At 36.4% G+C, this 288358-nt stretch overlaps 1 protein-coding gene, 1 non-coding gene and 1 pseudogene across 6 annotated transcripts; 1 reads left to right on the plus strand and 2 right to left on the minus strand.

Moving 5' to 3' along the window:
• Positions 1-2593: 2593 nt before the first annotated feature.
• BRWD3 (bromodomain and WD repeat domain containing 3) lies at positions 2594-237999 on the minus strand. 5 transcript variants are annotated; one of them, XM_045472781.1, is made up of 41 exons: positions 237633-237999; positions 237453-237511; positions 237220-237249; positions 236751-236810; positions 224654-224804; positions 223012-223110; positions 169667-169827; positions 167592-167813; positions 163375-163475; positions 162785-162855; positions 161754-161854; positions 124513-124553; positions 121719-121823; positions 120477-120630; positions 115707-115841; positions 114595-114723; positions 112971-113196; positions 96430-96597; positions 94026-94209; positions 92206-92299; positions 89559-89708; positions 87525-87601; positions 86767-86935; positions 85281-85394; positions 74707-74814; positions 73173-73297; positions 71936-72018; positions 70715-70826; positions 69711-69772; positions 69465-69620; positions 68691-68811; positions 67562-67687; positions 67399-67477; positions 40552-40608; positions 39244-39384; positions 38293-38367; positions 36514-36666; positions 35018-35109; positions 34584-34681; positions 33382-33540; positions 2594-8226 (listed from the first exon to the last, which is right to left on the minus strand). In XM_045472781.1, exons 1-41 carry the CDS (start codon positions 237661-237663, stop codon positions 7472-7474), a joined length of 5334 nt encoding a protein of 1777 aa, XP_045328737.1. In that variant the 5' UTR covers positions 237664-237999; the 3' UTR covers positions 2594-7471. The 5 variants fall into 5 exon arrangements, with proteins under 5 accessions (XP_045328737.1, XP_045328736.1, XP_045328738.1 ...); XM_045472780.1 differs by having other exon boundaries at positions 35018-35181; XM_045472782.1 differs by lacking the exon at positions 33382-33540 and having other exon boundaries at positions 35018-35181; positions 237633-237946.
• On the plus strand, positions 95493-95600 carry LOC123595503. The gene has a single exon (XR_006711204.1). It is a non-coding gene; the product is annotated as a U6 spliceosomal RNA (small nuclear RNA).
• Positions 98555-100182, minus strand: LOC123595287 (annotated as a pseudogene).
• Positions 238000-288358: the final 50359 nt, after the last annotated feature.

Genomic DNA, 288358 nt, shown 5'->3' on the forward strand with positions numbered 1-288358 from the left:
TGTATCTGGAGTTCCTCAAATGTATCAGTGAAGGATATGCCCACATGTGACTTATTATCTCAGACTGTTCTCTGATAATTTCTCTTTGAATAATTATAAGCAAAGTGATAAAAGATTAGTATTTTTACAGTGTTGAAAACTTTTTACTGTATTTACCAGTCTTATATTTTTGAGGCAATTATAATGCAAAAATGTATCTACCATAAACTCAAACTATTATTTTTCCTTAATACTATTTTTCTTTATCATGAAAACTATTAACCACAATCACAATAAAAATGAACAACATCTAAAAGTGAAAGGATTACTTGGTGATGTGACTATGAGAATATCGAGGGCATATTTTCTGCTCCCTACGATCAGACTAGAGAAATTTAACACTTACATTTTTAGCTACAAGGTTTGCTCTAATTTATACATTAAAATTTAATAAATGGAAACAATTCAGAAACATCAGCACCTCACTGTTTTTAGATGAACAGTGTGCAAGTGTAACAAAATATCTCCCTAACAATGATTATACAATTTGAGCTGCAAATCTCATTTTAACGTGCTATTCACTTAAAACAATTTTTTTAATGTTTACTTATTTTTGAGACAGTGAGAGGACAGAGTGTGAGTGGGGAAGGTGCAGAAAGAGAGGGAGACACAGAATCTGAAGCAGGCTCTAGGCTCCAAGCTCTCAGAGCAGAGCCTGACACAGTGCTTGAACTCATGAACCATGAGATCATGACCTGAGCTGAAGTCGGACGCCCAACTGATTGAGCTACCCAGGCACCCCCATGATATTCACTTTTTTTAAAAGAAAAAAAGATACACGCAAAAACAAACAAAAAAAAACCTTAAAAAAGTTTTACTGCCTTAAATTACTTGACTACACAAAATTCCAAATATAAATTAACGTTTCTACAAAAATTCTTAAGAGTTGTAACATGAAAAAAACCACAAAAAGAACCCTAAAGATAAATTCTACCAAGTAATATTAGTAACCTAAATCAAGCAATTTGAATTGTTTTCACTTCTTCATAGATTTACTGTAAAATGTATTCTCTGAAGAGAATCCTAAAGATGCTGAGCAGGAAAGTTGACAATTCAAAATTTATGCATTAATGAAAGGATACTAGGTTTTGGAAGTTGTTTTTAAAAATTCTCCAATATCAAACTCAAACTTTAATTTGTTAATAATAACTTAAATTTATTAGATTCTTGTAATCTCCAGATAATCTCCAGATAAGAGGTAACTTTATTAAAGCAATTGCTGCAGCTGGCAAAGGAAACCATTCTAAAGTTACAAAGAAAGGAAAAGAAAAAGAAAAAAAATGTTTCCTCAAAACTTTGGGAAAGCATTAGCACCATAAAAAAATGTAATAATATATTTGTTTTTCCAGCCATATGTAGCATAAAATAGCATTTAAGTAATAATATAAAAGATCTAAGATAGCAAATGTAAGTAAAGTGTATGGGCTTAAATATCCCAAGAAAACCAACTCACAGGTTCAATATATTATCGGCTTCAATTTACTTTGTGAATTTTTGGCAAGTAGCTTTAAATTGTTATATAATTTATATAATAAGTTATATTGGCATATAACTGAGAAAGAGGGTAGAGAGTACTTTGTTCTTGACCTTGTCAACTAGGAAAAAAATGGATCTTCTTCTGAATACTGCTGTAATATTTTGTTATAAAAATTATTTATTTAAAAAAAACCTAGCAGGTGAAGCCAGACAACATCAAAGCCTGCTACTAAAGAAATTTTAATGTATACTTTTACATCTTTAATAGGGCTATCTTTAACCAATCAAGCAACTAAACACAAATATCAAACAATATATCTTTGTCTTACTCCAAATATTGTGTAAATCTGGGCTACTTTCATAGCCATTGGGTACTGTATGAGAAGACAAAGATGGTATTTTTCCTAAATACCTTGTTTCTTGATTCTGAATACATAAAACAGACGATATATGTATAAAATATACAGTCCAGTCTTTGGCCAGTTTACTTACCTTGAACCAAGTGAAGTTCTTGCCACTGGAAAGAAAATTCCCAGTGCATTAAGTAGAGTAAATGTTCATGTTAGGGCTTTCAATTCCTGGATCAAAAGTTACTTCTCACTTTACTTCTCTCCTTCCTTCACATATATTTATAATACAGTTAAGCCTCTGTGGGCAATATTATTGTAAATAAAAAAATGCCAGGGATTCATAGCTTAGCTGTTAAAACTTATAAACCATAAAGACATTAGAAATCTATTCATTTCAAAACAAAATGTTGACTAAAGCTTTGCAGGCTGTTATTTAATACACCAAGCAGCCCACAATTAAAATATTAAAACATTTATTACCTAAAAGTGACCTAAAGAATATCTGCAATGGCAAAAAAAAGCCTTAATTTTCTTTGATAAGCAGTCTAGTTTTTCAAATAAAAAATAGTAATAAAATATATAATAAAGAAACAAGAAAGAAAGGGCCCAAGAGTTACATGTTAAAATCTCTGAAGCTCAATAATGGAAAGGAAACTCCTTATTTCTTTCTTCTTGTTAATTATCTCTGGTACCTGAGTTAAGGCATAAAGTAGCAAGAGTGCAATTGATTCCAAACAACTTGGAATTTTATTGTAAACATCCCATAAAGAATGGCCAACAAATTAGTCCAGTTTTTTGTCTTTGAAGATAATTGCTTATAGTGACTGGTAACTGCCAAACAAAACATCTTTTATAAACCAAGCCAGTTAGTTTACCTTTCTTTACTGAATTTTAGTTTAATGGACATTTTGTCCATATACAACATCACATTAACTATTAACTCAATGACTTTCTATCTTAAAATTTGTGGATACTAATAACAAACATAAGGTACAGTTTTGTTAATACTTTGTAAGGGATTACAAAAGACAAAGATGGTAAGTTACAGGACAAAGAAATAAATTACTGATTGCCATCACCACAGTATTGTTTAAAAAATTAACATTTCTAGTACTGCTTAATGTGTATCTGGTGACATATGTAAAAACACATTTCCCAACTGGGTTTCTAAATATTTTTGTATGTGATTTTAAAAGTCAATTACCAATGGTGATTATATGTATCAATAGTTTTATTTTTTAGAAAATACTTATCATGCTTTTATATGTCAAAGTCTCATATTATAGATTTAATTAAGATAGGTATAAGAATAACAAATGGACATACATATAAATAAACACACCTTAACTCTAAACTGCAGGGCCTTTCTACTGTACTTCTCCCATCAGTGAATCATAAATTGCTAGTCTTGTTGAAGTATGCTAAATTAGGTGCAGTCTTCATTGCAGTAAGAGAAATGAGGATAAAAGTAAGCAGGGGAGGAATGATTGAAAAGAAAATAATCAAGAATAAGGCTATATAAGAAATAAATGTCTAGAAACTTGAGGGCAACTCATAGTTCACAAAATACAGCACCATGAAAAAAATTAACTTTATATTAGAATTTAAACAAAACTTGGTAAACTTCATAATTAAAACTTAATAAAGAAACTTTACTAAGAAATGAAAATCAAAAAAGCATGAAAATATTTTCACACTAATTTTCAAAACAAGCCTTAAAAGTGATCTTACTCTATTTTCAATACAATTTTCATAAGCCTCATGTACCACAAAACTGTTGGGGATGGGGTTAATATTTAAAACAATGAATTTTAAATGTTGCAAGTTCCATTCCCTCCCCCAGAGCTGAACTATTCATTTTGGAACCCAAAATGTTGGTAATAAAAGTAAATATTGGATATCACAGCAAACTGAAAATTATACAGGGTGCAAGTTTCCTTTTGTGGATGTGAAAATTCTAACTTTAAAAATTAGTGCCAGTTGGTAAATGTGCATAAAATAATTCCCAAGATATATAAGTAATAAAGGTGTTTATCACTACCACAAATGTACAAATTTTGAAAAATGATCAAAAATTTTTTATCAAAAACTAAGAAGTGGCATTCATGTTTTTCTGTTCAGTCACTCTGTTATTGTCTGATGACAACCTATAGGATTACAACAAAAACAACAAAATAATAAATCACTCAAATCTATTTCAAATTCTACTCAGTTTCTCAACCTCTGGGTGAAACAAAGTGCTGTATGAAGAATTCTAGCACAAGCCTGATCTCTGGGAAGGGAAACAGAAAAAGAAACAAATGAAGGAAGGATACATTAAAAATAGAGGGACACATGTACATGATAAAACCTAGTTTACCTATAAGGCATAATGAAGTGGATGATCAAGCAGTATATATATATAGGTTAAGTGCTTTACACAGAGACAAAGAGTTGGTAGACTGTGAATATAGCTGTCTTCCATACAAAATATTCTTTTTTAATGTCTGAGACAAAGTGTGTCAAGTTGGAAAAAAAATCTACACACACACACACACACACACACACACACACACACAAATTTAGTTCTTAGGCTGATAGGCTACTGAATGTTTTGGAAAGCATCCTATTGCTGGAAGAGATACACACAGAAAGACATAGAAGAAACACAATTTGTTTCATAAACAGATATACATGCTAAGATCTTAAAGCTGGGAATTAAAAGATTATTAGCATTCACGAGAAATATTATAGTTCACTGACTATTAATATCCAGCATAGGATTAGGCTTATACATATGTATGTTCTCACACACGTGTTTATTTCTTAGCAACTTATTTAATATTTAGACTTTTCTTCAAAAATTTCAGCTCATTTCCTACTTGCTTTGCTATGCCTGAACCTGATATTTAGGTTTAAAGGTACTCTAAAAAACTAAAGTGTAAAATATTCAGTGTGATACAAATTACAACACATTCACAGGAGGCGGTGTTACAAAAAAGCAAAGTATAAATTGGGGGGAAAATGTTCAGATATAAAAGTAAAAATACTATCTTTCAAACTTTTATTTTCACACTTATTAAAATAATTTGCATGCAAACAGAAAATATCTGTTTGTTTTGTAATAAATGGCAAATATGCTCATCTAACATACCCTGGTGACTTTTGAATCCTAATAACTGAAATCAATATTACAGCAAAATGCTGTTCACTAGTGTTTTCACAGTATTTCACTACATATAAAATGTGCTTAAAAATGTCTTCAGCCTCATTATTCTAATTATCTAAACCTAGAAAATCTTGACATATGGGAAATAAATGTGGCATTTTTATTTTTCAAAATAAATTATAAATAAGCTTGAGATAGCTAAAATCACACAAATGGTAATTCTTCTACATTTGAAGAGATTAGCTCTTCATAGAAGAATGTCAAAAAATTTCACACTAAAATGATACACACAATACATGTTTGGGTATATCCATCAATTTAAGTAAATCTATGTTACTTTGATTAGGGTAAGCCAAATTGTTATTGATTCTAGGAAAACACAGGCACAAATTTAGTCTAAATGCAAAATTAGTCTAATTAGCAAAAATCAAAGGTAGAGTTTCAAATGTGAATGTTTTTGAATCTACAGTATGGTTAAAAGTGTCAGCTGAGTTACAACCAGAAGTCGTTTTGGTTTAGTGAAAAAAACAAAACAAAACAAAACAAGACTACAACAACAAAAAAAATCAACTTGATCTACTGTACAGTAACAGAAGTTAGTGCCATTAACAATTCATAACAATACTTTCTTAAAGCCTGAACATCATTCTTACTGCATGTGAAAACTGTTTAAAGTTGTTAGTACAGGAACAACCCAAACAAAAGAGCAAAGTTATGTATGTACTCCTTCCTTTGCACTTAAGGATTTTCAGATGCATAAAATGGTTGGAAGCATGAAACAAACACATTAGCTTAAGAAATGTTCTGGGATTACTAGGAATACATTAAAAATTTTCTTTTATCCCCAAAGTCTGATCTAAGTGTAACAAATCTGCTGTTACAATAACAGAGATCAGTATTATCCCACTCACCTTAAAAATCTAAGTATTTAACAAATTAGTGAATTTGCAATCTCTCAAATTTGAGGAGTAAAACTGATCTTGGAACTCAAGCTCACTTATGGAATCATGTGCACTCTACTGCTGTAAACAAGACCATAAGGGTTTTAAAGATTTTTTTAATCTATAAAATAATTACTCAAATATTATTGTGCAGTGTAATGAGGTTCTTTTCTGAAAGATTGTAACAGAAGAACCCTTTGGAATGGTATGAGCAAAACCTATTAAAGTTGACTCAAAATATTTGCTAGCCAAAACATCCAATTCAAACTAGCTGCTTTGTTACATTTTAAAATTCAAATGAAAACCAATCACTCACAGCTGTAAATAGTAAGTGGTAGCAGAGATACATAAGCAGTAGACCAAGTCTACTTACACAAATATGTTCTAAGAAAAGCCTAAGGTACAGCATACTACACTTATGAAAGTTTGTTGATTACAACTATTATTTTGAGAGCCAATACAATTATTAACAACCTCTCAGCTTATAACATAGGAGTATTCATTCCTACCAAGTTTGTTCTATTTTTCCTTAGTCAGTAATGAATAACAGCATCTATTTTCTTTAACGTTTCCAGTAGTTGTAGTTAATAGAGGTAGCTGAGCTACTATTCAAAGAAGTTATTCTTTGTGGATGAGGATTTTTTCAAATGTTTATGTTATTCTTTAAACTACACGAGTTCTATTAATGCAATAAAATATAATAGGAAAAAGAAAATGGATGCAAGAAACTTTTGCATTTGGCACCTTGTCTAGATCGATACCTCAAATGTTACTTTTTAATAAAGTTAATGCACACATCAAGACACACCACAAAGATTTGCTACATATTTACAAGGCACCAACCCTTTCTCACCTTTAACATGAATTAAGCAAATCAATGAAAAGCATATCAAGATCCCCCCACCCCCAAAAAACTGTAGTATAAATATATACTTCAGTTCAGTACAATGAAAGATTAGCCTGGGAAGAGTAAAATAATCCAGATCGTTCTTACAATATAGAAACTGTAAACATTTAATAGCTGCCTATAGGATTGGTGTATTGTGCAAAAGTTATTATTACTGGGTACAAGAATCAAAATGGCAAAAACAAACTATATAAAACTCTGTAAGAAGGTGCTATACTTCTGTGATACAAAAGCAAAAGAGGGATATTCCATTGAGATAAAAATGTCATGCTACTCTTAAGAAGCTGAATGCTCCCTTAATGTAGTAAATTCTGTAGTGTGTTTGTGACGTACTGTGTTGTGTGTGTGTGTGTGTGTGTGTGTGTGTGTGTGTGTCTATATGTGGGCAGAATTTTTTTTTTAATTTAAGGCCTAATAAGTAAGGCTTGTTTGAATAAATGAAGTGTGGAGATCAAAAGTCTTGAAAAAAATGTATACTGGCATAATGGAAAAGCACCAATGTGAAAGGAAGCAGAAGTCCCCACACAACTTGCTTTGTAGATTTCCTAGTAAATTCCCTGCAGTAGAAGGCCATTTAATTTTTTTTAAATTACTCTAAATTTATTAACTGTTAATAATTCCATCCCATGAGATGGCTAACCCTGGCTTTTTCTGTCATTTTACGCACTCTGCCTGATCTAGATGTACCAAGATTCAGAGGATCTTCAGTGGACACAAAATTGTCATTATCAGAATCATCATTATATAAAACAGTCCTCCTGCCTTGGTTTCTTGTTTTAATTCGAGGCAGTCTACTGAAACGTCCTGAAAACATGGTATCAAATTCATCATCTGCAATACGTGCACGTTTGGCTCTGGTGGCTCCTCTAGAAGTACCTCTTCCTCCTCTCCCTCTCCCTCTCCCTCTAGTGGCACCTGCACCTCTTCCTCGACCTCCTCGTCCCCTGCCTCCTCTTCCTCGGCCTCCTCTACTCCATCTACCCCATCTGCCCCATCTGCCCCTTCCTCCTGTGCCTCTTGTCTTCCAGTTTCTTTTTCCATTGGCATATTGCTTTCTGAGTTTTCTTTTAGGCCTGGTTTGTATGAATTTGCTATAGTCGTGGTCTCCATCTACATAATCTTGATCTGTTCTGGAAGTTGATTCAGAATCAGAATCAGAACCACAGGTACTTTCAGAACTCAAACTGGATCCTAACTCTCCACTCTCTGAGGAGGATAAATGTGATTTCTCTTTTGTTTCTTTTTTCTCTTTCTCTTCTCTTCCCATGCTTTCATCTTCTTCTGATGCACTAAGTAGTTTTCTTTTGATTCCTGTCCGAGGCTCTCTGCCATCACCATTTGTAAGGGGTCCATCAAGGGAGTGATCTAAATCAAGATGAATAATTTTTTAAAGTTAAGCTTTGACACGGAAGACTGATTACTTAGGTTCAAAAGTAAAATAAACATCGTATCAAAAAATGTTTAGCACCCAAAGATACATGAGGTAAAATCGTGGAGCGTATTGGAGTATAAATTTAAATCTGTTAGAAACTGAAGACACTGAAGTTTTTATTTTTGTCTGTGTTTTTAGGGGGCCAGGGAGGAAAGTATGGAAGGATGATGGGTAATGATGAAGCTGAGCAGAAATCTCAAGGGCTTGAACTGTAGAAAGAATTATCTAGGAATATGTATCAAAATAATTTCACTGACTCAGTGAACAAATATTTACTGATTACCTAATATGATACTTGAAGTTTGAAATAAGGCAATAATGAGACAAAGTCCTTGCTCTTTGAATTTATATTTTAGTGGGGAAAGCTTGATAGACAATGAAGTAAATAAAAATATAATTTCAAGTAATGATACATGCTATAAAGAAAAAGAAAAGAGGGTGATTAAAAAATGCTCAAGTGTATACATGGGGTATTTTAGATAAAGACTTTCATATTGAGGTAGTATCTGAGAAAAGAACTGAATGAAGTGAGATCTGGGAAAAGAACATTCCATTGGAGGAAACAGAAATCCAGTGTAACTAGAGTGTAAGAGAAAAGCAGAGTTGTGGTATATAACTGCTAGTGGTGAAGGGTTTTAAAACCAGAGAATGACAGGATCTGACATATTTTTAAAGGAGCACTACAGTTGCTCCACATAGAACAGATTATAGAAGGAACAAGATTAGAAGCAGAGACAAGTTGGGAGAACACTGCAATTGTCTAGGTAAGATATGATAATGGGATGTACCAACAGAGGTGATGAGAAGTGATTAGATTTAGATTATTTCCTTCTAGAGGAGCCATCAGAACCAACCTTTTATTTTTAAGGTTCAAACTGACAGGAATTGATGATGGATAGGATGTCAAGTGTTAAGTGTAGTATTAAGGTCAACTCCAAGGTCTTATGGCCTGAGAAACTGGTTGAATGGTAGAGATATTTTGCTAAGTTGGAGAATCCTGAAAGAGGAATAGGTTTACATAGTCTGGTAGAAAAAAAAAAATCAATGTTCCAGTTTTAAATACTACAAGAGATCCAAGTAAAGACAATAAAAAAAAGAAAAAGAAAAAAGCAGATAACGTAACTGTCAAGAGGTCAGGGGAGACTCATTCAGAGTTAGAGATATGATTTTGGAAATTTTCAGTAAGAGATGACATTTAAGGTCAAGAGAACTGAGGGCACTTATTCAGAGGGCAAACAGAAAAAGAAGGTGGCTGATGACTGAGACTTGGGATATTCCAACCATCTAAAGATAAAGAAGAATTGGAAAAAATAATTGAGAAGGAACAGCTAGTGAGGTAGGAGAAAAAAAAGGAGAGTGGACTGAAAAACTTGGAATGAGCAATGACTAGGGTTGTATGGTAACCATAGCAACAAGATTACTCTAATAGTCTTGGTATTATAGACTGAATTATGTTCCTCTCTCAAAAAAATACATATGTTGGTTTTCTGGAGAAAGATGATAATGGAGTAGGAGGACCCTAGGCTCATCGTGTCCCACAAACAACCAGATAACAACCAAATCATCCTAAATACTTCAGAAAACAACTTGAAGACTGACAGAACAAACTCCACAACTAAAGGGAGAGAATAAGCCACATTGAAGAAGGTAGTAAGTCCACAGATATGGTTTAGGTGAGAAAAGGATCATGGGTGCTGCAGAGGGGAGGGAGCCTTGGTCACAGAGAAGGGCGCAAAAGAGTAGAGCACACAGGGGAATGCAAAAGGAGAACAATTACCCAAAACCATTGGCTCGGAAAATAGAGGGGCTGATTTTCAAGAATTCTTACAACCAGTGGGGCTTAAAGCCAAGAGTTTTAAAGGTTAGCAGGCTTGGCTGGGATAGAGACCTGAGGGCACTGCCTTGCCCTTGGAGAAAAGGCAAGCAAACAACCTGGGGGCAGAGCAAGGAAATAGTGCTTTGAAGAACACTTGGGACACACATAGGGGAGATTATTCACTCTTCTTGGAGGGCTTTCTTGAGAGGCAGTTTTCACAGAGAAGCTTCTCCAGAAACAAAGGAGCTGACCAGAGCCATTTCCCTCCCCTACCCCTCAGCATAACCACAGAGCCACCAGTGGGAAGCAGCACAGGCCCAATACTGGCTAAATAACTTGTTTATGAGAATCCCCACACCCCTGCACATAGTGGGACTGTCCTTTTCAGTCAAGCTTGCCTCAGTCCCAGCACAGCTGTGGGCCCATCCCCCAGAAGACTAGCACAAGCCACTACCACACGACATGTCTAAAGCCTGAAGTTTTAAAGGGCACCAGGATTGTCTTGGATAGAGCCTGGAAGGCACTGTGCTGCTCCTGGAGAGAAGGGAGGCAAAAAACCTAGAGGCAGACAGCTTGGAAACAGCAATCTAGAAAATGCTTGGGGCACACAGGTAGTAGATTATTTGCTCTTCTCAGAGTGTTTTGCTGAGAGGCAGCATTCACAGAGACTCCTCTCAGGGAACAAAAGAGCTGGCAGGTGCCATTTTCCTCCCCAGCTCCTCAGCATAGCCTCTCCTCAGAGGCTCTCTCCTCAGAGAGCCAGCTGCAGGAATCAGCACAGTGCCTATACTGGCTTCCTAATGTGCTTACACCAAGTCCCACACCACAGCACTCTGGTGAAGACTGCCTTTCTCAGTCAAGCTTGCACCAGTACTAGTGCGGTGGGCTCCTTCCCGAGAAGTACAGCAGAAAATTCTGCCCAAACTACAACTTCCAACAGAGTTCTGCAGGGCTTCAGTTCTAGTGGAAATAGTATCAGGAAACCAGAGAATTTGACAAGGTAACCAGAGCCTAGTTAAAACTTGCCATATTCTGGCGAAGGAATAAACACTACACACTGCAAACAAGAAGAGCCTATGCAGGCAACTGGCCTGAAGGATAGAACAGCTAAAACACAACAGCAGAACAGAAGCAGCACACACCAGAGAGAATCCCTGAAGTGCCAGCTACTGGAAACTACATGACATCATAAAACAATTACTTTCAGGAGCAAGACACATAACTGGCTTTCCTGATGCACAGACAAAGACAAAGACTTAAGACAAAATACGACGATGGAGGAATTCATCCCAAATGAAAGAACAAGATAAGGCCATGGCCACAGATCTAAGTGAAACAGATATAAGTAGCATGCCTAATGGAAAATTTAAAGCAACAATCATAAGGATACTCACTGGGCTTCAGAAAAGAATGGAATACATCAGGTAAACCCTTACCACAGAGATAAAAGAGTTACAAAACAATCATTCAGAAATGAAGAAAGCTATAAATGAGATTGGAACAGGCTTGATGCAATGAACAGCAGGCTGGAAGAAGCAGAGGAACGATTTAGAGATATAGAAGACAAAATAATGGAAAATAATGAAGGTAAAAAAAGAGAAAGAAGAATTAGGGAACACAAAAATAGACTTAGAGGAATTAATGATTCCATCAAATGTAAAAGCATTTGTATTATAGGAGTCCCAGAAGAAGAAGAGACAGAAAAGGGGACAGAAAAGTTATTTCAAGAAAAAAAAAAAAACAGCAGAAAACTCCCCTAATCTGGGAAAGGAAAGAGACATCCAGATACAGGAGGCACAGAAAACTCCCATCAAAATCAACAAAAGAAGAACAGTATCAGGACATATTGTAATTATACTGGCAAAATATAGTGATAAATAAAAAACCGTAAAAGCAGCAAGACAAAAGAAGTCCTTAAGTTACAAGAGAAGAACCGTAAGGCTACCTGCAGATTTTTTAACAAACAGAAACTTGGCAAGCCAGAAGGGAGTGGCATGATATATTCAACAAGCTGGATGGGAAAAATCTGCAGCCATGAAGACTATGTCCAGCAAGGCTGTCAATCAGAATAGCAGAGATAAAGAATTTCCCAGACAAACAAAAAGTGAAGGAGTTCCTGACCACTAAAGCAGCCCTGCAAGAAATATTAAAGGGGATCTTTGAGTGGAAAGGAAGGACCAAAAGTAAGAAAGACAAGAAAGGAACAGAGAAAATCTCCAGATACAACGACAAAACAAGTAATAAAACATCACTAAATACATATCTATCAATAATTACTCTGAATATAAATGGACTAAACACCCCAATCAAAAGACAAAAGGTGTCAGAATGGATTAAAAAAAAAACAAGACCCATCTATATACTGCCTACAACACATTCATTTTAGACATAAAGATGCCTGCAGATTCAAAGTGAGGAGATAGGGAAAAATTTATCACACAAACTCCTGTAAACAGAAAGCCAGAGCAGCAACATGTTTATTCGACAAATTAGACTTTAAAACAAAGACTGTAATAAGGGATAAAGAAGGTCACTATATCATAATAATGGGAAATACAAGAACACCTCAAATTATAAATATGTAAGTACCCAACCTGGAATTACCCAAATATATAAAATAATTAATAACAAACATAGAGAAACAAATTAATAATAACATAGTAATGGGGGGGACATTAATACTCCACTTACATCAATGGAAAGAGCATCTAAACAAAATAAAAAAGGACACAATGGTTTTGAGTGCCACACTGGATCAGATGAATTATCATATATACTCAGAACATTCCACCCTAAAACAGCACAATTTAAATTCTTTTCAAGTGCACATGGACATTCTCAACAACAGATCACATCCTAGGTCACAAATCACGGATTGACGAGGTAGATGAGAGAATAGGTGAATTAGAAGATAAAATTATGGAAAAAAAGGAAGCTGAGAAAAAGAGAGATAAAAAAAATCCAGGAGTATAAGGGAAGTATTAGAGAACTAAGTGATGTAATCAAATGGAACAATATCCATATCATAGGAATTCCAAAGGAAGAAGAGGGAGAGAGAAAGGGGCTGAAGGTTTATTTGAACAAATCATAGCTGAGAACTTCCCTGATCTATGGAAGGAAACAGGCACTGAAATCCAAGAGGCACAGAGAACTCACTTCAGACATAACTTGAATCGATATTCTGCACAACATATCATAGTGAAACTGGCAAAATACAAGGATAAAGAGAAAATTCTGGGATAAACAGGCCCTGACTTAAAAACATAGACACATAAGGGTAGTGGCAGACCTATCTATGGAAACTTGGCAGGCCAGAAAGGAATGGCAGGAAATCTTCAATATGATGAACAGAAAAAATATGCAGCCAAAAATCCTTTATCCAGCAAGTCTGTCATTCAGAATAGGAGGAAAAAGGTTTTCCCAAACAAACAAAAACTGAAGGAATTCATGACCACTAAGCCCTACAAGAGATCCTAAGGGGGATTCTATGAGTGAAATGTTGCAAGGACCACAAAGTACCAGAGACATCACTACAAGCATGAAACCTACAGACATGACAATGACTCTAAACCCGTATCTTTCTATAATAACACTGAATGCAAATGGACTAAGTGCTCCAACCAAAAGACATAGGGTATCAGAATGGATAAAAAACAAGACCCACCTATTTGCTGTCTACAAGACACTCATTTTAGACCTGAGAACATTTTCAAATTGAAAGTGAGGGGATGGAGAACTATCTATCATGCTACTGGAAGCCAAAAGAAAGCTGGAGTAGCCATACTTATATCAGTCAAACTAGATTTTAAATTAAAGGCTGTAACAAGAAATGAAGAAGGGCATTATATAATAATTACAGGGTCTATCCATCAGGAAGAGCTAACGATTATAAATGTCTATGCACTGAATACAGGAGCCCCAATATATAAAATAATTAATCACAAACATAAGCAACCTTTTTGTAAGAATGTGGTAATTGCAGATTTTAATAATCCACTTACAACAATGCATAGAACATCTAGACAGAGAATAAACAAAGAAACAAGGGCCCTGAATGATACATTGGATCCGATGGGCTTGAGAGATATATTTAGAACTCTGCATCCCAAAACAACAGAATATACATTCTTCTCGACTACACGTGGAACATTCTCCAAGATAGATCACATACTGGGTCATAAACCAGCCCTTCATAAGTATAAAAGAACTGAGATCATACCATGCACACTTTCAGACCACAATGCTATGAAACTTGAAATCAACCACAGGAAAAAGTCTGGAAAACCTCCAAAAGCATAGAGGTTAAAGAAAACCCTACTAAAGAATGAATGGGTCAGGGCGCCTGGGTGGCTCAGGCGGTTAAGCGTCTGACTTCCACTCAGGTCATGATCCCCTGCGTCAGGTTCTGTGCTGACAGCTCAGAGCCTGGAGACTGCTTCAGATTCTGTCTCGTCCTCTCTTTGCGCCTCCCCTGCTCATGCTCTGTCTCTGTCTGTCAATAATAAACGTTAAAAAATTAAAAAAAAAAGGAAAGAATGGGTCAACCAGGCAATTAGAGAAGAAATTAAAAAAATACATGGAAACAAATGAAAATGAAAAGACAACATTCCAAACGCTTTGGGATGCAGTGAAGGCAGTCCTGAGAGGAAAATACATTGCAATCCAGGCCTATCTCAAGAAACAAGAAAAATCCTAAATGCAAAATCTTAACAGCACACCTAAAGGAAATAGAAGCAAAAGAGCAAAAACACCCCAAACCCAAGAGAAGAAGAGAAATAATAAAGGTCAGAGCAGAAATAAACAGTATAGAACCTAAAAAAACTTTAGAGCAGATCAATATAAACATGAGTTGGTTTTTTGAAAAAATAAACAAAATTGACAAACCTCTATCCAGGCTTCTCAAAAAGAAAGGGGAGTTTACCCAAATAGATAAAATCACAAATGCAAATGGATTTCTTACAACCAGTCCCTCAGAAATATAAGCAATCATCAGGGAATACTATGAAAATTTATATGCCAACAAACTGGACAACCTGGAATAAATGGACAAATTCCTAAGCACCCACACACTTCGAAAACTCAAACATGAAGAAATAGAAAACTTGAACAGACCCATAATCAGTGAAGAAATTGAATCTGTTATCAAAAATCTCCCAACAAATAAGAGTCCAGGACCAGATGGCTTCCCTGTGGAATTCTACCAGGCATTTAAAGCAGATATAATACCTATCCTTCTCAAGCTGTTCCAAAAAATAGAAAAGGAAGGAAAATTTCCAGACTCATTCTATGAAGCCAGCATTACTTTGATTCCTAAACCAGACAGAAACCCAGCAAAAAAAAAAAAAAAACAAAAACAAAAACCAGAGACCAATATCCCTGATGAATATGGATGCAAAAATTCTCAACAGGATACTACCAAATCCAATTCAACAGCATATAAAAAGAATTACTTACCATGATCAAGTGGGATTCATTCTTGGGCTGCAGGGCTGGTTCAACATTCTCAAATCAATCAATGTGATACATCACATTGATAAAAGAAAAGAACCATATGATCCTGTCAATCGATGCAGAAAGGCCTTTGACAAAATTCAGCAACTTTTCTTAATAAAAACTCTTGAGAAAGTCGGGATAGAAGGAACATACTTAAACATCATCAAACCCATTTATGGAAAGCTCACAGCTAATATCATCCTCAATGGGGAAAACTGAGAGTTTTCCCCCTGAGATCAGGAACACGACAGGAATGTCCACTCTCACTGCTGTTGTTTAACGTAGTGTTGGAAGTTCTAGCATCAGCAGTCAGACAACAAAAGGAAATCAAAGGCATCAAAATTGGCAGTGATGATGTCAAGCTTTCACTTTTTGCAGATGACATGATATTATACATGGAAAACCCGACAGACTCCACCAAAAGTCTGCTAGAACTGATACATGAATCCAGCAAAGTCGCAGGATACAAAATCAACGTACAAAAATCAATTGCATTCTTACACACTAATAATGAAGCAACAGAAAGACAAATAAAGACACTGATCCCATTCACAATTGCACCAAGAAGCATAAAATACCGTGGAATCAACCTAACCAAAGATGTAAAAGATCTGTATGATGGAAACTATAGAAAGCTTATGAAGGAAATTGAAGAAGATACAAAGAAATGGAAAAACATTCCAATTGGAAGAATAAATATTGTTAAAATGTCAATACTACCCAAAGCTATCTACACATTCAATGCAATCCCAATCAAAATTGCACCAGCATTCTTCTTGAAGCTAGAATAAGCAATCCTAAAATTTGTATGGAACCACAAAAGACCCTGAATAGCCAAGGTAATATTGAAGAAGAAGACCAAAGCAGGAGACATCGCAATCCCAGACTTTAGCCTCTACTACAAAGCTGTAATCATCAAGACAGCATGGTATTGGCAAAAAACAGACACATAGACCAATGGAATAGAATAGAAACTCCAGAATTGGACCCACAAAAGTATGGCCAACTAATCTTTGACAAAGCAGGAAAGAATATCCAATGGAAAAAAGTCTCTGGTGCTGGAAGAACTGGACAGCAATATGCAGAAGAATGAAACTAAATCACTTTCTTACACCATTAACAAAAGTAAACTCAAAATGGATAAAGGACCTGAATGTCAGACAGGAAACCATCAAAACCCTAGAGGAGAAAGCAGGAAGAAAAATCTTTGACCTCAGCCACAGCAATTCCTTACTTGACACATCTAAAGGCAAGAAAATTAAAAGCAAAAATGAACTATTGGGACCTCATGAAGAGAAAAAGCTTATGCACTGCAAAGGAAACAATCAACAAAACTAAAGTGCAACCAACGAAATGGGAAAATGTATTTGCAAATGACATATCAGACAAAGGGCTAGTATCCAAAATCTATAAAGAACTCACCAAACTCCACACCCGAAAAACAAATAGTCCAGTGAAGAAATGGGCAGAAGACATGAATATAGCCACTTCTCTAAAGAAGAAATCCAGATGGCCAATGGGCACGTGAAAAGATGCTCAATGCCACTCCTCTTCAGGGAAATACAAAGCAAAACCACACTCAGATATCACCTCACGCCAGTCAGAGTGGCTAAAATGAACAAATCAGCAGACTATAGATGCTAGAGAATGTGGAGAAATGGGAACCCTCTTGTACTGTTGGTGGGAATGCAAACTGGTGCAGCCACTCTGGAAAACAGTGTGGAGGTTCCTCAAAAAATTAAAAATAGATCTATCCTATGACCCAGCAAATGCATGGCTAGGAATTTACCCAAGGGATACAGGAGTGATGATGCATAGGGGCACTTGTACCCCAATGTTTATAGCAGCACTTTCAACAATAGCCAAATTATGGAAAGAGCCTAAATGTCCATCAACTGATGAATGGATAAAGAAGTTGTGGTTTATATATACACTGGAATACTATGTGGCAATGAGAACGAAGGAAACATGGCCTTTTTTAGCAAAGTGGATGGAACTGGAGAGTGTGATGCTAAGTGAAATAAGCCATACAGAGAAAGATAGATACCATATATTTTCACTCATGTGGATCCTGAGAAACTTAACAGGAACCCATGGGGGAGGGAAAGGGAAAAAAAAAAAAAGAGAGAGGTTAGAGTGGGAGAGAGCCAAAGCATAAGAGACTCTTAAAAAATGAGAACAAACTGAGGGCTGATGGGGGGTGGGAGGGAGGGGAAGCTGGGTGATGGGTATTGAAGAGGGCAACTTTTGGGATGACCACTGGGTGTTGTATGGAAACCAATTTGACAATAAATTTCATATATTTAAAAAAAAAAAAAGAAAGTTAAAAAAAAAAAGAATAAACTGAATGTTGATGGGGGGTAAGAGGGAAGGGAAAGTGGGTGATGGTCACTGAAGCGGGCACCTCTTGGGATGAGCATCAGGTGTTGTATGGAAACCATTTTGACAATAAATTTCATGCTAAAAGAAAAAAAAAAAAGAATAGATTACATCCTAGGTCACAAATCAGGCCTCAACAAATACAAAAATACTGAGATCATGCCATTCATCTATTCTGACCACAACATTACGAAACTAGAAGTAAACAACAATAAAAAATTTGGAATGACCACAAATACATGGAGCTTAAACAACATGCTACTAAAGAATAATGGGTTGACCAGGAAATCAAAGAAGAAATGAAAAAATACATGGGAACAAATGAATATGAAAACACAAAAGTCCAAAACATTTGGGATGTAGCAAACAAAAGAGGTCCTGAGAGGGAAGTACATAGCACTACAAGCCTACATTAAGAAGCAAGAAATGCTTCCAATAAACAACCTAACCTTACACCTAAACGAGCTCGAAAAACAGCAAGAAATGAAGCTTAAAGCCAGAAGGAAGGAAATAATAAACCTCAGAGCAGAAATAAATTACGTAGGAACAAAGAAAACAATATAACAGATCAATGAAACCAGGAGCTGGTGCTCTGATAAAATTAATAAAATTGATAAACCTCTAGTCAGACTTATCAAAAATAAAGGACCCAAACATTAAAGAAAGGAAAATTAAAAAAAAAAAAAATTAAACGGGCGCCTGGGTGGCTCAGTCAGTTGGGCATCTGACTTCAGCTCAGGTCATGATCTCGCAGTTTGTGAGTTTGAGTCCCACATCAGGCTCTGTGCTGCCAGCTCGGAGCCTGGAGCCTGCTTTGGATTCTATGTCTCCCTCTATCTCTGCCCCTCCCCTGCTCATGCTCTGTCTCTGTCTCTCAATAATAATGAATATTAAAAAAATAAAAAAAGAAAGAACACAAATAAATAAAATCACTAAAGGGAGAGGAAAAATAATGATAAACACCACAGAAATTGAACTATAAAGGAATATTATGAAAAAAAATATGCCAACAAATTGGACAATCTGGAAGAAATGGGTAAATTCCTAGAAACATATAAACTACCAAAACTGAAACAGAATGAAATAGAAAACTTGAATAGACTGATAACCAGCAAAGAACCTGAGTCAGTAATTAAAAATCTCCCAATAAACAGAAGTCCAAGGCCAGATGGATTCATACATTCACAGGTGAATTCTATGAAACATTTACAGAAGAGTTAATACCTATACTTCTCAATCTATTGCAAAAATAGAAAAGGACAGAAAACATACAAACTCATTCTATGAGACCGGCATTACCTTGATCCCAAATCAGATGAAGACTCTACTAAAAAAAAGAGAACATTAGGGCAATATGGATATGGACACAAAAATTTCTCAATATAACAGTAGTAAATTGAATCCAAAAATAAATTAAAAGAATCATTCACCATGACCAACTACGATTTATTCAGGGGTTGCAAGAGAATTTCAATATTTGCAAATCAGTGTGATATACCACATTAATAAAGAAAGGATAAGAACCATATGATCATTACAATATATGCAGAAATAGTATTTGACAATGTATAGCATCCATTCATGATAAAAACGCTCAACAAAGTAGGTTTAGAGGGAACATACCTCAACATAATAAAGGCCATATATGTAAAACCCACAGCTAATATCATCCTTAATGGGGGAAAAATAGAACTTTTCCTCTATGGTCAGGAACAAGACAGGGATGTCCACTCTAACAATGGTTTTTTAACATTGTACTGGAAGTCCTATCCCCAACAGTCAGACAACAAAAAGAAATAGAAGGCATCCAAATTAGCAGGAAAGAAGTAAACCTTTCACTGTTTGCAGATGGCATGATAATCTTTATAGAAAACCCAAAAGACTACCAAAAAACTGCTAGAACTGATAAACGAATTCAGTAAAGTCACAGGATACAAATCCATGTACAGGAATTTGTTGCATGTCTATAGACCAATAATGAAGCAGCAGAAAGAGAAATTAAGAAAACAATCCCATTTACAATTGCACCAAAACTATACGATAAATAGGAATAACCTAACCCAAGAGTTGAAAGACCTGATCTCTGAAAACTATAAAACACTCATAAAAGAAATTGAAGATGTAACAAAGAAATGGAAAGACATTCTATGCTCATGGATCAGAAGAATAAATATAGTGAAAAAGTCTATATTACCCATAGCAATGTATATATTTAATGCAATCCCTATCAAGACACCAACAGCATTTTTCACAGAACTAGAACAATCCTAAAATTTCTTTGCAACCTCAAAAGACCCCAAGTAGACAAAGCAACCTTGAAAAAGAAAAGTAAAACTGGAGGCATCACAGTTCTGGAATTCAAGTTATATTACAAAGCTCCTGGGATGAAAACAATATGGTACTGGTACAAAAAGAGACACATAAATCAATGGAACAGAACAGTAAACCCAGAAATGAACCCACAACTATATGGTCAATTCATCTTCAACAAAGCAGGAAAAAATATGCAATGGGAAAAAGATAGTATCTTCAGCAAACCGCATTGATAAAACTGGACAGCAACATGTAAAAGATGAAATGGACCACTTTCTTACTCCATATACAAAAATAAATTCAATATGGATGAAAGACCTAAATGTGAGACACGAAACCATTAAAATCCTAGAGGAGAACACAGGTAATCTCTTTGACATTGGACATAGCAACTTCTTACTATGTATGTCTCCCCAAGCAAGGGAAATAAAAGCAAAAATGAACTACTGGGACTTCATCAAAATTAAAATCTGCACAGTGAAGGAAACAATGAACAAAACTAAAAGGCAACCTATGGAATGTGAGAAGATATTTGCAAATGACATATCTGATAAAGGTTTGGTGTCCAGAATATATAAAGAACTGCTAAAACTCAACACCCAAAAAATGAATAATCCAATTTAAAAATGAGAAGACATGAACATTTTTCCAAAGAAGACATACAGATGGCCAACAGACACGTGAAAAGATGTTCAACATCACTCATTATCAGGGAAATACAAATAAAAACTACAATGAGATTATCACATCACACTTGTCAGAATGACTAAAATCAGCAACACAGTAAATAACAGGTATTGGCAAATATGTGGAGAAAGGGGAACTTTCTTGCACTGTTGGTAATGCAAAGTGGTGCAGCCACTCTGGAAAACAGGATGGAGTTTCCTCAAAAAGTTAAAAAATAGAACTAACATATGATCCAGCAATTGCACTACTAGGTATTTACCCAAAGAATACCAAAATACTAATTCAAAGGGATACATGCACACCAATGTTTATAGGAGCAGTATCTACAATAGCCAAATTATGGAAATAGCCCAAATTCTCATCCACTGATGAATGGATAAAGAAGATGTGGTATACATATACAACAGAATATTACTTATGCAACGACATAGATGGAGCTAGAAATTATTATGCTAAGTGAAATAAGTCACAGAAAGAAAAATACCATATGATTTCACTCACATGTGGAAATTAAGAAACAAAACAAATGGGTATGGGGGGAAAAGAGAGAGGCAATCCAAGAAACAGACTCTTAACTATAGAGGACAGAGTTTTACCAGAGAGGTCGGTGGATGGATGGATCGGTCAAATAGGTGATGGGGGTTAAGGAGTGCACTTGTGATGAGCACTGGGTGTGTATGGAAGTGTTGAATTGCTATGTCATACACCTGAAATGAATGTAACACTATGTTAATAAAGTAGAATTTAAATAAAAACTTTTAAAAATAACCTATGTTAAAGCCCTATCCCTCAAAGTTTTTGAATTTGGGACAGATCCTTTAAGGAGGTCATTCAAGTTAAATGCAGTCTTAAGTGTAGGCACTAAGGCACTAGAATTGGTGTACTTATAAGAAGAGAAACAGACAGCAATGCTCCCTGTCCCTTCCTATCTGTGTATATACAATGAAAAAGTCATGTGAGGACATATCAAGAAGGCAACCTAGTATTAGCAAGCCAGGAAGAGAATCCTGATTAGACACTCTGTTGGCACCTTGATCTGGAACTTTCAGCTTCCAGAACTGTGAGACATTAAATGTTTTCTGTAAGTATATGAAAAAATACTCAACATCTAAAATCATCAGGGAAATGCAAATCAAAACCTCAATGGGATATCACACCTGTCAAAATGGCTAACATCCACAACACAAGAAACAAGTGTTGGTGAGGATGTGGAGAAAGGGAACCCTCTTAACTCTGTTGGTGGGAATGAAAACTGGCACACCCACTGTGGAAAATAGCATTAAATGTCTTCAGAAAGTTAAAAAATAGAACTACCCTATAATCTAGTAATTGCACTACTAGGTATTTACCCAAAGAATACCAAAATACTAATTCAGAGGGATCTATGCAGGGCGCCTGAGTGGCTCAGTCAGTTAAGCATCTGACTTTGGCTCAGGTTAATGGTCTCGCGGTTTGTGAGTTTGAGCCTCATGTCGGGCTGTGTGCTGACAGCACAGTGCCTGGAGCGTGTTTTAGATTCTGTGTCTCCCTCTCTCTCTCCCTCTCTCTCTCTCTCTCTCTCTCAAAAATAAATAAACATTAAAAAAAACACAAAGGATCTATGTACCCATATGTTTATTGCAGCACTATTTACAAGAGCCACTTTATGCCTAGAGCCCAAATATCCATTGATAGATGAATGGATAAAGAAGATGTGGTATACATATGGAATATTAGCCATAAAAAAGAATGAAATATTGCCATTTACAATGACATGGTTGGAGGTAGAGAGTATAATGATAAGGAAAATAAGTCAGAGAAAGACAAATACTATATGATTTCACTCACATGTTGAATTTAAGAAAAAACAAATGAACAAAGGAGATAAACAGAGAGAGAGAGAGAAAGAGAGAGAGAGAGAGAGAGAGAGAGAGAGAGAGAGAGAGAAAGAGAAAACAAGAGGCACTTATAGAAAACAAACTGATGGTTACCAGAGGGGAGGTGGATGGGAGATGGGTGAAATAGGTGAAGGGGATTAAAGAGTACAGTTATTATGATTAGCATTGAGCAATGTACAGAGTTGCTGAATCACTGTATTGTATACCAAAAACTATTACAACACTGTATGTTAATTATACTGGAATTAAAACAGAAAAATTAATACAAGAAAGACAAAGAAAAAGATAAGAGGAGAGAGGAGCTTGGGAAGATGGTGGAGTAGGAGAACGCTGATCTCATCCCATTCAATGTTTTCACTATATATCATCAACATCCAAATCAATTAAAAAAAGTGTAACCCAAAGACTGGAAGAACAAACAGCACAACTAAATATAGAGAAGAAGATGCATATGAAAGGTTAGAAATGTCAGAAAGGTGGAGGGACGCTGCTGGTTTCTTGGAGGGATCTATGTGATGGAGAAGGTAGAGAAATGGGCCCTTGCACCAGGGAGATCACATATGGAAGACTAATCCCCATAATATCTGGCTTTGAAAACCACTGGGGCTGAATTCCTGTGTTTGTTTAACCACTGGGACTTGGATCATGGAGCCTGAAGTCAGCTGACTCAGCACAGGGCAACCCTAGAGGATGATACCTGGGTGATGCCCTTAAAGAGATAGCAGCCTCCACGAAGAAGCAACATAAAAACGGCAGTTTACACAACACTGGGGGCAAACAGGAAACATATCTGCTCATAGTGATTTTGGAGTGTGTTGGGGGACTTCTCTGAAAATGAGGGAGCTGGCAGGTGACATTTTCCTCCCCTGCCCCCTAGCACAAACAATGGGCCATGGGCAGGAGACAGGATTGCACAAATACTTGCTACCTAACCAACTAGCAGTGCACCATGCCCATGAGTTATCCTGAAGGCTCACTCCAAAACTTTTGGCCTGGGCACTTGGCTAAGGGCTACCAGGTACACAGCTGCCAAAATGACCACATTCATTTGCTGTGCTCTGCCTTGCTGCCTGACCATGCTGAGCCACAGAAGTCTGGCTATACCCAGTCACCCTGGTACACACACCCATGTGCCCCTGCACCTCAAGGATCCAGCATGAAACTGGTGGCCCAGTGCAAATTTTGCTAACACCACTGCCACACCCCTAGTTGCCTGGCATACACAACCCCTCAGAGCTGGCCTGCCTGTTCTCACCAACACCACAGAAAGCAAGCACAGCCCACAACAGGCAGAAAGACAGTGCAGGTGACTGCATTGAAAGGAAAAGTGGCTCAGACAAAAGAGCAGGGCGTACATAACACACAAAGGATACTTTCATGAAGTGCCAGGTTCTGGTGAACAGGGGACACCACTGCAGAGCATTCCAGGACCTCTTCTTAATAAAGTAACTACTTTCAAGAGCAAAAGATGTAGCTGACTTTCCTAACACACACAAACACAGAGAGGCAGACAAAATGAAGAAACAGAGAAATGAAAGAACCCAAATGAAAGAATAGGAAAAGGCCACAGTCAGAGATCTAAGCAAAACAGATATAATTAACATGCCTGATAGAGAATTTAAAGCAATGATGATAAGGAAACTCATTGGACTTGAGAAGAAAGTGGAAGATATGAGTGAGATCCTTAACATAGAGACAAGGAATAACACAGCAGAAATAAAGGGCACAATAAGTAAAATGAGAAACACTCTTGATGGAATGAAAACATGGAAGAAGCAGAGGAATGAATTAGTAGAAGAGAAGACAGAGTAATGTATTCAAGCTGAACCAAAGACTGAAAAAAGAATTATGCAAAGTGAGAAGAGACCTTAAGGAACTCAATGACTCCATCAAATGTATTAACATTTGTATTACAGTAGTCCCAGAGGAAGAAGAGAGAAAAGGGGGCAGAAAATTTGTTTGAAGAAATAATAGCTAAAAACTTCCCTAATCTGGGGAAGGAAACCAATATCCAGGGGGCACAGATATACCCCAACAAAATGAGACCCACACAAAGACATATTATAACTAAATTGGCAAAATATAATGATAAATAAAAAATTTAAATCATCAAGACAGAAGACATAGAAGGGAAAACCCATAAGGCTAGCAGGGGATTTTAACAGACACTTTCTAAGCTAGAAGGGAGTGGAATGATTATTCAAAGTGTGAAATGGGAAAAATTTGCAACCAAGAATACTTTATCTAGCAAGGCTATCATTCAGAAGCAAAGACAAGATAAAGAGTTTATCAAGACAAAAATTAAGGAAGTTTATGACCATTAAACCATCCCTGCAAGAAATATTAAAGGGGGCTCTTTGAGTAGAAAGGAGAGACCCAAAGTGACAATATAAGGGTAGAAAACATAAAAGCAGTAAACATGAATATTTCTGTGAAAAAATCAGGCAAGGAACTCACAAGATAAAAGGATATGAAATATAACAACATATATCAACAACGTGGGGAGAAGGGACGTAATGAATGTGTCCAAACTTAATGTGTACCATCAATTTAATGTGCACTCTTATACAGAGGAGGTGCTATACAAACCTGTTGGTAACCATATATCAAAAACTTCTAATAAATATGCAAAGAATAAAAGAAAGAAATATATCACTAAAGAAAATCAGCAAAACATGGAAGAGAGAAAGACAAGAAAGTATCAGAGAAAACCTTGAGAAACAACCACAAAAGAAGCAAGAAAATGTCACTAAATACATATTTATCTATAGTTACTTTGAAAATAAATGGACTAAATGCCAGAATCAAAAGACACAGGGTGACAGAACAGATGAAAAAACAAGATCCATCTGTAAGTTGCCTACAACGTGACTCATTTTAGACCAAAAGGCACATGCAGATTGAAAGTGAAGGGATGGAGAAACATCTATTACAAAAAAGGATGTCAAAAGAAAGTGGAAGTAGGGATACTTATAGCGGACAAACTAGACTTTAAAGCAAAGACTGTAATAAGAGACAAAGAAGTACACTAGACAATAACGAAACAATCCAACAAGAAGATAAAAGAATTGTAAATGTTTATACGCGTTACATAGAAGCACCCAAATACAAACAACAGTTAATAACAAACATAAAGGAATAATCAATAATAATACAATAATACTAGGGGGATTTAACACTACACTTACATGGATGGACAGAAGAACATCTAAACAGAAAATCAATGAGGAAACAATGGCTTTGAAAGACACACTGGAACAGATGGAGTTAACATATATATTCAGAACATTCCATCCTAAAATTGTGGAGTACCCATTCTTTTCAGGTGCACACGGAACTGTCTCCAGAACAGATCATGCATTAAGCCATAAAAGGAGCTTCAACAAATTCAAGAAGATCAAAGTCATACCATGCATCTTTTCTGACCACATAGCTATGAAACTAGAAGTCAACCACAAGAAAAAATTTGGAAAGACCAAAAATACATGGAGGTTAAATAACATGGTACTAAGTAATGAATGGTCAACCAGGAAATAAAAAAGAAATAAAAACCTATGGAAACTAGAGTGTATTATGTTAAGTGAAATAAGTCAGAGAAAGACAAGTATCATATAATTTCAGTCATATGTGGAATTAGGCAACCCAAAGATGAACATGGGGGAAGGGAAGGAAAAATAAGATAAAAACAGAGAGGGAGACAAAGCAGAAGAGACTTTTTTTGTAATGTTTATTTTATTTTTGAGAGAGAGAGAGAGAGAGAGAGAGAGCAAGCACGAGCAGGGGAGGGGCAGAGAGAGAAGCAGACACAGAATCTGAAGCAGGCTCTGGGCTCTGAGCCATCAGCACAGAGCCCAACACAGGGCTTGAACGCACAAGCCATGGGATAATGACCAAAGCCAAAGTGGATGCTCAACCAACTGAGCCACCCAGGTGCCCTGAGACTTTGAAATACAGAGAACGAACTTAAGGTTGCTGTTGGGGAGGTGGGTGTGGGGGATGGGCTAAATGGGTGATGGGCATTGATGGCACTTGTGAATAGCATTGGGTGTTTTATATAAGTGATGAATCACTGAAATCCTGAAATCAAAACTACACTGTATGTTAACTAACTTGAATTTAAAAAAAATTTTTTTTTTCAACGTTTATTTATTTTTGGGACAGAGAGAGACAGAGCATGAACGGGAGGGGCAGAGAGAGAGGGAGACACAGAATCGGAAACAGGCTCCAGGCTCTGAGCCATCAGCCCAGAGCCCGACGCGGGGCTCGAACTCCCGGACCGCGAGATCGTGACCTGGCTGAAGTCGGACGCTTAACCGACTGCGCCACCCAGGCGCCCCTAACTAACTTGAATTTAAATAAATGAATTTATTTAAAAAATATATGGAAACATGAAAATGAAAACATAACATTCCAAAACCTGTGGGAGGCAGCAAAAGTGGTTCTAAGAGGGAAGTTTATAATAATACAGCCCTATCTAAAGGTGAAAGAAAAATCTGAAATAAACAACCTAACCTTATCCTTAAAGGAGCAAGGAAAAGAAAAACAAACAAATCCTATAGCCAGAAGAAGGAAAGAAATGATAAAGATTAAAGGAGAAGGGTGTCTGAGTGGCTCAGTTGGTTAAGCATCTGACTCTTAATTTCAGCTCAGGCCATGATCTCACAGTCGTGAGATCAGGCCCCACATCAGGCTTTGTGCTGGGCAAGAAGCCTGCTTATGATTCTCTCTCTACCTCTCACTCTGCCCCTCCCCTGCTCTCTTGCTCTCTCTATCAAAAAAAAAATAATAAAGATAAAGGAGAAATAAATGATATAGGAACTAAAACAACAATAGAACAGATCAATGAATCCAGGAGCTGGCTCCTTGAAAAACATCCATAAAATTGATAAACCTCTAGCCAGACTTAGGAAGAAAAAAGGAGAAAGGACTCAAATGACTAAAATCACAAATCATAGAGGAGAAATAACACACAATACCATATAAATACAAACAATCATGAAGAGCATTATGAAAAACTAGGTACCATCAAATTGTACAACCCTGGAAAAAATGGATAAATGCCTAGAAACATAAAAACTACCACAACTGAAACAGGAATGTAGAAAATTTTGACATATTGAAATCAGCAAAGAAACTGAATCAGTAATAAAACAAAAACTCCCAACAAACAAAACTCTAGGACCAGATAGCTTCACAGGGAAATTATACCAAACATTTAAAGAAGAGTTAACACCGGTTCTTTTCAAACAACTCCAAAAAAATAAAAGAAGGAAGGAAAAATTCCAAATTCATTCTACGAGGATAACATTACCCTGATACCAAAACTAGATAAAGACACCACTAAAAAACAGAACTACAGACCAATACCTTCGATTAACATAGATGCAAAAATCCTCAACAAAACAGTAGCAAACTAAATCCAACAATAAATTAAAGGACTCATTCACCATCAAGTGGGATTCATTTCTGGGTTGCAAGGTTAGTTCAACATTCAAAAATCAATGCGATACATGACATCAAGAAGAGAAAGGATAAGAACCATATGATTATTTCGAGAGACACAGAAAAAGCATTTGACAAAGTACAACAGCCATTCATGATAAAAGCCTTCAACACGGTAGATTTAGAGGGAATATACCTCAACATAATAAAGGTCATAAATGAAAAACTTACAGCTAATATCATCCTTTATAAGACAAAACTGAGAGCTTTCCCCCTAAGTTCAGGAACAAGACAAGGATGTCTACTCTTTAGACTTATTCAACATGGTACTTGGGAGTACCAGACATGGCAATCAGACAAGAAAATGAAATAAAATGCATACAAAGTGGTAAGGAAGAAATATAACCCTCACTAGTTGCTGATGACATGATACTGTATAGAGAAAACCTAAAAGACTCCACAAAAAACCTGCTAGAACCGAAACAAATTTAGTAAAGTTACAGGACAAAAAAAAAAAAAAAAGACAATGTACAGGAATCTGCTGCATTTCTATATACTAAAAATGAAACAGCAGAAAGAGAAATTAAGAAAATAATCCCACTTACAATTGCACCAAAAATAAGACACATAGGAATAAACCTCATCAAAGAGGTGAAAATCATGGACTCTGAAAACTACAAAACACTGATGAAAGAAATTGAAGACAACACAAAGAAATGGGAAGACATTCTATACTTATAGAATGCAGGAACAAATATTGTAAAAATGTCCACACTAACCAAAGGAATATAGAGATTTAATGTAATTCCTACAGCATTCTTCACAGAGCTAGAACAATCCTAAAATTTGTGTGAAACCACAAAGACCCTGAATAGTCAAAGTAATCTTGAAGAAAAAAGCAAAGCTGGAGCCATCACAATTAGAGACTTTCAAGTTATATTACAAAGCTCTAGTTATCAAAATAGTATGGTACTGGCATTAAAACAGACACATAGACCAATGGAACAGAACAGAAAATCCAGAAATAATCCTGTAACTATATGGTCAACTAATCTTTAATAAAGTAGGAATGAATATCCAATGGGAACAAGACAGTCTCTTCAACAAATGGTGTTGAGAAAACTGGATATAAACATGCACAAGAATGAAACTGGACCACTTTCTTACACCATACACATACACAAAAATAAATTCAAAATTAATTCAAGTCCTAAATGTGAGACCTGAAACCATGAAAGTCCTAGAAGAGAACACAGGCAGTAACCTCTTTGACACTAGCTGTAGCAACTTCTTACTACTTATATGTCTCCCGAGTCAAGGGAAACAAAAGCAAAATTAAATTATTGGGACTACATCAAAATTAAAAAAAAAACAGTGAAGGAAACAATAAAACTAAAAGGTAATCTACTGAATGGGAGAAAATACTTGCAAATGATATATCTGATAAAGGTTTAGTATCCAAAATATATAAAGAATGTATAAAACTCAACACCCCAAAACAAATAAACCAATTAAAAATGAGCAGAAGAGATAAACAGACATTTCTTCAGGGAAGACATCTAGATGACCAACAGACACATGAAAACATGCTCAACATCACTGATCATCAGGGAAATGCAAAGCAAAACTACAATGAATTATCACCTCATACCTGTCAGAATGTCTAAAATCACTAATACAAGAAACAGATGTTGGTGAAGTTGTAGAAAAAATGGAACCCTCTTCCGCTGTTGGTGGGAATTCAATTTGGTGCAGCCAATGTACCAAACAATATGGCTCCTCAAAAAGTTAACAACAGAACTACCTTATGATATAGCAATCACACTACTGTGTATTTACCCAAAGAATACAAAATACTAACACAAAAGCATACATGCACCCCTATGATTATATCAGCATTATCAACAATCTCTAATATATGGAAGGAGTCCAAGTATCTATCAAATAATGCATGGATAAAGACGATGTGGTATATATTGAATAGAATATTATTCAGCCATAAAAAAGAATGAAACCTTTTCATTCGCAATTACATGAATGGAGCTAGTGAATATTATGCTAAGTGAAATACAGCAATCAGAGAAAGACAAATATATGATTTCACTCATATGCAGAATTTAAGAAACAAATGAGCAAAGGGAAAAAAAAGAGAGAGACAAATCAAGAAACAGACTCTTAATAAAGAACAAACTGTTGGTTACCGTAGGCAAGGTGGGTGGGGAAATGGGTTAAATATGTGTTGGGCAGTAAGGAGTGCACTTATCAGGATGAGTACTGGGTGATGTATGTAATTATTGAATCACTATTTGGTACACCTAGAGTCTATGTTAGGTAACTGGAATTAAAATAACATTTTTTAAAAAAGGACAGGAATGTGTCTGATGTGACTGGGGGTACAACACCCACATGTCTATGTCTTGTTTCATCCATCCTCCATCACACCCTTCAGCAGCACCCCCTCATTCTTCCCAGGTCTCACGTACAGTGCCCCTGAGGGAGGAAATTCAGAGCATGGGAAAGGACTGACCTATACGGGCCCTTGGTGGTCTTTTCGTACACTCACCTTGTTTTATAGAAATAAGTATTACTGGCAAAGTTCTTTGTCTTTGAAAAAAAAGACAAGGGATAACCATTATTGGTGAGGATGTGGAGAAAATGGAAAATTAGTACAGCAATTGTGGAAATAGTTATGGAGGTTCCTCAAAAAATTAAAAATAGAGGGATGCCTGGGCGGCTCAGTTGGTTGGGTGTTTGACTTCATCTCAGGTCACGATCTTGCGGTTCGTGGGTTCAAGCCCTGTGTTGGGCTCTGTGCTGATAGCTCAGAGCCTGGAGCCTGCTTTGGATTCTGTGTCTCCCTCTCTCTCTGCCCCTCTCCTGCTTGCACTCTCAATCGCTCTCAAAAATAAATAAACATTTAAAAAATTAAAAACAGAACTACCATTTGATTCAGTAACCCCACTTCTGGATCCAAAAGACCTAAAATCAGGATCTTGAAGATATATCTGTAGTCCCATATTCACTGTAGCATTATCCACAATAGCCAAGATATGGAAATAATCTATATGCCTTTCTACTGATGAATGTAAAAAATGTGATAGGCACACACACACATACACCCCACAATGGAATATTACTCAGACTTTGAAAAGAAGGAAATTTTGCTATTTGCAACAACATGTTTGAAGCTCAAGGACATTATGCTAAGCAAAATAAGCAAGACAGAGAAAGAAAAATATTACATGTCATATATATATATATAATCTAAAACAGTCATACTTGTAGAACCACAGAGTAGGATAGTGGTTGCTAGGGGCTGCAGGAAGAGGACTTGGGGAGGTACAAAGATCCAATTATTCAGAATGAGTAAGTTTTGGGTATCTAAGGTACAACATGGTGACTATAGTTAATAATACTGTATTGTACACTTGAAATTTGCTAAAAGGAGAGACCTTAATTCTTAACACACACACACAGGGTAACTATGTAGAGGTGATGGATGTATTATGATTAGTTTGATTGTGGTGACCATTTCATAATGTACACACATATCATAACATCATGTTGTACACTTTATAATTATATAGAATTTCTATATGTCAGTGATATCTCAATAAAGTTGCTAGAAATAAATACCTGCTGTTTAAGCCATCCAGTCTGTGGTATTGTATTGTAACAGCCCAAGCTGACTAATATAGTAGGCCAGAGACTAAAGTAATAGCAATAGAAACTGTAGACAAGAGATTTGGGTGGTATTAAAGAGTTGTAGAATTCATAAAACCGAGCAATTGACTGGATATGAGGGATAAAAGAAGAGTCTAAGAACACTAGGATTTTAAGCTGGGTGACTAGGAAGATGGTGGTGGCATTAATTAAAATACTAAATGCAGAAATAGAAGTAAGCCTGAGACAGAAAGATGGATGATAAACACCCAAGGAAATTATTTTAAAAAGCACTTGGAAATGATACTGGTAGAATAAGGAAATGTTAGGGCTAGATATGTGAATTTGGAGAGTCCTCAACATAAGGATGATTGATGTAGCTAATAGATTCCCTTATTTGTAGAAGACCAAAAAAAAAAAAAAAAAACACCAAAAACCAAACAAACAAATCAAGAAACCAGTGGGGAACAGTAAAAAGGAGGTAAGTAGGGCCAAAGAAACAGAAAATATAGAAATACAGGAAAAACAGAGATGTAAGATAATCAGTACAGAAGCCTGGCAGTAGAGTTACTAAAAGAGGTATTCAAAAGTATGCAATAAGAGACAAAATCAAGGAGACAGGGACTAAGAAAAGAACACTGGTTGGTTTCTAAAGAGAACTAGTAATTCTGGAGAGGACAACTTTGGGACAGTAGTGGGGTCAGAAGCCAAACTATAAAGGATAAAGGAATTTTTAGATGGAAAGAAAATAGAAGCAAGAAGTATATGCTATTCTTTCTAATAGCTTGTGAAGGGGAGGGGAAAAAAAAGAAAGTGGCATGAGTAGGCAATATGCAGCAGGAACAGAGAAGAGAATAAAGATACAAATTGGGAAAAATAAAGGCACTAATTATTTTAAAGTAATCACATGTTTTAATGTTTTTCACATAACCAATATAAAATACATCTTTAGAAAGTCTATTTTTGAGTTATTTGGTATTTCAACAACAATGGCTATCCTACTTAATCTTTTTTAAAATTTATATAAAATAAAAATATATTTCATATATTAAACTATATTAGTAACAAAAGGGAAAAAAATCCAAAATCATCTTTAGATAAGTTTCCTACTTTTAAGGGCTATCTCAATTTTTAAAACGCATTTGCTTTGAAATATCTCATTTAGTTTTTCCTACCTACTCATTTCATATTTTATTTTAAAAGACTAAAATATGTTTTGGAATAATTATTGGAAATCTGCTAATGGCCTATTCCTGGTTGTGGATATGAAACCCACAAATTTATTTGACAATATTAAAATCATCATTAACTATAAGGACATGCTAATTTTTACCACCTAAATACATCAGTTTTTAAATGCTTCATCTGCCATCACAAGAAAATAAAGAATAAACGCCCTGTCCATATGTCTTTCATACCTTGTTTAACTGGTAAAACTCTATTCCGAAATGATTTGGCCTTCCCTGGGTCATGGCTATTTCCACTTCGGCTATAACCACTGAAGCTCGATGAAGAAAACGGCCCATCCAGTTCATCATCAAGTAAATATAATGAAAGGCCTTCAGCAGCATCTGAAACTTATATTTAAAAAGATTTTAATATTAATATAAGTATCATGTTCTTAGGAAAATTAAACAGGCTGTTTTTAAAACTGTCTCACTGTTATTCTACTCCAACATCAAAAATGCAAGTTGCTTAAAAAGGGAAATATGAATATTTTGAGAACAAAATGTTTCATCACATTATTAAGTTTTCAAGCATAGAATATCCAAAAATTTTGTCCAAGAAGACTACCTCCTGCAGATAATAAATCCTCAATTTGCAAATATGTTGTAGATGACTGCTCTGAAATATTATAGCTTTAAAAATTATAGTTACAGAATTTTATTTTATCTTTATTTATTTATTTATTTTAATGTTTATTTATTTTTGAGAGAAAGGGTAGACAGAGCGTGAGCAGGGGAGAGGCAGAAAGAGAGGGAAACACAGAATCCGAACCAGGCTCCAGGTTCTGAGCTGCCAGCACAGAGCCTGACGCGGGGCTTGAACCCACAAACTGCGAGATAATGACCTGAGCCGAGGTCGGACACTTAACCCTGAGCCACCCAGGTGCCCCCAGAATTTTTTTATTATAAGTTTCTTTTTTAAATTTATGTATTTTGAGAGAGAGAGAGAGAGAGAGACAGAGAGACAGAGAGAGACAGAGAGAGAGAGAGAGAGAGAGAGAGGAAGGGGCAGAGAGAGAGAATCCAATTAGGCTTCGTGCTGTCAGCGTAGAGCCCTGTGACTCATGAACCATGGATCATGACCCAAGCTGAAATCAAGAGTTGGATGCTTAACCAACTGAATCATCCAGACACCCCTACAGAATTTTAAAACTAAGAGATCTTAAAATTCATTCAGTCTTAACACTTTCATTTTCAAAATGAAGAAACTGAATCCTAATGGCCTAATATCTTACCCAGGGCCACACAGATAAAGAGAATAAATGGGAATAAAACATAGCTTTTCTACATCCAAATCTATTGCTTTTTGCACTATAAACCATGCTGCCTCTTCTAAGTTCTTAATATCAGTATTAAACTAAATACAGAACACCAAAAACAATAGACATATTTACCAGGAGATGAGAAAGGAGAGCTAGTCCTGACATAAGACACTGAGGTATTCTGGTCATTTTTAGGCTGCAACTTCATTTGTTTCTGTTTTCCTTTTGGACTACAATTAAAAATACAGAACAATTAACACTTTTTTTTCTATTAGCAATAAAGATAGACAGTATGATACAAAATGCTTAAGCTGACCAAAGAAATGCCTATAATTAAAGTGAAATGCTTCAAATTAATAATATGACAAAGTTAAATTTCAATCATTAAAATAAAAAAATCAGTTTTTGGCATAATAAAACCAACTCCAACTTTACACATGTGAAAGAGTTTGTAAAAAAATCGTTTGGGTCTTTGGATCTTCTCAATCTATTCGATAAACTTTAAGAGATGAGGTAATACATACAAATGCCTTGAAAACATAAAATGCTACAATAGTGTAATATACCTAGGAGCTCTGCTACTAGACAACGAACTGCTGCTGCTTCTTGGACGTTTTCTGTACCGTGGCCTCCTCCTCTTCTGACTCTGGATTCCTGACTTATATTCAGAGATGATATTTTTAATATGACTTTCAAATAAGGCAGATAATCGCAGTGTCATGCTATAGATCTGAAAGGTAGAAACCAACTACTTTAATGATAAAAAAAAAAAAAAAGTATAAACATGCCTGGGCCAATATCAGCATTATCCTTTCAGACAAAATCTATGTGCTATTTCATATACTTGAAAAACTCTTCCTAAAGAATTAAAATACCATTTTCATCTAAAAATTAACAAGATTTTTAAAAGATCAATCCAATGTTAAGGGTAGAAAAAAGATTCTCATACACTGCCAGTGAGTATTTTAATTGGAACATTTTAAAACAGCAATTTGCATTATGTACTCAAAATCTTAAAAATATACCTATCCTTTCACTAATAATTTTGCTTCTGGGAATTTATCCTAAGTATATACCAGCGAATGGCACGCACAAAATAACTATGTTCAAGGATGTTAAAAATGAAAGCCACAGCATTATTCATATAAAGTTAAAAAGTAGAAACCACCTAAATCTCTAGCACCATGACATTGGTTAAATAACATAAAACAACCATATAGTAGAAAAGTACAGGAGACATTAAAATGCCTGTTTTCAAAGAGTCATAATGACATGGGAAAATGTTCATAATACATAAGCTGAAAAAAGCCTTCAAAATATAAAACTTACAGTTTTAAAGAGTATACAAACATATGTAAGTATAAAGAGTTTATAAACATCTGTGAGTATATATGTAGGAAATAAACCAAATGTGAAAAAATTATGCCTACAGAAATTACTGAAAATTCATTTTATATGAGGTGAAAGTGGGTAAATATATATCTAGTGCAAAACTGATTTAAAATTTAATCCGATCCCAGTGATTAAAAAAAAAATTATTACTACTTTTTTGTTCTTAATATATTTAAGTTCTGACAAAACATAGGGAAGGTATTAAATGTGAGTATGAATAAACAGTTATCACTTCCCAACATGGTTCATTATTTGTTATAATAAAGGAAACATAAATACCCAGAGCTAATCCAAATATTTCATATAAATGTTGTCAACCACTTTTATTTATCAAATTATTATTGGACATATTAAAGGGTACTTAAATTACTATCTCTCTTTTCTTTGACCTCTCTCTGAAAGACATAAGTATTACTAAAGAGTAACGAAGAGGCAGGTAGGAGAAAAGAAGTGCTTAATGTCAAAAGGACTATGCTAAGTGTATCTTTATTTAGCACACCTAATAAACTTGTTTCAGAGAGGATACAGAGAATCAAACTTCATTAACTATGTCAGAATTATAATATATACTTCTTCAGCAATTTTAAAACTAGTGAAAGAAAACTACCTGATACATATATAATTTAGTAAATGCTTAGATAATTCATCCATCTAATATTGTTTTTCATACCCTTGACTTTTTATTAGAGGTATAAGCTTTGGAGTTGCTGAATATTTGGCGAACGTCCTTATAAAATTCCAGAGGACTACCATAATTTCCTGCTTCCAAAGTTTCTTTCACAGTGCTGAAGTCCATAGGAGTGTCTATAACATCTGAATTATCCTACAAAGAAGAATGTGTTATTAAATACACAGTATGGGTAACAATACTACATAATACAATGGTACTGAGATTTGCATCACCAATCAACCATGAAATAAACACACTACTTTTCAATCTGTCAACTATCTACCCCAACCAAAACCATTCATTTAAACAGTTTTTTTGATACAACCAAAACCAATCATTTAAACAGAGTTTTTTTGATAGCTCAGGAAAGCAGCAGGGGTGTTTGGGAGGGTCTCAGCCTTCACCCTTACACTGATAACCATATGATTCTCTCAAGAGACAGAAGAGAAAATGCACAGCCTCTGGCTTTACCCCTATGGAGTACATAATATGTAATTCCATTTCTTGATTAAAGGCTGAAGCAATCTTCAATTCCCTGGCAAAGTGCTCAATGAAGGTAGAAGATGGGATTATTCACATATAATTAAATAGTTCCATGTCACAAATTAGCTACATATTTCCAAGATATTCCCAGCTATGAGGGCAATCTACCTAAAATGTCATTAGTTGAAGGTCAAAGTAAAACTGGCCATGTCTGTGCCTACCTCCTATCTTTCTGCTTTTTAATGAATGTGACAGTTGTGCTTTATTGAAGGTCTGCAGTCTCATAAATTCAGAATTAGTTTGATTTTGATTAGGGGAGGGAGAAGACTCTATTTTAAATCTGTCCAGCCTAGTTAAGATACGCCGAGGGTTATCATATGGAATGACATCTAAAACTTGGGGCGCCTGGGTGGCTCAGTCGGTTAAGCATCCGACTTCAGCTCAGGTCATGATCTCATGGTTTGTGGGTTCGAGCCCCACGTCGGGCTCTGTGCAGATGGCTCGGCGCCTGGAGCCTGCTTCGGATTCTGTGTCTCCCTCTCTCTGCCCCTTCCCCAGGTGGCTCTCTCTCTCTCTCTCTCAGTAATAAATAAACATTAAAAAAAGTCTTTAAAAAAAATAAAATAAAACTTATGTATAACACAACCATCAATAAAAAACGTATTGGAATGAAAACCATAGTCAGTATTAGATCCCTTATCCTATTTAGAATTATTAAGTAAAACCACATTTCTTTCAAAGAAGAAGCCAAAGAATCAGAAGAATGGGCAGAGGAAAAGTATTATAAAAAAAGAGAAAATATTTTTCCAAGTGTAAGAAACCATGATTGCTCTTTATCTTAATTTTTTTTGCTTAAATTCTAACAACTAGAAGTATATTCCAACATAGCACAGCTTATGAAACAAATATCTTCATAGAGGAAAAATGTTAGAACTTGTTAATGTCACCAAAACTCAAAAGACTAAGTTTGATGAATGAAGTCTCAATGGGTACAATCAGCTGCAATACAGATATAATTATATTGTGTAAGTGATGTTTTCTACTCTGCTACAGTAACTCTAGATCTATAAAAACAAATAAACATGTATGCAGATGCCACAAAGAACGCACCTAACAACACATGTTGATTTTAAAAACAAAATATAAGCAACCAAAAAAAATCAAAGATAAAAGACAGTGAGAACTGGAAAACAGCTTTACACATTATAAAAGTTTCATTTACAGTATGGAAATTTTAAAAAGTAAAACAGTGCAAAAACAACTACTATATGTCTTTTGAGAGACAACTAGGTCTACCTCAGAAAGAGATGGCTCTTGTTGTCTTTCTGGAACAACTGATTCTGAGGATTCTCCGTCTTGCTCCTGATGGCCCTATTAGGGTATAAAGAGGATATATTGTATTTCCAGACTACCACAACAAAATACTTGCACAACCAATACTTGCAATGCAATTATAATTTAAATCTCAAAGATCCATAGGAATTCGTTTTTTCTTGACTGTACTTCAAGATGAAGGAATTCTACATTCATCCTTTCCTCTACTATGAGAAACACAAGATTAATTTATTCTACCCAAACTTCCTACAAACAAACAAGCTTTGTTGAATATAATTTTGTTTATTATTTGAATATTTTTCTCAACTAAAACATGTCTATGCAGAAAATATTTGTTTAACTTCAAATACCTTTTCTCTGAATACATTAAAATAGATTTCCTATCTATGGTAAAAGGTTATTCAAAACATAAACAGATACACTCCTTTAAAAAAAGGAATCCTATAATTTCTTATGTTTTTATCTTTGATGAAAAGTAACATGGTATATATTGCTTATTCTAAGTGATAATATTGGATAACAAATTTGCTATAATTGAAACAGGGCTGACATATGTTGCCAAGGGTCTCCAATGAATAGAAATGTAGTAGAAGTTAGTGAAATTTATTAAACAAATATCCAAACAATAAGAATCGCAAAGATATTTACATTCAAATTTGGTTTAAACGCAAATTTACACACAAAGTACATGACAGGAATTTTAAAGTCATGATTAATCCCACTACCCACTTTCACAATTTAAAGATATACAAAAAGGAAGAAAGAGGAAGGAAGGGGAAAGGGGGTGGAGGTAGGGAGGAAGAAGAGAAGAAAGAAAGGAAAAAAGGGGAAAAGTGGCTTGTAACTAGATTTTAGCATGTATATTTATGGGAAATTACATATTGGCAATTATTTAAACAAGTGTATGTTTACTGGGTAAGAAAGATGATCAGCTGGCTGTCGAAATGGCTCTGAGTCTTCACGTTCATAAATGAGGCTCAACAGTTCTTTGCATTGTTTTCTCCAAGCATCAGGATTACACTTCAAAGACTGTCTTCTGCCTCGGCATTTGACCTGTAGATTTATATAGAATTATATCTAAAAGCTCTTTTCTTAATTCTTCATTGATTTTCTCCTGTTTTCCTAATGTTAATATATCTATATAACATAGAGCAGCTGCTATTTAAGTTTCTTAGTTTAGATTAGACATCATTCTCCCTGACAAAAATATAAACAATAAAAACTAGACAGTATATTCACAGAATGGCAAGAATTCTAGTATTCTGAATTTTCATGTTAAGAAAATTTGAACTACAAATAAAACCAAGTGGAACATTTTTTTCCTTTACCAGGTTAATAATCTTAATGCCTTAATATTTGTTGGTAATTAAGTATACTTGACAATGGCATCATAATTTTCTTAAAATTGAAACATATATATAATACATTTTATGTATATATTTATATATTAGGTATTTATTAGTTATATGTATATATAGCTATTTATCTAATATCTATCTATCTATCTATCTATCTATCTATCTATATCCTTTGTTGTCATGATACATTCTAGCCCTTACTATTTGATGCTTTTCATAAGATTTCCTTCAGTATCTCAAAGTAAATTTTCCTTATATCAAAGAAGTATTTGTCTAACTGCCATGGAGGGGAAGTGTACAGAACAGAGTTAACAGATATGAAGCTGCTATCTTTACCAGGGCTTGCTTATAAGGTTGGACTTCTGTTGGCATTCTGGGTACTTGGTACTTGAACCATTTCCTGTTTGTACAAACATTGTGATTTGTAATGAACACCTGCTTCCCTGTACTTTTCCTGTGTTTTCCTGCTTTCTGGGAGTCTGGAATCTTGGCATGTGCTAGTCAGTGTCTACATAACCAGTTCCCAATAAATTCCTTGGAGTCTGAGTCTCTAATCACATATATTTTGCTACATTTTCACTGCAGGGGGGAAGAGTGTGTTCTGTATGGCTCCTCAAAGAAGGGAGAGAGCATTAAAAAACCCTGCACACGGATTCCTCCAGACCCTGCCTATGTATATTTCACTGTGATCCAGCTGCATGTCCTTATTGTGCCACTGCAATTAGCAATGAATCACAAGTATATATACTGAGTTTTGTGAGTTTTTATAGCAATTCTCCAAATAGGTGGAGTTGGGTCTTAGGGATCCCTGACACAGGAAGCCTGAAAATTTTTCTTCTCAGCAGTTTACTTATTCACTCACCATTCTTCCAGATGAAGTACCAGGACCATCTGAATCTAAATCAACCATTTCTGCATCCTAAAATTAAAAGGAAAGAGTGGGAAAAGATATTAAGTTATATTCAAGGTCTTAAAAATGTGATAAACATTTACAAAGAAATGGCAAATACAATCACAATTAACGTCCTCACTGGAGCAGGCAACAAGCAGAGCAAAGTTTGAAGTGACAATTACTCCAAACTTTGCCTACATGCTAGATACAAGCTGGAAAATATATTCAGAGAGTAAATAAGGTTTCTCTTTAAATCAGAATAGGAAATGAAAAAAAAAGTACAATGACTGGTATCTAAAGTTGTACCTAATGTTAGTACTAAAAAAAAAGTTATTCTATATGACAAGCTATTTAATACATTATAATCATGAATTACTCATGATTAATCTATTACTATTTCAAAAATACATCTATTTTCTATAGCAAAAATATGAATGTGTAGTAAAACCTAAAGATTCAGTCAAGTATCCCTCTGAGGGACAGTTATTTAATACAAGGAGGTAAGGTCCACACACCATTATTCACCTGGTGGTGGTGAAGCACATAGGTAATCCCTAGGAGAAAATAAAAGCAGCTCATGAGCTATTGGAACTCCTTTCCAATAAAATAAAGTTGCATTGCATTTTACTGTAATTTTCTATTTTAACCCAAGGAATGCTACATTGAGCAGGACACCACCAATTCGTAATAAAAAACTCTCAAGGAAATAGGTGTAGAGGGAACATACCTCAACATAATAACTCCCACAACTAACATCATGATCAATAGTGAAAAACTAAAAGCTTTTTTTTCTCAGATCAGGAACAAGATAAGAATACCCACTCTAGCCACTACTATTTGATATAGTATTAGAAGTCCTTGCCACAGCGATTAGGTAAGAAAAACAAAATACATCCAAATCATAAAAAGAAGTAAAACTGTGTCTATTAGCAGATGATATATTACATACATAAAACCTTAAAGAGTCCACTGAAAAACTGTTAGAACTAATAAATGAATTCATTATAGTTGCAAGATACTAAATCAATATACAAATATAAGTTGCATTTCTATAAACTAACAAAGGATTATCAGAAAGCCAAATTAAGAAAACAATCTCATTTATAATTGCATCAAAAGGAATAAAATACCAAGGTATAAATTTAACCAAGGAGATAAATTATCTGTACACTAAAACAATAAGACATAGGTGAAAGAAACTGAAGACACAAATAAATACAGATACTCTGTGGTAATGAATTGGAAGAATGAATATTAAAATGTCCATAAGACTCAAAGCAATGTACAGATTACATGCAATCCCTATCAAAATTCCAACAGCATTTTTCACAGAAATAGGAAAAACAATCCTAAAATTTGTATGAAACCACAAAAAAGGCTCCTAATAGACCAACACAATCTTGAGAAAGAAAGACAAAGCTGGAGGCCTCAAACTTTTGGATTTCAAGATATATTACAAAGCTCTGGAAACACAAACAGTATGGTATTGGTATAAAAATATATGTATAAGAGAGCAGATAAAACAGAATGGAGAGCCTAGAAATAAACCGCTATGTATGGTCAATTAATTTTAAAAAAAGGAGCCAAGAATATACAATTGGGAAAGGACAGTCTTTTCAATAAATGGTGCTGGGAAAACTGGATATTCACATGCAAAATAATGAAACTTGATCCATATCTTATGTCATATATAAAATTAAACTCAAGATCAGGAATTAAGATGGTGGAGTACTAGTGGGACACTATGTTTGCCTTGTCTTTTGAACACAGCTAGATAAACATCAAATCATTCTGAACAACCAAGAAATCAAAGTGAGGACTGAGAGAACAAACTGCACATCTAGGGGGGGAAAAATGGCCACACTGTGGAAGGTAGGAGCTGCAGAGAGTTGATTTGGGGAGAAAAGGATTGCAGGTGCTGTGGAAGGAAGGGAGCCCTGATCAACGTTTATTTATTTTTTTTTGGGGGTGACAGAGAGAGACAGAGCATGAATGGGGGAGGGGCAGAGAGAGAGGGAGACACAGAATTGGAAACAGGCTCCAGGCTCTGAGCCATCAGCCCAGAGCCTGACGCGGGGCTTGAACTCACGGACCGCAAGATTGTGACCTGGCTGAAGTCGGACGCTTAACCAACTGCGCCACCCAGGCGCCCCTAGGGAGCCCTGATCATAGAAAGAAGACAGAGAGAGAGAGAGAGAGAGAGAGAGAGAGAATGAGAGGGAGAGAGAGAGAAAGCAACATGCAGGGGATTGTACAAGAAAAACTCTTCACCAAAATCACTGACTGGGAAAACGGGAGGGACTGATTATCACAAGTAAGCAGCAGGGTTCAAAGTCTGAAGTTTAAGAAGTTGAAACCATCACTGGGGTCATGCCTGGGGGGCTTAGGGGTGTCCTATGATGAAGGAGGCTAGAGGCAGAAGGGCGGACAGTGTGATCTGAGGATATACTGGGTTGCATCAGGAGAAATTGCTCCCCTTCTTGGAGGTGGCACTGACTCTCTGGACAAGAGACAGCAGAATGCATTGAGCAACCCTGTTAATTAACATAGCAGCAGAGGCACCTGCTAAAGCTGCTAACCTATCAGCTGCACTTCACCTTAAATTCAGAGCCCTTGCACGGTCATGCAACTGCTTTTCTGGGATAAACTGGCACCAGACACAATACGGCAAGATCCTCACCCAGCGGATCAGCGCAGGTCCATGCTGTGCTGGGTCCCTAAAATTTGTGGAGTTTTGAAACACAGTATGCCTGAGATAAAAACTGCTGCTGGGTGGGCAGATGGCTCGGACACAGATAGGGTGAAGGCAGGATTCTGATGGAAGCCTGGGACACAAGAGGGATTGTTTGCTCTTCTGTGAAGGCTTCCTGAACAGCAGTGGGCATGAACTCCCCTCTCTGGGGACTACTGAGCTGGCTGACGCCAATTTTCCCCTGTTCATCAGCATGGACAGACTTCAGTGAGCATCACAGCACTCCTCAGGGGCGGATGGAACTGCTTACACCAAGTTCTACCCCACTGTGCCCTGCAGGTGCATCATTACCAGAGCAAGGTGGCCTGAGAACCAGTGCCACTAGGCCCCTCTCCCAGAAGATGAGCACAAACTCACTGCATTTACCAAGTCTACTGATCAGAGAGTGCTGCAAACCTTCAGCTTTAGTGGAAATAGGATCAGGCTTATTTAAACAAGAAGACCAAGGCAGACCTAGTTAAAAATGCTACATAGTTGACGAGGTCCAAACACTCCACACTGCAGGAAAGGAGAAACTCTGCAGAGAACTGACCTGAAGGAAAGAGCAGCCAAAGCACAACAGCAGAGTGCACACTCTGAAAAACTTCCTGAAGCACCAGGCCCTGGAGAGTATATGTACTCTTCTTAATAAAGCCATTACTCTCAGGATCAGGAAATATAACAGGCTTTCCTAACACACATAAAAAAAAAAAAAAAAAAACAGCGACCCACAAAATAACAAGACAGAGGAATTCACACCAAAAGAAAGAACAAGAAGAGGTCATGGCCAGGGATTTAGTCAAAACAGATAAAAGTTAATATGCCTGAACAAGAATTTAAAATAATAACCATAAAGATACTAGCTGAACTTAACGGAAGCATAGAATACAGCAGATAATCCATTACTGCAGAAATAAGAGAACTAAAAGCTAGTCACGCTGAAATAAAAAAGGTATAACTGACTGTAGATGCAAAATCAACGAATGTAATGATAATGAGGATGGACAAAACAGAGGAACAAATCAGTGATATAGAAGATAAAATTATGGAAAATAATGAAGCTGTAAAGAAGAGGGAAAGAAAAGTATGAGATCATCTATGTAGACTTAGGGAGTTTAGTGATTCCATAAAGCATGATAACATTTGTATCATAGGAGTCCCAGAAGAAGAGAGGGGAAAGGGGGCAGAAGGTTTATCTGAGAAATTATATCTGAAAACCTTCATAATCTGGGGAAGGAAACAGACATCCAAATCCGGGAGGCACAGAGAAATCCCATCAAACTCAACAAAAGCCAACCAACACCAAGATGTATCAGAGTAAAATATTTAAAATATAGAGATTAGATAAGGAGGGGTGTCTGGGTGGCTCAGTTGGTTAAGCCTCCAACTACTGATTTCAGGCTCAGGGCACAATCTCATTGTTCGTGGGATCAAGCCCTCTGTGCTGACAGCACAGAGCCTGCTTGGGATATTCTCTCTCTCTCTCTCTCTCTCTCTCTCTCTCTCTCTCTCTTTCTCTCTCTGCCCTTCCCCTGCTCACACACACACACTCTCTTTCTCTCAAAATAAATAAGACATTAAAAAATAGAGATAAGGAAAAAATCCTGAAAGCAAGGGAAAAGAAAACCCTAATCTATAAGTGAAGACAAATCAGGTTCACAGCAAATAAGAGAAACTTGGCAGGCCAGAGGGGAGTGGCATGGTATATTCAACATATTGAAAGGGAAAACATGAAGCCAAGAATACTTTATCCAGTAAGGCTGTCATTCGGAATAGATGTAGAGTTAAAGTGTTTCCCCAAACAAAAACTAAAGAAGTCTGTGACCACTAAGCCAGCCCTGCAAGAAATATTAAAGGGGACACTTTGAGTGGGAAAGAAAGAACCAAAGCGACAAAGACTAGAAAGGAACAGAAAAAATCTCCAGAATCAGTGAGTTTACAGGTAATACATTGGCACTAAATTCTTATCTACCAATAATTACTCTGAATGTAAATGGACTAAATGTTTCAATCAAAAGATGTAGGGCACCAGAATGGATAAAAAAATTAGATCCATCAATATACTGCTTACAAGAGACTCGTTTTAGATGTAAAGACATCCCCAGATTGAAAGTGAGGGGATGAAGAACCATCTACCACACTAATGGACATAAAAAGAAAGCCAGATACCCACACTTACATCATACAAACTAGATTTTAAACTGAAGACAAAAAATAAAGAAGGGCACTATATTATAATACAGGGGTCTATCCTACAAGAAGAACTAACAATTGTAAATATTTATGCCCCCAACTTGGATGACTCAAATATATGAACTGATTAATAACAAACACAAAGAAACTCACTTATAATAACACGGTAATAGTAAGGGGCTATAACATACTATTCACAGCAGTGGACAGATCATCTAAGTAGAAAATCAACAAGGAAACAATGGCTTTGAAAAATACACTGGACCAGATGGACTTAACAGATAAATTCAGAACATTTTATCCTAAAGCAGCAGAATACACATTCTTTTCGTTTTAAATTTTTTTAATGTTTATATTTTTGAGAGAGAGACAGAGTGCGAATGGGGGAGTGGCAAAGAGAGTGGGGGAGACACAGAACCCAAAGCAGGCTCCGGGCTCTGAGCTGTCAGCACAGAGCCTAATATAGGGCTCGAACCAATGAACTGCCAGATCATGACATAAGCTGAAGTCGGATGCTTAACTGACTGAGCCACCCAGGCACCCTGAATACACATTCTGTGCAAATGCACATGAAACATTCTACAGAATAGATCACACACTGGGTCACAAATGAGGCCTCAATAAGTACAAAAAGATTGAGATCATACTATGCATATTTTCAGACCACAAGCTATGAAACTTTAAGTCAACTAAAAGAAAAAAATTTGGAAAGCCCAAACCCACAATACATGAAGGTTAAACAACATCTTACTAAAGAATGAATGCATAACAAGGAAATTAAAGGAAAATTTAAAAAATACATGGAAGCAACAGAAAATGAGAATATGACAGTCCAAAACCTTTGGGATGTAGTAAAGCTGGTCTTAAGAGGGTGTATAGAGCAATATATTCTTACCTCAAGAAGCAGGAAAAGTCTCAAATATACAGTCTGACCTTACACCTAAAGGAGCTAGAAAAGGAACAGCAAAGGAGCACCTGGGTGGCTCAGTTGGTTGAGCATCTGACATTGGATCAGGTCATGACCTTGCAGTTTGCGAGTTGGAGCCCCACGTCAGGCTCACTGCAGTCAGTGCAGAGCTTGCTTCAGATCCTCTGTATCCCTCTCCCTCTGCCCCTCCCCCACTTGCACTCTCTCAAAAATAAACATTAAAAAAAAGGAACAGCAAATAAAGCCAAAAACAAGCAGAAGGGAAATAAATTACATGGAAACAAACAAACAAAAAAACAGAACAGATCAACGGAACTAAGATCTGTTTCTTTGAAACAATTAATAAAATTGATGAACTCCTAGCCAGACATATCAAAAAGAAAAGGGAATGGACCCAAGGAAATAAAATCACAAATGAAAGAGGAGAGGTCACAACCAAAACCACATAAATACAATTATAAGAGAATACTATGAAAACTTATATGCCAACAAACTGGGAAATGTGGAAGAAATGGATAAATTCCTAGCATAATACAAACTACCTATAACTGAAACAGAAAGAAATAGAAAATTTGAACAGACCCATAACTATCACAGAAATTGAATCAGTAATCAAAAACCTCCCAACAACTAAAGTCCAGGGCCAGATGGCTTGCCAGGGGAATTCTACCATACATTTAAAGAAGAGTTAATACCTATTTTTCACAAAATGTTCCAAAAAATAGAAATGAAAGAAAGCTTCCAAACTCCTTCTACAAGGCTAGCATTACCTTGATTCCAAAAAGCAACAAAGGCCCCATTAAAAAGGAGAATTACAGGCCAATATCTCTGATGAACATGGATGCAATAATTCTCAATAAGATATTAGCAAATAAAATCCAAGAGTACATTGAAAAATTATTCACCATGATCAAGTGGGATTTATTCCTGGGTTATGGCGTGGTTCAATATTTGCAAATCAATCAACGTGACACACCACATTAATAAAAGAAATAAGAACCATATGATCCTGTCAATAGATACAGAAAGAGCATTTAAAAAAAATACAGTATCCATTCTTGATTAAAACCATCAACAAAGTAGGGACAGAGGGAACACAACTCAGCATCATAAAGGCCATATTCAAAAGACCCGTGACTAGTATCATCCTCAATGAGATTTCCCCCTAAGGTCAGGAACACAACAGGGATGTCCACTGTCACCATTGTTATTTAACATAGTACTAAATTTCCTAACCTCAGGAATCAGACAAATCAGACAAATAAAAGGCATCCAAATTGAAAAGCTTTCACTATTTGCAATGACATGATACTCTGTGTAGAAAACCTAAAAGACTCCACCAAAAAATTACTGGAACTAATACACAAATTCAGTAAAGTCATAGGGTATAAAATTAACATACAGAAATCTGTTGCATTTAGATACACCAATAATGAACCAGCACAAAGAGAAGCCAAGGAATTGATCCCACTTACAATTGTACCAAAACCCATAAGATACCTAAGAGTAAACATAACCAAAGAGGTAAAAAGAAATATACCCTGAAAAGTATAAAACAGTTATGAAAGTAATTGAGGAGGATACCAAAAATTCATTCTCTTGAATTGAAAGAAAAAATATTGTTAAAATGTCCATACTACCCAAAGCAATCTATACATTTAATTCAGTCCCTATCAAAATACCACCAGCATTTTTCACAAAACCTGAACAAACCTAAAATTTGCATGGTACCACAAAGACCCCAAAATAGGCAAAGCAATCCTAAAAAAGGAAAGCAAAGCTGGAGGCATCACGACTCTGGACTTTAAGCTATATTACAAAGCTATATATATAGTCCTCCAGACAGTATGATACTGGCACAAAAACAGATTAATGGAACAGAATAGATTAATGTAACAGAATAAAAAACCCAGAAATGGACCTACAAGTCTATGGTCAACTAATCTCTAACAAAACAGGAAAGAATATTCAGCGGAAAATAGTCTCTTCAACAAATGGTGTTAGGAACACTGGACAGCAACATACAGAAAAATGAAACCACTTTCTTATACCACACACAAAAATAAATTCAAAAGGGATGAAAGACCTAAATGTGAGACAGGAAATCATCAAAATTCTAGAGGAGAACACATGCAGCAACCTCTTTGACCTTGGCCAGAATAACTTCTTACTAGACACATCTCCAAAGGCAAGGGAAACAAAAGCAAAAATGAACTATTGGGACTTCATCAAGATAAAAAAGCTTATGTACAGTGAAGAAGACACTAACAAAACTAAAAGACAACCTATGGAATGGGAAAAGAGATTTACAAATAACATACTTGTAAAGGGTCAGTATCCAAAATCTATAAAGAACTTATCTAACTCAACACACAAAAAACAAATAATCCAGTTAAGAAATGGGCAGAAGACATGAACAGACATTTTACCAAAGAAGACATACAAATGGTTAGCAGACACACGAAAACATGCTCCATATCACTCATCATCAGGGAAATACACATTGAAACCATGTTGAGATACTAGCTCACAATTGTCAGAATGGCCTAAATTAATAATAGAGGGAACAAAGGATGTTGGTGAGGATGCAGAGATAGGGGAACCCTCTTACACTGTTGGTGGGAATTCCAGGTGGTGAAGTCACTCCAGAAAAAGTTAAAAATAGAACTACCCTATGACCCAGGAATTGCATTACTAGGTACTTACCCAAAGGATACAAAAAAAACAAAAAAGCAAAAACAGATTCAAAGCGGCACATGCACCCCCATGTTTATAGCAGCATTGCCAACAATAGTCAGATTATGGAAAGAGCCCAAATGTCCATCAACTGATGAATGGATAAAGAAGATGTGGAATACATATACACAATGGAATATTACTCAGCTATCAAAAAGAATGAAATTTTACCATTTGCAACAATATGGATGGAGCTAGAGTATATTATGCTAAGTGAAAAAGACAGAGAAAGACAAATATTGTATTATTTCACTCATATTTAGAATATAAGAAAGAAAACAGATGAACACAGGGGAAGGGAAAAGAGAGAGAGAGAGAGAAGCTAGAGAACAAACTGAGGGCTAATGGAGGGAGGTGGGCAGGGGATGGCTATTTGGTGAGGGGTGTCAAGGAGGGCACTTGTTGTGATGAGCACTGGGTATTATATGTAAGAGAGGAATCACTAAATTCTACACCTGAAACCAATTTTACCATATATGTTAACTAACTAGAATTTAAATACAAAAATTGAAATAAAAAATAAATTCTATTATCTAAAACTAAAATACATACATATATGTATAAATGAATAAAACTAAAAATAGATTAAAGACTTGTAATAAGACATGAAATCATAAAACTCCTAGAAAAAAAACACAAGGGGTAAGCTCATTGACATTGGTCTTGGCAATGAATTTCTTTTGGATTTGATAAAACCCAAAGGCAACAAAAAATAGCAAAAGAAAAGGAAACAACTGGGACTGTATCAAACTAAAAAGCTTCTGCACATCAAAGAAAACCATCAGCAAAATGAAAAGGCAACCTACTGAGTGGGAGAAAGTATTTGCAAATCTTGTATCCAATAAGGGTCAATATCGAAAATATACAAAAATCCCATACAACTACATAATAAAATGAAAATCCCATTAAAAAATGGGCATTGGAAGTAAATAGACATTTTTATAAAGAAGAAATCCAAATGACCAACACATAGTGAAAAGTGCTCAATATCACTAATCATAAAGGAAATGCACACCAAAACCACAATGAGACATCACCTCTCAGGTATCAGAATGACTCTCATCAAGAAGACAAGAGATAACAAGTGTTGGTAAAGATATGGAGAAAAAGAAACCATTGAGCACTGTTGGTGGGAATGTAAACTGCTATAGACACTGTGGAAAACAGTATGGAAGTTCCTCAAAAAGGTAAAGATAGATCTATCATATGATCCAGCAATGCTACTTCTGGATAAATATCCAAAGGAAATGAAAACAGGATTATCAAAGAGATAAAGTTGCATCACATGTTCACTGCAGCATTATTCACAACAGCCAAGATAGGGAAACAACATAAGTGTTGTCAACAGATGGATGAATAAAGAAGATGTGATATATACAATGTTATATTATTGAGTCTTGAGAAAAAAGGTAAACCTGCCATTTGTGACAATATGGGTGGACATTGAGGGCATTATGCTAAGTGAAATGAGCCAGAGAAAAACAAATACTGGATGGTATCAGTTATACATGGAACGTTTCAAAACAGTGAAACTCACAGAAACAGAGAATAGGAAAGTGGTTGCCAGGGTCTGGGTGGTAAGAGAAATGAGGAGGGATTGGTAAAAGTGTAAAGATTTTCAAGAATATGAATAAGGTCTGAGTATCTAAGGATCTAATGTAAAACATGGTGACCATAACTGACAAAACTATATTGTATAATTGAAATTTGATAAGAGAGTAGAACTTAAATGTTTTCACCAAAAGAAAAATACAAAGTTGTTCACTTAAATTTTACTTTAATTTTCTATTCTAAAACAAATATGTCACTCTGAGGAGTAATTCTTGCTACATCAGATACTGAGTCAAAATACATTTTTGTGAAATGTCAGATAAATTATCAGAAATAAAAATAATTTTTTCATTAGTTTCAGGAGAATATCTAACTGGCATATTTCCATTTTCTTTATTATGTGAATAATAACATTTAACAGTGATAATACAATGTTCTATACCAATTACAGTTTCATGAAAAACTAAAAAAACAACACTGGAACAGAGAACAAACTGATGGTTGTCAGAGGGAAAAGAGATGAAGCTGATGAGCACAATGGGTGAAGGGGAATGGGAGATACAGGCTTCCAGTTATGGAATGAATAAGTCACATGAATAAAAGGCACAGCAGAGGAAATGAAGTCAGTGATATTCTAACAGTGTTGTATGGTTACACATGGTAGCTCCACTTGTGGTGAGCATAGCATAACATGTAGAGAAGTTGAATCACTATGGTGTATGTCTGAAACTAATGTAACATTGTGTGTCAACTATACTCAAAAAATTTTAAAAAACAAATAAATAAAAACAAAATGGGCAAAGAAACTAAATAGACATTTTCCAAAGAAAATATAGATGACTGGTACATGAAAAGTTGCTCAACATCAATAACCATCAGGGAAATGCAAATCAAAACCACAATATCATCAAACACTTGTTAGAATGGCTTTTATCAAAACAACACAAAACAAAACAAAAACAAAAACAAGAAATAACAAATGTTGGTTAGGATTTGGAGAAAAGGGAACACTTGTGCAGTGTTGGGGAAAATTGGTGCAACCTATGTAAAACACTATGGAGGTAGGTTCCTCAAAAAATTAAAAGAAAAGAGCTACATTATGATCTAGGAATTCCACTTCTGTGTTTTTATCCAAAGAAAATGAAAACATTAAATCTAAAAGATTTAATAAATATATACAAATTTATATATAAATTTATTAATATATATAAATATATATAAAATATATAAATATATTAATTAAATGCACACCAACCAATGTTTAATAACATTTATTAAATAAATATATTTAATAAAATATATTTATTGCAGGATTATTTACAATAGCCAACATATAGAAACAATGTTAAGTATCCATTAAGGGGTAAAATGATAAAGAAAATATGGTATATATACCTAATGGAATATTATTCAGCCATAAAAAGGAAACTTTCCATTTGGGACAAAAATAGATGGACCTTGAAGGCATTTTCGTAAGTGAATAGAAGTCAGAGAAAAGCATCTATAATCTCATATGTAGAATAAAAAAAATCATTTATAGGAGGAGCCAAGATGGCAAAACAGCATGGAAGTTTTTTGTGTGTCTCGCATCCATAAAATACAGCCAGACCAACACTAAACCATCCTACACACCTAGAAAACTGATTGAAAGATTAACACAACAATCTGCAGAACCTGAACCACAGAATTCAGCAGGTATGTGGCAAAGAGAGGTGAACTTGGGGAGAGAGAGGCCAGTGGAGGGCAGGGAGCCGCCTTGGCAGGGGGAGAGAGGAAGGAGATTCAGGCGGGGGAGAATACAGGAAAAGAACTCCTCCCCAAAAGCAGCTGGAGAGAACGTGAAAACTTGGAAATAGCCGCAGGGACTAAACTAAAAAGGGAAAAAAGAGAAAGGAGACGGTTTAAATTCCATTAAGACTGTAAACAAAGGGAGTGCAAAGGCTGCAACTCTGCAGCTCGATATCTGGCAGTGATCTGGTGGGAAGGGCGAATCCCCACAAGGGGAAAAGTGGTTCCACTGCTGGAAGGACATTTGGTAGAGACTGTTGAAGCCACCTGATCCCAGCAGACCCCAGAAAATGGCCACATTCGCTGGTGCTGGAACAAAGTTGTTAAGTGTGAAGCCTGGTGCCAGATGTGTGTAGTGATTTTCCATAATCCCTGAAAAGATGCTGCTATACTATCTTGCAAACTATTTCTGGGGCAGGCTGGCAACTGGCCGCAGTCTCGGGGCACCGGCAGCAGCAGGGTCCAGTAGGGATTCCTGGGTACAGCAGGCATACAGCCACTGCTCAGTGAGACCCTCCAGCAGAGGGACAAAATGAATCACCTTGCAGTTCTTCAGAACTTAAGGGGCCGGGGAAAACAGCTGCAACTGAGAAAAAACCTGGGAGAGAGGTATTGCCTGGGGCTTTGTCACAGACAATGAAGAAGCCAGGAGTGGACGAAAGCTGAAGACAGAGGACAGGTGCGCGACTGCTGATCAGAGAGAACAGAGTTCCCATACTAGAGACTGGGTAAGCTGGGTGACGCCATTTTCACCACTCCTGCACATGCACATAGGCACCAACTAGCACTGCAACAATCCACCCCAGTAGGCTAGCAGTGCCATCTAGTGGAGAACGGAGCCATTACACTGAGCCCCGCCCAACTGGGCCAACCTCGCTCTTCAATAACACAAGTCTCACCGCCTACTTAGTTTATGGACTATAAAGCGCTACATAGTCTGACTTCTAGGGGAAGACAAAGTAATTTTAGTCCAATTTCAATCTGTTAGCAGACTCATCTATTCAATTTTTTTCTTTATATTCTTTCTCTTTTACACTATTCTTTTTCTTGAATACAGAAAAAAAATATTTTTATTTTCAATTTTCATTAAGAATATTTTTCCTTATTCTTTTCTATATTTTTTACTTTTGTGTAAATTTTTTCAAATTCTATCTTACTTCCATCATTCTATTTTAGTCTTCTGCAGTGTATTCACCTTTTCAAATTTTCAAAATATTTCCTTGTTTTCTTTTTTCCTTTTTCTCTTTATCGTTTCCTTTCTTTTTCTTGAATGCAGAAATTGAAAAACTTCATTTTCATTTTCAATTTCTATTAAAAACATTTTTATTTAATTTTTTACAATATTTTTTGCTTTTATGTAGTCTTTTTCAAATTCTATTTTACTTCCATCATTCTATTTTAGTCTACTACAGTGTATTAACTTTTTCAAATTTTCAAGAGTTCTTTTTTTCTCTTTTTACACTTTTTAATTGTTTTCTTCAATACAGAAAGAGAAAAAAATTCATTTTTATTTTTAATTTTTATTAAAAGTATGGCTTTCCTACTATATTCTTTACTTTTGTGTAAATTTTTTCAAATTCTATTTTACTCCCATCATCTCATTTTAGTGTACTTCAGTGTATTCATTTTTCAAATTCTTAAACGATTTCCTCTTTTTTTCCTTTTTTTTCTCTAATCTGTCAAACTACTTTCAAAACACAGACCAAAACAGACCTAGGATATAGCATCATTTAACAGATATGCGTGTGTGTGTTCTAATTTTAATATTTATTTAATTTTAATTTTTTTAATTTTATTTTTTCTACCTCATTAATTCCTTTTCTCCCTTCAAAATGACAAAATGAAGGAATTCACCCCAAAAGAAAGAGCATGAAGAAACAAGAGCCAGGTTATTTAACCAACACAGATATAAGCAAGAGGTCTGAACAAGAATTTAGAATTGCAATAATAAGAATACTAGCCGGAGTCGAAAATAGATTACAATCCCCTCCTGTAGAGATAAAAGAAGTGAAACACAGAATGAAATTAAAAATGATATAACTGAGCTGCAAACACGGATGGATGCAGTGGCAGCAAGGATGGAGCAGACAGAACAATTAGCAATATAGAGGACAATCTTATAGAGAATAATGAAGCAGAAAAAAAGAGTGACATAAGGCAAAAGAGCATGATTTAAGAATTACATAAATCAGTGACTCATTAAAAAGGAACAACATCAGAAACATAGGGGTCCCAGAAAAGGAAGACAGAGAAATAGGGGTAAAAGGGTTACATGAGAAAATCATAGCAGAAAACGTTCCTAACCTGGGGAAAGACACAGACATCAATCTAGAAAGCACAGAGGACCCCCATTAGATTCAAGAATAACCAACCATCAACAAGGCATATATCATAGTCAAATTCACAAAATGCTCAGGCAAGGAGAGAATCATGAAAGCAGCAAGGGAAAAAAAAGTCCCTAACCCACAAGGGAAGACAGACTAGGTTTGCAGCAGACCTATCCACAGAAACATGGCAGGCCACAGAGGACTGAGAGGATATATTCAGTGTGCTGAGTCAGAAAAAAATGCAGCCAATAATTCTTTACCCAGCAAGGCTGTCATTCAAAATAGGAGAGATAAAAAGTTTCCCAGACAAACAAAAGTTAAAGGACTTTGTGACTACTAAACCAACCCAGCAAAAAATTTTTTTTTTTTTTTTTTTTTTTTTTTTTTTATATATATATGAAATTTATTGTCAAATTGGTTTCCATACAACACCCAGTGCTCATCCCAAAAGGTGCCCTCCTCAATACCCATTACCCACCCTCTCCTCCCTCCCACCCCCCATCAACCCTCAGTTTGTTCTCAGATTTTAACAGTCTCTTATGCTTTGGCTCTCTCCCACTCTAACCTCTTTTTTTTTTTTTTTTTTTCTTTTTTCCTCCCCCTCCCCCATGGGTTCCTTTTAAGTTTCTCAGGCTCCACATAAGAGTGAAACCATTTGGTATCTGTCTTTCTCTGTATGGCTTATTTCACTTAGCATCACACTCTCCAGTTCCATCCACGTTGCTACAAAAGGCCATATTTCATTTTTTCTCATTGCCACGTAGTATTCTATTGTGTATATAAACCACAATTTCTTTATCCATTCATCAGTTGATGGACATTTAGGCTCTTTCCATAATTTGGCTATTGTTGAGAGTGCTGCTATGAACATTGGGGTACAAGTGCCCCTATGCATCAGTACTCCTGTATCCCTTGGATAAATTCCTAGCAGTGCTATTGCTAACCCAGCAAAAAATTTTAAGGGGGATTCTCTGAGGGAAGAAAAGATGAAAAAATATATATAAAAATAAATGAAGACCAAAAGCAACATAGAAAGGACCAGAGAACATCACCAGAAACTCCAACTCTACAAGCATCATAATGGCAATAAATTCATATTTTTCAGGACTCACTCTAAACTTCAATGGATTCAATGATCCAATCAAAAGATATAGGGTAACATAATGTATAAGAAAACAAGATCCATCTACTGACTGTTTACAAGAGACCCACTTTAGACCTAAAGACAACTTCAGATTGAAAGTAAGGGGATGGAGAACCATCTATCATGCTAATGGTCAACAAAAGAAAACTTGAGTAGCCATACTTATATTGCACAATCTAGATTTTAAAATAAAGGCTGTATCAAGAGATGCAGAAGGGCATTATATCATAATCAAGGGGTCTATCTACCAAAAAGACCTAATAATTGTAAACATTTATGTGCCAAATGTGGCAGCACCAAAATATACATCTCAATTAATCACAAACATAAACTCATTGAAAGTAATACCATAATAGTAGGAGACTTCAACACCCCACTCACAGCAAAGGACAGATCATCTAATCAAAAAGTCAACAAGGAAACAATGGCTTTGAATGACACACGGGACCAGATGGACTTACCAGATACATTGAGAACATTTCATCCTAAAGCAGAAGAATATACATTCTTCTCCAGTGCACATAGAAAATTCTACAGAATAGACCATATACTGGGACAGAAATCAGCCCTAAGTAAGTACAAAAAGATTGAGATCATACTGTGCATATTTTCAGAGCATAATGCTATGAAACTCGAAAGCAACCACAAGAAAAAATTTGGAAAGGTAACGAATACTTGGAGACTGAAGAACATCCTACTAAAGAATGAATGGGCAAACAAGATGTTAAAGAGGAAATTAAAAAGTATATGGAAGTCAATGAAAATGATAACACCACAACCCTAAACCTCTGGGATGCAAAAAAGGCTGTCATAAGAGGAAAGTATACAGCAATCCAGGCCTTCCTAAAAAAGGAAGAAAGATCTTAGATACACAACCTAACCTTACGCCTTAAGGAGCTAGAAAAAACAGCAAATAAAACCCCAAACCAGCAGAAGCCAGGAAATAATAAAGATCAGAGCAGAAATTAATGCTATCGAAACCAAAAAAAAAAAAAAAAAAAAAACAAAAACAGTAGAACACATCAATGAAACCGGAAGTGGGTTCTTTAAAAGAATTAACAAAATTGATAAACCACTGGCCAGTCTGATCAAAAGAAAAAGGAAAGGACCCAAATAAATAAAATCAAGAATGAAAGAAGAGAGATCACAATCAACAGAGCAGAAATAAAACAATGAGAATATTGTGAGAAATTATATGCCAATAAAATGGGCAAAATGAAAGAAATGGGTAAATTCCTAGAAACATACACACTACCAAAACTGAAACAAGAAGAAATAGAAAATTTGAACAGACCCATAACTAGTAAGGAAATCGAATTCGTAAATCAAGAATCTGCCAAAAAACAAGAGTCCAGGGCCAGATGGCTTTCCAGGGGAATTCTACCAAACATTTAAGGAAGAGTTAACACCTATTCTCTTGAAACTCTTCCAAAAAATAGAAATGGAAGGAAAGGTTCCAAACTCTATGAAGCCAGCATTACCTTGATTCCAAAACCAGACAGAGACCCCACTAAAAAGGAGAACTATAGACCAATTTCCCTGATGAACAAGGATGCAAAAATCCTCAACAAGATATTAGCCAACCGGATCCAACAATACATTAAAAAAATTAACCACGACCAAGTGGGATTTCTACCTGGGATGCAGGGCTGGTTCAATATCCACAAAACAATTAACGTGATTCATCACATCAATCAAAGAAAGGACAAGAACCATATGATCCTTTCAATAGATGCAGAGGAAGCATTTGACAAAATACAGCATCCTGTCTTGATAAAAACCCTCAAGAAAATAGGGATAGAAGGATCATACCTCAAGATCATAAAAGCCATATATGAACAACCCAATGCTAATATCATCCTCAATGGGGAAAACTGAGAGCTTCCCCCCTAAGGTCAGGAACAAGACAGGGATGTCCACTCTCGCCACTCTTATTCAACATAGTATTGGAAGTCTTAACCTCTGCAATCAGACAACACAAAGAAACAAAAGGCATCCGAATCGGCCAGGAGGAAGTCAAACTCTCACTCTTTGCAGATGACATGATACTCTATAGGGAAAACCCAAAAGATTCCACCAAAAAAGTGCTAGAACTGATTCATGAATTTAGCAAAGTTTCAGGATATAAAATCAATGCACAGAAATCGGTTGCATTCCTATACACCAACAATGAAGCGACAGAAGAAGAAATCAAGGAATCGTTCCCATTTATAGTTGTACCAAAAACCATAAAATACCTAGGAATAAATCTAACCAAAGAGGTGAAATATCTATACACTGAAAACTATAGAAAGCTTATGAAAGAAATTGAAGACGACACACAAAAAAGGAAAAAGATTCCATGCTCCTGGATAGGACGAACAAATATTGTTAAAATGTTGATACTACCCAAAGCAATCTACATACTCAATGCAATCCCTATCAAAATAAGACCAGCATTCTTCACGGAGCTAAAACAAATAATCCTAAAATCTGTATGGAACCAGAAAAACCCTGAATAGCCAAAGCAAACTTGAAAAAGGAAACCAAAGCAGGAGGCATCACAATCCCAGACTTCAAGCTGTAATCATCAAGACAGTATGGTACTGGCACAAGAACAGACACTCTGATCAATGGAACAGAATTGAGAACCCAGAAATGGACCCACAAAGTATGGCCAACTAATCTTTGACAAAGCAGGACAGAATATCCAATGGAATCAAGACAGTCTCTTCAGCAAGTGGTGCTGGGAAAACTGGACAGCGACATGCAGAAGAATGAACATGGACCACTTTCTTACACCATACACAAAAATAAACTGAAAATGGATGAAAGACCTCAATGTAAAACAGGAAGCCATCAAAATCCTCGAGGAGAAAGCAGGCAAAAACCTCTTTGATCTTGGCCATAGCAACTTCTTACTCAACACGTATCCGGAGACAAGGGAAATAAAAGCAAAAATGAACTCCTGGGACCTCATCAAAATAAAAATCTTCTGCACAGTGAAGGAAATAATCAGCAAAAGTAAAAGGCAATCGACAGAATGGGAGAAGATATTTGCAAATGACATACCAGATAAAGGGTTATTCTCAAAAATCTATAAAGAACTTATCAAACTCAACACCCAAAAAACAATTAATCCAGTTAAGAAATGGGAAAAACACATGAATAGACACTTCTGCAAAGAAGACATCCAGATGGCCAACCAACACATGAAAAAATGCTCAATATCACTCATCATCAGGGAAATACAAAACAAAACCACAATGAGATACCACCTCACACGTGTCAGAAAGGCTAACATTAACAACTCAGGTAACAACAGATGTTGGCGAGAATGCGGAGAAAGAGGATCTCTTTTTTATTGTTTTCGGAATGCAAGCTGGTGCAGCCACGCTGGAAAACAGTATGGAGTCCTTAAAAAAACTAAAACTAGAACTACCCTACGACCCAGGAATTGCACTACTAGGTATTTATCCAAGGGATACAGGTGTGCTGTTATGAAGGAACACAAGAACCCCAATGTTTATAGCAGCACTATCAACAATGGCCCAAGTATGGAAAGAGCCCAAATGTCCATCGATGGATGAATGGGTAAAGAAGTGGTATATATATACAATGGAGTATTACTTGGCAATAAAAAAGAATGAAATCCTGCCACTTGCAACTACGTGGATGGAACCAGAGGATATAATGCTACGTGAAATTAGAGAAAGACAAAAATCATATGAATTCACTCATAGGAGGACTTGAAGACACAAAACATGAACATAAGGGAATGGAAAGAAAAATAATAAAAAACAGGGTGACAAAACAGAAGAGACTAATAAATATGAAGAACAAACTGATAGTTATGGGGGGGGGGTTGTGGAAGGGGGAATGGGCTAAATGGTAAGGGGCACTAAAGAATCTGCTCCTGATATCATTTTTGTACTATATGCTAACTAATTTGGACATAAAATTTAAAAAATAGAAAAATAAAACAACTTAATAAAAAAACAAAAAACATTAAAAAAATCATTTATAGATTCACAAAATAGATTGGTAGTTGCCAGAGATGGGGCAGAGTGGAGTGGGGGGCCAAAACAGGTGTAGTGGGTCAAAACATAGAAGCTTCAGTTACAAAATAAATGAATCTTGGGGATATAATATAAAATTGTTAAGAAAATGAATTTTAAAAGTTATTATATGAGAAAGTTAAAACTATGTACGGGTGACTAGTCTTAATTTGGTGATTCTTTCACAATATATACACATTTAGAATCATTTGTACATCTGAAACTAATATAATGTTTTATGCCCATTATGCCTCAATAAAAAATAAAAACAGAAAATAAAAACAGTGAAGATTTATTATTCTAGACATTAACAGTACAGATAATATAAATATGTAAAATATATCTATACAATATCCATTTCAATAGTATCTTGCATGTTTGAATTACTCATCTTTGGGGCAAACTGTTTTCCACTAAAGACTTTTGAAATATCACATTCCATTATTGATTTCAGCCCCTTCTTGGTTTTTGCTTCTTTTTATCACAGCTTGCAATAAAAAATGGCTTTATGTGGGGGCACCTGGGTGGTTGAGTCAGTTGAGTGTCTGCTCCGGCTCAGGTCATGATCTCCTTGTCTGTGGCTTAGAGCCCTGCATCAGGCTCTGTGCTGACAGCTCAGAGCCTGGAGTTGCTTGGGATTCTTTGTCTCCCTCTCTCTCAGCCCCTCCCCCACTCTTTCACTCTCTCTCTATCTCTCAAAAATAAAAATTAAAAAAAATTAAAAGTTGGCTTTATGTAAATTGGGAATATGGCTGGGTGGGAAAATTAGTTATATGAAGGTCTGGTGTTAATACTAATTTGATTTCATTAGGAAAAACTGGCTTATGTTTATAAATTTCCATAATGTATATCAAATAGAAATTCCATGAAACTATTAAAATTGTTGGCTTTCATACCTGAAATTTAAAAATACTTTAATATTTTACATATATGGTGTAGAAAATATAACTCTATTAAAATTTCCAAAAACTAACTGTTCTTTAAAATATTTAGTGCCTTGACTTGTTTTCTTTCTTTTTAAGATGAAATTTATTGTCAAATAGGTTTCCATACAACACCCAATGTTCCTCCCAAAGGTGCCCTCCTCAATGCCCATCACCCACCCTCCCCTACCTCCCAATCCCCATCAACCCTCAGTTTATTATCAATTTTTAAAGTCTCTTCTGTGTTGGCTCTCTTCCTGTCTAACATTTTTTTTCCTTCCCCTCCCCCATGATCTTTTGTTAAGGTTCTCAGGATCCACATAACAGTGAAAATATTTGGTATCTGTCTTTCTCTGTAAGACTTATTTCACTTAGCATAACACTCTCCAGTTCCATCCACATTGCTAAAAAAGGCCCTATTTCATTCTTTCTCATTGCCATGTAGTATTCCATTGTGTATATAAACCACAATTTCTTTATCCATTCATAAGTTGATGGATAATTAGGTTCTTTCCATAATTTGGCTATTGTTGAAAGTGCTGCTGTAAACATTGGGGTACAAGTGCCCCTATGCATCAGCACTCCTGTATCCCTTGGGTAAAATCCTAGCAGTGCTATTGCTGGGTCATAGGGTAGATCTATTTTTGATTTTTTGAGGAAACTCCACTTTGTTTTCCAGAGCAGCTGCATCAGTTTGCGTTCCCACCAACAGTGCAAGAGGGTTCTCCTGTTTCTCCACATCTCTCCAGCATCTACTCTCCTGATGTGTAAATTTTAGCCACTCTGACTGGCTTGAGGTGGCATCTCAGTGTGGTTTTGATTTGTATTTCCCTGAAGAGGAGTGACGTTGAGCATCTTTTCATATACCTGTTGGCCATCTGTATGTCTTCTTTAGAGAAGTGGCTATTCATGTCTTCTGCCCATTTCTTCACTGGATTATTTGTTTTTCGGGTTTGGAGTTTGGTGAGTTCTTTATAGATGTTGGATACTAGCCCTTTGTCTGATATGTCATTTGCAAATACATTTTCCCATTTCGTTGGTTGCACTTTAGTTTTGTTGATTGTTTCCTTTGCAGTGCATAAGCTTTTTCTCTTCATGAGGTCCCAATAGTTCATTTTTGCTTTTAATTTTCTTGCCTTTAGATGTGTCAAGTAAGGAATTGCTGTGGCTGAGGTCAAAGATTTTTCTTCCTGCTTTCTCCTCTAGGGTTTTGATGGTTTCCTGTCTGACATTCAGGTCCTTTATCCATTTTGAGTTTACTTTTGTTAATGGTGTAAGAAAGTGATTTAGTTTCATTCTTCTGCATATTGCTGTCCAGTTCTTCCAGCACCAGAGACTTTTTTCCATTGGATATTCTTTCCTGCTTTGTCAAAGATTAGTTGGCCATACTTTTGTGGGTCCAATTCTGGAGTTTCTATTCTATTCCATTGGTCTATGTGTCTGTTTTTTGCCAATACCATGCTGTCTTGATGATTACAGCTTTGTAGTAGAGGCTAAAGTCTGGGATTGCGATGTCTCCTGCTTTGGTCTTCTTTTTCAATATTACCTTGGCTATTCAGGGTCTTTTGTGGTTCCATACAAATTTTAGGATCGCTTATTCTAGCTTCGAGAAGAATGCTGGTGCAATTTTGATTGGGATTGGGATTGCATTGAATGTGTAGATAGCTTTGGGTAGCATTGACATTTTAACAATATTTATTCTTCCAATCGGAATGTTTTTCCATTTCTTTATATCTTCTTCAATTTCCTTCATAAGCTTTCTATAGTTTTCAGCATACAGATCTTTTACATCTTTGGTTAGGTTGATTCCTAGGTATTTTATGCTTCTTGGTGCAATTGTGAATGGGATCAGTGTCTTTATTTGTCTTTCTGTTGCTTCATTATTAGTGTGTAAGAATGCAATTGATTTTTGTACGTTGATTTTGTATCCTGCGACTTTGCTGGATTCATGTATCAGTTCTAGCAGACTTTTGGTGGAGTCTGTCGGGTTTTCCATGTATAATATCATGTCATCTGCAAAAAGTGAAAGCTTGACATCATCATTGCCAATTTTGATGCCTTTGATTTCCTTTTGTTGTCTGACTGCTGATGCTAGAACTTCCAACACTACGTTAAACAACAGCAGTGAGAGTGGACATCCCTGTCGTGTTCCTGATCTCAGGGGGAAAACTCTCAATTTTCCCATTGAGGATGATATTAGCTGTGAGCTTTTCATAAATGGCTTTGATGATGTTTAAGTATGTTCCTTCTATCCCGACTTTCTCAAGCGTTTTTATTAAGAAGCGATTCTGAATTTTGTCAAATACTTTTTCTACACCAATTGACAGGATCATATGGTTCTTTTCTTTTCTTTTATCAATGTGATGTATCACATTGATTTGAGAATGTTGAACCAGCCCTGCAGCCCAAGAATGAATCCCACTTGATCATGGTAAGTAATTCTTTTTATATGCTGTTGAATTGGATTTGGTAGTATCCTGTTGAGAATTTTTGCATCCATATTCATCAGGGATATTGGTCTCTGGTTCTTTTCTTTTTTTTCTTTTTTTTTTTTTTTTGCTGGGTTTCTGTCTGGTTTAGGAATCAAAGTAATGCTGGCTTCATAGAATGAGTCTGGAAATTTTCCTTCCCTTTCTATTTTTTGGAACAGCTTGACAAGGATAGGTATTATCTCTGCTTTAAATGTCTGGTAGAATTCCACAGGGAAGCCATCTGGTCCTGGACTCTTATTTGTTGGGAGATTTTTGATAACAGATTCAATTTCTTCACTGATTATGGGTCTGTTCAAGTTTTCTATTTCTTCCTGTTTGAGTTTTGGAAGTGTGTGGGTGGTTAGGAATTTGTACATTTATTCCAGGTTGTCCAGTTTGTTGGCATATAAATTTTCATAGTATTCCCTGATGATTGCTTATATTTCTGAGGGACTGGTTGTAAGAAATCCATTTGCATTTGTGATTTTATCTATTTGGGTAAACTCCCCTTTCTTTTTGAGAAGCCTGGCTAGAGGTTTATCAATTTTGTTTAGTTTTTCAAAAAACTAACTCATCTTTATATTGATCTGCTCTACAGTTTTTTTTAGATTCTATATTGTTTATTTCTGCTCTGACCTTTATTATTTCTCTTCTTCTGCTGGGTTTGGGGTGTTTTTGCTTCTTTGCTTCTATTTCCTTTAGGTGTGCTGTTAAGATTTTGCATCTGGGATTTTTCTTGTTTCTTGAGATAGGCCTGGATTGCAATGTATTTTCCTCTCGGGACTGCCTTCACTGCATCCCAAAGCATTTGGATTGTTGTATTTTCATTTGTTTCCATATATTTTTTAATTACTTCTCTAATTGACTGGTTGACCCATTCATTCTTTAGTAGGGTGTTCTTTAACCTCCATGCTTTTAGAGGTTTTCCAGACTTTTTCCTGTGGTTGATTTCAAGTTTCATAGTGCTGTGGTCTGAAAGTGTGCATGGTATGATCTCAATATTTTTATACTTATTAAAGGGCTGTTTTGTGACCCAGTATGTGATCTATCTTGGAGAATGTTCCATGTGCACTCAAGAAGAAAGTATATTTTGTTGCTTTGTGATGCAGAGTTCTAAATATATGTCTCAAGTCCATCAGATCCAATGTATCATTCAGGGCCCTTGCTTGTTTATTGAACCTCTGTCTGGATGATCGATCTATAGTTGTAGGTAGAGTATTAAAGTCTCTTGCAATTTCCACATTCTTATCAATAAGGTTGCTTATGTTTGTGATTAATTGTTTTATATATTTGGAGGCTCCTGTATTTAGCGCATAGACATTTATAATTGTTACCTCTTCCCGATGGAAAGACCCTGTAACTATTATTAACGGCCTTCTTAATCTCTTGTTACAGCCTTTAATTTAAAGTCTAGTTTGTCTGATATAAGTAAGGGTACTCCAGCTTTCTTCTGACTTCCAATAGCATGATAGATAGGTCTTCATCCCCTCACTTTCAACCTGAAGGTGTCCTCAGTTCTAAAATGAGTCTCTTTTAGACAGCAAATAGATGGGTGTTATTTTTTTATTCATTCTGGTACCCTATGTCTTTTGGTTGGAGAATTTCGTCGATTTACATTCAGTGTTATTATTTAAAATATATGGGTTTACAGTCATTGTGATGTCTGTAGGTTTCATGCTTGTAGTGATGTCTCTGGTACTTTGTGGTCCTTGCAACATTTCACTCAGAGAGTTCCCCTTAGGATCTCTTGTAGGGCTGGTTTAGTGGTGATAAATTCCTTCAGTTTTTGTTTGTTTGGGAAAACCTTTCTCTCTTCTTCTATTCTGAATGACAGAGTTGCTCAATAAAGGATTCTCGGCTGCATACTTTTTCTGTTCATCATATTGAAGATGTCCTGCCATTCCTTTCTGGCCTGCCAAGTTCCCATAGACAGGTCTGCCGCTACTGTTATGTGTGTACCTTTTTAAGTTAGAGCCTGTTTATCCCCAGCTGCTTTATTTTCTCTTTATCCTTGTATTTTGCCAGTTTCCGTATGATATGTTGAGCAGAAGATGGATTCAAGTTACGTCAGAAGGGATTTATCTGTTTCTCTAGGATTTCAATGCCTTTTTCCTTCCCCAGCTCAGGGAAATTCTCAGCTATGATTTCTTCAAGAACACCTTCAGCCCCTTTCCCTCTTCTTCTTCTGGAATTCCTATGATACAGGTATTGTTCCATTTGATTGCCTCACTTAGTTCTCTAATTCTCCCCTCATACTCCTGGATTTGTTTATCTCTCTTTTTCTCAGTTTCCTGTTTTTCCATAATTTTATCTTGTAATTCACCTATTCTCTCCTCTGCCTCTTCAAATCAAGCTGTGGTCACCTCCACTTTACTTTGCACCTCATTTATGGCATTTTTTAGCTCCTCATGACTATTTATTAGTCCCTTGATCTCTGTAGCAACAGATTCTCTGCTGTCCTCTGTGCTTTTTTCAAGCCCAGGAATTAATTTTATGGCTATTACTCTAAATTCTTATTCCTATTTATATTGCTGAAATCGTTTTGATCAATTTGTTAGTTGTTGCTACTTCCTGGAGTTTCTTTTGAGGAGAATTCTTCCGGTTTGTCATTTTGGGTAGTCCCTGGGGTGGCTCCAAACTGCAGGGGACTTCCCCTGTGCTGTCAGGAGAAACTTGTGTTGGTGGGCAGGGCTGCATCCGACCTGATGTCTGTCCCCAGCCCACCGCTGGGGCCACAGACTGTTGTGTACCTTATCTTCCCTCTCCCAGGGGCAGGACTCACTGTGGAGTGCTGTGGCCCCAGTCTGGACTACTTGCACACTGCCAGGCTTGTGGTGCTGGTTTGATGGGATCTGGCGTATTAGCCAGGGTGGATCAGCAAGGTGCATGGGGGGGTGGGAAGGGCAGGTTTAACTTGGTTTGGTGTCAGTGGTCCCCTGTGGGAGGGGCACTGCAGCACCAGGAGGGAGGCAGGTCTGTCGGAGGGATGGATCTACAGAAGTACAGCATTGGGGAAGCAAGTTCGGTGATGGGAACTGGTTCCCTTTGAAATTTCAGCTGGGGTATGGGAGAGGGAGATTGTGCTTGCCAGTGCCTTTGTTCCCCTACCGAGCTGAGCTCTGTCTTCCAGGGCTCAACAACTCTCCCTCCCAGTGTTGTCTTTCCCTCCCTCTGGTGGAGCAGAGCTGTTGACTTTTAACATTCCAGCTGTTATGTCCTTATGGCTGTCAGGACTCATGGAGTCCGGCCCCTCTGTGTTTGCAAGCCAGACTTGGGGGCTCTGCCTTGCTGGACGGGCTGCCCTTCTGCTGCCCCGGCTCCCTCCTGCCAGTCCGCCAGTCCGTGAAGCTCGCACCACCTCTCCGCCCTTCCTACCCTCTTCTGTGGGCCTCTTGTGTACACTTGGCTCCAGAGAGTCCATTCTGCTAGTCTTCTGGTAGTCTCCTGGGTTATTTAGGCAGATGTGGGTGGAATCTAAGCAATCAGCAGTAAGAGGTGAGCCCAGTGTCCCCCTATGCCGCCATCTTCCCCTGTCTCTTCCAGGATCCAATAGATCTGATACAATCTAATAAAATGTATGAATTTGGTTCAGGGGTAGTCCAGTCCAGGCTGTCTACTTTAGATAAGAAACCACTGTTCGTTCCTCTAGTCCATGGCAGGTGCTCCATATCTGTTAGACTCATTTACCTGAAATCTGCCTTGTCTTGTTTTTAAGGCTGGAAAATCAAGTGGTGATTTCTCATCACTGAAACCCGCTGAGTCCATAAGAACGACTGGCCACGTGTCTCAAAAAATTTTAGCACCAGCACATTTCTGGTATATACCATCTAAATACAGGCTAAAGAGTTGAATATAAAAAGATGAAGGTGATTAGCCAATTTTCAGAAATCAGTTTCAACGCTTATAGCCAGTTATAACACACACAATACTTACTGTATTTTGAAAAACAAAAGAAATTCATGCCTATTAATCATGCTGTGATTCTCACCTCTTCTGCATCAGTGCTGTTTAGTTCTTCTGATTTAATTTTATTGTAAGTATCCAATATATCAGTACAGCTCTGATCCCTAAGAAACAAGTCAAAAGATACTTCAATATATTATTTTTAAAATCAGAAGTCAGCTCCTCTGGAAGATAAAACTGCTTCTTACCCAATAAATCGAAGTAAGACATCAGTTACAATTTTGGCTGCTTTAACTATAGGACTATCTGGCTCATTGAAAGTCCTGGCATTATGCTCAATGTAGCGAACCTCCCACATTAATGCTGATATTCTCCTATGAAAGAAAAAATAATCCTGTTACTTTTTTGATATATATAAAGTCTGTTCTAAGAATTTACAACATAGAACAACTAGGCACTCAATCACGGCATGTCAAAGGTGTTCTAATACATGTATGTAACTTAATATATGTGTATAACTGATATGCACTAATATAAAGGTATATAGTTACAGTATTTGAAGTGTAGGAAGCATTAAGAACCAGTGGACTGCATATTGGAAAGAACTGACCCAGGACATCATGGGTAAACAGGGATTTTAACGAAATAAGTATAAACACAGTGTTTTGATAAAGTCAAGGAAATGTTTAGTTTTCAGTGGAAGAAATGAGAAGATCAAGAAAAAAAAAGAAACCAGGTTTCAGAAAAATAATTTTATGTAGTTACTTTTATGATATGTATTATCAAATTAAATTGTAGGTAATGTTATAAAATATACCCAATTGGCTATATTTATAGCCAGCTCATGTTGGAATAACTGTGATTAGGACACAGTGGACTCTGGGGTTAGAGATGTACCAAAGGGTGCCCTCTACTACTCTCTCATAATTGACTCCCAACTGAAATGAAGAAAAAATTTACTTGGCCCTTTATCTAAACACATTTTAGGGCTGGTAATTAAATCTAACTGCTGCCTAATTCCTCAACAAGGGATTTAAACATGCTCCAACTTTCTAGAGCACCTTAATCATGATGAATCCACAAACCACTTACTTAATCTGCCTTTAATAAACTAAAGTTAACAATAGTTTTTGTTTCACATGTGATTTGTGCTACTCATAATTTCTTCTCTGTCCTTTATTCCATACTCCTTACCCTGGAAGACTGAGAATCTATCAAAAAAGGTAAATTAGTGTTCCAAATCTTTAAAAGAAATTTTGGAGTATACTGAATGATTATTTTATAGTAAGAAAACACAGATCTCACTGTATCATTATACAAAAAGGAACACAAAAGATGTAAAGCTATAAACTTTATAAATAATAAAACTAAACAGACCTGTAAAAGCGATTTTCAAGTCTCCGCCTGATGGTGTTGAGGTCAGTTGGATAAGCAACTACTGTACAATACAAGGGATAGGCACTGAGATCCACTGGAACAGCAAAAGGGCTGGCAAAATCTATAACATTACCAAAATCAAAAAAGGTAGTTATAAAAGATAGTAATGTTTCATGTTAACAAACAAAAACTTTATAAATCAGAAGGGAGGACAATATACTACATTACTAAAATTAAATGATCCAATTATGCAAATATTAGACAAGTATCATTAAAATGTTATTCTTTTTATTTGGACATAATATCTATGAATCATGTATGATACATTGGTTCAAATCAGGTGCAATGAGATGAATAAAAGGAGAACTTCAAATCTGTCTTTTCTGGATAAATGCCAAACAGCTCAAGTGATATGTTTTAGATAATATAGCTTAGACATGTAAGTAAAAAGTATTACTCATCCACTGTGTATCAAAAAACTCAACCAAAGTCAAGCACAGAGAATAGCTAGAGAGCCAAAATGACTCAAGAAAGTAAAAGACCACTATATACCACGTCTTCACTATTATATAAGCTCCCAGAGAATAGAAAAAAAATTTATCAATCATTACACTGGCCAAACATATAAAATATCAATATTAAAACTAGAATCACTTGATTAAAAGTGCCTCTTGAGTTAAAAGTATACAGTGAAAAATATATTTCCTTTTATAGAACTTAAAATTCTGCTGGTTTTCCTTGTTCCTTCCTAATATTCTTTCATATTCACCATACCCAGGGACAGAAGGTGGTTGATGCCCTGAATAACCCGTTCACATTCCTCATCTCTGGAGTGAGCCCCCCACTCTCCTTCCTGGGGTTTGTATAGCAAAGCAGTCAGTTCCTCCTGGGACACAGGAACACCAGCACCAACTTCATCTGGAAAGGCAGCTATGTATAAGATTAAAAATCAGAAATGATTAGTTTCCAATACTGTGCTACTGATACTGAATTATAATTCATTTTTAAAAGCATATTTACTTCCTTCTGGAATTGGCTCCATATCCCAGGGGCTCATCTTTTCTCTCTCATTATTGTCCCAGCTATTAAAAAATAACAAGATACAAATCAAATTCACAGGACACTTACTTTTATATATCACCATAATTTGCATGACTTCCTGGGGGTAAAATTTGGAAAAGGGCAATACAGTTTTCCTTAAAGTACAATTTCACTTACATAAAGATGATTAACCTTTAATTATAGTTCACCAATATGAAATAGAGAGATCAGTAAACTTACACTTAGTTTTACTTGGCTTTTTGTTTGAATTCCAATCAAGCATGTATTCAATATTAGACCAGGGTACATAATGAAAATTCCTTTCAGGTTAAGAAAGTCAATTTTAATAGATCAATTCTTTCTGTGAGATAATCTACTTTATCCTAATAGTTTAAGAATAACAGCATCTCCAAAATTTTATTATTCCCTTGTGATCCACAATATGCAAAATTAAAGTCAGTCCTCACAGAATAAACATTAATCATTCTTGAGAAGAAAATTTCATTCATTAAGAATCTTACAATGCTGGTATTTAATGAAAAACTAAAGTAAATGTTGTAGACAAATAGTACATCCAAACATAATACAGTCACCTGTGCCTAGAATTCATACCATTAAATAAAAGACTGGGTACTAATATTTATTGCTATGTTCCAAACAATTACTTTAAACAATGAATTAATTTCAGGATTCTTCATGAAATAATAGTTACAATTCTTGTCTAAAACAGAAATACTTAAAAGAAAATACAGGCATAAGGGAGGTACAAATAAGTCTTCAGTTCCTGCTTTGTTTTAGCACGCATATTGGACCAAGAGGTTTATCATCAAATTCCTTCCTTACAGGTACCAGGATTACTTCCTTAATGGTACAGGTTAGATAAAGATAAGTCAAAGTAACAACGTAGTATTCCTGGTAGGGTCAGAAAGTCCATATAGTACCACAGTATTATATCAGGCATAAAATACCGTAACTGTACTTACTGAACACTGTAGCACTGGAAAGAACTATCAGGATACTCTGGTTGAAAAGGTTGCTGACTCTCCACAGTCCCAAACCACCAGGCATCATCAATTATACTGCGGAATCTATCACCTATAATATTTTTGGAAATTCTTAAAAGAATGTTTTTGAGAGAAACAGCTTTGTTCACACTTTAAATTGCTACTTTTTGTTGGACAAAGTAGCCTTGTATCTAGCATTATTAGAGGTTTCAATCTGAGTTTCCCAGATAAGTAAATTTTATATTTTACTCTAAGGTTTTGACTTCCAAGTACTAGTAATCTTTCTGAGATAAATCAAATATGTCCATGTCTTCTTAAATAAATGTTACCACATATAATCTAATTTTTATCAATTACTTAGGATCATTATTAGGCATACTTTTTCTTGTACTGTACATATGTTACTACAGTTCTTTTCCTTTTTGCTTTCAGCTTTTTGCCTTTAATAATTTCTTCATACTATTCTGCCTCTAAAGGGCTAAGGATTATAAAACCAAACCATTGCAGACAAAAATGTTTCTCCCATATAAGAAAGGAGAATTCAAAAGTACTAATAGCAACCATTTACACAGTATAAATTTTAAATATTTAGGTTACATCTTAAGTGCTATCATTTATTGCTCACATCACCTTGTAGGTGTGTTCTGATGTGATTGTTATCATAAAGATAATGGAAGTGAGACACAGAGAGATTAAAAACTTGCCCAAGATCAAATAGCTAGTGAAGGGTTAAAGGAAGGGATAGGAGAGGAGGAAAAGGGAGAGGAAGAGAAAAGGTGCAGAAACAGGTAGAGGTACAGAGAGAAACAGAGTGAGAGAGAGAGAGAAAGAGTGACAAAGAGAGAAAGAAAGAAAGAAAATCACAATCAGTAATGGCCTGCTTAAGAGCCCAAGTGTTAAGTACTCTGTATTAGGCAGTACTCTATATTAGGGCAAGTGACATTTGATGGTTTTTTTTAAAAATCAGATTTGTATTCTAATGGATTAGATATTTGCAGAAAGATTAGAGGTTATATGCTAAACACAATGTGCATAAAATCACCTAAACATAACTGAGAAGGAAAATTTAATTTGATTTTTCTAATTTGGTTAACAGCTTTTACCAACTAGATGTTATACTAGCTTATTTCTATTAAATTATAATTAAAATGTTACTCTATTTCAAACTTAATTGTTGTTAAGTGAGAATTTTATACTCACCAATCTGCCAGTTCCTTTCTTTGGCTTCATTATAAAACTGATGTAGCACAAGGAAGTCAATGACATCTGGCATGTCATGATACCTGTATAAAAAATAAAGCACATATGAATCAATATACAAATATAACAGCATATGATACTAAATATCCAGAGATCTATGTTTAAAGTGGAGTCATTTAAAAAATGTTGTAAGCCTCAAGGTTCCTGCAAATGTCTTTACTTAAACTCCATCTGCTTTTGTTAGTCCCCTGCCTATTACTCTATCACTTTAATAACATAAAGACACCAATGAAGGTCCTTAAAGCTTAGTATAAGGTATTTTATATTAAGGGCTCTTAATATAAAAGAGTCTATAATTAGAAAAGTATGAATTGATGTTCTTTCATCTCCTCAGATTTCAAACTCTAAGAAATGTGCCGCTGACTAATCATTTCTTTTATTATTAACAGAAGTAAAAGCAACTACCATGTTTCAACCACACCATTAGGCATTTATAAAGGTTTTTCTTTTAATTCATCACAACAATCTTGAGGCAGTTACTAACATTTACATTTGCAGATGAAGGCATAAATTCAGAGAGTTTAAGTAACTTGCTCACAGATATATATCTAGTTGATCCTTAAACAATACAGGTTTGAACCCCTGCAGGTCAACTTATATGCAGACTTTTTTCAATAAATATGCATATATATATACTGTAAATATATTTTCTCTCTCTTTATGATTTTCTTAATTACATTTTATTTTCTCTTGCTTACTTTATTGTAAGAATACTATATATAATACATAAAACATACAAAATACATATTAGTCAAAAGTTTATTTTATCAATAAGGCTTCTGTTTAACAGCAGGCTATTAGTAGTTAAGTTTTTGGGGAGTCAAAAGTTACATACAGATTTTCAACTGTCGGGGGTCAGTACCCATAAGTCCCCACATTGTTCAAGGGTTAACTGTATACACACAAAAACATACTACAGTACATATATGTTTGCTACACACACACATGCATGCACACACATGGAAGTTTATAAATATGTATATATATAGCTATTACGTGTAAAAAAAAGAATTAAACATTAAACCCTGGTCTTTAAAACTCTAAAGCCCATAGTACTATAGTATTTTCTCTCCCATCAAGCCTTGTACTCTGCAGAATAAATGATTGGGATTAAAACACACACACACACACACACACACACACACACACACACACACAACCAGAGACAGCTACTCACTTAATGGAAAAAGATTCTCCAGTCATTTTGCCTGAAATGGGGTCCAGAAATGCAAGCTTCAAGCAACACAGTGTAGGTGGTCCAACCTCATATTTGATTCCTACAATCTTAACAAACTCTTGTTCCTATTCATGAGAATACCAATAAATTATTACTTTCAATATAAATGCCTGACAGTTGCATATTATTTCATTATTTTTGAACAATTAAAAAACTATCTGAATACCCACCAAATACTAAGCATTCCACTATGTGTTAAAGACAGTAAGACATAGTCCTTGACAATATCAAGTCATAGTATACTTCAGGGCTCTAAACCAAGGATAAGCAACCAAATCCCCTTGAGAACATTTTTAAAATTCATATTCTCAAAACCTACTCCTATAGAATTGAATTCAATAGGTCTGGGGTACAAGTTTAGTCATACATATTTTGAAAGAATTCCTCAAGGGATTATGATGTTTTTGCCTGGTTAAGACATATATTATGTAAGTATGCAGGGAGACATGTATGTGTATATTTGGGGAAAGGGCTTACATATTTTAATGCCTACAATATTATTTTATAAACCACTCTCATAACTGATTATTAGTCATACTTAGCAGTTGGCAAAACTGAGCCTTATGGGCATAGTGACTTGTTTTACTCTACTTTCACCTGATTTAGAATAGTGATAGCATCCCTATCTCCCAGGAGATGATTGTGTAAAGCTCACTTGATAAGATATTTTCATACCTCACAACCTTAATACAATATTTTACAAGTATCTAAATCTTTGTTTCAATAAATCTACATTCTTTCATGTATGCTTCCTGCTAAGTATCATCACACAACAATCCTTCATTTACCTGAAAAACCACTGTAACACTGCTCTTAAGTCTCTTGTTCTTCAAGTTGGAAAAACAAAAGAAGAAAACATGCATAAACCTAACTAGAAATGATGATGTATGTATCTATGTATTTATGAAGGAATGAATATGTATTTACAGTCAGAAAAACCTCCAAAATATTAAACATACCTATTTTACTCAATACCATGTAGCTATATAGGTACTGTATCAAAAATGATAATCCATAAAGTACCACAAAGTTCTGAGTTTCTTGGGATTTATGATATTTATGATTTTTACTTAAAGCCATTGGAACCTCAAGGGTGTCTGTAATCCACACACAAAGTCAGTTTATAGAGCCTCCGAATATACAAAGCTGCTCAGGAAAATAACCACACCAGGGAACTACTGCTTTGCTCCAAATATAGAATGGTATACACTAGACGACTTGAAGCTTGAAGAAAATTAGGTCAAATAATCAAGACAACAAATAGCATACAAATTTCAGCCAACATAAAATGGGACCCATAACACATGTACAAGAGTATGGTACATCTCCTTATCTTAGACACACAATCAATAATGAAATATGTACGAAACTGAGAAAAAGCTATATATACGCAAGTAACTTAATTCCAAAGCTACTTCAGTTAGTTTATGAAGTATCAAAACTACTTCATAGTTTATGAATTTGGCCAACTTACCCTGAGATCCATTTTATTCCATGGCTGTTTTTGTAAATTAAGGCTGTATATTTTTGACTTCCTTACAGCCCGCACATAAGCTTCATGTCCTTGCCTGAAATAGATAAGCTAAAACAAAAAATATAAGGTATTAACAAGCAGTATCCTATTTAATTAACAACTCTATGTATCCCAGTATATACTGTTACAAATGTCTTCTTCTGTTTACAACAAAATTATAATTTTGAAAAAAATGTATAATTATTTGTCACTATCAAATAATGTTCATTCAGTATTCATGTCTATGTTGCCTGCATAAAAACACTGCATATAAGTATTGCATATAAACACTGTATACACAATCCTTTTCCTTCTAGCTGCTTCATAAATTTCTGAAGAAAGAGGAACCAATGACAAATGTACACAGAACTGATCATATTTTAAAGTACTATTTTTCAAACTATAAGAGTAAAAATATCAATAATAACCACGTTATTCAGATATAATTCATTACATATATATTACCGTATACAACAAATATTGATTGAACATATGTGTACAAGGCACTGGGTGCAGTGGTAACATACCAAAATAAAATCCTTTCCCTCGAGGATATGGGCAGACAGGTAAACATATGAGTATAATATAAGGGTGAATATACTAAATATCATAAGAGAGAAATAACTTAGGTGAAAGCTCAGGAGGAAAGAGCAGCAGGTAAATGGAAAGTAGGAATAACATCCAGGAGAAGTTGGCATTTAAGTTAAACTTGTAAACATGAGTATTTTCAAAGGCAATGATCTGTGGCTATGGCCATTCCAGGCAAAATACTGAAGGCTTAACATTTAAAGTAAAAAGTAATGGTGCCATTAAGAGATTGGTTTTATAAAAAGTATCAATTTTATGAATTCTTTAAAAACATTTAATTTATGTATTTCACTGTCTGATTCACTTATATATCTCCTCCATTAGAAGAAGTATGAGTTTTACGAGTTCTTTAAAAACATTCTTTCATTTATGTATTTCACTGACGGACTCACTTATATACCTCCTCCATTACCTGCACAATTATCATTACCTAACACACACTACTCCTGAGGCATAAAAGCATATTCTAAATTTAACAAAGCAGAGGGAAAGTGATTCCACCAAGGTAAATATGGTCTTATATAAGAGAGGTGTCTCGTCAGACATATAATATACAGATTCTTGTTCTCTTTTGTAAAGACTTCTAAGATTAATTAAAGATAACTCTCCCTAGAGGAAGACGGCAGCAGAGCAGGAAGATCCCAGGCTCCTTTCATTCCAAGAAACACAACTAGATAAATTTCAAATCATCCTAAATACCACAGGAATGGACCTGAAGACTGGCAGAACAAACTCCAAAACTGAAGGGAGAGAAGAGGCCTCACTGAAGAAGGTAAGAAGTGGAGACATGGGTTAGGGGAGAAACAGATTGTGGGTAATGCAAAGGGGAGGGAGCCATGATCATGAAGTGGGAGAGAGGAGCTCATAGGGGTACACACAAGGAGAACATTTCCCCAAAGCCATTGGCTTGGAAAAAGACAGGGGATGAATTTTGTGAGGTCTTGCAATAAGCCGGGCTTTGTTAAAGTCTAGAGTTTTAAAGAACAGTGTGTTTGGCTGGTATAGAGCCAGGAGGGCACTGCCCTACTGCTAGAGAGAAGGCAGGCAAACAACTCGGGTGCAGACAGTAGGGATACAGTTATCTGAAGCGTGCATGGGGCACACACTAGGGAGATTTTTTGCTCTTCTTGGAATATGTCCCTGAGAGGAAGCATTCACAGAGACATCTCTCTGGGAACAAAGGAGGTGGATGGTGCCATTTCCCTCCCCTGCCTCTAACTATAAACACACAGCCACCACAGGAAGCAGCAAAACACTAACATTGGCTGCCTAGCTTCCCCACACCCCTGTGCTCTGGTGGAACTGCCCTTCTCAGTCAGGCTTGCCTTAGTCCCAGTGGAACAGGCCTCTCTCCCAGAAGACCAGAAGAAACCCCTGCCCACACCAAGTCTTCCTACCAGAGAGTACTACAGGGCCCCAGTTCTGATGGAGGTGGTGACAGGTCTCATTACACAAGATCAGAGCCCACTTAGTTAAAACACATCACATTCAGGCCTGGGGACCAAAGTCAGCCCACAGCAGGCAAGAAGAGCCTCTGCAGATGAACAGCCTGAAGAATAGAGCAGCCAAAACACAACAGCAGAGTGCAAGCAGCACACATCTGAGACACTCCCTGAAGTGCCAGGCCCTGAGCCCTACATAATCTCTTCTTAATAAGGCCATTACTTTTAGGAGACGGATGCATAACTTTTCTTTTTTTTTTTTTTATAAAAAAGAAGAGAAGACGGCAAAGACTTAGACAAAATAACAAGATGGAAGAATTCATCCCAAATGAAAGAACAAGATAAAGTCACAGGCCAGAGATCTAAGTGAAACAGATATAAATAACATGCCTGATGGAAAATTTAAACCAATAATCATAAGGATACTGATACTGAAAAAAGAAGACATCAGGGGCACCTGGGTGGCTCAGTCAGTTAAGTGTCGGACTTCGGTTCAGGTCATGCTCTCACGGTTCATGGGTTCGTGAATTCAAGTCACCCATCAGGCTCTGTGCTGATAGCTCAGAGCCTGGAGCCTACTTAGGTTTCTGTGTCTCCCTCTCTCTCTGCCCCTCCCCCGCTCTCACTCTGTCTCCCTCTCTCTCTCCTAAAAATGAATATTTTTTTTAAAAAAAGAAGACATCAGTGACACCCTTAAGACAGAGATAAAAGAGTTAAAAAAAAAATCAGATATGAAGAGTGAAATAGAAGAGATTAGAAACATGCTTGAGGCAATGAACTGCAGGCTGGAAGAAGCAAAGGAATGAATTAGTGACCTAGAATACAAAGTAATGTAAAGTAATGAAGCTAAACAAATGAGAGAAAGAATTATGCAACAGAATAGATTTAGAGAATTCAGTGACTTAATCAAATGTAACAGCATACACATTACAGGAGTCAAAGAGGAAGAAGAGAGAAAAGGGCATAGAAAATTTACTTGAAGAAACAATAGCTGAGACCCTCTCTAATATGGGGAAGAAAACAGACATCTGGATCCAGGAGGCACAGAGAACTTGCATCAAAATAAACAAAAGCAGGCCAAACAAAGACATACTATAATTAAATGTGTAAAATATAGTGATAAAGTCAAGTCTGAAAGTCAGCAAGAGAAAAGAAGTCCTTAACTACAAGAGAAAAGACATAGGAAGCTGCAGATTTCCTAAAAGGAACTTGGCCAGCCAGAGAGGAGTGCATGATATATGCAAAGTTCTGAATGGGAAAAATCTGCAGTCAAGAATGCCCTATCCAGCAAAGATATCATTCAGAATAGGAGAGATAAAGAGTTTCCCAAACAAAAACTGAAGGGAGTGTGTGACCACTAAATCAGCCCTTCCAAGAAATATTAAAGGGGACTCTGAGGGGAAAGCAGAGACAAAAAAATGACAAAGACTAGAAAGGATTAGAGAAAATCTCAGAAACAATGATAAATCAAGTAATAAAATGGTACTAAATTCAAATCTGAATTACTCTGAAGGTAAATGGACAAAATACTCTAATCAAAAGACCTAGGATATAAGAATAGATAAAGTAGATAAAAACACAAGACCCATCTATACACTGTCTATAAGAAACTCATTTCAGACCTAAAGACGCCTACAGATTGAAATCAAGGGGATGGAGAAGGATTTATCATTCAAATGCATGTCAAAAGAAACCTACAGTAGCAATAATTATATCAGACAAACCAGACTTTAAAACAAAGACTGTAACAAGAGATAAAAAGGGCAAGATAGCATAATAAAGGGGACAATCACAAAGATATAACAATTGTAAATATGTATGCACCCAACAATGGAACAATCAAATATATGAAACAGTTAATAACAAACATAGAGAAACTAATTGGTAGTTATACAATAGTAGGGGATTTTACATTTTTTTAAGTTTATTTATTTAAAAAAAAATTTTAACGTTTATTATTTGAGAGAAAGAGAGAGAGAGACAGAGAGCAAGCAGGGGAGGGGAAGAGAGAGAGCGAGACACAGTATCTGAAGCAGGCTCCAGGCTCTGAGCTGCCAGCAAACAGCCCAGCACAGGGCTCGAACCCACAGACCACGAGATCATGACCTGAGCTGAAGTCAGCTGCTTAACCAACTGAGCCACCCATGCACCCCTATTTATTTATTTTGAGAGAGAGAGCATGCATGCATATAAGCAGGATAGGGGCAGAGACAGAGGGAGAGAGAGAGAACACCAAGCAGGCTCTGCACTATTGATGCAGAGAATAGTAGGGGACTTTAACATTCCACTGACATCAACAGGTAGATCAACTAAACAGAAAATAAGCAAGGAAACAATGCCTTTGAATGTCACACTGGAGCAGATGGATTTAGCACATATATACAGAACAGTCCATCATACAACAGCAGAATATACACATTCCTTTCAACTGCAAATGGAAAATTTCCCAGAATAGATCATGTGTTAGGTCACAAAACAGGCCTCAACAAATACAAAGAGACTGAAGTCATGCCATACAACTTTTCTGACCACAACACTATGAAAACAGAAGTCAACCACAAAAAAAAAGATCTAGAAAAACTACAAAAACATGGAGGTGAATAACATGCTACTAAACAATGAATGGGTCAACCAGGAAATAAAAAAAAATAAATAAAAAATACATGGAGACAAATATAAATGAAAACACAATGGTCCAAAACATTGGGGATGCAGCAAAAGTAGTCCTCACAACAAAGTATATTAACAATATAGGCCAACTCAAGAAGTAAGAAAAATCTCTAAGAAACAACCTAACTTCCAACCTAAAGGAGTGAGGAAAAAAAGAAATAAAGCTTAAATCCAGGAGAAGGAAGGAAATAATAAAGATTAGAGAAGAAATAAATGATATGGAAACTAAAAAAAAATACACTAGATAAATAAAACCAGGAGTTGTTGCTTTTTTTGAAACATTTTTAATTTTTTTTTTTATTGTAAAGAAAGAGAGCATATGAGTTGGGGAGAGGGGCCGATTATGACCTGAGGGGATTATGACCTGAGCCGGAATCAAGAGTTGGACACTCAACCAACTGAATCACCCAGGCGCCCTGAGGAGCTGTTTCTTTAAAAAAAAAATCAACTAAATTGGGGCACCTGGATGGCTCAGTGGATTAAGCATCTGACTTTCACTCAGGTCATGATCTCACAGTTTGTGGGTTTGAGCCCCACATCAGGTTCTATGCTGACAGCTCAGAGCCTGGAGTCTGCTTTGGATTCTGTGTGTCCCTCTTGCTCTGCCCCTCCCCAGCTCACACTCTGTCTCTCTCTCAAAAATAAATAAACATTAAACAATTTTTAAAAAATCAACAAAATTGATAAACCTGTAGCCAGACTTAACAAAAAGAAAAAAGATCTAAATAAATAAAAGCACACATGAGAGAAGAGAAATAAAAACCAATACCACAGATATACAAACAATTATAAGAGAGTATCATGAAAAACTATATGCCAACAAATTGGACAAACTGGAAGAAATGGATAAATTCCTAGAAACATATAACTTATGCAAAATGAAACAGTAATAAATAGAAACCTTCAACAGAACAATAACCAGCAAAGAAACTGAATCAGTAAGAAAAGATTACCCAGGAGTCAAGTTTAGGACCAGAGGGCTTCATAGGCAAATTCTACCAAACATTTAAGGAAGAGTTAATACCTATACCGCTCAAACTGTTCCAAAAAAAAAAAAAAAAAAGGAAAGAAAACATCCAAATACATTCTATGAGGCCTGCATTACCCTGATACCAAAACCAGATAGAGACACCACTATAAAAGAGAACTACAGGCCAATATATCTGATAAACATGGACACAAAAATTCTCAATAAAATACTAGCAAACTGGATCCAAAAATACATTAAAAAAACAACAACAACAGGGGTACCTGGGTAGCTCAGTCAGTTAAACGTCTGACTCTTCATTTCTGCTCAGGTCATGATCAGGATCAAGGCTCGCATTGGGTTCTGCACAGACAGCGTGGAGCCTGCTTGGGATTCTCTCTCCCTGTCTCTCTGCCCCTCCCCCGTGTGCTCGAGTGTGCGCGTGCTTGCTCTCTCTATCTCTCAAACAATAAACTTTAAAAACAAATTCACCATGATCAAGTGTGAATTACTCCTGGGTTGCAAAAGTGGTTTAATATTCACAAATCAATCAACAGGATACGTTACATTAATGAGAAAAAGGATAAAAACCATATGGTCATTTTAAGAGATGCAGAAAAAGCACTTAACAAAGCACAACATCCATTTATGATTAAAAAAAAAAACCTAAACAAATTAGGTTTGTAGGAAACATACCTCAATACAATAAAGGCCATATACAAAACACCCACAGCTAATATCATCCCCAAAGGGGAAAAACTGAGTGCTTTCCCTTTGTGGTTAGGAACAAGGTAGGGATGGATACTCTCACAACTCTCATTTAACATACTACAGGAAGTACTACCCTTGGCAATCGACAACAAAAAGAAATAAATGGCATCCAAATCAGCAAGGAAGAAGTTAAACTTTTCACTATTTGCAGATGACATTATACACTATATAGACAACCTGAAAGATTGGACTAAAAACCTACTAGAATTGATGCACAAATTCAGTAAAATTACAGGCTACAAAATCAATTTAAAGAAATCTGTTACATTTCTATACATCAATAAGGAATAAGCAGAAAGAGAAATTAAGGAATCAATAGTGTTTACAATTGCACCAAAACTAACAGGATACCTAGGAATGAACCTAACCAAAAAGATAAAAGACCTAGACTCTGAAAACTATAAAACACTGATGAAAGAAATGAAAAACAACACAAAGAAATGGAAAGACATTCCATGCTCATGGACTGGAAGAACAAATATTGTTAAAATGTCTATACTACCCAAAGCAACCTACACATTTTATGCAATCCCTATCAAAATAACATCAGTATTTTTCACAGAACTAGAACAAACAATCCTAAAATCTGTATGGAACCACAAAAGATTCTGAAGAGCCAAAGCTATGTTGAAAAAGAAAAGCAAAGACGTAGGCATCACAATTCCTGACTTCACGTTATATTACAAAGTTGTAGTGATCAAAACAGTATGGTACTGGCACAAATGTAGACACATAGATTAATAGAACAGAATAGAAAACCCAGAAATAAACGCACAGTTACATGGTCAATTCATCTTCAACAAAGCAGGAAAGAATATCCCATGGGAAAAAGTCTCTTCAACACACAGTGTTGGGAAAACTTGACAATGTCATGCAGAAGAATGAAACCGGACCACTTTTTTACATGCTACAGAAACACAAATTCAAAATGGTTTAAAGACCCAAATGTGATACCTGAAACAATAAAAGTCCTAGAAGTGAACACAGACACTAACTTCTCTGACACTGGCTGTGGCAACTTCTTTCTACATATGTCTTCTGAGGCAAGAGAAAGAGAAGCAAAGATAATCTATTGGGACTACATCAAAATAAAAAGCTTCTGTAGAGTGAAGGAAATAATTAACAAAACTAAAAGGCAACCTACGGAATGGGAGAAGATATTTGTAAACGACACTTCTAATAAAAGGATTAGTATCCAAAATATATGTGCAAGTTATAAAACTCAATACTCAAAACATTCATGATCCAATTTAAAAAAAATGAATGATCCAATTAAAAAATGGAGAGAGGACATGAATAGATATTTTTCCAAAAAAGACATCCAGATGTCCAACACACACATGAAAAGATGCTCAACATCACTCATCATCAGGGAAATGCAAATCAAAACTACAATGAGATACCACTTCACACATGTAGGAATGGCTACAATGAACAATGCAAGAAACAACAGTTTTTGATGATGATGTGGAAAAAGGGGAGCCCTCCTGCAATATTGGTGGGAATGCAAACTACCAGTGCAGCCACTGTGTAAAACAGTATGTAGGTCCCTCAAAAAGTTAAAAAATAGAACTACTCTAAAATCTAGCAATTGCACTACTAGGTATTTACCCAAATAATAAAAAAATACTAATTCAAATCTATACACACACCCCAATGTTTATTACAGTATTACGTACAATATCCAAATTATGGAAATAGCCCAAGTGTACATCCACTGATGTATGGATAAAGAAGATGGCATATATATACACATATATATACATATATATAGGTATATATTGAATATATATATTCATATGTGATATACATATGAATATGAATATATACCTATATATAGGTATATATGTATATATATGTGTATATATGTACATACATACATGTACATATAAGTATATATGTACATATATGTGTACATATATGTGTATATGTATATACATATGTATGTATGTATATGTATATATGTGTATATATGTACATACACACACATATATATGTATGTGTATATATATATACACACACACATATATACACATACAATGGAATATTACTCAGCCATCAAAAAGAATGAAATATTGCCATTCTCAAGGACATGGGTTTAGCTAGAAAGTATCATGTTAAATGAAATAAGTCAGAGAAAGACAAATACCATATGAATTCACATATATGTGGAATTTAAGAAACAAAACAAATGAACAAAGGAAAAAAAGAGAGAGCAAGGGAAATGGAGAAACAGACTTAACTATAGAGAATAAACTCATGGTTACCAGAGGAAAAGTGGGTAAGGGTTATGGGTTAAATAGGTGCTAGAGATTAAGTAGTGCACTTGTGATAAGCGCTGGGTGTTGTATGGAAGTGTGGCATCAGTATATTGCATACCTGAAAGTAATAAAATTCTACGTTAAGTAATTGGAATTTGAATAAAAACTTAAAAAAATTCCTCCCCTAAAGCTTCCATAAAAACAGGCAATAAATACAAGAAATCATGATTTTGTATATGCCCCCGAAAAATCTCTTTAGGTTTTATTAATACAGCATTCATCACAGCATGTTCTACTAAAATAACCAAACAAACAAGCATTGCTCAAAAGTCCAATACTTACTGGAAGACACACTACAAAAAGAAACATTTTAATAATATGAATGATTATTCAATATATCAGAGAATGTACAAGCCAAGTAGAGTTAAAATATTATAATTTAACATAATTTTCATAAAAAAATAAAAAATTTTCTCACCAGATAGAATTTAAATCAATTTTTGACTGAGTAATCATAAATAGAGTTATATTATTCAATCACAGGCTTAGTAGGAAGGACTGTCTCATGAAATGACGTTCCTCTAATCACTGAAAGAGGTAGTTATCCTCTAGCATATTATCTATCAGGTTGGGCATGGGCTTTTTTAAAAAAAAGAATATTAGGACTTGAAGTAGGACTCCAAATACCACCCAATTCTGCTAAGTAGAAACTAAGTTAAAAATAGACAATTATTTTCATGACTTCACCAGCCAAATAATGTATTTCAATATACTGGAGACACTGTGCCAAGTATTAGAAGTGAAACTGCTTAAAAAAGCATAAAGTTGAACAAAAATCAAAATGGCTACACAAATGTTTTAGTGAAGCTGGATTTTATTTATTTTTTTTATTATTTTTTTTTAACATTTATTTATTTTTGAGAGACAGAGAGAGACAGAATATGAAGGGGAGGGGCAGAGAGAGAGGGAGACACAGAATTCGAAGCACGCTACAGGCTCTGAGCTGTCAGCACAGAGCCCGACGCGGGGCCTCAACTCACAAACTGCAAGATCATGACCTGAGCCGAAGCCGGGCGCTCAACCAACTGAGCCACCCAGGCGCCCCAAAGCTGGATTTTATTTTATTTTCTTAATGTTTATTCATTTTTGAGATACAGAGCATGAACGGGTAAGGGGCAGAGAGAGGGAGACACAGAATCTGAAGCAAGGTCCAGGCTCCAAGCTGTCAGCACAGAGCCCAACAGGGGGCTTGAACTCACGAACAGCGAGATTATGACCTGAGCTGAAGTTGGACGCTCAGCCAACTGAGCCACCCAGGCGCCCCAATGAAGCTGGATTTTAAAGTAACCTTTTACGTCTCTTCTGCAAACCTCCCCTCCTCCCTTTAGGCTTTTGTTTCAGCAACCTGGTACCATCTCAAAGAAATAACAAAGGAGGCTGGTAGCAAGTACGCAATTCCTGTCAAAATCAGTTGGATTCTGTATTTCCCTAAAACACTCTCTAGCCCCTCCCTTCAGTGGGCTTGCAGTCGTTGAAGGCCATAGCCTGCTGCAGCCTCCTTTGCCTGGGAAAGCAATAAAGCTATTGTGCCTCTTTATACCAAACTCTGTCTTCACATTATGTTTTGGCTCTGAAGCACAGAGGTAGGTTTTTGATAACACAAAAGATATAAAAATTAATAAGATTCAATCACTGTCCACAAGAAATTTATAATGGAGGAGAGCTGCTAAGACAGTGTACATATAGCTATAATAGAGAATATAAATGCCCTAAGACTGATTCAAGTGAGTACTCCTGAGGTTCCAAAAGAAAAAGATTATAACTGGTAACAATTACCTCATCTCCCATCTGTGGGACAAATGGGGAACGTCGTGGTATGGTATCCAAAATCCACTGAGGGGCAAACCATTCTTCATTGGGTTCACCTGCCATAGAAAGCAGTCCTCCTTTCTAAAATATAGTTCACAAATATATAAACCATAAATATATATGAACAGTAGTATGAAAAGTAACAGAATATCTTAAAAAATCAGATTATAATAAAACCTAAAAATACAAATTTTAAGCATTTTTATTTATCAAGTAATTATGTACATCTGTACCAATAAAATAATCAAGTGAATTCTTTAATATATTGCTCAATTTTGGCTGACAGATAATAATATGACATTATATACTATCTAAAAACCACAAATTTTTACGTTCCTAGAATACCATGTGAATTCAAGTATAAGTAACAAAATAATTTTTTGCCAATAAAATGGTGACAGTCAAGAAGACAATTCTGTCTACTAAAGCAAGAGGATGCAGAATATGTACATAATAAACTTTTTAAGTACTATTCACAAAACTATGTGGATTAAGAATTTATAAAGTCCAAATGAAATCATAGTGAAGAAGAGAAACCATCACTGGGATGAAATAAAAACAAAGAAATGGAAGAAGTTCTACATGATTTATTCTACCCTTTCATTTTACAAGTCAAAAATGGAAAGAAATTTATGACTGGAAACATGACAAGAATAACACTTTTATTCTCTAGTGGCTTATCATTTAAAACTACTATATTTAAAAAAGTGATTATCAATATGTTTACATAACAACGAAGATATTCTAGTCTCTACTTTTGGTAACAAAAAATTTAAAAGTTTTTCTTTTAAAGTCATTTTAAACAATTTAGTTTCTCAGATGGAATGTTATTTTTAGACAAAACTCAAGTGTTACTGATGTGGAGAAAGGTAGCAAAATTTCAAAAAAATTAAACTTCCTTACAATTTATAGCCCATTAACAAGTGCCTGAGATAGGAAGAATGACCTTCCTCAAGGAACTTACCTGCCTCAATGTTAAAACTTTGTTAGAGGCAAAAGGCAACCTTAGCCTCACATTAGCCCGACCTCCAAGATCCTGTAAAAATCCCATTGGAAACTTCCTTTATCTCTACCCTCTCAAGATAGATGTTAGCAATCATCCCCTAAGCATAGGGACTAAGTTTTTCTAGACAGTAGTAAATTACCTTTTCCTAACAGGTAGCCCTCAAGGTCCTGGAAACCTTCCTTCCAAATTCCTTAAAAGTTGGGCTATCCCTAACTCCCTCCCAACTTGAAAGTATATAATCAGCCACTCCTCCCAACCCCAGTGCAGTTCTTTCTTCCCAGGAGTCCTGTCCCTGTGCTTAATAAAATCACCTTTTTGCACCAAAGATGTCTCAAGAATTCTTTCTTGACCGTTTGTTCCTGAACCCCAACATTTCAAATATTACTATTAAATATTCAAATGTCAGATGCAAAAACAAAAACAGAAACAACTTGTAAATTTACAAACCTTCTTTCTAGTTTGTTTAGGTTTCTTTTGCCTGTCTTCTAGTGACTTCAAATTCTCCTCCTCAGAGCTGCTGCATATTTTACGTGTTGCCTGTCTCGTTTGTCTTTTTGGAGGTTGCAAATTTATTCCAGCATCTGCTGTCCAATCAGAATATTCACTTGATGAATCACTGTAAATATATCAAAATTATGAATATATAGGTTTAGGAAAAGGATTAGTTTGCCTTTTAATTGAAAGATGATCATTTTGTAATAAAATAGCATTATAAATGACATGGTTTTTGTTCTAACTGAACAGAAAAAATACCAATATAAATTTTTGATCATTAAGGGATTTCAGTGAAATGATTCTTGGATAAAGTATAATTGTTAGTTTCCCATAACAGAATTTCAAATTCAAAATTCCTAAAATAAATAGATACATAAAATAAAATAGAATTCAAAATTCCTGTCGAAGTCACAAAATCTTTAAATAAAGATGCCTCTTATCCATGGAAATGGTTACATGTAGCTGTTTTAAAACTCAAATAAATAAACACAGTCTGCTAAGATGCAGAATCTTGGATTTACAAAGCATCTTATTTTACAAATGAGGAAACTAAAGCCCACAGTGACACACCCAAAAAGATACTGGCAGGACCAGGATGAAGCAAGTCTCTGGACTCCCAACCCAGTACTCTTTCTGCTATAAAACACTATTTTAACTCTGGTTTTAAAATGGACAAATAATTTTGACCAAATCTAAACCATTAAAACTACCTGGAAGAGCTTTCACTTTGCCATTCAATTACAGGATCCTCTACAGACGCATCACTTGTGCCAATGGTTTCATCTTCCTGCAACAAGGAGCCAGCAATTGAGATATATGGTTATTAACTAGCATATTATTAATTAGCACACACTACCTGTTTTATAACACTTTCTATATTTCCTGCAACAAAACAACATTCCAGGTAAAATGTACATAATCATCTTTCTACATATATCTGTAACTCACAACTAAGCCTAGCAGGTATTTAAAGCTTTCTAACATCTACTATCTTATTGATATGGGACATCTTTTATTATTTCAAAGACTAAACAAACTCCTTAAGGCTCCCAAATAGAACCCTCTTAAATGTTAAGACCATTGTTTAAAAAGTATCTATAGGGGCGCCTGGGTGGCTCAGTCGGTTAAGCGTCCGACTTCGGCTCAGGTCATGATCTCACGGTCCGTGAGTTCGAGCCCCGCGTTGGGCTCTGTCCTGACAGCTCAGAGCCTGGAGCCTGCTTCAGATTCTGTGTCTCCCTCTCTCTCTGACCCTCCCCTGTTCATGCTCTGTCTCTCTCTGTCTCAAAAATAAATAAACATTAAAAAAAAATTTAAAAAGTTTCTATGTGCCTCTGCCAAGCGACTATAATTATTCTCTATAAGAAAATTAATAATATTTTTATGATGTTAAATTTCAAACATACCAAAGTAGAGGGAATAAATTACCTTTGTGTATACAGTTTCCAGTTTAAACAATAACTCACTGCCTATCTTGTTTTATTTGTACCATCACCAACTGCCTCATACACGAGGGATTATTTTGAAGTAAATCCTTATAAAAATAGCATTTTAACTATAAACATTTAGTAAGATTATGATTCTTTTCAAAACACAACCATAACACCATTATGACATTCGAAGGGTAATGTCAATTCCTGAATATCTAACCATTCTTTTCAGTTGAATATTTTCATAGGTAGGAGAGAGAAGGAAGGACATCATTGATAAGAATTAAACAACGTGTCAGGAGGCGCCTCGGTGTCTCAGTCAGTTAAACGTCTGACTTTGGCTCAAGTCATGATCTCGCGGTTTGTGAGTTCAAGCCCTGTGTCGGGCTCTGTGCTGACAGCTCAGAGCCTGAAGCCTGCTTCACATTCTGTGTCTTCCCCTCTCTCTGACCCTCCCATGCTCATGCTCTGTCTCTCAATAATAAATAAATGTTAAAAAATTTTTTTAAAAATTAAAGAACTGTCAGGGAGTCTGAGTAGCTCATCCGGTTAAGTGTCTGACTTCGGCTCAGGTCATGATGTCACGTTTCATGAATTTCAGCTTGGGATTGTAGCTCTCTCCACTCTCTCTGCCCCTACCCTGTTCACACTGTACTTTCTTTCTCTCTCTCTCTCTCTCTCTCGATAAATAAATAAATAAATAAATAAGGATTAAAGAACTGTCCACGGTGGAAGAAAAATGGGAGTGCCATATATTGTCAATGGATAATTAAACCCTAATTATCTATTTAAAAACTAAAGTTGTTAAGAGAACAAAAGGACTGGAGAAGAGAAGAAGAAAAGAATTGGTATAATCTATTCCATTACCATGAATAATTATATCCGAAAAACCATCACTTAGTAATCTCCATAGCTGATGAAGTCAACAATAATGAAAAATGTGCATATTCTGCTGATTACACAGTCAACCAGTTCTAGGACTGTAAACTAGTTATCATTGTTTATGTTCCACTTTTTATTTCTGGGCAGATTTCCTCTCACTCTCTTTTCTCACTGTCCCAAAGCCAAACTTTTGCTGGCATGTCTGATATTCTCAAACAAAATATCTTAGGTACAAATCAGAGAAGATATCTAAATAAATTCAATTATATTGCTCAAATTTGCCTATTAAATGCCTTACTAATGAATAATTTTCTTAAAAGAAAAACACTAAAATAAGTTGCTATTAAAATGACTTTTAAAAGTAAACCCAAGGTGATAATACTAACTGGGAAACAAACAATTACACTGAGTAAATAATAGTAGATATCTAACCTCTGAGGAGCTGTCTGAGTCTTCCTGTACACCTGAAGTTTGACAAGATGCTTGTGAATTATGTTCTATATTGGACCGTGTTTGGTAAGTATGCTGACGCTTGCGCTGTGTCCTTCGTAAAGACCGCCCATAGCTAGGCTGATAATCATTCTGTAATAAAAAAAAAATAGATTTAAAAAAATGAAAGGCTCAGTGAACATACACAAATGAATATATATAAAGCAAATCAATTGGGCAGGGGTAGGGTGTGGGTGGTGGTAATAATCAGGAATAAATTCCCAAAAAGAAAACACAAAATATAGCTACATATATATATATGTATGTATGCATACATACATATATATGCACATATATATACATATATATGCATATATATATATATATATATACATATATATGTGTATATATATACGTATAGGTATATATACATGTAAGTATACATACACACACACACACACACACATATTTAAACCACCTTCCATTAATATTGATTACTTTCCTACTTTGAAAATTTTGTGATCAAATTAAAGACAGTCCTGAAAGTTTGGGCTGCAAGAATGTGCCCGCTCAAAATTTACATATACCATTTTATTCACAATTTATTACAAGATGAAGCAAGATACCTATATCATACCTATGTATACATAATTCTTTTTTTAATCTATTTATTTTGAGAGAGAGAGAGAGAGATTGAGTGCACGCACACGAATGTGGGGGGGTGGGGTAGGCAGAAAGAGAGGGAGAGAGAGAGAATCCCAAGCAGGCTCTGTGCTGTCAGCCCAGAGCCCAACGTAGGGCTCCATCTCACAGACTGTGAGATCATGATCTGAGCCCAAGATCAAGAATCAGACTCTTAACTGACTGAGCCACCCAGGCACTCCTATATAATTCTTAATATAATATGTACTTTAGTTCTTTAAAAAATGACATTCAGCAAACTGATTAAAAATAAAGACTTAATTTTAACAACTACAGTGTAAAGTGAAAACTATTTTATTCTAACCTTTACAAGTCTAAAATAGTATTAATGATATACCATTATGTAAAAGTTACAACCCTCGCATGTTATCAGGAGTAAATAGGGGCACCTGGGTAGCTCAGTCAGTTAAGCATCCAACACTTAGTTTCAGCTCAGGGCATGATCTCAAGGTTCATGGGTTTGAACCCCACATTGGGCTCTCTACTGACAGCGCAGAGCCCGCTTGCGATTCTGTCTCTCTCCCTCTCTCTGCCCCTTGAGCTCTCTCTCTCTCTCTCAAAGTAAATAAACTTAAAAAAACCTCATAAATAAATCAGTATCAACACCAGTTTCTTATCGTATACATAAATATTTCTCAGTTTTGATATAAATAAAATGTTTATAGACTCAACTACTTTGTTTATTAATCTCAGACAAATCTGATAGTTGAGAAATCAGCTTAGCAGGAAAAAATAATATAAATCATGGATCTGAGCCATTGAAAATCTCTACGAAAATAATCTTATCAGAGAACATCAAATAAGCTAAGAAAACCTCAACAGAAATTAAGACAGTAGGCATCAAAATGATCTAAGGATACTTGGAGATATTCATATGATACTTACCTAAAATTGTGTTTATCAATACTGAAAAAAAACATTTAAAATTCAGTATCCATTGCCTAGATATCTTTCATAATGTTAAAATCATCCTAGACTCTCCAAGTTACTGTACTTTTCAGGAGTTATGGTTAAATCTGGGAACAAGAACATATATTCTCACGCCACTAGTTTGTTCAATCTCAGAATACTAGCAAGGGGCTTACTATGTACCTAATCAAGTATAGGAATCTTACTCTCTGCTTAGCAGTTTCTACTGGGAATATGAATCTTTCCAGTGTATAGATAAGATTTTGCTCCTATATGATCAGGTAGGCCAAGAGTGGGCCTTTTCTGTAAAAGGCCAGAGTATAAATATTTTTGACTTTGAGGTCATATGATCTCTGCTGGACTCATTCAACTCTATAGTGTGAAAGTAGCCATAGGCAATATAATTAATAAGTGTGGCTGTGTTCCAATAAAGCTATTAACAGGAATGGGCAGTAGTCTGCCAACCTCTGACCTAGGGTATCTAAACATTTATTTTACAGTGATTAGTATCAGCCAACAATTTTAAGCTTTTACTCTAACCATATGAAAATGGCATTTTAGGGGCGCCTGGGTGGCGCAGTCGGTTAAGCGTCCGACTTCAGCCAGGTCACGATCTCGCGGTCTGTGAGTTCGAGCCCCGCGTCAGGCTCTGGGCTGATGGCTCAGAGCCTGGAGCCTGTTTCCGATTCTGTGTCTCCCTCTCTCTCTGCCCCTCCCCCGTTCATGCTCTGTCTCTCTCTGTCCCAAAAATAAATAAACGTTGAAAAAAAAAATTTAAAAGAAAATGGCATTTTAATACAAATGTCCTATATCTACAATGACAACATGTCCTAAATTTGGGGGCACAGTCCTAACTTTGTATAATTTCAATTTTATTAATAAGAACTATATATTTCAATTTCAGGTTAAAAAATAGGTTACCTATATGTAGTCAACTAGCAAAATAGCCCCCTAATACATAACTCTTACCTTTGAAAAATCCAGTATCTGCAAATATTTGAAAATAGTGTACCCCAAAGTACTGTAAAACTAAACTTACCCTTTGGGTAGTATAAGATGGTTTTTTCTTCTTTTCAACTGTATAAAGACTGATTTCTATGTCACCTTTTGCAGTTCGACATTCTTCCTGAACCCTAATAACAAAGGTCAAAGTGACAGAAAATCACCAAAAATCAAACCAAAAGTGTAAAAGACTAACAAAGGTTGCTGGAGGGGAGGTGGGGGGGGTGATGAGTGATGGGTATTAAGGAGGGCACTTGTGATGAGCACTGGCTGTTATACGTAAGCAATGAATCAAAAGTTCTACTGAAACTAATATTACACTATATGTTAGCTAACTGGAATTTAATTAAAAACTTAAAAAAAGAAATGCATTTGAAATATAACATTGTATTAGTTTAAGGTATATAACAAGATGTTTTGATATACTTATATATTTCAAAATGGTTACCAAAGTAAGTTTAATAACACCCATCAAAAAAATAAAGTGTTGCTGTAACAGAGAAAAAAAGTCAGATAACAAAAGTACCCTTTAAATATAAAATTTGCGACTTTAATCATTTTTAGGTATACAATTCAATGGTGTTAATGACATTTACAATGTTGTGTAACAATCATCACCCTATTTCCAAAACTTTTTCACCACTCAAAACTTTGTAACCATTAAGCAGTAACTCTATTTGTCCTTGTACTAGCCCTTGTTAACTTCTAATCAACTTTACATCTGTATGAATTTGTCTAACCTAGATAATTCATAAGTGGAATCATATGGTATTTGTCCTTTTGTGTCTGGTATTTCACTTAGCATATTTTCAATATTTATCCATGTTGTCACAGGTATCAGAACTTCATTCCTTTTTATGACTGAGCAATATTCCACTGTATGTATGTATGTATATATATATATATATATATATATATATATATATATATCACATCACATTTTGTTGCTCTATTCATCTGAGTACAGACACTTGAATTATTTCTACTGTTCCCTATTATGAATAATGTAGCAATGAACATGGCATACAAGTATCTATTTGAGCTCCTGACTTTCAATTCCACTTTAATGTTTTGAGAAAAGAATTATTTCAAATTGTTCTACTGCCAAGGGTTCATAAATTACCTATGTCTCCCTTTTTCTTATTACTGCTGTAGAAAGAAAAGGTGAAACTAAATTACGTTTGCTACTTGTTGGCTTAGCTGGCAAATGGCCTGGTAAAAGAGATAGCATGATTAAGAAATTTTGTATATTCTCTGTCAAATGTCCTTTTTTCTTTTCTAAATCTATTCCCAGTCTATGTGGATTACCTGGAGTTGATATTAAAACAAATGTTAGGATTTACAAATAAGGATAGGTATTCTAAATTTGAAATTCATCCTAATGAAATCCTTTCATGCAAGGAAGTCTACTTAAATGGCATTTCTAAATATACCGTAAGCACTGGGGTCTACAACATACTTATATGGCACTCCCAAACTATTACAATATTAAATTGATGGCCCTTTCCTCAGAACTACGGTTGAATTTGGGGCCTATATATCACAGACATACTTAATCACATATGGTCTCATGTTCTTACTTAATAGTATTTGTATTCTTATCTTCTAAACGAGACTATGAACTCATAGAAGACAAACTATGTTTTTCATTTTTCAGTATTTCCCAAACCATTTAGCACAAAGCCAAACAAACTGAAGATGATCATTAAATAGTTGTTATGGAATGAAGTAACTGGAACAATGTAGAAAAAACTAATATAAAACTCAGTTTGATTAAAAACTACCTTAGTTATTAAAATTTATTAACTAAACTATAAAGCTCTCAATTTTCTTATGAATGTTACCTTATTGACTCACCTACTAACTCCAGTATTTAGTTCATTGACCACCACTCTTCTGCTCCATGCCATGAGATCTCGTTCAGTGGCCATCTGACTCCGAGGAGCATTGTTATGCATTTGTCGGACACCTTCAATTTGACCACTACGTCGAAGCCCAATATTTGGGGAAGAAGATACGTCCATATTTGGACTTCTCAGAGCTAAAACAAAAAGAAAGGTACCACTTTCTGAACAAAGGCACCAAATTTTTTGACATTGGTACTCTAAAATAGAAAAGTCTAAGAGAGTACTTTTCAACAATGCTGCTATCTATTTGCTCTAAATTTTCTATGCCACCTTTATGGTTTTTTTATAGTGTGATGAATAAAGCAAAGACTCAATAAATGTTTAAAGTTTCTATCACTCTTAAATGTTTTCAAAGTACATTCACATCTGTTGTCTACCAAATGCTCAAGAAATACTAAAAGTATATTTAACATGATTTGGTAGATTCACAAATGTTTATTATTACTAGTTCAGAAAGCAACTTGTAACCTAAATCCTACATTTAGCCTATTAAAAGGTTTATGTATAAAGCTTCAATAGGCTTTCAAAAATAATAAGAGAAAAAGTATATTTTTTTAATTTATTTATTTTGAGCGGGGGTGGACAGAGAGAGAGGGGGAGAGAGAATCCCAAGCAGCCTCCTCTTCAGTGTCAACACAGAACCTGATGTGGGGTTTGATGCGACAAACCATTGGATCATGACATGAGCTGAAATCAAGAAATGGATGTTCAACCAACCGAACCACCCAAGCGCCCCCCGCAAAGTATTTTTTAACTATCAAAATTTCATTTTCAAAATTGATAATGCAGTTAAAGAAAGGAAAAATAAGGTAATGAAACTTTTCAAGCCCCTATATATATCCCTGTTTTTTTATTTTTGTTGTATTTGCAAATGAAATAAAAATGGAAATTGAATCATTCATTCAACTGTTAAAAGAATCACCAGGAAAGATAAAAAAAATTGAAATAAACATTGGAAATAGAAGTCAGTGGGTCCACTTTGACTAATGGCATTTCAAATCTATCCACAGAAATCTATTGAGGGTAGACTGAACACTGATTTCATTAAGGAATCTCTATATCAGGGTTCTAAGAAAGTTTTATGTCTTAGAAAGAAAGGGCCTAGATATATAGGATTATCAGTCCACATCTTATCTTGTTCCAGGTCAAGAAAAGCTCATCTGAGTTAGGTGCTCCTTAGGTAAACAAAGAATGGTTTTATTTTAATTTTATGGGATACTTAAGACTCAGGAAATGAGTAAAATATACTGTGAATCATTCAACTTTAAATCACTTTATTCATTTCTTGGACTCCAAAAGCCATACCTGAAAGAACCACAATTACATAAACATAAAAAGAAATACATTTGCCAAAATCCCATAAAAAGACTGCATTTTAAAGTACAACTAATAGTTCTTGATAAAACTAAAATTGACACTGCTCACTTTGGCAGCACAGGACACTAAATCTGGAATGATACAGAGAAGATTAGTATGGCCCCTGAACAAGGATGACATGCAAATTCACGAAGAATTCCATAGTTAAAAAAAAAAGTACAACTGACAGAAGCTAAGATTTATATAAAATTCAGATTCATAAAGTGAAGGAAAAGATACAATAAATTAGAATACTGCTAGTAATTTATATCAAACTTGTGAAATTCAATTCAGAAGTTTCACCTGGGGGCGCCTGGGTGCCTCAATCAGTTGAGTGTCTGACTCTTGATTTTGGCTCAGGTCATGATCTCAGAGTTGTGAGATCAGCCCCACACGGGGCTCTGCGGTGGGCACGGAGCCTGCTGGAGATTCTCTCTCCCTCGTCCTTTGTCCCTCACCTACTTGAATGTGCACACACACTGTCTCTCCCTCTCTCTCTCTCTCTCTCTCTCAAAAAAAAAAAAAAAGTATCTGTATTCCCTAAGAATAGGGCTTATCTTCCAGTGTTTTTCTGTAAATTCAAGAGAGGAAGGGGATAATGTTGCTTTCTTTTCAACAAAGGAGGGTAAATTTTTTGTTAGTAACTTTTAAATTCACAGTGGTTTTAATTTTGAAAACTGTAAGTTGGTTCCCCTTTTACAAAAAGGTGTACACTTATTGCAGAACCTTACTTCCCTTAATGGAACAAAAGTAAAGACTGAAAATACATTAATGAGTTAAGAGAATACAGTATATTAAAATATACTACCTGTATCTTGTAAGAGATGCTAAGACATTTAGCAACAAATGGCAATGATATTATGGAACTTTGATGTATTTATATATCACAACTGTAAGTTAATAAAAATGTTTTTATTTAAAAATCTCAAATGTTCCTTACACAGACTTAGTACAAGTAAAATAAAGTACCTTCATTATATAAATATATACATACTTACCACCATTAGCAGAATATGATCTATTAATTGGAATATGTGGAATATCTCCTTCATTAATTAGTCTCAGATCTTGTTCTCTCTGTAGCTCCCTGATTATTCCATCAAGAATGCTCTCATCTTGGTCATTGGTTTGTTGCCCAATTACTTGTTCTACCACTTCACCATCACCTTATTGAGACCAAAGATATGAAGCCAAAAGATTACTTACATTTTAATATACCCTAAATACGGTGAAACAAACCTTAATCTATAAAATTTCCAGGCAAATAATTAAAAAACAATATTAAAATGAAAATAAAACATACCAAATAGTATTTTTAAGGAACTTTTAAATTGTTTGATACATCAGCTTGTGTGTATGATTTAACAAATGCCCCCAAATTAGCCATTACTATGAGGGTCTTATCATCTTAAAGAATAATCATTAAATTATGAATTTTCAAATGTACATTCTTGATTGAATATTCCAAGCAAAAAGTCCAGAGTAGAGATCTGAGTAAGGTTTAAATTAAGTTCAACCATAAATACATGAAATGTTTTGCATCTTTCATGAGAATTTCCTTTCTGAAATAAATCAAAATAATGGTCTTTCAAATATTGTCTGTTTTGAAAACACCTCAGTATATTGATAAGTACAGAAATTCTTTCTACTGACACACTGAAATCCATTGATTACATGTGAATAAAACTTTATTTACTACTATATTCTTTTTCTTAAATACATCTTACACATGTTTTTCATCTTGTCCTCTAGTATCCAATAAAAGGTATCCAAAAGAGTAGCTAAGTTATCAGGTCCTATAGGAAATGAAGTGTGATGAACTATAGATTTTTTTATTCAAATGTTTTGAGTGTTTTCTCCCATTTAGTATTCATGCTTCTCACCCTTAACACATATGACATTATAAAAGTAAATATTAGCAAATGTGTAACATCATTTCATTACTCTACAAATCTTTATGAGAGTACATAAAAATATATGCAACATTTCACTCTATTAAGGACAATTCAAGTCTTAAATCCCTAGTAAGGAAATAAAATTCCATTTATAAATCAATACCTACACCTCACACCTGGAAGAAAACCTACAAATAACAAACTAAGGCATTATGGTATGTGAGATGAGGTGTAGAGAGCAGAATATGCAAGAGAAATATATAAATGAGATATGTTATTGAAGGGAAGATGGCTGGAGTAGGAGGACACTAGGCTTGCCTCCTCCCATGAATAAAACTAGATAACAACCAATTCATCCTAAATACCCTAGAAATCAATCTGAAAACTAGCAGAACAAACTCCACAACTAACTAAAGGCAGAGTATAGGCCACATCAGAGAAGGTAGGAAGATGTGGTTTGGGAGAAAATCAGATATAGCAGCCATGGTGAGGAGGGAGCTCAGGTTGCAGAGAAGGGCAACCTGTTGTCCTGTCTGGGCCTCAGTTTCTCCACTAGGCCCTGTGGGGAGACACAGGGGGCAGTCTGAGAGTGCCAGAGAAATCCAGGTCCTCACAAGACCTACAATATTTTGGGACTGTCACCTGGCCCTCTCCCAGGGGACCTACTTCCTTCCTGGCATCCCACTCCACAATCTCCCAGAAACCTCCCCTGCCAAAAAAAAAAAAAAAAAAAAAAAAAAAAAAAAAGTCTTTCTTTAATTAAAACTGTCTGAAACTTCTGTGGGTACAGAAACCACAAACTGGTTGGCAGAGAAAGGAGAAGACAGGGAGAGGCAACCAGAAATCATTTGGGGCCAGTCTCCTCTCTGCCCGGGTTTCATCCCCCAAGCCCCCTCAACAGCTCAGCCCAAAGCCTGTTGGGAGGTTTGCTGCCACGATGTGCCCTTGAAGGCACTCCTATACCACACACATCTGCATATGCCTTCACCTCCCTTCCCCACAGACCCTTAGCTGGCAGCACTCAGACAATAGAAAAAAAAAGACAACAGAGAAAACACATATCCAGTCAGGGTGATGTGGAGAGACACCCTGCACAGGTGCCTCAGTATTCTACCTCCTCCGTGGTAGGTGGTGTATTCTGGGACCTCCCCTAGGCCTGGGCAGTCACCTGCAGCCACTGAAGCTCCATCTGTCACTGGACCTTGTGGGCAGTACTTGGGGTCATATATCTGCCAGCCAAAGCCAAAGATCAGGCCACTCTGGTTGGTGCCTTGTGTTTAGTCCATCTGCAAGGACATGGATATCCCAACTTGGTATTGTACATGTGCCAATGGGTCCCAGGAGCTGTTATACCCATCTGGGTGGCATACTTGTTCGTGCCTATCAGGAGGCTGATGGTCGAGTGGTCCACAGGTAGCAGGATATGGTTCTTGGGGTCATACAGATGACTTCTTGTGCCATAAGCTATCATGCCTGACTGGCTGGCATATTTGTTGGTGTCCATCAAGGAGCCCAATGATGCACTGGCCCGCCTTCATGGTGGTGTCATTGAAATTGCACTCCTGCTTCTCTGAGTATTTAACATGAATGTCCATGCCACTCTGCAGCCCCTGGCCTTCCCAACCAGGATGAGAAGAGACACCTGCACCCATGTCATGCTCCCACTCTCAAACAGGTTGTTTGTCTCAAACAGGTCCCATGGGGTTCATGCTGTAGTTGACCATGGCCTTGAGGAAGGTGGAGAGGTTTTCTAGTCGGTGCCAGTTTTGCATGGAGTTGCTGATCTTAGGGACTAAGCCTGGCTGCAGCTTATTCACTAATATACACACAATAATTTCTGTCTTTCAGACCCTTCTGAAAGTTGGGCCCAACAGAGAGGCCTGTGAGTCCCTGGATCCAGCTGCAGAGCTCCACACCCTTCTGAAGGTCATATTGGGACAGGAACCGGTTCTTGACCCCAGTTGAAAGCTTGTACAAGGGCCCTTGTTGAAATGTGTGGAGCTCATGGCTGTGGCACAGCAGGACCAAGAATGGGTTGAATCTTATATGACCATCAACTTAATATAGACAGCTACAAGATGGTGGTGCAGTAGGAGGACCCTAGGCTCACCTTGTCCCTTGAACTCAACTAGATAACTATCAAATCATTTTGAATACCCAAGAAATAAACTTGAGGACTGAGAGAACAAACTCCAGAACTAGAGGGAGAGAAGAGGCACATCGAGGAAGACAGGAAGTGTAGAGACATGGTTTGGGGGAGAAACAGAACACGGGTGCTGTGGAGGTGAGGTAGCCCTGGTGACAGAGAATGGCAAGAGAGAGATGGCCACACAGGAACACATAAGGAGAACACTTCCCCAAAGCCATTGGCTGGGAAAACAAGAGGGACTGATTTTTATTAGTTTTTGCAACCAGTGGGACTTGAAGACTGGAGTTTAAAAGGTTGGTGGGCTTGGATGGAATAGAGCTCTGAGGGCACTGCCCTACTCCGAAGAGATGGCAGGCAAACAACCCTGAGGCAGAGAGAGTGAAAAGGGCAACTGAAAAACACCAGGGAAACAGTGGGGGAGATTATTCACTCTTCTCAGAGTGTTTCCCTGAGAACAGCAAGCAGAGACCCCTCTCCTGGGACAAAAGAGATGGGTGGTGCCATTTCCCTCTCCCACCCCTCACATAAACACAGAGCTACCTTCAGTAAAAAGCACAGCACTAACACTGGCTGCCTGACCTGTTTACACCAGGTCCCATACCCCTTCACTCTGCCAGTACTGCCCTTCTAGATAAAGTTGGCCACAGTTCCAGCAGGGCAGGCCCCTTCCCCAGAAGATCAGCAGAAATCCCCACGCACACCATGACTCCCAACCATGGAGTTCTGCAGGGCTTCAGATCTGGTGTTAAGTTGCATCAGGTCTCATTTAACAAGAACAAGGCACACATAGTTAAAACTCGATACATTCTGGCCAAGGTCCAAACACTGTCCACTGCAGGCAAGGAGAACCTCTGAAGATTGATTGGCCTTAAGGATACAGCGGCCAAAACACAACAGCTGAGTGTACCCAGCACACACCAGAGACACTCCTGGCCTGAAATGCCAGGCCCTGGACACTATTTGCTCTCAGAAGCAGGAAACATAACAGGCTTTTGTAGCACACAGAAGAAGACAGAGACTTAGGCAAAATGCCAAGATGGAGAAATTCATCACAAATGAAACAAGATAAGGTCATGGCCAGAGATCTAAACAAAACAGATGTAAGTAATATGCCTCATGGAGAATTTAAAGCAATAATCATGAGGATACTCGCTGGGCTTGCGAAAAGAATGGAAGACTTCAGGGAGGCCTTTACCACAGAGACAAAAAAGTTAAAAACTAATCAGTCAGAAATGAAAAATATGGGGCATTCACTTTCAAATGTCCCCTCTCTATAAAGAGAGCTTTCCTACTATTCTTACTTTCTAATCCTATACTCTAATTTCCTGCTGCTCATTTTGAGTCCACCTCTTCATTCTTCGAAGTGGTGAAACAACAAATCCTGGGTATTGTGGTAAAAAGTCCTGCAACATTTCTTTGGGTGCTCATCCTGGGATATCAACATCTTCTATCCATAAGTAAAGAGCAGACAGCACCCCCTCTTTTCTTTCTATTCTAAAGAAAACTCGAAAACCAAATAATGGGCACCCATCAGCCAGTTAAGAGTGAATAGCATGGCTGCCATTTTTCAAGTCTCGGGTGAAAGGCTCCTTGGGTCTCCTCTCAGCTGATCCCCCAATGTAGTTGGGAACATCAGTGTGGTGGAGCCCCAATTTCCTTTTGAGAAGAACTTCCCAGATGCATGGGACTCAGGGGAGGCCAAACAGCAATTGAAGTGTCCTGACCAAGGCTACTCTTTGGTGGATGCCTAAAGGCTGTTGGCAGAACCTGATCCCTGAATGCCCGATTAGGCATCCAGTGAAATTCTCCTCTTTCTGTTTTGGCCAGCCTCTCTCTTTGGGAAAGTTGTAGAAAGGCCCAGGACTGATTCCTCAGATATCCTCCTAGGAGTGATCTGGGTGACTTCCAAGGGGTCCTACTGACAGGTTTCCCAACTACAGTGGAAGGTGGCTGGCTCTCTACTTGCTTCCATTTCTGACACTCTGGCATGGTTCACCTCCCAGGTCCCATTTTTGGACCTTTCATTTTCAAATCTCTCTTGGGGAGTGGAAGCATGACTTACTTGAATGCCTTCTGGGCTCACCACCCCGCTCCTGCCCCTGATGTCCATGGGGGAATGGGAGAGAAGACATTTGGCAGGCTCCCACAAGATCCAGATGATAATTAGAACCAACTGTCTCTGGTTAGTCTACCTCAGAACAGGGACTTTGAGGAATGAATATTCCCTAGCAGCTGCTGAAGCTCCTTTTGTTTTGGGGAACTTCCCTACCTTCTCTGGCCCAACACGGACTGCCTATTTCCACTTGCTGATGAAAAAAAAAAATCTGCATCTGCTCATCTGTCCAAGCTGACAGACTTTAAGACCAGCAGACCTCCTTCTCTGCCCTCTGGGCTTTTCTCTACCTCTAGGCTTCTTGTCTGAACCTCACCTCTTCAGCCTTCCCCTCCCTCCTCCTGTTTCTGCATCACCTTGGCTACTGCTTACAAACTGGTTCCTATACCACCCTCAGTACCTCAGGCACCACTGGCTCCTCCTCCCACCCTCATGTTAAAGAGCGAAGAGCAACCCACTTGGACCACCGACTTCAGATTTCCCCACTGGTGCCCCGGTTAAAAATTGACAACGGGGAACAAATTAACTTTTAAATGGATACAGATAGAACACACTTGGTATTTTGTTGGTTTAAGATAGACATGTCTTTAGGGTTATCACACAAGTTTGTTGGTTTAAGATAGACATGTCTTTATGGTTATCAACATTAAATATATAAAACTTTTTCTACCTAGGTTTACTGAAGGTCAAATAAGCTCATGTTATCTCTGATGCAATTTGTCAGCAAAAAGATGACTTAAAATAGTAGTTAAGTCTGTCTTAAGGTTTTATGGGTAATTGTTCATATAGCTTTCAGGGTCTTTGATAACCTGAAAGTTTAAATTTATAGTTTTGCTTGGATCATAAACTAGATTAAATGTGTTGGACATTTAGGCCTTTTCCAAATCAGATGGAATGCTAAAGCATTGCTTACTAAACATAGGTTTGTTCTTTTGACTTATTGTAGAGAAACCAAGGATATTTGGGTCTCTTGGAAAACATGCTTTGTGATTAATTAATTCATAAATTTGCCATGTAAAGAATTCTGGTGTAACAGTTCACAATTGGTTGCGACTTAGTTTTCACTGGAGACTAAGGATTCTAAGAGTTTAAATTCTGTTAAATGTAGTTAAAACTGATGGAAATAAGAAAAGGAACCATATGTAGAAAAGTAGATGTGAAGGAAGGTATAAGAAGTGGAAATACATTTTTGTTGAAGGTGAAAAAAAAAAAGTATTTTTGTCCTAAATGAGACTGGTTATTTGGAGAGAAATGGCTTGGGACAAAATCTAAATGCAAAGGAAAGTTGTAGAAGGTTCATGAAGGGAAATCTTTGGAAAGGAATTTTATGTGCGGTCAGGATGGATAAGGTTAAAATGAATGGATTTTAAAAGTACACTCCTATAAGATTAAAACTACCCTTCTTTGATCCAAAGGCTAGGAAAATGGTGGTGATGTCCTCACTGCTGGCCTCCAAATGCTCCACACTTGTGTTGTTCCTGTTTAGTAGAGGAATGGATGCCTATGCCATATGAGGGATGGATGGATGACATATGAAGCGCTTTTACTGGGAGCCATTTTGCTAAACTTAGCCCAGTGTATGTCGAAAATGGATATACACATGGCTGGGACATATTTATGTGGGTACTGCTAAACAAGGCAGGGGAACAGACCTTGACTTTGGCCCTTTTAACCTCCCCTCAATGGCCGAGTATCGATATGTAAATGACTGATAGGCTAAAATAAAATTAGTGCATACTTCTACAATCAGGGGAGTCTTGCTTGATCACAGTCCATAACCCCAAGTTCCTGCAGGAGGGAAATGGAGGGGTAGGAGAAATCAGAGAAGATGGGTCAACTCTCAGAGGTAGGGTCAAGCCTGGGTAAGAGTTACTACTCCCAGCACCTTGTGAGACTGACAGGGCTTTTGGCTGCCAGTCGCATACTCAGCCAAACTGCGGGGCAAGGAGATGAGGCTTCTCCTGGCCAACAATCAGGGTCAGGAGATAAAGTTTCTCTGACCAGCTATAGGAAATTGAGATAAGGGATGCCTTTTCTTCCTTTTCCCTGTAGACAGTTAATTCCCCAACCAAGGCCAGTACTCTGTTAGGATGCATTCTGAAAAACTGGGATGATTTTGATACACAAATCCTAAAGAAAAAGTGACTCATTTTCTTTTATGCCAAGGCTTAGCCCCAATACAAACTGGAGGAGGAAACTAGGCAGCCAGAGAGAAATATCAATTATAATACTATCCTACAATCAGATTTGTTTTTGTAAGGGAAATGGGGAGAAGTCCCCTATGGTTCAATGTTTTTGGGCTTTAAGAGAAAATTGGGACATGTGTATGCAATACAAGGTTAACCCTGGCTTACTGACAGCCCTTTCCAAGGTCCAGAAATCAGGAGGAGAAACAATCAAGGGGCCCTTGCCTGTACCCAAAGCAAACCTAGAGAAGGAGGAAGGGAAGTCTTACCTCAACCTCCTCCTCCTCGGGTCCTCTATCTATAGATCCAGACTTAAGAAAGAACGTGAACTTCTGCTCCCTGCTGCCCACCTTATCCAGGCCCTCCCCATAATGTAACAGGCACGTTTCCCCTACAAGAAGCTAGAGTGCCAGAAGGAGAAATGCAGGGAGACACCACTATGACTTGGTGTTCTGGCAGCAGTTGAGAGACCTGGAGATGAGCAGCTCATTAATTAACATGGGACTGGAGGTCCTACAGGGACTTCCAATTCCCTACTGGAGCCCAGGCAATTCCATCCCAAGATATTAATTGGGACTATGACCATCCCATTGGAGAATGGTGTCACTGCCACTTCCAAGCTTATGTTTTGGAGAAACTAAGGTCTAAGGTTAAAACTTTTAAATTATAGTAAATTAGCCACTATCTTACAGACACAGGATGAAAACCTGGTGGCCTTTCTAGAGAGGTTAAGAGAGCCTCTCCTTAAATATATGGCTATCTCCCTTAACACCCCTGAGGCTGAGATGATTCTGAAGGAAAATCTGTCACTCAATCAGCCCCAGATTTGGAGAAAACTGCAAAAATTGGTTGTTAGCCCAGAAGGGACCCTGGAGGAGCTTTTAGGAGCTGCCAATTGGGTATATTACAAATGAGATCAAGAGGAGAATAAGGAACAGGAAAGGAGGCTTAAGAAAAATCTGAGGCCTTAGTTGCGGCTTTATGTACTATGTCAGACCAGACTTTCTGAGGTCCTGGCACCAAGTGCCATTTATGTGGCCATTTAGGGCACTGGAAACGAGAATATCCTCAGAGGGTACAACTGATATTGAAACCCCATAAGCCATTTCCTTTGTGTGGAGACAGTCACTGGAGATCTGAATGCCCTCAGGGACCTCAATCTGCGAGGGCTCAGATAACCAATGTCCCTGATGGGGCCCAGGGCTCTTTGTGGTGGCTCCCCCAAACCAACTGTCCATTGGAAACCCAGAGCCTTCGGTAACTCTGGATACAGAAGGAAAGCCGGTTGATTTCCTTCTTGACACTGGAGCCACTTTTTCTGTCCTCCTTTCCACTCCCAGCCAACTATCCAAACGCAATATAATAATTAGAGGCATCTCCGGAAAACTTGCGACTAAATATTTCTCTCAGCCATCAGGGTACATATGGGGAGACTTAATATTTTTCACATTCTTTTTTGATAATGCCAGAGAGCCACACTCCCTTGCTAGGAAGGGACATTATGACTGAAATAAGGACTATAGTGCTACTAACACCAGGACAGATAAACAACAGCTTAAACTTATAGAACTCTGGATATCAAAGATCAATCTTTCCTTAAGGCAAAATTAAATATGCTTCATGGAGTTGGTCCTATGGAAACTGGATGGCCAAAGAAGCCTTAAGGATTGAGAACCAAAAACTAGTTCAGGTGCTTAATTATTCTAATCAACAGTATCACAAGATCCAAATAAGTATAGAAGAGGAAGAAAAATAACTATAGTTAAATTTATATACATATATATATATACATATATATGTATATGTACATGTACATATATGTGTATGTGTGTATATATATATATGTACACACATATATATACATATATGTGTATGTGTGTGTGTGTATACATATATATATATAGCCAGACATGTCAGGGACATTTTGGATGGCTACAATGAGTCTTTCCTCTTCCTAATGGTGTGGCCTCCTCCCTAGCAGGCACTGCATTTGGAATATTAATGCTTGTTGGTCTAATACTGTTGGTATGTCATTTGTAGAAACTGTCTCATCTGCCAGAATAAGAAGACATCCAAGAAAATTCTGCTAGCCTAGATGTTCCAAACACCCTCCCATTAAATTGGACCTTTGGATGACCTCTGAACCTGCCCTCAGTGCCATTCCCCTGTAATTGCTCCCCTTTAGTAGGAAGCAGTTAAGATCAGTCGTCGCCCCAATTCCTAATGGCAGTTAGGAGCCACGTGTTCAGAGGGGGATATATGATAGAAAAAGATAGTATAAAATAGGTAGAGAGGGAAAAGAGGATCTGAGGTCCCTGGGTTGGGATAAACACATATTTTGGAACAATGCTGGGAGTGTCTGACCACAGCAAACTCCCTCAGGTTTAAGGTTCCTCAGAATGTAACAGACCCCATCTACTTCCCCTAAGGTTTCCCTCAGGAATTTGACAACAGACCTAAGTATGGCCATCAGCCACCTGTCCTACAATGGAAATGAGCCAATCAGGAATGCATAACCCAGCACCTAGAGCTATCAAGCCAGTAAGGGTAGAACCTGAGAAGGAACAAGGGGGAAGGGAAGGGGGGGGGATTGACAAGAACTTTATAAAACAAGGACTCTTGTCTATAGTCTTCTGGCATTCACTTTCAAATGTCCCTTCCCTATTAAGAGAGTTTTCCTACTATTCTTACTTTCTAATATTACACTTTAATAAACTTTTGCCTGCTACTTAAAAATAAATAAATAAAAGAAAATTGTAATAACTGAGATTTGAAACAAACTGGATGCAGTGAACTTAAGAGAGACAGCTATATGCACAAGAGATTTTATATAAACCTAATGGGAACCACAAATAAAAAAAATAATAGACAAAGAGTAAAGAAAAAGTAATCCAAATATATCACTAAAGCAAATCAGTAAACTTGAAAGATAAGAAAGGATCTTCAGAAACAGTCACAATTCAAGTAATAAAACAGCAATAAATACATGTCTACCAATAATTACTTTTATGTAATTATTATAAATGAACTAAATGTTCCAATCAAAAGACATAGAGTGACAGAATGCACATAGCCACACACACACACACACACACACACACACACACACACACACAAAAGGACCCATCTATATACTGCCTACAGGGAACTCATTTTAGACCTAAAGACACAGGCAGGTTGAAAGTAAGGGGAATAAAAAACATTTATCATGCAAATGAATGTGAAAAAAAGCTGGAGCATCAATACTTATATCAGAAAATATAGATTTTATTTTATTCTTAAAAAGTGTTTATTTAATTTTGAGAGAGAAAGAGAGAAAACAAGCAAGGGGCAGACAGAAAGGAGGAGAGAGAGAATCCCGAGCAGGCTCCATGCTATCAGTGCAGAGACTGACATGGGACTCGAAGCCACGAACCATGAGATCGTGACCTGAGCTGAAATCAAGAGCTGGACACTTAACCAAATGAGCCACCCAGGTGCCCCCAAAAATATACATTTTATTTATTTATTTTTTCAATATATGAAGTTTATTGTCAAATTGGTTTCCACACAACACCCAGTGCTCATCCCAAAAAGTGCCCTCCTCAATACCCATCACCCACCCTCTCCTCCCTCCCACCCCCCATCAACCCTCAGTTTGTTCTCAGTTTTTAAGAGTCTCTTATGCTTTGGCTCTCTTCCACTCTAACCTCTTTTTGTTTTTTTCCTTCCCCTCCCCCATGGGTTTCTGTTAAGTTTCTCAGGATCCAAACTCCACACCCAAAAAGCAAATAACCCAGTGAAGAAATGGGCAGAAAACATGAATAGACACTTCTCTAAAGAAGACATCCGGATGGCCAACAGGCACATGAAAAGATGCTCAACGTCGCTCCTCATCAGGGAAATACAAATCAAAACCACACTCAGATATCACCTCACACCAGTCAGAGTGGCTAAAATGAACAAATCAGGAGACTATAGATGTTGGAGAGGATGTGGAGAAACGGGAACCCTATTGCACTGTTGGTGGGAATGCAAATTGGTGCAGCCACTCTGGAAAACAGTGTGGAGGTTCCTCAAAAAATTAAAAATAGACCTACCCTATGACCCAGCAATAGCACTGCTAGGAATTTACCCAAGGGATACAGGAGTACTGATGCATAGGGGCACTTGTACCCCAATGTTTATAGCAGCACTCTCAACAATAGCCAAATTATGGAAAAATATACATTTTAAAACAAAAACTGTAACAAGAGACAAAGAAGGACTCTATAGTAACAAAGGGGACAATCCAACAAGATATAACAACTGTACCCAACATGGAAGCACTAAATACATAAAACAGTTAATAACAAACATAAAGGACTAATGAGTTATAATACAATAATAGTAAAGGACATTAATATACCACTTACATCTGAATAGAAAATTAACAAACAAACAATGGCTGTGAATGACACAGTACACCAGGTAGACTTAATAGATATATTAAAACACTCCATCTTAAAACAGCAGAATACATATTCTTTTCAGGTGCACATGGAACATTCTCCAGAACAGATTACATGTTAGGCCAGAAAAAGAGCCTCAACAAATACTCAAGGAGATCAAAGTCATACCATGCATATCTTCTGATGACAATGATATGAAACGAGAAGTCAACCACAAGAAAAAATATGGAAAGACCACAAATACATGATGGTAAAATAACTCGCGATTAAACAATGAATGGGTTAACCAAGAAATGAAAGAGGAAGTCTAAAAGTACATGGAAACAATGAAAATGAAAACATAATGCTCCAAAAGCTTTGAGACGCAGCAAAAGTGGTTTTAAGTGAGGAGTTTATACCAATACAGAATCAACTCAAGAAGCAAGAAAAACCTCAAACAACCTAACCTTACACCTAAAGGACTGAGAAAAGGGACACCAAACAATACCTAAAGCCAACAGAAGTAAGGAACTAACAAAGATTAGAGCAGAAATAAATGATATAGAGACTAAACAGAACAGATCAATGAAATCAGGAGTTGGTTCTTTGAAAAAATAAATTCACAAACCTCGAGCCAGATTCATCAAAGAGCAAAAAAAGAAAACGCAAATAAATAAAATTACAAAAGAAAGAGGAGAAATAATAACCACACCACAGAAATACAAACAATTATAAGAGAATATTATGAAGAACTATATGCCAACACAATGGACAACCTAGAAGAAATAGATAACTTTCTAGAAACATATCACCTACCAAAATGAAAGTTGGAAGAAACAGAAAATGTGCCTAGACCAATTACCAACAAGGAGATTGAATCAGTAATCAAAAACTCCAAACGAACCAAAGTCCAGGACCAGAAAGCTTCACAGGTGAATTCTACCAAATATTTAAAGAGTTAATACCTATTCTTCTCAAACTATTCCATAAAATAAAGGAGGAAGGAGAACTTCCAAATTCATTCTATGAGCCCAGCATTACCCAGATACCAAAGCCAGGTAGATACCACTAAAAAAGAAAACTACAGGCCAGTATGATGTTTGATGAATGTAGATGTAAAAATCCTCAGAATACTAGCAAACAATCCAACAATACATTAAAAAAATCGCTCACCATGATTAAGTAGGATTTATTCCCAGTATACAAGGTTGGTTCAATATTCGCAAACCAAACAATGTGATATATCACATCAATAAGAGAAAGAATAAAAACCATATGATCATTTCAGTAGATGCAGAAAAAGTACTTGACAAAGTACAACATCTATTCATGATAAAGCCCTCAACCAAGCAAGTTTAGAGGGAACTTACTTCAACATAATAAAGACAATATATGAAAAACACAGTGAACATCAGAGTCAATGAATGGAGAAAAACTGAGAGCTTTCCTCTTAGGGTTAGGAACTAGACAAGGATGTCCATTCTCACCACTGTTACTTAAGACGGTACTGAAATCCTAGCCACAGAAATTAAATAAAAATAGTAAAGGGCATGCAAATTGGTAAGAAAGAAGTTAAATGTTCATTATTTGCAGATGACATGATATTCTATATACAAGATCCTAAAAACTCCACCAATAAACTACTAGAACTGATAAAATGAATTCAATAAAGTCACAGGACACAGAATCAATGTGCGAAAATCTGTTGCATTTGTATGTATTAATAATGATGTAGCAGAAAGAGAATTTAAGATAACAATGACATTTAAAATTATACCAAAAATGTTACCTAGGAATAAACCTAATAACAAAAGGTGAAAGATCTATACTCTAAAAAATATAAAACACTGATGACAGAAATTGAAGATGACACAAACAGATGGAAAGACACCCATGGTTATGGATTAGAAGAACAAATATTTTGTGGTGCCTGGGTGGCTCAGTCGGTTGGGCGTCCGACTTCGGTTCAGGTCATGATCTCGTGGTTCGTGGGCTTGAGTCCCGCATCGGGCTCTGTGCTGACAGCTCAGAGTCTGGAGCCTGTTTTAGATTCTCTCTCTGCCCCTCCCCTGCTCATCCTCTCTCTCTCTCTCCCTCTCTCTCTCTCTCTCTTTCTCTCTCAAAACTAAATAAACATTAAAAAAATTGTTAAAAAAAGAACAAATATTTTTAAATGTGTATACTATCCAAAGCAATCTATACATTTAATGCAGTCCCTATCAAAATGTCAATAGCATTTTACACACAACTAGAACAAAAAGTCCTAAAATTTATATGGAACCACAAAAGACCACAAATTATCAAAGCAATTTTGAAAAAGAAAATGAAAGAAGTATCACATTCCAGACTTAAAACTGTATTACAAAGCTGTAGTAGTCAAAACAGTATGATGCTGGCACAAAAACAGATACAGAGATCAATGGAATTGAATACAAAATCCAGAAATGAACCCACAATTATATAGCATTTAATCTTTGAAAAGGCAGGAAAGATTATCCAATGGGAAAAGACTGTCTCCTCACCAAATTGTTTTGGGAAAACTGGACAGCAACATGCAAAAGAATGAAACTGGACCACTTTCTTACACCAAAAAAAAAAAAAAATTTCAAATGGATTAAAGACCTAAATATGAGACAGGAAACTATTAAAATCCTAGAAGAGAGCACAGGCAATAATTTTCCTGACATGAGCCGTAGCAACATTTTTGTAGATATGTCTCCTAAGGCAAGGGAAATAAAACAAAAAGGAAACTATTGGGACTGCATCAAAATAAAAACTTCTGCATAGCAAAGGAAATAATCAACAAAACTAAAAGGTATCCTACTGCATGGGAGAAGATATGTGCCAAGGATGCATCAAAATAAAGAGTCAGTATCTAAAATATATAAAGAACTTACACAAGTTAACACCAAAAAAATCAAATAATCCAATTAATATATGCACTGAAGAAATAAACAGATTTTTCTCCAAGAAGATACCCAGATAGCCAAGAGACACATGAAAAGATGTTCAACATCACTCATGATCAGGGAAATGCAAATCCAAACTACAATGAGATATCACTTCGCACCTATCAGAATGGCTAAAATCAAAAACACAAGAAACATGGAGAGGATGTGGAGAAAAACGAACCCTCTTGCGCTGTTGGTGGGAATACAAAATGGTGCAGCCACTGTGAAAAACAGTATGGAGGTTCCTCAAAAAGTTAAAAATAGAGCAGCCCTAAGATCCAATACCCGTGCTACTGGGTATTTACCCAAAAAACACAAAAACACCAATTCAAAGGGATACATGCACTCCTATGTTTGTAGCAGCATTATCCACAATAGCCAAATTATGGAAGCAGCACAGTGTCAATCGATAGATGAATGGATCAAGAAGTTATGGTGTGTGCACACATACACACACAGACACACAGACACACACAATATGGAATATTATTCAGTCATAAAAAAGTGAAATCCTGGGGCACCTGTGTGGCTCAGTCAGTTAAGCATCTGACTCTTGATTTTGAGTCAGGTCATGATCTCATAGTACGTGAGTCTGAGCCCCACACTGGGCTCTGTGCTGACAGTGTGGAACCTGCTTCCCTCTCTCTCTGCCCTTCCCCCACCTCAAAATAAATAAATAAACTTGAAAAAAAAACACAAAATTCCAGCCATAAATATGCTCTAGAAAAATTGAAGTCCTTCCATTTGCAATGACATGGATGGAGCTAGAGAGTATAGCATTAATTAAAATAAGTCAATCAGAGAAAGATAAATGCCGTATTATTTCATTCATATGTGGAATTTAAGAAAAAACAAACAGCAAAGGAAAAGGAGGGAGGAAAGCAGGGAGGGAAAGAGAAAGAGAGAGAGAGAGAGAGAGAGAGAGAGAGAGAGACAAGCCAGGAGACAAACTCTTTATAGAGAATAGACTGATGGTTATCAGAGGGGAGGTAGGTGGAGGAATGGGTGAAATATGTGATAGAGATTAAGGTGTGCACTTGTGATGAGCACTGTGTGATATATGAAATTGTTGTATCACTGTTTTGTATGCCTGAAACGAACATAACACTGTATGTTAAATATACTGGAATTAAAATAAAAAAGAAGAGTTGCTTTGACAGGGAATAGCATTATTTCACTGTCTTATTCTATCTTTACATCATGCATTATTATGCTTATCACTGCTTCCTCAACATCCTCCAAGACTGTTATTTAAACACTAAATAGTTTCACCAATGAGAAAAGCTTGACAGGTTAAAGTTAGTACATTTAATCATAACTAGAAGTCAAAACTATAAGCAACAGGATCATATATATGTTTAGGGTTCTAAGGAAACAGGTCAATACATTCTCTGCTTGAGTATATGGCTGTTGTCCTAATCCATTTATCTGTGTTCAACTGACATAAAAATGTAAAAGTACTCTGGTAAGGTCAAAAGTAGTATGCAAATGGAACATCTGGGTGGCTCAGTAGGTTAAATGTCAGACTCTTGGTTTCAGCTCAGGTCATGATCTCATAGTTTGTGGGTTCGAGCCCCACATCAGGCTTTGTGCTGACAATGCAGAGATTGCTTGGTATTCTCTCTCTCTCCCTCTCTCTGCCCCTCCCACATCTCTCCCTCAAAATAAATAAAAAATAAAAGTTAAAAAAAGTAATATGCAAATGAAAATTAATAGAAGTATTAGATACATACATTCTAACCTACTACAGAGTTTAGCAGGAAGTAAATACCATAGAACAGTAGGAAGTATAACATTTTGCAAAATATTTTAAATTTAATTTTGGAGATAACATACCATTAGCCACATATCCCAGCTGTGGTATAAGTTGTTCATCTTTACAATTTTCCCGTCCTGGTACTAGTCTTTGGAATTTTGTAGGATGCGGATTGCCATCAACATCCACCAAGAATGGGGGAGGCATGAGGTGAGGAGCTTGTTGGGTCTGTTCATCCAGTACATAGTTGTTGGCATCACGGATAAGAGGTCGATAATCCGTGTGGAAGAACATCTGATCTGGAATCTTTATCACAGGTTTTAAGTATTTAACATGCACAGGGAATTAATTTTCATTCCTAAAGAACATGCACTTTTCAAACCAGATACTTTTTGCATTCCCTTATAGCCCTCTATTGCTATATGTTTCCTCTAGGTAGAAGTGAATCACCTGAATTGTAATCCTATCTTTTCTCCACAAAATCCTATAATCTGTATTAATTTCTGGCCCTATATCATATTTCTCCAACTAGCATATGAAGAATGAGAGCAATAACATAGTAGATAAAATTACATATTTTTATTTAAGTTGCAAATATCATACAAACCTTTATAACTATTTTTTTTTTTTTTCAAATATGAACTGATTAAGTATAATATAAATGGCAAAGCAGGTAAATACCAAATGCATCAAAGACACTCAAAGGTGATACAAGTATTGAGCTAAACTCAATGATTCTGAGTTCTCTTCCAACTCCAAGAATCTATAATCTATTCCAAATTCATAGCTAGTAAAATATAAAGAACCAATTAAGTTAGTTTCCAAAGTATTTTAGCAAGATGGATAATAGGTAAAGTGGCCAAGGAAGAAAATGAACATTTGGTCACCAGCTATTTGTTTCCAATTTATGATAAGTAGAGAATGCAATCTGGTAAACTTGTTTTCCCATTACACCTAAAGGCCAGTACAGAGAATATGTTCTAAGTAAAAGGATTTCCTAATGAATTTTTATTTTTATTTTTTTTTTAATTTTTTTAAAGTTTTTATTTATTTTTGACAGAGAGTGAGAGAGAGAGCACGAGCGTGAGCTGGAAAGGGGCAGAGAGAGAGAGACACAGAATCTGAAGCAGGCTCCAGGCTCTGAACTGTCAGCACAGAGCCTGATGCGGGGCTCGGACTCACAAATCGTGAGATCATAACCTGGGCCGAACTCAGATGCTACACCAACTGAGCCACCCAGGAGCCCTTATTTTTTTTATTTTTTTAATGTTTATTTTTGAGAGAGAGAGAGAGAGAGCGAGCATGAGCGGGGGAGGGGCAGAGAGAGAGAGAGAGAGAGAGAGAGAGAGACAGAATCTGAAGCAGGCTCCAGGCTCTGAGCTGTCAGCACAGAGCCCAATGCGGAGCTCGAACTCACGAACCATGAGATCATGACCTGAGCCGAAGTTGGACGCTCAACTGACTGAGCCACCCAGGCGCCCCCGCTAATGAATTTTTATATCTACATCACCCTATATCTTAATAGTGATTCAAACTGTGAAGCTTATGTTCTGGCAGTGATGAAAAATTTTACCAAGAAAAGTGACTTGGTTATTTCATATCTGTTGACATACAATGGCCCTTATTAACTAGAAGACTTCAAATAAAATTTATGAATGATATAATCCAAAATTATAGTGTATAACAAAAATTAAAGAGACTAACCTTTTCATAGTATTTACTGCATCCAAAACCAAAAAGCAGCAAATGCCCATGAGAATCTGTGCAGGCAAAATGGTTTCCATCTGGTGAAAATTTACAATCAAACACTGCACCATGGCCTTGGCCTTCAATCTGAAAATTAGAGGAGTCACTTTAAGTCATTTTAAGAGGTGATTTTTCAAATAATAAGTAGGCAATAGATTCTTCTTCTTAATATCTTGGATTCTATAATGTACCAACATTCTAATGTACTCTCTGGCTTCTGCAGCCAGAATCCTACTGAAACAGTAAAGCTCTGTAAGATGTTAGGAAGAATCAAAATGCATTAGATGGCACCAAACATTACCAGCAATGTCATATCTTAGAAGTACTAAATGAGTGACTGAGACACAACCAAAATGACAAAAACACTACCTCAGCAAATCTTAAATTGTAATGCAAGTAAGCCTTAAAATAACCTTCCTAAAATTAAAGCACACAAATCAATTTTACTAACAAAAGACAGAGGGTATTAACAGTCTAGAACTATACAAAGCCTCAAAAGTTGACAATGTAGAAATGTTTACTGAGAACTATTCTTCAGAGAGGAACAATAAATATGGAGGATATGAGTATTCCCATTACCATAGAAGGGTATTCTACTGGGAAAAGAGATAGCTCATCAGATTTTTCCAGGGTTTGTATGAAATATATCTTAACAGTAACTATACCTCCAATTCCACATTTGCCAGACAACTTCCTGATTACTAACTAAACCATAAGGGGTTTACCAGAGGCAGATACAATACAGTCACTGTTATGATAATATACATTAGGATTATTGTTTAAATATTAACCTTTTTGTGATTTTGGCTAGTGTTAGCTCCAAAAGAGTTTCTAGAGTTTAGAGCTGGGCACAAGAATTTGGAAAACGCTAATGCCATGATAACAGAGTCATTCTGAAAGGTGTAATTCTCGACTGGCCTTACTCTCAGGTCTTGAGACATTCTCTAAGTTACTGTATGGATTTAAACACAGATGATAAGAGGTTCCTTGGCACTTAGTACACTTTAATTACCAAGCTGGCATATAAGAGATGTCCATTATAATATGAACTAAGCACAGATTTTCCTTACCATGTTAAAATAATTCCGAATTTTGGTCCCCCGGTCAAGATCCCAAATAAAAATGTTCCCATCATGACCAGCTGAAAGTATAATCCTTTGATCAAATGGATGTGCTTCCAAAACAAATACTTCATCATCATGTCCCTGTGATAAAAGCAATATTAAACATGAAAAGCAACACCGAGTATCTGGTTTATTCAGCCAAAAGGTCTCTGGAGTGTGCTATCAACCTGGTTCACGTGAATTTATGCACACCACAGCACTTACTACAATGGGCACTACAAGAAATGGTTCTATTAGTGTTCCTTATATGTTTACATGCTGATTTCAAAAAGTATTCAATAGAAGATGCAGAAAGGTGTTTAAAATGTAGTCCAAAAACAGTTACAGGTCATTACCAGGCCCCCGAAATAGAATTCATATTTCTATGACTCTTCTATTTAAAATACCAACAGAAAATGGGACAAACAGAATTTTTCACTAACACCCAATTCTGCAACAGAGATAACAGACAAACCTTCACTGTTCTTCATCCAGCATTCTATCCCTATTATTCAAATTGCATTTTGGAAGGCCCCGTGGTACATCAAACAAAAAAGCATAGTGATTCTGCCCTTTATCTACTTTATACTTGAAGGTTTCATTAATATGCTATCTGAAAAATGGGTTTACTGTTTTATAAAAAGGTTTGAAAACCAATGCTCTCTGTATGTTTCCCTTACTAATGAATATCGGCATATTCAGATCAAGAGTCTGCAACTGTAGCCTGCCAGCCAAATCTAACCCCTAGCCATTTTTGTACAAATCTAACCTCTCGATATATCAGATAAAGAGTCTGCAACTGTAGCCTGCCGGCCAAATCTAACCCCTAGCCATTTTTGTACACACAGCCTGTGAGATTAGAATGGTTTTTACATGTTTAAAAGGCTGTAAAACATCAAAGAATATGCAACAAAGACCATATGTGGCCTGCAAAGTCTAAAATACTTACTACTTGGCCTCTTAAAAAAATAGTTTGCCAACACCTAATTCAGATCATTGTTAAGAAGAATACATGATTAACAATAGGCTCCAAGTTTAGAAAAGCATGCATGACATCCTGAAGTTGCATTTCACTTAGAAAAACATCAGCGTATTACACATCAAGAGCTTTTAGAAATCATCATATCTTATGACCCTAAAATGTGCATTTTATCCCAAATCATTGTACAAAAAATGGAATAATAGAGCATCCTACCATATTGCCATTATGGACAAAAAATATAACTTGCTGCAAAATAAATGCATACTGGCTCAAAATGTATAGGTAAAATCACATTACAATAAATACTGTCACAACTTAAAGTTTACCAAAACTCTTTTCCCAGTGACTACTAAAAAGTTACTTCTTTGTTATATGCTAAATGATCAACTTGATATAACAAAAACTTTCTAAGGTCCCTAAAAAGTAAACAATAAAATTACTTTGTTAAACTCAAATGATAATGTTACAGTGATTTCCGTGTACACTGGGAAAGAGAAGCTTTTAAATAGGGGATTTTATTTGTTGGTCACATGCCTTAGGATAGGACATAGTCACTGGATCATAGGGAACAAAACCTAATCAAATTCAGTAATGTCTTAAGATATATCATCTGCCTTAAGGCACACTTCTATCTCCACCACTGCCACACAAATCCAAATCATCATCATGGCCAAGGCCCATCCTAAAGTCTACTCAGAGTCACTCTTATCTCCATTACAATCTATTTTCTATTCTGTTACCAGAATTATAAAGGTATTTTTCAAAAGCAAAATTCACAAGTCATTCCTTAGCTTTTAAACCTTTAAATGGTTTCCTATTGGTCTAGGAGAGATCCCATAAGACCTTAAGTAGTCTGCCCCTGTCTATTTCTCCAGTCCTATCTGGTGACACTCTTTCTGCTCTCCATGCTCTAGCCAAAAATTGGCTTTCTTTCAACCCCCTTGTACCTCAAGACCTTTGAGTTCTTTACCCTCTGCCTGTAAGGACCTCCCAACTTCCTCACATACGTAATTTATCAAATATTTATTGATACTGTACCATATTGAGACAGAAAATAAACAAAATATAATAAGTAAATATCAGGTAGTGATAAATGCCATGATGAAAATAAAGGTGACTGAATAAGACAAAGACTGGAAGGCTACTCTAGATTGTTTGATCAGGGAAGGCCTTGTGAAGGAGGTGACATTTAGGCTGAGACCTGGGTAATTTCTACATATCTTTCAAATCTTAACCCAAATTTTACTTCCTCAAGAAGCTTTCCTCCTAAACCAGGTTTGGTCACCCTATTAGAAACTTGCACTGTATTTTGTACTTTTCTTTCTTAACATTTAATTAAAAATTTTTTGTTTGTTTTTGTTGTCGTTTTTTTTCTTAATAGGCTGTAAATTCTAGGATGACAGGGACTCTTTAATTTACTATTGATTCGTAACATCTAATTCAGCTGCTGGCACATAGTAGATGCTCAGTAAGTATTTGCAGAATGGAAGAACTTTACCCCACACATTAAGACCCTGATAAATTAAAGAAAAAATTTTAATATTTATTTATTTTTGAGAGAGAGAGAAAGAGAGACAGCTCAAGTGGGGGAAAGGCAGACAAAGAGGGAGACACAGAATCTGAAGCAGGCTCCAGGCTCTGAGCTGTCAGCACAGAGCCCGATGCAGGGCTCGAACTCACGAACAGTGAGCTGAAGTCGAATGCTTAACCCACTGAGCTGAAGTCGAATGCTTAACCCACTGAGCCACCTAGGCGCCCCAACCCTGATAAATTAAAAAAAATTTTTTTTAATGTTTATTTATTTTTGACAGAGAGACAGAACATGAGCGGCGGAGGGGCAGAGAGAGGGAGACAGAATCCAAAGCAGGCTCCAGGCTCTGGGCTGTCAGCACAGAGCCCGACGTGGGTTTCAAACTCACAGACTGCAAGATCACGACCTGAGCCGAAGTCGGACGCTCAACCGACTGAGCCACCTAGGCGCCCCACAGACCCTGATAAATTTTTAACATAGAAAATATAAATATCAAAACTAAACAGATTTGACTGTAATAAGGAATAAAAATAGTCCATTCTAAAATTTTTTTCACTAAAATTCACTGAAGACAGATGACCCATGAGCCCATGGGAATAGTACCATTAAACAGAACTCTAAATTAAGGTACTTATTAAGACAGGATTTTACACAGATTTGAAAACCAGTAGCTATAACCTGAACTTTGAAATTGGGAATTTTAGACATATGGACTTGTGCTGTCTAATACTATAGCCACTAGCCACATGTAGCTATTAAGCATCTGAAATATGGCTAGTCCAAATTGAGATGTTGTTTAAGTATACAATAAAACACTAGATTTCAAAGATTTAGTATTTTTTAATGTTTATTTATTTTGAGAGAGGCAGAGAGGGAGAGAGAGAGAATCCCAAGCAGGCTCCATGCTCAATGCAGACCCTGACATGGGGTTGATCTCATGACCATGAGATCATGACCTGAGCCAAAATCAAGAGTTGGAGGCCTAACTGATGGAGCCACCCAGAAGCCCCCAAATATTTAGTATTTTTAAATGTAAAATATTTAATTAATAATTTTTATATTAATTACATGTTGAAATGCTACTATTTTGGATCTACTAGGTTAAATAAAATATGTTATTAAAATTAATTTCACCTGTTGTGCTTTACTTTTTCTGTTTCAGCTACTAGAAAAATTAATATTACATATGTGGCTCACATTATATTTCTATTGGATCATGCTGCATAGACAAACAGTTCTTAATAAGAAAACAGTATACATTTTTCTACACATATTAACAGAAACTTGTATCAGGGAATAGGGAAAAGCAAAAGGGGTAAAGAATTGGTTAAACATTAAAAAAAAAAAAAGAATCTAAAACTCCACTAACACAGTTTTAGGGTTTTATTTAGAAAAGAGAATTTGGAGTTATATGGAAATCCTCCCTAAATTAAACACATTCTTTAGAAACCTCAGATATATATAATATTATAGATAATATTATTATATTATTACCTTACTATAGATAAGATTATCTCAAATAGGAGTCAAATAAAGATGATAACCATGGCATACTACAAAGCAAAGTGAGTCACAAGAATTAGATTCTAGCCCCTATCATTTACTACTTTGTACATCATATGGGAATCACTTGGCCTTTGTCCTTCAAGTATTTATGAACTGATAATTGAAGCAGATAGGAAAAAAGCTTTTAAGTGGCATTTAACCTGAAGTGTACATGATAAACCAACAAGCCTGCCCATGTGATTTCTGCTATTAATCCCATCAACTTTTCATGTCACAAATATTGCAGCCTTTTACAACAACAAATACATTTTTTAAAAGAGGCAAAGCCACCTTTTCCCTCCTACTTCTTCCTCTTACCTCTACTTCTTGCATAAACTAAACCCTGAAGGCAAAATATAAAGGATACCCTTGTCAAAATAAAGTAGGCTCTACCCCTAAAATAGTAACAACAAAAATCCCAACTCATACTAAAAGCAAAATAACTCACATATCTTTGACTGCATTTAACAAAATAAATAATTATAAGACCTCAAAAGGATCTTGAAAAGTTTTTGTATCTGCTTTTAGCAGCTATACCATGTGCCATCCTTATTTTGCAGAGGTGGCTGAAATAATTGCTTCCCTGATAGTAAGTCACAGAAAGTAAACTAAAACTTAAATTTCCTGTCTTCTAGAATAACGCCCTTTTGATCATTGTAATTATTCCAAGAATACTTACAGATAAAGTATGAAGAAGTTGCCCTGTGACAGAATTCCATACTTTCAAAAGGAAATTGTTCACTGCAGTAATAACTGTGGTGTCATAGCGATCCCAGGCCACCATAGTCACTTTAAGTTTAGTGACCTTGTCTTCTCCAGATGGCAAATTATTCCTAAGTAAAATAATTTTCAATATTCATACATTGTAAATTATTAACAAAGGTACATCTAAAATAGCAAATTATGAAAAAAAAATCTTCTCCAGGAGCTTGCAAATTTTTAGTTTAAAAATCCTAAACTAAAAATACATTTAAGTACTCACAAAATAAAATAATAAAAGTATTTAAATAGGGCAATACCCATAGCTTATTTTAGGGAAAAAAAAGACACAAAATGACAAAAAAAAATCGTCGTTAGTTACACAAGGACAAAACAAAAGTGAAACTAGAAAAAAACATCTACAAATTCCTTGAAAAATGAAATACAAAGTCATGTTGCCTACCAGAAAATATGAAGAAAAATATAATGGACATTTTATTACCTTAAATAATAAATGTTTGAAACTAATAGGCCTTATTAAAAAGCAGCAAAAAAATTCATTAACTTTTGATTTAACTGAATATGACATGAATAGCTGGCTATGACTACAATGTAAGTTCTATATTGTTATTAATGGAAGACAGTTAATTTCAGAGTTATACCATATAGAAACTGTAATGTTCTAAAGAGGTAATTGTGTATCTTCCAATCAACAGGGAAGATGATTAAAAAGAATGCTGATTAAGTGTATTTATATTGTCCAGTGGGAATGCTAACAATATCAAACATTATAAAGGTATCCTCAGTAAGACAGTTAAATTTATGATTTAATTAATAATTTTTATATTAATTACATAAATAAATGTTGACATTTAATAGGGACAACCCTCAAAGTAGAAAGTAGTATAGATAGATATGAAAAATTACCTATAGAAAATTAAGGCAGAAAATAACTCTGGGCATTAGTAGAGCAGAGATCTTTGGGTCACAAGGGACCAGAATTTTGAATGACTCAGCAATGTTCCTACCATCCAGTCTGTCAATCAATAGCAAAAGGTAATTTACTTAGAGACTAAATACAGATGCAAACTTCAGGTCCATCAGTTAACTCCTAACTATTTACTAATCTAAAAAGATATTTTAATTATTAAATATAATTCAGTAATGTAACAGATACTATAACCATATGAGAACTACTGAAATATCTAACATCCAATCTTACCCAGTCATTTTAGTAGCCATATCTAGCACTATACTCTTCCATTCTTGTTGCTGATATTGCCAAATTCTTGCTGTTCCATCTCTACTTCCACTAACAAATCTTAAACTGCAAAGAAACAGTTAAAATACCTTTATTATATTCTTCCAAAATAGAAATCCCTTTTTTCTAATTATGAAAGTAATACATTCATCCCCATACACTCCTAGGAGGAATGAAAATGATACACTTTGGAAAACACTTTGGCAGTTTCTCAAAATGATAAACACAGTCACCATGTAACTCAACAATTCTACTCCCAGGTAAAAATCCAAGAGAAATGACACATAAGTCCACATAAAAACTTGTACATGAGTATCCATGGCATTATTCATCATAAGCCAAAAAGTGGAAACAACCCAAATGTCCATCAACTAATAAAGAGATAAACAAACTGTGGTATCCATACAATCAAATAGTATTCAGCAATAAAAATAAATGAAATAATGATACATGTTGCAACATGGTTGAATCTTGAAAACATTACACTAAGTCAAGGAAGTCAGTCACCAAAGACTACATATTGTATAATTCAACTTATATAAAATTTCCAGAATAGACAAACCTATAAAGATAAAAAGTGGATTAATGGTTGCCCAGAGTTAAGGGTGGGGGTGTAAAGAGGTTGGGGAATGATAACTAAAGGGTATGGGAATTTTGGGGGTGCTAAAAATGTTCTAAAATTGATGGTGGTGAAGGTTATACAACCCTGTGAATACACTAAAAACCACTGAAATGTTATATGCATTAAATCTCAATAAAACTTACAAAAATACATTCATTCATACACCCATAATTCTATCATTGTTCATACTTTCATTTCTATTCTTCTAGACTCTATTACAGGCATACATAAACACATATATTTCCCCCTATAGGAAACAGAATTGTACTATATATTTTATGTTTTTCCCCAACTTAAGTGTTATTTCATAGACACATTTCTAGGTTTACAAATATAAAACTACCATCACTTTTAATAAGAGTTCAACTATATGGATGTATCAATTTAATTTAATCAGTCCCTAATGGTAAATATTTATACTACTTCCATTCGTCACCATAATAAATAAGCTTGTAATGAATATCTCTATACATATTTTATACAATCTTATACATATCTTTGCTGAATCAAATGGTAGAAACATTTTTAAAGTTTTTGACAAATTATTTCCCTAAAAAATTTTTTTAACAATTTACAATCTCATCAAAAGTTGTGGGAGACTGAGTGCCCATTTTCCTTAAACCCTTGGCAATACTGGGTGCTAACATTCTTCATTATCCTGTCATTGTGAAAGAAAAAAATGTTACTTTTATTCTAAACTGTATCTTTAATTATTTTTAAAATAAAATTGGACATCTTTTGTTTATTGTCCACATAACTAATAAAGATAAAATAATGTTTGTCCTTTAAGGAAAAGGCAAAGAATTAAAAACTTCAGTTTCCTCTAGCATGAAAGAATCATAGCTATACAAACCTTCAAATGTATAACTCAGTATAGTGCAATAAGCCAACCCCAAAAAATTATTTGAAGGTTTTTTCATTCCTAATATAAACTTCACTCTATGTGGACCATCATTATTTTACTCTCACATTTAATAAAGATGAACAAATTCATCACAGTAATCACGCACTGTCTGAAAAATATTTACAAATAAAACGTGGTCAAAAAAATTAAAAAATAAAAATAAAATAAAAATAAAACATGGTCACCCACATACAGTCCTTGTAGAAATATATGGATACAAATTTATGTTAAGTAGTTACATTTTTAAATCTATTCTAGGTCAATTTTTAGACTAGGGCAAAAGATAATCATATTTTTGGTATCAAATATTTGAGAGCATGTACAAATACCTGTATATAATTTCTGAGTTTCAGACACAGAAAATATGCATCATATGAGTAGTAGAGATAATAAGTAATACAGATTTTCAGAGGAAGACCATATGGCTAAAATCTGGAGCAGTCAGAAAAGGCTTCAGGTAGAGCATGAACCTTAAAAGGAAGATAGGACTTAGGCAAGAAGAGAAAGGGACTGGAGGGAGAAGAAAAATAGAGTGAAGGATAGGGAAAGGGAGAGGGAGTCTGTAGGAGATGAAGAGAAAGAGTGAGGGGGAGTAGGGGATGATATTTCTGGGTAAGAATGGTGTGCAGTAAAGCATAAGCAAAGAAATGAATGAGAGAATAGACAGAGAAGACAGACAGAAATACACAAGTATAGATGTGGAATGTAACAGAAGCAATGGTTAAGTCAATTAGGCTAGATGTAAATATTTATATGGGAATAGTAAATGAGTAAAGAATGTAAGGTCTAAGTCAAGTTATAGAAAGTTCGGAATTCGAGGCTATGACATTTGAATTCTATTCTATAGAAAAAGAGAAAACACTAAAGATTTCTGAACAGAGCAATGTGGATCTGGCAGAAATGGACAGGATATATTTAGAAAGGAGAAGAAAACTGAAAGTAATGGGTCAAATAATAGAATCCTTGACTGAAGTGAGTGATAACAGAAATGGAAAAATAAAATAAACAAAAAAGAAGCCAGTCATAAAGGAAGAACTGATTAAGTATGGCTACTACTTGGACAGCTGTTTAAAAGAGATGGGGTAACAATGTCATCAAAAATAGACAAGGGTTTTCATCTTATGAAACTGAACAGAAATAAAGTATTATAGCAGATGGTGCTACTTCTGAAGGAATAGAGGTAAAATATATAAAAACTCTGTTTACACAGATATGCACTACATAGTTACCTGTCTCCATTGTTACAGAACTGAACAGCAACAACTTTGTCCTAAGACATAAAACAACAGATTTTTGGTTAGAGTTAATTTATTTGTAAAATGAATAAAGTACTCTCCCCTTCAAATTCACATACAAAAGCATCATGAAGTCGAATTTTCAATGCTATGATTTTCTTGGGAAAAAAACCCAATTTTCTTTTAAAAAATTAATGAAGGCTAAACCAATGCATTAACTGAGGAGGAATACTTACTAGCAGTAATTTGAGACAAACCAGACATAAGCAAAAGCTGTTTCTAAATCATAATCTCGAGACAGTTTTGAATAGATATTAGTTTATTATGTCTCCCATAATAAGACAGCCCACTAACCTAAAATGCCACCTTAAAATAGCTGATTTAATAGTTAACTAAATCTCCCTCTTAAATTTTTTTTTAATTTCAGAAAATAAATCAGCCATTTCCTGTTTCTCACATGGTTCATTCAATTATTTTACAAAGGATTCATCCGCCTGTAGGTACTATATATACTTCTGCTTGAGTCTTCTTTTATAATGACTAAGTTATACTTTTATGATATAATGTGTATTGTAGTGATGAGAAGATTAAAGTGTAAGCCAGAATGTGCATCTTCCTTCTCTTTATTCCTTGATAATAAAGCTAAAATGTACCCTCAAATGTTGAGCACATTTTCACAAACCACTCCGTGGCTTAGCTGCATTTGAATTTTTAATAAAAAGCTCAGATATTAAATGTCTTTATATTTAATTACTTTTCATTTTAAAAAATTATTAAACTGTCTTCATATGTTCAGAGGTAGCCATGATTCATACTGCTCTATGATTTCACTGTAGTATTTATCTGACAGATTCTGGATTCTCACTGCCCTTTGCAATAACTGGTATTAGATGTTCTGAAAGGACATCTTATTTTTAATGACCAACAACAGCCACTGGCTTAAAAAAAAAATGACTAACAACAGCCACTGACTTCAACAGGGAGAATTTAGATTTCCTGACTTTCTCTTAGCTGGACCGCTATAAAAAAAACTCCACAAAACTCTACTAATCAATTTTTCTTCATCTCATCCCCACTGAATTCTTGCCCATTGTTTTCACTACCTCCTTCTCACTCAGCTCCCAATAACCTGACTAAGTAGGTTAGATGGTAATTATAAAGATGCCTCCTTTGTATACTCTAGTACAAATGTATTTCTCCCACTGGATAGTCTCAGATTGTGATCTTTATGGATTTCTTAAGTTTTTCTCTTTCATAATTTGAGTAATATTCTAGGACTTTAGCATCTAGGAATAAGTTACAGCAAGGTAAGAGCTCACCTTGGCTCAGTAACTGTTCATAAGTAACTGTTCAATTATGTTTATGGGATGGGACAAAATCAGGAAGTTGTTTCTAAAAGCTGAAGGAGAAGGTTTCTAGTGTCTCTTTTACTGCAAATTTCAGGAACATGATTGATTTTGTAACTCACAAAGTATCTTTTCCTAAAAGTCATCATTCAGGGAAATTGTGTGTGTTTTATTGATGTGCACTAACACTATTGCAAATGAAAGGTCAACAGTACTAAGAATAGTAACCTTAAGAATTGCAAAGCTGAGTGCTTTCAATTGCTGACTATATCGCTTTGACAATGAGGTACATGAGATACACAGTAAGCTGAAAAACAAGTACTCCCATATACCACAGGAAATAATTATCTAGAGAAAAAGGTAATGAAAGAAAGAGGGGTTAGAGATGAAAGGTACATAGGTATATGAAAAAACTGGTTCCAAGCTTCCTGAAAAGGAAAGTGGAAATAGCTTGAGTGGACAAGTTCCAGTCATCAATGGCTGTCACCCACGGATAAAGCTGTTCCCTGCTGTTATTGATAACTGAGTAGGATTAGATTTCAGGAGTCTTTGAGAGCAATCTGCAACAATCATACTAAAATCGACAGGCTAAATTAGTAAATTAATTTTTCCTAAGATATACTTAATATGTCTTTTGCTTATTTTTTTGGTGTAAATTGGCATATAGCATCATATAAGTTTCAGCTGTACAATATTATAACTTGATATTTATATATACTACAAAGTGATCACCACCATAAATCTAGTTACCATCCATCAACATACATTTGAGCACTGTCACCCATCCCCCAACACCCTTTTCCCTCTGGTAACCACCAAACGCTGTATCTATGAGTTTATTTTTGTTTAGTTTTGTTTGTTCCTTTGTTTTGTTACTTTAGAATTCACATATACTGAAATCATGTTATTTGCCTTACTCCGTCAGATTTTTCATTTAGCATAATATCCTCAAGGTCCATCCATATTGTCACAAATGGCAAGATTTCCTTATATGTGGCTGAGTGGTATTCTAGTGTGTGTGTGTATGTGGTGTGTGTGTGCGTGCACGTGCAACACATCTTTATCCATTCATCCATGGATAGACACTTAGGTTGTTTGCACTTTCTGGCTACTATAAATAATGTTGCGATGAACATAGGGGTGCATATATCTTCTTGAATTAGTGTTTTTATATTCATCAATAAATACTCAGAACTGGGGCGTCTGGGTGGCTTAGTCGGTTAAGCGTCCAACTTCGGCTCAAGTCATGATCTTGCGGTTCGTGGGTTCGAGCCCCACATGGGGCTTTGCACTTACAGCTCAGAGCCTGGAGTCTGTTTCAGATTCTGTGTCTCCCTCTCTTTCTGCTCCTCCCCTGTTCGCACTCTGTCTCTGTCTCTCTCAAAATTAAATAAACATTAAAAAATTTTAAATAAATACTCAGAAGTGGACTATTTAGATCATATGGTAGTTCTATTTTTAATTTTTTGACAAATATCCATATTGCTTTCCATAGTGGCTACACCAATTTACATTCCCACCAATAGTGTATGAGAGTACCCTTTCCTACACATCTTCTCCAACACTTATTATTGTTTGTCTTTCTGATAACACCCATTCTACTAGGTTTGAGGTGATATCTCATCGCAGTTTTCATTTGCATTTACCTGATAATTAGTGATGTTGAACATGTTTTCATGTGATTGTTGGCCATATATATGTCTTCTTTAGAAAAAATGTTTATTTAGTTCCTCTGCCCAGTTTTTATTTGGGTTGATTTTTTATTGTTGAGTTATATGACTTTATATATTTTGGATATTAACCCCTTAGTGGATATATGATTTATAAATATCTTTTCCCATTTAGTGGGTTGCCTTTTTGTTTTACTAATGTTTTCCTTCACTGTGCAGTAGCTTTTTAAGATGTAGTCCTATTTGCTTATTTTTGCTTTTGTCTCCCTTCCCTATAGACCCAGATTTACAAAAAAATTCACTAAGACAAATGCCAAGGACCTTACCAATGTTGGGAAAGTCATCAAAAAGATGTGAATGCCAGTTGACCTGTGAGCTGGACCCCAGGCGATTGGAGGGTCCTCACCTTCTTCCACATCCTTGGAATATGGGTTCCCACTCCCAGAGGCTATTCCAAGGACAAAGCCTTGAGATTATGATGTGGTATTGAGAACATCTGCACAGTATACTTGAGTGAACACAGTTAAGGCTTCTTTATAAACTTTTAAGATTTGGCGGGCAGGCACAAAGATCCATTTGTCTTGCTGCCACCCAAGACAAGCCTCATGTGTAAATTTTGTTTGCTTATTAAAATTGCCACCTACCAACCTAGAGTGGCCTACCTCTTTCTTTGGTCTTTCTCTGCCCTCTGGGTTATATGGGCCAGTTTCAGATTAAATCCAAGAAGTTCCCAAGAAGGTTATAAACTGGCAATTGGCAAGCCAGACAGGAGACCAAAGAAATGGGCCTTGGGAATGAGGCATCTGCAGTAAATATACCAAATCAGCCATCAACTTCTGTGGGAGGAAGGTGCCTATATGTTAGATACTTTTGGACTACTGCATGAGTATGGGGATACCCAGAAAATGCCACCCAGTGTAATGTACTTGTTGGAGGAAATGCACATACCACATTGAGGCAGAGAAGGGAAACACGTGGTTGCCACAGTGGGTCTCTACTGTGAGTAGTTCAGCTAGCTACCAATGCCCAACTAAAGGCTGAAGCTCAAGTTAGAAAGTTAGTACAGCTGAGGTTAGAAATGGACATACGAGTGTCCACTACTCTGCTAGCTCTGGGGCTGGCAGCCAAGATGGAAGAGCAGAATAATAAATTAAATACTTTAGTGTGCTTTTTGCAAAGCAAGGAGGGTGCAAGCTGCCATGTGTTAAGATATGAGAACTTACAACAGAGCCTGATTAGGATGCTAAGAGGTGGAAACTTGGAGAAAATTATGCAAATGAAGAGGAGGATGTTGTGGTAATTGGTGAGGAAACAGATAAAATGCCCCATACCATCTCACCCCTAATCTTAAATAGCAATTGCCCCAAAACTCCTAGGAAAAAACTTAACATCTTTCTTTGTCCCTTGAAGTTTATAAATCTTATCATGTCTTTGAAATATCAACACCCCTGGAGATAACGAAAACACTGCCAGAAAAAAATAATACAGACTGCTATAGTTCTCTCATCAACTGCATTATGATGAACTCTCATCAAATCAAATGGCCATTTTTAAGTCTTCTGTCATTTGCAGTTGCTGTTTTGCTCTGATGCTTTGCAAAAAATGTCCCTACAAAAGTGCTTCATCTTCAAGAAAACTCATGGAAAAGACTTTGACAGGTTTCTGATAACTAAGATTAAACCTTCATTTTGGATATATTAATGAACCTTTCAAGTGTTCCCCCAAGGTTACATGCATAGCCATAAAGTATGTCATAGGATGGAGGCAGTTGGGGACCTATTGCTGTTTTCCTTCTCCCATCAGCAAAATGGGTCCATTACATTGATAATATCATGTTAACATGTAAAGATTTACCTCTGCTGCAGGACACCTGCAGGCTTTGCTCAGGAACATCTGTGAGGAAGAAGATGGGCAATGAACCCGAAGAAAATTTAAGGCCCAGACACTGCCATAAAGTTTTGGGTGTCATCTGGTCAGCTAAGACCCATAAATCTGTAACTGAAAAGGTGCAAGCCTAACCAACCCCTAAGAATGTAAAAGAGGTGTAATCCTTTATAGGGATTTTGGGGGTTTGGAAGACATTTAATCTGCACCTGGCATAGTACTCCCCATTCCTTACACTGCCTAGTAAAGAATGGACACATATGGGATTGGGGACCACAGCAGCAAGCTGCCTCTTGAGAAGTCAAAAATACTAATAAAACAGATTAAAACCCTGGGCATCTCCTACGCAGCACTACCATTTGAGTTAGATATGTCTATGACTCCAAACGATGGCAGAGATAACAAAAGGGGAGGATGGCCCTGGGATTTGGGTTCCAGCTCCAGAAGTGGGTAAAGCCCCAATATACCTCATAGAATAATAGCTCCTAGCAATGTACATAGTGCTCCTCCAGGTAAAGCCTCTCACATAGCAGTCAGGACAGCAGCCAGTGCACTTAGCTCAGAGTGGTCTTGGCTGCTGATCACTCATGAGCCCTGGCCATTAGCCCTTTGTACTGTTAATTAGGCTATTCTACAGGGATTAAATTTAAGGCCTGAACAATGGGAAGCTGAGGGGCAGATGACCATTAAAAAGTCCTTGTGGGGTCAAGATATATATAAAATGACATTTGGGGCCATCTACAAGAGGCTGAAGTGATTCTCACTGTTTTTCCTGCCCTAGCTCTTAAGACACAGACACCCCTTGGCAATCAAGAAGCTGATGTCCCAGCTCGGGAATAAGCCTTAGCTACTGACCTTTTCAGTAGTGATAGCAGATTGGGTACATAAAAAGAGTGGCTCCCACAATGCCCAAGTATGACAGCATACTGTCAAGGATGCCAGAGACTATCCTCAGAGTCCAGTGACTTGGTTAAAGAAATAAGAGCATGTTGTGTGTTCCAAACAAACCCAAGGTAACTGCCAAAAGACTTGGGCCATCCAATGGAGTTCGCAACCTGTGAGAAACTGGAAAATTGACTATATTGCCCTCCTTTGAGTGAGGGTTGTAAATATGCCTTGGTTTATGTAGACACTGCATCTGGCCTAACCCAAGCTTTTCCCTGCCACCATGTAAACCAGGCTGCCATGATTAGGAGATTATAAAAAAAAAAATTGAGTACCATGTATGAATACCTTCACCAAACACATAACAATCAGAAGTCACATTTCAAAGGCCATGTTGTGCAAGACTGAACAATAAAATATGACATTAAACAAAGGTTCCATCTTCCCTATAACCAACAAACAGCAGGGTTGGTAGAAAGGAAAATGGAATATTAAAACAGCAAATTAGATACTTAACAGGCAAGACCACCCTGACCAACCAATCTAAAATACTGTCCTAGGCTTTAACATATTTAAGTGACCAACCAGTAGGGCCCCACATGTCAGACTAGAGATCCCTGCCTAGGCACCTGATATGTAAAGATACAGAAGTTTCGGGAAACAGCCATTGCCCCAAATCTCACAGTGGATCAACACACTATGCTGTGGAAAACACCAAGCCCCATCATTCCTGAAAAATAAATTATCTACCAGAATTTACAATGCAATGTCCTATGAGATAGGTGACTTACTTCACACCCTGTGGTGAAGAATTACTCAACTTCCACTAACATCCTCTTGTCCTGCTACATGCCAGAGCTGTTAAAATACACTATAACTGAAATGAAACATGCACCACTAAAAGAAGGGAGTAAATGAGGGTCCTGATAATGGCATATCCTGACCCCAGTTCAGTTCTTTACACCTGACAGAACTGCTTCCCCTGTCCAACATTTATGGTATGTGAGGAATAAGCTTAGGAATTCCCTGAGTCTGCACTGATGGATTAACAAGGCATAAAGAATTAAAAAGCCATAGGATGAACACACCTAAGTTTGGGTAAACAAGACTAGGTAAATAAGATTTGACAAACAGGGCAAAGGCCCCCAGTATAGGACAAAGGTATAGGACAACAGCAGAAAGCTGCTTTCACAGGAAGTAAGGACCAAATTAGGTAAACAGGTAAATAGAGCCACAGTGGGGCTAAGTTGCTCAGAGCAGAGCTAATTAGCAAAAAAGGGTGCCTTGTTGACACTGAGATAGCATGCTCTATCTTTCTTGTTCCCTAGGCCAGTTTAGGTCCAGCCTCATGTTTGCTGTAAACAATCTTCCACCCAGCACCAGAATCTTGTTTTGTATTGACCCAAACCCCTAACACCACATATCTCTAAAACCCCCTTCTCCCCACAGCCATGAGTTAATGTTCACGGTTTCATTGTCTCTCTGTGCACACCCATCATGCCAGTAAGTCTTCTGATCCTAATAAAAATCAGGGCTCTTGTCTCCTCCCGGATGTCAGCCTCTCTCACATCTTTTTTTAATTTTTTTTAACGTTTATTTATTTTTGAGACAGAGAGAGAGACAGAGCATGAGCGGGGGAGGAGCAAAGAGAGAGGGAGACACAGAATCGGAAGCAGGCTCCAGGCTCTGAGCCATCAGCCCAGAGCCCAACGCGGGGCTCGAACTCACGGACCGCGAGATCGCGAGATCGTGACCTGAGCTGAAGTCGGATGCTTAACCCACTGAGCCACCCAGGCGCCCCCTCTCTCACATTTTTAACCCTGCATCCCGCTCTCCTGCTGGACAAGAGAGAACGCCAGACCCAGAGTCTAGGACAATGGTATATACAACCAAGTCAAGTTTCTAAAGGTGCTAACCTCCCTCTCCTCAAAGTCAGAAGAAATATTCAGTTCTTCCACTGATCTAACCATTTTGCAACTGTCTTTGTTCCCTCCAGTGGCTTAGAAGGCATTACAGCAAATGTGAAGCCCTTAATAAATTCACTCAGCAAGCATTCAATCATAACAATAAAACCTATCCTTACTATTTTACTGTCCAAAAAAAAAAATGGCAATAGACATTATTATGCCTCAAAAAGAGGTATCTGTGCCATTATCCAAACATAATGTTGTATGTTCACACCTAATGAATCTGTTAATGTATCATCTTTATTAAATCACATGAAACACAAGTGAATGCCCCTAATAATCCAATTCCCAGCTTAGGATACCTAATAAATCAGTCAGTGGCTTAGATCATGGGCTCTTATAAAAAAACAGTTGTCACTGATTTTGAAATCATTGTATTAATCTATGTTTCCTTTATATGTCCCTGTACTGTAACTGTTGCATTAGGCTACAAAGCAGCCAGCCAGCCACCAAAGGAGCCGCTGCAATGCTAATAAAACCCACTACTGACCACTTAAGGCCCATGCACAAGAGGGCACGTGAGATTGTGAACGCTGGTCATGAGAGATGGAATATTGGGGAAGGCCATTGAAAAGATGTGACCATTGGATATTCTTTCCTGCTTTGTCAAAGATTAGTTGTCTATACTTTTGTGGGTCCAATTCTGGAGTCTCTATTCTACTCCTTCGGTCTATGTGTCTGTTTTTGTGCCAATACCATGCTGTCTTGATGATTACAGCTTTGTAGTAGAGGCTAAAGGCTGGGATTGTGATGCCTCCTGCTTTGGTCTTCTTCTTCAATATTACTTTGGCTATTCGGGGCCTTTTGTGGTTCCATATGAATTTTAGGATTGCTTGTTCTAGCTTCGAGAAGAATGTTGGTGCAAATTTGATTGGGATTGCATTGAATGTGTAGATAGCTTTGGGTAGTATTGACATTTTGACAATATTTATTCTTCCAATCCATGAGCATGGAATGTTTTTCCATTTCTTGGCATCTCCTTCAATTTCCTTCATAATCTTTCTATAGTTTTCAGCATACAGATCTTTTACACCTTTGGTTAGGTTTATTCCTAGGTATGATGCTTGGTGCAATTGTGAATGGGATCAGTTTCTTTATTTGTTTTTCTGTTGCTTAATTATTAGTGTATAAGAATGCAACTGATTTCTGTACATTAATTTTGTATCCTGTGACTTTGCTGAATTCATGTATCATTCTAGTAGACTTTTGGTGGAGTCTATCGGGTTTTCCATGTATAGTATCATGTCACCTGCAAAAAGTGAAAGCTTAACTTCATCTGCCAATTTTGATGTCTTTGATCTCCTTTTGGAGTCTGACTGCTGATGCTAGGACTTCCAACACTATGTTAAACAACAGTGGTGAGAGTGGACATCCCTGTCGTTTTCCTGATCTCAGAGGGAAAGCTCTCAGTTTTCCCTATTGAGGATGATATTACCTGTGGGCTTTTCATAAATGGATTTTATTATGTTTAAGTATGTTCCTTTTATCCTGACTTTCTCTAGGGTTTTTATTAAGAACAGATGCTGAATTTTGTCAAATGCTTTAAAGAATATTCAACGGAAAAAAGACAATCTCTTGAAAAAATGGTGCTGGGAGAACTGGACAGCAACATTCAGAAGAATGAAACTAGACCACTTTCTTACATCATTCACAAAAATAAAGTCAAAATGGATGAAGGACCTGAATGTGAGACAGGAAACCATCAAAATCCTAGAGGAGACAGCAGGAAAAAAAAAAACCTCTCTGACCGCAGCCGCAGCAATTTCTTACTTGACACATCTCCAAAGGCAAGGGAATTAAAACCAAAAATGAACTATTGGGACCTCATAAAGAGAAAAAGCTTCTGCACTGCAAAGGAAACAATCCACAAACTAAAAGGCAACTGACAGATTGAGAAAAGATATTTGCAAATGACATATAGGACAAAGGGCTAGTATCCAAAATCTATAAAGAACTCACCAAACTCCACACCTGAAAAACAAATAATCCTGTGAAGGAATGGGCAGAAGACATGAATAGACACTTCTCCAAAGAAGACATCCAGATGGCCAACAGGCACATGAAAAGATGTTCAACGTCACTCCTCCTCAGGGAAATACAAATCAAAACCACACTGAGATATCAAGTCACTCCAGAGTGGCCAAAATGAACAAATCAGGAGACTACAGATGCTGGCGAGGATGTGGAGAAATGGGAACCCTCTTGCACTGTTGGTGGGAATGCAAACTGGTGCAGCCGCTCTGGAAAACAGTGTGGAGGTTCCTCAAAAAATTAAAAATAGATCTACCCTATGACCCATCAGGAGCACTGCTAGGAATTTACCCAAGGGCTGGCTACAGGAGTGCTGATGCATAGGGGCACTTGTACCCCAATGTTTATAGCAGCACTCTCAACAATAGCCAAATTATGGAAAGAGCCTAAATGTCCATCAACTGATGAATGGATAAAGAAACTGTGGTTTATATATACAATGTAATACTACGTGGCAATGAGAAAGAATGAAATATGGCTTTTTATACCAATGTGGATGGGACTGGAGAGTATTATGCTAAGTGAAATAAGTCATACAGAGAAAGATACCATATGTTTTCACTCTTATGTGGATCCTGAAACACTTAACAGAAGACCATGGGAGAGGGGAAGGGGGAAAAAAAAGTTACAGAGAGGGAAGGAGGCAAACCATAAGAGACTCTTAAAAACAGAATAAACTGAGGGTTGATGAGGGGTGGGAGGGAGGGGAAAGTGGGTGATGGGCATTGAGGAGGGCACCTGTTGGGATGACCACTGGGTGTTGTAAGGAAACCAATTTGACAATAAATTTCATACACACACACACATACACACACATATATATTTATATATACATATATGTATATGTGTGTGTGTGTGTATTAAAGAAAAGAAGAAAAGAGAAGAAAAAAGAGAAGAGAAGAGAAGAGAAGAGAAGAGAAGAGAAGAGAAGAGAAGAGAAGAGAAGAGAAGAGAAGAAGAGATGCGACCACCAGCTAACCTCTGAGCTGGACCCCAGGGCAATCAAAGGCTCCTAAACTCTGCCCTTGAAATGCAGGTTCTTCTTGCCTTTCCACTACCAGAAGCTGCTCCAAGGGCAAAGCCTTGAGATAATGATGTGGTGTCGGGAACACCTGCACAGATTACTTGGCTGAACCGACGTAATGTCTCTTTATGAACTTTTAAGATTTCGTGGGCGGACATGGAGATCCATTTGTCTTGCTGCCACCCAAGACAAGCCTTAAGTGAAAGTTCCTTTTACTTATTAAAACTGACACCTACCAACCTGGAGTGGCCTGGCTCTTTCTCTCCTGCTCCTCTGAGTACAGAGGCCAGTTTCAGATTACACTCAATAGGCTCCTTAGAGGGTTACAAACTGACAACTGCCTATGTTTTCTTCTAGGAATTCTTATTTCAGGTCCTACACTCAGCTCTTCCTTTATGAGTTAATTTTTGTGTATAGTATAAAATAGTGGTCCGGAGTTTTATTCTTTTGAATGTGGCTGTCCAGTTTTCCCAACATCATTTATTGAAGAGACTACTTTTTCCCCACTTTACATTCTTGGCTCCTTTGTTGTAAATTAACTGATCATATATTTGCGGGTTTATTTCTGGGCTCCTTATTCTGTTCCATTGATCTACTTGTCTGTTTTTCGGCCAATACCATGCTGTTTTGATTACTAGAACTTTATGGTATAGTTTGAAATCAAAAAGTGTGAGGCCTCCAGCTTTGTTCTTTCTCAAGTTTGCTTTGGCTATTTGTGGTCTTTTGTGGTTCCTACAAATTTTAGAATTATCTGATCCAGTTCTGTGAAAAATGCTGCTGGGATTTGATAGAGATTGCACGTAATCTCTAGATTGCTTTGGGGAGCACTAAAATAATATTAATTCTTTCCATCTATAAGCATGGAATATCTTTCCATTTATTTCTCTTCTACAATTTCTTTCATCAGTTCTGGATTTCAGTGTGCAGGTTTTCCTTTCTTTACATAAATTTATTCCTAGGTATTTCATCTTTTGATGCGATTGCAAATGGGGATGTTTTCTCAGTATATTTTCTGATAGTTTCTCGGTGTATACAAACACAATAGATTTCTGTATACTGGTTTTCTATCCTGCAACATTACTGAATGCATTTATGAATTCTAACAGTTTTTTAGTAGAATCTTTAGAGTTTTCTATATATAGTATTATGTTATCTGCAAATAATTACTTTTTGCTTCTTCCTTTCCAATCTGGATGCCTTTTAGTTCTTTTACATGGCTAATTGCTGTGGCTAGGACTTCCAATACTATGTTGAATAAGGTGGCAAGAATGGGTACCCTTATCTTGTTCCTGATCTTAGAGAAAAGCTTTCACCTTTGTCACCACTAAGTATGATGTTAGCTGTGGGTTAGTCACGTATCACCTTTATTATATTCAGATACATTCTCTCTATCCCACTTTGAGGTTTTATCATAAATGAATGTGGAATGTTTTCAAATATTTTTTCTGCATCTATTGAGAGGATAATATAACTTTTATCCTTCATTTTGCTAATGTGGCATATCATGTTGATTGATTTGCAGATATTGAATCATTCCTGCATCCCTTGCATACACCTGATCATGGTGTATGATCCTTTGAATGCATTGTTGAATTCATGTTGCTAATATTTTGTTAAAGATTTTTGTATCTCTATACATCAGGGATACTGTCCTGTAATTTCCTCATTTTTGGCATCCTTGTCTGGTTTTGCTATCAGAGACTGACCTTGTAAAATTAGTTTGGAAGCATTCCTGCTTTAATTTTATGTGGAGTCTGAGGATGGTGATTAAATCTTTGAATGTTTTACAGTATTCACCAGTGAAGCCATCTGGTCCTTGAATTCCATCTACACTGATCTTTTTTATTTCTCTATCATTCAATCTTGGAAAACTGTACATCTTAGGAATTTATCCATTTCTTCTAGGTTATCCAATTTGTAGGCATATAATTATAGTAGTCTTTTATGATCCTTTGTGTTTCTGTGGTTATCAGTTGGAACTTACCTTTGTTTCTGATTTTATCAATTTGAGTCCATTCTCATTTTTTATTGATGAGTCTAGCTAAATGTTTGTCAGCTTAATTATTTCAAAGAACTACCTCTTACTTTTATTGATCTTTCCTACTGTCAGTCTCTATTTCATTTATTTCTGCTCTGGTCTTCCTTCCTTCTATTAAATTGGGCTTTTTCTTTTTTTAGTTCCTTTGTCTGTAGAGTAAGATTGATTCTTTCAGATTTCTCTTATTTCTCAATATAACCTGTATCACCATAAACTTAACTTTTTTTCCCTTACTCCTTCATTTTCTTTTTTTTTTTAATATGAAATTTATTGTCAAATTGGTTTCCATACAACACCCAGTGCTCCTGCCAACAGGTGCCGTCCTCAATGCCCATCACCAACCCTCCCTGCCCTCCCACTCCCCATCAACCCTCAGTTTATTCTCAGTTAAACTTAACTTTTTTATTTTAAATGTTTTTATTTATTTTTGAAGGAGAGAGAGAGAGAGAGAGAGAGAGAGAGACAGAGCATGAGCGGGGGAGGAGCAGAGAGAGAGGAAGACACAGAATTCGAAGCAGGCTCCAGGCTCTAAGCTGTCAGCACAGAGCCGGATGCGGGGCTTGAACTCACAAGCTGTGAGATCATGACCCGAGCCAAAGTTGGAAGCTCAACAGACTGAGCTACCCAGGCGCCCTAAACTTAACTCTTAAAACTGCGTTGTTGCATCCTATATGTTTTGGACTGTTATATTTCCATTTCCATATGTCTCCAGGTATTTTTTTTTCACTTCGTTGATATCCTAATCAATCCAATGAGTGTTCAGTAGCATCTTCTTTAAATACCCACGTATCTGTGATTTCTCGTCTTCCTTCTGTAATTGATTTCTACTTTTATACTATTGTGATAAAAAGAAATGGTTGATAGGATTTCAATCTTTTTGAATTACTAAGACTTGTTTTGTGACCTAAATATGATCTATACTAGACAATGTTCCATGTGTACTCTGGGGCTTATAGATGGAACATTCATTATATATCTATTAAGTCCATCTGGTCTAATGTGTCATTAAGGACAATCTTTCCTTATCCTTCCTTTACCATTCGGTAATGCCTTTCTATACCTTTTATTACCATCTTTGTTTGAAAGTTTATTTTGTCTAATATGTGTACAGTTTCACCAGTGGTGTGTTTCTCCTTAAAAAATTTCATTTTTAATGTTTTGTTATTTAATCCCAGCTAGTTAACTTTCAGTGTTATATTGGTTTCAGGTGTTAAATATACTCATTCAACACATCCATACAACACCCCGTGCTTATCAAAAGGGAAGTCCATAATCCCCATCAACAACATAAGCCATCCTACACCCACCTCCCCTGTTAACCATGAGTTTGTTGCTTATTGTTAAGAGTGTTTCTTCAGTTATGTCTCTTTCTTTTTCCCTTGGCTGATTTGTTTTGCTTCTTAAATCCAGCATATGAGTGAAGTCATATGCTATTTATCTTTTTCTGACTTTTCTCACTTAGCATAGTATTCTCCAGCTCCAACCACATTGTTACAAATGGCAAGGTTTCATCCTTTTTTATGGCTAAGTAATATTCCATTACACACACACACACACACACACACACACACACACACACACAAAACACACCATATATACCACATCTTCTGTCCATTCATTAGTCAATGGACACTTGGGCTGTTTCCATAGTTTGGCTATTGTACATTATTCTGCAACAAACATCAAAACACATGTATCCATTTTAATTAGTATTTTTGTATTTTTTCAGTAAATACCAAGCAATACAACAGCTAGATCATAGGGTAGTTCAATTTTTGACTTTTTGAGGAATCCCTATACTGCTTTCCAGAGCAGCTGCACCAGTTTACATTCCCACCAACAGGGCAAGAGGGTTTCCCTTTCTCCACATTCTGGCCAACACCTGTTATTTCTTATATTGTTGATTTTAGCCATTCCAACAAGTGTGAGGTGATATCTCATTGTAGTTTTGATTTTGTGATGATGAGTAATTTTGAGCATCTTTTCATGTATCCATAGGCCATTTGCATGTCTTCTTTGAAAAAAACATATATTCATGTCTTCTGTCCATTTTTTAATTGGATAATTCATTTATTGTGAATAGAGGTTTTTTTTTTTTTCTTTCAATTTAATTTAATTTTTTAAATTTACATCCAAGTTAGTTAGCATATAGTGCAACAATGATTTCAGGAGTAGATTCCTTAATGTCCCTTACCCATTTAGCCCATTCCCCCTCCCACAACCCCTCCAGTAACCCTCTGTTTGTTCTCCATATTTAAGAGTCTCTTATGTTTCATCCTCCTACCTGTTTTTATATTATTTTTGCTTCCCTTTGTGTTCATCTGTTCTGTGTCTTAAAGTCCTCATATGAGTGAAGTCATATGATATTTGTCTTTCTCTGACTGAATGATTTCGCTTACCATAATACCCTCTAGTTCCATCCATGTAGTTGCAAATAGCAAGATTTCATTCTTTTTGACTGCCGAGTAATACTCCATTGCATATACATATGTACCACATCTTCTTTATCCATTCATCCATCGATGGACATTTGGGCTCTTTCCACACTTTGGATATTGTGGATAGTGCTGTTATAAATATTGGGGTGCGTGTGCCCCTTCAAAACAGTACACCTGTATTCCTTGGATAAATACCTAGTACTGCAACTGCTGGGTCATAGGGTACTTTTATTTTTAATTTTTCGAGGAAACTCCATACTGTTTTCCAGAGTGGCTGCACCAGTTTGCACTCCTACCAGCAGTGCAAAAGAGATCCTCTTTCTCTGCATCCTCACCAACACCTGTTGTTGCCTGAGTTACTAATGTTAGCCATTCTGACAGGTGTGAGGTGGTATTTCATTGTGGTTTTGATTTGTATTTCCCTGATGATGAGTGATGTTGAGCAGTTTTTCATGTGTTGGTTGACCATCTGGATGTCTTCTTTGGAGAAGTGTCTATTCATGTCTTTTTGAGCATTGAGTTTTATAACTTCTTTATATATTTACAATACCAAACCTTTTTCAGATATGTCATTTGCAAATATATTCTCCCATTCCGTAGGCTGCCTTTTAGTTTTGTTGATGGTTTCCTTCACTGAGCAGAATTTTATTTTGATGAAGTCCCCCAAATTTATTTTACTTTGGTTTCCTTTGCCTCAGGGGACATATCTTGTAAGAAACTGCTATGGCTGAAGACAAAGATGTTAATGGCTGTATAATCCTCTAGGATTTTTATGATTTCAGGTCTCACATTTAAGTCTTGAATCCATTTTGAATTTATTTTTGTTTTTGATTTAAGAAAATAGTCCAGTTATATCAACACCATTTATTGAAGAAACTGTCTTCTTCCCATTGGATGTTCTTTCTTGCTTTGTTGAAGATTAGTTGACTATATATCTGTGGGTTCATTCCTGGGTTTTCTATTTTGTTCCATTGACCCATGTGTCTATTTTTGTGCCAGTACCATACTGTTTTTTATCACTATAGCTTTGTAATATAATGTGAAGTCCAGAATTGTGATGCCTCCAGGTTTTCATTTCTTTTTCAAGATTGCTTAGGCTATCGAAGGTTTTTTTTGTGGTTTCATACCAATTTTAGGATTGTTTGTTCTAGTTCTGTGTAAAGGGAAGTTGGTATTTTCATGGCATTGTATGAAATGTGTACACTGCTGTTGGTTGCATACACATTTTAACAGTATTTGTTATTCTAACCCATGAGCATGGAATGCCTTCCAATTTCTCTGTGTCTTCTTCAGTTTCATCAGTGTTTTTTACTTTACAGAATAACCATCTTTCATGTCTTTGGTTAGGATTATTCCTAGGTATCTTATTATATCTGGTGCAAATGAAAATGAGATTGATTTCTTAAGTTCTCTTTCTGCTGCTTCATTACTGGTGTATAGAAATGCAACATATTTCTGTATGTTGATTTTGGATTCTGCAACATTACTGAATTTATTTATCAGTTCTAGCAGTTTTTTGGTAGAGTCTTTTAGGTTTTCTATATAGACTATCATGTCATCTGCAAATAGTGAAAATTTTACTTCTTTGCTGCTGATTTGAATGCCATTCATTTCTTTCTATTATCTGATTGCTGTGGCTAGGACTTGCAATACTATGTTAAATAACAGTGATGAGAGTGAACATCCTTATCTTGTTCCTGAACATAGAGAAAAAGCTCTCAACTTTTCGACACTAACAATGATATCAGTTGCGGGTCTTTTATACATGGCCTTTATTATGCTTAGGTATGTTCCCTCTAAACCTACTTTGTTGAGGGTTTTTTAACATCAATGAGTGCTGTATGTATTTTATCAAGTGCTTTTTCTGTATCAATTGAAAGGATGATATGTTTCCTAACCTTTCCTTTATTAATGTGGTGTATCACATTGATTGATTTGTGAATAGTGAATCATGCTTGCAACCCAGATATAAATCCCATTTCAATGTGGTGAATGGTTCTTTCAATGTATTGTTGAATTTGGTTTCCTAGTATTTTATCAAGAATTTTTGCATTCATCTTGATCAGGGATATTGGCCTATAGTTCTCTTTTTTAGTGAAGTCTTTATCTGGATTTGGTATCAGGGTAATGCTGGCCTTACAGAATCAAATTTGGAAATTTCCCTTCCTTTTCTATTTTTTCGAATAGTTAAGAATAGGTATTAACTCGATAGCTCTCGAAGAAGATGGCAGCGTAAGAGGACGCTGGGCTCACCGCACGTCCTGCTGATCACTTAGATTCCACCTACACCTGCCTAACTAACCCAGAAAACCACCAGAAGACTAGCAGAACGGATACTCTGGAGCCAAGCGCAGACAAGAGGCCCACAAAAGAGGGTAGGAAGGGCGGCGAGGCGGTGAGATCTCCACGGACTGGCGGGAGGGAGCCGGGGTGGAGGGGCAGCCTGCCGGCCAAGCAGAGCCCCCTAGTCTGGCTTGCAAAAGCAGAGGGGCCGGACAGACGGAGTGTGTTCTGACGGCAAACGCGACTTAAGCATCTGGGAGGTCATAAGCTAACAGCTCTGCTCGGAAAGCGGGAAGGCTGGAGGACAAAGGGAGGGAGAGTTGCTGAGCCCCTGGACAACAGAGTTATTTGGCGGGGAACAAAGGCGCTCGCCAGAGCCATCTCCCCCGCCCATCCCCCAGCCAAAATCCGAAAGGGAACCAGTTCCTGCCAGGGAACTTGCTTCCTCCTCGCAAATACCCAATGATGTGCTTCTGTGGAGCCACCCCTCCGGCAGTGGATCTGACTCCCTCCCGCTGCCACAGGGCCCCTCCTGAAGTGGATCACCAAAGGAGAAGCGAGATAAGCCTGCCCCTCCTGCCCCCGTGCACCTTGCCTACCCAACACAGCTAATACGCCAGATCCCCAGCACCACAAGCCTGGCAGTGTGCAAGTAGCCCAGACGGGCCACGCCAGCCCACAGTGAATCCCCCCCTAGGAGAGGGGCAGAGAAGGCACACACCAGTCTGACTGTGGCCCCAGCGGTGGGCTGGGGGCAGACATCAGGGCTGACTGCGGCTCCGCCCACCAACTCCAGTTATACACCACAGCACAGGGGAAGTGCCCTGCAGGTCCTCACCATTCCAGGGACTATCCAAAATGACCAAACGGAGGAATTCCCCTCAAAAGAATCTCCAGGAAATAACAACAGCTAATAAACTGATCAAAAAGGATTTAAATAATATAACAGAAAGTGAATTTAGAACAATAGTCATAAAATTAATCGCTGGGCTTGAAAACAGTATAGAGGACAGCAGAGAATCTCTTGCTGCAGAGATCAAGGGACTAAGGAACAGTCAGGAGGAGCTGAAAAATGCTTTAAACGATATGCAAAACAAAATGGAAACGACGACGGCTAGGATTGAAGAGGCAGAGGAGAGAATAGGTGAACCAGAAGATAAAGTTATGAAAAAAGAGGAAGCTGAGAAAAAGAGAGATAAAAAAAATCCAGGAGTATGAGGGGAAAATTAGAGAACTAAGTGATACACTAAAAAGAAATAATATACGCATAATTGGTATCCCAGAGGAGGAAGAGAGAGGGAAAGGTGCTGAAGGGGTACTTGAAGAAATAACAGCTCAGAACTTCCCTGAACTGGGGAAGGAAAAAGGCATTGAACCCAAGAGGCACAGAGAACTCCCTTCAGACGTAACTTGAACCGATCTTCTGCGCAACATATCATAGTGAAACTGGCAAAATACAAGGATAAAGAGAAAATTCTGAAAGCAGCAAGGGGTAAACGTGCCCTCACATATAAAGGGAGACGTATAAGACTCATGACTGATCTCTCTTTTGAAACTTGGCAGGCCAGAAAGGATTGGCACCAGATCTTTAATGTGCTGAACAGGAAAAATATGCAGTCGAGAATCCTTTATCCAGCAAGTCTGTCATTCAAAATAGAAGGAGAGATAAAGGTCTTCCCAAATAAACAAAAACTGAAGGAATTTGTCACCACTAAACCAGCCCTACAAGAGATCCCAAGGGGGATCCTGTGAGACAAAGTACCAGAGACATCACTACAAGCATAAAAAATACAGACATCACAATGACTCTAAACCCATATCTTTCCATAGTAACACTGAATGTAAATGGATTAAATGCGCCAACCAAAAGACATAGGGTATCAGAATGGATAAAAAAACAAGACCCATCTACTTGCTGTCTACAAGAGACTCATTTCAGATCTGAGGACACCTTTAGATTGAGAGTGAGGGGATGGAGAACTATTTATCATGCTACTGGAAGCCAAAAGAAAGCTGGAGTAGCCATACTTATATCAGACAAACTAGACTTTAAATTAAAGGCTGTAACAAGAGATGCAGAAGGACATTATATAATAGTTACAGGGTCTATTCATCAGGAACAGCTAACAATTATAAATGTCTATGCGACAAATACCGGAGCCCCCAAATATATAAAACAGTTACTCATAAACATAAGCAACTTTACTGATAAGAATGTGGTAATTGCAGGGGACTTTAACACTCCACTTACAGAAATGGATAGATCATCTAGACACATGGTCAATAAAGAAACAAGGGCCCTGAATGACACATTGGATCAGATGGACTTGACAGATCTATTTAGAACTCTGCATCCCAAAGCAACAGAATATACTTTCTTCTCGAGTGCACATGGAACATTCTCCAAGATAGATCATATACCGGGTCACAAAACAGCCCTTCATAAGTTTACAAGAACTGAAATTATACCATGCATACTTTCAGACCACAATGCTATGAAGCTTGAAATCAACCACAGGAAAAAGTCTGGAAAACCTCCAAAAGCATGGAGGTTAAAGAACACCCTACTAACGAATGAGTGGGTCAACCAGGCAATTAGAGAAGAAATTAAAAAATATATGGAAACAAACAAAAATGAAAATACAACAATCCAAACACTTTGGGATGCAGCGAAGGCTGTCCTGAGAGGAAACTACATTGCAATCCAGGCCTATCTCAAGACACAAGAAAAATCCCAAATACAAAATCCTACAGCACACCTAAAGGAAATAGAAGCAGAACAGAAAAGTCAGACTAAACCCAGCAGAAGAAGAGAAATAATAAAGATCAGAGCAGAAATAAACAATATAGAATCTAAAAAAACTATAGAGCAGATCAACGACACCAAGAGTTGGTTTTTTGAAAAAATTAACAAAATTGACAAACCTCTAGCCAGGCTTCTCAAAAAGAAAAGGGAGATGACCCAAATAGATAACCAATCCCTCAGAGATACAAACAATTATCACGGAATTCTATGAAAAATTATATGCCAACAAATTGGACAACCTGGAAGAAATGGACAAATTCCTAAACACCCACACACTTCCAAAACTCAATCAGGAGGAAATAGAAAGCTTGAACAGACCCATAACCAGCGAAGAAATTGAATCGGTTATAAAAAATCTCCCAACAAATAAGAGTCCAGGACCAGATGGCTTCCCAGGGGAGTTCTACCAGACGTTTAAAGCAGAGATAATACCTATCCTTCTCAAGCTATTCCAAGAAATAGAAAGGGAAGGAAAACTTCCAGACTCATTCTATGAAGCCAGTATGACTTTGATTCCTAAACCAGACAGAGACCCAGTAAAAAAAGAGAACTACCGGCCAATATCCCTGATGAATATGGATGCAAAAATTCTCAATAAGATATTAGCAAATCGAATTCAACAGCATATAAAAAGAATGATTCACCATGATCAAGTGGGATTCATTCCTAGGATGCAGGGCTGGTTCAACATTCGCAAATCAATCAACGTGATACATCACAGTAATAAAACAAAAGATAAGAACCATATGATCCTGTCAATCGATGCAGAAAAGGCCTTTGACAAAATCCAGCACCCTTTCTTAATAAAAACCCTTGAGAAAGTCGGGATAGAAGGAACATACTTACACATCATCAAAGCCATTTATGAAAAGCCCACAGCTAACATCATCCTCAATGGGGAAAAACTGAGAGCTTTTTCCCTGAGATCAGGAACACGACAGGGATGCCCACTCTCACTGCTGTTGTTTAACATAGTGTTGGAAGTTCGAGCATCAGGAATCAGACAACAAAAGGAAATCAAAGGCATCAAAATTGGCAAAGGTGAAGTCAAGCTTTCACTATTTGCAGATGACATGATATTATACATGGAAAATCCGATAGACTCCACCAAAAGTCTGCTAGAACTGATGCATGAATTCAGCAAAGTTGCAGGATACAAAAGCAATGTACAGAAATCAGTTGCATTCTTATACACTAACAATGAAGCAACAGAAAGACAAATAAAGAAACTGATCCCATTCACAATTGCACCAAGAAGCATAAAATACCTAGGGATAAATCTAACCAAAGATGTAAAAGATCTGTATGCTGAAAACTATAGAAAGCTTATGAAGGTAATTGAAGAAGATATAAAGAAATGGAAAGACATTCCCTGCTCATGGATTGGAAGAATAAATATTGTCAAAATGTCAATACTACCCAAAGCTATCTACACATTCAATGCAATCCCAATCAAAATTGCACCAGCATGCTTCTCGAAACTAAAACAAGCAATCCTAAAATTCATATGGAACCACAGAAGGCTCCGAATAGCCAAAGTAATTTTGAAGAAGAAGACTAAAGCAGGGGGAATCACAATCCCAAACTTTAGCCTCTACTACAAAGCTGTAATCATCAAGACAGCATGGTATTGGCACAAAAACAGACACATAGACCAATGGAATAGAATAGAAGCCCCAGAACTAGACCCACAAACGTATGGCCAACTCATCTTTGACAAAGCAGGAAAGAACATCCAATGGAAAAAAGACAGCCTCTTTAACAAATGGTGCTGGGAGAACTGGACAGCAACATGCAGAAGGTTGAAACTAGACCACTTTCTCATACCATTCAGAAAAACAAACTCAAAATGGATAAAGGACCTGAATATGAGACAGGAAACCATCCAAACCCTAGAGGAGAAAGCAGGAACAAACCTCTCTGACCTCAGCCATAGCAATATCTTACTCAACACATCCCCAAAGGCAAGGGAATTAAAAGCAAAAATGAACTACTGGGACCTTATGAAGATAAAAAGCTTCTGCACAGCAAAGGAAACAACCAACAAAACTAAAAGGCAACCAACGGAATGGGAAAAGATATTTGCAAATGACATATCGGACAAAGGGCTAGTATCCAAAATCTATAAAGAGCTCACCAAACTCCACACCCGAAAAACAAAGAACCCAGTCAACCAATGGGCAGAAAACATGAATAGACATTTCTCTAAAGAAGACATCAGGATGGCCAACAGGCACATGAAAAGATGCTCAATGTTGCTCCTCATCAGGGAAATACAAATCAAAACCACACTCAGATATTACCTCATGCCAGTCAGAGTGGCCAAAATGAATAAATCAGGAGACTATAGATGCTGGCGAGGATGTGGAGAAACGGGAACCCTCTTGCACTGTTGGTGGGAATGCAAACTGGTGCAGCCGCTCTGGAAAGCAGTGTGGAGGTTCCTCAGAAAATTAAAAATAGACCTACCCTATGACCCAGCAATAGCACTGCTAGGAATTTACCCAAGGGCTACAGGAGTGATGATGCATAGGGGCACTTGTACCCCAAAGTTTATAGCAGCACTCTCAACAATAGCCAAATTATGGAAAGAGCCTAAATGTCCATCAACTGATGAATGGATAAAGAAATTGTGGTTTATATACACAATGGAGTACTACATGGCAATGAGAAAGAACGAAATATGGCCCTTTGTAGCAACATGGATGGAACTGGAGAGTGTGATGCTAAGTGAAATAAGGCATACAGAGAAAGACAGATACCATATGGTTTCACTCTTATGTGGATCTGGAGAAACTTAACAGAAACCCATGGAGGAGGGGAAGGAAAAAAAAAAAAAAAGAGGTTAGAGTGGGAGAGAGCCAAAGCATAAGAGACTCTTAAAAACTGAGAACAAACTGAGGGTTGATGGGGGGTGTGAGGGAGTGGAGGGTGGGAGATGGGTATTGAGGAGGGCACCTTTTGTGATGAGCACTGGGTGTTGTATGGAAACCAATTTGACAATAAATTTCATATATTGAGAAAAATAAATAAATAAATATTATGTATATACATAAATATATGTATATATATTACTTATATGTTGCATTTTCGTTATTCATTCACTTGTTAATCAAAACATGGCTTTTCTCCATATCTTGATTATTGTGAATAATACTGCAATAAACATAGGAGTGCAGATAAAAAAAAAAAAAAAGAATAGGTATTAACTCTTCTTTACATGTGTGGTAGAATTTGCCGGAGAAGCCATCTGGCTCTAGACTTTGGTTTTCAGGAGTTTTTTGGCATGTAGTAAAAAAAGTAGTCCTAAAATGGAAAGGCCTACCTGAAGAATCAAGAAAAATCTCACATAAACAACCTAACCTTACACCTAATTGATTTAGAAAAAGAATAAGTGGAAGCCTAAAATCAGCAAAAGGAAGGAAATAATAGACATTAGAGCAGAAATAACTGATATAGAACCTAAAAAGAAATAAAACAGAACAGATCAATGAAACCAGGAGATAACTCTTTGAAAAAGTTAATGTAATTACCAGGAGATACTTCTTTGAAAAAAATTAATATCATTAATAAACTTCTAGCCAGACTTATCAAAAATAAATGAAAGAACCTAAATTAATAAAATCACAAATGAGAGAGGGGAAATAGCAACTAGTACCACAGAAATACATGTAATTTTAAGAAACTATTATGAAAAACTATATACCAACAAATTGGACAAGCTGGAAGAAATGTATAAATTACTTGAAATGTATAAACTATCAAAAACTGAAACAGAAGAAACAGAAAACATAAACACATTAATAACCAGGAAAGAGATTGAATCAGTAATCAAAAACCTCCCAACATACAAAAGACAGGTATTCGTTTCTTTTCCATTTGCATGGAATACCTTTTTCTACACTTTCACTTTCAGTTTCTTCATGTTCTTAGATCTGCAGTACCTTTTTCTATACTTCCATTTTCAGTTTCTTCATGTTTTTAGATCTGCAGTGATTGCACAGGCAACATATTAATGAACCTTGCTTTTTTTAAAAAAATCAACTTATCTAGTCTATATCTTTGGACAATTTAGTCCATTTACATTTATAGTAATTATACATAGTAATGTATCTATTGCTATATTCTTGAACATTTTCTTTTTACTTCCTCTCTGTTCCTTTCTTTTTTTCTTGGATTTTTCCTTTGTGGTTTGGTGATTTCCTTAGCATTATTCCTTTCTCATTATATTTTGTTTTACTATAGATTTCTGCTTTGTATTACATGAGGTTAACATTTAATATCCTATACATACATCAATCTATTTTAAGTTAATACTATCTGGGGGCGCCTGGGTGGCGCAGTCGGTTAAGCGTCCGACCTCAGCCAGGTCACGATCTCGCAGTCTGTGAGTTCGAGCCCCGCGTCAGGCTCTGGGCTGATGGCTCAGAGCCTGGAGCCTGTTTCCGATTCTGTGTCTCCCTCTCTCTCTGCCCCTCCCCCGTTCATGCTCTCTCTCTCTCTGTCCCAAAAATAAATAAACGTTGAAAAAAAAAAATTTAAGTTAATACTATCTGATATTTAAATGTATTCTAAACCTATAAATCTTTATTACCCCTCACATGTTATTTTTAATGTTGATTTTAAATCTGTTCATTTTGGATGTCTACCAGGAAAGGGGGTAGAGTAGAAGAACCATAAGCTCATTTACTAGATTTACTAGATTTACGCATTTACTAGAAATGTGACTCAGACAGAACTGTAGAGCACAAGCAACACACACAGGTTACTCTGCTGAAGGCCAGGTTCAGGAAAATGGGACACTGCACTTCAGGGCACTCTAAGAGCTCTTCTTCATAAAGGCACTACTTCCAAGAGCAGAAGACATAGCTGAATTTTTTAACATATAAAAGCAGATGGAGAGAGACAGACAAAATGAGAGAAATCTATACCAAATGAAAGAACAGACAAGGCCATAGACAGGTATCTAAGTGAAACAGATATAAGTAACATGCCTAATACAGAATTTAAAGCAATGATCATAAGGACATTCACTGCAATTAAGAAAGGAGTGTAAGACATGAGTGAGACCCTTAACACAGAGATAAAGAATAACATAGCAGAGATAAAGGGGTCAATAAACAAAATGAGAAACATTCTTGATGGAAAGAAGAAAATAATGGAAGAACCAGAGAAACAAGTTAATGATCTAGAAGACAGAGTTATGGAAAGTACTCACACTGAACAGGAGAAAAAAAAGACATACAACATTAAACATACATAACAACATACACATTAAATGCAGGGAGTAGAGAAAAAAGGAATGGGTCCAAACATAAAAGACCATATAGACTCCTATATAAAAAAGAGGTTATACACAAAATTTCTGGTAACAATATACCAAAAACCACTAAAATATATACCAAAAATAAAAACAAAGAAATCCAGAATATATCATTTTTGAAAATCAGGAAGACATGAAAAGAGAAAAACAAGAAAGGATCAGAAAAATTTTTCAGAAACATCTACAAAACAAATAATAAAATAACAATAAACACATATCTATCAATAATTACTTTGAATACAAATGGCCTAAAAAGTTTAATCAAAAGATATAAGGTAACAAATTGGGTAAAAAAACAAGACCCATTTATGTGCTGCCTATGGGAGACTGATTTTATAGCAAACAACATCCGCAAAATAAAAGTGAGGGGATGGAAAAATATCATGCAATTTATATACATTATGGTAAAGCAGCAAAAAGAGACATTAAGAAATCAATACAACTTACAATTGTACCAGAAATAAGAAGATACCTAAGAATAAACCTAACCAAAGAGGTGAAAGACCTGGACTCTGAAAACTATAAAACACTAATGAAAGAAATTGAAGAAGACACAAAGAAATGGAAGACATTCCATGCTCAGGTACTGGAAGAACAAATATTGCTAAAAGGTCTATACTATACAAAGTAAGCTACACATTTCAGACATTCTCTATCAAAGTACCATAAGCGTTTATCACAGAATTAGAACAATCCTAAAATTTTTATGGAACAACAAAAAACCTCATTTAACCAAAGCAATTTTGAAAAAGAAACACAAAGCTGGAGGCATCACATTTCTGCATGCCATGTAACATTACAAAGTTACAGTGATCAATAAAATAGGGGACAACATGGCAGAGAAGTAGGGGGATACATACTTCGAGCGTCTCTCAAACAGAAGTGCAGAAGCCAAAGGACTTTGAACAACAGAACCTGGGAGGAAAAGAGACTGAATCTATTAGGAAGAAAATAGGAAAGCTGGAAAAAAGATAGGGCTACTCCAAGAAACAAATCAAAGTACGCCTGGTGGAGGGTCCAAAATATCACTACGAGTAGGGGAATAAAATAACCAAAGTCACACACAAAAAAAAGAGCAAGTAACAATCTCTGAAAAAACACCTCGTGAAGGGCCAGACCCTGGACAGTGTTTGACCCTCCTTTAATATAGCAGTGCTCGCAGGTGCAGAGTACATAATAAGCTTTTAAAATTCATAAGAGAAAGAAACTAGCCAAAATGATGAAATGGAAGAATTCTCCTCAAAAGAAACTCCAGGAACTAGCAACAGCTAACAAACTGATCAAAAACAATTTAAGCAACGTAACAGAAAATGAATTGAAAATAATAGTCATAAAATTAATCGCTGGGCTTGAAAAAAGCATAGAGGAAAGCAGAGAATCTATTTCTACAGAGATCAAAGGACTGAAAAAACAATCCTGAGGAATTAAAAAATGCAATAAATGAGGTTCAAAATAAAATGGAGGCAGCCACAGCATGGACTGAAGAGGCAGAGAGGAGAACAGGTGACTTAGAAGATAAAATTATGGAAAAAGAGGAAGCTGAGAAAAAGAGAGATAAAAAAATCCAGGAGTGCAAGGGGAGAATTGGAGAACTAAGTGATGCAATTAAAAGGAACAATATCCGTATCACGGAATTACACAAGAAGAGAAAGAGAAAGAGGCTGAAGGTGTGTACTTGAATAAATCGTAGGTGAGAACTTCCCTGACCTGGGGAAGGAAAAAGGCATTGAAATCCAAGAGGCACAGAGAACTCCATTCTTACGTAACTTGAATCAATCTTCTGCACGATATATCTAGTGAAAATGGCAAAACACAAATAAAAAGAGAGAATTCGGAAAGCAGCTAGGGATAAATGGGCCTTAACATACAAAAGTAGACACATAAAGATGGTAGCAGACCTATCTACTGAAACGTGGCAAGCCAGAAAGGAATGGCAGGAAATCTTCAATGTGATGAACAGAAAAAATATGCAGCCAAGAATCCTTTATCCAGCAAATCTATCATTTAATAGAAGGAGAGATAAAGGTCTTCCCAAAAACAAAAACTGAAGGAATTCATCACCACTAAACCAGCCCTACAAGAGATCCTAAGGGGGATCCTGTGAGACAAAGTACCAGAGATATCGCTACAACCATAAAACCTACAGACATCACGACTCTAAACCCATATCTTTCTATAATAACACTAAACGTAAATGGACTAAATGTGCCAACCAAAAGACATAGGGTATCAGAATGGATAAAAAAAACAAGACCATCTATTTGCTGTCTACAAGAGACTCATTTTAGACCTGAGGACACCTTCAGATTGAAAGTGAGGGGATGGAGAACTATCTATCATGCTACTGGAAGTCAAAAGAAAGCTGGAGTAGCCATACTTATATCAGACAAACTAGACTTTAAATTAAAGGCTGTAACAGATGAAGAAGGGCATTATACAATAATTACAGGGTCTATCCATCAGAAAGAGCTAACAATTATAAATCTCTATGCGCCAAATACATGAGCCCCAAAATACATAAAACACTTAACCACAATCATAAGGAACCTTATTGATAAGAATGTGTTAATTGAAGGTGACTTTAATACTCCACTTACAACAATGGATAGAACATCTACACAGGGAACCAATAAAGAAACAAGGGTCCTGAATGATATACTGAATCAGATGGGCTTGAGAGATATACTTAGAACACTGCATCCCAAAGCAACAGAATATACTTTCTTCTCGAGTGCACATGGAAAATTCTCCAAGATAGATCACATGCTGGGTCACAAAACGGCCCTTCATAAGTATAAAAGAATTGAGTTCATACCATGCACACTTTCAGACCACAGTGCTATGAAACTTGAAATCAACTACAGGAAAAAGTCTGGAAAACGTCCAAAAGCATGGAGGTTAAAGAACACCCTAGTAAAGAACGAATAGGTCAACCAGGCAATTAGAGAACTAATTAAAATATATATGGAAACACATGAAAATGAAAAAACAATCCAAATGCTATGGGATGCAGCGAAGGCAGTTCTGAGAGGAAAATACATTGCAATCCAGGCCTATTTCAAGAAACATGAAAAATCCCAAATACAAAATCTAACACACCTAAAGGAACTAGAAGCAGAACAGTAAAAACACCCCAAACCCAGCAGAAGAGAAATAATAAACATCAGAGCAGAAATAAACAATATATACTCTCAAAAAACTGCAGAGCAGATTAATGAAAGTAAGAGTTGGTTTTTTGAAAAAATAAACAAAATTGATAAACCTCTAGCCAGGCTTCTCAAAAAGAAAGGGGAGATTACCCAAAGAGATGAAATCACAAGTGAAAATAGATTTATTACAACCAATCCCTCAGAAATACAAGCAATTATCAGGGAATACTATGAAAATTTATATGCCAACAAACTGGACAACCTAGAAGAAATGGACAAATTCCAAAACACCAACAAACTTCCAAAACTCAAACAGGAAGAAATAGAAAACTTGAACAGAGCCATAACCAATAAAGAAATTGATTCAGTTATCAAAAATCTCCCAACAAATAAGAATCCAGGACCAGATAGTTTCCCTAGGGAATTCTACCAGACATTTAAAGCAGAAATAACACCTATCCTTCTCAAGCTGTTCCAAAAAATAGAAAGGTAAGTAAAACTTCCAGATTCATTCTATGAAGCCAGCATTACTTTGATTCCTAAACCAGACAGAGACCCAGCAATATAAGAGAACCACAGGCCAATATCCCTGATGAATATGGATGCACAAATTCTCAACAAGGTACTAGCAAATCAAATTCAACAGCATATAAAAAGAATTATTCACCATGAACAAGTGGGATTCATTCCTGGGCTGCAGGGCTGGCTCAATATTCGCAAATCAATCAATGTGATACATCACATTAATAAAAGAAAAGTACCATATGATCCTGTCAATCGATGCAGAAAAAGCATTTGACAAAATTCAGCATCCTTTCTTAATAAAAACCCTCAAGAAATTTGGGATAGAAGGCACATACTTGAACATCATAAAAGCCATTTATGAAAAGCCCACAGCTAATATCATCCTCACTGGGGAAAAACTAAGAGATTCCCCCTGAGATCAGGAACATGACAGGGATGTCCTCTCTCACCACTGTTGTTTAACATAGTGTTGGAAGTGCTAGCATCAGCAAGCAGACAACAAAAGAAAATCAAAGGCATCAAAATTGGCAAAGACGAAGTTAAGCTTTCACTTTTTGCAGATGACATGATATTATACATGGAAAATCCGATAGATTCCACCAAAAGTCTGCTAGCACTGATCCATGAATTCAGCAAAGTCGCAGGATACAAAATTAATGTACAGAAATCAGTTGCATTCTTATACACTAATAATGAAGCAACAGAAAGACAAATAAAGAAACTGATCCCATTCACAATTGCACCAAGAAGCATAAAATACCTAGGAATCAACCTAACCAAAGATGTAAAAGGTCTGTATGCTGAAAACTATAGAAAGCTTTTGAAGGAAATTGAAGACACAAAGAAATGGAAAAACATTCCATGCTCATGGATTGGAAGAATATATATTGTTAAAATGTCAACATTATCCAAAGCAATCTACACATTCAATGCAATCCCAGTCAAAATTGCACCAGCATTCTCCCCGAAGCTAGAACAAGCAATCCTAAAATTTGTATGGAACCACAAAATGCCCTGAATAGCCAAAGTAATATTGAAGAAGAAGACCAAAGTGGGAGGCATCACAAATCCAGCCTTTAGCCTCTACTACAAAGCTGTAATCAATAAGGCAGTATGGCAATTGCACAAGAACAGACACATACACCAATGGAATAGAATAGAGACTCCAGAATTGGAACCACGAAAGTATGGTCAACTAGTCTTTGACAAAGCAGGAAGGAATATCCAATGGAAAAAAGACAGTCTCTTTAACAAATGGTACTGGGAGAACTGGACAACAACATTCAGAAGAATGAATCCAGACCACTTTCTTACATCATTCACAAAAATAAAGTCAAAATGGATGAAGGACCTGAATGTGAGACAGGAAACCATCAAAACCCTAGAAGAGAAAGCAGGAACAAACCTCTCTGACCACAGCCGCAGCAATTTCTTACTTGACACATCTCCAAAGGCAAGGGAATTAAAACCAAAAATGAACTATTGGGATCTCATCAAGATAAAAACCTTCTGCACTGCAAAGGAAACATTCAACAAAACTAAAACGCAACTGACGAAATGGGAAAATGTATTTGCAAATGACACATCAGACAAAGGGCTAGTATCCAAAATCTATAAAGAACTCACCAAACTCCACACCCGAAAAACAAGTAATTCTGTGAAGAAATGGGCAGAAGACATGAATAGACACTTCTCTAAAGAAGACATCCAGATGGCCAACAGGCACATGAAAAGATGCTCAACATCGCTCCTCATCAGGGAAATACAAATCAAAACCACACTCAGATATCACCTCACGTCAGTCAGAGTGGCCAAAATGAACAAATCAGGAGACTATAGATGCTGGCGAGGATGTGGAGAAACGGGAACCCTCTTGCACTGTTGGTGGGAATGCAAACTGGTGCAGCCGCTCTGGAAAACAGTGTGGAGGTTCCTCAAAAAATTAAAAATAGATCTACCCTATGACCCAGCAATAGCACTGCTAGGAATTTACCCAAGGGCTACAGGAGTGCTGATGCACAGGGGCACTTGTACCCCAATGTTTATAGCAGCACTTTCAACAATAGCCAAATTATGGAAAGAGCCTAAATGTCCACCAACTGATGAATGGATAAAGAAGTTGTGGTTTATATGTACAATGGAATACTACTTGGCAATGTGAAAGAATGAAATATGGCCTTTTATACCAATGTGGATGGAACTGGAGAGTATTATGCTAAGTGAAATAAGTCATACAGAGAAAGACAGATACCATACATTTTCACTCATAGTTGGATCCTGAGAAACTTAACCGAAGAGCAGCGGGGAGGGTAAGGGGGGGGGAAGTTACACAGAGGGAAGGAGACAAACCATAAGAGACTCTTAAATACTGAGTGCTACTGAGGGTTGATGGGGGGTGGGGGAGAGGAAAGTGGTGATGGGCATTGAGGAGGGCACCTGTTGGGATGAGCACTGGGTGGTGTATGGAAACCGATTTGACAATAAATTTTATATAAAATTAAAAAAACAACAAAATAATAAAAAAACACTACAGTGATCAAAACAGTATGGTACTGACACAAAAATGGACATATAGAACAATGAACAGAATGTAAAATCCAGAAATAAACCCACAAGTATATGGTGAATTAATCTTTTAAAAGCAGGAAAGTATCCAACAGGAAAAAGACAGCCTGTAAAACAAATGGAGTTGGTAAAACTGGATGGCAATATGCAAAACAAGAAACTGTAAAAGGAAGAAACTATACCAATTTCTTACATCATACACAAAAATAAATTCAAAATGGATTAAAGACCTAAATGTGAGACCTAAAACCTTAAAAATCCTAGAGGATTACACAGCCATTAACCTCTTTGTGACATTGGCCATGGCAACCACTTTCTTGTATGTCTCCTGAGGCAAGGGAAACAAAAGTAAAACAAACTATTGGTACTCCATAAAATAAAAAGCTTCTGCACAGTGAAGGAAACCATCAACAAAACTAAAAGGGAACCTATGAAATGGGAGAAGATATTTGCAAATGACATCTCTGATAAAAGTTTAGTATCCAAAATACATAAGGAACTTATAAAACTCAACATCCAAAAAAAAAAACAAATATTCCAGTTAATAAACGAGCACAAGGCATCAACAGACATTTTTGCCAAAGAAGACATTTTCCAAAGAAGACATACAGATTGCCCACAGACACATGAAAACATGTTCATCATCATTTACCATTAGGCAAATGCATATTAAAACTACAACGAGATATCATCTCACACCTGTTCTAATGGCTAAAACCAACAACACAAGAAACGTCAAGAATTGGCAAGGATGTGGAGAAAAAAGAACACTCTTACACTGTTGGTGGGGATGCAAACTGGTGCAGCTACTGTGGGGAACAATATGGAGATTCCTCATAACCTTAACAATAGGGGCACTTGGGAGGCTCAGCCAGTTTCAGTTCAGGTCAGCTCTCAAGGTTTGTGAGTTTGAATCCCATGTCTGGTTCCATGCTGACAGCTCAGAGCCTGTTTGGGATCCTCTCTCTCCCCCTCTCCTGCTCTCTTTCTCAAAATAAATAAACTTTACAAAACTTTAAAAATAGAACTCTCCTATGATCCAATTGCACTACTGGGTAATTACCCAAAGAATACAAAAACACTCATTCAAAGGGTTACATGAACTCATGTTCATGGCAGCAGTTTTGACAATAGCCAAGATATGGAAGCAGCCCACATGTCCATAAATTAATGAATGGATAAATAAGAAGGGGCATATATATATACAATGGAATATTATTCAGTTATAAAAAAATGAAATCTTGCTATTTGCAATGACATGAATGAAGCTAGAGAGTATAATGCTGCAACAATATGAATGGAGCTATAAAGTATAATGCTAAGTGAAATAAGTCAGTCAGAGAAAGACAAATACCATATGATTTCACTCATCTTTGAAATTTAGTAAGCAAAAAAAAAAAAAAGCAAAGGGAAAAAAGAGAGAGAGACAAATCAAGAAACAGACTCTTACACAGAACAAACAGATGGTTACCAGATGGGTTTTGGGGGGATGGATTAAATAGGTAATGGGGATTAAGGAGTGTACTTGTGATGATCACTGGGTGATGTATGGAATTGTTGAATCACTATATTGTACAGCTGAAGTAATGTAACACTTTGTTAAGTAACTGAAATTTAAACCTTAAAAAAAAACTTAATTAAAAAATAAATAAATCTTGGGGTGCTTGGGTAGCTCAGTTGGTTAAACATCTGACTGTTGATTTCAGCTCAGGTCATGATCTCGTGGTTTGTGAGATATGAGCCCCACATCGGGCTCTGTGCTGACAGCATGAAGCTTAACTGGGATTCTCTCTCTCCCACTGTCTCTGCCCCTCCCCTACTTGTGGCCATGTGCTCTCTTTTTCTCTCAAAATAAATGGATAAACTTTTTTTTTAAAAAAAAGATAAGCATTTAATAAATAACTTGTTTTGTGCATCCCTATACTAATTATTATATAATTAATTTTACTAATTTTTTCTTTTAATCTTCCTATTAGCTTTATATGTAGTTAATCCCCTACCTTTAATATATATATGCCTTTATCAGCATCATATTTTACTTTCATGTGATTTCTCATTACTAGTTAATTCCTTTTCTTTTCAGCTGAAATTCTCTTTCATATTTCTTATGAGGCTGGTTTATTGGTTTAGTTTTTGCTTGTCTGGAAAACTCTTTATCTCCCCTTTAATTCTTAATAACATTACCAGGTAGAGAATTATTGGTTAGATGTTTTTTTCCCCTTTCAGTATCTTGAATATACCACCCCACTCACTTCTGCCCTACAATGTTTTTGTTGAAAAATCCGCTGATGGTCTTATGGGTTTCCCTTATATGCAACAAGTTGTTTTCCTCTTGCTTCTTTTAAGATTCTCTTTAACTTTTAACATTTTAATTTGAATGCTTTTTCTTACTTGGAACTCTGTGGGCTTCCTGGAACTGATTGTCTGTTTCCCTCCCTAGATTAGGAAAATTTTCAGCCATTATTTCTTAAAATAAGTTTTCTACCCTTTTATCTCTGTCTGACCTTTTAGGACCCCCTATAATGCAGATTTTATTCTCATAGTCTCCTATGTCCCTTAAACTATCTTAATTTTTTGAATTTTCTTTTCCTTTCACTGTTCTCGGTTATTTCTGGTACCCTGTCTTGCAGGTCACTCATCCATTCTATTTTGTCTAGTCTGTTGTTGAACCTCTTAGCATATTTACCACTTCAGCTATTGTATTCTTCAGCTTTGTGACTTTTCTTTGTTACTTTCTTTATGGTTTAATATCTCTTTGTTGAAATTTTCACTGTGTTCATCCATTCTTCTCCTGAGTTTGTTGAGCATATTTATGACCATTACTTTGAATTCTTCATCAGGTAGATTACTTATATCCATTTCATTAAGGGCTTTTTCTAATGTCTTCTCTTGTTCTTGCATCTGAACATATACGTTGTCTCCTCAATTTGCCTGACTCCATGTTTGTTTCTATGTATTACATAAGATAGCTACCTCTCCTCCTTTAAAAATTTTTTATTATAGTTGACACACTATTGTATATTAATTTCAGGTGTACAACATAGTGATTTGACAGGTTTATGCATTATACTATGTTCACCACAAGTGTTGCTACCATCTGTCACCGTACAATACTATTACAATATGATTGACTATATTCCCTATGCTGTACTTTTTACCCCCATGACTTATTCATTCCATAAGTAGAAACCTGTATCTCCCACTCCCCTTCACCCATTTTGCCAATTATCTCACTTCCCTCCCCTCTGGCAATCACACATTTTTTTCTATCTATGGGTCTCTTTCTGCTTTTTAATTTTTTAGGTTCCACATATAAATGAAATTGTATAGTATGACCTTGCATTGGAAATAAACCTTACCAATTCAACCATACCCTGGCTTTTGGTTATCTATAAGTAGCACAACTTGTTCTTCAAAGGTCCCAGTTGTTGAGGGTATGCCAAGACCTGTCATTGTTCCAAAGGGAGGGATCTCAGACAGTGCCTAGTTTCAGGCTAATTGTAAGCCAGATTTTCAGGCAGTATCTTTTAAGATACGCAAATAATAGTCTTTGAGTCCACAATCGTAAACACTGCTGACTTCCAGACCAGTTCCAGAGGTGTCCCCTAGGTAAAGTTGCAAAAACCATAGCTTTAGACGTGCGTATAATCTCCTTTCTGTGAGGTATCAGCGAGCTATGATGGGGCCAAGTGAGGGCACTAATATGGTAAATTTCTACTCATGTTCCCTGAGAGCTCTTCTGCAGCCTCTGGTTGTATGACATGCCCCAGGACAAGAAAATAGGCCTTTTTCACATCAAGACCGTGGGTGAGTTTCAGTCTTCTGTTTGTACAGTGCCCTGGGAATGCTAACTCCCAAACACTGTCTCTAATTGCTTCAAACCCATGGAGTACAGGGGTGCCTGGGTAGCTCACTTAAGCCTCTGACTTTTTGATCTTTAGCTCAGGTCGTAATCTCACAGTTTGTGAGATTAAGCCCTGCATCAGGCTCTGTGCTGACAACATGGAGCCTGCTTGGGATTCTCTCTTTCCCTCTCTCTCTGCCCTTCCCCGACTTGTGCTTGTTCTCTTTCTCAAAATAAATAAATACACTTTAGAAAACGAAAAAAACATGAGGTCCAAAAATGCAATACCCCCCGGGGCCACAAGAGCCAGGTGCTCAAGGGGGTATCTCCTGTGTGGGCTGCACATCCCTGCCCAGGCAGGTTTTGAAGGTGGTATGGGGTGGGGTACTCAGCCTACCTGGCTGTGGTGGGATAGGCCACAGCTGCAGTGTGCATGGGCAAGGTGCTCCCATTGAAGCTAGTAGACTTAAAGACATAAAGGAGGGGTTCAACAATGGCATCCATCTGCACCAGGACCAACAAGGCAGGAGAATTCAAAAATGGTACCCACCTCTATCCCAGGAGAGATTCCCAACAGGTTCTTGCCTCTCCAGCATATGCTTTAAGATTAGCAAATGAGTCTCCTTCACATAGGGTCTAGGTGCCTTGCAAACTGTTGCTTTTGAGCTGGGTCCCAGGGCTAGTGAATCTGTATAAGAGCCTTTAGGGGTAGATTTTTCATTCCCTACGGTTCTCCTAGAAGTAAGCCCCACTGGTTTTCAAGGCTAGATGCTTTGGGGGCTCATTTCTCCAGTGCAGGTCCCAAGGGTTGGATTGCCTGATGTGGGACACAGACACCTTGCTCCTCAAGAATAAGCTCCATATTATGAGATCAGTCCTCTCAAGAATAAGCTCCATATTATGAGATCAGTCCCAACTGTGGATTTCTGCCCTGGGGTGGGGCTTTTTGCAAGAACACGTCTCTACCCCTCCTACCCATATTGATGTGGGCCTTTTATCTTTTGTTGTAGAGGCACTGTTTAGCTAGATTTCAGGTCCTTTTCAGAGGGAACTGTCCCATTACAGCTGTAGTTTTGTTGTGTTCATTGGAGGAGGTGATTTCAGGATCCTTCTATGCCACCATCTTTCAATATGTCTTTTAATAAGTATGTAGATTTTAAAGTAACAAATAGCTTATACAATTAACTAAATACAGCAGGATAAAAGAAGATTTTCATAAACTATTACTATAATATGTTTTTCTTTTCCTATATAGTCAAACAGAACTCATTTTAAATACTGGGGCCATACTAAATCCAGAATTTCACACTTATCTTCATTATTACAGAGATGTCTTACCATACAGATTTTGGCACCTGTATATTAAATTAAGGTACAAATTAGAAAAGAATAAAATCAATTTTCCACAGGTGTTACATAAGAAAGCAACATATTTAAGTTTTTCATTTTGTTCTTACCGTATGTGATTCTAATTCAGCAATTTTCTCAGGGATCTCAGAACCCAAATAATATATTCTAATCACATGGTCAGTGCTACCTGTTGTAATGAACATACCACCTGGAGGATTAAAAAACAAACAAGCAAACATTGTACCAAGGAACTTTAAAAACCTTCCAATTGCCTTCTCAATTATATGCTCCTGATATTAGTAAGAGGGCTTCAAGAAATACGTTATCTTCTCACCATTAACGATATCTCAGAGAAAAATAAGTATAATTCAAGAGAAATAAGGGAAGTATTTAAAGGACAACTATACATACCACTCACCCAACAAAAGTCCACCAACTGTACACTAAATACAGGCCCTTGAATAATAAACATTAAATATCAGGGCCTTGAGGAACTCATTTCTTTATATTTTATGTGAAAACATAATGCTCCAAAATTGTTTATAAAATGACCTATAGCTATAATTGTCTTTACAGGGCTATAGAGGTGGAATGTAAAAACTCAACCACTTTTGGGATGATGAATAAATTCTAGAGACGGATGGCGGTAGTGTATCCAAAACAAAGTGAATATACTCAATGCCACAAAACCGTACACTTAAAAATGGTTATTAAAATAGTAAAGTTTATGTTATATTTTACCACAGTAAAAGAAAAGGTGAACTAGCATAGTAATAGAAAAGCACTGTTTATATACTGCCGAAGTGTCTTCTATATGGAGCCACAGTACATTTTTTCTGAAATGTCAGGGCAGGATTTTAGTGTTGAACTGTGTGTGTAGCAGGGGTATACTTTTTACCAACTAAATTCTGAATTATATAAAAACATATAAGCAAATAGTAAAAACACTCCAAAGCTATTACATGTGTTAATTCAAAGTCCACAAACATCCCTCTATAGTATCATATGGTTCACATTTTTTATTATGTTTCCATTAACAAACATACATTTTTTTCTCCACAAAATTGAAAAATATTATCTTTTACAACTGGATTATTTAATATTTTGGGTACTCAAAACTTTGAATTTTTACACATACCAGAACTGAAAGATGAACAAGATATCTGAACTCCAGGTCTAGATCTCTCAGTAAATTTCACTGGGCGATCTCTAAGAGAAAAGGAAGATATTTTTATTTTCCATCATGTTCATTTAACATGCAAGAATCTTTGCACACTGGTGGATATCTACAGATTTAACATCAATATTATAAAACACACATTTGAAGTAGTCAATAAGTTCTATTCCCATCATTCAGGTTAAAAATGCATTTAAACTTCAAATATACTTTAAGATACCAGAATTATTATCATAGCTTTGCAAAGAAATTGCCAAGTAACTTACTACCACAAAGAGAAGTTCAAAGTCTTCTTATCAGAGTAATAAATGAAACACTCTGCAAAAATTTTGTGTATAAGTTAAATAGTCTCTCCAACATTGGTTTCATAAAAATTCTATTCTAGAATCTCTAACATCTAATTGAAGTAGGTATAGATGTGTATATATACACACATGCACACATAGACTTACATACTTAAATAAATCAACTATTAAGAACGTCTCAAGATAACAAAGAAAATGAGACATGCTTGATTTTGCACAAAACTCCTAACCCAATTCTAAACTTACCTAAACTTCATTGTTTTTACATGCCATTGCCAGAAACAGATTGTTCCATCAGCACCAGTAGAAGTGAGGTATCTGGTTGTGCCTTTAGTTGATGGACAAAACTAAAAAGAAAATTCTAATTCAAATAGAAAGCTTTCATGTTCAAACTTATTTTAAACACAGCATCTTCTAAAATTAAAATCACTTTAATAGATATACCTTAAATAAATTCAATTAAGAATTTCACATTCAAGATATCAGTTATTTAAATTTCCTAGATTAATGAATACCTTGCAAAAATTTACAATATCAAGAAATAGTAGAAAAAAGTCATCAAATTTAGGATAAAATATATTAGCTTAAAAACAATTATTTTTAGGGGTGCCTGGATGCTTCAGTCAGTAGAGCATGCAACTCTTGATCTCAGGGCGAGTTCAAGCTCCATATTGAATGTAGAGATTGCTTTAAAAAAAATAAAATTTTAAAAAATAAATAAATAATTATTTTAAAATTACTGAACATCACAGTTTAAGATTATTTCATTACTTTTAATGGAGAAAAATATTACAAGGTGATTACTAGTAAGCCATTATAAGTCTACTAAGTATATACTTATATAGCAAAAAAATATGGAATTTTTATAGCTCATATGAATACGGCATCAGAAATCAATCTAAAATCAATGATTAGGAAGTTGTATCTAAATATTTTGGTCTTATCATTTTATTTTAAACTCCAACTGCAAAAATGTATGATATAAATGTTGTCCTAAAAGGATGCCTGAGATACAGAAAAAAGTTGGAAATCAAACCAGAGTCTCTGCATGCCATGAGTTTTAAAAATCCCAAATACAGGGGCCCCTGGGTGGCTCAGTCGGTTAAGCGTCCGACTTCAGCTGAGGTCACGATCTCACGGTCCGTGAGTTCGAGCCCCGCGTTGGGCTCTGGGCTGATGATGGCTCAGAGCCTGGAGCCTGCTTCTGATTCTGTGTCTCCCTCTCTCTCTGACCCTCCTCCCCCGTTCATGCTCTGTCTCTCTCTGTCTCAAAAATAAATAAATGTTAAAAATTTTTTTAAAAAATCCCAAATACAGATAAATCAACACCACTAAGATGAATATTAAGGATCTGAATAAATTTTGACCTCAAATCTAAAGAAAATGATCATTATAGATATTAGAATTCATTTATCTAGTTTTCTTGACAGGAAACACAGAACTTCTACCAAGACTATGTTATCCATTAACAGTTGATATACAGTAAAGAACCAGTACTCAGGTATCATGCCTATATTTTCCTTTCTGAGATAAAGAAGCTTGCAATTGAAAACTTAATCCACAATTTACAGCAGGAGTCTGCAAATTACAACACACATGCCAAATCCAACTTGCTGCCTGTTACTGTAAATAAAGCTTTATTGGACAAAGTCACCTTACACTGGCTATAGCTGCTTTTGGCCTGCAGAGTTAAGTAGGTGTGACAGAGACCATACGGTCTGCAAAACCTAAAATATCTACTATCAGATCCATGAATTTGCTGATCTCTGATACACGCAAATAAGACAAGTAAATATAAAAGAGTATAATTTTATTAAGTTTGAAAAAAACACTAAAACTTTTATTATCACCATTATATTTAAATATATTCATCAATCACAAAGGTGGATCTGGCCTATTAATGTTCCCTAATTGGATTGTTTTTAAATAATAAATCATGTTAGAGATTATACAAATAAGATATGCACACTTCTGAATATAAATTAATACATCATTATTAAAGTAAATTTAGTAAATATAGAAAAACAATAAAAGCTACTTATAATCTCACCACCCAGGGGCACCTGGGTGGCTCAGTCGGTTAAGCGTCTGACTTCAGCTCAGGTCATGATCGCACAGTCTGAGTTTGAGCCCCGCACTGGGCTCTGTGCTGACAGCTCAGAGCCTGGAGCCTGCTTCGGATTCTGAGTCTCCCTTTCTCTGCCCCTCCCCCTGCTTGCATTCTGTCTTTCAAAATAAAATAAAGACATAAATTTTTTTAAAAATAATCCCACCACCCAGAGGCAACCTCTATTAATATCATATCATTTTATATCTGTTTTGTTTAAAAAAAATCTGAAAGGAAAATACACCATGATGTTAATGGAGACAGTCAATTAGCAAAGAGTAAGTATAGTATATAGAATTCACACTAAATGGTACTGATTACTATGGAAAAAAATAAAATTAAGGGGAGATAAAGAGTGCTGGTTCAGGGAACAATTTACAATTTTAGAGGGGTAAAGTGGTTAGAGAAAGTCCCTGAGAAAGAGAAATTTACACACAAAGTGAGAAGAAAGTGAAGGAATAAGCCATGTGACTATCTAAGGAAGAGCATTCCGTTCCAGAGACATGAAACAGAGCAAAGGCAGAATTGGAGGCAGAGTGGTCTAACAAAGCAGAGTGCATAGCAGCAGCTAAAGCAGAATGAGAACAGAAAACTAGTAGAAGATGAGGTCAAAGAGAGCAAGGGGCTGAGAATGTAGGCCTTACAATGTGGGTAATTGTAAAGACTTCAACTTTAACACTGAGTTTGGAACTACTGAGGGTTCTGAGTACCAGTGACGTGATTTAACTTCCATTTTAAAATCACACAGCCTGCTATGGCAGAGGTTAGACTGGGGCAAGAAAGAGGGAAGGGAAGAAGCAGGAAGATCAGTTGGAAATGTGCTTCAATAATCTGGGTCATAGATGATAACTATTTGAAACGTAATAGAAATGATAAAGATCATGATAATTTGTCAGATTCTGGATTTACTCTGAGGGTAGAGCCAAAATTATATGCTAACAAGTTAGATATGAGATATAAAAGAGACAAAAAAAAGTCAGGGATGACTACTCTGAGCAATTGGAAGGATAAAATAGCCATTTGTTTACTTGAAAAAAATTTTAGGAAAAGCAGATTTAAGAAAGGAAAATAGAAGTTCAATTTTGAGTATGCTGAGTTTGAGATTCATGAAATTCATGTGATGATACAAAATGGGTAGCTGAATATACAAGTATGGAACTAAGAGAAAGGTCCCAAGATGAAAATGTAAGTTTGAAAATCATCAGCCTACAGATGAAATCCAAAACTACGAGACTTAATGAGATCACTAAAGGAAAGAATGTGATAGAGATCCATCAATCTTTAGGGAGCTCCTACATGTAAACAAAGTAAGATAGAAATTAGAAAATCAACCTATGAGGAAGCCAAGGAGTATCATAAACATTTTTCAATATCAGTGGCCATTTTTTTTAGTTATATGAGAGTATTTCTGAATTCCCGAAATAATCTGGCAGATACGATGGTAGGAACACAAGTAACTAATAAACTCCTAAAACAGAAGACATAAAATAATTTCAACTGATTAAAAGTTTGATATACAATTTTTAAAATCCAATATACATTAAACCTAATTCTTGCTAGCTCCTCATAAACAGGTGATATTTTATTTAAATAACACACAAAAATTGACTGACATACTTTTTAGTGACTCAAGAACAAGGAAAAGTAAATGGGAGTAATTATCTCATCCACAAAATGGTCTCCTTGACCAAAGTGTAAAACACAGTTTCAGAGGGATTCCTCTATTTTGCTTTCAACACAAAGAAGAGGACAAATTCAGCTTAGTTTTCTTAAATAAAAGTCTTTTGGGGGCTATCCAGGACTTTCACTACCAACATTTAGTAAAAACGCTCTATGAATAAGAATTTAAAAGAAGTCAATGTATTTTATGTCAAATATCAAGTTGAAATAAGAAATCACTGTAACTAAGAATAAAATTTCTTTAACATCAAACCACACACACACACACACAAACACACACACACAATCTGACTGACAAACATCTTGCATTAAATATTAACACAAAGTATGCCAATATTCAAGTTAGAACCTGTTTATAACCTAACAGGTATTAAGTGTTGCTTCCTTATGGCATTTATAAGTCTTCTCCCTTCTTCACAAATACTAGTAAGATAAATAAGATGTTTTACACTGCATTTGAAAAATCTTTTCAATGAGGTTTTAATTATCTCTGAAGGGAATAAATTTATATAAAACAGGAACTTTAAAAAAATACCAGAGCAGAGTAGGGACAAAGCTCTTAGAGATCAATATTTTTCTGTTGCCATTCTTTATAAATATCCACACAATATAACAAAAACTGAGAGAATTCCCACCCTCATTATATATGCTAGAGATATCTTTTCATTTTTCTTACCTGTATGGAAGTAATAGAAGCTGAATGTCCCTGAAGGACTGCAACTGGTGCACAAGTTCGAAGACACCACACCCTTACAACCTTATCACAGCTGCCTGCAGCAATAAGAGTGTTTTCATAGTTAACAGCCATGTCAGAAATTTCAGCAGAGTGCCCTCGAAGTGTAGCAAGGAGACGTCCATCATCTGTTGCCCAAATTTTCACCAAACAGTCATCTGAACCCTATAGTAATACAAAAGGACAAAAGATTTACAATGTAGCAAAAATTTGCAATCCCCACTCCAGAAAAAAAAGCCAAATGACAAAGGCAGGATTTTTATTAAATTACTTCTGAGCCTTCACTTTCTAATCTCTTTGTCCATATAATATGGATCCAGTAAGAAATAGAACTGAGGTCCAAATGATGGCAATGACAAAGCACTGTCCAAACGGACAATGGCATTTGTGAAGAACTCCTCAAAACTACCAATCTTAACAACTCAAAATATTTTTAACTCACTTTTAAGTGATTTGGCATTAAATGTATCTGCATTATTTCTTTCCTTATACCTGATGGCCTTTTATCATAATTGAATATTTTTTTTCTATAGATACTTAAAAATTTAAGTCTACATGCATTTCTTTTTTTTTTAATTTATTTATTTTTGAGACAGAGAGAGACAGAGCATGAACGGGGGAGGGGCAGAGAGAGAGGGAGACACAGAATCTGAAGCAGGCTCCAGGCTCTGAGCCATCAGCCCAGAGCCCGACGCAGGGCTCAAACTCACAAACCGCAAGATCGTGACCTGAGTCAAAGTCAGACGCTTAACCGACTGAGCCACCCAGGCGCCCAGTCTACATGCATTTCTTAGTAAATATGAGTCTTTGTTAACAATCTCTGCTGAAAATATTATGTTGCACTTCCTATTGAGAATTTCAAAAGAGCTTTAAAAATACTAAAATCAATTCTAATCTAATGTGGTAAATAAGCTATTTAGTAATTATGTTTATAAAAAGATGGCAATTGTCATTCTCATCATGATCAACATCCAAATACTTAAACGATGCATTTGGAGTTATGAAATGTCAATGGAAGAGTCTTTAATGAACTCCAAGGAGTCATAATTTCTCAAATGCAAACTACTTCATTTACTGTATCATAGAAATTTAAAAATAAAATTATGCCACTAACTACACTTCTATGTTAACTTAGTACTAAAGCAATGACACTAAACCCTTTCTTAGAAATATTAGCATGCTACAATTTTGTACTCAAAAACACACAATATGATCTGGTTAATAAAATGCTAAGTGATAGAAGTCAGAGAAAGACAAATACCATATGATTTCACTCATACGTGGAATTTAAGAAACAGAACAAATGAGCAAAGGGTAAAAAAGAGAGAGGGAGGCAAAACAGGAAAAAGACTCAACTATGGAGAACAAACTGATGATTAATAGAGGGAAGGCCAGTTGGGGGAATAGGTAAAATAGGTAATGGGAATTAAGGAGAACAATTGTGGTGATGAACGCCATGTATTAAATGGAAGTGTCGAGCCCAAAACTAGTATTACACTGTATGTTAACTAACTGAAATTTAAATAAAAGCTTAAAAAAACAATTTAAAAAATAATTAGTACTAAAACAAAAGAAAGATATACATAATAACTAATCTTGGCTACTAACTGTGTAGTACAATTATTCAACTATATGAATGATGTAATCATTTTAATTAAGCAGAATGGACACCAACTACACTAAGTGACAAATGGAAAATGCATTTTAATAAATGTTTGCTAAAATGAAAGGAAATGAAACTGAGTAGATAAAATTGTTTCACATAAATTAACCATTTCTATGTATATAAGGCCTTAAGATTTCATTGTTTTTAATTACATTTCCCAAAACATAGAGGACATTATAGTTTACTCATTTTAAATAGAATGAGAAAAGACTTTCAATTTCTATTCATCTTTTCGTGCATTCATGTGTCTAAGAAGGATGAATTGCTTACAAGTATAATTCAGTGCCATGAAGCCTACCTTTAATTGTTGTAAATCTCTATTATGCTTTAGTATCATAAATTTTAAACTCACTGTAAAAATTCTTCTCCCACTTCGGTCAAATGCTACACAGTAGACAGATGACAAGTGCCCCAGAATTCTCTTATGCATCTTAATGTGCTGGTAAGCAGATGAAGGGAAAATATGGCTGAAGCGACTGCATCCAGTTAATTGCCTGGCAGAGGTGATATTCACTGAAAAACATAAAATAGGAGACTCCTTCTTAAAATCTAAAAGCGAAACCTACATCATGAAGTTAAATCATAAAAATTAAGATGAGGTACAACAGGGTATATACACCACAGCCATTTTACCCTGTGAGAAGTCTAAATTCCATTACACATTTCATGATTTTATGAACTCAAGTTTACTAACACAAAGCACTAAGAATACTCTTCTTTTAAATCCCACAAGTCTGATTTTCTGTTTGCCGTACTCTCATTTCCCAGGTACATTCTTGTTTTGCCTTCCTTGGTAAACTACAGTCAAAGACACTGTCACTCTAAGTATATGGGTAAATCTTACTATAACATGAAGGAATTTTATAGTAAAGACTATATTTGGTTAAGTAAAATACACCTTAAAAATTACATAGGAAGGGGCGCCTGGGTGGCTCAGTCGGTTAAGCATCTGACTTCAGCTCAGGTCATGATCTCACAGTCCATGAGTTCGAACCCCGCATCAGGCTCTGTGCTGACAGCTCAGAGCCTGGAGCCTGCTTCTGATTCTGTGTCTCCCTCTGTCTCTGCCTTTCCCCTGCTCATGTTCTGTCTCTCTCTGTCTCAAAAATAAATAAAAACATTAATTTCTTTTTTTAAATAACATAGAGAATTTTATGAACTCCTGTCCTACCTCCTCAAATCCATTCACTCCATATGAAGCTGTCTCTAATATTTCAAGAGTAATAGATTTATACAGTGAAAAAAGAAAGGAAGCTATGATAACACATTAAGTTTTCAGTAACAAACAATCTTTCCTAGGTTTCTCTATAGGTTCTCCACTTTTAGGCTCTCCCACTAGTTACCAATGAATTTTTGAAACTGCATCTCCTATAAGGTCAACTTACACCTGGCTTTTTGTTTGCCTTATTATTTATTTTATTAAAAAACAGACAGAAGAAAGCATAAATCTGTCCAATTCTCCTCTAATGCCACCTAGATTCTTCTCACTTACCTAAAATGGAGACCTTAACCTCCATGTAAGGATTTACAAGCACCCACTTACTCTGTGAAATTCCTCCAGTATTCCCTTATACACTGAAAATATTTAACATCCCATACATTATATTTTAATCAAATCATAAGATCTTCATAAGTGGAAAGCCACATTGAGGCAAGGTGACATTTCACTCTAGTGCATAAATAATATAGTACAAATGATAATAGCTTAATTTTGAAGCCAAGGCAAAATTAAGGCAAGAATGGATTTGTAGCTAGATTAATACAGTTAGAACCATGCCACCCCCCCCACACACACACACACAAAATGAAACCTTTCCATATCCCAGTCTTAAAGAGCAATGGAGTCTTTTCTTAGGCAAAGGTAGATCTGCTGGCCATTTTAAACTGACAAAATGACAAAAAAACAAATGATGAATAGCAAAACCAATGAAACTTTGAATGTAAACCATAAGAACACAATAAAGATCTGAGTATTTATATAACACTGTGAGATGTTAAGTAAATGATGGTAGAAAACTTGTAAGCAACACTACCAGCTAAGAGGATTTCTTTTTGGCAGCTGCTCCCCATCCCAACCTCTAGAAATTTTCACAACTCTAAGGTGGAAAGAGAAGACACCATAACTTTGGGACTTAGTAATCTTCCTTCTCCAAACATTTCTTACTGCTCTTAGTTCCCTGAAACAATCAATCATCACTTCTGCTTTGCTTTTTTCTATCCATACTTTGCAAGTAGATAGAAGAAAAGTTGTGTTACTTAAGGCAGGGTTTCTCAGCCTTAGAAATAATGGCACTTTGGGCCTGATAACTCTTCAGTGTACGGGGCTGTTTATTAAAGAGTATTTAGCAGCATCCCTGGACTCTACCCACTAGATGTTCATAAAAACCACCATGAAGCCGTGACAAGGAAAAATATCTCCAGACATTGCCAAATGTCTCCTGGTGGTAATAAACAAAAACAAAACTAAAAAAAAAAAAACAAAAAACTGCCCCCAGTTAGAAACCACTGCTTAAAGGATAAAAACAAAAAACAACATCAATAGGAAGAAAAATAATCAGAAGAGCAACTCTGAGAAGAAAAGCAGAGACATAAAGAAAACAAATAATCAACGACAGAGAGAGGTAATAGCTACCAGAAATCCAGTCATTCATCTAACAAATATCTGACTTTTTCAAAGGCCAAAGGAACACAACTAAGCATATAAACAAAATATTTTTTTAAATATTTATTTATTTTTTGGGAGAGCACAAGTGGGGAAGGGGCAGAGAGAGGGGGACAGAGGATCGGAAGCAAACTCTGTGTTGACAGCAGGGAGCCCGATTTGGGACTCAAAACTCAGGAGATCATGACCTGAGCCAAAGTCAGAAGCTCAACCAACTCAGTCACCCAGGTGCCCAATATTCTTCACCCCAAAGAGACCCCATTAATATTCTCAGGCCAAAACTGTTAAATCAGGAACAATGACTAAAAACTTCATGCATTTTTATAGTGTATACAAATTAGCTTTTACTTTTTAAGACTCCTTTAGAAAAAAAACTAATAATTCATTAAAAAGAAAAATGGAAAATATTTGCAACATATATGACATAATCTTAATATTTTAAAACACATATTAATCTAACCATCTATAAGAACACCACTAAGATCTAATAGATTAGTAGATAAAGAAAATTAACAGATAAGTCACAATATAGGAAATACAAATAAAGGAAGTCACAAAAACATTTAACTATTTTGCCAACTATCAAAAGAAATTTAAATGAGAATGATGAAATACAATACTATACCTAATAAATTAGCATTTTAAAAATTCTAAAACTTAATGCCAGCAATCACTACCTGAAACTGGTGTACACCTACATTTCTAGATGCACCATAAAGTGACATGATCCATTTGGAAAATAATTTTGGCAATATACTTCAAGAGGCATGAGAATATACACACCCACTGCTCAACCCCTGAGAATCTATTCTAGTGACATAACTGTTTAGCAAAAATGGGTTACATGTACAAAATGCTTTCATAATACCAAAGAATGATAAATAACCTAAATCCAACAACAGGGGAATGGTAAATTAAGTTACAGAATATGTGATGGACTATTCTATAGGAATTAATTAAAATACAAATATTATAGCACTGTGGAAAAAGTAACTACAAAGCAAAAAACATAAAATACAACCTTGCAAGTATACTATGATTTAAATTATGGAAAAAATGCATACATATATAATAAAGACTAAGAAGAAACAAGAGAAATGGAACCAACTGCTTTGTGATCAAAGTATAGGCAATTTTTTTTTAAATTTCACTTAACAATACATTTTTATCTTAAATACAATTTTCCTATTAGGTTCTTCTTAGTTATCACTAATAGCTATTCAAAAAAATTCTAATATAAGGTACGTTGAATATCTGACAGAAGCAGCATCATATATTCCTTCTTTCCGATCTCAGGGATTTTTTGTTTTTTCACCTAGCACCTGAAATGGTAATATTCATGCCTTTTTTTCAGTCATTTGATATCAACAGGCCTTAGGCTCTATACATTAAGGAGTCCTGTCAACACTCTTTTGCATGCATTGTCCATTTAGCCACTATTTTTCAGTATTACTGCTTTTTGCTTTTCTTATCTATTTACAGAGTACTTTATCAGGAACATTTTTGTCAATTGTTAATAGCTGATACCTGACTATAAAGATACAATTGAGTTCACTTTTGACCAACCCTTGAGTATTCTACCAGGAAGAAGTAGATCTCACTCTTCTAGCATGAATGTTACATAGCTCTTTTAAGGGAGGGAAATATTCAAAGTCATTATTCTTTTTCTCAAAAGTGACAATAAAATAGACACACATACACAAACACAATTATCACTGTGATGTATCTGAATGTCTCTATCAAATGTACTACTTGAGTGAATTATTTTTCTATTTTAAGTATAATGCAAGTTGGAATATGAACAATTTAAATTTCTTTCACCTTAAAGTAAAATGAGGTATTCATGAGAAACCTACAAATAAGTAAAAAATTCCCACAATCCTATGCCAAAATATCCACTATAATGCCATTATTGCATTCTCACTATTAAGCCTTCTAAAATCTATAGTACTTCAAAGGCATGTAAATAAGTTTTAGTATCTACAACTAATTACCTTGATTAATTACTTACTTAAGTTTTCAAAAACACTATAAAGGTTAAGTTATGTTATTTCAGCCTCTATTTACTAAGGAATTTAGCTCCATATAGTCACAAAAGTGAAATGGCAAAAACAATAGCTGAAACTGGGCGAGCAATCAACATAATTTTAGTCAGAACAAAATTCCTGCTTTTCCATCAACAGTTGTTAAGGATTTGGCAACTTTAGAGAAATAATACCCTATGCTATAGTTGTGAATCCTTTCTATCTAGGGACCTGGCGTAGTTATGGTCAGGTCCAAACAATCAACTATAGAGCATTTTCTCTTAAGCAGTGATGTGAACATGCCAACTTTGTCTTGAAATATTTTTTTTTTTTTAATTTTTTTTTCAACGTTTATTTATTTTTGGGACAGAGAGAGACAGAGCATGAACGGGGGAGGGGCAGAGAGAGAAGGAGACACAGAATTGGAAACAGGCTCCAGGCTCTGAGCCATCAGCCCAGAGCCCGACGCGGGGCTCGAACTCACGGACCGCGAGATCGTGACCTGGCTGAAGTCGGATGCTTAACCGACTGCGCCACCCAGGCGCCCCTGTCTTGAAATATTTTAAGAAGCATCCTTTTCAGACAAAAATCCTTGATGCCACATTTCTTTGTATTGACAAACTCAACTAGTAGATAAATTAGTCAAATGTGTATATGTATAAAATGTATTTAAATATAAAATAATCTATTCAGAATCCATCATGTTTGCTTTTTTCTTTAAAATTTTGTAAGATAGACATCTAAATGTTCTCTACCAAGAGATAAGATATATGAACTAACTCAGTGACAGAGCAAAATGCTCTTGAAGATTCAAGTAAAAACAGGATAAAACTGTATTTTATAAATTTATTAAGTCATAGAGATCAGTGAACAGCTATTAATGGAATAATTGTTTTTTCATTAAAACCTATGTTTGTTGACCACCTACTATGAGCTAAGCACTATGACAGACACTGGAAATACACCTTATAAACAAATCAAACAAGATCCTCATCCTCATGGAATTTACATTCCACTAAACAAAGCTTTCATTATTCATTTGCCCAATTTCATGAGCGAATAAGATACTTTAATGAGGAAAATTATCTAAATTATTAAATTTATAAGGTATAATATATATTATATAACATATAATATAATATATATTAAAAATATATACAGCTTTAGAAATGTATTTTTCTAATAAGCTCTACAAGTGATGCTGATACTATGTCAAGTTTGGGAACTACTAATTCTAGTCCAATCTCCCTCCTCCCAAAATTATCTTTTCTATAACATTATCTGGCAAATGGCCATTTAGTCTCTGCCTAAACACTTCTGGTAAAGAGAAGATTATTATTTCTTAATATAATGGCCAATTCATATGTTAAGCTACTCTAATTTTGGGGAGACTGTACCTTTAATTGAACTCAATCTCTTTCCCTGTAACTTCTACAATCATACAGCCTCTGCCCTTGGGGACTACACTAGGGAAAAAAAAAAAAAAAGAAACAGTCAAATCCCTTTGTCACATGGTAACCCATGAAATATTTTTAAATAGCTGTTACCTGGGGTGCCTGGGTGGCTCAGTCAGTTAAGCATTTGATTCTTGGTTTCAGCTCAGGTCATGATCTCATGGTTCGTGGGTTTGAGCCCCACATCGGGCTCTGCACTGACAGTGTGCAGCCTGTTTGGGATTCTCTCTCTCTCTCTCTCTCTCTCTCTCTCTCTCTCTCTCTCTACCCATCCCCTGCTCATGCTGTCTCTCTCAAAATAAATAAAATTTTAAAAAAAAACTTTAAAAAAAAAGAAAGTAGCTATCACTTGTTCCTTAAATCTTCTCTCAATATATGAGGTTCCTTCTACATTACTCACAGCCATAGTTTACAAACACCTGTCTTTCCTATCATCCCCTATAGAAAAACACTCTTTCACCCTAAACACTACTGTGGTTGCTTTTTTCTATGATGTCTCTAGTTCATCAATTTCTCAGCCTCTTAAAATAATAAGAATTCTGCAGAATATTCCAGTGATTTAATCAGCACAGAGTGGATTACTTCCAACCACATTTCTATGAATGCAATTTAGGATTGCAAAGACTACCTCAGTTTTCTAAAACAGCTGCTTTATACATCTTTTGGTTAAAGAGGAAATAAAGCTAGTTTGACATTCTTTTTTAATAAGCATTAAGTTCTTAGTGATCACCTCTTTCTTTTCTAAGAGTACACAAACCACTTGTTCAATAACCTGTCTAAAATTTTGCCTAGGGTTAAATTCACCAATCTATAATTCCTAGAATGTATCATTTTTTCCCCTTTGATATATTTGTCCATTGTGTCATTTCCATTTCTCCTGTCCACTCTGATTTCAAGCAAATACCTGCCAGGGAAAATTATTTCAGTATACCAGGATTTAATTCATTTAGGCTTCTTAAAGCAGATAGGTACTCATATATCTTGGGTTTTCTTTTCTTTAACCATGCTCGATCTACCCTTTTTTACAGTTTAGAGATCACTCTCTTTGATAATGGAAAATATGGTTATCCCCAGCTCTTACATTTTACCTATCAATGCATACCATCTATTCCCTTTTGATAAATTTATAGATTCTTTCTGTAAATGCTAATTGGGACTTAAAGGTGTTTTGGAGTAATCCTATATAGGTTGAACTGAAAGAAATTGTTGATAATTGACTATTTTCTATATAAAAAATAGTGATTTTAAATTTAGGCTCAATATAATAGCTATAATGGAAGTGGTGGGATTGGCAGACATCAAGGATTAGTCTGATCTAGGTATCCTGCTTCTTTACTTCTCCAGTAGGAAAGCATCATCAATATTGTCAGGTCTATAGTATAATCCCTTATCCATTTATCACTACTTTCATCTGTACTCATTGTTTCTCACAGTATAGCCACATTTATACCATTTCAAGTTTGTATCTCTTGACGTAAAAGTTTCTAGTTCACTTTGTTGCATTGTAAGTAATATTTATAAACATTCTACCCAACCTAATGTTTTCTCTTGTGAATTACTGGTCACTTCCTCCTTTGTGGATCTTTTCCCTATGTTATAGCCACTGTATTTCATCATATATATTTTTTTAAACTGGGTATTTTTATGAGTGTCCCTAACAAAAATAAAAATTAACTTAATTCAGTTTAATTTCATTTACTTCCTCAACATCAATTAGAAGTGCCAGTGAACAGTAAAAGGGAGAGAATATGAGGTCACAGTCATCACATAAGCCTCAAATTTTATCAAGAACATATTAAAGAATTAATTAAAACCAAATAAAATTCATATAAAGGTTCTCCTGAAATTGGTTATTTTTTCTACTAATATTTTAAATGCTGTCTCTGTCTTTCTCAAAGCAAATAAAATTTTAAAAAGACTTTAAAAAATAAGAAAATAAAACTAAAATATAAAATGTAAAGAAAAAATAAAATAGCTTTCACTTGTGCCATAAATCTTGTGCCTTTAGGGGGGCGCCTGGGTGGCTCAGTCAGTTAAGCGTCTGACTTCGGCTCAGGTCATGATCTCGCAGTTCGTGAGTTCGAGCCCTGCATCGGGCTCTGTGCTGACAGCTCAGAGCCTGGAGCCTGCTTCGGATTCTGTGTCTCCCTCTCCTTCTGCCCCTCCCCTGTTCATGCTCTGTCTCCCTCTGTCTCTCAATAATAAATAAACATTAAAAAAAATTAAATCTTGTGCCTTTAGAAATTAAGAATACTGAATGTTCTTTGAAAAAAGCACAGTAAAATGTCATAATTTGAAGTATATGATATTCTAGTATATATTGGATATTAAAACATCATTTCACATATTCAAATTCTATTTCTTTTGCAATTATAATATGGAATACTATAACCCAAATTAATAGAGTTTGAACCAGAATGACTTTTTTCATGTATTCCTCAATAACAGCTTTGCCATCCTAATTCTGCGGCATCCTGAATTAATTATAAGGACATGCTTCTTATGTTAATCAATACTTCATTGTTCTCCCCATTCGACATCCATCCTGTAATTTTATAGGAAAAAAAAACTGCCAAAAACTTGTTAAAATCCTGAGTGTGTCCATTTTGGAACATTTGTTGCATGTGGCACAAAATATACTATTTATATTATCTTGACTTAAAAGCTTTGTACTAGATTCTCACATATTAAATGGTAATGAAAAACCCTAAAAAGCAATACAGGACACAATAACAAGAACATTTAATAACAATAAATGAAAATCAAGGATTTATTACAGGGTTGTTATACTAAGAAAACTTTGTGAGTACATGGGCTTTTTCCTACAATGGTCAAGAACACAAGATAACAAGAGAAAAGAGTCTCTTATCCTAAATTCAGTCAATCATATCAAAACACCTAGGTCAGTAAGCAAGAAGAAATAGAAGGATCACTGCAAATGCATACCTTCAGTGAAAAACACCTCAAACCACATTCTCTTCTATCAACTCCATATATGAAAAACAGAACATTAGACCAAAAAAGATCAGAAAGCCTATGCTGAAACATACTGAAAGAATTATATAACAAGTAGGACAAATTGTAAAGTAATAAATAATTTAAAATCTGAGAAAGTGGAAAAGTAGTAATAAAGTATAAAATATTTATTTTACACTAAATTTAAGGTTTTATATTTTATATACTTCATAAAGGAAATTTTACTTAGATTTCTAAATTATTTCAAACGATCTATTTTATCACATAATCTATTCAAAAATGATTCCATTTTAGAAATAAAATGAGTGTTTCTTATAGAATCTCATTTTACACGTGCTTTATTGCTAGGACACAACTATAAATAGCAAAATCCAAATTTAAAATGCATTAAGGGAGTAAGAGGAATTAAGATGGAAGAGAAGTCGGAGGACCCTGGGCTTTCCTCATCCCTCAAACATACTGAGGTCAGATCACTTGGAACACCCAGGAAATAGATCTGCAGTGTGGCAGAAGGATCTCCACAGTTGGAGGGAGACAGCTTGGCAGGTGCAATGTGCATGGGAGTGAACTGGGGGAGACAGACAGTGTAGCAGAGGGGAGACAACTCTTTCCGTGGAAAGACAGAAAGAAAGAGGGGTTGAGAAAGTTCAGCACTGAGTTAGCACAAGATGAAAGCCTTTCTAGACCATGCACTGGAGAGCGAGAATTACTGAGTGTCCCAGTTTTTTTTTTTTTCTTCCAAACAGCATTTGGAGCTTAAACTCTGAGGTTGTAGAAGTGCATGACAATCTCCAGAGTGGAGCTGTGGCATGTGCTTCTGGGGAGGAGGGAGCTGACCACAGAGTGCACAGGGTGGTGTAGAGATCTCCAATACACATTGGGAGAGAACATTCACTTCCTGGAGATTGTTTGGAAGAGGGTTTACTGCCTCCCCAAGGAAAAAGGACCCTGAAGGTGCCACCCAAAGGCCTTTCATCAGCAGGGTGGAGAGGCTCTATTCCAGAGGACAAGACCAATCTGAATGGTGCCAGATCCTTTAAGAATCCCAGCCAAGCACCAAAGAAAAAACACAGGAGAACTATGGCACAGGGTGAGCTATTCTTTGAGAGCTGCCTGAACAGTGTGGGCTGTGAGGTACCATGTCCGGGGACAAAAGATTTGGGTAGCTCCATTTTCTCCCAACACCAAGGTGGGACTTCAGAAAGCAACACAGAGGCCTCCAGGGGAGGCAGACACACTTACACCAAACCCCACCATCCCATGCCTGGCAACTGTCTGTTTACTGGCACAAGAATGACTCTGAGCCAACACAGTGGACTTCTCTCTCTCAAAAGACCAGCACACCCAGCACCCCCCATGTACCAAGAGCACTGAAAATCAAATGCTTCAAAACAACACCTGCAGTTCTTTTTACTCGTTTACTTTCTTCTTTTTTCATTTGTAATCAGGCTCATAGTTTCTTCTTGGTTTTTTCATTTCCTTTTCTCATTTTTTTTGAATCAGTCATTTTTATTCTTTTCTTTTTCCTTCTCTTTTTTCTTTTCTTCTTTTTTCTCTTATTTTTCTTTTCATTTTCATTGGAATCATCCTACAGTTTTTTGATTCTCTGGGGGGGATTTTGTTCCCTTTTCTTTTCTCTTTTTATTAGGATCAGGCTTTTCCCAACTCCTTTTTTTCCAGGATTACCTTAACAAACAAATCAAAGCACACTTAGTTAAAGGTCCAAACACACCACTGCAAGCAAGGATGAGCTCTGCAGAGGACTAACCAGTGAGAAAGAGCAGCCAAAATGCAACAGCAGAGTGCACAAAGCATAGATCAGAAACACTTCCTGAAAGGCCAGGACCTAGACAGTGTATGACCCCTTTTTGATATAGCAGTACACTCAGGTGATGGAAACACAAAAAGCTTTTAAAACATGCAAACGACAAAAACTTACTCAAAATGACAAGATGAAGGAATTCTTCCCAAAAGAAGGGTCAAGAAGAAATCACAGCCAGGGACTTGCTCAAAATAGATATAAGCAATATATCTGAACAATAATTTAAAACAACAATCATAAGACTACTAGGTGGGCTTGAAAAAAAAGCATAGAAGACACCAGAGAAATCCTGCTGCAGAGATGAAAGACCTCAGAACTAGTCAGAATGAATTTAAAAATACTATAACTGAGATGAAAAACAAACTGGAAACAGTGACAATGAGGACTGAAGAAGCAAAGGAGCGTATAGGTGATACAGAAGATAAAATTTGTAAAACAATGAAGGTGAAATAAATAGGGACAGAAAATGATTAGATCATAATGGGAGGCTTGGGGAACTAAGTGATTCCATGAAACAAAACAATATCTGTATCAAAGAAGGCCCAGAAGAAGAAAAGCTTGAAAAAGGGGAAGAAGGTTTATTTGAACAAATTATAGATGAGAACGTCCCTGATCTGGGGAAGCAAACAAGCATTCAAGTCTAAGGAGCACAGAAAACTACCCTCAAAATCAACAAAAACAGGTAAACACCATGATATATCACAGTAAAACTTGTAAAACATGAAGATAAAGAGAGAATTCTGAAAGTAGCTAGGGACAAAAGGGCCTTAACCTACAAGGGTAGACACATAAGGTTAGCAGCACACCTGTCCACTGAAACTTGGCAGGCCAAAAAGGAGTGGCAGGAAATATTCCATGTGCTGAATGGGAAACATATGCAGCCAAGAATTATTTATCCAGCAAGGTTGTCATTAAGAATAGAAGGAAAGATAAAGAGTTTCCCAAACAAAAACTAAAGGAGTTTGTCACCACATAACCATCCCTGCAAGAAATATTAAGGGGGATTATCTGAGTGAAGGAAAAAAAAGAAGATCAAAGCGATAAAGACAACAAAGCACCAGAGAACATAACCAGAAACACCAACACTACATATAATGTAATGGCACTAAATACATACCTTTCAATAACCACTCTGAAGGTAAATGGACTAAATGCTCCAATGAAAAGGCACAAGATATCAGAATGAATAAAAAAAAATAAAGATCCATCTACATGCTGCCTATAAGAGACTCATTAGACCTTAAAATATCTGCAGATTGAAAAGTGAGGGGATAGAGAACCATCTATCATGCTAATAGAAATCAAAAGAAAGTAGGAGAAGCTATACTTATAACAGACAAACTAGATTTTAAAACAAAAACCTTAACAAGAGATGAAAAAGGGCATTATATCATAATTAAGGGGTCCATCCATCAAGATCTAACAATTATAAATATTTAGGCCCCCAACTTGGAACACCCAAATATATACATCAAATAATAACAAAAAGAAAGATGGGACACCTGAGTGGCTCAGTTGGTTAAGCGTCCAACTTCAGCTCAGGTCATGATCTCACGGTTCACAAGTTCAAGCCCTGCATCGGGCTCTGTACTGACAGCTCAGAGCCTGGAGCCTGCTTCGGATTATGTGTCTCCCTCTCTCTCTGCCCCTCCCCTGCTTGTACTCTGTGTCTTTCTCTATCAAAGATAAATAAAATATTAGAAAGAAACTCACTGATAATAATACCATAAGAGTAGGAGACTTTAATATCCCACTGACAACAATGGACAGATCATCTAAGCAGAAACTCAATAAGAAACAATGGCTCTGAATGACATATAACACACTGGACTACATGGACTTAACAGACATATTCAGAACATTCATTCCAAAGCAGCAGAATACACATTCCTCTCCAGTGCACATGGAACACTATCCAAAATAGATCACATACTGGGTCACAAATCAGCCCTCAACAGGTACAAAAAGATCGAGATGATACCATGCATATTTTCAGATCACAATACTATAAATCTTGAAATCAACAACAAGAAAACATTTGGAAAGCTCTCAAATACATAGAAGTTAAAGAACATCCTACTAAAGAATGAATGGGCTAACCAGGAAATTAAAGAAGAAATAAAAAATGCATGTAAGCAAATGAAAATGAAAACATGACAGTCCAAACCCTTTGGGATGCAGCAAAGGCAATTCTGAGAGAAAAGTACATTGCAATTCAAGCCTATGTCAAGAAGAAAGAAAGGTGGCAAATACACAACTTAACCTTACACCTAAAAGAGCTAGAAAAAAGGAGCAAATAAAGCCTAACACTAGCAGAAGAAGGAATAAATAAATGATATAGAAACAAACAACAAAAAAAAAAAAAAACAATAAAAAACAGTAGAACAATGAAATTAAATGTTGGTTCTTTTAAAGAATAAACAAAATTGATAATCCCCTACCCAGACTTATCAAAAGAGAGAGGACCCAAATAGGTAAAATCACGAATGAAATAGGAGGAATACCAAACAACACAGAACTACAAACAATTTTAACACAATACTATGAAAAATTATATGCCAACAAACTGGGCAATCTGGAAGCAATGGACAAATTCCTAGACACTCACACACTGCCAAAACTGAAACAGGAAGAAATAGAAAATTTCAACAGGCCCATAACTAGCAAAGTAATTAAATAAAAAGCTATCAAAAACAGGACAACAAACAGGACTACAGGGCCAGATGACATCCCAGGGGAACTCTACCAGACATTTAAAGAAGAATTAATACTACTTTTCTCATACTGTTCCAAAAAATAGAAATGGAAGGAAAACTTCCAATCTCATTCTATGAATCCAAAATTACCTTGATTCAAAAACCAAAGACCCCAATAAAAAGTAGAAGTGAAGGCCAAAATCCCTGAAGAACCTGGATGTAAAAATCCTCAACAAGATACTACCTATCAAATTCAACAATACATTAAAATAATTATTTGATGATATAGTGGGATTTATTCCTGGGCTGCAGGGCTGGTTCAATAATCACAAATCAATCAGTGTGATAAACCACATTAATAAAATAAAGGATAAGAACCATATGATCCTCTCAATCAATGTAGAAAAAGTATTTGACAAAATACAGCATGCTTTCTTGATAAAACCTTTCAAGAAAGTAGGGAGAGAAGGAACATACCTCAACAACATAAAGCCCATATCTGAAAGGCCCACAGCTAACATCATCTTCAAATTGGAAAAAGTGAGAATTTTCCCCCTAAGGTCAGGAACACAGAAGGGATGTGGACTATCACCACTGTTGTTCAACACAGTCCCAGAAGTCCTAGTGTCAGCAAACAGAAAACAAAAAGAAATAAAAGGCATCCAAACTGGCAAAGGAGAACTCAAACTTTCACTCTTCGCAGATGACATGATAGTCTACATGGAAAACCCAAAAGACTCCACCAAGAAACTGCTAAAACTGATGCATGATTTCAGCAAAGTCACAGGATAAAAAATCAACCGGTGGAAATTGGCTGCATTTCCATACACCAATAACGGAGCAACAGAAAGAGAAATCAAGGAATGGATCCAATTTACAATTGCACCAAAACCCATAAGATACATAGGAATAAACCTAGCTAAAGAGGTAAAAGATCTGTACACTGAAAATGATAGAACTTATGAAAGAAATTGAAAAAGACACCCAGAAATGGAAAAACATCCCATATCATGGATTGAAAAAGAAAATATTGTTAAAATGTTGATACTACCCAAAGCAATCTACATATTCAATGCAATCCCAATCAAATTAACACTGGCATACTCCACAGAGCTAGAACAAACAATTCTAAAATTTGTATGGAACCAGAAAAGTCCCCAAATAGCCAAGGCAATGTTGAAAAAGAAAACCAAAGATGGAGGCATCACAATTCTAGACTTCGAACTGTATTACAAAGCTGTAATCATCAAGACAGTATGGTACTAGCACAAAAACAGATGCATAGATCAAAGGAACAGAACAGAAAACCCAGAAAGGGACCCACAAATGTATGGCCACCTAATCTTTGACAAAGCAAGAAAGAATATCCCCTGGAAAAAAAGACAGTCTCATCAACAAATGGTGTTGGAAAAACTGGACAGCAACATGCAGAAGAATGAAACTGGACTACTTTCTTAAATCATACACAAAATAAACTCAAAATGAATGAAAGACCTCAATGTGAGACAGGAAACCATCAAAATTCTAGAAGAGAAAACAGTCAGCAACCTCTTTAACCTCAGCCTCAGAAATTTCTTACTAGACATGTCTCCAGAGGCGAGGGAAACAAAAGCAAAACTGAACCACTGGATGTCATCAAGATAAAAAGCTTCTGCACAGTGAAGGAAACAATCAACAAAATTAAAAGGCAACTGATGGAATGGGAGAAGGTATCTGCAAATAACATATTGGATAAACGGTTGGTATCCAGAATCTATAAAGAACTTGTTAAAATCAACACCCAAAAAACAATCCAGTTAAGAAATGGGCAGAAGACATGAATAGACACTTTTCCAAAACAGACATCAGGATGTCTAACAGACACATGAAAAAGATGCTTAACATCACTGATCATCAGAGAAATACAAATCAAAACCACAATGAGATACCACCTCATACCTGTCAGAAGAGCTATAATTAACAACTCTGGAAACAACAGACATCGGCGAGGATGCAGAGAAAGGGGAACGCTTTTGAACTGCTGGTGGGAATGCAAACTGTTGCATCCACTCTGGAAAAAAGTATGGAGGTTCCTCAAAACAACAATAAAAGTACCCTATGACCCGCAATTATACTACTAGGTATTTATCCAAAGGATACAAAAATGCTGAGTGGAAGGGGCACATGTACCCCAATGTTTATAGCAGTGCTATCAACAATAGCCAAATTATGAAAAGAGCCCAAATGTTCATCAACCGATGAGTGGATAAAGATGTGGTATATATACACAATGAAATACTACTCAGCAATTAAAAAGAATGAAATCTTAACATCTGCAACAACATGGATCGAACTAGACACAGTGTATTAAGCTAAGTGAAATAAGTCAGTTAGAGAAAGACAAGTATCATATGGTCTTACTCATAGCTAGAATTTAAGAAACACAACAGGTGAACACAGGGGAAGGAAAGGAAAAATAAGATAAAATCAGAGAGGGAGGCACACCATAAAAGACTCTTAAATACAGAGAACAAATGAGGGTTGCTGCAGGGGAGGTGGGTAGTGGGATGGGTTAAATGGGTGATGGGAATCAAAGACAGCACTTGTTGGGATGAGCACTGGGTGTTATGTGTAAGTGATGAATACAACACTACACTGTATGTTAACTAACTTTAATTTAATTAATTAATTTAAAACACACACAGACACAAAAATAAAGTTCATTATTGGAGTGATGTCAGCATCATATCAGATTGTTACACTTTTCTCTCCATTTTTGTTAACTGACTAGACATTCATAGCAGAATAAACGTGTTTCTACATACCACACCAGAATATCAGGAAGTTTCTACCCACCTATGCATCCAAAAGTGGGTAGACAGGGCTTTGGTGGTAGCTGTAATCCAAGGGATTGGACTAGAATGTCCCACCCCAACTCATGGTGATCATAGGATAAAAGGAAACCTGGAGAGTGCAAAAGTGAGTGGATACCCACAAGCAATAGAGAATTTGTGGGGTCCAGCCTGCATAAAGGGAGAATCTGGCATGCTATCAGAATGGAATAGAGATTAATTTGAACAAAGGAGATGGACAAACTTGCCAAAGGAGCACTGCTTCCCTGGATGATATTGCAAGTTGCTGATATTTTGGCAGCTGCAGGAGCACCCTCAAGTAGAAGAGATGGAAAGCCACAACCACTCTCACAGATAGGTAGAAATCAAAAGTGATGGGGCGCCTGGGTGGCGCAGTCGGTTAAGTGTCCGACTTCAGCCAGGTCACGACCTCGCGGTCCGTGAGTTCGAGCCCCGCGTCAGGCTCTGGGCTGATGGCTCAGAGCCTGGAGGCTGTTTCCGATTCTGTGTCTCCCTCTCTCTCTGCCCCTCCCCCATTCATGCTCTGTCTCTTTCTGTCCCAAAAATAAATAAACGTTGAAAAAAATAAATAAATAAATAAGTGGTAAGTGACTTCCCAGCTGATGAAAATGTGCAGGTTGCAACTGAACCAGATTTTGAAGGACCGACATCCTTGACTGGGGGCGTGGGGGAGCGGAATAGGGGAAAAGCTAATAAGAATATCAAAGAGCATCAACAGCACAAATTTCATACTGTTGGCTTCAGAACATCAGCAGGTCTACCCACAGATCTCTGGGAGTGCTCCACTTAGAGGATCCTTCTCCTAGCCAACTGTTGGCACCCTTGAATTCCCAGATGCTAAGCCCATACCACACTCCACTCTCAGGTCCTTGTGCATCTTCCCAGCACACCTGAGAGAACCAATTCCAAAAGGAAAAACCATACTCTCGAGTTACTGTGCCATGCCACATTCTGGAATACAAAATAAAGGGTTCTAATAGCCAGGCTGTTGAATTCTAAGAATCAAAGAAGGGGGCATCTGAGTGGCTCAGTCGGTCAAGTGTCTGACTCTTGATTTTGGTTCAGGTCATGATTTCCCAGTTCATGAGATCGAGCCCCATATGGGGCTCTTCACTGACAGTGCAGAGTCTGCTTGGGATTCTCTCCCTCTCTCTCTGCCTTCCCCATTCATGCTGTCTCTCAAAATAAATAAATATTAAAAAAAGAAAAAGCATCAAAGAAGACAAAGCCTTAATAAAAGGATTATCTGACACCTCACCTGTGAAAGCATGAGGCCATACCATCAAACACCATGGAAAATCAAGGAAATATAGTATCAAGAAAAGAAAATGATAATGCAACAACTGAACTCAAAGGCACAGAATATTGCAATCTCACTGATAAAGAATTCAAAATAGCTGTATGAACAGAATCAACAAAAAAACAAGATAACTCAGAAACACAATTCAATAAACTCGGGAATAAAATCAGTAAAGAGAAGGAATTCTTTAACAAAAATTTGAAATTACAAAAAAGAACAAAACAGAAATTCTGAAGCTGCAGAACTCAATGAATGAGATAAAGAATGCAATAAAGGGCATTGGAAACAGGTCAGACCAAACAGAAGAAAGAGTAAGTGATTTAGAGGATAGGAATATAGAAATAATCCAATAAGAGAGAAAACTTAAGAATTTAAAAGTGAAGACACTCTACAAGAGCTATCAGATTTTATCAGAAAATCAAATACCAAAATAATTGGTGTACCAAAAGGAGAAGAGAGGGAAAAGGGAGCAGAGTTTACTTGAACAATAATAGCTGAGAACTTCCTAATTCTAGGAAAGGACATAAACATACAAGTTCAAGAAACTAATAGAACGCCCTATTATATGGTGCAAAAAGACTTTTTACAAGACACATTATAATGAAAATATCACAAATCAATGATAAAGAAAGAATCTATAGGTAACAAGGGGGAAAAAAGTAAGTAACCTACAAAGACACTCTATTAGGCAATTACCATATTTCTCAGCAGAAAATCTACAGGCCAGAAGAATACAAAATGTCATATTCAAAGTGTTGAAATATGAAAACTGCCAGCCAAGAATACTTCATCAAAGCAAAGTTATCAACGTTATACTCCAGATACAGAAGAGAATAAAAGCTTTCCCAGACAAACAAAAGCTAAAAGAGTTCAGCTAGACTTACCTTACAAGAAATGCTAAAAGAAGTTTTTCAAGCTAAAATGTTTTTTTTTAATTTAAATTCTAATTAATTAACATATAGTGTAATATTAGTTTCAGGTGTACAATTTAGTGATATAACATTTAAATACAACATTCGGTGCACATCATAACAAGTACACTCCTTAATCTCCATCACCATTTATGAGTGAAATTATATGGTATTTTTCGTTCTCTGACTGATTTCACTTAGCATAATACTTGCTAGCTCCATCCACATCACTGCAAATGAAAAGACACTAATACATAATGTGAAAATATATGAAAGTAAGTAACATTCTGGTAAAAGTGAAAAACTGACAGCATAAGAAAGCTGTAATTCTGTATTAGAACAGTGTGCTAAAGACTTAACTATAGTATAAAGGTTAAAGGAAAAAGATTAAAAATAACTCTAGCTGCTATAATTTGTTAATGAACACACAGCACAAAAAGGTAAATTATGACATCAAAAATAGAAAAGCAGAGGAGAAAAGGGTGGGAAACATTACAGGAGAACAAAGATTAAGTTGCTGTCAGGATAAAATAGACTGTTTTATCAAGAAATGTTCAAGCCTCATGGTAACCACAAAGCAAAAATCTAGAATAGATTCATGAAGCTAAAAATAGGAATCAGAGCATACCACCATGGAAAAACGATTTACAAAGGTAGGCAGAAACAGAGAAAAAGAAACAATGGAGGCATAAAACAACCACATAGCAAACAATAAGAGCACTAGTAAGGTCTTACATATCAATAATCACCCTAAATGTAAATGAGATTGAATTCATCAATCAAAGGCACAGAGTGGTTCGATGAATAAAACCACAAGACCCAACTACATGCTGCATACAGGAGGCTCATTTCAATTCTAAGGACACATTGGGTCAAAGTAAATGGATGAAAGGCAAGTGTAAACCAAACTGTAAACCAAATTAAGTGGGGATACCCATACTTACATCAGACAAAATAGACATCAAGCAAAAAATGGTAGCAAGAGACAAAGGAAGGTCATTATATAATGATGAAGGGGTCAATACGTAAAGAAGATATAATAATTGTAAATACACATGTTTCAAACATAGGAGCACCTAAATATATTAAACAAATACTAACATACCTGAAGATAGAAACAGACAACACAATAGACAGACAATACGGCGCGGAGTGGGGGGGAACTTCAACAACCCACTTTCAACAATGATACATCATCCAGAGAGAAAATCAAGGAAACCACACTGAAACATACTCAAGACCAAATAGATTTAACAAACATAGATAGAGCATTCTTACAACATCAGGAGAATACATTCTTCCCAAGTGCACACATAACACTCTACAGAGTAGATATTATAATAGGACACAAAACAAGTCACAGGAAATTTTAGAAGACTGAAATCATACCCCCTATCTTTTTCAGACCACGATGGTATTAAAGTAGAAGTCAACAACAAGAGGAAGCTGAAAAATCTATGAATGTGGAAACTAAATACTTCCGAACAATCAATGGGTCAAACCAAAAAAATAAAAAAGGAAATAAAAAATGTCTTGAAACAAATGAAAATGGGAACACAACATATCAAATCCTATGGGATGCTGCCAAACCAGTCCTGAGAGGAAGGCTTATGGTGAAAAATGCTTAAATTAGGAAATTATAATAATATCAAATAAATGTAATTTTACACCTCAAGGAAGTTCTAGAGTAAGAACAAATTAAGCATTAAGTTACCAGTAGGAAGGAAATAATAAAGATCGGAGAAGAAATAAACGAAATAGAGGCCAAAACAAAAAATAGAAAGATCAACAAAAAACTGAGAGCTGGATTTTCAAAAAGATAAAATTGCTGCACTAAGATAAAAAAGAGAGAAGACCTCAAATAACGTTACAAATTAAAGAGGACACATTACAACTGATACTACAGAAATACATAGGATCATAAGAGACCACAATCCATTATATGTCAACGAATTGGATAACCTAGAAAAAATGAATAAATTCCTAGAAACACATAACCTAACAAGACTGAATCAGGAAGAAATAGAAAATCTGAACAGATCAATAACTAATAAAGAGATTGAATCAGTAGTCAAAAACATTCCAATACAGAAAACCTCAGGACAGGCAGCATCACAAGGAAATTCTACCAAAACTTAAAGAATTAACACCACTCCTTCTCAAACTCTATCAATAAACTGAAGAGGAAGGAACATTTCCAAACTCGAGCAAGGAGGCCAGCATTACTCTGATACCAAAGTCAGATAAGGAGACTACAAGAAAATTAAACTATTATAGACCAATATCCCTGATAAACACAGACGTAAAAATTCTCAACAAAATATTAGCAAACCAAATTCAAGGACACATTAAAAGGATCATACGCTAGGACTTAAAGAGTTCTATTTAAAGCCCCCTCTCCAGCCAAGCATACAGACAAAACTCACAGGTGTCTGTACTTGGCCCTAACTCCCTGTTTTTCTAGGTCATGGTACCCCTCATTCTCAGAAAATAGACTACAACTACAAAGCATATTCTTCTCTAGCCTGACCACAACCCACATCCCAGACGATCCCCAGACAGAGCCCCTCAAGAAACCTGCCACCTCCTGCCCTATCTGGCCAAGAATCAAGCCCCTTCCCACCCACCCCCCAGGAGTGCAGCTACAACCCTCTCACATCTTTAAAAAAGAAAAACATGTAGGTAATGAATCACTAGATTCTACTCCTGAAATCATTATTGCACTTTATGCTAACTTGGATGTAAATTTTTTAAAAATAAATAAATATATTTTTAAAGGCCTAGCCCAACAGAAGCTTGGGGCCAATATCTCTCTTGATGTCTGGCCCCTCTCCTCCCTTGGAGAGTGAATAAACTATGTTCTGTGTGTTTCTCTACTCTTTGGCAATTCTTTGCCACCCACATCACTAGCTACCCTAACATTTTTGGTGGCCCATACAGGGATTGGCCATTGCCTGCTGACCAAAATCCATCTCAACCAGATCTCCTTTTTGACTAACCTCGAGTCAAATTTTCATTTTCAGAAGGTGTCTTTGAGATCTTGAGCACTGGGGACAATCACCAGTCTTAGTTGCTTCCCCACCACAAGGTTTAAGCCCCAGTACTGGGTTGGATAAACAATCAATGGACCAACCATTAGAAGGATGCCTCCTCTAGGTCTTTCTGCAGTCTTGGGAACCTCGATCCCTTTCCTCACACAAACCCTTGAGTTTAGGGGACATCGCTTTCTCTCAGGCTCTACACTGGTTGCTGTCCTAAAAATGACCAAGTGTGATTTAACTCTGGGATTCAAGGATGGGTCGACATACTCAAATCAATAAATGTAATACATCACATTAACAGGATGAAAAATAAAAATCACATGATAATTCAATAGATGTTGCAAAAGTATTTGCAAAATATGACATCCTTTCATGATAAAACCTTCAACAGGTTGGGTACAGAAGGAGCTTACTTCAACATTATAACGTCACAAACAACAAATGTATAGTTAACGTTATACTCAATTATGAAAAACTTGAAGACTTTTCCTCTATGATCAGGAATAAGACAAGGAGGCCCACTCTCATCACACTTTCCAATACAGTACTGGATGTCCTAGCTATGGCGATTAGGTAAGAAAGAAATAAAAGGCAACTGAATCAGAAAGAAAAAAAAAAAGAAATATAAGTGTTATTTGCACATGATCATTTTAGAAAATTCCAGATTCAAACATAAAACTGTTGGAAAAAATCAATGTACTCAGTAAAGTTGAAGGATATAAAATCAACACACAATTATAATTTACATTTCTTTTCTTGTTAAGTTTTTAAATTTCAGTTAGTTACTATACAGTGTACTATATACTAATATAATATTAGTTTCAAGTGTAAAATATATCAATTCAACATTTCAAAACACTTGGTGACCATAACAACAAGTGCAATCCGTAATTCCCATCACCTATTTTAGACATGCCCTCACCCACTTCCCTCCTCTGATAACCATCAATTTGTTCTCTATAGCTAAGGATCTGTTTCTTGGTTTGCCTCCCTCTCTCCTTTTTCTTCCCTTTCTTCATTTGTTTTGTTCCATAAATTCCACATATGAGTGAAAACATGGTATTGTCTTTCTCTGACTCATTTCACTTAACATAATATTCTCTAGCTCCATCCGTGTCCTTGCAAATGGCAAGATTTCATTATTTTTTATGACTAATATTCCATTGTATACATACACACCATATCTTCTTTATCCATGCATCAGTAGATGGACATTTGGGCTTCTCCCATAATTGTAGGTAATGCTGCTATAAACATCAGGGTACATGTATCCCTTGAATTAGTATTTTTGCATTCTTTGAGTAAATACTTCATAGTGCAATTGCTGGATCATAGGTTACTTCCATTTCTAAGGTTTTCAGGAAACTTCATACTGTTTTCCATAGTAACAGCACCAGTTTGCATTCCCACCAACAGTGCAGGAGGGTTCCCCTTTCTCCACATCCTCGCCAACACCTGTTGTTGCTTATGTTATAGATTTTAGCCATTCTGACTGGTGTTAGGTGATATCTCTTATTAAGTTTCAGAATTTCTTTAAATATTTTGTACATTAACCCTTTATCAGATATGTCATTTGCAAATATCTTCTCCCATTCTGTAGGTTGCTTTTAGTTTTGTTGATTATTTCCCTCACTGTGCAGAAGCTTTTGATTTTGATGAAGCCACAACAGTTTATATCTGCTTTTATTTCCCTTGTCTCAGGAGACATATCTAGAAGGAATGTTCTATGACCAATGTCAGAAAGGTTACTCCCTGTTCTCCAAGAGGATGTTATGGTTTCAGCTCCCACATTTAGGACTTTTATCCACTTTTAAATTATTTTCTTTAGTGTAAGAAAGTGGTCCAGTTTCATTCTTTCCTCACCATTACTCTTCTGGATGATGCTGTCCAGTTTTCCCAACACCATTTGTTGAAGAGACTGTTATTTTCCCATTGGATATCCTTTCCTGCTTTGTCAAAGATTAATTGGCCATATAGTTGTGGGTTCATTTCTGGGTTTTATATTCTATTCCATTCACCACTATTTTTGTGCTAGTTCCATACTGTTTTGATCACTACAACTTTTAAATATAGCTTGAAGTTCAGAATTGTGATGCCTCCAGCATTGCTTTTCGTTTTCAATGTAGCTTTGGCTATTTGAGGTCTTTAGTGGTTCCATACAAATTTTAGGATCGTTTGTTCTAGCTCTGTGAAAAATGCTGATGGTATTTTGATAGGGATTGCATTAAACATGTAGACTGCATTGGTAGTACAGACATTTTAACAATGTTCTTCCAACGCACAAGTATGGAATGTACTTCCATTTTTTTGTGTTGTCTTCAATTTCTTTCATTAGTGTTTTCTAATTTTCAGAGTCCAGGTCTTTCACCTCTTTGGTTAGGTTTATTCCTAGCTATCTTACTGTTTTTGATGCAACTGTAAATGTGATTGATTCCTTGATATCTTTCTTCTGCTTCATTGTTGGTGTATAGAAATACCACAGATTTCTTCCAATTTTGTATCCTATAACTTTACTGAATTAATTTACCAGTTTTAGCACCTTTTGCTGGTCATTTGGGTTTCCTACATTCAGTATCATGCCATCTGCACATAGTGAAAGTTTGACAACTTCCTTGCCAATTTGGATGTCTTTTATTTCTTTGTATTGTTGTGGAAATAAGTTTAAGAATTCTCTATGCTTACACCAATGGGTTAACAAGGCTTAGGGCAGAAAGCTACCACAGGGTGAAAGCTTCCAAGGCTATCATTAAGTAAAACAAAGAATAGGGTGGAAAGCCAAGGCAGGGCGAAAGGGCCCAAGGCTAGTCACTAAGTAGAACAAAGCACAGAGCAGAAAGCCACTTCCACAGGAGGAAAGCATCTGAGGAAGGCTAGAGGCAGAAAGCCGCCTTAACAGGACAAAAGCGCTTGAGAACAGCTAATGATATATATGTCTTAATGGAACCTTGAGTAACCTATCGTTCTCAGGATAGCATACTCCATTTTTCTCAGTCCTTAGAAAAGTTAGATTAACAGATATGGTGCCCAAGGAAAGGGCTGTCTGCTTGGCTCTGAGATGTTGATTTGTCTTGACTATAACCTCTAACACCGCATACCTTTGAAACCCTTTACCTCTTACACAGGAACTAATGATTACTGTTTTATTGTTTCTTTCTGCAGGTCGTCACATATGTAAGCCTTCAAGATCCTAATAAATACGGAGAAAGAACCCTTACTCAGGGCTCTTGTCTCAGCATAGACATTAGCCTCTCTCATTTTCATTTCTGCACCGGCTCTCTTGCTGAACAAGAGAGAACTCCAGACTCAAAGTCTGCGACATATTGTCTCATTGCTGTGGCTAGGATCACCAGGCCTAATGTTAAATAACTGGTGAAAGTTCATATCCCAATATTGATCTTGATGATAAAGAAAAAGCTCTCAGCTTTTCCCCACTGAGAATGATATTAGCTGTGGGTTTTTCATATATGGCCTTTATGATGTTGAGGTATGTCCCCTCTAAACCTACTTTACTGAGGGCTTTCATCATGAATGTACTTTGTTGAAGGCTTTTTCTACATCTATGGAATGGATCATATGGTTCATATCCTTTTATTTTACTAGTGTGGTGTATCACAATAATTGATTTGTGAATACTGAACCACCCTTGCAACCTAGGAATATATCCCACTGGATAGTGGTGAATGATTCTTTTAATGTATTGTTGTAGTCGATTTGCTAGTATTTTGAGAATTTTTGCATCCATGTTCATCATGGATATTGGCCAGTAGTTCTATCTCTCTCTTTTTTTTAGTGGTGTCTTTACCTAGTTTTGGTATCAGGGTAATGCTGGCCTCACAGAATGAATCTGGAGGCTTTCCTTCCTTATATATTCTTTTGGAAAATATTGAGAATAGGTATTAACTGTTCTCTAAATGTTTGGTAGCATTCCCAAAGCCATCTGGGAAGCCATCTGGTCCTGGGCTTTTCCTTGTTGCAAATTTTTTGATTCCTGATTCAATTTCTATGCTGGTTATCAGCCTGTTCAAGTTTTCTATTTCTTCCTATTTCAGTACTGGTAGTTTGTTTCTAGAATTTATCCATTTCTTCCAGGTTGTTCAATTTGCTAGCATATAGTTTTTCATAATATTCTCTTATACTTGTTTCTATTTCTGTGGTGGTGCTAGTTGTTACTTCTCCTCTCTCATTTTTTATTTTATTTTTGTACTTTCTCTTTTCTTTTTGGCAAGTCTGGCTAGGGGTTTCTCAATTTTATTAATTTTTTCAAAAAAACCAGCTCTTGTTTAAATTGATCTGTTCCATTGTTTCCTTAACCTCAAAATCATTTATTTCTGCTCTAATATTTATTTTTTCTTTCCTTCTGCTGGCTTTAGGCTCCATTTGTTGTTCTTTTTCTAGCTCCTTTAGGTGTAAGGTTAGGTTGTTTCTTTGAGACTTTTCTAGCTTCTTGAGGTAGACCTGTATTGCTATATACTTCACTCTTAGGACCTCTTTTGCTGCATCCCCAAGAGTTTCGACCATCCTGTTTTCAGGTTCATTTGTTTCCACGTATTTATTTCTTCTTTGATTCCTAGATGACTGATTCATTGTTTAGTACTATTTTGTTTAGTTTCCACGTATCTGTGGTCTTTCCAGACCTTTTGTGTATGTGTGGTTTACTTTTAGTTTCATAGCATTGTGGTCAGAAAAGGTGCATGGTACGATTTCCATCTTTTTATGTTTGTGAGGCCTGTTTTGAGGGCCAATAAGTTATTTATTCTGGGAAATGCCCAAGTGTACTTAAAAGAATGTGTTTTCTACTGCTTTAGGATGGGATATACTGAATATATCTGTTAAGTCCATCTGGTTCAGTGTGCCATTCAAAGCCATTGTTTCCTTGTTGATTTTCTACTTAGGTGATCTGTCCATTGTTGTAAGTGGGGTATTAAAGTCCCCTACTATTATTGTGTTATTATCAATTAGTTCCTTTTTGTTTGTTATTGTTTTATATATTGGGGTGCTTCTGAGTTGGGGGCATAAATATTTACAACTGTTGTAAGTTATTGAATTATCCCATTATGATCATATAATGCTCTTGTCTCTTTTTATAGACTTTGTTTTAATTTTTTTATTGTTTACTTCTTGAGAGAGAGAGAAAGAAAGGAAGAGAGCAACCCGGGAAGGGATAGGGAGAGAGAGAGAGAGAAACCCCAAGTGCTGTCAGCACAGAACCCGAGATAGGGCTCAAACTCACCAATAATGAGATCATGACCTGAGCCAAAACCAAGAGTTGCACACTTCATCTACTGAGCCACCCACGTGCCCCTTTATAGTCATTGTTTTAAAGTCTAGTTTAATCAATATAAGTATTGCTAATCAGGCTTTCTTTGGACATCCATTTGCATAATTGTTTCTGCATGAACTCACTTTCAATATGCAGGTATCTTTAGGTCTAAAATGTGTCTTTGGTAGGCAGCGTATAGATGGGTCTTGTATTTTTATCCATTCTAACATCCTATGTCTTTTGATTGGAGCATGTACCCCATTTGCATTCAAAGTAAGCACTGACAGGTATGTATTTATTGCTACATTATTTTAACTTTATGTTTTTATTAATTTTTGAGAGAGAGCACGAGCAGGGGAAAGGCAGAGAAAGAGGGAGACACAGGATCCGAAGAAGGCTCCAGGCTCTGAGCTGTGAGCACAGAGCCTGATGTAGGGCTCAAACTGACAAACCACGAGATCATGACCTGAGCCAAAGTCAGACATTTAACCGACTGAGCCACCCAGGTGCCCCCTATTGCTACATTATTACTTGTTGTGTCATTGTATCTGGAAAGTTTCTCTGATCTTTTCTTGTCTTTTTGGTCTCTCCTCTGGAGTCCCCTTTAATATTCTTACAGGACTGGTTTCGTGGGCAGGAACTCCACTTTTTATTTCTCTGGGAAACTCTAGCTCTCCTTCCATTCTTAATGATAGCCTTGCTGGATAAATTATTTCTAGATGCAGATTTCTCCCATTCAATCCTTTGACTAGATCATGCCATTCCATTCTGGCTTGCCAAGTTTCTGTTGAAAAATATCAAGCTAACCTTATGGGTTGTTCCTTGTAGGTTAGGGACTTCTTTTGTCTTGTCACTTTTAAGATATTTTCTTTATCACTATGTTTTGCAAATTTCATTATAATATGTCTTGGTGTTGGACTGGTTTTGTTGTTTTTGATGGGAGTTCTCTGTGCCTCCTATATTTGGATGTCTATTTCGTTCCCTAGATTAGGGACATTTTCAAGTATTGTTTATTCAAATAAATTTTCTGCTGCCTTTCCTCTCTTTTTCTGGGGCTCCTAGAATACGAATGTTATTATGTTTGATGGAGGCACTGAGTTCCCTAAGTGTATTCTCTTGCTGAATAATTCTGTCTCTTTTTTCAGCTTCATTATTTTCCATTATTTTGTCTTCTATATTAATAATTCATTCCTCTGTTTCTTACAGCTTGCTGTTCATTGCATCAAGCCTGTTTCAAATCTCGTTTATTGCATTCCACATCTCTAACACTTTTTCAACTCCTTTATCTCTGTGGTAAGGGTCTCATGGATGTCTTCTATTCTTTTCTCACACCCAGTGAGTATCCTTATGATTGTTGCTTTAAAATATCCATCATTCATGTTACTTATATCTGTTTTGCTCTCTGGCAGTGGCCTTACCTTGTTGGGATAAATTACTCTATCTTGGCATTTTTATGTAGCTCTCTGCCTTCTTCTCTGTGTTAGAAAAGCCAGTTATGTCTCCTGCTCCTGAAAATAATGGCCTTATGGATAAAAGGTCATGTAATGCCCAGGGCCTGTTGCTTTGGGGAGTGTCTCTGCTGTGTGCTGTGTGGGTTCTGCTGCTGTGTTTCAGCTAGTCTATCCTTCAGGCCAGGTGTCTGGAGAGGCTCTCCTTGCATGCTGTGGGAAGTGTTTGATCCCTGGATTAAATGCGGTGAGCTTTAACTAAGTGTGCTCTGGTCTGCTTGTAAAATGAGACCTGTCACTGACTCCACCAGAAATGAGGCAGTGCAGCACTCTGTTCTGGAGACATGTGGGTAAGGATTTGTGCTGGCCTTCTGAGGGAGGGGCCTGCCATGCTGGGACTTAAAGAACTTGACTGAGAGAAGCAGTCTTGCCAGAGAGCATGGGGTGGAACTTGTAAGTAATTTAGGGACCCATTATAGGCACTGCGCTTCTTCCTGCAGGTGGCTCTGTGTTTATGCTGAGGGGCGGGGGAGGGCAATGGTGCCAGCTAGCTCCTTTCTTCCTGGATAGGCATCTCCATGAACTCTGCTTCTCAGGGATGTGTTTCAAAAAGAGTCAATAATCTCCCTGCTGTGTGCTTGAGGCACTCTTCAGATCTCTGTTTCCATGCTGTCTGGCTCTGGTTGTTTGCCTGCCTTCTCTCCAGGAGCAGCACAGTGCCCTATGGTCTATTCCAGCCAAGCCCACTGTCCTTTGTAACTCTAGGGTTTAAGCCTTGCTCTTTGTAAGAACGCACGAATTCAGCCTCTTTCATTTCCAAGCCAATGGCTTTCGAGAAACATTCTGCTTCTGTGTTCCCATGTCCTCCTCTCCCTCTAGTCCTTTTATGTGACCACAGCTCTCTCCACTCTGCAGCTCCCATGACCCATTTCTCCCCTAAACCATGTTCCCACACTTCCTACTTTATTTGATGTGGCCTCTTTTCTCCCTTTAATCATCGATATTTTTCTATCAGTCTGCAGGTTGATTTCCAAGGTATTTAGGATAACTTGATAGTTACCTAGTTGCATTCATGGAACAAGATGAGTCTAGGGTCCTCCTACTCCACTGCCATCTTCTCCATCAGTTTCATTTTTATGTACTAATAATGAAACACTGGAAAACAAAACTATCCTATTAATAGTAGCATCAAAAACAGTAAAATACCTAGGAATAAATTTAACCAAGGAAGTAAAAGATCTGAACAACAAAAACTACAAGGCTCTGTTGAAAGGAATCAAAGAAGACATAAACAAAACAAATGACAAGACATCTCACATTCATGGGTAAGCATAATGAATACTGTTAAAATGTCCATATTACCCTAAGCCATCTATAGACTCTATGCAATCCCTATCAAAATTTTAATGGCACAATTCACAGAAACAGAAAAAAGAATACTCCTAAAATTTGTATGGAAATATGTAAGACCCCAAATAGTCAAAGAAATCTTGAGAAAGAACAAATTCAGAAGCATCATAACTCCTAATTTCAAACTATACTATAAAGCTATAGTAATAACAACAATATGACTGGCATAAAAATAGACACACAGACCAATGGAACATAATATAGACTCCAGAATGAATCCTCTCATACAGAGTCAACTAATATTCAATAAGGGAGCCAAGAACACACAATGAGAAAAAGTCTCTTCAGTAAATGGTACTGGGTAAACATATGCTGAACAATGAAACTGGATCCCTATCTTACACCATTCACAAAAATTAACTCAAGATGGACTTAAACATAAGACCTGATACTATAAAACTCAAAGAAAAAAACATAAGCTCTTCAACACTGGTCTTGGCAATAATTTTTTGAATGTGACACGAAAAACACAAATGATAGCCAGCATAAACAAGTGGGACTACATTAGATTTAAAACCTTATGTATAGTAAAAGAAACAGCAACATGAAAAGGCAACCTAATAATGGGAGAAAATGTTTACAAACAATATTTTGGACAAAGGGTTAATGTCCAAAATATATAAAGAACTTTACAACTCAATAACAACAAGAAAACAAATTATTTGATTAAAAATTGACAGAGGAACTGAATAGACATTTCCAAAAAGGACATCCAAAAGCCCCATAGGTACATGAAAAAAAAAATGCTCAACATCACTAATTATCCAGGAAATATAAATCAAAACCATAATATTATCACCTCGTACTTATTTCAACAGCTATCATCAAGAATACAAGAGACTAAGAAGTGTTAGGATGTGAAAGGGAACCCTTGGCTACAGCTGGTAGGAATGTAATGAATGTACACTGGTTCAGCCACTATGGAAAATGATATGAATCTTCCTCAGTAAAGTATATACCCAAAGGAAATGAAAACAGGATACTGAAAAGATATATGCACTTCCATATGCATTGCAGTATTTTTCACTAGCCGTATTATGGAAACAACCTATGTTCCCATCAATGGTTGAATGGATAAAAAAGATGTGGTATATACATACAATAGAATAGTGTTCAGCCATGACAAAGAAAGGCATCCTGCCATTTGTGACAACATGAATGGACCTTGATCACATTATGCTAAGTGAGAGAACTCAATCAGAGAAAGTACTGTATGAAATCACTTATATGTAGAACCTAAAAAAGTCAAACTTAAAAACCAACATTTTATGGTAGTTACCAGGGGCTGGTGGTTGGGGGATAGGACAGATGTTGTTTAAGGATACAAACTTGCACAAGTAATAAATAAGTCCTAGGGATCTAAAATCATGGTATGTGTATATAAACAAAAATATTGTATTATATAACAAAACTGCTAAGAGACTAGAACTTAATTATTACAATAAAAGGAAATAATAATTATGTAATGTGATAGGAATGCTAATTATTGCCACAACGGCAATCATATCACAATATATAAATGTATCAAATTAGTATGTTGTACAACTTAAATATATACAATGTTTTGTATAAAATATACTTCAATTTAAAAAGTACATTAAAGGGGCACCTAGGTGATTCAGCTGGTTAAGCATCTGACTCTCAGTCTCGGCTCAGGTCACAGTCTCATGGTTCCTGAGTTTGAGCACCACATTGGGCTCTACACAGACAGCAGGTAGACTGCCTGGGATTCTCTCTCTCTCTCTCTCTCTCTCTCTTTCTGCTCATCTCCCACTCATGCTTGCACTCTTCCTCAAAATAAATAAACATTTTTTAAGTACATTAAAAACACACTTTTTTGTAGAAAGCATAGGTTCAAATAAGCATTTGATTCAACCACATGAAGAGACATTTGTCCATAGATACAATTAGAAATTCAGTACTTCTACTCATTTTCTATTACTGTAGGAAATTTTCATTGTGATTTACATTTTAAATGTAACTGAGCTTTGTGCATTTTAATTCTAAACATAGAAAATATAGACGAAAATACCAACAAAACATAGAAATTTAACTTAATTTAATGTAATTAAAAATTACATTTAATTAAAGACATTTAATTCTAAAGATAGAAATACAGACAAAAACAACCCCAGCTGCCTTTGGCAATAAGTAAATGTAATCCTGCCATCTGTAACAACATGGATGAACTTGGTGGACACTATGCTAAGTGAAATATGCCAGACAAAGAAAAAAAATCACATTATCTCACTGATATGTAGAATCTTTAAAAAAAGTTTAATTCATAGTAACAATAATTGGAATGGTGGTTATCAGAGGCTGGGAGGGTATGGGAAAAGGGGAGACACTAATCAAAGGGTATATTCAGTTACCTCATATACAACATGGTGACTGTAGCTCATAATCTAGATATCTCATATAAAGCATGATGACTATAGCAAATAATAATGGAATGTATACTTGAAATTTGTTAAGAGAGTAGATCCCAAGTGATCTCATAAAAGAAATGATTACTACAGTAGCTGATGGACATGTTAATTTTTATTGCAATAATCATTTTACAATAGACCTATATAAAAACATGCTGCACATGCTCAATGTACACAATTTTTATGTCAAAATAAATAAGAAAACTTGCAAGCCATCATCAGGGAAATATAAATCAAAACTACAATGAGATATCACCTCACACCTGTCAGAATGGCTAAAATTAACAACACAGAAAACAACAAATGTTGGCAAGGATGCAGAGAAAGAGGAACCCTCTTACACTGTAGGTGGGAAGGCAAATTAGTATAGCCATTCTAGAAAACAGTATGGAGGTTCCTCAAAAAGTTAAAAATAGGGGCGCCTGGGTGGCTCAGTCGGTTAAGCATCCGACTTCAGCTCAGATCATCATCTCACCGTTCGTGAGTTCGAGCCCCACGTCGGGCTCTGGGCTGATGGCTCAGAGCCTGGAGCCTGCTTCCGATTCTGTGTCTCCCTCTCTCTCTGCCCCATCCCCTTTCATGCTCTGTCTCTCTCTGTCCCAAAAATAAATAAACGTTAAAAAAAAATTAAAAAAAAAAGTTAAAAATAGAACTACCCTATGATCCAGCAATCGTACTACTAGGTATTTACCCAATACATACAAAAAATAGTGATTCAAAGGGATACATGCATCCTGATGTTTATAGCAGCATTATCTACAATAGCCAAATTATGGAAAGAGTCCAAGTGACCATCAACTGATGAATAAAGATTGCGTGTGTGTATGTGTGTGCACGTGCACACACACGTGTGTGTATAATGGAATATTAGCCATAAAAAAGAATAGTATCTTGCCATTTGGAATAACATGGATAGAGCTAGAGAGTCTTATGCTAATTGAAATAAGTCAAAGAAAGACAAATACATGATTTCACTTATGTGGAATTTAAGAAACAAAACAGATGAACATAGGGAAAAAAAGAGAGGCAAACCATAAAACAGACTCTGAACTATAGATAAACCGAGGATTGTTGGAGGGGAGGTGGCCAGTGGGGGATGGGATAAATGGGTGATGGGTATTAAGGAAGGCACCTGTGATGAGCACTGGGTCCTGTATGTAAGTGATGAATCACTAAGTCCTTACACCTGAAACTAATACTACACTGTATGTTAACTTATTGGAATTTAAAGAAAAACTTGAAACTACAAAAGAAAATTTAATGCTAACTAATCACAAGACTATATTCTATCTTCATCTTTTTGTATTGTTTTAAGAAACTAAATTTAAGTTAATTTTCTTCATGAAGTAACAAGTATCCAAAATCAGAGCTCTTGAGTTCTCTTCCAGCTAGCTACAACTCAACAATCTTTCTCCAGTGTATATTTAATGCAAAGAAATAGAGAATAGTGTGGCAGAATTCCCCACGTATGTTAAGTGAGTAAAAATGTCAGGTTTGTAATGTTATCAGACAGAGGCCAGACTATGTCCACAGGAGATCTGTTTACAGTGACATAATCCATCATACCGCCATTGTTTGATAGTCACAGACAAAAAGAAATACATAGGAACTACAAATGTATTTTCTAATAATTTATAGCAATTTGCAGAACGTCATAATTGGCGTATTTTCTTCACATATGTCCCATATGTTACAATAAAAAAGGGAAGCTGTAGGGGCGCCTGGGTGGCTCAGTCGGTTAAGTGTCCGACTTCGGCTCAGGTCATGATCTCACAGTTCGTGGGTTCGAGCCCTGCATCGGGCTCTGTGCTGACAGCTCAGAGCCTGGAGCCTGCTTTGATTTTGTGTCTCCCTCTCTCTCTGCCCCTCGCCTGCTCACACTCTGTCTCCCTCTCTCTCAAAAATAAATAAACATAAAACAAATTTTTAAAAAGGGAAGCTGTTTAAAAAAAAGGAAAAGAAAAAATTCAAACCAACACTAATAAAGATTCTGAAGCTAATCACCATTTCTATAGGCCCAGGAAGTAGTCTATCAGCAAATGTTTCTTTCTTTTCTTTCTTTGAACTAGTGTCTGTTACAGAATTATGATACAGCTTAAAGGGACTTTAAAGACTAATTTTCAGTCCAACTACTCATTTTACATATAAAACAGTATGATCCAGGCTGGTGATGCAAGTTTTCCAATCATATAGGTGATAACTGACAGACAAAGAAGGTACTTGAACTTGGGTCCAGTGTTGTTTTTCTTATACCAGAGCTGCCTCTCAGTTAGTGCTTTATATTTAAATATATCAGCAATGTTTATCTCCCACCAAGTAAAAGATATTGATGGGTCTAGAGCAGTGAACTCACCTTATTTTTGTGGGTACTAAGCCTCTCTTCAATACAAAGAGGTAAGCCATGGGACATGAGTTTGCTAGAAGAAATGGGGGTAAAGGACATAATACATAGTGATCCTGTGGGAAAATCAAAGAGCCATGTGAATAGCTCAACAGTACTGGCAGATTTGGCTCTGGCTTTACCAATTCTCCCTATTTTGGTAGAATAATATAAAAAGGCAACATAGAACTGAAAAAAGAACAAGCAGCCTAGCATCTTCTTTACCTATAAAATTTATAAAATAGGCATAATACCACCTACCTTGAGAATTAAGTAAAGCAGATTTTATAGAATGTCTAGTACAATAGGCTTAGTTCCTACTCTCTGGGACCTCAGTGCTCACATTTCAAAATGGGCCGGGTGGAGGAAAGGGGAAAAAGGTGGTATTATATTGGTGACTCTAATGAACAGTGTTCTCTATGCTAAATAAAATAAAATATATACAAAAATATTATCCATACACTGATGACCAGAATTGACAAGACAATCCTTTGTTATATACAATAAAATTTAACATTTAACTCCTTTCATGTGCCAGGAACTATGCTAAACACTTTATATGTTTAAGTTATTTAACCCTATAAATTAATATTCCATTTATATTTTTTAAATGTTTATTTATTTGTGAGAGAAAGAGAATGGAGGGCAGGGCAGAGAGGAGAGAGAATCCCAAGCAATTTCCATGCTGGCAGCACAGAGCCTGATGTGGGGCTTGATCTCACAAACTGTGAGATCATGACCTGAGCTGAAATCAGGAGTCAGATGCCACCCAGGCGCCCTTACACCCTTTTAAAGACATGGAAACTGAGGCATAGAGGGGTTAAGTAATCTCTCTGAGATCCCAATCTGGTAAGTGGCAGAGCAAGGTTTTAAACACAGGCAATCTGGCTTCAGAAGTTGATCTCTTAACCAATATTCTATAATATCTTTTGTGAAAATGAGAAAAAAAATTTAAATTATTTGCCCCAAGAGCTATACCATGTTCCAATGACTGTAACAGGTTTTACCACAAACTTTAAATTCTAGCTCAAACCAACCCAAAACATAATTAAATCTTTCAAATCATCCAATCCCAAAACTATAACATAAAAATAGCAGGATGGAATATGTTTAAAAAGAGAAAACTTCTAGAAATAACAGGTAAGCAAGCTCAGCAAGGTAGGAGGAAATGAGGTCAACAAACACAAATTAATGGTATTTCTATACACTAACAATGAACATGCAGAAACAAAAATTATGAACACAATACCATTTACAATCATTCAAAAAAATTAAATAGTTGGATATACATTTAACAAAGCATGTACAATTTCGGTATGCTGTAACTGCAAAATGCTAATGAAAGAAATCAAAGACCTTAGTAAATGGAGAGACATACCGTGGTCATGGAATGGAAGGCTCCACATAGTGAACATATCAGGTCTCTTAAACTGATTTATAGACTTAATGCAAAAGGCTTAATTCAAAAGGCTTTTTCAGACACTGACAAGCTTATTTTAAAATATACATGGAAAGGCACTGTCCCTAGAATGTTGAAAACAATCTTGACAAAGAAAAATTAGGACAGACTAGTCTCTCCAACGTTAAGGCTTACTATGCAACTATAGTAATCAAAGCAAGGTTGTACTGGTAAGGAGATAAACACATAGAACAGTGGCATCAAACAGAGGACCAAGAAATAAATTCTTGATGGGTGTTTGAAACATTCTTGACTGATATTTGGAAAAAGTGCAAATCAAAATCAGTGGAGGAAGAATAGCCTTTTCAACAAATGGTGCTGGAGCAATTAGACATTCATAGGTAAAAAATAATGAACCTCCACCTAAACCATTTATACATTACACAATTTAACTCAAAATGAATCACAGAATTAAATGTAAAACTATCAAGCTGTTTGAAAAAAAATGACACAGGAGAAAATTTTCAGAATTCTGAGGCAAAGAATTCTTCAGCTTGTTAACAAAAGCATAACCCAAAAAGAGAAAATTTGGTATGTTGGATGTCATCAAAATTTAAAATTTTTGGTCTGTGAAAGCCTCTATAAAGAGGATGAAAAAAACAAGCTATATATAGGGAGAAAATATTTGCAAATGATACAAATTTGCAAATATGTATGCAATGATACAAAGGACTGGTATATAGACTATATAAAGAACTTGTAAAACTCAACAATAGAATAAAAATAATCCAATTAGAAAATAGGTCAGAGACTCGAACAAAGACATTTCATCAAAGGACATATATACAGTAAATAAGCACTAAGAAAAATGTTCAACATCAAGTAGCCATCAGGGAAGTGCAAATTAAAACCAAAATGATATAGCATACTACACAGACATGAGAAAAGCTAATATAAAATACTGTGACAATATCAAATGCTGGCAAAGATGTGGGAAAATTAGATCACTCATAGATTGCTGGTGGGAATGTAAAATGCTACAGCCACTCTGGAAAAGTTTGGCAGTTTCTTAAAAAACTAAGCACGCAATTACCATATGACCTACAATTGTACTCTTTGGATTTTGTCCCAGAGAAATGAACACTTACAGAAAAAAGAAAGTTTATGTTCTCTCTCTCTCTCACATACACACACACCCCAAACAAAACAAAACAAAACAAAACAAAACAAAACAAAACAAAACACCTATGCACAAATGTTCACAGCAGCTTTATTTGTAACTGCCCAAAGCTGCAATCAACCTAGATGTCCTTGAACTGGTGAACAAATAAACTGTGGTATACCCATACCATGGAATACCAATCAGCAATAAAAATGAATAAATATTAACACATTCAACAACCTGGATGAATGTCCAGATAATTATGCTGAGTGAAATAAATTTATGTACTATATGATTCCATTTATATAACATTCTTAAAATGACAGGGGCGCCTAGGTGGCTTAGTTGGTTCAGCATCCAACTTCGGCTCAGGTCATGATCTCACGGTTCGTGAGTTCGAGCCCCACATTAGGCTCTGTGCTGACAGCTCAGATCCTGGAGCCTGCCTCAGATTCCGTGTCTCCCTCTCTCTCTGCCCTCCCCTGCTTGTGCTCTGTCTCTCTCTCTCTCTCAAAAATAAACATAAAAAATAAAAATAAATTTGTTAACATTCTTATAATGACAAAACTGAACAAAAATGGAGTATGGATTAGTAGTTGACAAGACGGGGGCAGTGGGTAGAGACAGGCAGAAGATAGGTGGGTGTGGTTATAAAAGGGCAATATGAGGGACCTTTGTGGTGATGAAACTATCTGAAGTATCGAGGTGAATACACAAGTGATAAAACTATAGAAGCCATTATGCACATACACTCAAATGAGTATAAGCAAAACTGATAATATCTGATTAAGACCATAGGCAATCTCAAGGCTTACACTTAAACCAACTTCTCAGTTTACCACCCCGGCACATTTGCTTAGGCTATTCCTTTACCTTATGCTTATGTCTGATATTTTAGCCTATCAATATCCTCCTTAACTTTGCAGACATAACCTAAAACAACCGCCTTTCTTGAAGAAATCTTTCTCCATCACTTCAATCAAAAGAGAACTTTCCTAATTCAATTCTGGACCTTATCATGGTACTTGTATTAGTTACTTCTGCATATCTCTGATCTAATAAGACAGTAAACATTTTAAAGATAGAGATTAACGTTTAATGCATCATGAAGTGATCTAACTCAATCCCTTGGAAGCAAGACATTCAAGTATTTGTTAAATTAATCTGGTCCCACCTTTCTCAAAATATCCAACCATAATTCCTACTCCTCTAGAGCATAAATTCTCCACTTGAAATTAGTAAGCCTTCTTGTATGTCCTATACCGACATCCTCTTAAATGGAATGTTCCATCCCGCAGGTAATAATTAATCCTTCAAAGTTCACCTCAAAGTCCACTTATTCTTCAAAATTGTTCCTTGTTTCTCTTAATCAGTTTCATGTCTCCTTCCTGAATGCCTACTACACTTTGTATTTCCCTTAAATCACTTAGTTTATACGTCTGCTATAGACTGTTTGTGCCCCTACCCATGAATTCATGTTGAACACCTAATGTCCAATATAATGGTACCAGGATGTGGGGTCCTTTTGGGACGTGATTAGGTCATGAAGGCAGAGTCCTCATGAATGGAATTAGTACCCTTACAAAGAGGCCTAAGAAATCTCCCTTGCCCTTCTTCCGTGTGAAGTTACAGTGAGAAGGTACAATCTGTGAACCAGAACATGGGCCCTCAGCAGACACTGAATCTGCTGGTGCCTTGATCTTGACTACTCAGACTCCAGAACTGAGAAAATGCTTGTTGTTTATAAGCCACCAGTCTATGCCAGTTTGTTGTAGTGCCTGAAAAGGACTGAGACGATGCCCTACACTACAATCTTATTCTGGCATCTGTTCAAACCTCTCCAAAGAGTAAAATCCTTGATAGCAAGGTCTGCCATGAACAGGCGCTTTGTCTATATTTGGTATTCAAATATTTGCTAAGCTGAATTAAAAACTATTTTTAGAAAGTTAAGTAATTGTGATTACCCTTCAAACTTCCAAAACCATTCAGAATTTAAATTTCATAGTCAGTAAGTTTTATAGGGAATATTGATAAAGTTTGTAATCCTCTTCTTGTAACTTACAAGATCTCACTTATGATCCTCCCACTGCCTCTCTAAACCTTGTCCTTCTTAGATCCTTGTATTATTTTTTAACCCTGACTCACTCTTGGTGAAATACTGATAGTTGACTTAAGTTCTATCCAGGGTTCTCTTCTGTCTTCATGCTGCCCCTGCAATCACATACTAATTACTGCCAAATCTTTACCTCTAACCTTTGTCTTTCACCTTAGCTTCTGGCCCACACTTTCAACCACCTCATGAACATCCATCCCCTCTACTTGGATATAACATAGATGGAGATTTCCCAAATCAAGGTAATTATCCTTCCATCACAAGTTTCTTATATTCTCTCTCTCCTCAATTTTATCACTAACAGATAATTTTTTTACTCTTCCTCTTTTATTCCCTGTATCCAACCAACCTGTATTAATCCCGCTTCCAAAATTTTGCTTGAAATAAATCCAGTTATCTCTACTTCTATTGCCACTGATGCCATACTTATCACCTATCTATATTTACAGTAATAGCCTTCCATCTGATTTCCTTATCTCTTCCAATCTCTCTCCTCTCCAATTTATCCTACTCTGCCACCTGGGTTATCTTTCCAAAATGAAAATCTGATCGTGAAATTTTCCTATTCAAAAATATCCAATGGTATTTTAGTATCTACAAGATAAAATCTAAACTCATTTGTATAGTGTAGAACAGAGGTTGACAAATTATGGGCCATGGGCCAATTTCAGCCCACCACCTCATTTTGTAAGTACAGTTTTACTAGAAAACTACTATATTCTCATTCATTTACATATTATCTATCGCTGCTTTCACATTACCACAAAGCTGAGAAGTTGCAACAGAGACCAAAAACTTTTACTATCCAGGGGTGCCTGAGTGGCTCAGTTGGTTGAGTATCCAACTTTTGATTTCCGATCAAGTCATGATCTCACAGTTCATGTGATGGAGCCCCCGCATTGGGCTCTGTGCTTACAGAATGGAGCCTGCTTGGAATTCTCTTTCCCTCTCTTTCTGTCCCTCCTCCGCTCATTTTCCCCCACCCCTTTCAAAATAAATAAATAAACACTTAAAAACTTTTACTATCCAGCCCTTTATCCAAAAATTCTGTAGACTCCAAGCATGGACAGTTCAGAATAATTGGGCCAAAACCTCCCTTTCCAGTCACATAACTCACTGCAAACCACAGGCTCTTATTTTATCAAACAGGCAATTCTCTTCTGAATAATACCACTACTCATTTACAAGGGGCTATAACATGATGTAGGTTGACCACAAAGTATATTGAATAAAATGGTGCTTACCAATTCCCACCATATTCTCTCATGTTTTATTTAAAATACACATAACAGGGGCGCCTGGGTGGCTCAGTCGGTTGAGTGTCTGACTTCAGCTCAGGTCATGATCTCACAGCTCTGTGAGTTCGAGCCCCGCATTGGGCTCTGTGCTGACAGCTCGGAGCCTGGAGCCTGCTTTGGATTCTGTGTCTCCCTCTCTCTCTGCCCCTAACCTACTTGCATTCTGTCTCTGTCTCTCTCAAAAATAAATAAATATTAAAAATTTTTAAATACACATAACAATGTGAAAACTATGATTCTAAACATAAATCAGAGGTTGGAAACTATTTGGGAAACTGAGAGCAAATATGAGGATTATAAATATCTCAGAGCACTTATAATGGTTGACAAGAGGTGCTACTATGGTAAACAGGAAATATATATAATTTGCTGAGAATTCTGTTGCAAGAGCACTACATTTATAGTCAAAGGGCAGGTATGACACAACTTTAGATATTAAAGTAGTACCTTAATATAGTTTCATGTGCACTAGACAATATTTACACAAAGATAACTCAAATATCACATCTTTAATCTGAGTTATTATTATTATAAACATTATCAGGATTTGTGACCCAATATCATAATTTCAAATTACATCTGTATGACATTGTAAAGTTAATAAATTAATTCCACAGACATCTCATTTGAGTTCATAGTAATTCTGTGAGAACGAAGAAAAGCATTTTCTTCAATTTGTAGATGAGGAAATTAAGGACCAGAGAAACTAAATGACTTATCTAACATCACAAAGCCAAAATATGGTTGGGCCTAGGTTCAATACAGATCTCCGAATTCCAATTCAGTATTCTTCGTACTTTTCAACTATCTACTTTAATGATATTATACAAAATACATTCTGCTATGAGCCTGAAAAAGTAATTTTAACAGCAAAAATTCTCCATTATGTACTTCAATCTTCCCACAAAAGATACTGAACAGTATCAGCAGGAACTCTGTCCCTACTAAAATTGGTTTTTACTGGAAAGTTCACCAGATTTAAAGATTATCCTAAAATGACCACCACATCAGAATTCTTAGACCATAAGTCTACTCCGTTTATACTCTACTTACAGTGGAGAAAAATCTGTTTGTATTAAAACTATTTTACATGGACATGGAACTTGAACTGGTGTCAGAAAATATTTCTAAGCTGAAACAAATGATTTTCAACTCAACAGACTAAGAACAAAGAACACACAGAAATGCCCTTAAATTCAATTAATAAACTGTCATATGCTGACTACGTTCTTTTAAAAGATTTACAATAGGGGTGCCTGGGGGCTCAGTCAGCTACGTGATTGACTTCAGTTCAGGTCATGATCTCGTGGTTTGTTGAGTTCAAACCCCACACTGGGTTCTCTGCTGTCAGGGGGGGAGCCTGCTTCAGAACCTCTGTCTCCCTCTATCTGTCCCTCCCCCACTTATGTGCACCAACTCTCTCTCTCTCAAAATAAACATTAAAAATATTTTTAATAAATAAATGAAAGATTTATGATAATAAATATTTATCCACCCAACATGGACCACCCAAATACATAAAACAATTAATATCAAACATAATGGAACTGATTGATAATAAGACAATAACAGTAGGAGACTTTAACGTCCGAATTACATCAATGGACAGATCTAACAGAAAATCAACAAGGAAACGGTGGCTTTGAATGACATACTTGACCAGATATAATTAACAAATATATGCAAAACATTTAATTAGCAGCACAATACACATTCCTTTCAAGTGCATATAAAATATTCTCCAGAATAGATCACATAGTAGATCCTAAATCAGGTTTCAACAAGTACAAAAAGACTGAAATCATACCAGGCATATTTTCTGACCACAATGCTATAAAACTAGAAGTCAATCAGAACAAAAAATATGTGGAAAGACCACAAATACATGGAGGTTAAACAACATGCTACTTAACAATGAACAAATCAACCAGTAAATCAAAGAAGAAATAAAAAAAAACACATGGAAACAAATGAAAATCAAAACACACAAATCCAAAACCTTTGTGATGCAGCAAAAGCAGTCCTAAGAGGGAAGTATATAAGCAATACAGGTCTACCTTAAAAAGTAAGAGGAATCTCAAATAAACAATCTAACCTTACAACCGAAGGAGCTAGAAAAACAACACATGAAGCCTAAAGCCAGCAGAAGGAAGGAAATAACAACGATTGGAGCAGAAAAAAATGATATACAAACAAACAAACAAAAACTAGTAGAAAAGATCATGAAACCAGGAGTTGATTCTTTGAAAATATTAATAAAACTGATAAACCTCCAGCCAGACTTATCAAAAAGAAAAGAGAAAGACCCAAATAAATAAAATAACAAATGACAGAGGAGAAATAACAACCAACAGCACAGATATACAAAAAATTAGAAGAGAATATTATAAAAAACCATATGCCAACAAATTAGACAACCTGGAAGAAATTAATAAATTCTTCTTTAGAAACATAAATTGCCAAAACTGCAACAGGAAGAAATAGAAAATTTAAACACACCAATAACCATCAGAGAAATTGAATCAGTTATCAAAAAACTCTCAACAAAGTATAAGGACAAATGGCTTCACAGACAAATTCTACCAAACATTTAAAAAAGAGTTAATACCTATTCTTCTCAAACTATTCCAAAAAATAAAGAAGGAAAACTTCTAAATTCATTCTATGAGGCCAACATTACCCTGATACCAAACCAGATAAAGACCCCACTAAAAAAAAGAATGACAGGTGAACATCCCTGATGAACATAAAATACTCAATAAAATACTAGCAAACCAAATCCAACAATACATTAAAAAATCATTCATCATGATCAAGTAGGATCCTGGGTTGTAAGCGGGGGGGAGGGGGGTTCAACATTCGTAAACCAATCTAATGATACACCACATTAATAAAAAAAAGGATAAGAACCATATGATCATTTCAATAGATGCAGAAAAAGCATTTGATGAAGTACAACATCCTTTCATTATAAAAGCCCTCAACAAAGTAGGTTTAGAGGAAACATCTCAATATCATAAAGGCCATATATGAAAAACCCACAGCTAACATCATTCTCAATGGGGAAAAGCTGAGAGCTTTTTCTCTACCACCAGGAGCGAGACAGGGATCTCCATGCTCATCACAGTTATTTAACATAGTACTGGAAGTCCTAGCCACATCAATGAGATAACACAAATAAATAAAAGACACCCAAATCAGCAAGGAAGAAGTCAAACTTTCACTGTGTACAAATTACATGTTACTCTTTATAGAAAATCCATAAGACCACCAAAAAAATACAACTAAGAAATGAATTCAGTAATACAAAATCTATGTACAGAAATCTGTGGCATTTCTATACACCAATAATGAATCAGCAGAAAGAGAAATTAAGGAATCAATCACATTTACAACCGCACCAAAAACAATAGGATACCTAGGAATTAACCTAACCAAAGAGGTGAAAGACCTGGACTCTGAAAACTACAAAACACTAATGAAAGAAACTGAAAATGACACAAAGAAATGTAAATGTATTCCATACTCATGGATTGCAAGAACAAATATTGTTAAAATGTCTATACTACCCAAAGCAATCTACACGTTTAATGCAATCCCTATCAAAATACCACCAACATTTTTCACAGAGCTAAAACAAACAATCCTAAAATTTGTATGGAAACACAAAAGACTCCGGATTGTCAAAGCTACCTTGAAAAAGAAAAGCAATGCTGGAGGCATCACAATTCTGGACTTCAAGCTATAATACAAAGCTGTAGTGATCAAAACAGCATGGAACTAGCACAAAAATAGTGATGAATGGAACAGAATAGAAAACCCAGAAATGAACTGTTAAGTATATGGTCAGCTAATCTTCAACAAAGCAGGAAAGAATATCCAATGGGAAAAAGACAGTATCTTCAACAAATTGTAATGGGAAAACTCGACTGCAACATGCAAAAGAATCAAACTGGACCACTTTCTTACACCATACACAAAAATAAAGTCAAAATGAAATAAAACCTAAATGTGAGACCTGAAACCATAAAATCCTACAGGAGAACACAGGCAGTAACCTCTTTGACACTGGCAGTAGCAACTTCTTTCCAGTTGTCTCCTGAGGCAAGGGAAATAAAAGCAGAAATAAATTATTGGGACTTCATCAAAATAAAAAGCTTCTGCACAGTGAGGAAAACTATCAACAAAACTAAAGCAGTGGGAGAAGATATTTGTAAATTACATATCTGATAAAGGGTTAGTAGTATCCAAAATATTTAAAGAACTTATAAAAGTAAGTTCCCAAAAAAGAATAATCCAATTAGCAAATGGGAAGAAGTCATGAATAGACATATTTCCAAAGAAGACATCCAGATAGCCAAGAAACACATGAAAAGATGTTCAACGTTACTTATCATCAGGGAAATGCAAATCAAAACTACAATAAAATATCACCTCACACCTGTCAGAATGGCTAAAACTGACAACATAAGAAACAACAGGTATTGGTGAGGATGTGGAGAAAAGGAACCCTCTTACACTGTTGGTGGGAATGCAAACTGGTGCAGCTACTCTGGAGAACAGTATGGAGGTTCCTCTAAAATTAAATATAGAAATACCCTACCCTAGCAATCACACTACTAGATATTTACCCAAAGAATACAAAAATTCTAAAACCTATGCTCCCCTATATTTATAACAGCATCTTCTACAACAGCCAAATTATGGAAACAGTCCAAATGCTCACTGACTAATGCATGGTTAAGGAAGAACACTTCTGGGCTTAAACAAGAATATGATGAACCATAAGCAACTGTCACTACCAACATGAACTCACTGAATTCTACTGTTTATATCACAGAAAATATCTGAGCAATGATGCTAAGAGATATAGTACTTAACCAAAGCCGGGTAATTACCATATCTACTGGGAGAGTTAGTATATTATTAACTTGGCATAAAGCTCCAGATAAAACCAAAAGTTTACAAATCAGTGGTATTATCTGATTTTTAATATAAATGATTCACATAACTCAAGCAATTTTACCTGTCACCTACAATCTAATAATGTACTACACCTGGTGTTCATGAAATCCTTATATAATTTTCTAACTTTTCATTTTTAAACTTTAAGACAGATCATACAAGAAAGCAGAATATTTCCAATTCTTCTGTAAGTGGCATTGAAAGATAAAATGAATTATTTTAACCATAGGTCAGGCTAACTTCATATCCAAAGAAGCCATAAACAACCCTGAGAGTTTAAATGTGACTCACTACCAGTAAAACTGGAAAATAGTGGGTTTAGCTATTTTAAAGAATAATCTCAACTCGACTTTGCTAGGCCAGCCTTTTGAAGGGAATGAAGGACAAAGGATATTACCAAAATCACATTGCAATATGATGCCTATAGTATCGAGAAATGTGTTAAAATCCACTAAAACAACCTCAAAACAATAAAGCAAAGTTTTGAACTTCTAAGCAATAGTAATTTGCACACCTACCTCAAAGATAAACCTCAAGAATGTGGGGGTGGGGTGAAGGATGAAGTAGAGCTGGGGTGCTTTCAGCAAAAGCTTAAGACTGAATCAAAAACAGTATCAGAGGTTCAGCAAATAACTGCTAACCAAATAACAGTCTTAGGGCTTTATACACATAAAGCAAAAAAAACTATTGTTCACAAATCAGGCTTCTAACATCACACCCATCACTATCAATATCATCTTTCAAAAAAAACAATTTTCAGAAACCAAGCTATATTTAAAGAGGGCTAAAATAATCTTGGATTAATCTTTTCTCTTTTACAAAAAGTCATTTGATCAACATTTGTAGTTTTATTTTTCAAAATTTTCATCAGAAAATAGAATGATAGCAAATATGCAACCTTCTGATTGCTTAAAATGCACTTGAACATAATGGCTCCTATAAGTAGAGAGGACAATAAACTAAGAAAATCCTCTTTCCAGAACCTTGGAAAGTGACTTGTGAAATTCACTGTCAATTCTAGATTTACAATAACTAGTAATATATTCTGTGTGAAGCTTGGTTCAATTCCTAAAAAAAGCTCTAACAACTAAACAAATAAAGCATTGAAAGAAGCCAGAAAAAGAGCAAAAACAAATTTTAATAAAACCTGAAAAAGCATAAGTAACTAGTAAAAAGCATAAGACAACAGAATTATTTCTCTCTCATGGATGTGATGCTACTATGGATCAAATTATGTCTCTGAAACCTTAAACCCACAGAACAGCTTTATAGTCTTTAAGGCTGATGACATTATTACCCTATAACACCCATCCACAGTACAATTTAAATTACACTACTAAGTCCGACACACACTATTTGCATTCATGATCATTGAATGCCTTATTTCTAAGATAATTAAGTGAGATATAGCAAATAAACAATATTTCTAATTCCATTCAACCTTTCTGCAAAGTTCACTTAATATAGTTTGGGAATAAATATCCTAAATCTTTATTTTACTATCTTCTAAACAATTTAACCTGATTTGGCTAGTATACACAAACGTTGTAGACTGACTTTTCCTCCAACTAAACAAATCTGAAATTGTTTTATAGCTTACCTTTGTGAACTATAAATACGAAGTTCTATTTCTATAAGGTACCAAGTAAAATGCATAAAACAAATATTAAAACATTCTTCTAGGATACTTTGGTGTATGTTGAAAGAAAAAGCTAAAGGAATGACAAAGAATAACAAGGAAGGGAAAGAATGTTCAAAATAGGAATAGAGAAATTCTTTTTTTTATTATACTTTACATGATGATATTGATACTTACACACTAAAAGCTGTTTATCTTTCAAATAAACAAATTATTAATCCTAATATTAACATGATATTGACTCCAGAAATGGACAGAAATGAGAAACTCATGAGCTGTATAAAACCATATTATTGCCTTTAAAAGGGATGCTTAAGTTTCCATGTGGCAGCAATTATTCCACTTCTATTCATGTAATATTTAGTGAGCACTCATAATGTAGCACATATAAAAGATGCTGAGTTTATGTTCCAGTTCTAATTACTTGCAGGTGTGACAAGAAACCCCTGTTCCTCTCCAGACACATAAATGTAATGACTTTATAATCAACTTGTTTCATGCAATTATGTGAGCACAAAAAGGAGGAAAGGGAAGTGAAGGGAAGGAGGCAACGAAAGCAAGGCCTGGCAAAAGTGTGATCCATGGGCAAAAGATAAGAACTGCATAAAATAAGAGAGAGAGGAGGACAAATATTCCTGGCAGAAACCCAGTCACCTCAGCCAAATAAAAAGTTTAAATTAGACTTCCTTTCAATTTACACGTACATATTAACAAGAGGCAAGTTTCCCACCTCCAAGTGAATTATGGGTTTAAATGTGACATATAACCATAGAATAGCCAATAACAAGAGCCAATCAATGCTAAATGGAAGCTTATGGCAAAATATAAATATTAATTTGGCTTTAAAGTTAATGCAAGCCTCTTGAGCTGTATACAGTATAAATAAAAGGCCTACTATGTAAATTATAGGACACTGCTATATATCAATTTTTCAAAAAGAAAAAAGAAAAAAAAGGTTTGAAAATAGTCTTGTCATATCATGCCCTATAGTTTAGAAAGGTAAGCATGCATATTTGTTCCTTGGGTAAAATGTCAGTCTCAAACTAGAGTGAACAAGCCATCCTGCTGCCATTTCTAGGGATAATTTTATGGAAATTATTTAGGAGAATATAATAATTAGAAAAATTTTTGAAACTTTTACCATGATAGAAAATAACTATAATAGTAGTTCTTCCAAATATTCATTTCAAATGGACATGAAACAGACTTTGAAATTACTTCTGTACTGAAAAACCAGCTCAGCAGTAGAGTTGTATTTGTGTGAAATTTGATTTTCAAATTTCAGTGCAACTACTACAAAGTTTCCAAAATAAATACTAATCTGTAAAGGAATGAAGAAACAATAATATTTAGTGATTATAGTGCAAGATCTCAAATAATACTACAAATATTAATTACATATGTTCCAGGATTCTTTTGATTGTCATTAGGTATTAATATTGTTTTGAATTTAGTTCAATTTTCTTCCTTTGATTTAATTTTGGCACAATGCAAAACCAATCTGATTAGTCAAGCATACAGCTAATGAAATGGTATGACTGGAACTTAGACTTTATAATAGTGTAAATATCACAGGCATCTTTGCTTTTTCCTTATAAGGATTTGGAAATTCACCCTTGGTAAACTTATGTACACATATATTTAAAGTATTACAGTAGTTAGTCTATGCTATGCCATGCTCCTGCACCTCCATTTCATTAAATTACTAAATAACATCATCGATTAACTGCACAAAGGATGGGAATACTGAATATTTGAATATATAATCCAATATAGTGGAAAGTCCAGCTAAGGTCAAGATTTTATTGTTTTTGGCCAAAGATAATTGCGAAACTCATTAGAAAGAGGTGGCACAATATGATCTTTGAAGTGAGTTACTACAATCAAATTAGGAAAAGCTAGTTTCTAAGTACAAAAGTAGAAAACATTCCAGGTTGAATTTATAAAATGCATCATTAGTCAATACATTATTACTAAATTATGTACCTATCCATAAAGCTGCTTACTGGTTTTCATATTGTTCTAGATTTTACTGTCTACTGCAGTAGTCAATAGCCATATGTGGTTATAGATTTTAAAATTACTAAAAATTCTGTAAAATTAAAAATTGAGTTCTTCAGATACAACAGCCACATGCGGCTACTGCTTACTATTTTGGATAGCACCAAATAGAACATCTCCATTATTACAGAAAGTTCTACTGAGTAGCACTATTCTACATAAAATAACAGGTAAAATAAGCCCTAAGAAATGACTGGTATAAGTCTAACTATACTGGATAAAATTAAAAGTGGGACATATCTATTTATGATAAAAATTCTATGCAAAGTAGGAACAGAAAGGAACATCCTCCAACTGATAAGGGTATCTACAATCATACTTAATGGTGAAAAACTACCTGCTTTCCCCCAAAAATCAGGAACTAGGCAGGAATGTCCAGTCTCATCACTTCAATTCACCATTGCACTAGCAGTTCAATAATGCAAGAGAAAAAACTATAAGCCAGGAAAAATTAGAAAGAAAAAAGTAAACCTGTCTTTACTTGTAGAGAACAAGATCATCTATGCAGAGAATCCCAAAGAATCTAAAAATAATGCTATTAGATCTGGTTAGTGAATTTAGCAAGGTCAAATTACAAAACAAAAAAAAAGTTTCTATTTACTATCAACAAACAACTGGAAATTGAAAATTTAAAACATACAATTTAAAATAGCACCAAAAAAACGTGAAATCCTTAGGGAAAAAATTCACAATAGACGCACAAAACCTATACACTAGAAATTACAAAATACTGCTGTGAGAAATTATAGAAGACTTAAATAAATGGAAAATTATACCATATTCCTAGATTATAAGGTTCTATGTTGTTAAGATGTTAATTTTCTCCCAAATTATCTACAAATTCAATGTAATCCCAAAAAACTCCTTGTCATTTTTTTGTAGAAATTGAAAAGCTAATTCTAAAATTATACACTATTGGTACAAACACAAAATGGGACAGCCACCTTCAAAATGATTTGGCAGCTTCTTAAAAAGTTAAACCTATTGTTACCACATGATCCAACAATCCCATTAACTAGATATTTAACCAAGGAAATAAAAACTGATGTTCATGCTCCAGAAAGAAAGTTTATAGCAGCTTTATTTATAATAGCCATAATCTGAAACACCTCAAATGTGCATCAATTGATGAACTGACAAACATATCATGGTATATATCCATACACTGAAATACTGCTTGGTAATAAAAAGGACTATATTACTGATACCTGCAATGACAAGTATAAATCAAAAAAGCATTAGGTCTAAGAAAAATAAGACATAAACAAAAGGCTACATGCTTATTATTTAATTTAGATGAAATTCCAAAAGAGACAACAGTAGAGTGGATAGAGAGATTCGTGGTTTCCAGGTGTTGAGGGAGGGGCAGGGGATAGACTGCAATGAGACATGAGGAAATTTAGGAGGTGACAGAAATGTTCTACATTTTTATTGTGCTATTAGTTATACAAATGTATACATTTGTCAAAACTCACTGGACTATACACTTAAAAAAGAAAATTTTTATTTTATATGAATTATACCATAAGACATTTGACTTCAAAAAAGTAATAATGGCTAATCTTCTATTTTTGGGGCTTTGTAAGTATAGATCTGTTACACCAAAGAAATATGCTGTGGAAATAGGAAGGCAACCAGTATAACTTATGCCAATTACATACTTCTCTGGACTTTGGCTTTTTCTGCTGTAAACGGGGGTTTATAACCGTTTCCCAAATCTGTTCCCAGGAAATTTTCAGAATGTTACAGGCATTTTGGGAAAAGGGTCTCCACTATCAAATTATTTAGGAAATGCTCCCCATAAGGTGATTCACAATGCATTTAGCATATGGAAGACTCTGAGCAGCCCTACATACGTTCATTTTTTTCTATACTTTTTGTAGAATCAGTATTTCCCACATTTACTTGACCAAGGAACACTTCTATTAAAAATGGTGTTACTAAAGTTCTAAGATTGGTTGATTAAACTTTCAAGATTACCTTAAGTTTCTATTTACATTGGGGAACTATAAAAATAATTGATTTTATTTTTTTAAGTTTATTTATTTTTGAGAAACAGAGAGAGCGAGCAGGGGAGGGGCAGAGAGAGAGGGAGAGAGAATCCAAAGCAGGCTCCACACCATCAGTGTGGAGCCCGATGCGGGGCTCAAACCCACAAACTGTGAGATCATAACCTGAGCCGAAATCAACAGTAGGATGCTTAATCGACTTGAGCCATCTAGGAACCCCTGCATAGCTACTTTAAAATCAGTTTTAGGGGTGCCTGGGTGGCTCAGTCAGTTAACTGTCTGGCTTCGGCTCAGGTCATGATCTCGCAGTTCATGAGTTTGGGCCCCATGTTGGGCCTTGTGCTTACAGCTCAGAGCCTGAATCCCACTTCAGATTCTGTGTCTCCCTCTCTATTCCTCCCCGACTCTCACTCTGTCTCACTGTCTCTCTCTCAAAAATAAATAAAGAATAAAAATAAAATTTATAAAGTAGCTATGCAGAACAATATCCCAGAATGAGAAAACTCTCAAATCAGAAATTTTAAAAGACATCTTATTCATATTGCTTACTTTTCTAGTCCACTCCTCTAAGTTTTTACTAGGTTCTGAATTCTAAATATCCTAAACTTAAATATTTTTACTGGTATATACTACATGAAATGCATTATGGTTGAATTATCTCTATTGTAATAGCTTCTCTTCAAATAACAGTAGATTTAAGAATGTGAAAGCATCAATGCCAGGAACACTAAAATTTATAAGCAATAACAGTAACACAGTGATCTAAGTCAGAATAAGAATAACAAAGTGATCTAAGTCAGAATGCAAAGTGTTCACTATCTAAAACCAGAAGAAATTTGAATGTATATAGTTAAAAATAATTTTTAAAAAGGGAAGGGAAGAAAACACTAAAGAAAGATGGAAAACCTAATACTCTAAATGCTGTTCTTCAGCATTTTACATGTGACCACTGAAGGAAGTACAGAACATTACAAATAATGTTGACAGTGTGGTAAAAAATACTGTATCTTTGAGCTCCGGGGTGGCTCAGTCAGTTAAGCATCCAACTTCAGCTCAGGTCGTGATCTGGTGGTTCATGAGTTTGAGTCCCACATCAGGCTCTGCACTGATAGTGCAGAGCCTGCTTGGGATTCTCTCTCTCTCTGCCCCTGTCCTGCTCATGCTCTCTCTCTCTCAAAATAAATAAACTTAATATATATATGTTGTATCTTTTGAACATAAATAAATACATGAATAATAAAAGCTATTTTAATTCAAGTCAATAAATGAATTATGAATAAAGCTTTAAGGGAAAAGTGAACACTGGAAAATTATAAACAATCTATTCCTGAAAATGAAAAAAAATGTTAAAAATGCCATGTTCAATTAGACCCAACTCAGTAGTCTTTTCACCCAAGAACATCCGGGCTATGGAAAAATATTGCTAGTAATGTACACCAAAGTATCCAATTTACTTTAATAACCCTTATGAATCTTTATCAATAACTTGCCTAAATAAATTTTAAAATTATTTCTAGCCTAAATTTGTTTAATCTCTTGGGGTAACTTCTATAAGCTTATTATATAAAATAGCATGCATTTTTAAGTTTTTATTTTTCAATTTGAATTTAAGGAATTTTCTCTAGGCACTAGGCACTATATAAAATAATTTTTTAGAAGTGTGAGAAAATAGGGAAGCAGAGTGGCAATTACTCATCTAGCTGTATGGTTTTGTTCATTCTTTTTAAGAGTTAACTTTTAGTACAAATGGTTTTGTAGCTAGATCTCCTTGGAAACCACTACTAGTGTTTCTTCATAATGGTCTGGCCAGAAATGTCGCAGTAATAATCTGAATGGAACATGTGAATTTCAGTAAACTAAAAGTGGGAAGGGTGATTTTTTTGTTTTCATAAAGATAAAAATTTAATTGTTTTAATAATTTGTTTAATAATTTGTTTTAATAAAGATAAAATTTATCACATCATAATATGTTTAGTAAATAGATATAAGCAGAATGTATTATGTTTTGTTCGGAAAGCTATCTTTACATAGTTCCATATAAAACCTTTAAGTTCAGCACATAGATATATAAATAAACATCCATATGGTTAAAAACACCTATACTATATAAAACAGGAAATGCTTCTGCTAAGAAGAAAGGAGGAAAGGAGGAAGGGAGGAGGGAAGAAGGGAGGAAGTAAGGAAGGACAGATGAAAACAAAACAAAATCTCAAAACCATAATTATATTTGATTTAAGTAAAATGCTTTTAAAAAGTTGGACCAACCATGACACTCCTCAAGAATGTAAGCAGTTCGTTCACACTTCAAATTTAATTTTGGCAGTATAATGAGTTCAGGAAAAAACAAATCAAGAATATGTTTATAGCTCACATGGACATTACTCACCCACATTTGGAGGTTTCACATAGTTTACAGGTAGTTCTGGAGGTCTGCCTCTATGTAGAGCTGCAAAAGCAGACCCATTCCATAGTGTACTCTTACAGTCTACACAAAAAGATTCAAATGTTAGTCAAGAAATAGAACAGTGTTTTTTTTAATTGTACCTCAGAGGTAAATGTCTGCTTTCAATTTCATTTGTTGGAATATATTTTTAACTATTAACACCACAATAAAGATAACATGCATATTTTTAAACATGTTATAAACTGTATTATCACTAAGGGGTGCCTGGGTGGCTCAGTCGGTTGAGCTTCCGACTTCGGCTCAGGTCATGATCTCATGGTCTGTGAGTTCAAGACCTGCATTGGACTCTGTGCTGACAGCTCAGAGCCTGGAGCCTGCTTCAGATTCTCTGTCTCCCTCTCTCTCTGACCCTCCCCCATTCATGCTCTGTCTCTCTCTGTCTCAAAAATAAATGAACATTAAAAAATAAATTTTAAACTATATTATCACTGGGAAACACCAACACTTTAATATATACCAGGGTATTTTACTTCTGCACTGATCTAGAACTAAAACTTTTATTACGCATGTATTTGAATCTTATGCAAATATGTCATGGATTAATAACGTTTTAAGTTTTTCTTGATCTTTAGGTTTATACATTTCTACTCATATAAAACTATATAAGCAAGGTTATGACTACAGCACAAGTATTCCAGGTAGAATTCAGAAAAATTTATACTTGGTGCATACTCACATTATGGGGTATCTGCCAATTGTGCCATAACAGGTAACAATATTGCATATCAGATGACAACAGACTATGAATAGCTGTGTTTTTTGTATTTGATGTTTATGTCAAAAAACTCAAGCAAATATGAAATATTCCTAATAATTCAATTGTGATACAAAAATATTCTACTATTCTCTTGAAAGCTTCCAAATTAACTCATTTGAAGAATTTCCTTAAATTACAAAATGAGATTTTAGAACTGGTATTTTTGAAACTATTTACCTTTGTGAATTAGAATTTGAAAACATTATGCTAATAAAACAAAACAGAAGTAACCTGGTTGCTAGACCTGAAGTATTTATTATACTAACAGACATCCTTAATGCCTAATTTCACATTTTTATGTTCATAAAATACTACTTTACATGTTTTAGGGAAAATATTTAAAAGACTGCAAAACAGGGGAGTAGAAACACTATTATTGAACAGTTACATATTTTTTAATATTTTAATTATAAAAATTTTAATATATCATATGTGAATTATTTACCTGTTATAAAATATACAATGTGATTAGGATGATATAAAGACTTATAATACTAAAAAATATTAAAACATAATGAATTAAGCATTAATACTGTACTAATCAGAGCAGTGATCTTTTAACATCTCTACTCCACAGGATTACAAAAAGATTCTATATTGTTTATTTCTACTGTATTCACTGTTTTACAGCAGAGGGTTTCTTTTAGGCCTCTAAATATTTACCTATAAACTAAGAAAATAAAAATAAGATTGTCAAAATAAGAAAAACTAGAAGAAAATTAGTATTTAGAAAAGCATGGGAACATTTACTTAACATAAAAACATGCTGTTCTCCACTCCTTCCTCTAAAAACTGTGAAAATCTTACCTTTGGCATCCCGTAACAGAGACTGCCGACCAACACCCAGTAATGTCTGTACCCCAGGAACACTCTGAGGGATCTCCTTATCTAGTAAGGGGCCAATCCGCTCACAAATTTTAAGGAGGTAGTCTGGAGGAATGTGTGCATTGGCTGCCACCTAAAAAGCATAAATAAAACAGGAAAACCAATTTGGTTTAAAAACATAACCAGTCCATTAACAAACTATTTCATCATGGAACAAAGTGCAATTTTTAAATAAAGAATAAGGAAAATAATATTTTAACTATTTAATACTTCAGTCAAATTAAAGAGTGAGCTACAAAAATTAAGCACATCTAAATGATAACATTTTGGGGCACCTGGGTGGCTCAGTTGGTTAAGCAACCGACTTCGGCTCAGGTCATGATCTGGCAGTTTGTGCGTTCAAGCCCCGTGTCGGGCTCTGTGCTGACAACTCAGAGCCTGGAGCCTACTTCAGATTCTATGTCTCCCCCTCTCTCTACCCCTCCCCTGCTCACGCTCTGTGTCTCTCTGTCTCTCAATAATAAATAAATGTTAAAAAATTTTTTAAATGGTAACATTTAAATGATATGGCACTCAAACTTACTTTTACATGCCTTGATTAAATCATTTGCTTAGCTGTTAATCTTATGAAATAAGTGTTGCAAAACAGCGAAAGTGAGCATGCCTAAAATTAAAGTACAAAGACAATGGGTAAACTCTACTTGTACTTGATTTATTCACTAGTGATGAACAGATCAAAAATCAGAGGACCTAGATTCTATATAAATGATAAGAAGGCAAAGTTATTACTTGCACCAAACTCTCACCCAAATCCCAAATTTGCTTAATAAAGCAAAACTGGTTTTCCTAAAAAATAGTTAACTGGTTTCTAAAACAGTATCCAATTAATGATTTTATAAATACTATGTTCTAAACAACTAAGCTATATATACTCAAAATTCATTGCAACATTAACTCGTTTTTAAAACACACAAGCAAATTTCTGAAGATGGTTAACATAGGTAGACAGGAGTGAGAAAATGAAACAACAAAACTTCATTTTTTTAATCTAAGCTAATGTTCAAGTCCATGATGTGTTTCATATTATTTAAAGAAGCAAACAGAGGGGCGCCTGGGTGGCTCAGTCAGTTAAGTGTCCAACTCTTGGTTTCAGCTCATGTCATGATCTCATGGTTTAATGGATTCAGGCCCTGCATTGGGCTCAACGTTGACAGTGGGGAGCATGCTTGGGATTCTCTCTCTCTCTGCCCCTCCCCCACTTGTGCTATCTCTGTCTCTCTCAAAATAAATAAATAAACTTTAAAAACATAAAAAAATAAAGGAGCAAACAGAAAACTAGACTATTAAAAATATTCAGATAAAAAGAACATCTACATTCTCATCTTGACATAAAGGGTGAGGGAGAGAATGAACAATAAATGCAAATATATATATACATACACACACACACACACATATATATATGTGTATCATCAGTATATTACCACCAGGTCAAGAACAATACAACATGAGAGAATAATTTTGTAAATCATCCCTAATGACCATGAAAGAAGAAATTATGTATGTTCTAGATAAATATTTGTTTAATGAATCAATGAACGTACAAAAACCAAAGTAAAGTCTATCTGTAAGAAATATCACATGAACTCAGAGGAAAAATGTTAGATTCTCCTATCAAGGTACCTTTTTGTTTTCTTATAAAACATAGGTCGAAGAACTACAATCCAACATGTATTCAGAATTCTGGGAAGAAGTAATTCTATTGTGATTTTTAAAAATTATTTCCTGCCAATTATCTTTTTTAAATTCCAGCAAAAATTAATTTTAATCTGTCAAAATAACTGAGGCCTGGGAACTGTCAAGCTACTCAAAAAGAATGATAACTTAGCCTGATTATGTTATATTTGCATCTACAAGGTTTAGCTTCTGGATTGGGAAAAAGGATCAAGCAAATTCTTTTAAGTTATCTCTCACATTTCTAGTTTTGTTTTTGAGGCAAATTCCTACATAGAACCATCTCTCAGTAAAATATACAGGTAATATTAAAGTCAAAGCAGCTAATGATTCAGTTCAATCTAAATATCTGTTATCCACAGACACTGATATCCTAAAATCCTAGTTTGTAATTCATTCTCTCCACATTAGAACATTTCCTAAATACGCCTAAAGGCAAATAGAGTTAGTACCCCAGAAAATACATATCTCAAAGCAAAATACTGCATATGAACATCTGTAATAGTTTATGCATTTTTTCCCACCAACACTGTCTCAGATACACTCGGCTTGCATTATCAGCCATTACTTTTGCATCAAGTACACACTACACAAAGGCTTTACAAAGGATGGTAGTTTATGTCTTTACTGGCAATTTTTTTGTATCAATTTTCTTTTTTTTTTTATCCCATTACCATCTTTTTTTTTTAATGTTTTATTCATTTTTGAGACAGAGAGAGACAGAGCATGAACGGGGGAGGCGCAGAGAGAGAGGGAGACACAGAATTGGAAGCAGGCTCCAGGCTCTGAGTCATTACCATCTTAAGAGCTAATCCCTTCCTAGAATTGCAATATAATCCAGAAAATAGGAGCTCTCTAATATGAATTTTTTTAAATTTTTTTAACATTTATTCATTTTTGAGAGACACAACATAGCCAGGGAAGGGGCAGAGAGAGGGAGACAGAATCTGAAACAGGCTCCAGGCTCTGAGCTGTCAGCACAGAGCCCAACACAGGGCTCGAACTCACGAGATCCTGACCTGAGCCGAAGTCAGATGCTCAACTGACTGAGCCACCCAGGTGCCCCACTAATATGAATTTTTAGAATTATCCTCTTATAGAAAATCTGTCGAGGGCACCTGGGTAGCTCAGTCAGTTAGTGTCCGACTCTTGGTTCTGGCTCAGGTCATGAGTTCGAGCCCAACATCACGCTTCGCACTGATAGCAAGAAGCCTGCTTGGGATTCTCTCTCTCCTTCTCTCTCTTACCCCACCCCTGCTCACTCTCTCTGTCTCTCCCTAAATAAATAAATAAACTTAAAAAAAATCTGTCAGAATTATATCTTAAACTGACATCTTAAGTTGCCTGGCTACTTCATTTTATAGAAACAAATGATTTTGAGCCATTTATGTAAATTTTTCAATCAATTCCTCAGTAATAATTTTAAAATACGGAATCATTAATTAATCAACCAAAACAAGGCCTTTCTACATCCAAATTCTTGAAGATTTTTTTAAATTATAAATTATTAAATAAATTTCACAAGTTTGAATTCCACCCTATACAATTACAAATTGCTTAATTTCTAACTCGTCCCATTCAAAGAGTCCATTCCCCTATAATCAATAAAAATTTGAATATGAAACAATGGTAGAGAAATATAGATTCTATCAACACAACACCAATAACAATACACTTGAATTTGAACATGCTAGCGTCTCCTTTAAATAACATTAACAGGCTTTCAAACTCTATCAGCTCAGTTCTTGCAATAATAGTTTCTTCTAAATCGAATTTCAGGACTTATAACTGGTAGTCGACATTTATTTCAATCCATCTGCTTTGATTAAAGTTGGAATTTTTTAAAGGTGATCTTTTTTGGCATATAAACTCATCTACTCTCAATAATTACTCTTCTAAGTTTTAAAAAATTCTATATTAGAATTATGTATGAATATAATAATAATGTAATGTAATATAAAAAAGTATGCATTAAAATATTCTATGAAATTTGTAACATATTATAAGCCCCTCTTTTCAATTAAAGCTCAAATACTCTAATTTCAGTTATTTAACTACATTTTTCTCTCTGGAATGTAAAGGCCAAAAACACAACAAGTACTTTGATATTTGCAGAAGAAAAGCATTCTCTAAAAACAAAGTTCAAAAGTATATTACAAACTTCTATATTATTCTGTAAAACAGCTCCAAGGAATTAAATTATAGAATGTTTGAATTATAAGTATCCTTGTGCATAATTAACCTAACTTCACATCTTATAGTAGGAAAGAGATCCAGAGAAGTGAAGTCTAGTGGTCACAATGAACGTACAGAAATCTGTGTTTCCCTGTACACTGCTCTATTACTGTCTTATTAAAGCAGTTGGAAAATTATTAAGATAACTAACAAAAAGACTACAAAAAAAATAAAACTATAAATTCAAATAAACTGAAAGAAATTAAATGAAGCCTTCTTGATAGGAAGACTGGCTTGATCGGAAGATAGGATATATACCAAATCTAACAACTGAATCACCACACTTCAGAATTATTATGACAAGTGAGAAGACCAGGGAATTCACAGACATGATCCTACTCATCATAGTTAGTTAAAAGGAATACAGCTGGGAATTGAATAAAATGCAAAAGGTACCTAATTTCAAGGTACAAGGCCCATACCAACAAGCACTACATTTGAAATACTAATTTTCATATAGCAATGATAACATTTTTACCTTGGCTTTTAGAAAATATAGGATAAGTAACTCCAAAAAACAAATAAAAGAGATAATTGTTTCTGTGTTTTGTTTTCTAAGATCATGATTGCACAGGTAAAATGAAGAATCAAACTGGGACCATATGTTGAAAAAGTGAAATATAACATTTTATCCAAGATTTTAAATTTTTTTGGTGTGGGGGGAGGGGAGAAACACATGCAAAAAATTAGTCACATGATCTTTTTTATATTTAGAGACAGAAAACAAGATAGATTTTGAAAAATACAGCAAGCCTTTAAATACATCAAATAGTACTTTGAAATCTGGAAGACTAGATTATTCAGGCTCTAAAATTTACTAGCTGTTACTGCTTCTGGCAGTGTGATACAGTAGAAAGGACTTAGATTTCAATTTTTTACCATCCTCAGTTCCTACTTATGTGACCTGCAGAGTTACTCAGTCTGAGAGCCTGAGCTTCTGCATCTGTAAAACAGGAGTAATGATAACTACCTCATATGACTTGTAAAACAAAAACAAAATCATTCACTCATGCATTCATTCATTCAGGCATTTAAAATACAGAGATGAGATGGGAAGATTAAACTCCTGCCCTAAGGGAACCCATAGTCCCAGAAGGGGAAACAAACTAGTAAATAAATCAAAACTACAAATGCCTAGAGGTTAGTACATAGGGCTAATTAGAAGCAAAGAAATACAGTACCTACATCAGCCTAGGAGTAGGGGTTTTTGTCCAATTGCACACTTGAAGCCTAAGTGAAAATTCATAAGATAGACAAAGGGAAAGGAAGGCATTCCAGGCAAAGAGAAAGGTACCCCTACCCAGTAAATGTACTCTGCACAATGACTAACATAATATCCCTCAGTGTTTAAGATTCTCCTCCATGATGTTAAGTTAAAAAAATAATAATAATAAATAACTCTCAGAGGGGCGCCTGGGTGGCTCAGTGGGTTGAGTGTCCATCTGACTCCTGATTTCAGCTCAGGTTATAATCCCAGAGTCATGGGATCAAGTCCTACGTCGGGCTTAAGATTCATTCTCATTCTCTCTCCCTCTCCCTCTCCCTCCCCCCTCCCTACCTTCCTCCCTCTGTTCCTCTCCCCCACTCACACACTCTCTCTCTCTCCAAAACTAAAAACTAAAAATAAATAAATAAAGGGAACTTAGAAAAACCTCGCAGAGTATCATCTGATTTTGAAGAGAAAAAAATACATGTATAAAAAAAGAAAACACAAAAAGTAAGTTTATTTTCTTTTTGATATTGAAATTTATATTTCAGTAAAATATAAATGTCTGCAATAATCCAATATTATATCTTAAAGTGTTGAGTTTTAACATTTGCTGAATTTGAAGGAGGAAAGGGAAAAAACTGGGCACAAAAGTAAATAAAACAGGTACGCTTTTCTACTGTAGTAATACCACTGGTTTGTACAATGAGCTACAAAGCATTAAGGCTTCCTATCACTTTCTTTTCAAAACTTTAATCATTGTTCACAGCATTTTTTTTTATTAGTTTTAAGATTTCCTCAGGAATGAAGTCAAGAACAACCCACCTAGGCTTATGTATACTCTGGGTTTCAGTACCTCAAGAAGGCAAGACTGAAAGTACTATTACCTGGAGGACAGATAATGTCAAGACATGGACAAGGAGCCCACCCACATTCTAGAAGTTTATCCTTAAAGAAATGTCCAATAAAAGAACTCAGTACCATCTAGCATATTAAATAAGCCTAAGAAACATGTATCATGAAATGCTTCTAACAAAAGTTAAGAAAATCACACAAATAATAACTGATGGTCAGATTATTATAAACTACCATGGTAGATGAGAAAACATCTTCAACAAGGTAATTTAAAAAACAAGGAATTATTTATCAATAATGCACAGAAAATAAGTTCGGGATAAGAAAAGATCAAGCAGAAGGGTTGAGGATCCCTGCAACAAGACATCAGAAAGACATACCTCCCACTACAAACAACAGCGAATACTACACCAGCATTGTACTAAATTGCCTTTCTCTAATTAATAATAATGCAAACAACACTAAACATCTTTTGATATAACAATAATTTCTTGTTTTGAGTTAACACAGATGCACTTTAAAACACTCATTTCAGGTTCAATTCTAACACTCACTTTTTAAATACTTTTTTTCCAATGGTACTGTTTTATACCTCCTCACCTTATAAAAATATTATAAAAATTAGGTGGTGATTATTAGCTAGCTAAGAAAATATAAATTGTGGGGTCATAGTTCTTTAGATGTCCATTTTCCATTCAACCTCTATGTCCTATTTTTAAATTTTTGTTAACATTTATTCATTTTCTTGAGAGAGAGAGAGAGACAGAGAGAGAGACAGAGCATGAGTGGGGGAGGGGCAGAGAGAGGAGACACAGATTCTGAAGCAGGCTCCAGGCTCTGAGCTGTCAGCACAGAGCCTGATGTGGGGCTTGAACCCACAAACTGTAAGATCATGAGATGAGATGAAGTTGGCCGCTTAACAGACCTACCCACCCAGGCACCCCTATGTCCTAGTTTTAAAATGCAGTAACCAATTAATTTGCGATGCATTTTTAATTAACAAAATGCTTTCTTTCATATTTAACTCGTTTGGTTCAAGAACAACCTTGTAAAATAGACAGAGGGTTTTAGGAAACTGAATCCCTGAGAGGTTAAGTAACTTAACTTGCCCACAGTCACTCAGCAAGTAAAGGCTATCTCTCAGACTAAATCTTATGGTCTTTTCTACATACTACTCACAAAATCTTATATGAGAAATATCAAACAAGGACATCCCCAAAATTTAACACAAACACTAAACTGCCTTGAAATTACTTATTTGCTCTCTACCAAAAAAAAAAAAAAAGACCTGTTTATTAATCAATCAGTAATCAACATCAGTAAACCAAGAACAAAAACACAAACTAAACTAATATTCAAATTGACAAAGGTGCTTTCAGGACAAAATTTTATAAGGGACATTCACCCAACCCAAATTATTACTCCCTAACAGCAGCTCTCTTCACTTTCTTAATGCCATCTCATTTGTATTGAGTTATCAGTTTTCCTAAGACTAATGATAAATCTCCAAAAGGATTTTAATCATTGAAAATATGTTCTCAGACCAAAGTGTGAAAAAAGACAATGATCAATCCAGACAAATAGTTAAAGCCAACATATTATAGAAAGCAAAAGAGTACATGTAGCTCAAGCAAATCAAAAGTGAGGAAAACTAGTTTCTAGCATTGATTGCTCTCTACCATAAGAACTATCAGGTAGCATTATATCCCATTGGGGTTGAGCAGCACATGCCTTTTGGTTTCCCAAAATGCATTCTGTTCTTCCTAACTATGGCTGTGTATCCATGTAGCAGTTAATAAATCACACACACTTAAATTACTTCCACACTTAGAGACGCAATAACTATGCTGCCAGCACTCAGAAATCATTCTACTATTTAATAAACAAATTAAGCTATTATTAGTAATTAGAGAAAAAGAACCGGGTAAGGTTAAGAAAAAAATATAGGCATGTCTGGAATTCAAATACAGTGTTTTAAAGTACTTTGTGAGGATCAAATGAGATAATGTGAAAATATTTTTAAACTTGCATAAGTTATATGCAGATTCAAGTTCTTACAATAACATATCATAATAGATACTTATATATTTTTTAAAGATAGTAATGAACATACAATCTTGATAAACTTTCTTTTAATAGCATAAAATTGCTTCAAGTCTTTTGAATATGAAATGAAGGTAATAAAATCTATGTCACTCCAAATGAAAGCACTAATTAAGGCTTTCAATTCTAGAGATGAAAAATGCTATATATATATATATATTTTTTTTTTTTACATTATATACCACACCTAAAGGTAATTATGCTTTTGGTTCAGTCTTATGATACAAGTCCCCTTAACATGATCAAAAAATATTAAAACATGCCTTTAAAAAAGTTTCCAAGTCACAATTTCAATATATAAAATTTGTATACTAACAAAAACTGTTCATTTAAACACACACACATACACATACCCCTCATTACTATGTTTGTAGTCCCCAATAAAGCTCCAAGGAGGAAGCAATAAAATAGCCAACAATTCAACAGGGTCACCAAAAATGAACAGACATCTGTAATTATTTAAATTATCTACCATAAGATAAATTGTAAGAAGCAAATCTAATTCTATTATGTTGTAAACAAGAGTGAAGCAGAAATGAAAAATGTCCAGATCAAACTTTGAAAACACTCACCATGACTTCAAACTTCTCCCTGTATCATTACTTAAAATTCTGAAAGTTAATTTAGAATGTCTTATTTTGAATGCCATATTCAAAAACCTTATGGTTCAACATAAACTGGCAAACGCTTCATATACAGGCCCATTTTTTAAAAGGCACTTCAGATCTGGATATGTCAATACTTGCCTGCCAGTAGCTTTAATAAAATAGCACCTTAATTGTGTTCCAAATTATAAGTAAAACACTAAATCAGATTTAAGAAAGAAAAAAGAAGGATTTCTAGATATATAATACTAACAGTAATAATGAGGTGTTGAAGAAATCCAACTTATTATCCTAATATTCTTCTGGATAAATCAAGGTAAGCAGCATAGACAATTTAAGTAAAAGTATATATACAGACAGAAAGGCAATATTTTTGTTTCATATTGCATGGCTATGTGATCTTATTTCAGTATTTTGATATCCTTTTTTGTAATTCTTTACCTCTGCATCATGCATTTGTATTCTTTCCTTTTTATACCCTCATACATCTTCAGTTTGAAGTACTCCTATATAATTTAACATATCAGATTATACTACTTATAAAGACTGTAAGTACATATAAGGTTATACTTCTTAATACTTTACCCTAAACTTCAACCTGAAACATATAGCTAAATCAAAGATCACACTGTATAAATCCATTGTTCTAACAGCATTTGAAAAAATACCTACCCTAAGAAAAAAATCCATCTCTCCCACAACGAAGCCACACAAAATCAAAAATAAAATGTGAAATAATTTTAATCAACTATAAAACTGATGCATCTAGCAATCAATCTATCACAGCACATTCAGTTATCAGCCACTCCATTTCTTTTCCTTCTGTTCAAATTCTCACTCAGCCCTACCCCATCTTCCCTTACAAAGAAATCTATAGGTAGAAAACAGATCTTTGACTTAAAATAGGACCATATCATCAAAATGTAACATTCCTAGAAACACTGGATCCCAGAAAAATAAAAACTTCAGTGTACAAGATGAAAAATTAAAAAGATACACTGTCTAAACTATAGACAATGTTCAAACAATAGATGAAATTCTGTGTATATAAAAATAAAAATGTGTAAGGAAATATGAAAAACCAAACAATATATTTATAAGACAAAAATGAAAATCAGGTATATGTAGGGATATACACAAACGGATTAACAACTATAAAACTGGCTGAAATTTAAGCCTCACTAATGAAAAAAAGAGAACGAATTAAATCAACTAGGGGCTATTTTCACCCCATTAAAGCCACCTAAAGATTCAAAAAATATTTAAAAACTCACTCTAAGTACCTAGATGGTGACATCATGAATTAGTATTATCTTCTGGAGACCAATTTTACAATACATCACAAAAGCTATAAAACTGAAGAGACCCTTTGACCTGATAGCTCCACTTTGGAAAAATAGCCCAGGAAAATAAATCCAAAAAAAGGAAGGAAGAAACAAGACTACTTAACTATGGAAAGATATTAGTGAAAACCTAGAAGGAACCCAAATGTTCAACTGAATGTTGAGTTCAAATCATAGCAAACTTAATCTTTTCTTAACATTAAAATGACAATAACTATTCAAATATAGTTATATACAAAAAATGTTAAGAAAATATAAAGCATAAAATGGACATTGACTACAGTTATGTAAAAATATGCCTCTATAATATAAGGAAATGAAGTCTAGTAAACTGAATTTTGTTTTTGTTTTTTATGTTTGTGTGTGGTTAGTACTGTTTTTAATTATTTTGATGTTCATTTGCTTTTTATTACTGTCAAGTAATTTTTAAAAAGCTTTTTCTTTTTTAAAAAAGCTTTTTCTTTTAAGTCTCCTTTTGCCATCTACTTAAAATGGTCTGCTTACACATAAATGTCAATGAAAACATCTTCAATACACTTCAGTATAAAACTATTTTCCAAACCACATTAGTCATAAAGTGTTTAAATATATATTGGTAGGCACTGTTTTGCCTCTTTTTTTGGCAGGACTGCAGTCCAACAAAAAGTCTGACTACAAATTAAATACACTGATAAATACAAATTAAATACACACAGTGTTTACAAAATAATTTTTATCCATCTGAAAATTTTTTACCATATTGGAATTTATCCATATCACAACTATTAGAGCATTTTATGATTTGCAAAAAATAAAATAGCAAACTAAAATTATTACTTAGTAATAACTATTAACATGGCCTCATTATTGTAATTCAATATAAAAGAATTATCAAACGAACACTAAATCAGTTTAAATATTGTGTTATTAAATCATTTTATTTATATTTAGAGTCTACCATACCCCTTTAACTTACTTTAACTTTGATCTTCCTCCATTTGGATCTTATTTGAAGGAAAGATAGCTGAATTTAGATTTTAGTAACATCACCCCTTTCTCTTTTCATTTCCTTCCAATTCACTGTACCAGTGGCTAACGCGAGAGAATATCTTCCCCAAACTAAAAAAAGATCACCTTTTTGTATCAATGCTGAACAGAAGGTGCATGTTCACTATGGATTATATATTTAGGAGAAACAACACAGTCAATTCAATGCCTTTGGTCCTTCACTAAAGTATATTTTAAAATATAATCATTGTTATCTCCTTCTAAATCCCAGATCCTGTTTCATAAATTCTCAAAAAGGTCATAATCCATAGTTGTTGTTTAACGAAAATGTATCTGCAGAAATGCGATCTAATAATGATTTAATGAGCTATTTTCTAAAATATGATATACACAATTATGCTTTTTTATTCGGTAGTCGATTACCTAAAACCGGCAAATTTTGGAATTCGTTTGATGCTTCCCATTATTTTTAATTGTGTCGTTTTGCCCAATTCCGGGTCGGTTAACTCCCCTCCCTGAGCTCCCTCCACCATACCCCCCCCTCCCCCCCCAAAAAAAAGACTAAGCCTGGCCTTAGTTCCCGTATTTCAAGCCAGGACCAACCAGAAACCAGTTTTCTTCCACTAATCCGGAACTCTGGGCTGTTACCAACGCTGTCATTGGCCAACGTCAGTCCTTGGTACGTGCCCCAAGATAACCCCCTGGTTTTTCTCCCTTATTCCCCCTACAATGGGCCTTTCTCGATGTTTGTAACATATTCGTAATCCACAAAACGGCATCCCTGATAACTCACATTCTTCAAAGTTTTCGAGTGGAAATAAGGGAGACCAAGGGAAGGGCAAGGTACCCTTTCTCTGACTGGCAGGGAGCGGGGAAGGGGCAGTCGTTCTTTGGCCCAGCTAGGAGCTCTAAAGCTGGGGAGGCGGAGGGGTCGGGAGCGGGTTGGAGGAACAAGGTGGGGAGGGAGTGGAGAAAGAGTTGGGTTAAGTTGAAATGAAAACTTTACTCACCAGATCCTCGAAGCTTCTTCGGTGCTCTTTTCCCTCCCAGTCTAAGCGGCGCGGAATCAACTGGGGGCGGGAGAAAAGAAAAGGTGAGGGGGTGGGCAAACCATACAGGCCAAGCCTCAGCTCCCAATGAAGCTGACCCAACCTGGGTCCTGGTCCCCGACCCTTTGGCGTCCGTATTTCTCGAGTCACATAGCTGTTGCCTCAAAGCTAGTCCAGTGTAGAAAGCAGGAGGCCGAGAGGGAGGAAATCCTGAAAAACCGCCTCCCACGGGCATAAAGAGGGGGCGAGTTAAGACCCCAGCGATATCCGCCCCTTTTGAGGGATGAAGCCGGTTCACTCCAGTGACAACAGTTCTGAGTGCCCAGATCCAAGCTTCCCTCCCAGCCCCAGTCCTCCGCCCCTGACTTGCCCTCCCCTTCCTCCAGTCTAACCCCAGCCCTCCCCACCTCTTCCCGAAGGGGCTCCGTACCTGATGCTCCTCGAGCTCCTGCACTAGCACCTGAGCAAAAGGGAAAAACGAATATGAGGAGCAGCTCAGACCATTAACCCATTCCTCCCTCCCCACTTCGAACCCAGCCGCTGATGGCAGGACTAGTCAAGGCCGGCCTTTCCCTCACTCTCAGGGAAATCGCACGCCCCGATGCCTCAATTTCCCCATTGGGACCGTTCCCCACGACTCCCAGATCTCCTTCTCCCTCTCACCTGAGCGGATTTGTTGCAGGGTCCGGACTGCAAGAATCTAGCGATCAGGTAATACAGCTCTGCGGAAGAGGGGAAAAGAGGTTGAGAGGGAGGTAAAGAAAAACAGAAGCTTTTTCAAAAGAAACTGACAGCCGTTGCGCTAAGCTCCCATCTCCTTAGTCCCCAGACACAGTTACCCACCGGCTTCTATCTGGGTAGGTGCCGCCGCCATCCTTTTCCCTAAGGGGTTTGGGGGCTCCACTCCGGAGGAGCTAGCGGGGGCGGGTGGGGGCGCTGCCTCTATTGTGGTGAAGCCCCCATGCCCAGGAGTCCCGCCGCTTCCGCCCCACTCCTCGTCCTAGTTTCGGTCTCTCTCGGATTCATCGCATCACGTTTCGACCCATAGATATTCTAGCCCAAGAGCAGAGGAGGCGGAGGAGGAAGGAGAGAGAGAGCGAGAGCGAGCGAGAGCGAGCAAGAGAGCGAGCACGAGAGTGAGAGTGAGCGCGAGCACGAGCGCGAGCAAGAGCGCGAGCAAGTGAGCCTGAGAGAAGAAAGGGGAGGAGCCAAAGTGGCGGAGGGGCGGACGGGGGTAAAGGGGGTGGAGAGAGCAGAGGGTAAAACCTGTAAGACGGAACTGCAGCGCTCGTCGTTTGCCGCTAGGAGCACTAAAGCAACCAAGTGTCCTCCACTCTCCTAGACCGCCGGCAGTTGCCTAGCTACCGCTCCCGGAAACAGGGGGCGGTGCAAACTGACGGCCGACGCTCTGGCAGACGCCGTAAAACTCCATGGTGGCGTTCTCCTAAGAGAGGTCTTGAGACAGTTTCCCTTCCTGTGAGGGCAGTAGGACTCTCCCATTGAGGACCATTCCCTCTGGCGTTGTGAAGAATGTGTGAGGCGCTGACTTGATTCAACTGGCTTTCTTCCTTTTCGTCCCGTCACCAAAGAGGCTTTAGGGTTATTTTGCCTTTTCCTCCACCGAAAAGAGTCCAGTCACTGAAGGATCTTGTGACTGACGGAAGAAAAAGAGCCCCTATAGCGACGTCACTCGTTTCTCTTTAAAATGGTTTTTGTACCAGATTTAAATGTTGTACTTACCATTCCAGGGGGCAAGGTTCATATTGTTATAAAGACCAGTTCTAAAAACCGATACAGTGGGAGGAATTTGCCATCAGATATGAAGCATTTTATTTTTTCCCCCTTCTGTGAGTTTAACACATGCCATGTCTGTCTCATTCGTGTAGGATATTTTTTTTTAACTTATATTTATTTAGTTTTGAAAGAGAGAGAGAGCAAGCATGAGTGGGGGAGGGACACAGAGAGAGAGGGAGACACAGAATCCAAAGCAGGCTCCAGGCTCCAAGCTGTCAACACAGAGCCCCATGGGAGGGTGGGGTTGGGGGCGGGGGGGGGGTCTCCAACTCACCACTATGAGATCATGACCTGAGCTGAAGTAGGATGCTCAACAGACTAAGCCACCCAGGCGTCCCTTGTAGGATAATTTTCAACTACTGCCAAAGTATTTTACATTGACCATGGATTTTTATGTATTACATATCTGTATGCAAGGGTAGTTTTCTGTAGTATTACATATCTGTATGCAAGGTTTGGAACAATCTTTTTGAATACATATAATCTTAAAATTTTAGTACAGTACCGACTTGCAGTATTTGGTTACTAAAGTCTTAAGTGATTAAAAGATTTGTAGAGTAATTGGTACATATGTAATGAACTGAGTCTCCTTCCCTACTGTTTCTTAATATTTTGTTCCCACTTCAAGCCGTAACCCAAAAAACTAATTAATAGAAGCGGAACCCAGTGAGACCAGAGATTATGTTTAAGCTGCATGTACCATTTACATTCATTAAAATATTCAAATTTGAAAGTTTTACCTTTTTAAGTTTAGGGATGGATTCTTAGGAATTTGGTTTCCTCACTCAGAGTTTACACATTTATCACAGTTAACCCAGAATTGCATTATACTGACCTAATCTCAGCCTGGGTTGTTTAGCTCTCACTCTGAGCATTTTTTCCCCTTAGAGAAAAATAACCACGCAAGGTAATTGTGATACAATAGTTCTATCTTTGGTGGTTATGCTGTACTACTTGAAAAAATACCATTAACCAAAAGAAAAAAATTTAGATATTGAAAAGACAAATAAGTCCTAAACAACCCATTGCAAGTAGTTTAGCAAAACCCGAGATTGAATATATTTTACAAGCCAAGTACAATATATATAAAAGTTAACATTTATCAAGCCACTACCATGTACTAAGCACCTTACATACTTCACCTCATTTAATCTATAATTACCCTAGGAGGTAGGTTCCATTGTTATACCCATTTTACAGATAACAAAAATGACTATAGGATTTTGGAAAACTTACTTAAATTCTGTGAACCTTATTCCTCATCTATAAAATGTGAGGTAATAGTACTTGCTGTGCCCACTTCACAGGAATTGCTTGCTGTAAAAGTAATATGAATATATTTGTGTCATATTTCAAACTTTATAGGACATTGTTTTTCCAGTGATCATCTCAGGATCAGTCTGGGTGCAATCAGGAGGGAAAAGGCACATAGTAATTTGAATAGGGAAAGTTTAAGATACAGAATTATTAACGACAACAAGAAACTGGAGTAATGAGATATTACCTAGTAAGGAGTAAAGAGAATTCTAACAAATACAGGAATAGCAGATACATAATAGCAGATAAAATAGCCACTACCCCTAGAGCTGAGATATAGTACCCTCAACCCGTACTCCCAATTTAGGGCTAAGATCCAGATTTGGTTGGAGAGAATAAAGCCAGCCAAGGTTCATTAAATGGCAAGAAATATGCTGTGGTACCTTGCAAGCTGAAACTACAACCTCCGGAAATCACTGGAACTCTGGCCTCTGGAGCTTTATAGAAGCCCACCCTCTGGGATCAGTCCTCTAGGGTGCCCGAGAAATGTGTTCATGGGGAAGTATATCACCAGAAGCATGTGACATACTATAAAACCACCAAAGGAAGGGTACCAGGAGAAGGTGCTGGGGGTGCTACCAAACAATGCACCACAAGAACAAGACACTGGAGAAATGTGTACAAGCTGGAGGAGCAGTCTACCCAGTAAAAATGTCAGAGGAAGCAAAACCCTTTCATACTTCACTCTTTCCAGTTCCATCTACTGACAAAGCTTCAGTTCTAGCTGACAAAAGGAAAAATATGTAGAAGTCCCAAATCCATTTTCACAGAGCAGTCAAAAAGGGAGAATTTAGAGATGATAAGCAACAAATCAATAAACTGGCACACTTTCCTTGCTTTTTTTCTTGACTGTAATGACTAGGTTGACAAAAGGAAAGTTTTTAAATGTGTATGTTAACATAAAAAGTGTCTATTTGTTGGTTATTACAAGCCAAATGCTTTGAATTCTTTTGCTGCAATTTAAGTCACCAGTATTAACCTGTGGCCAAAAGCTTAATGAGGAGGGGAAGGAAATTTTCATAAATGAAAGTAAATATGGATTTACAAAGAAAAAATCTGGAATGTTTGCCTGATTGGGTGTGTTAAAACTGATTGGGTAACTTAAAACAAGAGAAATCTGTTCTGTCACAATTCTGGAGTCCAGAAATTTAAGATAAAAGTATCACTAAGGCCACATACCCTCCAAAATCTCTGGGAGAGAATCTTTCTTTGCCTCTTCCAGCTTCTGGTGGCTCCTGGCATTCCTTGCTTTGTGGCAGCATAACTCCATTCTCTTAATCCATCTTCACATAGTCTTCACTATATGTGCCTGCATTAAAACTCCCTCTTCTCATTCTTATAAAAACACCAGTCATTGTATTTCAGGTCCACCCTAAACCCAGAATGATATCATCTCAAGAGCCTTAATGATTTACATCTGCAAAGACACTGTTTTCCAATAAGGTTGTATTCATATGTATGGGGGTAGGGAAATGGACGTATCTTTTCGAAGAGACCTAATTCAACCCACAAAATAACTTATTTTATTCTGTTTCTTTAAAAATAACTTTTGGGACGCCTGGGTGGCTCAGTTGGTTGAGCGACTGACTTCAGCTCAGGTCATGATCTCACAACTCCTGAGTTGGAGCCCCGTGTCAGGCTCTATGCTGACAGCTTGGAGCCTGGAACCTGCTTCAGATTCTGTGTCTTCCTCTCTCTCTGTCCCTAACCCACTCGCATTCTGTCTCTGTCTCTCTTGAAAATAAATAAACATTGGGGCGCCTGGGTGGCGCAGTCGGTTAAGCGTACGACTTCAGCCAGGTCACGATCTTGCGGTCCGTGAGTCGAGCCCCGCGTCAGGCTCTGGGCGGATGGCTCAGAGCCTGGAGCCTGTTTCCGATTCTGTGTCTCCCTCTCTCTCTGCCCCTCCCCCATTCATGCTCTCTCTCTGTCCCAAAAATAAATAAACATTGAAAAAAAATTTTTAAAAAGAAAATAAATAAACATTAAAAATAAAAAAAAAATAACTTTAGGGACGTCTGGATGGCTCAGTCGGTTAAGCGTCCGACTTCGGCACAGGTCATGATCTCATGGGTACGTGAGTTTGAGCCCCACGTCAGGCTCTGTGCTGACAGCTCAGAACCTGGAGCCTGCTTCAGATTCTATGTCTCCCTCTTCTCTGTGCCTTTCTCTCTCTCTCTCTCTCTCTCTCCAATAAACATTAAAAAAAATTTAATACATGGCTTCCTGTCCTCATAGTTCTCAGTTGAAGGGCTATCTTTCTGAGTGAGACAGGACAAAAGTATTTCTTGTAATTCACCTAACTACCTGTTCTTGAGGCTAAGTTCTGATCCACTCTAGCCAAGATGTGGTGGGCATCATTCTTTCTCCCATCCCCCATTCATGGGACAAGGCTAGATTTGGGACATGGTGGCACTGAGAATTCCGGGGCCCTTTTCACCCTTGCACTGAATTGTGGCACAGGAGATGTATACTAGGACAAGCAAGACAAAGAGACCTAAGTCTGCTATGTCCCTCCTACATTGAGCACTCATCTCCAAAAGCTGGGATGTCACAGAGAAGTGTGCCACTTTGCTGGCCCTTGGTACCAGAGCTGTAGCTCAGAGATTTTCAACTAGGAAAGAAGGAGGACTTAGAAGAAAACTCTGAATCTTTCACCACAGTAACTTATTCTGTTTAGAATAGAGTGTGGAAACTTTAAGCCTAAGAGCACTCTAAACAACAGTGAAGGTAGTGACAAAGGCAATTGGAATGAAATTGGTAGAATCCTTTGAATTATAGGCTACACCTTAGACTAGATATTTTCCTGAAGAGAAAAAAGGAGAAAAGGCATTTGAAAAGAGCCTTCCTGACGTCAGAGCAAATCCCAAACACTGATCTAGGGAAATACCCGTTCTAAGGAGCTCAAATTTAACTTCAACAGACTGTAAGTCAATTTATGCCCTAGGGCATATTTTAAAAAATATGTATAGACCAGTCAGCAGGAAATTAGTGAAACTTAAGATCTGGGAGTGACCAGGGAAGAAGACAAGGAGAGACTTGCCAATATTAGTGCTCTCCAGGAATGAATGTGTGCATAATCAAGGCAGCACCCTCTGAAAGGCAATGCCAGAGGCTTTGCAGAGTAGTGTAAATAAGCACATAACAATAATAAGACCTGAGGGAAAGGTGGACCAGTACCCAAGGTTGCTACACTATATTATTTAAAATGTCCAGCCTCATAAAGTGGCCGAATGGAAAGAAAAAAAAAAACACGGCCCATCTATATGCTGCCTAGAAGAGTCCTATTTTAGATCTAAAGACACCTGCAGATTGAAAGTGAGAGGATGGAGAAACATCTATCATGTAAATGGGTATCAAAAGAAACCTGGAGTAAAAGAGGAAGATATAAGTGGAGTAGGAGGAAACTACAATCTCCTAGTCCAATGAACACAACAAGATAGCCATCAAATCATCCTAAATATCCTAGAAATTGACCTGAAGCCTGACAGAACAAACTCCACAACTAAAGGGAAAGAAGAGGCCACATCTAAGAAGGTAGGAAGCTAGGAAGCAGGAGAAATGATTTAGGGAAGAAACAGACTGCTGGTGCTGCAGAGGGGAGGGAGCTGTAGTTGAGGAGAAGGGTAAGAAAGAGAGGAGCACACAGGGGAATGCACAATGAGAACATTTGGCCCAAAGCCATGGGCTTGGAAAATGAGAGGGGCTGAGTTTCATGAGTTCTTGCAACCAGTGGGGCTTAAGGTCTGGAGCTTAAAAGGTCAGTGGGCTTAGCTAGTATAGAGCCTGGAGGGTGCTAATGCTCCTGAAGAGAAGGCAGGCAAATAACCAGGGAACACACAGCCTGGAAACAGCAATCTGAAGAAAACCGGGGGGCAAACAGTAGAGAGCTTATTCACTCTTCTCAGAGTGCATCCATGAGAGGCAGCATTCACAGAGACACCTCTGTAGGAACAAAGGAACTGGCTGGTGCCATTTCCCTCCCCCAATCCTCAGCATAAAAACATAGTCACCTGTGGGAAGTAGCACAGCACCAACACTAGCTGCCTAAGTGCTTACACCAAGCCCCACTACCCTGCACTCCACTAGGATTGCCCTCCTCAGTCACAATTGCCAAAGTCCTGGGGCAAGCCAGCCTCTGAAGACCAGCATAAAATCCTGCCAACACCATGTCTAACAGCCAAAGAGTTCTGTAGAGCTTTTGTTCTGGTAAATGTGATGACAGGTCTCATTTTGCAAGCAGACCACAGCACATCTGCCCACACCACATCTCCTGACCAGAGAGTCCTGCAGGGTCTCAGTGCCAGTGGAAGTAGTGACAGGTCTTGTTTCACAAGCAGACCAAAGCACATCTAGGTAAAACTCACCACATTCAGGCCAGGGACCAAACACTTCCCACAGAAAGCAAGGAGAACCTCTGCATATGACAAGCCTAAAGGATACAGCAGCCAAAGCACAACAGCAGAGTGCATGTAGCATATATACCTGAAGTGCCAGGCTCTGGGCACTATACGACCTCTTCTTCATAAGGCCATTACTTCCAGCAGCATTGAGACATAACTGCCTATTCTAACACAGAGAACAATGCAGAGACATAGGCAAAATGTGAAGATGGAGGAATTTATCACAAATTAAAGAACAAGAAAAGACCATGGCCAGAAATCTAAGTGAAAAAGATATAAGTAACATGGCTGATAGAGAATTTAGACAAAGATCATAGGGATACTCACTGCATGTGAGAAAAGAATAGAGGATATATGTCAGAATCTTACCACAGAGATAAAGATTTAAAAAAGAATAAATCAGAGATGAAGAGTGCAATTAGGGAGAAAAAAATACTCAATTCAATGAACACCAGGCTGGAAGAAGAAGAAGAACGAATTAATAAACTAGAATATGAAGTATTAGAAAGAAATGAAGCTGAACAAAGAGAGAAAGAAGAATTATGCAACATGAGAATAGATTTAGGGAACACGGCGTCTCCATCAAACATAATAACATTTGTATTATAGGAGTACCAGAAGAAGAGAGACAAAAGGGAGCATCAAATTTATTTGAATAAATAATACCTGAAAATATCTCTAATCTGGGGAAGGAAACAGACATCCAGATCCAGGAAGTACAGAGGACCCTCATCAAAATCAATAAAACCAGGCCAAAAAGAAGCTATATTACAATGGAATTTGCAAAATATAGTGATAAAGAAAATATCTTAAAAGTAAAAAGACAAAAAAGTCCTTAACTTACAAAGGAAAACACATAGGTCTAGCTGGAGATTTCCCAACAGAAACTTGGCAAGCCAGAAGGGAGGGGCATGATATATTCAAAGTGCTCAATGGGAAAAATCTGTAACCAAGAATACTCTATCCAGCAAGGCTATCATTCAGAATAGAAGGAGAAATAGCGTTTCCCAGACAAACAAATACTAAAGAAATTCAGGACCACTAAATCAACACTGCTAGAAGTATTAAAAGAAAGGAGAGACCAAAAGTGACAAAGACAAGAAAGGATCAGAGAAAATCTTCAGAAAAAAAAAATAAAACAAGTAATACAATGGCAATAAATACATATCTATCAATAATTATTTTGAATGACAATGAACTAAATGTTCCAATCAGAAAACATAGGATGTATGAATGGACACAAAAACAAGATTCATTTATATGCTGAGTGCAGAGATTCATTGTAGACCCAAGGCACCTGCAGGTTGAAAATAAGGATTTTGAGGATCATTTATCATGCTAATGGAGGTGAAAAGAAAGATGGGATACTAATACTTATCAAACAAAATAGACTTTAAAACAAAGACTGTAAAAAGAGACAAAAACAATGCAATATAATCATGAAGGGGACCATCTAATAAGAAGACATAATAATTGTAAATATTTATGCATACAACATGGGAGTACTCAAATATATGAAACAACCAATACCAAATATAAAGGAACTAATCAAGAGTAATACAATAATACTAGGGGATGTTACCACTCCAATCACATTGATGCCCATATCAGGCAAATGAAAATCAACAAGGAAACAGTGGCTTTGAATGACACCCTGGGCCAGATGAATTTAACAGATATATTGAGAATACTCAACCGTACAACGGGAGAATACACATTATTTTCAAGTGAAAATGGAGCATTCTCTGGAATAGATCACATAGTAGGTCACAAAACAGTCTTCAACAAGTACAAAAAGATTGAAGTCATAGCACGCACCTTTTCTGACCTCCAAGTGATGAAACTACAAGTCAACCACAAGAAGGAATCTGGAAAAACCACAAATATGTGGAGGGTAAACAACATGCTACTAAACAATGATTGGGTCAACCAAGAAATCAAAGAAGAAAAGAAAAAAAACTGGAAATAAATGAAAATGAAAACCAAATGGTCCAAAAATATTGGGATGCAGAAAACATGGTCCAAAGAGGAAAGTATAAAGCAATACAGGCCTACATCAAGAAGCATGGAAAATCTCAAAGAAACAACCTAACCTTACACCTAAATGAGCTAGAAAAAGAGCAACAAATGAAGCCAAAGCCACAAGGAATAAAATAATAATGATTTGAGCAAAAACAAATGAAAAAATAAAATAAAATAAAACAGATCAATGAAGCCAGGAGCCGGTTATTTGAAAAATTAATAAAACCGATAAACCTCTAGTTAGAATTATCAACAAGAAAAGAGAAAGGCCCTAAGTAAATAAAATGACAAATTATAGAGGAGAAATAACAACCAACACCACAGGAATATAAACAATTATAAGAGAATATTATGAAAAACTGTATGCCAACAAATTGAACAACTTGGAGGAAATGGATAAATTACTAGAAACATATAATTTGTTGAAACTGAAACAGGAAGATATAGAAAATTTGAACAAACTGATAACCAGCAAAGAAATTGAATCAGTAATGAAAAAATATTTTTTACAAGCAAAAGTCCAGAATCACATGGCTTCACAGGGAAATTCTACCAAGCATTTCAAGAATAGTTAAGAGCCATTCTTTTCAAACTATTCCAAAGCCTAGCAAAGGAAGGAAAACATTAAAATTCATTCTATGTGGCCAGTCTTACCCTGATACCAAAACCAGATCAAGACCCCACTACAAAAGAAAACTACAGGCTACAATACCTGATAAGTATAGATGAAAAAATTCTCAATAAAGTATAATACCTGATAAATATAGATGCAAAAATTCTAAGTAGTAGGAAAATGAATATAACGCTATATTAAATAATTCATTCACCACTATCATGTGGTATTTATTCCTGGGTTGCCAGGGTGGATCCATATTAACAAATCAATGAATGTGATATGACACATTTATAACACAAAGGACAAGAACCATATAATCATTTCACTAGATTCAGAAAAAGCATTTAACAAAGTACAACATCCATTTATGATAAAAACACTCAACAAAGTAGGTTTGGAGGGAACATGCATCAACCAGATAAAGGCCATATATATAAAACCCATAGATAATATCATACTCAATGGAAAACAACAGAGGTTTCCTCTATGGTCAGGAAGAACACAAGGATGTCCACTCCACCACTTTTATTTAACACAGTACCGGAAGTTCTAGCCACAGAAATCAGACAACAAAAGAAATAAAAGCCATCCAAATCAGCAAGGAAGAAGTAAAATTTTCAATTTTTGCAAATGACATGATACTTTATATAGAAAACAAGAAAAACTCCAACAAAAAGTGCTCAACCTGATATTCAGAGAAGCCAAATTGTAAAAAATCAATGTATAGGAAATCTGTTGCATTTCTATACTGCAAAAATGAATCAGCAGAAAGAGAAATTAAAGAATCAATCAAATTTAAAATTACACCAAATACAATAAGATACCCAGGAATAAATGTAAGGAAATGTGAAAGACCTGTACTCTGAAAACTATAAAAAAAAACTGATGAAAGAAATTGAAGAGGACACAAAGAAATGGAAAGACATTCCACGTTCATGGATTGGAAGAACAAATATTGTTAAAATGTTTACAGTACCCAAAGCAATATACCTATTTAGTGTAATCCCTATCAAAATGTTAACCGTATTTTTCACAGAACTAGAACAAACAATTCTAAAATTTTTATGGAGCCACAAATGGCTCCAAATCTCTGAAGCAATTTGGAAAAAGAAAAGAAAAGTGAAGCTGGTGGCATCACAATTTTGGACTTCTAGTTATATTAAAAAGCTGTGGTGATCAAGACAGTATGATACTGGCATGAAAATGGACACATACATCAATGGACCGTAATAGAAAACCCAGAAATAAACCCACAACTATATGGTAAATTAATGATCTACAAAAAAGGAAAGAATATCCAATGGGAAAAACAATGTGTCTTCAAAAAATTTTGTTGGGAAAATTGGACAGCAACATGCAAAGGAATGAAACTGGACCACTTTCTTATCCTATACACAAAAAGAAATTCAAAAGGGATTAAAGACCTAAATATGAGACCTGAAACTATAAAATTCCTAGAAGAAAACAAAGACAGTAGCTTCTTTGACATCAGCTTTAAGAACTTCTTTCTTGATATGTCTCCTGAGGCAAGGGAAACAAAAGCAAAAGTAAACTATTGGGACTTCATAAAAATATAAAGCTTCTCTGACTGACTTATTTCACTTACCATAATACACTCAAATTCCATCCATGTTTTTGCAAATGATGAGATTTCATTCTCTTTGATTGCCAAGTAATATTCCATTGTGTGTGTGTGTGTGTGTGTGTGTGTGTGTATACCACATGTATGTTAACTAACTTGAATTTAAATAAATACTTTTTTTAGAAAATCTTCTGCACAGTGAAGAAAACAATCAACAAAACAAAAAGGCAGCCTACAGAATGGGAGAAGATATTTGTAAATGACATACCTGATAAAGGGTTAGTATCTGTAATATATAAGGAACTTATAAAACTCAACACCCAAAAAACGAATAATCCAATTTAAAAATGGACAGAAGGCATTAATAGATATTTTTCAATCTATTGACATACAGATGGTTAACAGACACATAAAAAGATACTCAACTTCGCTGATAATCAGGGAAATGCAAATCAAAACTACCGTGAGATATCACCTCACACCTATCAAAAGGGTGAAAATCAACAACACAACAGTATTGGAGAGGACGTGTACACAGGGGAATACTCTTGCACTTTTGTTAGGAATGCAAACTGGTGTAGCCACTGTGGAAAACAGTACGTTGGTTCCTTAAAAAGTTAAAAATAGAACTACCCTTGGATCCAGCAATTGCACTATTAGATATTTACCCAAAAAATATAAGAACACTAATTCAAAGGGATATATGCACCCAGATATTTATAGCAGCATTATGTACAATAGCCAAATTATGGAAAGAGCCCAAATGTCCATTGACTGATGGATAAAGTAGAAGTGGTAAGCAGCATTATGTACAATAGCCAAATTATGGAAACAGCCCAAATGTCTATTGACTGACAGATAAAGTAGAAGTGGTGGTATATATATATATATATATATATATATATATATATATATATGAAATGGAATATTACTAAGCCATCAAGAAGAATGAAATCTTGCCATTTCCCACATCATGGATGGAACTAGAGTATTATGCTAAGTGAAGTAAGTCACTTAGAGAAAGACATATACCATATGATTTCATTTATATGTGGAATTCAAGAAGAAAACAAAGGAGCAATGGGAAAAAAAAACACAGAGAAGCAAACCAAGAAACATACTCCCAACAATAGAGAACAAACTGATGGTCACCAGAAAGTAGGTGGGTGGGGGGATGGTTTAAATAGGTGATGGACATTAAGGAGTGTGCTTGCTATGATGAGCATGAGGTGTTGTATGGAAGTGTTGAATCACTGTATTGTACACATGAGACTAATATTATACTGTATGCTAACTAAGTGGAATTTCAATAAAAACTTAAAATATAAAGGAGTTCAATCACAAAAAACAGAAAGAAATATGGGGTGGCAATACTTATATGGACCAAAGTAGGTTTTAAAACATATCCTGCAACCACAGACAAAGCAGGACACTACATAATAACAATGATAACAATCCAACAAGAAGATAAAGAAATTGTGGTATGTGTGCATATATATACATATATATATATGTATGTATATATATGTGTGTGTATGTATATGTACATGTGTATATATATATATATATATATGTATATATATACACACACACACACACACAGACAATGGGATATTACTCAGTCATAAAAAAGAATGAAATCTTGCCATTTGCAATGACATGGATGGAGCTAGACAGTATTATGCTAAGCGAAATAAGTCAGTCAGAGAAAGACAAATGCTATATGATTACACTCATATGTGGAATTTAAGAAACAAATGAACATAGGGGAAAAAAGAAGCAATCCAAGAAACACTCTTAACTATAGAGAATAAACTGGTGGTTATAGGAGGGGAAGTGGGGGGATGGTTTAAATAAGTGATGGACAGTAAGGAAGGCACTTGTTATGGTGAGCATTAGGTGTTGTATTTAAGTGATGCCTTACTAAATTCTACACCTGAAACTAATGTTACACTGTATGTTAACTAACTCGAATTTAAATAAAAACTTGAAAAAAAAAGAATTACACAAAGATGCCCATGAAAGACTATTCATTGAATATAGTACTGGAATAGTAGATACAGCAGTTAGGCAAGAAATATTTTTATGTATCTAAATTAGAAACAAAATACAATTGTAATTATTAGCAGTTGATATAATTTTGTACAGTCCCAAAGACTCATGAAAAAAAGTTGAAACTGATCGACACATTCCATAAACTTGCAAGATGTAAAGTCAACATAGAGATATCAGTTACATGTCTACACACTAATAATGAAGAATCTAAAAAAAGAAATAAAGAAAACTATCCCATTCAATATAGTATCAAAAGCAATAAAATAACTAAGGATATATTTTACTAAAAGAGAGAAATATCCGTACAATGAAAACTAAAAGACTTTCTTAAAACAAATCAAAGACAAATTGAAAGACATTCCATGTTCATGAGTCAGGACAACAAATGTCATTAAAATGTATGTGCCACTTAAAGCCAACTGTACAGTCAACACAATCCTTAACAAAGTTTCAATGGCATTTTTCACAGAAAAAAAATCTTAAATTTTGTATGTATCCTCAAAAGATCCTGAAAAATCAAAGCAATCCCAAGAAAGAACAAAGTGCAGTCATCACACTTCTGGATTTCAAACTATACTACACAATTATAGTAAAAAAAAAAAAACAGCATGGTACTCTCATAAAATAGACATAAAGACCAATGGAACAGTATGGAAGGCCCATAATGAAACACCTGCATATACACTGAAATAATAATCAAAATGGACACCAAGAACACCCAACAGGGAAAGTACAGTCTCTTTAGCAAATGGTACTGGGATACTGTATAAACACATGCTGGACAGTGGAATTAAACTCTTATCTCACACTACTCACAAAAACTACCTTGAAGTGGATCATATAGTTAAACACAAGACCTGATATCATAAAACTTCTAGAAGAAAACAGGAAAGTAGCTCTTCAACATCGATCTTGGCGATGATTCTTTTAATATGACACCAAAAGTACAAACAACAAAAATAAAAATAAACAAGTAGGGCCACATCAAACTTAATAGTTTCTGCTCAAGAAAAGAAGCACTAAAATAAAAGTGCTGATTCTGATCTGCAGAATGACAGAAAAGATTTAGAAACCATAAAATGAATAATGGGTTAATATGCAAAATATATAAGGATCTACTTAAAACTCAATAGCAAAAAAACAAACCAAACCAAACCAAACCATCTTATTTTGAAATGGGCAGAGGCACTAATTATTGTCCCAAAGAAAACAAATGGCCAACACATACATGAAGAGTTGCTCAACATCACTATCATGGAATTACATATCAAAACTGCGATGAGATACTACTTCACACCTAGTAGATTGACTATCATCAAGAAGAAAAGATTACCTCACACCTAGTAGAATGACTATCATCAAGAAGAAAAGAGATAGCAAAACACTTGTCTACTGTTGGTGGGAATGTAAATTGGTCCAGCCATGGAGAATTCTCAAAATATGGAGGGCCCTCAAATGGAGAGTTCTCTAAATGGAAAGTCCTCAAGAAAATTAAAAATAGAATCACTATATGATCCAGAAATTCCACTTCTGGTCCAATGGAAAATAAAGCATGATGTTGAAATCACATATGTGCTCCCAAGTATACTGCAACATTATTTACAATATACAACATTGGAAATAATCTGTGTCCACTGGTGAATGAATGGATAATAAGATGATATATATATATATGTACAATAAAATATTATATGGCTGGAGAAAAAAAGAAATCATGTCATTTTCAGCAACAAGGATGGACATTGAGGACATTATTCTAAGTGTAAGACAGAGGAAGGTAAGTACTGTATGATATCATTTATACGTAGTAGTTAAAAAACCCGAGTTCATAAAAACAGAATGAAATGATGGTTACCAGGGGCTGAGGGTAGGGAAATAGAAATGTTTTTTAAGGGTACATGACTTGAATTAGCAGACAGATAAGTCATGGATGTCTAATTCACAATATATTGAACAAAGACAGCAATACTGTGTTTCAATCATCAAACTTGCTAAGAGACTTGATCTTAATTATTCCCCCACAGAAAAGAAATAATAATCATGTGATATGATGGACATACTAGCCATCACAATAATGTCAGTCATGTTATAATATATGAATATATCAAACAAACATGTATGTATGTAATAAAAACAATATTTTATGTCAAATATATTTCAATTAAAAAAGAAAAAAGAATGATGGCATATAAGAATGACTATTTTTAAAAAGAATATAAATGTACACAAAGGTCTAACAAAAGGACAAAATATATGAGATTGGGACTTAACCAGAAAATCTAAGATGCACAATCACTATACCATATTCTAAATCTTTTGTCACAGTTAACTAGGTTCCAAACTATTAAAGAACATCCTGTGGTGTTAATGATACCCATTGGGGCTATTTTTTGGGGATCAAGATAAATTTTTAAGAGGAACTATTGTTGCACCATTCCAACTTTTTAAAAGGGAAAAACGTAAAACACAAATTTGTCTGTCATATCAGTTATTTTTTACTTGTTTTCCCCTTCAATGAGAAAAATCATGCTTCTCAAAGCATTTACAAATCTTTCTCTAAGAAATTAAAAGAGTGAAAAAAAGAATTCTAAACTTGTCACTGTTTTAAAAATGGAGGTCAAGCAAACTAAAGATTGCACAGAGATATATATGGTAGTTCCAGTCTAAGAAAGAGGAAAATGTAACCTAAACTGAGACTTATTGGATTACAGATGAAGTTATGAGAAAGGACTCCCAGGGCACATTCTTCATTGTCCATCAGTAAAGGCAGGAATTAGCTCTAGATTTGATTGACATGATCATTGGGAAACTCTATGGTTGGTAACTTGAAGTGGGCGTGGTCACATGCTCAGACTGTAATTTGAGAGTGGAGCAAAGGACTTCTGACCAAAAGAATATTCATTCACTTGAGAATACTCACTTATTCTCTAGACGCAACCTTCTGCTTAAATTGGTTATTTTAATTAAAACTTTGTACCTCTTCAAAATTATTAAGTATCTGAAGAGATTTTAAGCCAATACTGGTCATTTAATCATTAGTGTGAATGGAACTTTAAGCCACTGTTAGTCATTTATACCTTGATATGAATGACTTTGGCTAAAGTTATTGAGAAAAGAGGGATTTTTAAGGTTTCTGTGTACTTAGTAGGCAGAAAGGAGGGACTATGGAAGATAAAAGGTACAAAAAATGATGAGATTGGATCCTAAGCAGACATGGAGAGGGAAAAAAATCTTATCTGTGGCAGCAACATGTGCAAAGCCACAGAAGATAGAAATAGTCTGGAGCACTTAGTGTAATTAAAAAAAAAAAGCTCAAAATAGGTAGAATATAAGGTGCAAATTAGGGAATAGTGGGAGATGATTCTGGAGAAATGACCAGGGGCAAACCATGAAGTGTTTTTTAAACTACTTTAAAGGATTTAGATTTTATCTTTAATGGACAGCCATTAAAGTTTTTAATATGGGGACTGGAATGAACACTTTCCTTTTATTTTATTTTATTTTATTTTATTTTATTTTATTTTATTTTATTTTATTTTACTTCACTTTATTTTACTTTATTTTACTTTACTTTACTTTATTTTATTTTATTTTATTTTATTTTATTTTATTTTATTATTTTACACTTTTCCATTTTAAATATCTTACTGGAGCCAGTAAAGAATATAAATTGGAGGGGAAAATATGGAGACTACTGAAATAGACCAGACCAGATGAGAGATGATGACAAATCAAGGCAGGAGCAGTGGGCACTGGGGCGAGGGGTGTCCAGGAGGCTATATTTTTTTCAGAGTGTCCATAGAAATTCTGATGTAAGTTACCTGGGAAATCATCCTTTCAGGAAACATTGCTTTAAGTATTTTTCAGCAATTTTAGAAGTTAAAAAATTGCATAGTGCAAGGACTGAAAAGAAGGATGAGGATGGAAGGACCATTGGTGGCAGATTTTAGCTTCTCCTCACTTTTTCCAAAAAATTTATTTACTTTCCAAGAAACCCTGTTTTGTTCCAAAGTTTTAATAATCTATTCTGCAAAATAAAAACCTACAGTTATCTAGATTTATCACACTTGAAGACAGTTTAAAATTATCAATTATTTCTCAAGCATTTCCTTGGTAATCCCACACTCATCTGCCATAATCTAAACTAAATTTCAACCACTCTAAAAAGAATTTTTCTCAGTAAAATTTTTGCCATCTTATTGAATTTCCAAGGATTTTTTTCATTTTTTTAAAAACACGTGAAATAAAGTTTACCATCTTAACTACTTTTACGTGTACATTTTAGTAATGTTAAATATATTCATGTTAGGGCACCTGGGTGGCTGGGTCAGTTAAGTGTCTGACTCTTGATTTAGGCTCAGGTCATGATCTCACTGTAATTGGAGCCCTACCTTGGGCTCTGTACTGACAGTGTGGAGCCTTATTGAGATTCTCTCTCTCTCCCTTTCTTTCTGCCTCTCCCCTATTCACCTGTGCACTCTCTTTCTCTCAAAATAAATATATATATATATATATCTCAATATATCTCAATATATAATATATATAATATATATAATCTCAATATATAAAATAAAAAAATATAATATATTATATATTCATGAAATATATAATATATATTATATATTCATGTTGTTGTGAAATATATCTCCAGAACTTTTCAATCTTGCAAATATAAAACATTATACAAATTGAACAATTCTCTCTTTTTCCCTCCTGCCAGTCCTCAGTAATCATTATTCCACTTCCTGTTTCTATAAATTTGACTACTTTATATACCTCATAAGTGGAAACATACAACATATGTCTTTCTGTGACTGCCTTATTTCATTTAGCATAATGTTCTCAAGGTTAATCAATGTTGTAGCATATGACAAGATTTCCCTTTATTTCAGGCACCTATCAATAGACATTTGTATTTTGTACTCTTCTTGGCTATTATGAGTATTATGGCAAACATATGTGTGCAAATATCTCTTTGAGACCCTGCTTTCATTATTTTGAATAAATACCCAAATGTGGGATTGCTGTATCATATGGTGTTTCTAGTTTAATTTTTTGATAAAACTTCATAATATTTTCTAAAGCAATTGCAACATTTTTACAATCCCACCAACAGTGCCTAAGGGTTCCTTTTTCTGAACATCCTCATGGACACTAATTATTTCTTGTCTTTTTGATTTTACACATTTTGACTGATGTGAGGTACTACCTCATTGTGGTTTGATTTGCTTTTCCATGATGATTAGTGACATTAAGCGTCTTTTTGTGTATCTGTTGGCTACCTGTATGTCTTCTTTGGAATAATGTTTAATCAGGTCCTCTATGTATTTTTTAATCACATTATTTGGGTTTTTTTGTGTTAAGTTTGTATAAGTTTTTATATATTTTTTACATTAACCCCTATTGTATACATCATTTGCAAATATCTTCTCCAATTCAGGAGCTTGACTCTTCTTTTGTTTATAGTTTCTTTTGCTATGCAAAAGCTTTATATTTTGGTTGGGTCCCCCCAATTTTTCTTTGCTCTTGTTTCCCTTGACTGAGGTGATATATTCATAAACATGTTGCTAAGGCTAATATCCAAGAGATTACTGCCTAATTTTCTTTCAGGAGTTATATGATTTCGGGTCTCATATTTTGGTCTTTAATTCATTTCAGTTTATTTTTGTGCATAGTTTTCTGTATAGTACACCTTATACTCTCTTATAGTAGTAGTCGAGTTTTATTTTCTTGTGTGTAGCTGTTCAGTTTTCTCAACACCATTTATTGAAGATATTGTATTTTTCTCATTGTTTATTCTTATCTCCTTTGTCATAAGTTAAGTGACAATATACTAATGGGCTTATTTCTGGGATCACTATCCTGTTCCATCGATCTATGTGTCTACTTTTGAGCCAGTAACATACTGTTTTAATTACCATAGTTTTGTAGTATAACTTGAATTCTTGGATTTTGTTACATTCAGTTCTGTTCTTTTTCTTTTTTTAAATTATTTTATTTTTTTAATATGAAATTTTATTGTCAAATTGGTTTCCATTCAACACCCAGTGCTCATCCCAAAAAGTACACTCCTCAATACCCATCACTCACCCCCCCCTCCCTCCCACCCCCCGACAACCCTCAGTTTGTTCTCAGTTTTTAAGAGTCTCTTATGCTTTGGCTCTCTCCCTCTCTAACCTCTTTTTTTTTTCTTCCCCTCCCCCATAGATTTCGGTTAACTTTCTCAGGATCCACAAAAGGGTGGAAACATGAAATTTGTCTTTCTCTGTATGATGTATTTCACTTAACATAACACTCTCCAGTTCCATCCACGTTGCTACAAAAGGCCATATTTCATTCTTTCTCATTGCCAAGTAGTATTCCATTGTGTATATAAACCACAATTTCTTTATCCATTCATCAGTTGATGGACATTTAGGCTCTTTCCATAATATGGCTGTTGTTGACAGTGCTGCTATAAACATTGGGGTCCAAGTGCCCCTATGCATCAACACTCCTGTAGCCCTTGGGTAAATTCCTAGCAGTGCTATTGCTGGGTCATAGGGTAGGTCTATTTTTAATTTTTTGAAGAACCTCCACACTGTTTTCCAGAGCGGCTGCATCAGTTTACATTCCCACCAACAGTGCAAGAGGGTTCCCGTTTCTCCACCTCCTCGCCAGCATCTATAGTCTCCTGATTTGTTCATTTTAGCCACTCTTACTGGCGTGAGGTGATATCTGAGTGTGGTTTTGATTTGTATTTCCCTGATGAGGAGCAATGTTGAGCATCTTTTCATATGCCTGTTGGCCATCTGGATGTCTTCTTTAGAGAAGAGTCTATTCATGACTTCTGCCCATTTCTTCACTGGATTATTTGTTTTTCGGGTGTGGAGTTTGGTGAGTTCTTTATAGATTTTGGACACTAGCCCTTTGTCCGATATGTCATTTGCAAATATCTTTTCCCATTCGGTTGGTTGCCTTTTAGTTTTGTGGATTGTTTCCTTTGCTGTGCAGAAGCTTTTATCTTCATGAGGTCCCAATAGTTCATTTTTGCTTTTAATTCCCTTGCCTTTGGGGATGTGTCAAGTGAGAAATTGCTGAGGCTGAGGTCAGAGAGGATTTTTTCCCTGCTTTCTCCTCTAGGGTTTTGATGGTTTCCTGTCTCACATTCAGGTCCTTTATCCATTTTGAGTTTGTTTTTGTGAATGGTGTAAGAAAGTGGTCTAGTTTCATCCTTCTGCATGTTGCTGTCCAGTTCTCCCAGCACCATTTGTTAAAGAGACTGTCTTTTTTTCCATTGGATATTCTTTCCTGCTTTGTCAAAGATGAGTTGGTCATACTTTTGTGGGTCAAGTTCTGGGGTTTCTATTCTATTCCATTGGTCTATGTGTCTGTTTTTGTGCCAATACCATGCTGTCTTGATGATGACAGCTTTGTAGTAGAGGCTAAAGGCTGGGATTGTGATGCCTCCTTCTTTGGTCTTCTTCAAAATTACTTTGGCTATTCGGGGCATTTTGTGGTTCCATACAAATTTTAGGATTGCTTGTTCGAGCTTTGAAAAGAATGCTGGTGCAATTTTGATTGGGATTGCATTGAATCGTAGATTCCTTTGGGTAGTATTGACTTTTTTTTTTTTCCAACGTTTATTTATTTTTGGGACAGAGAGAGACAGAGCATGAACAGGGGAGGGGCAGAGAGAGAGGGAGACACAGAATCGGAAACAGGCTCCAGGCTCTGAGCCATCAGCCCAGAGCCCGACGCGGGGCTCAAACCCACGGACCGCAAGATCGTGACCTGGCTGAAGTCGGACGCTTAAACGACTGCGCCACCCAGGCGCCCCCAGTATTGACATTTTAATGATATTTATTCTTCCAATCCATGAGCATGGAATGTTTTTCCATTTCTTTATATCTTCTTCAATTTCCTTCATAAGCTTTCTATAGTTTTCAGCATACAGATCTTTTACATCTTTGGTTAGCTTTATTCCTAGGTATTTTATGTTTCTTGTTGCAGTTGTGAATGAGATAAGTTTCTTTATTTGTCTTTCTGTTGCTTCACCATTAGTGTATAAGAATGCAACTGATTTCTGTACATTGATTTTGTATCCTGTGACTTTGCTGAATTCATGGATCAGTTCTAGCAGACTTTTGGTGGAATCTATCGGGTTTTCCATGTATAATATCATGTCACCTGCAAAAAGTGAAAGCTTGACTTCATCTTTGCTAATTTTGATGCCTTTGATTTCCTTTTGTTGTCTGATTGCTGATGCTAGCACTTCCAATACTATATTAAACAACAGCGGTGAGAGTGGACATCCCTGTCGTGTTCCTGATCACAGGGGGAAAGCCCTCAGTTTTTCCCCATTGAGGATGATGTTAGCTGTGGGCTTTTCATAAATGGCTTTTATGATGTTTAACTATGTTCCCTTTATCCCGACTTTCTCGAGAGTTTTTATTAAGAAACAATGCTGAATTTTGTCAAATTCTTTTTCTGCATCCATTGACAGGATCATACGGTTCTTATCTTTTCTTTTATTAATGTGATGTACCACATTGATTTGCGAATGTGGAACGAGCCCTGCAGCCCACGAATGAATCCTACTTGATCATGGTGAATAATTTTTTTTATATGCTGTTGAATTCCATTTGCTAGTATCTTATTGAGAATTATTGCATCCATATTCATCAGGGATATTGACCTGTAGTTCTCTTTTTTTTACTGGGTCTCTTTCTGGTTTGGGAAGCAAAGTAATGCTGGCTTCATAGAATGAGTCCAGAAGTTTTCCTTCCCTTTCTATTTTTTGGAACAGCTTGACAAGGATAGGTATTATCTCTGCTTTAAAAGTCTGGTAGAATTCCCCTGGGAGGCCATCTGGTCCTGGACTCTTATTTGGTGGGAGATTTTTGATAACTGATTCAATTTCTTCACTGGTTATGGGTCTGTTCAAGTTTTCTATGTCTTCCTGTTTGAATTTTGGAAGCATGTGGGTGTTTAGGGATTTTCCATTTCTTCCAGGTTGTCCAGTTTGTTGGCATATAATTTTTCCTAGTATTCCCTGATAATTGCATGCATTTCTGAGGGATTGGTTGTAATAATTCCATTTTCATTCATGATTTTATCTTTTTGGGTCATCTCCCTTTTCTTTTTGAGAAGCCTGGCTAGAGGTTTATCAATTTTGTTTATTTTTTCAAGAAACCAACTCTTGGTTTCATTGATCTGCTCTACAGATTTTTTAGGTTCTATAGTGTTTATTTCTGCTCTGATCTTTATTATTTCTCTTTTTCTGCTGGGTTTGGGGTGTTTTTGCTGTTCTGCTTCTATTTCCTTTAGGCGTGTTGTTAGATTTGGTATTTGGTATTTTTCTTGTTTCTTGAGATAGGCCTGGATTGCAATGTATTTTCCTCTCAGGACTGCCTTCGCTGCGTCCCAAAGCATTTGGATTGTTGGATTTTCATTTTCATTTGTTTGCATATATTTCTTAATTTCTTCTCTAATTGCCTGGTTGACCCATTCATTCTTTAGTAGGGTGTTCTTTAACCTCCATGCTTTTGGAGGTTCTCCAGACTTTTTCTTGTGGTTGATTTCTAGCTTCATAGCATTGTGGTCTGAAAGTAGGCATGGTATGATCTCAATTCTTTTATACTTATGAAGGGCTGTTTTGTGACCCAGTATGTGATCTATCTTGGAGAATGTTCCGTGTGCACTCGAGAAGAAAGTATATTCTGTTGCTTTCGGATGCAGAGTTCTGAATATATCTGTCAAGTCCATCTGATCCAATGTATCATTCAGGGCCCTTGTTTATTTATTCGTCCTGTGTCTAGATGATCTAGCTCGTGTTGTAAGTGGGGTATTAAATCCCCAGCAATTACCACATTCTTATCACTAAGGTTTCTTGTGTTTGTAGTTGTTTTATATATTTGGGGGCTCCCATATTCAGCACATAGATATTTATAATTGTTAGCTCTTCCTGATGGATAGACCCTATGATTATTATATAATGCCCTTCTTCATCTCTTGTTGCAGCCTTTAATTTAAAGCCTAGATTGTCTGATATAAGTATGGCTACTCCAGCTTTCTTTTGACTTCCAGTAGTATGATAGGTAGTTCTCCATCCCCTCACTCTCAATCTGAAGTTGTCCTCAGGTCTAAAATGAGTCTCTTGCAGACAGCAAATAGATGGGTCTTGTTTTTTTTTTTTTTTTTTTTTTAATTTTTTTTTTCAACGTTTATTTATTTTTGGGACAGAGAGAGACAGAGCATGAACGGGGGAGGGGCAGAGAGAGAGGGAGACACAGAATCGGAAACAGGCTCCAGGCTCTGAGCCATCAGCCCAGTGCCCGACGCGGGGCTCGAACTCACAGACCGCGAGATCGTGACCTGGCTGAAGTCGGACGCTTAACTGACTGCGCCACCCAGGCGCCCCTGGGTCTTGTTTTTTTTTTTATCCATTCTGATACCCTATGTCTTTTGTTTGGAGCATTTAGTCCATTTACATTCAGTGTTATTATAGACAGATATGGGTTTAGATTCATTGTGATGTCTGTAGGTTTCATGCTTTTAGTGATGTCTCTGGTACCTTGTCTCACAGGATCCCCCTTAGGATCTCTTGTAGGGCTGGTTTAGTGGTGATGAATTCCTTCAGTTTTTGTTTGTTTGGTAAGACCTTTATCTCTCCTTCTATTCTGAAAGACAGACTTGCTGGATAAAGGATTCTTGGCTGCATATTTTTTCTGTTCATCACATTGAAGATTTCCTGCCATTCCTTTCTGGCCTGCCAAGTTTCAGTAGATAGGTCTGCCACTAGTCTTATGGGTCTCCCTTTACATGTTAGAGCATGTATATCCCTAGCTGCTTTCAGAATTTTCTCTTTATCCTTGTATTTTGCCAGTTTGACTATGATATGTTGTGCAGAAGATCGATTCAAGTTACGTCTGAAGGGAGTTCTCTGTGCCTCTTGGATTTCAATGCCTTTTTCCTTCACCAGATCAGGGAAGTTCTCAGCTATGTTTTCTTCAAGTACACCTTCAGCACCTTTCCCTCTCTCTTCCTCCTCTGGAATCCCAATTATGCATATGTTATTACATTTAATTGTGTCACTTTGTTCTCTAATTCTCCTCTATACTCCTGGATTTTTTTATCTCTCTTTTTCTCAGCTTCTTCTTTTTCCATAATTTTATCTTCTAATTCACCTATTTTCTCCTCTGCCTCTTCAATCTGAGCTGTGGTAGCCTCCATTTTATTTTCCAGCTCATTTATAGAATTTTTTTAGCTCCTCCTGACTGTTTCTTAGTCCCTTGATCTCTGTTGCAATAGATTCTTTGCTGTCCTCTATACTTTTTCAAGCCCCACGATTAATTTTATGACTATTATTTTCAATTCATTTTCTGTTACATTGCTTAAATCGTTTTTGATCAGTTCGTTAGCTGTTGCTACTTCATGGAATTTATTTTGATGAGAATTCTTCTGTTTCTTCACTTTGGGTAGTCCCTGCCGTGGCTCCAAACTGCAGGGTACTTCCCCTGTGCTGTCTGGATTAACTTGCGTTGGTGGGCGGGGCCACAGTCAGACCTGATGTCTGCCCCCAGCCCACTGCTGGGGCCACAGTCAGACTGGTGTGTACCTTCTCTTCCCCTCTCCTAGGGGCAGGGCTCACTGTGGAGTGGTGTGGCCCCTGTCTGGGCTACTTGCACACTGCCAGGCTTGTGGTGCTGCTTTGATGGGATCTGGTGTATTAGGTAGGGTGGATCTGCAAGGTGCACAGGGGCATGAGGGGCAGACTCAGCTTGCTTTGCCTTTGGTGGTCCACTTCGGGAGGGGCCCTGCAACACCGGGAGGGAGGCAGACCTGTTGGACAGATGGATCCACAGAAGCACAGCGTTGGGTGTTTGCATGGTGCAAGCATATTCCCTCATGGGAACTGGTTCCCTTTGTGATTTTGGCTGGGGGATGGGCAAGGGAGAAGGCGCTGACCAGCGCCTTTGTTCCCTGCCAAGGTGAGCTCTGCCGGGGCTCTGTTCTGCCGGGGCTCAACAACTCTCCCTCCCGTTGTCCTCTATCCCTCCCCCTCTCGAGCAGAGCTGTTGATTTATAACATTCCAGATGTTAAGTCCCGTTGGCTGTTAGAACACACTCCATCTGGCCCCTCCGCTTTTGCAAGTCAGACTTGGGGGCTCTGCCTTTTGGGTGGGCTGCCCCTCCACCGCCCCGGTTCCCTCCCGCCAGTCTGTGTAGTGTGCACCACCTCTCCGCCCTTCCTGCCCTCTTCCATGGGCCTCTTGTCTATGCTTGGCTCCAGAGAGTCCGTTCTGCTAGTATTCTGGCGGTTTTCTGGGTTATTTAGAAAGATGTGGGTGGAATCTAAGTCGTCAGCAGGACGCAGTGAGCCCAGCATCTTCCTACGCTGCCATCTTCCTTTCCCTTGTCAGCTCTGTTCTTTTTAAGATTACTTTGGATATTTGGAGTGTTTTGTGGGTTTATACAACTTTGAGGATTATTTATTTCAGTTCTGACAAAGATGCTATTGGTTTTTTGGTAGGGATTGCATTAAATCTATAGATTTTTTAAGTAGTATAAACATCTTAACAATATTAATTTTTTTTGATCCATGAGTATGGTATATTTTTCCATTTGTATTGTCTTCAATTTTTTCTGTGCATTATACTTTTCTGAGTAGAAGTCTTTCATCTCCTTGGTTGTTTATTCTGAAGTACAGTAGTTTATTTTTGGTGCAATTGTAAATGAGATTGTTTTCTTAATTTAGCTCTCTGCTACTTCATTATTCGTGTATACAAATGCAAATTTCTGTATGTTACCTTTGTATACTGCAATATTACTGAATTAATTGATTAGTTCTAATAGTTTTTTTTTTTTTTGTGGAGACTTTAGGGTTTTCTCCATAACGTCTCATTGCATCTGTAAATAGTGAAAGTTTTACTTCTCTTCCTGATCAATTTGAATGCCTTTTCTTTTTCTTGCCTGATTGCTGTGGCTAAGACTTCTAGTACTATGTTGAATAAAAGTTGTGAGAGTAAACACCTGTGTCTTGTTCTTGATCTTAGAGGGAAGGCTCTCAGATGTTCATGATTCTCAGATTTTCATGATTAAATATGATGTTATTTGGGATTTTTTTCATATGCCCTTCAGAACCCACTTTGTTGAAAGTTTTTATTATGAATCATTGTATTTTGTCAAAAGCCTTTTTGGTATCTATTGATGCAATCATTTTGTTTTCATCATTTCTTTTGTTAATATAATGTATCACATTGATTGATTTGTGAGTATTAAATTACCCTTGAATTCCGAAATAAATTCCACTTGATCATGGTACATTATTTTTCTAATTTATTGCTCAATTTGTTTTGCTAATATTTTGTTGAAGATTTTTGCATATATGTCCATCAGAAATATTGGTCTGCAGTTATATATATATATATATATATATATATATATATATATATGTTTGGAGTGTCTTTGTTTAGTTTTTGCATCAGGGCAATGCTGACCTCATAGAATAAATTGGTAAGTTTTCCTTCTTCTTATACTAATTTTTGGAATGATATAGAAACATAGATATTAACTACTCTTTAAAAATTTGTTAGAACCAGGGCTCCTGGGTGGCTCATCGGTTAAGCATCCGACTGACTCAGGTCATGATCTCACCATTCGTGAGTTCAAGCCCTGCATCAGGCTCTGTGCTGACAGCTCAGAACCTGGAGCCTGCTTTGGATTCTGTGTCTCCCTCTCTCTCTCTGCCCCTCCCCTGCTCATGCTCATGCTCTGTCTCTCTCAAAAATAAATAAATAAATAAAACATTTAAAAAATGTTTTTAAGTTGATAGTATTTTACCTGTGACATTATCTAGTCCTGCAGTGTAGTTTGTTGACAGTTTATTTTTATAACTGATTTAATTTTATTACCAATAATCAGTCTGTTCAAATTTTATGTTTCTTCCTAATTCAGTTTTGAAAGACTGTTTCTAGGAATCTATCAATTTCTTATAGGTTGTACAATCTGATGGCAAATAATTTTTTGTTGTAATCTTTTGCAATTCTAGTATTTCTGTGGTGTCAGTTGTGTTTCCTCCTTCATTTGTAATTTAATTAATTTGATTCCACTGTCTTTTTCTTGATAACTATGGCTTAAGGTTTATTAATAAATTTTTTTTTTAATTTTCAAGGAACCAGATCCAAGTGTTATTGATATTTTCTATTTTGTAATTCTCTGTAATTTATTTCTGTGCTAATCTTTATTGTTACTTCCTTCTACTAGTTGTGGGCTTTTTTTCTTTTTCTTTTCCTAGCTCCTTTAGGTGTAGTTAGGTTGTTTATATGGGATTTTTGTTTCTTAAGGTAGGCATGTATCACTATGAACTTCTCTCTTGGAAATTAGGTTGCATCCAAAATGTTTTTTTAAATGTTTATGTATTTTGAGAGAGAGAGGAGAGAGAGAGAGAGAGAGAGAATTATTGGAGGAGGGGCAGAGGACATCCGTCTTATTCCTGACCATAGGAAAAGACTTAGGTTTTCCTTATTGAGGATGATATTAGCTATAGGTCTTTCATATATAGCCTTCATAGTGTTGAAGGTTGTTCCAACTATCTTTACTTTTTTGAGGGTTTCTATCAAGAATGGATGCTATATTTTGTCAAATGCTTTTTCTGCATCTATTGAGAGGATCATATGGTTCTTATCCTTTCTTTCATTTATGTGGTGTATCACACTGATTTATTTGCAAATGTTGAACCACCCTTGCAACCCAGAAATATATTCCACTTGATCGTGGGGAATAATTCTTTTAATGTATTGTTGGATTAGATTTGCTAGTATCTTGTCGAGAATTTTTGCACCAATGTTCATCAGGGAAATTGGTATGTAATTCTCCATTTTTGTGGGGTTGTTGTTGCATTTTGGAATTGAGGTAATGCTGGCCATTTTTGGAAGTTTTCCTACCATTTCTATTCTTTTTTTTAATAGTTTGAGAAGATTAAGTATTAACTCTTGTCTAAATGTTTGGTAGAATTCCTCTGGGAAGCCATCTAGCCCTGGGCTTTTGCTTCTTGGGACATTTTTGTTTATTGATTCAATTTCTTTGCTGGCCATAGTTCTGATCAACTTTTCTATTTATTCTTGTTTAAGTTTTGATAGTTTGTATATTTCTAGGAATTTATCCATTTCTTCCAAATTGGCCAATTTGTTGGCATATAATTTTTCATAATATTCTCTTATACTTGTTCGTATTTCTGTGGTGTTGGTTGTAATCTCTCCTCTTTCATTTGTGACTTTTAATTATTTGGGTCCTTTATCTTTTCCTTTTGCTAAGTCTGTCTAGGGATTAATCAGTTTTATTAAATCAAAGAAATAGCTCCTAGTTTCGTTGATGTGTTCTACTGTGGTTTTTTTTTTTTTTTTGCTTGTTTGTTTCTATATAAATTATTTCTGCTTTAATCTTCATAGGTTCCCTTTTTCTCATGGATTTAGACTTTATTTACTGTTCCTTTCCTAGCTTCTCTAGGTGTAAGGTTAATTTGTGTATTTGAAATATTTCTTGGAGGAAGTTAAGATGGTGGAGAAGTAGGGGGACCCTGGGCTTTCTTCATCCCTCAAACACAGCTGTATTGATGTCAAATTACTTGGAACACCCAGGAAATTGATCTTCATATTGGCAGAAGGATCTCCACAATTCGAGGGAAACAGCTTGGCAGGTGTGAGGTACATGGGTGTGAATTGGGAGAGAGAAAAATGGCAGTGCCACAGGGAGGAGAGAACCCTTTATGTGGAGAGAAAATAGGGAGAGAAAGAAAGAAGGGTTGAGAAAGTATGGCATCAAGTTAGCACACAAGGAAAACCACTCTGGATGAGGGATTGGGGAGAAAGAAGTACTGAGTATCCCAGTTTTGTTTTTTTTTTTTTTTTTCAAACCGTGTTTGGAGTTCAAACTCTGAGGTTTTGGAAGTGTGTGACATACTCCAGAGAAGAACTCTGGCACCCACCTCTGGGGAGGAGGGAGCTGGCCTCAGAGTGCATAGTATGGTGTAAGATTCTATAAAGAGTAGTGGGAAAGAACAGTTCCCTTCCTGGAGTTCTTTGGGAACAGGGTTTATTGTTTCCCAAAAACAAATGACACTGCAAATACCAGCCAAAAGCCTTTCATAAGCAGGGGGAAAAGGCTCTACTTCAGAGAAGGGGGGTGGATCCTCACCATGCTGGGTTATTTAAGACTTTGTGTTTTGAATCCCAGCTGTGCTCCAAAGAAAAAACGCAGGAGAGTTTTGGCTCATGGTGAGCTGACTTCCCTCACTATTCTGTGAGGGATGCCTGAACAGTGGGGGTTGAGATCTTGGGTCTGAGGATGAGAGATTGGAATGGCACCATTTTCCCACTAAAACCAACATGGTGGGACTTCAGAGAGAGGCAGAGAAGCTCCCAGTGGAGGCAAGACCTGCTTACACCAAATCCTACCCCTCCCTGCCTTGCAATTGCCTATTTACTGGGGCAAGACTCACTCTGAGCCAAGGTAGTTGGCCCCTTCTCCGGAGCAGTATAGTCACCATCCCTCAGGCAACAACAGACAACTCTTTTCTTTTTCTTTTTTCTTCCCTTATTCCTTTTTTCTTTTGGAATCAGTCTCATAGTTCCTTATTTTTTGTTTGTTTTATTTTTTTGTTTCCTTTTTTTGAGAATCAGACTTTTTTATTCTTTTGTTTTTTCTTACTTTTCTTCTGCTTTTTACCCTTATTTTTTACTTTCTTTTTCCTTGGAACAAGCCTTAAATTTTTTTGATTTTCTGTTTGTTTTTTTCTGGTTCCTTTTCCTTTTCTTTTATTTGGGGATCAGGCTCCCCCCTTTTTTTCAGGGTTACTTCAACAACAAATCAAAGCACACCCAGTTATAAAGCCAGACACTCCACGAGTGCAAACAAGGAGGAGCTCTACAGAGGACTGACCAGTGGGAATGATCAGTCAAAATGCAATAGCAGAGTACATACAGCATACACCGGAAACATTTCCTGAAGGGCCAGGCCCTGGACAGTGTATGACCCCTTTTATATATAGTAGTACTGTCTGCTGCAAGGTTTTAAAAGACACAAAAGACAGAAACTTAACCAAAATTACAAGATGGAAGAATTCTCCTGAAAAGAAAGGTCAAGAAGAAATCACAGCCAAGGACTTGCTCAAAGCAGATATAAGCAAAATATCTGAAAAAGAGGAGAGGGAAGATGGCGGCGTAGGAGGACGCTGGGCTCACCGCGCGTCCTGCTGATCACTTAGATTCCACCTACACCTGCCTAAATAACCCAGAAAACCGCCAGAGGATTAGCAGAACAGAGTCGCCGGGGCCAAGTGCAGACGAGAGGCCCATGGAAGAGGGTAGGAAGGGCGGCAAGGCGGTGCGCGCTCCACGGACTGGCGGGAGGGAGCCGGGGTGGAGGGGCTGCTCGCCGGCCAAGCAGAGCCCCCGAGTCTGGCGGGCAAAAGCGGAGGAGCCTGACGGACTGTGTTCCCACAGCAAGCGCGACTTAGCGTCGGGGAGGTCATAAGTTAACAGCTCTGCTCAGAAAGCGGGAAGGCTGGAGGACAAAGGGAGGGAGAGCTGCTGAGCCCCCGGACGACAGAGCTCAGTTTGGTGGGGAACAAAGGCGCTCACCAGTGCCATCTCCCCCGCCCATCCCCCAGCCAAAATCCCAAAGAGAACCAGTTCCTGCCAGGGAACTTCCTCGCTCCGCGCAAACACCCAACTCTGTGCTTCTGCGGAGGAGCCAAACTTCCTGCAGCGGATCTGACTCCCTCCCGCTGCCACAGGGCCCCTCCTGAAGTGGATCACCTAAGGAGAAGTGAGCTAAGCCTGCCCCTCCTGCCCCTGTGCACCTTGCCTACCCACCCCAGCTAATACACCAGATCCCCAGCATCACAAGCCTGGCAGTGTGCAAGTAGCCCAGACGGGCCACGCCACCCCACAGTGAATCCCGCCCCTAGGAGAGGGGAAGAGAAGGCACACACCAGTCTGACTGTGGCCCCAGCGGTGGGCTGGGGGAAGACATCAGGTTTGACTGCGACTCCACCCACCAACTCCGGTTATACACCACAGCACAGGGGAAGTGCCCTGCAGGTCCTCACCACTCCAGGGACTATCCAAAATGACCAAGCGGAAGAATTCCCCTGAGAAGAATCTCCAGGAAATAACAACAGCTAATGAGCTGATCAAAAAGGATTTAAATAATATAACAGAAAGTGAATTTAGAATAATAGTCATAAAATTAATCGCTGGACTTGAAAACAGTATAGAGGACAGCAGAGAATCTCTTGCTACAGAGATCAAGGGACTAAGGAACAGTCTCTAGGAGCTGAAAAGCGCTTTAAATGAAATGCAAAACAAAATGGAAACCACCACGGCTCGGATTGAAGAGGCAGAGGAGAGAATAGGTGAACTAGAAGATAAAGTTATGGAAAAAGAGGAAGCTGAGAGAAAGAGAGATAAAAAAATCCAGGAGTATGAGGGGAAAATTAGAGAACTAAGTGATACACTAAAAAGAAATAATATACGCATAATTGGTATCCCAGAGGAGGAAGAGAGAGGGAAAGGTGCTGAAGGGGGACTTGAAGAAATAATAGCTGAGAACTTCCCTGAACTGGGGAAGGAAAAAGGCATTGAAATCCAAGAGGCACAGAGAACTCCCTTCAGACGTAACTTGAATAGATCCTCTGCACGACATATCATAGTGAAACTGGCAAAACACAAGGATAAAGAGAAAATTCTGAAAGCAGCAAGGGGTAAACGTGCCCTCACATATAAAGGGAGACCTATAAGACTCGTGACTGATCTCTCTTTTGAAACTTGGCAGGCCAGAAAGAATTGGCACGAGATTTTCAGTGTGCTAGACAGAAAAAATATGCAGCCGAGAATCCTTTATCCAGCAAGTCTGTCATTTAGAATAGAAGGAGAGATAAAGGTCTTCCCAAACAAACAAAAACTGAAGGAATTTGTCACCACTAAACCAGCCCTACAAGAGATCCTAAGGGGGACCCTGTGAGACAAAGTACTAGAGACAACACTACAAGCATAAAACATACAGACATCACAATGACTCTAAACTCGTATCTTTCTATAATAACACTGAATGTAAATGGATTAAATGCACCAACCAAAAGACATAGGGTATCAGATTGGATAAAAAAACAAGACCCATCTCTTTGCTGTCTACAAGAGACTCATTTTAGACCTGAGGACACCTTTAGATTGAGAGTGAGGGGATGGAGAACTATTTATCATGCTACTGGAAACCAAAAGAAAGCTGGAGTAGCCATACTTCTATCAGACAAACTAGACTTTAAATTAAAGGCTGGAACAAGAGATGAAGAAGGACATTATATAATAGTTACAGGGTCTATTCATCAGGAAGAGCTAACAATTATAAATGTCTATGCGACAAATACCGGAGCCCCCAAATATATAAAACAGTTACTCATAAACATAAGCAACCTTATTGATAAGAATGTGGTAATTGCAGGGGACTTTAACACCCCACTTACAGAAATGGATAGATCATCTAGACACACGGTCAATAAAGAAACAAGGGCCCTGAAAGATACATTGGATCAGATGGACTTGACAGATATATTTAGCTCTGCATCCCAAAGCAACAGAATATACGTTCTTCTCGAGTGCACATGGAACATTCTCCAAGATAGATCACATACTGGGTCACAAAACAGCCCTCCATAAGTTTACCAGAATTGAAATTATACCATGCATACTTTCAGACCACAATGCTATCAAGCTTGAAATCAACCACAGAAAAAAGTCTGGAAAACCTCCAAAAGCATGGAGGTTGAAGAACACCCTACTAACGAATGAGTGGGTCAACCAGGCAATTAGAGAAGAAATTAAAAAATATATGGAAACAAAGGAAAATGAAAATACAACAATCCAAACGCTTTGGGACGCAGCGAAGGCAGTCCTGAGAGGAAAATACATTGCAATCCAGGCCCATCTCAAGAAACAAGAAAAATCCCAAATACAAAATCTAACAGCACACCTAAAGGAAATAGAAGCAGAACAGCAAAGACACCCGAAACCCAGCAGAAGAAGAGAAATAATAAAGATCAGAGCAGAAATAAACAACATAGAGTCTAAAAAATCTGTAGAGCAGATCAACGAAACCAAGAGTTGGTTTTTTGAAAAAATAAACAAAATTGACAAACCTCTAGCCAGGCTTATCAAAAAGAAAAGGGAGATGACCCAAGTAGATAAAATCATGAATGAAAATGGAATTATTATAACCAATCCCTCAGAGATACAAACAATTATCAGGGAATACTATGAAAAATTATATGCCAACAAATTGGACAACCTGGAAGAAATGGACAAATTCCTGAACACCCACACTCTTCCAAAACTCAATCAGGAGGAAATAGAAAGCTTGAACAGACCCATAACCAGCGAAGAAATTGAATCGGTCATCAAAAATCTCCCAACAAATAAGAGTCCAGGACCACATGGCTTCCCAGGGGAGTTCTACCAGACGTTTAAAGCAGAGATAATACCTATCCTTCTCAAGCTATTCCAAGAAATAGAAAGGGAAGGAAAACTTCCAGACTCATTCTATGAAGCCAGTATGACTTTGATTCCTAAACCAGACAGAGACCCAGTAAAAAAAGAGAACTACCGGCCAATATCCCTGATGAATATGGATGCAAAAATTCTCAATAAGATACTAGCAAATAGAATTCAACGGCATATAAAAAGAATTATTCACTGTTATCAAGTGGGATTCATTCCTGGGATGCAGGGCTGGCTCAACATTCGCAAATCAATCAACGTGATACATCACATTAACAAAAAATAAAAGAGAAGGACCATATGATCCTGTCAATCGATGCAGAAAAGGCCTTTGACAAAATCCAGCACCCTTTCTTAATAAAAACCCTTGAGAAAGTCGGGATAGAAGGAACATACTTACACATCATCAAAGCCATTTATGAAAAGCCCACAGCTAACATCATCCTCAACGGGGAAAAACTGAGAGCTTTATCCCTGAGATCAGGAACACGACAGGGATGCCCACTCTCACCGCTGTTGTTTAACATAGTGCTGGAAGTTCGAGCATCAGCAATCAGACAACAAAAGGAAATCAAAGGCATCAAAATTAGCAAAGATGAAGTCAAGCTTTCACTTTTTGCAGATGACATGATATTATACATGGAAAATCCAATAGACTCCACCAAAAGTCTGCTAGACTGATACATGAATTCAGCAAAGTCGCAGGATACAAAATCAGTGTACAGAAATCAGTTGCATTCTTATACACTAACAACGAAGCAACAGAAAGACAAATAAAGAAACTGATCCCATTCACAATTGCACCAAGAAGCATAAAATACCTAGGAATAAATCTAACCAAAGTTGTAAAGAATCTGTATGCTGAAAACTATAGAAAGCTTATGAAGGTAATTGAAGAAGATTTAAAGAAATGGAAAGACATTCCCTGCTCATGGATTGGAAGAATAAATATTGTCAAAATGTCAATACTACCCAAAGCTATCTACACATTCAATGCAATCCCAATCAAAATTGCACCAGCTTTCTTCTCGAAACTAGAACAAGCCATCCTAAAATTCATATGGAACCACAAAAGGCCCCGAATAGCCAAAGGAATTTTGAAGAAGAAGACCAAAGCAGGAGGCATCACAATCCCAGACTTTAGCCTCTACTACAAAGCTGTCATCATCAAGACAGCATGGTATTGGCACAAAAACAGACACATAGACCAATGGAATAGAATAGAAACCCCAGAACTAGACCCACAAACGTATGGCCAACTCATCTTTGACAAAGCAGGAAAGAACATCCAATGGAAAAAAGACAGCCTCTTTAACAAATGGTGCTGGGAGAACTGGACAGCAACATGCAGAAGGTTGAAACTAGACCACTTTCTCACACCATTCACAAAAATAAACTCAAAATGGATAAAGGACCTGAATGTGAGACAGGAAACCATCCAAACCTTAGAGGAGAAAGCAGGAAAAGACCTCTCTGACCTCAGCCGTAGCAATCTCTTACTCGACACATCCCCAAAGGCAAGGGAATTAAAAGCAAAAGTGAATTACTGGGACCTTATGAAGATAAAAAGCTTCTGCACAGCAAAGGAAACAACCAACAAAACTAAAAGGCAACCAACGGAATGGGAAAAGATATTTGCAAATGACATATCGGACAAAGGGCTAGTATCCAAAATCTATAAAGAGCTCACCAAACTCCACACCCGAAAAACAAATAACCCAGTGAAGAAATGGGCAGAAAACATGCATAGACACTTCTCTAAAGAAGACATCCGGATGGCCAACAGGCACATGAAAAGATGTTCAGCGTCGCTCCTTATCAGGGAAATACAAATCAAAACCACACTCAGGTATCACCTCACGCCAGTAAGAGTGGCCAAAATGAACAAATCAGGAGACTCTAGATGCTGGCGAGGATGTGGAGAAACGGGAACCCTCTTGCACTGTTGGTGGGAATGCAAATTGGTGCAGCCACTCTGGAAAACAGTGTGGAGGTTCCTCAGAAAATTAAAAATAGACCTACCCTATGACCCAGCAATAGCACTGCTAGGAATTTATCCAAGGGCTACAGGAGTGTTGATGCATAGGGGCACTTGTACCCCAATGTTCATAGCAGCACTCTCAACAATAGCCAAATTATGGAAAGAGCCTAAATGTCCATCAATTGATGAATGGATAAAGAAATTGTGGTTTATATACAAATGGAATACTACGTGGCAATGAGAAAAAATGAAATATGGCCTTTTGTAGCAACGTGGATGGAACTGGAGAGTGTGGTACTAAGTGAAATAAGCCATACAGAGAAAGACAGATACCATATGGTTTCACTCTTATGTGGATCCTGAGAAACTTAACAGGAACCCATGGGGGAGGGGGAGGAAAAAAGAAAAAAAAAAGAGGTTAGAGTGGGAGAGAGCCAAAGCATAAGAGACTGTTAAAAACTGAGAACAAACTGAGGGTTGATGGGGGGTGGGAGGGAGGAGAGGGTGTGTGATGGGTATTGAGGAGGGCATCTTTTGGGATGAGCACTGGGTGTTGTATGGAAACCAATTTGACAATAAATTTCATATAAAAAAAAAGTGGCGATGTAAAAGGATACCAATTCATGTCAAAACAAGCAAATGGTTATAATTTTTAAAGTAAATCTGTCTCTATTGAATAAAGCTATTTGGGTCATTGTTGATTCAAAAAAAAAATATCTGAAAAAGAATTTATAACAATGGTCATACTAGCTGGGCTTGAAAAAAGGCATTGAGGAAACTAGAGAAAACCTTGCTGCAGAGATCAAATACCTAAGAACTAGTCAGGATGAATTTAAAAATACTATAACTGAGGTGTAAAATAAACTGTATACAGTGACAGCGATGATTGAAGAAGCAGAAGCAGAGGAGATAATAGGTAATATAGAAGATAAAATTATGGAAAACAATGAAGCTGAAAAAAAAGAGGAAAAATAAATTCCTAGATCACCAGGGAAGGCTCAGAGAACTAAAAGATTCCATGAAGCAAAACAATTTTCACATCATAGGAGTCCCAGAAGAAGAGCAGGAAAAAGGGGCAGAAGGTTTGTTTGAACAAATTATAGCTGAGAAGTTCCCTGATCTGGGGAAGGAAAGAGCCATCCAAGTCCAAGAGGCATAGAGAATTTCCTTCAAATTCACAAAAACAGGTCAACACCATGACATTTCATAGTTAAACTTGCAAAATACAAAAATAAAGAGAGAATACTGAAAGCAGCTAGGGACAAAATGTCCTTCACCTACAAGGGTAGACACATAAGGTTAGTAGCATGCCTATTCACTGAAATGTGGCAGGCTAGAAGGGAGTGGCAGGAAATATTCCATGTGCTGAATGGGAAATATATGCAGCCAAAAATACTTTATCCAGCAAGGTTGTCATTCAGAATAGGAGGGATAGTTTCCCAGACAAACAAAAATTAAGGAGTTTGTCACCACTAAACCATACCTGCAAGAAATATTAAGGGGAACTCTTTGAGTGGAGGTGAAAAAAAAAAAAAGACCAAAGCAACAAAGACTACAAAGGACTAGAGAACATCACCAGAAACACCAAGGCACTAAATTCATATCTTTCAGTAATCACACTGGATGTAAATGGACTAAATGTTCTTATCAAAATACAGAGTATCAAGACGGATAAAAAACCAGAATCCATCTATATGCTGCCTACAAGAGACTCAGTAGATCTAAAGACATCTGCAGATTGAAAGTGAGGGATGGAGAACCATCATCTATCATACTAATGGAGGTCAAAATAAAGCCAGAGTAAACCTGTTGGGTTTGGCTCCTCAACAGGTACAAAACGATTGAGATGATACCATGCATATTTTCATATCACAACGTTATGAAATTTGAAATCAACTACAAGAAAAAGTTTGGAAAGTGATCAAATACACAGATGTTAAAGAACATCCTACTAAAGAATGGGTTTATAAGGAAATTAAAGAAGAAATTAAAAATACATGGAAGCCAGTGAAAATTAAAAACACGACTGTCCAACCCCTATGGGATGCAACAAAAGCAGTCCTAGGAGGAAAGTACAGTGTATTTCAGTCCTATCTCAAGAAGCAAGAGAATTTTCCTGCTTCTTCAGGTAGTGCCTGTATTGCTATATACTTCCCTCTTATGACTGCTTCTTTTGCATCCCAAAGTTTGGACTGCTTTTGTTTCATTTTTATTTGCTTCCATGTGATTTTTAATTTCTTCTTTAAATTCCTGGTTAAACCATTTATGTTCTTGAACCTCCATGTATTTGTGGTCTTTCAAAATTTTTTCTTGTAGTTGACTTCTAGTTTCATAGCTCTAAAAATATGCATGGTAGTTTTTAGAAAATTTATTTTGAGAAAGACAGAGACACTGCAAGTGGGGGAGGGGCAGACAGAGAGGGAGAGAGACGGAATCCCAAGAAGACTCCGCGCTGCCAGCACAGAGCCTGATGCATGGCTTGAACTCATGAAACTGTGAGATCATGATCTGAGTAGAAACCAAGAGTCTGATGCTTAACCAACTGAGCTATCCAGACCCTGCAATTTGCATGGTATGATCTGAATCTTTTTATACTTGTTGAGGCCCTGTTTGTAACTCACTATGTGATCTATTCTGGAGAATGTTCCATGTGTACTTGAAAAGAATGTGTATTCAGCTGCTTTAGAATGAAATGCGAATCTGTCCGTTAAGTCCATCTGGTCCAGTGTGTCATTCAAAGCAATTGTTTCCTGGGTGATTTTCTGGTAAAATGATCTCTACATTGCTGTAAGTGGGGTGTTAAAATCCCCTAGTATTATGTTGTTGTTATCAATGAGTTCTTTATGGTTTTGATTGATTTATATATTTAGGTTCTTCCAAGTTGGGGCAATAAGTATTTACAAATGTAAGATCTACTTGTTGGATAGACCCCTTTATTATTATATGGTGCTCTTCTTCATCTCTTATTACACTCTTGGTTTAAAATCTACTTTGATATAAATATGGCGCCTCTAGCTTTTGTTTGATGTCCATGAATATCATAAATTGTTCTCCATCCCACACTTTCAATATGCAGGTGTCCTTAGGTCTAAAATGAGTCTTTTGTAGGCAGCACATTGTTGTGTCTTGTTTTTTATCCATTCTGACACCCTATGTCTTTTGATTGGGACATTTAGTCCATTTACATTCAGAGTAATTATTAATACACAATAATGGCATTGTCTTGACTATAAGGTTGCTGTTTCTGGAGATTTTTCTTTTCTACTCTTTGTTGTTTTTGTCTCTCTTTCTCACTCACAGAGTCTCCTTTAATATATCTTTCATGGCTGATTTAGTCATCATCAACTTCTTTAGTTGTTGTTGTTGTTGTTGTTGTTGTTGTTGTTTTACCTTTGGGAAATTCTTTATCTATCCTTCTATTCTGAATGAAAGCCTTGCTGGATGAAGTATCCTTGGCTGCATATTTTTCCCCTCAGGAAATTGAATATATCAGGCCACTCCCTTCTGTCCTGCCAGGTATCTGTGGAGAGATCTGCTGCGTACCGTATTTGTCTTCCTTTTGTAGGTTAGGGATTTCTTTCCCCTTGCCTCTTTCAGAATTAGTTCTTCATCTGTATATTTTGCAAATTTTACTGTAATATGTCTTGGTCTTAACCTGCTTTTGTTGATTTTGATGGGAATTCTCTGTGCCTGCTGGATTTCGATGACTGATTAATTCCCCAAATTAGGGAAGTTTTCAGCTATAATTTGCCAAAATAAACCTTCTACCCTTTTTTCCCTCTCTTCTTCTTCTAGGACTCCTATGATTTTAAATTTAGTACACTTTATGGAAACACTGAGTTACCTAAGTCTACATTTGTGATCCAATATTTTTCTTTCCCTTTACTTTTTCAGCTTCATTATTTTACATAATTTTATTCTCTATATCACTTAGTCATTCCTCTGCTTCTTCCATCATTGTGGTCATTACACACAGTTTTCCATCTTGGTTACAGAATTTTTTATTTGCCCTAAATTGTAGGTCTTTTATTTCTGCAGTTAGGAACTCCCCAGTGTCTTCTATGCTTTTCTTTATTTCAGCTTGTGTCCTTATGATTGTTGTTTTAAATCCTGGCTCAGGCACGTTACTTATATCTGTTTTGATTAGATCCCTGGCTGTGACCTCTTTTTGTTCTTTCTTTTGGGTTGAATTCCTCCATCTTGTAATTTTATCTAGGTTTCTGTCTTCTCCTGTTAGGAATTCCTGTTATGTTTGCTGTTCCTGAGAGTAATGGCTATATTAAGAATACATCATATACTAGATATACAGGGACTGACACTTCAGGTAGTGTTTCTGGTTTATGCTGTGTGTACTCTGCTGTTGTGTTTTGGCTGCTCCTTCCCTCAGATCAGTCCTCTGCGGAGTTTCTCCTTGCCTGCTATGTGTAGTGTTTTGACCTGTTCCAGTTTGTGACAAGTTTTACTAGGTGTGTTTCGGTCTGCTTATTAAAAAGGAGCTAGATTCTATTTCTCCTAGAGCTGAAACTTTGCAGCACTCTATGGTCAGTAGACTTGGTGGGTGCACAGAGTTTGTTCTGTTCTTCTGTGGGAGGTTTCCACTGCTGCTCTGACGCTCAGGCCCATTTACTGTATTTAAAAAGCACCTGCAGGGGTTCCCGGGTGGGTCAGTTGGTTGCGTGTTTGACTCTTGATTTTGGCTCAGCTCAAGGTCTTGTGGTTCATGAGTTCGAGCCCTGCATAGGGCTCTGTATTGACAGTGCAGAGTCTACTTGGGAACCTCTCTCTCCATTTCTGTCTGCCCTTCCCCTGCTCTCTCTCTCTCTCTCTCATTCAAAATAAATAAGTAAAAAATAAAAAGTATCTGCAGAGTGCAGGGGTGTGTGGCTTTGTATAAGCAACTCAGGTCTCCACTGTGGGAACTATGTTACTCACTGAAGTCTGTCTTTGCTGATGGATGGGGGGAGGGGGGAATGGCAACAGCCAACTCTCTAGTCCCTAGAGAGGAGAGTTCTCACCCACCGCTGTTCAGGAAGCCCTTACAGAAGAGTGAAAAATCTCTCCTCATTTGTTTCAGGCTTCCCTCAGATCCCTGACTTCACCCTGTCTATGTCTGAGCCATCTGCCCACTTTGCACCCAGTGATCCTGTATTTTATCTCAGGCACACTAGCTGGGTTTTAAAACTTCAAATTTGTAGGGACTGATGCAGCACAAACCCACACTGATCACTGGGGGATGGTCTCACCATGCTGTGGACTGTACCAATTTGTCTGAGAAGGGCAGTCACATGAATGCTCCTGGGCTTGGAGTTTATTGTAAAGCACAGCAAAAAGCCAGCATCCAGGTAAGCTGCCCTTAACAGGTGATTCTGCTTCTGTGATAATGAATAGCAAATCTCATTGTCACCCATCAGGCACCTCTCCCAAATGCACTCCAAGAGGTATCTCTCCCAGTGTGACCCAGGAGATCCTCAGACCACACTGTCCATTCCTAGGCCTCTGCCATCATTCTCCACAGGATCACTTCTACTCCTGCCTGGCTCTATCCCAGTGATGGCATGGACTTCTAAGACTTCAGACTTTGAGCTCAGTTGCTTGTAAAAACTTGCAATAACCAGCCCTCTTATTTTCCCTGACAATGGTTTTGGATAGTGTTTTTCTTGTGAAAATGATATTTCTTGTGAAATGTCCTTTGCCCTGATCTCTCTCTCTCTCTCTCCTCTCTCCCTGATCAGGGTTCCCTCTCCTCTGCATAAGTGGTGATTCTTTTCTCCTTCAAATAATGTCGCCACACCTCCTGCCTTCCACAAGGTGGCCTGTTTTCTCCCTGTAGTTGTGCAGTTTTTTCTCAGTCCTTATATTAATTTCTTGGGTGTTCAAAATGACTTGATACTTACCTATCTGTCTTTGAGGGAAGAGGCAAGGATATGGTCCTTCTACTCTGCCATCTCAACTTCCTCCTCTCCTGATATTTTATTATAATTCATTTCTATTTTCATATCATTTTGGTTAGAAAAGATGCTTGGAATGATTTTAATGTTCTTATTGAAATTTGTTTTATGGACTAACATGAGGTCTATCTTGGAGAATGTGCACTTGGAAAGAATCTTCTGTTTTTGCATCGAATGTTCTGTTTATAAGTCCATCTGGTCTTATGCCAAAGACACTGTTTTCTTGCCCTGATGATCTATTCATTGATGTATGGTTGATGTTAAAAATCCCCTTCCATTATTATATTAATTTTATTTTTTCTTTTATTTCAATTAATATTTGTTTTAACTGCTCTTGTGTTCATTGCATAGACATTTACAGTTGTTTTATCCTCTTGTTGGATTGATCCCATTAATGTTATAATAGTGAACATCTTGTCTTTTGCTACAGTCTTTGCTTTAAAGTCTATCTTTTATGAAATAAATATTGCTACTCTTGCTTTTGGTTCACTATCGTTTGCATGGTATGTTTTTCTAGCCCTTCGCTTTCAGTCTGTGTGTGTCTTTAAGTTGATGTAAGTCTTTTGTAAGTAGCATAGAGATGGGTCTTGTTCTTTATCCATTCAGTCGCATTCGTCTTTTGATTGGAGGATTTAGTCCAGTTACATTTAAAGTAATTATTGATAGGTATGTACTAATTGATATTTTGTAGTTGTTTTCTGTTAATTTTTGTTACTTCTCTGTTTCTCTTTTCTTCTGCTTCCCTTCTTTGTGGTTTGGTGGGTTCCTTTTTCATGTTATGATTAGATTTTTCTTTTCATTTTTTGTGTATCTATTATAAGTTTTTATTTGTTGTTACCATAAAGTTCACATATAACATCTTATGTGTATAGCAGTCTATATTAAACTGATGGTTGCTTAAGTTTGAATACATAGTAAAAGCACAAAATTTCCCCATTTTATGTATATAATGTTCGATTTTACATCTTTTTATTTTGTGTATTTCTTAAGTAATTTTCCTATATGTAACTGCTTTTACTACTTTTATGTTTTAATCTCCACCCTGGATTTATAAGTTATTACTCTACTACCTTTACTATATGTTTGCTTTAACTGTGGATTGCTTCCTTTTATCATTTTCTTACTTCTACTTTTGGCCTCTTCTTTGCACTCAAAGAATTCCCTTTACATTTCTTATGAGACTGGATTAGTGGTTATTAATGGCTTTCTCTTTTGTTTACCTGAGAAATTTCATCTCTTTTATTCTGAATGATGACCTTTCTAGGTAGAGTATTCTTGGTTGCCGTTTTTTTTTTTCTTTCAACATTTTGAATGTATCATGACGTTTCTTTCTGACATGAAATGTTTCTACTGAAAAATTAGTTTATAGTCTTATAGTGTTTCCCTCGTATGTAAATATTTTGTTTTTTTCATGCTGCTTTTAAAATGGTTCTCTTTTAAAAATGGTTTCCAAAATCAGTTTATTTTTTTAAGTTTTTGTTTAATTTCCAGTTAGTTAACATACAGTGTAATATTAGTTTCTGGTGTACAACATAGTGATTCAACACTTTCATACAACATATATATATATATATATATATATATATATATATATATAATGGAATATTACTCACCCATAAAAAAGAATGAAATCTTGCCATGTGCAATGACGTGGGTGGAACTATAGTATTATGCTAGGTGAAATAAGTTAGAGAAAGACAAATACGATATGATTTCATGTATATATGAAATTTAAGAAAGAAAACAAGCAAGCATAAGGGAAAAGAAGAGAAAGAGAGGCAAACCAAGAAACAGACTCTTAACTATAGAGGACAAACTGATAGCTACCAAAGAGGAGGTGGGTGGGAGGATGGTTATATAAGTGATGGGGATTAAGGAGTGCATTTGTTGTGATGAGCATGAGATGTTGTATGAAAGTGTTGAATCACTATGTTGTACACCAGAAACTAATATTATATACATATACATATACATATACATATACATATACATATACATATATATATGCCACTTCTTTATCCACTCATCTATTGATGGAAACTTGGGCTGTTTTCATACTTTTGCTATTGTAGGTAATGCTGATATAAACGTCTGGGTACATGTATTCCTGTGAATTACTATTTTTAGTATTATTTAGTTAAATACATAGTAACGCAATTGCTGGGTCATGGGGTAGTTTTATTTTTTTACTTCTTGAGGAACCTCCATACTGTATTCCAGAGTGGCTGCACTAGTTTTCATTCCCACCAACAGAGCAAGAGGGTTCCCCTTTCTCCACATCCTTGCCAACACCTGTTGTTTTGACCAAATATTTAAAGAAAAGTTAATACTCATTCTTTTCAAACAATTCCAAAAAAAGAAAGAAAAAAGAAAAGGAAGGAAAACTTCCAAATTCATTCTATGAGGCCAGTGTTACCCTCATACCAAAACCGGTTAAAGACCCCACTAAAAAAGAGAACCACAGGCAAACATCCCAGATGAACATGAATGCAAAAAATTCTCAAGAAAATACTAGCAAACCAAATCCAACAACACATTTAAAAAATCATTTGCCACATCAAGTAGGATTTAGTTGTGGAATACAAGAGTGGTTCAATATTTTTAAATCAACATGATACAACACATTAATAATACAAATGATAATAACCATATGACTCTTTCAATAGATACATGAAAAGCATTTGACTAAGTACAACATCCATTCTTGATAAGAAAAAAAAAACCCTCAACAAAGTAAGTTTGGAGGGACATACCACAAGATAATAAAGGTTGTATATGCAAAGCCCACTGCTAATATCATTCCCATAGAGGAAAACATAGGCAGTAACCTCTTGACATCAGCTATATACCACCCTCTTACTAGATATGTCTTCTGAGGCAAGAAAATCAAAAATAAACTAGTAGGACTTTATCAAAATAAAAGCTTCTGTACAGCAAAGGAAACAATAAAAAAAACTAAAGACTAAATATCCTATGGAATAGGAGAAGATATTTGCAAATGACATATCTGAGAAAATTTTAGTGTTCAAAATTTACAAACAGCATGTACTTAAATAAATATCATCCTCAGTGGGGAACAGCTGAGAGCTTTTCCTATACGGTCAGGAACAAGACAGGAAAGTCCAATCTTACCACTGTTACTTAACATAGTACTGGAAGCCCTAACCACAGCAATCAGATAACAAAAAGGAATAAAAGACATCCAAATCTGCAGGGAAGAAGTAAAACTTTCACTATTTGCAGATTACATGATACATTATTCAGAAATACCAAAGAATCCACCAAAAAACCGCGAGAATTGATACACAAATTCAGTAAAGTCACAGGATACAAAATCAACATACAGAAATCTGTTGCATTTCTATACGCCAATAATGAATCAGCAGAAATAGAAATTAAGGAATCAATCCTATCTGCAATTGCACCAAAAACCATAGGATATTTAAGAATAAACTTAACTAAAGAGGTGAAAGGCCTATACTCTGAAAACTACAAAACACTAATGAAAGAAATTGAAGACAACACAAAGAAATGGAAAGATATTCATTTCATGCTCATGGATTAGAAGAACAAATATTGTTAAAAAGTCTGTACTGCCCAAAGCAATCTAACCATTTAATTCCATCCCTATCAAAACACCACCAGCATTTGTTACATAGTTAGAAAAACAATCCTAAAATTTGTATGGAACAACAAAAGACCCTGAATAGCCAAAGCAAATTTGAGAAAGAAAAGCAAAGCTAGAAGTATCACAATTCACTACTTCAAGTTCTATTACAAAGCTTTAGTGATGAAAACAGTATGGTAATGGCACAAAAATAGACACATACATAAATCAGTGGAACAGAATAGAAAACCTGGAAATGAACCCACAACTATATGGTCAATGAATTTTCGTCAAAGCAGGAATGAATTCCCAACGGGAAAAACATGGCCTCTTCAACAAATAGTGTTGGGAAAACTGGACAGAAACATGCAAAATGTCATGTGGGTCTTTCATCAGTGTTGAATTTATTTTCATGTAATACAGTATATAAAGTGGTCTAGGTTCTTTATTTTGCTAATTCTGACATCTGTGTCAGTTATGGATTGATTTCAACTGAGTAATTTATATCCTCATTTTGGGTGTTATTTTCTGCTTGTTTGCATGCCTGTTAATCTTTCACTGGATGCCAAGCACTGTCCATTTTACCTTTTGTTTTCTGTGTATTTTTGAATTTGTACCAATATTTTTTAACCTTTATTCTAGGATGCAGTTAAGTTAGAGATATTTTTGTCCTTCCATGTCTTGTTCTTTATGATTTGGCAGGTCTAGAATCATTCTCAGGGTTAATTATTTACCACTCCTGAGATAAGTCCTTATTTTTTGAAGTTGTTTTAATGTTTATTTGTTTTTGAGAGAGAGAGAGAGAGCAGGGGAGGGTCAGAGAGAGAGGGAGACACAGAATCTGAAGCAGGCTCCAGGCTCCAAGCGGTTAGCACAAAGCCCGATGAGGGGCTTGAACTTGTGAACTGTGAGATCATGACCTGAGTCAAAGTCAGATGCTTAACCGACTGAGCTACCCATGAGTCCCCTGAGATAAGACCTTAAGTACCCTACCTAATATCCCATGAATTAAGAATTATCGTTAGTCTGGCTAAGGGAAATATATCGGTATTGTTTCTGGCTCTCTGTTAGTGCTGGGTGATGATATTCCCTCTAATCCTATTGGGTGGCTTTTTCTTTGGCTTAAGTAATTTCCTCACATATATGATCTGACCAGGTCTCTACTGAATACTCAAAGAAGAACCTCTGCAGATTTCAGAGATTCTCTGGGAAATTCTCTCCTTTACATTATTCTTTCCTTCATACTCTAGCCATCTTGGTCTCTACAAATTCTCAGTTCTATCTCACCATCTCAAGAAATCTAGCTGTCCCTTTTCTGATTTTGCCATCCCTCTAGCATGGGCTGGAAACTCAATAAGGCATTAAACTGGAACAACAGTTGGGCTCACTTCCTTTGTGTCCTGTCTCTCAGGTATCACTCTCCTTCTTTGCCTTGTCTAGTTTCTTAAAAACCATTGTTATATATATTGTCTTCTATTTTGGTTGTTTAAGGAAATGGTGTTTAAATACAGTCCTTATTAGTGTCATTACCAGAAATAGAAGTCTCAAAGTCTATATTAGATTTCAATAACTGTATTATACTGCCACAGTGTTGAATGAGGTCACCCAGTTAGAGGAAATCAAATGCAAATAGAAGAGGAATAATGTTAGCTCTGCAACATTTTCAACATGAGTAGTGAAATAAGTAAGGATTAGTAATAATGAATAGGAAATGTCAGAGATGTTAGGGGGAAAAGAAAAAGGAGACCAAGGTGCCCTGGAGACTAAGGGAGGAAAACATTTCAAGAAAAAGTGACAGATAATGTTAATTTCTATGGATAAATGGTAAGACAACACCATGAAAATGGACAAAATCTTCTAGGAAAAGAGTGTAGGTCATTGAATTTGGTGAGGGAGCTAGTAATTTGAGGGAAACAGTGTAAAAAGTGGCTTTCCTTAAGATGAATTTTTTTAAAGAATGAATATTTTTTTTAAATTTTGGTATAATTGTCATATAAAATTAACTTCAGGTATACAATGCAATGATTTCGTGCTTATATATATTGTGAAATGATCACCACAATTATCATTTGTCATCATACATAGTTATAAATTTTTTTCTCCTGATGAGAATGAAATTTTTAAAAAGATTTCAGTATGTATGAAGTAGCTCGTAGAGAAGGAAACAACAGAGATATGTAAATTTTCGCTTTGCCTGACACTGTATAACTTGTAAATAAATTAGGGTATACATATTTTAGCACTATACAGGATGTACCCAGTAAGATAAAGAATAGAATTTTTACAAAGCTCTATTACTTAACATAAGGCTTTGAAGACAAAGATGACATTTAGCCAAAATCAGTGAAACTTTTTTGGCATGTGCTACAGCACAATATACATTGTTATAAACAATTTATTTTTCTGCTATTTCTTACAAAAATTGATCTAAGAGAAACAAGGATTCTTGCAATCCTATAGACATTTTATTACAACAAAATTCCTTATTTATATTTAACGTGCTTATCTAAACCTTTGGGAAAAGACCATGATTTGGCTTTTATTTGTATTATCAAATTGCCGTTCCAGGCTTCTAGATTACAATAATGAGCTGACATATATGCCCAATTTTGTTCACTCCCTATTCCACTAAAATAATGGATTGAAAGGACAGAAAAAGAAAATAGCCATAAAACATTAGAAGTTGGAAAGCAGGCAGCCCTAAATCTTAGCAAAACTGATGAAGTTAAATCCCAACCCAGCAATGGGCAAAGCTAAAAACCAATCTATTTACAACACAGAATCTTTAAAAGGCACAAAAACTGATAGCATCGGTTACCTCTATAACCAGGGTGGACAGAACTAAAATGAGGACCAGGTTGAAAGATGTTTGGGACTGTAGGCCCCATGATCCCTTCTACTCCACACTGACCTTCCCCAACTGCAGCAGAGATTTGAGTTCTATTTCCTGGAAAGGATAAAACACAGTGTCAGGACAGAGGATATCAGGCCCATTCAAGGGCAAGAATACTGTACTGAAAACAAAAATGAAAGGACCAAATACAAAACTGAATGCTGAATGCAGAAACCACCAATTTTCTTCTCTTGCATACTCCTACAGTGCTGTCAAACCAGATCTTTACCTGAAAGCAGGCAATTGGAAGACTCTTTCCCAGGAAATCTACAAACTGTAAAGGACATAATTTAATGATAATGATGCAGATAGGGGTTTCTCCCCAAAAGCCCACCCAGATAATCCTAGAGTGAAGCTCAAAATTGAAAACAGCAACCCATAGATTAGAGTTTCAAATGAGATTTTTACTTTAAAAAAATGTTTATTTTGAAAGAGAGTGAGCAAGTGAGGGTTTGCAGAAAGAGAGGGAGAGAGATAATTCCAAGCAGGCTCCATACTGTCACACAGAGCCTGATGCAGGGCTTGATCCCACAAACTGTGAGATCATGACCTGAGCCGAAATCAAGAGTCGGACACTTAACCGACTGAGCCACCCAGAGGCCCCTCAAATGAGCTTTTTAGTCTTCCATTTTCAAAATAAGTAAACAGTGAAAGACTGGAAGATTTGAGGAGAGACTATAATGGAGGATAGAGGCTGAAAAAAATAGGAAAAAAATTCAAGGAAACAAACTATGCAAGAATTTGAGAAGTCAGTAAAAGAACTATCATTAGTATCCCCCATAGGATAAGAGAACATGTTACGTTCATAAATTAAGAACAAAATACTATAGAAAAAGGAACATTCAGAGTACAAAAACAAACTCTTGAAAATTAAAAACATGGCTTCCTATACAAAAAACTCAGCAGAAAGTTTGGATGACAAAGGTGAGACAATCTCCCAGATGTGAGTGTAAAAGACAATAATATGGAAAATAGGAAAGAAAAAGAAATGAGAATTTCTGGAAGACTGGTCCAGAAGATCCAACATTCTACTAATAGTAGTTCCAGAAAGAAAGTATAGAAAAAATAGAGGGCAGGATCAATGAAATAATTTAAGATAATTTTAGATCTCAATGATATTAGTTACCAGTTAAAAAAGATCCATTAATATGCTGATTAGAATGGATGAAAATAGATTCATACCAAGGCATATCATTGTGATATTTCAGAATTCTGAGGACAAATAGATAATTCTACAAACAAAAAGAGAAAAGTAAAGAGAAAGAGAGAGATACATAGAGAAATTGCCGAGTCATAGAGAAAGAAAGTAGATTAGTGGTACCTGGAGCTGGGAATCGGAACTAAGGTTAAGTGTTACCAAGCATGAAGAATCTTATAAGTGTGATGGTAATGTTCTAAAACTGGATTGCGGTGATGGTTTCAAAACTCAGTAAATTTCTTAAGAATCATTTAATTGTACACTTAAACTGAGCGGCTTTTATAAAATGTAATTATTCTTCAATAAAGCTATTTTAAAAATGTACCCATAAAAAAGATACATAGGGAAATAGAGAGAAGTAGAGATAGATTTGTAGAAAGTAAAATCACATTATACAAATATATAAAAGTTTAGAATTGGAATGCTTTTGTTTCTTACAAACAACACTAAAAGCAAGAAGATAGTGTTAAAATTCCTTCAAATTCTGAAAGAAAATTCTCTCTCATATAAAATTCTATAGGCAGCCAAACTCTCAAGTATAAAGCTAGAACAAAAATTGTTTCAAACATGCAAAATCTCAAACAATTTACATCCTATGCACTTGTTCTTAAGAAGCTGAGGGAGGATGTCTGCATAAAAACAATAAAGTAAATCAATAAGAAGGAAAATTTAGGATACAGGAAACAGTACCTTCACCATAGGAGACAACCTAAAGAGATCCTTGTGGATAAGATGAAGAGAGATCCCAGGACAACCGCTTTATGCAACACACATAGAAAGCATTAAGACCAGATTGAATCAGTGTGATTCAGAAAGCAGAAATACTGAGAAATACTGAGGGAAGCCATGACCAAGATCTCTGGTCCATTATACTTATTTTTTTAATGTTTATTTATCTTTGAGGAGACACACATACACAGAGTGTGAGTGGGGGAGGGGCAAATAGAGAGGGAGACACAGAATCTGAAGCAGGATCCAGGCTCTGAGCTGTCAGCACAGAGTCCAACGCGGGGCCCAAACTGACAAATGGTGAAATCATGACCTGAGCCGAAGTTGGACACTTAGTCGACTGAGCCACCCAGGCACCCCCATTATACTTAATTTTAACCAGAAGACATAGCCTGCTGTAGTTTGCTTAGATTCTATGTCTACTTCACTTATCTTAACAGAGTGATGATGAAATTTTGCTCCCCAAGTACCTCCAAATCAATGTTCCCTTTCAGGAGTTAACTAAGAACACTTATTTAATCCCTTAGAATTATTTTGCTTTGATCTATATCTGAAACTAGTGATAGACCATATTGTGCTTAACATCAGAAAATATATAGTATAGCCTGCTTCCTCTAGCCATATTTATGCTGGATGTACTTTACTTGGCCTATACAATAGCACTTCCAAATACTCTGAGGTAAACCCTGACAATTTTCCAGTTTCCACCTATGATCTTACCCACTAACATTTCAGGAAAGATTATGACCTAGAAACTATTCAGCTAATAGGCTTCTGGTAACCTTGATCTAATAAGGGCAATATTGTCCTCTACATGGCTAAGTTTGTGCTTAGTACTCAGTTAAAAGACAAAAACAGGGGTGCCTGGGTGACTCAGTCAGTTAAGTGTC

Source organism: Leopardus geoffroyi, chromosome X (assembly GCF_018350155.1).
Source record: "Leopardus geoffroyi isolate Oge1 chromosome X, O.geoffroyi_Oge1_pat1.0, whole genome shotgun sequence".
In the NCBI taxonomy this organism is placed as follows: Eukaryota; Metazoa; Chordata; class Mammalia; order Carnivora; family Felidae; genus Leopardus; species Leopardus geoffroyi.

Excerpts from the sequence above, each read along its gene's own strand:
- BRWD3 (XM_045472780.1), bottom strand. The coding sequence starts at position 237,663 with ATGGCGGCGGCACCTACCCAGATAGAAGCCG. Across the intron at positions 167,814-169,666 it reads GTGGGAGAAGAATTTTTACA|GGTTCAGATGACTGTTTGGT; the intron begins GTGAGTTTAAAA and ends GTATTACTATAG. Across the intron at positions 70,827-71,935 it reads AGAAAGGAACTGGCAGATTG|GTGATAGATTCCGCAGTATA; the intron begins GTGAGTATAAAA and ends AAAATATTATAG.